The 288,358-nt window shown below is 40.5% G+C and overlaps 4 protein-coding genes across 11 annotated transcripts in view; 3 read left to right on the top strand and 1 right to left on the bottom strand.

Moving 5' to 3' along the window:
* The window catches only part of LOC129428168 (uncharacterized), a 13,140-nt gene extending 9,102 nt beyond the window's left edge, over positions 1-4,038 (top strand). The window contains exons 6-9 of the mRNA XM_073858822.1: positions 2,027-2,165; positions 2,446-2,538; positions 2,702-2,994; positions 3,833-4,038. Of these exons, the coding sequence (XP_073714923.1) occupies positions 2,027-2,165; positions 2,446-2,538; positions 2,702-2,994; positions 3,833-4,038 (731 nt within the window). The remainder of the gene's footprint in view (positions 1-2,026; positions 2,166-2,445; positions 2,539-2,701; positions 2,995-3,832) is intronic.
* Positions 4,039-105,781: 101,743 nt separating this feature from the next.
* On the top strand, positions 105,782-149,215 carry LOC129444502 (uncharacterized). Of its 2 annotated transcripts, XM_073859789.1 has the most exons (8): positions 105,782-106,432; positions 121,839-121,962; positions 138,605-139,084; positions 139,181-139,411; positions 145,098-145,371; positions 145,851-146,065; positions 146,172-146,332; positions 147,845-149,215. In XM_073859789.1, exons 3-6 carry the CDS (start codon positions 138,791-138,793, stop codon positions 145,883-145,885), a joined length of 834 nt encoding a protein of 277 aa, XP_073715890.1. In that variant the 5' UTR covers positions 105,782-106,432; positions 121,839-121,962; positions 138,605-138,790; the 3' UTR covers positions 145,886-146,065; positions 146,172-146,332; positions 147,845-149,215. The 2 variants fall into 2 exon arrangements, with proteins under 2 accessions (XP_073715890.1, XP_073715891.1); XM_073859790.1 differs by lacking the exons at positions 105,782-106,432; positions 121,839-121,962 and having other exon boundaries at positions 138,599-139,084.
* On the bottom strand, positions 128,624-133,013 carry LOC129446136 (uncharacterized). Of its 2 annotated transcripts, XM_073859787.1 has the most exons (5): positions 132,053-133,013; positions 131,779-131,870; positions 131,047-131,241; positions 130,876-130,955; positions 128,624-129,825 (listed from the first exon to the last, which is right to left on the bottom strand). In XM_073859787.1, exons 1-5 carry the CDS (start codon positions 132,201-132,203, stop codon positions 128,865-128,867), a joined length of 1,479 nt encoding a protein of 492 aa, XP_073715888.1. In that variant the 5' UTR covers positions 132,204-133,013; the 3' UTR covers positions 128,624-128,864. The 2 variants fall into 2 exon arrangements, with proteins under 2 accessions (XP_073715888.1, XP_073715889.1); XM_073859788.1 differs by lacking the exon at positions 131,779-131,870 and having other exon boundaries at positions 128,627-129,825; positions 131,047-131,705; positions 132,053-132,158.
* Positions 149,216-165,725: 16,510 nt separating the features above from the next.
* LOC141353302 (kelch-like protein 33) lies at positions 165,726-257,515 on the top strand. Of its 6 annotated transcripts, XR_012360334.1 has the most exons (5): positions 165,726-166,547; positions 192,558-193,506; positions 204,296-204,466; positions 207,427-211,104; positions 231,211-235,349. XR_012360334.1 is itself a non-coding variant. In XM_073859783.1 (4 exons), exons 1-4 carry the CDS (start codon positions 165,824-165,826, stop codon positions 257,164-257,166), a joined length of 1,974 nt encoding a protein of 657 aa, XP_073715884.1. In that variant the 5' UTR covers positions 165,726-165,823; the 3' UTR covers positions 257,167-257,515. The 6 variants fall into 6 exon arrangements, 5 of the variants coding, with proteins under 5 accessions (XP_073715884.1, XP_073715887.1, XP_073715883.1 ...); XM_073859783.1 differs by lacking the exons at positions 207,427-211,104; positions 231,211-235,349 and adding an exon at positions 257,037-257,515; XM_073859786.1 differs by lacking the exons at positions 207,427-211,104; positions 231,211-235,349 and adding an exon at positions 257,002-257,515.
* The last annotated feature ends 30,843 nt before the right edge of the window (positions 257,516-288,358 follow it).

Raw genomic sequence — 288,358 nt, 5'->3', positions numbered from 1 at the left:
TTTTATTATAAATGCTTTTATTTGTAGTGTTTTGATGGTATGCTAAGCTAACGTACTAGCTGTTCTGTAAACATCTGCTGTCTGGAGATATGAGATATATGTTTCTAGGAATAATTTTGACTGGTAAAGCTTCTTTAAGGTAAGTTTCTGTTTGTAAGAAAGGACTTTAATAAAAAGAAAGTGAATTGAGACAAAAGGAGGAAATAAAACACTAAATAGAAATTATGAGCAATTATTAATAATAATAATAATAATAAAATAAACATTTAGACAGCCATATCCAGGATTAAAAGTTGCTAATGCCTCATCCGGATGCTTATTTAATGAGTCTGTTTAAAACACGGAGCAATAGGACAATAAACTGAAAGGATGTTGTGAGATATAAATAAACAAACATTAGCTTAGCATTTTTGCTGTTTTCTCTAAATAAATTTACATGACATGGGTCTAAAAAACATTTCATAAAATACAGAGTTTTAGAGGTATCATCTTCAGATTTAAAACAGAACATGGTCAGACCTGTGGCTTTATCTGCAGAGCATTTCTAGATTTCTCCAAGGCCAATTTCATTTAGATTTTCATAACAATATTTCATACATGTTTGGTGGAGTTTATAAAAAAGTATAATTTAAGCTCTCTATAACAACTTTTTTCATTATGACAGTAACTAATGTTCACCTCTTAATAAACTTCCAAGTGTCTGCTTTCAAATGAGACCAAACTTATACTTTTAGTGCAAAGACTTCATAAACTGTATCTATTTTAGTTTGTCTATGACAGTTTTTGTGGGGGGGTTTGGAAAATGGAATGAGGGCTAACAGGTTTAACCAAATGCTTTCAAAAAGCGGTGGGATGTCCCCAGCGTAAATAACACTATGCTAGACAGATACTTTGTTTGCACAGTCCTACCGTAATTAAGTCACTCCTAGATGTTCGCCTGGCGTCCGGGGGAAACGTTTACCTCGATGAAGGAAAGTCATTGTCATGTTTATTCGGCTATATCCAGTGCTGAGCTTCGATGAAACTTTACGAGACCGGCAAGATGCTTCACAGGCAGAAGATATGCGGCGTGATTGACAGCTTTGACACCAAATGGATATACGTGAAAATCAGATGACATGATTTCACAACTTTTCATTGGCCATTTAGGTATGTGACGCATACTGTATACGGAAATGAACCTGGACATTCAATCTGTCGAAAAATCTAAAAATCGTCAAAATGGACATATGCGAGTTTCATCGGACAGCGACGATACCCTTGACCTTGACAACTCAGTAATTACTGCTTTTTACTGCAAAAGTTAAGTTCACACGTTTTTAGGATTGAAGCCCTGATTTTCAGCTTAGCTGAGAGCAATTAACGAACTTTAACAAACAGTAATGTAATGTGTGATTCCAGTCTTCCGGCTTGTGTTCAATCCAAACAGTTGTATAAAAAGTATATATTTTTTTATTTATTTTATAAAATGAACGATCGTTTCGCTAGATTAGCCCCTCATCCTCAACTTGGATTGTGCAGATTGAAGTTAAAGCACTTCAAAGACTTTTGAAACTGCATTGATTTGGACTTGAAAAACTATGGTAACCATTTGAGCCCATTCTGTGAAGAAAAATCCAGAAACGTTTTCCTCAAAAAAACTTAATTTCTCTTCCACTGAGAAAAGAAAGACATGGATATCTTGGATGGCATTGTGGTGTGTGAATTATTAGGAATTTTTCATTTTGAGGTGAACTAATCCTTTAAGACTTTGAAAGTCGTGTAGTGTGACCAAAGCTTAACAAAAGCCAACCTGACAGAATTTAGGCATCAGTTCTTTTATTTAATTTTTATGGTCAGCCTCAAATGGATCACTGTAAGCAACCTGTATACTGTAGTTGGATTGGATGTCTTAATTCTTTTAGGCTGCCTTTTCAATTTCTTTTAAAGGAAAAACAATTAAAAATGGAATTATGGTTAAGTTGGATAAAATGAGATTAACATCATTACAAAAATATTTCCTTTTAACCTCCTTTTCTTTATGCAGTGCTGAGTACAGTGCCTTCATCACAGAGGGAAAGTGGGGCCAGAAGGCAGGAGACAGAGAGCAGCACTCAAGAAACTGAAAGTCAGGGCCAGGCAGAGGACCTGAGACAAGTGTTTCCTTATAATGTGGCAGACTTTGTGTAATATATTGTTTAGGCTTCATAGAAATACAGCAGTGTAGATGTTGGTCCGTTTACATTATGAACCATTATGATAAAAGTCTTGCTCTCTCTATCTCTCTTTCGCTCTCTATCTCTTTTTCGCTCTCTCTCTTTCGCTCACTCTTGCTCTCTTTCTTCGCTCTCTCTCTCTATCTCTCGCTCTGTCTATCTCTCGCTTTCTCTCTATCTCTCCCTCTCTCTATTTCTCTCTCTCTTTCTCTCTGCTGAATTTTCTGCTGTCCCTGCTGTCCATTTGCAGCCCTGTTTTTCTGGAGGAAGATGAGGCTCTTGAAGAGGCTATTCAGCGTAGTCTACTAGAAGAGTTTGATGGACCTGCTGTTAATACTTTAAAGTAAGCATTACAAGTAATTTTTTATTACAATAAATATCTTGTTTACACCAGTGTAAACATTGCAAACAACATTGAACAGTTATGTCATTGTGCACTGAAGGTGATAGTGGAGTAAATGCACAGATAGTCAAAGGTCTATTTATCTTTGTCATTTTTAATATAGGTCATCTGAAATGCTGAGCAAAGAAGAAATTGCAGGTCTTCTACAAGCTCATAGTGAGAGAGTTATTACATCGGGAACAAGACAGATCTATTTCAGCCGAGCCAATGTTTGGACCACAGCCTTACGTGTGTTTAAGAGACCCAGTTTTGCAGAAAGCTGTGACAAGCTCTATGTCACATTTACAAGCGATGAACATGATGCTGTGGAAGATGCTGCTGACCTTGGGGGTCCCAGACGAGAGTTTTTCCGCTTACTGGTGAAGGCTATCTTCCAGGACAGTGGAGCTTTTGAAGGTTTTTTATTAAAAAAAAAAAATATATATATATATACTGTCTTCAAAAAAGCCGTTACTTTTATTTTGGTGGAATGCATTATCAAAATAATTTTGATTTCATATTACCAAACAAATAACTAAAAATGCAAACTTTTCTTGTCATAGGTAACTATTAAGGGAAAAGCACAGTCTACATAGAACTTCTGTAAATGTTGTTGGTTAAATGCAGTAATTTGAAAAAATAACATTTAATCTGTAATATTTTGATCAAGTAATATTTGATCAAGTAATATTTTACTTGTTATAGAAAACACGTTTTTACCGAAATTAGTCAAAATGAATTTATTGCATTTTGGAACCAAACTCATTTGTAATTCAGTATATTATACAACCAGACAAATCCAGGAAACGTACAAATTTATTTTATTTCTTACAACCCATGAAGCTGTGCCTATCTAATGTTTATGTACCACAAACAAGAATAGAGATGTTATCTGATTGCTTTTCAGAATAAAATTTTCACCAAAATACCTATACAGTAATCTATTAGTCACTCATTCATTTATTGAGTCAGGCTTTCTTAAAGGGATAGTTACCCCAAAAATGAAAATTCTGTCAACATTTAAAATGGAAAAATTATATAAAAATGGAAGTAAATGGGGTCCACGAACAGTTTGGTTACAAACATTTATCAAAATATCTTGCTCTGTGTTCATTAGACCAAAGAAATTTATATAGGTCTGTAACAACATGAGAATGAGTATATGATGACAGAATTTTCGTTTTTGGGTTAACTATCCCTTTAAACCTGAGTATTTTACTGTCTCAAGTCAACAATTGTTTCCCTTTGCTTTTAGATAAAGAGCTGAGAGACACATATGGGGACAGGACTCTAACCAGCAGTGAGGAGGCATTCCTGAAGACTTTGAGACCTGGTCACATCCTGGCATTTGCTACAGGGAGCAGCAAATTCCCAGCCATTGGCTTTCATCCATCTCCTAAATTAATGTTTATTCATGATGAAAAAAAAACATCTTCCCATTGCGCACACTTGTGCAAATGAGCTTCACCTTTTTGTAAACACAAAAACAATGGCTGATGATGATGAATTTAACTACTGCTTCCTAGTAGCACTAATGAATGGATCTTTATTCAGCACCAGAGGCGATTCTAGGGTTAGAGCTTTAGGGGTGCTGAGCACCCAATGAGCTCCGCTGCCACCACCCGCTCTTTTTTCCTACAGAAACCAATAATATGTATATTGTAAAATAGCTTTCATTTTAACATTGGTTCAACTAACTCCAAAATAAAGATTTTTTGGAGACCTTTCAGGCATGAAAATGGGTCAGGGGTGAAAAAGATGAGAAGAATATTACCCCTAGGGTCCGGGAGCATGCTCCCCCTTAGAATTTTTTTAAAATTACATATTTTAAAGCATCAATCTGGTGAGTTTTCAGATGCATTTTTTGCCAACCTTTTTATTTCTAATTAATGGTGAGCTAGCACATTTTTGCCATTAATGCCATATTAAAGTCTCAGGACAAAAGGTGGGCTACACCAGCAGTGTGGGTATGGCTTTATGTGAATATACAGTGTATTGTTTGCCTTTGTCGAAATGACAAATCTCCTAATTTATAACTTTTATGCCTACAACATATGGTAGGTTTATTAATAGTTTGTTAATTTGCAGCTTTTCTTTTAACAGTCCTTTAATTGAACCATTACCTTTACTATATGTCTAAAACAAAACACTTGTGACTCCTGCACTAAGGGTTAAAGACGTTATCACCTTCATATTAGTCTACATGTGACAAACTAAAAAAAATATTTATTGTCTAGTTTGATAGTCAGACAGTTAGTGATTTCACACATAACTTACCGGTAGCCTACTGGTGGTATACAGTGATATGTAGTTTGTTTTCACTCTGTTCCAAACGCCATGTTTTCATGACGACTGACCAGAAAAGACGCACGTGATGTCATGTTTACATGACTCCCGATTGTTAAAATAAGTCTCAAATTAACGATAAATCATACAATAAACTTTAACAACGGAGACACACGTATGCAACTACCCACTGAGACGCACTGCATGCGTCTTGCGGAAGAACATTGTAACCGGCGCTACTTCTCTCCGTTTAAGTCTATGGACGAGTCACCCAGGTACTGTGCTGCTCCGCAGCGCGCGGGTACCCGCCGGACTTAAATAATCCGAAAATAAACACTTATTATACGTGTACCATGGTGATTCATTATAAGACAAAAACACGACTTGAAAGATTGATTCGTGGTGTACTCGCTCATTATAAACATAACGTAAACATTTTGTAAGATTTGAACAAAAAAAGTTGCATCACAACACTATCTGATTCTCACTCTGCGTGTGTTTCACGCTGAATGACGGACGGGCTAAGCGATGCAGGTACAGAGAAGTAGAACAGGATGACACCATTTGCTAAGCGGGGAGGTTTTCATTTTCTACCTTATTATATATTTTAAACCACAAACTACGGAGTATGTTTTGGACATTATTTAACCTGGCCAAAGACGAACGAACATTTAGAATAATTAAATTTCTTGCCCCAAGTTTTAGGGGTGCTGAGCTCCTTTTTAGGGGTGCTGAAGCACCCCTAAAAAGGGGCTAGGCTCGCCCATGTTCAGCACCATTTAAACAAACAGTTAATTTGTTAAAGAACCCCTGCAGTGTATCAATCAATCAATCAAATTTTATTTATAGAGTGCCTTACAACAACCAAAAGGAGCACAAGGCGCTTTCCAGTAAAAACATCAACAGTAGATAATAAAATGCATCAATGAACAATAAAATATAACAACGATAGACAATAAAATATAACAACACACTATACATAAAATAGCAATAGAAACAAACGCTACGTGTTAAAAGCTTGTAAGAATAAATATGTTTTCAGCTGCGATTTAAAAACACTCAGCACAGAGATGCTTCGTAAGTGTGCTGGAAGTGCGTTCCACAGCTTTGGTCCCTGGACTGCAAATGACCGGCCTCCAAACTTTTTATATTTAAATTTAGGAATAATCAGAGAGGTATGTTCTGAGGAGCGAAGAGTTCTGGATGGTTGATAGACTGTTATTAGTTCAGCAAGGTAGGCTGGTGCCAGATCATTGATGACTTTGAACACGAACAACAAGACCTTATACTCCACCCGAAACCGCACAGGAAGCCAGTGAAGTGAGCGGAGGACAGGGGTGATGTGGGAACGTTTGGAAGTGTCCGTGAGAAGACGTGCTGCCGCGTTTTGCACCATTTGAAGCCGATTGAGGAGTGATTGATTAAGTCCAGTGTAAAGAGCATTACAGTAGTCTATCCTCGAGCTGATGAAGGCATGAATAGCCTTTTCAAGATCAGCTCGGGATAAGAATGATTTGACCTTACTGAGAAGTCTTAGCTGGTAAAAACTTGCCTTCACTACTGCACTAATCTGCTTATCAAAATGCAAATTATTGTCAAAAATAACACCCAGGTTACGAACGGTAGGTGCAAACTGAGGTGTTAGAGGACCAAAATTAAGCGGGGTACTGGGTGAATCCGGGCTAAACAGGATGTACTCAGTCTTTTCTTCATTCAGATGAAGGAAGTTCTGGGAAAGCCACTGTTTGATATCCTGAATGCAATTATGGAGAGGGTCCAGTGCAGAACAATCACTCAGAGTCACAGGAAGATAAATCTGGAGGTCGTCTGCATATAAATGAAACTGAACGTTGTGCTTAGAGATGACTTCACCAAGTGGCAGCATATAGAGTGAGAACAATATAGGACCGAGAATAGATCCTTGAGGCACACCAGATGATAGAGGAGCAACCGAAGAAGAGTAGTCATTTAGCATTACTGAAAAAGTTCTGTTAGATAGGTATGATGAAAACCAGTCTAGCACTACTCCCTGTAGTCCAACAACATGTTGGAGACGAGAAATGAGGATGGCATGATCCACGTGTCAAATGCAGCTGTTAGGTCCAATAACACCAAAACCATAGAGCTCTTAGTATCCAGGGCTCGAAGAATGTCATTTTGGACCCTCAGTAACGCTGATTCGGTGCTATGTCTAGACCTAAAACCAGACTGAAATGTATCACCAATGCCGTGCAGTTGAAGGTGAGACTGAAGCTGTGCATAAACGAGCTTCTCCATCAATTTAGAGAGGAATGGAAGGTTAGATATAGGACGGAAGTTGGATGGTATGGAGGGATCAAGGTTGGGCTTCTTAAGCAACGGTCTAACAATAGCATGCTTGAGTGCAGCGGGAACAGTCCCCACAGTGAAACAGCTGTTTATGAAGAAGACAAGGAAGGGACCTATGGTGTCAACAGCCTCCTTCAAAATCTTAGCAGGAACAGCGTCTATCGGGCAGGTGGTAGGCTTCAACTCGTGGACTGCTTTTTTGAGGTCCACAAGATCGAAGTTCTCTAACACACATTGCGCCGCACGAGAAGACACGGCAACAGCGGGAACTTGTGGCTTCAACTCGTGGACTGCTTTTTTGAGGTCCACAAGATCGAAGTTCTCTAGCACACATTGCGCCGCACGAGAAGACACGGCAACAGCGGGAACTTGTGTAATAATTTGCCTGACAGACCAGACCTTGTTCAAGAAATAGTCTTTAAATGAATTGCATGTGTGTTCAGAGACATCATTCAAAGTTACAGGTACCGGATTTATGACAGAATTAATAGTGCTGAACAAAATTCCAGGGCGGTGACTGTTGCTATTAATGAGAGTAGAAAGGTACTGTCCTTTAGCTTCCTTCAGTGCACTCTGATAGGAGGCAAGACTGTCTCTAAACATTTCCAGTGACACCTGCAGCCTATCCTTCTTCCATTTTCACTCAGCCCGTCTGCACTGGCGCCTCAGAGCCCGAGTTGTATCATTGAGCCAGGGGTCCAACGGACCATTGGTCGACTTCACCTTATAGGGCGCAACAGTATCCATGATCTGGGAACAGATGGTATAGAAGGAGGAGAGTAAAAGGTCAGGACACAGAGACGATGTTAATTCAGCAAAAGAGGCGAGGTCAGAAACAGAGATGGCAGCAACTGAAGAAGTTTATTTTAATCTTTAAATGTGCATCATGAGTTTACCATTATAATCTGTGTGGTGTCTTATGTGGTGTCTTATGTGAGTCAGGATTTTAAAAGCCATCTGTGTGGTGCCTTATGTGTTAGAGTTTTAAAAGCCATCTGTGTGGATTGAAGAAAAGATGTGTGCATTCATGTCTGGCACAAAGGGAATAGCCCAGGGTCAAATAGGTCGTGGGAAGGAGCCACGGGTCTGAGGAATGTCATGGGTCTGAGGAATGTCATGTGGTTTTAGATTACAAATCCTGTGTTGTTTTGGCCATAAGGGGAGGAGCCAGGACCTGTATATTTGCCAGGCCCTGGCTTGGAGGGGCAGACTGGTTTGGAGATTCCTCCCAGGCCGGCCAGACTGGTTTTGGGAGGATTAATCAGGGCGGCCTCGGCTTTTATTTTGTCCGGAAAATAAAAGTCTATCTCTTGAAATCAGAACCTAAGACTGAAGATTGTTTCATTGGAGGAAAAGGAAAACCACAACATTTGGTGCCGAAACCCGGGATAGAAAAGAGCTGGACAGTCACACCACCTGGGCAAATCTGACGAGCAACACAAACAACGTATGGCCATATACAAGGTAAGCACTTTTTTGCTTATTAATTGTGTTGTTTGCCAGAATTTGCTCCAGGTGGTGAGAAATTTAAGCTCTTCTAAATTTAAGAACCATATAGGCGAACTGGGTTTTGATTTCAAGGGTACAATCTAATTAAGGCATGCATGCAGGAATCTGTATTAAATTACTTTGGCTTTGATGATCAAGGTGAATTGAAACAGATTTTAAGTGAAGAGAACGCGTAAGAGTTGCCTGTATCTGTTGATTGTAAGTGTATGATACAGAAGTCTATACCAGTGGAAAGGAGGTGTATGGTATTGAGGTCAATGTCGTGTGGTTGGAAGTTTTATCGATATTGACAGTATACCGTGTAAAAGTGGTATATTTTATTGTTTTAGTTAACGACCGGGTTGATGGAGGTGTACTGGTCATTCGATTTGGGTATATAAGGTGATATCAAGAGGTGGCATATAAGGTTTTATGTATGAAAATATATGTACTCTGTGTGTTTGAATTTTGAGTGTGTATGCAGCTGCAGAGTTTGTTTGTTAGTGAGAGAAATGTGAACGTGCATCTAGCAGACAGGGAGAGAGTTTCCCTTAGGCAGTCTCTGTGGGCTGTTAAGGGGGGTGTAAGTGCTGTCCTTTGAGTGTATGGGGGATGACTACTGTGTTAGAGTGTGGAAGAATGAGCCCTAAGGAAATAAATAAATAAAATAAAGAGAAGCAAAATAAATAAAGGGTTTGACATAAATGCTAATTGGTTATTACTGAAAAATGGTTGGGTTAACAAATTGGTTTATAGGTTATCAAACATACATTTGAAATTTAAGGTTTGGTAAAAACAATTGACACCAGATGGGACATCAAAAGGAGCACAGAACCTGAGACCACAGCTGGCTTTCTCAATGGACAATGCAATCAGGTGGCCACCTAAAGAGATGAGCAGATTTGCTTGTTAAAAGATTGTATTGTTCACCTGAGATGGCTCGTGGGGTGGTCAAATCACAAATGCTCTTCCAAATTTAAGAATAAAAAAGGCAAATTAAAGATTACTAGATTAAATGATAAGAATAAAGGGTTTCATTTTCAAAAGGAATGTGTGCTAGGACAGATGATGGTTTATGGTGTGAATGCGTTTTATTTTTGTCGTTGAGTGGCTTGGATAAAGAGTTAATGTTAAGTTGAGAAAATGCCTAAGAAGTTTCGCGAACCTGAGTGTTACCGTGTCGGGGCAGACACGTTGGGGTTCGGAGAGAAGAGTTATTAAGTCCTGCAGGTCAGGTACGGTCTATGTGTTATTTGTCTTGTTGTTTTGGAAGGCCCGGGCTGATGAGAGATATTGTTTTTGTTTTATTTGTCATGTCGGATTGGTAAATTGTGTAAGTGAATCTTTTCCATGTCGATTGAAGTGTAGTGGAAAGATGAACTTGGACAGGTAGTCTAGATAGAGTTGTTTTATTTTATTTGTGTGAGAATGTAATGTGTCTGTGATATAGTAAGTCTGTGTGTGAACGTCTGAGATGAAAAGAGTGGGGGCTGAGTGAGCAGTGGGTGTGTCTTTCTTCTGTTGCTCTGTAGAGAGCACAGAGAGGTGTTGTGTTACAGGAGTGAAGATTGTTTAAAACTATAAAAAAAGGAGATTAAGTTTGAAAATATGAGTAAGAGTATGAATAAGAGACAGTTATAAATGCTGGGTATTAAAGATTAGAATTGAAGACATTGTGGTTCTGAGGTATTGTAGCCAAAAATATTAGTTATTAAAGTGAAGTATACAGCTACTTCTAGAAATTAAATAATTCATTTAAAGGATTGATTAAAAAAAAAATTGTGCTCAATAGGAAAAGATTGCTAGTCCAAAAAAGGACAGATGTTGGTAAAGGTATTTGATTCTATTTGACAAAACACTACAAAATATTATAAAGGAAATTTTATTTTAAAGACACATTGGAAATCTAAGTAACTATTTGGAGAATATATAAATTGGACAAATAAAAACAATAAGTTTGTGAAGTGGTTAATTGAGAAATAATTATAAAATATAAGGTGTGTTATATTGCAAAGAAAAGATTATGGCAGTCACATTAATGGAAAAATAAGGATTAAACAATTGTTGTGTGGAGAATTAAAAAATAAAATAATTGGAGTTCAAATGAGGAAACATTTGATGTGGCATTGTGTGAGGAGAAATACAATTAAATAAAAATATAAACTAATGAAAGATAAGAGGAGATAATTAACAGACAAAGAAATGCTCAAAGGGAGAAGGAGAGAAAGAGAGAGAGAGAGAGAGAAAGGGAGGGGGAAGGTCAACTCCCATAGCTCGAGGGAATTGTGGGATTAAGCAAAATCTAGTAGGAAGACAGAAGGATTCATAAACTATATAAAACAGCCCATAACTTCTGAAAACTTTGTCTGATATTCATTTTCTTTGTGAATTTTTATTCACTGGTTTATGTCGATTGCAACGATATCTCGTTTGTCAGTTTTCAACATTCTGTTCATATCTTATTTCATAGCATATGTGAAGTAGTTTTTTCGCTACTACTTTTGCAAATTAAGTCTATTTTATGCCAGGCTCTGCTCACATAAACTTTGGAGCAATCCGCACCGAAATGACCAAACACATTTTTGATATTCTCTGCCATTCCCGAGAAATACCTGTCCAAAGTTGACTGTCCCTGTGACATTGTCTCTTCGTCATATTAAATTATTATGACTGTATTATAACATGTTGTGCATTCCTATACAACATGTTTTTCTTGACTTAAACTTTAACTCTTCTCACTTAAACTATCTGATTCTCATATAAATTGTAATTTTCTTATTTCTGCTCTGCAATGTCATGTCTGCACCTTCCTTCCTCCATTTGAATGCTTGCAGCTCTTAAAACCTTGGCGAGCTACACTGCCTGTGTAGCTCAGTCTATTAAATCGTATGCATCGAAACTCAGAGGTTAAGGGTTCGAATCCCATCTGATGCATGTATTATGTTTTTCTATTAATATTTGTTTTGAGTTTATTCTCACCTATTATTCTCAACCAGTCTGTTTTTCATGTTCTGCACGGCTTGCAATTTGGTGGCCAAGCATCATCACCAGTTCAAAAATGCAGTAGCGGCCATTTTGAAAAGTACAGTATTCAGTTTTTTTGCTACTACTTTTGCAGTGTTTGTTGAATTGTTACACAATTTGGCTCAGATTATCTTTGGACCGAGCCACGTAGAAATGACCAAACAGAATTTTGAAATTTATCTTTGTTCAAAAGTAATACATTTGTCAACAGGAATAACTTTTAAACCATTTAATAAACTAAACTTCTACGGAGAATATTTGATAGGGAAATCTATGCCTTCCCAGTAGCTCAACCAAATGTGTGATGGGCATGAAATCCAGAGGTTGGGGGTTCAAATCCAGCGTAGGGCAGCAATTAAAATGGTTGACAAATTTGTGTCATGCAGAGTCAAATGTTCAAACAGGTTTGACTACCTACAGGGGATTTAAAAAAATATTCTCTTCTTGAGAAAAATCTCTCCAAACTTGAACATACACATTGTCACTACAGCAATCTAGCTTAAGCAGCTGTCTGTATGTATGTCTACCCTGTAGCTCAACCAGAGGAGTGACAGGCATGTAATCTGGAGATCATGGGTTCAAATCCTGGCTAGGGCAGCACTTGAAGCCTCTTACTTTAGAGTCAAAAGCTTCAATTCATTATTTGTATTTTACTTTATTATTTTTACAGGTATTATTTCATTTGTGCTCTTTTGGTTTAAGTCTCATGTGTAACATGTATGATTAGGGGTGTCACGATTCTCCAAATCCTCGATTCGATTACATTTTCGATTCTAAGGTCACGATTCGATCCGATTCTCGATTTTTACATATTTTTTATATGGCATATAATTTAGACAAAAATGATATGCCATTATTTATTATTATTATTATTATAATACTTTAACATTAACATGCACATTGCACAACTCGCATGGGGGTTTGTGGGCTTCACTTAACGCGAGAGCTTGTAGAGAGAGGATTCCTTCTTGCACGCACATGACTATGCGCGGTTGGCTTAATGGATCGGGCGGATGACGTGACGAAAAATAATATTTTAATTAAATTCGGGCGGGTGCCGGATCGACTGCTTGTTAGTAGCTCTGTCCTTCTAAGCAGCCTCAGAAGTTCAAGAAAAGAACTGAAATGAGACGGTCTAGCCTTCTAAGGACCCAAAATTTGCGTCACCTGCTGCACACGCCCCCAGTAGCGCCCACCGCGCCTGTCAGCAGAAAACAGCGGAGACATTTCTGACTTATTAAAATAAATGTGTAAGCAGAAAAATATTAATTTATTTTAGAACATATGACACATTGATGTAGATTAATCTATTCAACAGCATATCATATAATCAACCTAGAAATATACGCAACATAAACAGAATAATATTAACACAAAACATAACTTATAATACTAAAACAGTGACAAGAAAAAGTTTTCTAATAAATACACAGTTTTATTTAATAAAGCTTTTAATTGTTTGGGATATCCTCGGCTGTTAAGGATCCATTCGTTCTATCATTAACAGCGCGGAGAAATAAGGACGCATTTTGACACAGCTCTTATCAACGCTGGCGAAGGAGGAACGTGGCAAACTCAAAAAATGAGAATTAAAAACAAAGGAAATAGAATGTCAGAAAGGGTTGCCTGGAATAAGTTTTACAACGTGGTAAATCAGGATGACACCAGTGCAGGCTATGTAATTCGTGAGTTTAATTTAGGCTATTTATTTATTTATTTTTGTACCTGTGCGCCGATCGAAGACGGAGTTCACTGATGATATTCAAGAGGTTTCTAGTCTCGCGGCTGTCATCAGCAGCGCCTTGCATCGCCCAGTCAGCGGGTGGCGGGCGGGTGCAGTTTTGAAAACTGGTCAGAAACGTTGGTGCGCATGGATGGTGGACGGATGATGAGTTTTTTATGCGGTTGCGGATGAAATAATAGTCCATTCGCGCATCTGAATTCTGAACATAAACTAAAGTAGTAATCCTTATGTATTTGTTCAGTTTTATGCGTTTCATGCAAGCTGAGGCAAACTATCCTTTTGTTTAAGTTGTAAGTTAACCCGCTGCATCTTTGCGCCTCCCTCAATATCGCGCACGTGCAGAGAGCTGCACTCTGTCCGAAGTCAGATCACTGGTAATCCTGTTTATGATATGCATTTCAAGAAGTTGTAGCATCCCTCGTGTTTAAAATATGATCGCGTTCCGCTGGACAGATGTTTTTAAAAGGCATCTCTGAGAGTTTTTTTCCTCGCTTGGCAAGCCGACCGGACGTGAAATGGGGGCGTGGTAGCATCGACGATCCCATTTTTTAATTCGAAGTTCGAAGCTGTAAATTAATTTCGATCGATTTCGATTTAAAATCGAAATTGTGACACCCTTATGTATGATGCTTTGGTGGTTCAGTTGTTTTCTAGGTCAGCATTGGACTAATCGGTCCTTCTTTCAGCATGCAAATAAATATTATACTTCAAAATTTTATTTTTTCATTATGTTCATTCTCATCTCTGAGTCCTGTGTGCTGATAGTTCCCATACATATCTGCTACATTGCATTCTTCAATGGCATGTCCTTTCAGCTTCGTTGCGTGTTGCAGGACCATTATTGCTTGGCCCCGTATCGCTGTCTACAGCTATATTTATCAACTAATGTTGATTTATTGTGTTGTACGCAAAACATCTGAACTTCAGTCAGCTTTTTGGGGGGCTGAGCATTAATTTACTTTTTAAAGATTCCAACATCTAGTTGATTTTTAAAGATTCCAACATCTAGTTGATTTTTAAAGATTCCGACACCTAGTTGATTTTTAAAGATTCCGACATCTAGCTGATTTTTAACCCTTACCTATACATGTTGCTTGGTTCACTGTAAACCCGGCATGCTTACCGTTATGTTTACCTTTAAATGACATCAAAGAATATAATACAACTTACCGCATAAAAATAGAACGCCGTATATGTTAAAGATCCTTGACAAAAATGCTAAATAATATACATATCTATATTATCAGTGGTATATAAGGATCTTTCATAATGAACCGAATTGTTTATATTACCTAAGAACGAGCCATTTTCATCTCCATACAACGTGGGTTTACCTTATATGGAAGTCACCGTCATATACAGTAGCCCTAATCCTACAAACTGCTCTACAGAGCATGCTTCACCCCTACGTTGTCTCAGACGATGACATGTCTATCCTGTGACAGCTATCATATGCGTTTTAAAATTGAAGTCTTTTGCAGTTTACAATTTCACCACCTAGATACCACTAAACTTTACACACACCACCTTTAACTGGCTACTGTTTCCAAGATGCATTACGATCTAAGCCATCACACTGGGAGAGAGAGTACACCACGAGACATATTATTTGTCATTTTATTAGTTGTTGTTGACACAATTTAATGTAAAGTCTAAGATCTTATTAATTTATAAAAAATAACATCTTAAAGATAACTATTAGGACTGAAATTAAAAACCAGCGTATTAGCTGTGTACATTATGAAACTGATTTTATTTAATGTGTTTTACAAGTTAAGAAAAATTGAAGAGTTCCACATAAGAAGCAAGAAATCCTTTTCCTACGGGTGTGTAGAGCGAAGAGGATGATAGAGAAAATAAAGATGTGTTTTACCATGAAAGACCTTTCTTACTGACACTTTAATATTCTATAGCTTAATAACTCACACCGCTAACTACATGATGGGGGGCGTGTGAATTGCTGTGTTTAGATGGGACAGGTCAGGATTTTTAGGTTTCAAATCAGAGCCTGAAACTTAGAGCTCTCACACCTCAGATACGACGCTCTGGCATGTTCGTTTAGCGGCAAATTTGAAGGCTACTTTCAGGAATTCTCCAGTAAATTGTTTAAAGCAAAGTTTTTAACACGGCATAGCTCAACTGTGCGGGATTCAAGGAGTTGCAGACGCTATTTTGAGTACGCTGCAAGGACGACCGGAAGCTTAACAAAATCAGGGAGAGACTTGTGGACGTCAGTGATGCCACAGTTACTTTGAAAAAGTAATCTGATTACTGATTACTGATTACTCCTTTAAAAAGTAACTAAATTACTTTACAGATTACTTGATTTTAAAAGTAACTAAGTTAGATTACAAGTTACTTTGTTAGTTACATTCCAGTAGCTGCCAACACCCCCACTGCCTCAACATTAAAAATGACAACCGGTTTTGCCAACACTCACTTTATTGGAAGTGCATTTTTAACAGTAACGTCAACAATGTATCTCCTGACATTTTAAGTTGAACTGTTGTGTTTTAAAAAACTAAAATATGTATATATATATATATATATGAGTCTTTCTTGACTTCACTAAACATAAATAGGAGTGAGCAGGGGCCATTTTCAGAAAAACTTAATTTTAAAAGTTAATGTTTTAGACAGAGATATATTTTTGCTGTGGTCAATAACTCACAAGTGTGGTCTATCAAAACCAGCTAGAATTTTGAACAAATGTAAAACGACTTCTGTATAATTTCACTTTAAACAAGAGTAGTGAATTGTTACTTTTGACCTTGACAGCAGGGACGAAAGTAACACACAGGTGGGTCAAAAGTAACACAACAAAACATGATAGATTTTTGTGTTACACTTGTTTTTATTAAATATATATTACTATGACCTCTTTAATATGTAACTGCAAACTTATTTTGTAATTTATCTTTGTAAAAAATAATTAAATTACATTTTTATTTTAAATTTCAGTTTTATCAAATGTTTCAAAAGCAACCAACAGTACAAACTTAAATTGCTGAGACTAAAAAAAATTCAAAAGTTTGAACACTATGAAAATAAAATTAAATCAAATTAGAATAATATCAATTTTTTACCATATTATACACAGTATTAGCAGCGGGACAAAACTAACAAGTGTTACTTTTGACCCGACAGGTTCTACTTACTCTATAAACACGACATACTTTTATTTGGAAAAACTGAGAAGTCTTCAGGATGTTATATACCTTGTAGATTTATCAGTATTGTAACACATTAAACGAGAAAACAACGCGCTGTAAGAAAAAAAGACCGCTTTTGGAATGTACTTATCATGGTTGAAAACACAGTTCTGGATCTACACGTGGAAATTGGTGAGTATATAACGCGATATTTGTTAACTCTTTCAGAGGTTATGTGCTAATATGCTGTCATAGTGAGATTTAGATGTTATCAGGACTCGGAGAAAATCGCTTTGTTACTTTCGTTCTTCAACTCTCCCACACTTACTGGTTTTGCACTGAAGTCCAGCTTTTGTTGTTTGGGTAGTAGATGAACTCCTGCTCACTGCTTCGAATCACCGGGTGGGACTTGCTCTTAGTTTGACTGTCTGGTGCACCGTGCCGCGACTCCAAATGTTTTTTTTTTTAAATTGACGTAGTGTTTTTGTAGCTGCATCTCTCTTCTCTCTCCATTGTACGTTGTTTACGTTTGTGTCGCTTACACGTGACCTGAATTGTCCTCGTGCTGAAAACGTGACTTGTCGCACACCTGACTTCACTTCCCGAGACGCAAGAAGAAATATACAAGAAAATATATATTTTACTAAGGAAAATTTCAAAAATAGTAACGCACAGTGACTTGGATAAGTAACTTAAATCTGATTACTGGTTTGGAAATATTAACGCGTTAGATTACTCGTTACTAAAAAAAGTGGTAAAATTAGAGTAACGCGTTACTAAGTAACGCGTTACCGGCATCACTGGTGGACGTACATTGTGTAAAGTTGTCTACGACGCTGTGGATTCTTGAAAGGAGAGAACAAATGTCACTTGAGCGTGATCACAAACGCAAGATGCCGTACGTGTGCGGTCCTCCAGTTTTTAAAGAAATGCTTTCAGAACACTGCAGGAGTGAGCTTGTTCATCTTTTTTATGCGGTAATATCTGCAAATGCTGATGTGTGCTTGCCGCAAAATTACGGCGAAACTGATGCCGTGCGCGTAACCAACCTCAAGAAAAAAACAGATGTCGTGAAAAGTCTGGACAAATCTTTTGATAAGATGGTTCAAGTGTCTGTTAACGCCGATGAACCGATCAATGTGTTCATCAAAGAAGCCCTAAATGCTATGTATGAATGTGATGATGAGGAGGAGTTTGACATTGCTAACATCCTCCTCGTGTCTGCATATGTAATAGATGTATGTGTTGCCGTAGCGACAAAGAAGGACCAAATCAATGTGCGTGAAATTGTTGAAATTGCTGCTGACTTTCTGATCGACAAGGGTCTTGGCACATGCTTACACTTTCTATTGTATCTAGACAACATCATAACCTTTGGTGATGATTGAAAACAATGCGAGTTCCTGGGACACCTCGTACACCTGAAAACACATTCACTTTTTTCACGACCTACCTTTAAACATTTGAACATGGTCTTTTAATTTTTCTTCACCTTCTTTCCATCTATAGCCTGCTTATTTGATAAGTTCTGGTTTCAGCTCTTAGAAAGTTCGTGATAAACGTTTGTGTGAAATGTTACCACTATTCGGTCATTTGGACTTGTAAACATCTTGTTCATACAAAGTGTGACACTTATTATGTTATGTAAAAATAAAAGTGACGTGCATCAGTATGAAAAGCTAAATCCGTATGCATGACCTGATACAAATTTGGTGATTTTGTAACTTAGTGATTTTTACATAGACACGTCAGTTACTTTGCATAACCTGTATAACTCTATGAAACGTGTCCTTCAATAACTGAATCATGCCAACATTTTTACTCAAGAATTTCAATACTTATCAAGACCATTTTAAGCACATTACAATATACCACAATTTATTTACCATTCGTAAAACAAAAGTATACATTTTTTACTTATCACACTTGTCCTCGCAAACAAACCAGGAACATTATTCATCTGAACACTTTCACCAAACCTATGTCTTTGTTGTTTTTATTTAGACAATCTTTTGTTTTCATAGTTTTGATCTGTTCATGTCAACTTTCTTCTGTATATCTTTCTCAGATTTCATAAAATCACGCATTTACCTTTAAAACCTTCTTAATGCCATCAATGTATTTATTACTTATCCGTTATTTGTTATACTGTATGTCATATTTTTTAGTTTATACCATTAATTTTTATAGAAAGTTTCAGAAACTCACATTTACATGGAATTATGATACATTTTACTTTTAATGATCTCCAGGAGTGAGTGCTGGTTTAACAGGGGTAAACTGTTATCATGCCACAATCCTGAAGGTTTATAAGCCAAACAAGAGTCCTTCAACACCTCACACCATACTGATTTCGAGTTCACTGATACTGAGTTCAAATTGTAAAAACAGTAGTAAGAAAACTAGTACAATCGTCACTTATAGTTTTGTCATATGATGATGATATGTTGTTTCATCTTTCAGGTGTTTGTCGAAGTATTTTGGCACAACTGTTTATTCCAATCTTTAATCAGCCATACATGACAAAAGTTTTTGTTCTTGTTTATTTTAGTTTAACTCATCACACTAATTTATGCAAACAGAAATTGTCATATTTCACGTTTTCATGATTCAAGTGCACAACACATTGCGATTACTGTCTCAACTCGTTCTCTGATTTATCTAGAATATCTACAAAGTAACGATTGTTAAGATCTTCATGCACAGGGCTTACCCACAGAGTGTTTGGCCTGGTCTCATAAAAACAACCATTTACACTCAAAACCTATGGCTTCTCTGTCTTAATGTCATCAATTTATTATTTTGTGTACATCATCACCAAAATGTTTCACTAAAAGAGTGTGCAAACTGTTTTACTTCGGTCTAGATTTTTATAGAAAGCTTCAGAAAATGTCGGGGTGCTAACATTTACAAGAATGATGAAGCATTTTACCTTTAAATGGTCCAAAGAGTATGCGTTGGTGTACAAGTACTATCTTTGTTGCAACCATCAAGAATATTATGTTCGTAACAAGAATTATATCAAACATATGTTGCGCGTGTTCTAAACGATGATATTGCAGAGAAACTATTCAAAAGAGAACCAACTTTAACATACATTTTATAGGGCCCCTTGATTTTAAAAAAACAGCAAGCTGTACCCAGTGTTTCTAACAAACAGTTATAATCACATCACAAGCCTAAATGTTTAGAAACATAAATCTTTTTGAAGACCTCACACAATAGGGATTTCATCTATCTGGAAAACTTTAAAAAATATACGCACATGAGCTCAAATAGTAAAAACAGTTGCAAGATATACTATTAATGCTCAACTAGTACATTGTATAAACTGTTCGTTTGTATAAATGACATGTCGCGTTTGTAGGGGTTGTTGACGTATTTTAGACGAAAGTTGTTTATTCTAATCTTTAAACAATTGTGTATGACAAAAGTTGTTCTGACTGAACTGACATTAAGGAACGATACTGAAATGCTAAAACTAGGTAGATACAACTTCAACAGAATATAGATGTTTTTAATCTATTGGTACCGATTTTAAATGTGTCCAAACTATTTCAAACATTACTAAGTTGTAGATGTTTGCATCTTAATTTACAAGGTTTTTAACAAACCAACACACGTTCCTGTTTTGTCTTGCTCTGTTTCATAGCATTGCAACTACATACTTAGGTACACCGCATTATGTTGAACGGATTACTAAGTTAAAGCTAAACAATCTTTATTATGCTGTAGACGTATGGCGTATATTTTCTATGTAATTGATGAAAACAAAAGATTGTCTAAATAAAAACAACAAAGACATAGGTTTGGTGAAAGTGTTCAGATGAGTGGCGTTCCTGGTTTGTTTGCGAGGACCAGTTGTGATAAGTAAAAAATGTATACTTTTGTTTTACGAATGGTAAATAAATGATGGTATATTGTAATGTGCTTAAAATGGTCCTGATAAGTATTGAAATTCTTGAGTAAAAATGTTGGCATGATTCAGTTATTGAAGGACACGTTTCATAGAGTTATACAGGTTATGCAAAGTAACTGACGTGTCTATGTAAAAATCACTAAGTTACAAAATCACCAAATTTGTATCAGGTCATGCATACGGATTTAGCTTTTCATACTGATGCAAGTCACTTTTATTTTTACATAACATAATAAGTGTCACACTTTGTATGAACAAGATGTTTACAAGTCCAAATGACCGAATAGTGGTAACATTTCACACAAACGTTTATCACGAACTTTCTAAGAGCTGAAACCAGAACTTATCAAATAAGCAGGCTATAGATGGAAAGAAGGTGAAGAAAAATTAAAAGACCATGTTCAAATGTTTAAAGGTAGGTCGTGAAAAAAGTGAATGTGTTTTCAGGTGTACGAGGTGTCCCAGGAACTCGCATTGTTTTCAATCATCACCACAGGTTATGATGTTGTCTAGATACAATAGAAAGTGTATGCATGTGCCAAGACCCTTGTCGATCAGAAAGTCAGCAGCAATTTCAACAATTTCACGCACATTGATTTGGTCCTTCTTTGTCGCTACGGCAACACACACATCCACCACACATGCAGACATGAGGAGGATGCCAGCAACGTCAAACTCCTCCCCATCATCACACCCACACACAGCATCCAGGGCCTCCCCGATGAACACATTGATCGGCCCATCCGCGTCAACAGACACCCGAACCATCCCATCAAAAGATTTGTCCAGACTTTTCACGACATCTGTTTTTTTCTTGAGGTTGGTTACGCGCAAGGCATCAGTTTCGCCGTAATTTTGCGGCAAGCACACATCAGCATTTGCAGATATTACCGCATAAAAAAGATGAACAAGCTCACTCCTGCAGTGTTCTGAAAGCATTTCTTTAAAAACTGGAGGACCGCACACGTACGGCATCTTGCGTTTGTGATCACGCTCAAGTGACATTTGTTCTCTCCTTTCAAGAATCCACAGCGTCGTAGACAACTTTACACAATGTACGTCCACAAGTCTCTCCCTGATTTTGTTAAGCTTCCGGTCGTCCTTGCAGCGTACTCAAAATAGCGTCTGCAACTCCTTGAATCCCGCACAGTTGAGCTATGCCGTGTTAAAAACTTTGCTTTAAACAATTTACTGGAGAATTCCTGAAAGTAGCCTTCAAATTTGCCGCTAAACGAACATGCCAGAGCGTCGTATCTGAGGTGTGAGAGCTCTAAGTTTCAGGCTCTGATTTGAAACCTAAAAATCCTGACCCGTCCCATCTAAACACAGCAATTCACACGCCCCCCATCATGTAGTTAGCGGTGTGAGTTATTAAGCTATAGAATATTAAAGTGTCAGTAAGAAAGGTCTTTCATGGTAAAACACATCTTTATTTTCTCTATCATCCTCTTCGCTCTACACACCCGTAGGAAAAGGATTTCTTGCTTCTTATGTGGAACTCTTCAATTTTTCTTAACTTGTAAAACACATTAAATAAAATCAGTTTCATAATGTACACAGCTAATACGCTGGTTTTTAATTTCAGTCCTAATAGTTATCTTTAAGATGTTATTTTTTATAAATTAATAAGATCTTAGACTTTACATTAAATTGTGTCAACAACAACTAATAAAATGACAAATAATATGTCTCATGGTGTACTCTCTCTCCCAGTGCGATGGCTTAGATCGTAAACAGTAGCCAGTTAAAGGTGGTGTGTGTAATGTTTAGTGGTATCTAGTGGTGAAATTGTAAACTGCAAAAGACTTCAATTTTAAAACGCATATGATAGCTGTCACAGGATAGACATGTCATCGTCTGAGACAACGTAGGGGTGAAGCATGCTCTGTAGAGCAGTTTGTACGATTAGGGCTACTGTATATGACGGTGACTTCCATAAAAGGTAAACCCACGTTGTATGGAGATGAAAATGGCTCGTTCTTAGGTAATAGAAACAATTCGGTTCATTATGAAAGATCCTTATATACCACTGATAATATAGATATGTATATTATTTAGCATTTTTGTCAAGGATCTTTAACATATACGGCGTTCTGTTTTTGTGCGGTGAGTTGTGTTGTATTCTTTGATGTCATTTAAAGGTAAACATAACAGTAAGCATGCCGGGTTTACAGTGAACCAAGCAACATGTATAGGTAAGGGTTAAAAATCAGCTAGATGTCGGAATCTTTAAAAATCAACTAGGTGTCGGAATCTTTAAAAATCAACTAGATGTTGGAATCTTTAAAAATCAACTGGATGTTGGAGTCTTTAAAAATCAACTAGATGTTGGAATCTTTAAAAAGTAAATTAATGCTCAGCCCCCCAAAAAGCTGACTGAAGTTCAGATGTTTTGTGTACAACACAATAAATCAACATTAGTTGATAATGATAGCAAAGTAAATCTTTATACTATATACTGATTTATTTTTCTTATATTATGGTGTAATAAAACCAACGTCGCTTTAAGAATATACCTAGATGCTTTTGTGAGGGTATTTCATATGTAAGGATCATCAGTTAGCCTATGTCTTTAGTCTTACTATTTTATTTGACTATTTTACAATAAAAAGTTTACTTGTGTTTTTATAAATTGAAGAAATCATGTACCTCGCTTTGTCACCACCGAAGAAGTGGATGTTATTCAGGGTAAAGAGTAGTGCGAGTTTAATACACTTTATTAAAAAAAAAAAAACACCGTTTACATAGCCGACAACTGATAACTGAGAACAACAGAGACAGAGAAATGAGTGCATCAAAGCATGTGATGAAGTTAGACTTTGTATGTTGTGTTCATTGAATGTATATAATTTGATTGTCTTGTATGGAGTAATTTGTCAAATATTATTAAATATTATATTAAATACAAAAGCACTAAAAGTTTTAGTGTTTTGGCTAAGGAGTGTGAGCATGTTTTAAAATGTTTTAGGTACTTGTATTTCAGGTGCAATAATAAATACTAGATGAAAACTTGAGTTTTTGAGATTAAAATAAATGTAATTGATAAGTGCTTTATTCTTTAAGTTGATGAGTTCTTTCTGAAAGTCTGAAAACTATACTAAACCTAATATACTAATAACCTAAAGTTAAAAGTCTCAGTGTTTAGACAGGTAATGTTTTGTAATATGTGTCTTTTTGTCTTTACTTATGCTGTACTTATTAGTATGATGAAAGCAACGCAAGCCGCACCAATGCAGGCCCCTTGTATAAACACTGTCCTGCTATCACAGGAGGACTGGACATGCTTTACGAGTTAAAAAACAAAATATCTCGGTCCCCACACGGGCACCGCCAAAACGACCCACGACTCGGAGCGGAAGCATCTCCCAGGAACGCAACCCCAAGGTCCACGATCTGTGTAAGTGGCAGAAGACCATATCCTTCCATTGAACAGTTTATTTGAAAAACATAACTTCTGTTTTGAAAATCAGGTCATCTATACAAAATGCAGAATAGGACATTTAAAAATTACACATCAATTTTTACTCTCTAGAGAAAATCCTACAAAATGTTCATCTTGACAGAATTCATTGTTCTTTATTCTTTTAGATTGTATTTCATCTGCCGCTGTGAGAAACCTTTTTTATTATGTTGATACTTTTGAACATGTTTTTTAATCAGTCGTATCCGTACATAGTGCTAAGATTTTTAGAGAAAGTTCATTTTAAACATCTTTTCTAATCTTACTTTATATAATTACAGCTTATTCTCACCATGAATATAGCCTTATAAGCCAGGATGACGTTTAAAAGAAAAGAAAGAACACTTAATTTCTTTGATCATTTCACATAAAAAATTTGTGTTTAATGAAACTAATCAATGAGAGGATTTCACAATATTTCAATTCCATCATGGCAGATTATAACGATGTCACGCATTCTAAAATGGTGCATGTAAAAATTTCAATGCATGTTAAAAGTTAAATTTTTTCGTCGCCATAGCTAGATGCTCCATGCTATTTCACCATTCACTCACTGGAGTACCGTGCGAGCTGCATGGCCTATCCATGTTTGTGATTGTTGTAACTCTGATTTCCCTGGCTTTTTATTATACATATTATGCCCCACCTTATATAAATTATGATGGGAGCATGGAATGTGTTTTAATGAAGACCACTTGTGTAACCATTGTTTTTATTCTTTCATCGTAGGAAGACATGATGATTTATTGTGCCCCCGGAGCTAGCCCCGGTCACTGATGATTTATCGTGCCCCTGGGAGATAACCTCGGTCATTGGTCATTTATCATGCCCCTGGAGTTAACCCCGGTCATAAACATGTCAACGCGATGTGACCGTTCTGGTTAAAAGTTCAACGCTTCACAGGCGGTCCGGTCAAAAGTTCACGACGTGGATGTTCCGGTTCAAAGGTCATCCCTCCCCCTGAGGTCAAAGGTCGTCATCAATCATTTTGGGGTCAAAGGTTAACCCCTCCCTAAGGTCAAAGGTCATCATCAATCATTTTAAGGTCAAAGGTTACCCCTCCCTAAGGTCAAAGGTCATCATCATCAATCATTTTTGACAGTATGTGCCGTATATTTACTACTAGTGACTTCTGGCTGAAATCACGAATGTCAAAAACGAATGTCTTTCACGGCATATTTATTGCCGATAGGTCTACCCACAGCTGTGTCGCTGTTGGTGGAGGTTCTTCCTTCTATTTTTTCTTGAACCCTGTGCATCAGAGCTGACTTCACTGTCCCACTGTTGTTCTTCAAAGTTCTTTGCCGACAAAATGCTCGTAGAGCAAGTCGGTCTCCATATCTATCAATATATTGACCCAGCTCTTCATCCGCCATTAAATCTATGACATTCATGTCGATCTGGAAAATGCATGGGAAAAGGCACAAAGATTACAAAAAATTAGGTCAGCACAGGCTATTAACTTAACACCAGGGAGAGCTAGCAAAAGTAGGCTAGTTAGTATTGCTAATAGTCTAAATGTAGTAGTAGGCTTGTCTTGGCAACAGCAGGGCTCTCAAGTTTTACCAAAAGTTTGGAGTGAGATTATATGTTAGGTGAGAGGGTATTTGCAGCAGTGTCCCTCTTGGCCCAATTCTCAAGTTTTTACTAACAGTTTAATTGTACCAATTGTTTTGTAAACAAACCATTAATGAGCCCCATTCACTTCCATTGTATTATTTTTTCTTAGAATTGAAGTGAATGGGGCTCATTAAAGGTTTGGTTACAAATATTCCTCAAAATATATTCCTTTGTGTTCTTCAGAACAAAGAAATGAATACAGGTTTGTAACAACATGAGAGTAGATGATAACATATTTTTTTATTTTTGGGTAAACTATCCCTTTAAAGTGCTCTATTTTCACACAATAGTTTTGACCATAATATAACAAAAATCCTTCTTTAGTACTTAAAACAATCTTAAAAAACCTAAGTGTCCTTATCTGTGCTATTTTGAGATGTCATGAATATGAATTGAAATGTGCCTTTAACATACATCTATGTAGTATTACAAAAATGTATACCGGTAGCACTTGTAGTAAACTATACCCATCTTCATACAAGATGGATTCAAATTTACTACAAATTGTACCCAAATACATTTTTTAAAAGACATTTTAGAATATTTAATTTAAATATATGTACTAAAGTACACAAAAATGTAGGCTGTATTAAGTACAAAATTAGTACATGAAAATAGAGCACTTTAAGTAGATTATGAAAGTGAACCTTTTTACTTGGGCATATGTACACATACAGATATATCTACCCCATTCATCAGAACTTCCACTCTGATAAAACCATGTTAGTAACGAACGTGCTGGCAAGCACGATAATGTAAGTTTATTTAACAAGAAACAACACATTTTGATTTCTTTCTGATTGTCTGGCTGTAGGATGCATTAATAGGCGTGTACGACTTTATGCGGCGCTGCAAGAAACGACAAATGATGACATCAGAGTAACGCGAGAGCGATTTGAAAATAGCCTCCTCCGCAAGACTTCTCGCGGTACTCTGATGTCACCTCCCAGCCAACATTGATATGTGGGCCCCACGTGGGTCCCATCTGGACAGCATGGGTTACATGTGGACATGGGCTTCACATGGGCAATATATGTGGGTCCCATGTGGGTTTCCCTCATGGCATCTATGTGGGCAAAATAATTTTATGCTTGAAATACATCTTTATACATTTACAATCTTAAAATAATAACTTTTGGTTGATTGTCACTTTTATACACAGAGCAAATATTATAACAGATATGATTTGATCAGTATAAAACATTTTAAATGAAAATGCATTATTTTTTTTATATTTAATTAACATTGATATGTGGGCCCCACGTGGGTCCCATATGGGCATCATGGGTTTCATGTGGCCATGGGCTTAACATGGGCAATATATATGGTGCCATGTGGGTTGACTATGTGGGTCCCATGTGGGTTTCCCTATGTGGGTCCCATATAGGTATGCCCATGTTGGATGATAATATGGGATCTATGTGGGCAAAATAATTTCATGCTTAAAATACATTTTATATACATTTAAACTCTTAAAATTATTACTTTTGGTTGATAGTCACTTTTATACAAAGAGCAAATAATATCACAGATAGGATGTGATCAGTATAAAACATTTAAATAAAAATGCATTATTGTTTACATTTAATTGTGATATTTGTAATGTTAATTATTGCCAATTATTAATTTTAATTTGCACAGTTGAGCATGAGTGAAAATAAGAAATGTCAGAAAGTTAATCAGTTTGTTAGTGTGTTACATAAAGAAATGTTTCAAACATTCTGAAAGAAGCCTGATTAGTCTTCTTCTTCTTCTCTTGATTTTATTGGCGGTTGGCAAACAACTTTCGGGTGCATTTACCGCCACCCACTGATCTGGAGTGTGGACTAAAGATCTATACTAACATTAACTGTTTTAGAGAAGAAAAAAAATAAATAATAATAATAATAATAACATACATACTATAATTACACATCATTCTTTTTAATTCCTCAGACTCTATTAATTAATCTTGTTTTTCCTAAATATTTTAATAGGAGATCCCAACTCTTGTCCCCAGGAGACTTTACCAAAATATTACTAATGTCTTGTTCTCCATTTTGCCTTACAGCATTTTTTAACTCTTCTCTCTCTAAATCATACTTCTTGCAATAGAATAAAACATGATCCACTGTTTCTTTTTCTCCACAATATTCACACCTTCCGTTTATATGCTTTCCAATAACATATAGAGAAAGCCTGATTAGTGGAGTCAGGTGTTTCATATAAGGAGACCTCATTACGATCTGCTCACTGCTACGACACATTATGCTTGACAAAGTAGTCCTGCTTCAAATGTTTTTAATTGTGATTTTTTTTCACATAATATAATATCATATTTTAAATCATCTTTGCTAAAATAGGCAGACTTTTAAAATTACAATTATAAAGATGATAAACATTTAAACTACAAGAATTTCCGCTCAGGCGCAAGGATACAGTTTCTACTGGAGCAGCAGGAGTCTCTCACAACTGTTGCACTTGTAATTTATCCTGAGTTGTGTTTTTAGAAAATGTAATACTACGGTACAAGTTCACGGACTGCACAGGGATGAATCAAAGCAAACGTGCAAGGACATTTAATGAGTTTGGCTGTGGATGCTTTGGAAGTTATTCATAAAACTGTTGAGCAAAGATTAATTGATGATCAGAAGACCATCTGAGCAATGTTTGTGTTGTTTTTGAGTTCGAAGTATTTTAAGAGTTTGACTTCTTTCAATGCCTATTTTAAGTGTTATCTTAAATTGTTAGTAATTACCTGCCTTAGCAGTTTTGAAATGTTCATGATTATTTTAGCATTGAAAGTGTTATAAATTGACAAAGTATTTTGATTTATTGAACCTTTACAGTTTTTTTATTTGTTTTTTCACGTTGTACCTCCTTCATGTTTTGTGATGTTATTGATGAATGAAATGTTGAATATTTATGCTGAAATCTGATATTTACAGAACTGAAATTATTTTGCTTTTATCGGTTTTCAATTTAAAATAAATATTACTTAAGTAAATTACAATTAAGCATTAAAAGTGTAATTATTACATAATAAGTGTAAGGTTTTGTCTTGTATTTTCTTGTATTTTGTGTATTTTTGTTATTAGGGGCCAAGCACCAAAGGTGCTGAGGCACCTATTGGAACTGTCAGTATTATTATTCTTCATCTTCTTCCCCAATGGGAGTCTATGGCAGCCCTATGAACCATACGTAGGAAAATGATGAAATTTGGCACAATTGTAGTGGTGGTCTTAAAAACTCATGTGACCAAAAATGGGGTCTCTAGTCCTAACTCTATAGTGCCACCAGCAGTGCAAAAATTCAATGTTCAAATGGTTATAACTGCTGATCCGCTTGATCTATGAAAATTCTACTTAGTACACGTGATTGCTCTCCTCATGCTTGTTGTTTTTAATACCTTACAGTAAAACTCCACCCATTACAGTAGTGGCCATTTTGAAATGTATAGTATTCTGTTTATTCGCTACTCCTCCTTCAAATTTGGTTTAATTGTTATGAAATTTGGCACAGGTGAACTTTGGAGTGAGCCGCACAGAAATGACCGAACAGAATTTTGATATTTATCTTTGTTCAAAAGTAATAAATGCGCAAACTTAACGAGGTTGACGCAAAAATGGTTCTGAAGCTGTAGCTCGGTCATTCTTTGATCAATTGAAATGAAATTTGGTACACTTCATGTGGACCATGAACTTGGGGTTCATGCCAAATTTGGTGACAGCGCCACCTATGGGTCATGAGATATGAAAATAGGCTATTTTTGCCCATAACTTCTGAACTGTTTGTCAGAAAATTATGATCTTGATGTCTATGGATTGCTTACCTCATGCCGCATCTGCCGATGTGTATTATGCCGGGTTTGACCGAACCGCCTGTCCGCCATTTTGAAATTTCACATAATTTGTTATATTTTTTGAACTATTGGACATATCCGCGCAAAAATTAGTAAGGAGCTTCGACATGATGTCCTGAAGGTACCTGGGAAGTCAGAGTACAGCGCCACCTAGGGGTTATAAACTATAACAGTTCTTATGGAACTGCTTATAACTTCTGAATACTTTGTCTGATATTAATTTCTTTGTGAAATTGTACTCACTGGTTTATGCCGATTGCAACGATACCTCGTTTGTCATTTTCCAACATTCTGTTCATGTATTATTGAAAAGCATATGGTAGATGATTTTTTCGCTACTCCTTTTATAAATTTTGTTTATTTTATGCCAGGTACTGCTCGTATAATGTTTGGAGCAATCCACACAGAAATGACTGAACAGATTTTTGATATTCTGTTCTCTTTCTTAGAAATACCACTCCAAAGTTGACCGTGCCTGTGACATTGTCTATTTGTCATAGTAAATTAATGTGACTGTATATTACATTGTATAGCATTACTATACAGAATGATCTTCTTGTCTTCAATCTCACTTGAGCTTTTTGATTCTCATATACATTGTATTTCTGTTAGTTCTGCTCTGCACTGTCAGTTCTGCATCTGTGTTGATTGGCACATGTCAATCCTTGCAGCACCTAAGCTGTTTTTTGCTGCCCTTTGAGCTGTGTTAACTGAGTTGTGCATCTGGTTAACCACATGCCATGAGATTCTGAGGTCATGGGTTCGAAACCCATGTGCAGTGATATTTTGTCTTAACTTTTTTCTCACTAAAGTTTTGTGAATCTCATACTATACATTGTATTTCAGTTATTTGTGCTCTCTGTTGTCATTTCTGCACTTTTGGTAATTGCTGGATATCAATGTTTACAGCTCTAAATCTCTATTCTATAGCTTGGACACACCAACTCAGTGGTTTAATCGTTTACTCAGTGGGGCATGCGGTAACTGCTGTGCTTTGGGAACCTGAGGTCATGGGTTCGAATCCCAGCTCTTACTTTCACTTATTGAGATTTCCTTTTGTGTTCACTTTAACACGTTCTTCTCGACCTGTCTGGTTTTCCACACGTGTTATATTTTTGCCATCTTTACTGTTGTTGCTCCGCACTGCAGTGGTTCTGCTCTGCATTTGCTTTGCTTCGGGTTCGGGCTCTGTATTGCGCGCTTTCTGCGCTTTGCACATTTGCTGCGTCGTGTGGTTTTTGCTGTGCTTTGCGTGCTCATTGCGCTGAAGGTGCTTGGCCCCGCAATTGCTGCTTGCAGCTATATTTTGTTCTTGTATTTTGATTCTCTGCTCTGTTTGGACTTTTATTTTGAAACTCATCATGCCATGTCACGCTTCACACTTCCTGTTTGTTTCTGTATATAAGTCACTTCCTGTTCACCTGTTAGCTGCTGTATATTACACTCGTAAGCCCAGCCTGTATTCTGTTACCTGATCCTGTTTATCTGTTATCCTGTATCTGCCTGTTTTTGACCCACGCCTGTTTTTGACCCACGCCTGTTTTATTGGATTTATTGCCTGTTTGCCGCCTGTTTTATTGGATTTATGATTGTGACTCTGCCTGCCTTGACCTCTCGCCTGTTATTTGGATTACGTGTACTAGATTTACCCTGTTTGGATTTGGTTGCTGGCCCTTTATTGGGATTTTACAAATAAACACCTTTTGCACATGGATTCACATTTTCATCGCTTTCATTAAAGCACCACGTTACAGAATATACAGCCACCACCGGAATCCAGCAAAGGTCAGTAATCTCCCACCAGCAATATGAAACCCATCTACACCCTGCTTGCACTTCGTCAAAACCACCGCCGCATTGAGGATTATGTTCAGGATTTTTTGGACTTAAGTTATCAGGTACATTTTGACAATACAACACTCAAGAATCTGTTTTACAATGCCCTGGATGAACACTTCCGTTTACTTATGCCCCGGAATATGGATGTATGGTCACTTGAGGAGTACATTGATTTTGCACTGTTATGTGGTTCACCGTTCACTGTGGGTGTTGGGGAAACACCTCCGGTGAGCACACATAACACACCACGTCATGATCTGCCTGTTCTGCCCATGTCTGCAAATACCATGCCTGCTCACAAAATGGCCACCACCCTGCCTGTTCCCAAAATGGCCGCCATCCTGTCTGTGTCTACACCTGCACCCGTTTGTGAGAAAGCTATCACCATTCCTGCACCTGTTATTCAGAGGGCCATCGTCACCACCGCACCTGCACCTAGGAGAGCTATTTTTCACTCTGCACCTGCCGTTAAGATGGCCGCCATGCCTGAATCTACCGCTGAGGTATGTCTCATGGACTATAGACTTTCAGAGTTTGCCATAGCCCTGTGGTGCGTTTGGTCTGCCTGCTGCTCGTTTGTCCCCTGTGTTTCTCAAGGCCCTGAACCCGAACCCCTGGACTCATTTGATCTGCCTGATTCATCCGACCCATCTGATTCATCCAACCCATCTGATTCATCCGATTCATCCGATTCATCCAACTCATCTGATTCATCCAACTGCTCTGATTCAATCGACTCCTATGACTCATCTGATCTGCCCGACTCATCTGATCTGCCCGACTCATCTGATCTGCCCGACTCATCTGATCTGCCCGACTCATCTGATCTGCCCGACTCATCTGATCTGCCCGACTCATCTGATCTGCCCGACTCATCTGATCTGCCCGACTCATCTGATCCGCCCGACTCATCTGATCCGCCCGACTCATCGGATTTGTCTGTCCGGCCTGATTCACCATCTGAGACATCGCCACCTGGGACAGTGGGAGCTTTCCCAAGTTTTTTTTTTTTGGGGGGGGGGGGGGTAGTACCCGGACACAGGGAGGAGGCAGAGGACACCAAGGCAGAGGCCGAAGTGTGCTCGGACCCTTCCTCTCCTTGTGTGCCAGGTCTATTCCTGCCCCATGACCCAGGTCCCAGCCTGCCCCATGACCCGGGCCCACAGCTGCCCCATGACCCGGGCCCACATCTGCCCCATGATCCGGGACCATGCTGGCCCCACGACCCTGGACCATCCTGGCCTCATGACCCAGGACCTCTTATGAACTGCCCTGCCTTGCCAAGAGGTCCTGGCCCGCCCGCCCACCCTCTATTTGGACTTTGTTATTTGTATGTTGGGCTCCGGGAGTCGCCCTTTAGAGGAGGGATTCTGTAAGGTTTTGTCTTGTGTTTTCTTGTATTTTGTGTATTTTTGTTATTTGTTCTTGTATTTTGATTCTCTGCTCTGTTTGGACTTTTATTTTGAAACTCATCATGCCATGTCACGCTTCACACTTCCTGTTTGTTTCTGTATATAAGTCACTTCCTGTTCACCTGTTAGCTGCTGTATATTACACTCGTAAGCCCAGCCTGTATTCTGTTACCTGATCCTGTTTATCTGTTATCCTGTATTTTGTATCTGTATCTGCCTGTTTTTGACCCACGCCTGTTTTATTGGATTTATTGCCTGTTTGCCGCCTGCCTTGATCTTTCGCCTGTTTTATTGGATTTATGATTGTGACTCTGCCTGCCTTGACCTCTCGCCTGTTATTTGGATTACGTGTACTGGATTTACCCTGTTTGGATTTGGTTGCTGGCCCTTTATTGGGATTTTACAAATAAACACCTTTTGCACATGGATTCACTTTTTCATCGCTTTCATTAAAGCACCACGTTACAATAAGGGACCAGTCCAGTACAGTAAATAATGTGGGCTTCATTAGGTGGGGCAATATGGGCCCCATGTGTGTTGCCCAGCTGGGCCCCACATTAGCCCCACTTTGTTTCTATATCAAATTCATGTGGGCAACCCAGGTGGGGCCATAGTGGAACCCGTGTACAAACCCATATAGGGCCCACATAGGAAGCCCATATGGGGCCCACATGGGTTGCCCACATGAATTTGATATATGTTGTTTTTGAGTCTCAAGTATTTTAAGAGTTGGACTTCTTTCAATGCTTATTTTAAGTGTTATTTTAAATTGTTTGTCATTACCTGCCTTAGCAGTTTTTAAATGTTAATGATTATTTTAGCATTGTATTGTTATAAATTGACAAAGTATTTTGATATATTGAACCTTTACAGTTTTTTAATTTGATTTCTCATATTGCACCTCCTTCATGTTTTGTGATGGTACTGATATTTACTGAACTAAAATGATTTGCTTTTATAGGTTTTCAATTTAAAACAAATATATTATTTAAGTAAATTACAATTAAGCATTAAAAGTATAATTTTTTCATAATAAGGGTCCAGTCCAGTACCCATTAAAAACCCATACTGGGCCCTGGTAAATAATGTGGGCTTCATTAGGCGGGGCCAATATGGGCCCCATGTGTGTTGCCCAGCTGGGCCCCACATAAGACCCCCTCAGTTTCTATATGAAATTCATGTGGGCAACCCACGTGGGGCCATAGTGGAACCCATGGACAAACCCATATAGGGCCCACATAGGAAGCCCATATGGGGCCCACATGGGCCCCACCTTGCAATGTTGGCTGGGCTGCTTATCGGCGCGTAAAGTTAAGAACACATAAATAACTTAAAGCAGATGAACTCGACAGAACTCCCCTTTATGCCTGCGAATCATCCATTATAGCATTCTAAGCCGTTTAAAGTGATTTCCAGCTCAGAAAAGCAGTTTAGAGTGAAAAATCAACGTTTCAGGCTGAAATGTGACTTTTCATGCAAAAGTGCACAACTCTGCTTAAAATGCTTACAGGAGCATTCTAAGCCGTTTAAAGTGATTTCCAGCTCAGAAAAGCAGTTTAGAGTGAAAAATCAACGTTTCAGGCAGAAATGTGACTTTTCATGCAAAAGTGCACAACTCTGCTTAAAATGCTTACAGGAGCATTCTAACGATGAAACAAGCCGTTTAAAGTTATTTCCAGCTCAGAAAAGCAGTTTAGAGTGAAAAATAAACGTTTCAGGCTGAAATGTCACTTTTCATGCAAAAGTGCACAACTCTGCTTAAAAAGCTCACAGGAGCATTCTAACGATGAAACAAGCCGTTTAAAGTGATTTCCAGCTCAGAAAAGCAGTTTAGAGAGAAAAATCAACGTTTCAGGCTGAAATGTCACTTTTCATGCAAAAGTGCACAACTCTGCATAAAAAGCTCACAGGAGCATTCTAACGATGAAACAAGCAGTTTAAAGTGATTTCCAGCTCAGAAAAGCAGTTTAGAGAGAAAAATCAACGTTTCAGGCTGAAATGTCACTTTTCATGCAAAAGTGCACAACTCTGCTTAAAAAGCTCTCAGGAGCATTCTAACGATGAAACAAGCCGTTTAAAGTGATTTCCAGCTCAGAAAAGCAGTTTAGAGAGAAAAATCAACGTTTCAGGCTGAAATGTCACTTTTTATGCAAAAGTGCACAACTCTGCTTAAAAAGCTCTCAGGAGCATTCTAACGATGAAACAAGCCGTTTAAAGTGATTTCCAGCTCAGAAAAGCAGTTTAGAGTGAAAAATCAACGTTTCAGGCTGAAATGTGACTTTTCATGCAAAAGTGCACAACTCTGCTTAAAATGCTTACAGGAGCATTCTAAGCCGTTTAAAGTTATTTCCAGCTCAGAAAAGCAGTTTAGAGTGAAAAATCAACGTTTCAGGCTGAAATGTGACTTTTCATGCAAAAGTGCCCAACTCTGCTTAAATTGCTTACAGGAGCATTCTAACGATGAAACAAGCCGTTTAAAGTGATTTCCAGCTCAGAAAAGCAGTTTAGAGTGAAAAAATCAACGTTTCAGGCTGAAATGTGACTTTTCATGCAAAAGTGCACAACTCTGCTTAAAATGCTTACAGGAGCATTCTAAGCCGTTTAAAGTTATTTCCAGCTCAGAAAAGCAGTTTAGAGTGAAAAATCAACGTTTCAGGCTGAAATGTGACTTTTCATGCAAAAGTGCCCAACTCTGCTTAAATTGCTTACAGGAGCATTCTAACGATGAAACAAGCCGTTTAAAGTGATTTCCAGCTCAGAAAAGCAGTTTAGAGTGAAAAATCAACGTTTCAGACTGAAATGTGACTTTTCATGCAAAAGTGCACAACTCTGCTTAAAATGCTTACAGGAGCATTCTAAGCCGTTTAAAGTGATTTCCAGCTCAGAAAAGCAGTTTAGAGTGAAAAATCAACGTTTCAGGCTGAAATGTCACTTTTCATGCAAAAGTGCACAACTCTGCTTAAAAAGCTCACAGGAGCATTCTAACGATGAAACAAGCCGTTTAAAGTGATTTCCAGCTCAGAAAAGCAGTTTAGAGAGAAAAATCAACGTTTCAGGCTGAAATGTCACTTTTCATGCAAAAGTGCACAACTCTGCTTAAAAAGCTCTCAGGAGCATTCTAACGATGAAACAAGCCGTTTAAAGTGATTTCCAGCTCAGAAAAGCAGTTTAGAGAGAAAAATCAACGTTTCAGGCTGAAATGTCACTTTTTATGCAAAAGTGCACAACTCTGCTTAAAAAGCTCTCAGGAGCATTCTAACGATGAAACAAGCCGTTTAAAGTGATTTCCAGCTCAGAAAAGCAGTTTAGAGTGAAAAATCAACGTTTCAGGCTGAAATGTGACTTTTCATGCAAAAGTGCACAACTCTGCTTAAAATGCTTACAGGAGCATTCTAAGCCGTTTAAAGTTATTTCCAGCTCAGAAAAGCAGTTTAGAGTGAAAAATCAACGTTTCAGGCTGAAATGTGACTTTTCATGCAAAAGTGCACAACTCTGCTTAAAAAGCTCACAGGAGCATTCTAACGATGAAACAAGCCGTTTAAAGTGATTTCCAGCTCAGAAAAGCAGTTTAGAGTGAAAAATCAACGTTTCAGGCTGAAATGTCACTTTTCATGCAAAAGTGCACAACTCTGCTTAAAAAGCTCTCAGGAGCATTCTAACGATGAAACAAGCCGTTTAAAGTGATTTCCAGCTCAGAAAAGCAGTTTAGAGTGAAAAATCAACGTTTCAGGCTGAAATGTGACTTTTCATGCAAAAGTGCACAACTCTGCTTAAAATGCTTACAGGAGCATTCTAAGCCGTTTAAAGTGATTTCCAGCTCAGAAAAGCAGTTTAGAGTGAAAAATCAACGTTTCAGGCTGAAATGTGACTTTTCATGCAAAAGTGCACAACTCTGCTTAAAATGCTTATAGAAGCATTCTAAGCCGTTTAAAGTGATTTCCAGCTCAGAAAAGCAGTTTAGAGTGAAAAATCAACGTTTCAGGCTGAAATGTGACTTTTCATGCAAAAGTGCACAACTCTGCTTAAAATGCTTACAGGAGCATTCTAAGCCGTTTAAAGTGATTTCCAGCTCAGAAAAGCAGTTTAGAGTGAAAAATCAACGTTTCAGGCAGAAATGTGACTTTTCATGCAAAAGTGCACAACTCTGCTTAAAATGCTTACAGGAGCATTCTAACGATGAAACAAGCCGTTTAAAGTTATTTCCAGCTCAGAAAAGCAGTTTAGAGTGAAAAATAAACGTTTCAGGCTGAAATGTCACTTTTCATGCAAAAGTGCACAACTCTGCTTAAAAAGCTCACAGGAGCATTCTAACGATGAAACAAGCCGTTTAAAGTGATTTCCAGCTCAGAAAAGCAGTTTAGAGAGAAAAATCAACGTTTCAGGCTGAAATGTCACTTTTCATGCAAAAGTGCACAACTCTGCATAAAAAGCTCACAGGAGCATTCTAACGATGAAACAAGCCGTTTAAAGTGATTTCCAGCTCAGAAAAGCAGTTTAGAGAGAAAAATCAACGTTTCAGGCTGAAATGTCACTTTTCATGCAAAAGTGCACAACTCTGCTTAAAAAGCTCTCAGGAGCATTCTAACGATGAAACAAGCCGTTTAAAGTGATTTCCAGCTCAGAAAAGCAGTTTAGAGAGAAAAATCAACGTTTCAGGCTGAAATGTCACTTTTTATGCAAAAGTGCACAACTCTGCTTAAAAAGCTCTCAGGAGCATTCTAACGATGAAACAAGCCGTTTAAAGTGATTTCCAGCTCAGAAAAGCAGTTTAGAGTGAAAAATCAACGTTTCAGGCTGAAATGTGACTTTTCATGCAAAAGTGCACAACTCTGCTTAAAATGCTTACAGGAGCATTCTAAGCCGTTTAAAGTTATTTCCAGCTCAGAAAAGCAGTTTAGAGTGAAAAATCAACGTTTCAGGCTGAAATGTGACTTTTCATGCAAAAGTGCCCAACTCTGCTTAAATTGCTTACAAGAGCATTCTAACGATGAAACAAGCCGTTTAAAGTGATTTCCAGCTCAGAAAAGCAGTTTAGAGTGAAAAATCAACGTTTCAGGCTGAAATGTGACTTTTCATGCAAAAGTGCACAACTCTGCTTAAAATGCTTACAGGAGCATTCTAAGCCGTTTAAAGTTATTTCCAGCTCAGAAAAGCAGTTTAGAGTGAAAAATCAACGTTTCAGGCTGAAATGTGACTTTTCATGCAAAAGTGCCCAACTCTGCTTAAATTGCTTACAGGAGCATTCTAACGATGAAACAAGCCGTTTAAAGTGATTTCCAGCTCAGAAAAGCAGTTTAGAGTGAAAAATCAACGTTTCAGACTGAAATGTGACTTTTCATGCAAAAGTGCACAACTCTGCTTAAAATGCTTACAGGAGCATTCTAAGCCGTTTAAAGTGATTTCCAGCTCAGAAAAGCAGTTTAGAGTGAAAAATCAACGTTTCAGGTTGAAATGTCACTTTTCATGCAAAAGTGCACAACTCTGCTTAAAAAGCTCACAGGAGCATTCTAACGATGAAACAAGCCGTTTAAAGTGATTTCCAGCTCAGAAAAGCAGATTAGAGTGAAAAATCAACGTTTCAGGCTGAAATGTCACTTTTCATGCAAAAGTGCACAACTCTGCTTAAAAAGCTCACAGGAGCATTCTAACGACGAAACAAGCCGTTTAAAGTGATTTCCAGCTCAGAAAAGCAGATTAGAGTGAAAAATCAACGTTTCAGGCTGAAATGTCACTTTTCATGCAAAAGTGCACAATTCTGCTTTAAAAGCTCACAGGAGCATTCTAACGACGAAACAAGCCGTTTAAAGTGATTTCCAGCTCAGAAAAGCAGTTTAGAGAGAAAAATCAACATTTCAGGCTGAAATGTCACTTTTCATGCAAAAGTGCACAACTCTGCTTAAAAAGCTCACAGGAGCATTCTAACGACGAAACAAGCCGTTTAAAGTGATTTCCAGCTCAGAAAAGCAGTTTAGAGTGAAAAATCAACGTTTCAGGCTGAAAGGTCACTTTTCATGCAAAAGTGCACAACTCTGCTTAAAAAGCTCACAGGAGCATTCTAACGATGAAACAAGCCGTTTAAAGTGATTTCCAGCTCAGAAAAGCAGTTTAGAGAGAAAAATCAACGTTTCAGGCTGAAATGTCACTTTTCATGCAAAAGTGCACAACTCTGCATAAAAAGCTCACAGGAGCATTCTAACGATGAAACAAGCCGTTTAAAGTGATTTCCAGCTCAGAAAAGCAGTTTAGAGAGAAAAATCAACGTTTCAGGCTGAAATGTCACTTTTCATGCAAAAGTGCACAACTCTGCTTAAAAAGCTCTCAGGAGCATTCTAACGATGAAACAAGCCGTTTAAAGTGATTTCCAGCTCAGAAAAGCAGTTTAGAGAGAAAAATCAACATTTCAGGCTGAAATGTCACTTTTCATGCAAAAGTGCACAACTCTGCTTAAAAACCTCTCAGGAGCATTCTAACGATGAAACAAGCCGTTTAAAGTGATTTCCAGCTCAGAAAAGCAGTTTAGAGTGAAAAATCAACGTTTCAGGCTGAAATGTGACTTTTCATGCAAAAGTGCACAACTCTGCTTAAAATGCTTACAGGAGCATTCTAACGATGAAACAAGCCGTTTAAAGTGATTTCCAGCTCAGAAAAGCAGTTTAGAGTGAAAAGTCAACGTTTCAGGCTGAAATGTGACTTTTCATGCAAAAGTGCCCAACTCTGCTTAAAATGCTTACAGGAGCATTCTAAGCCGTTTAAAGTGATTTCCAGTTCAGAAAAGCAGTTTAGAGTGAAAAATCAACGTTTCAGGCTGAAATGTGACTTTTCATGCGAACGTGCCCAACTCTGCTTAAAATGCTTACAGGAGCATTCTAACGATGAAACAAGCCGTTTAAAGTGATTTCCAGCCCAGAAAAGCAGTTTAGAGTGAAAAATCAACGTTTCAGGCTGAAATGTGACTTTTCATGCAAAAGTGCACAACTCTGCTTAAAATGCTTACAGGAGCATTAGCCGTTTAAAGTGATTTCCAGCTCAGAAAAGCAGTTTAGAGTGAAAAATCAACGTTTCAGGCTGAAATGTGACTTTTCATGCAAAAGTGCACAACTCTGCTTAAAATGCTTACAGGAGCATTCTAACGATGAAACAAGCCGTTTAAAGTGATTTCCAGCTCAGAATAGCAGTTTAGAGTGAAAAATCAACGTTTCAGGCTGAAATGTGACTTTTCATGCAAAAGTGCACAACTCTGCTTAAAATGCTTACAGGAGCATTCTAAGCCGTTTAAAGTGATTTCCAGCTCAGAAAAGCAGTTTAGAGTGAAAAATCAACTATACAGGCTGAAATGTGACTTTTCATGCAAAAGTGCCCAACTCTGCTTAAAATGCTTACAGGAGCATTCTAAGCCGTTTAAAGTGATTTCCAGCTCAGAGAAGCAGTTTAGAGTGAAAAATCAACGTTTCAGGCTGAAATGTGACTTTTAATGCAAACGTGCCCAACTCTGCTTAAAATGCTTACAGGAGCATTCTAACGATGAAACAAGCCGTTTAAAGTGATTTCCAGCTCAGAAAAGCAGTTTAGAGTGAAAAATCAACGTTTCAGGCTGAAATGTGACTTTTCATGCAAAAGTGCACAACTCTGCTTAAAATGCTTACAGGAGCATTCTAAGCCGTTTAAAGTGATTTCCAGCTCAGAAAAGCAGTTTAGAGTGAAAAATCAACGTTTCAGGCTGAAATGTGACTTTTCATGCAAAAGTGCACAACTCTGCTTAAAATGCTTACAGGAGCATTCTAAGCCGTTTAAAGTGATTTCCAGCTCAGAAAAGCAGTTTAGAGTGAAAATTCAACGTTTCAGGCTGAAATGTGACTTTTCATGCAAAAGTGCCCAACTCTGCTTAAAATGCTTACAGGAGCATTCTAACGATGAAACAAGCCGTTTAAAGTGATTTACAGCTCAGAAAAGCAGTTTAGAGTGAAAAATCAACGTTTCAGGCAGAAATGTGACTTTTCATGCAAAAGTGCACAACTCTGCTTAAAATGCTTACAGGAGCATTCTAACGATGAAACAAGCCGTTTAAAGTTATTTCCAGCTCAGAAAAGCAGTTTAGAGTGAAAAATAAACGTTTCAGGCTGAAATGTCACTTTTCATGCAAAAGTGCACAACTCTGCTTAAAAAGCTCACAGGAGCATTCTAACGATGAAACAAGCCGTTTAAAGTGATTTCCAGCTCAGAAAAGCAGTTTAGAGAGAAAAATCAACGTTTCAGGCTGAAATGTCACTTTTCATGCAAAAGTGCACAACTCTGCATAAAAAGCTCACAGGAGCATTCTAACGATGAAACAAGCCGTTTAAAGTGATTTCCAGCTCAGAAAAGCAGTTTAGAGAGAAAAATCAACGTTTCAGGCTGAAATGTCACTTTTCATGCAAAAGTGCACAACTCTGCTTAAAAAGCTCTCAGGAGCATTCTAACGATGAAACAAGCCGTTTAAAGTGATTTCCAGCTCAGAAAAGCAGTTTAGAGAGAAAAATCAACGTTTCAGGCTGAAATGTCACTTTTTATGCAAAAGTGCACAACTCTGCTTAAAAAGCTCTCAGGAGCATTCTAACGATGAAACAAGCCGTTTAAAGTGATTTCCAGCTCAGAAAAGCAGTTTAGAGTGAAAAATCAACGTTTCAGGCTGAAATGTGACTTTTCATGCAAAAGTGCACAACTCTGCTTAAAATGCTTACAGGAGCATTCTAAGCCGTTTAAAGTTATTTCCAGCTCAGAAAAGCAGTTTAGAGTGAAAAATCAACGTTTCAGGCTGAAATGTGACTTTTCATGCAAAAGTGCCCAACTCTGCTTAAATTGCTTACAGGAGCATTCTAACGATGAAACAAGCCGTTTAAAGTGATTTCCAGCTCAAAAAAGCAGTTTAGAGTGAAAAATCAACGTTTCAGGCTGAAATGTGACTTTTCATGCAAAAGTGCACAACTCTGCTTAAAATGCTTACAGGAGCATTCTAAGCCGTTTAAAGTGATTTCCAGCTCAGAAAAGCAGTTTAGAGTGAAAAATCAACGTTTCAGGCTGAAATGTCACTTTTCATGCAAAAGTGCACAACTCTGCTTAAAAAGCTCACAGGAGCATTCTAACGATGAAACAAGCCGTTTAAAGTGATTTCCAGCTCAGAAAAGCAGATTAGAGTGAAAAATCAACGTTTCAGGCTGAAATGTCACTTTTCATGCAAAAGTGCACAACTCTGCTTAAAAAGCTCACAGGAGCATTCTAACGACGAAACAAGCCGTTTAAAGTGATTTCCAGCTCAGAAAAGCAGATTAGAGTGAAAAATCAACGTTTCAGGCTGAAATGTCACTTTTCATGCAAAAGTGCACAACTCTGCTTTAAAAGCTCACAGGGGCATTCTAACGACGAAACAAGCCGTTTAAAGTGATTTCCAGCTCAGAAAAGCAGTTTAGAGAGAAAAATCAACATTTCAGGCTGAAATGTCACTTTTCATGCAAAAGTGCACAACTCTGCTTAAAAAGCTCACAGGAGCATTCTAACGACGAAACAAGCCGTTTAAAGTGATTTCCAGCTCAGAAAAGCAGTTTAGAGTGAAAAATCAACGTTTCAGGCTGAAATGTCACTTTTCATGCAAAAGTGCACAACTCTGCTTAAAAAGCTCACAGGAGCATTCTAACGATGAAACAAGCCGTTTAAAGTGATTTCCAGCTCAGAAAAGCAGTTTAGAGAGAAAAATCAACGTTTCAGGCTGAAATGTCACTTTTCATGCAAAAGTGCACAACTCTGCTTAAAAAGCTCTCAGGAGCATTCTAACGATGAAACAAGCCGTTTAAAGTGATTTCCAGCTCAGAAAAGCAGTTTAGAGAGAAAAATCAACATTTCAGGCTGAAATGTCACTTTTCATGCAAAAGTGCACAACTCTGCTTAAAAACCTCTCAGGAGCATTCTAACGATGAAACAAGCCGTTTAAAGTGATTTCCAGCTCAGAAAAGCAGTTTAGAGAGAAAAATCAACGTTTCAGGCTGAAATGTCACTTTTCATGCAAAAGTGCACAACTCTGCTTAAAAAGCTTACAGGAGCATTCTAACGATGAAACAAGCCGTTTAAAGTGATTTCCAGCTCAGAAAAGCAGTTTAGAGTGAAAAATCAACGTTTCAGGCAGAAATGTGACTTTTCATGCAAAAGTGCACAACTCTCCTTAAAATGCTTACAGGAGCATTCTAACGATGAAACAAGCCGTTTAAAGTGATTTCCAGCTCAGAAAAGCAGTTTAGAGTGAAAAATCAACGTTTCAGGCTGAAATGTGACTTTTCATGCAAAAGTGCACAACTCTGCTTAAAAAGCTCTCAGGAGCATTCTAACGATGAAACAAGCCGTTTAAAGTGATTTCCAGCTCAGAAAAGCAGTTTAGAGAGAAAAATCAACGTTTCAGGCTGAAATGTCACTTTTCATGCAAAAGTGCACAACTCTGCTTAAAAAGCTCTCAGGAGCATTCTAACGATGAAACAAGCCGTTTAAAGTGATTTCCAGCTCAGAAAAGCAGTTTAGAGAGAAAAATCAACGTTTCAGGCTGAAATGTCACTTTTCATGCAAAAGTGCACAACTCTGCTTAAAAAGCTCTCAGGAGCATTCTAACGATGAAACAAGCCGTTTAAAGTGATTTCCAGCTCAGAAAAGCAGTTTAGAGAGAAAAATCAACGTTTCAGGCTGAAATGTCACTTTTCATGCAAAAGTGCACAACTCTGCTTAAAAAGCTCACAGGAGCATTCTAACGATGAAACAAGCCGTTTAAAGTGATTTCCAGCTCAGAAATGCAGTTTAGAGTGAAAAATCAACGTTTCAGGCTGAAATGTCACTTTTCATGCAAAAGTGCACAACTCTGCTTAAAAAGCTCACAGGAGCATTCTAACGATGAAACAAGCCGTTTAAAGTGATTTCCAGCTCAGAAATGCAGTTTAGAGTGAAAAATCAACGTTTCAGGCTGAAATGTCACTTTTCATGCAAAAGTGCACAACTCTGCTTAAAAAGCCCACAGGAGCATTCTAACGACGAAACAAGCCATTTAAAGTGATTTCCAGCTCAGAAAAGCAGTTTAGAGAGAAAAATCAACGTTTCTGGCTGAAATGTCACTTTTCATGCAAAAGTGCACAACTCTGCTTAAAAAGCTCACAGGAGCATTCTAACGATGAAACAAGCCGTTTAAAGTGATTTCCAGCTCAGAAAAGCAGTTTAGAGTGAAAAATCAACGTTTCAGGCTGAAATGTGACTTTTCATGCAAAAGTGCACAACTCTGCTTAAAATGCTTACAGGAGCATTCTAAGCCGTTTAAAGTGATTTCCAGCTCAGAAAAGCAGTTTAGAGTGAAAAATCAACGTTTCAGGCTGAAATGTGACTTTTCATGCAAAAGTGCACAACTCTGCTTAAAATGCTTACAGGAGCATTCTAAGCCGTTTAAAGTGATTTCCAGCTCAGAAAAGCAGTTTAGAGTGAAAAATCAACTATACAGGCTGAAATGTGACTTTTCATGCAAAAGTGCCCAACTCTGCTTAAAATGCTTACAGGAGCATTCTAAGCCGTTTAAAGTGATTTCCAGCTCAGAAAAGCAGTTTAGAGTGAAAAATCAACGTTTCAGGCTGAAATGTGACTTTTCATGCAAAAGTGCACAACTCTGCTTAAAATGCTTACAGGAGCATTCTAAGCCGTTTAAAGTGATTTCCAGCTCAGAAAAGCAGTTTAGAGTGAAAAATCAACGTTTCAGGCAGAAATGTGACTTTTCATGCAAAAGTGCACAACTCTGCTTAAAATGCTTACAGGAGCATTCTAACGATGAAACAAGCCGTTTAACGTTATTTCCAGCTCAGAAAAGCAGTTTAGAGGCAAAAATCAACGTTTCAGGCTGAAATGTGACTTTTCATGCAAAAGTGCCCAACTCTGCCTAAAATGCTTACAGGAGCATTCTAAGCCGTTTAACTTCTTCCACCCTGAAGCTATTTTGGGGATTTTCGCCTGGATTTGGCCTACCCAATTTCAAAAGCTTCCCATACCCACATGCAGAGGTTTACATACAAATGTTTGGTATCATTTTACAGGAAACCCTTTGAAATTACATAAAACACTGTTGAAAGTGCTAAACATGGTTGTATGTGATGTCAGTCCTCTAATAAACACAAAAATAAATAGGCGCTTTTTGATGTTTTTTTTCTAAAGTTTTTATTTAAAAGTGTATAACTCTGGCCCTGAGTGCCTCAGCTCCCTGCAGACAGTTTTGTTTGATTCCAGCAATTGCCAGCTTACAGAGGAAAAAAGATTTTTTTCTCTATCATAATATATGCAAAAGTTATTTTACTCCAACTGATGGGAGGAATAATACGCTTATGGAGTTAAATTTCTGCCAAAAAACATTTGAAGTGCTCCCATAACCACATACAGTGGAATAAATGCAATTGCTTTATATCATTTTAAAGAAAACCCTTTGAAGTTACATAAAAAGCTGCTGTTTGTGACAAATAGTGTTATTTATGTGGTTTTTCATATGAGGAAACACCAAATTTTCTTTTTATATGTTGTAAATACTGCCTCTGATAGTGTATAACTCTGGTTCTGGGTGCTCTAGCAGACTGCAGACAGTTCTGGTTGTTACCAGCAGCAGACAGTAAACACACAAAAAAAGAATGATCTCTTTAGCATGTCGCATTCAAAAGTTATTTTCATTTTACTGAAGTGTCCGAAAATACATTTTTCATATAAATATTATTTTTTTGTTTTGGACATATAATAAATAACAAGGGATTATTCATGCACACAACCTAAGAAAATGCTGTGAATGGACTCATTTTTTAAAGTAGGACCTAAGAGAAAAGATGGTGTATCATTTGTGGCTATATGTGCTATCTGAGGCAGTCCACACTCAATTTTCCCATATGTTTACAAAAGACGATTTTTTACCTTATTATTCATTCAACTATTGTTGGATATGTGATAAAAATAGGACAAAAATAACGCTGTAGCCTTATTCCTGAGAATGAGAGCTTTCATTTGATATAAGACTTGCCCATGTTTGTCATACTTGAAAAATATGAAATATGTGAATATTAAATCATATAAAAAATTATGGGGGGGGGTGATAGTGTAAATTAAGTGTAAATAACTCTCTCACAGTAAAAGATTTCTCAAAGTGATGCATATCTGGAGAAAGTAGAGAGTCTAAGCTTTCAAACAGTATCTCATATGTGTTACTAGGGTCCATGATGGACCATTAAAGATTAAAAGAATATTTTATTTGAGTCAAAATACGAAATTTTGTACCCGGGACTGGGTCCTCAGGGTTAAAGTGATTTCCAGCTCAGAAAAGCAGTTTAGAGTGAAAAATCAACGTTTCAGGCTGAAATATGACTTTTCATGCAAAAGTGCACAACTCTGCTTAAAATGCTTACAGGAGCATTCTAACGATGAAACAAGCCGTTTAAAGTGATTTCCAGCTCAGAAAAGCAGTTTAGAGGCAAAAATCAACGTTTCAGGCTGAAATGTGACTTTTCATGCAAAAGTGCACAACTCTGCTTAAAATGCTAACAGGAGCATTCTAAGCCGTTTAAAGTGATTTCCAGCTCAGAAAAGCAGTTTAGAGTGAAAAATCAACGTTTCAGGCTGAAATATGACTTTTCATGCAAAAGTGCACAACTCTGCTTAAAATGCTTACAGGAGCATTCTAAGCCGTTTAAAGTGAATTCCAGCTCAGAAAAGCAGTTTAGAGTGAAAAATCAACGTTTCAGGCTGAAATATGACTTTTCATGCAAAAGTGCACAACTCTGCTTAAAATGCTTACAGGAGCATTCTAACGATGAAACAAGCAGTTTAAATTGATTTCCAGCTCAGAAAAGCAGTTTAGAGGCAAAAATCAACGTTTCAGGCTGAAATGTGACTTTTCATGCAAAAGTGCCCAACTCTGCTTAAAATGCTTACAGGAGCATTCTAAGCCGTTTAAAGTGATTTCCAGCTCAGAAAAGCAGTTTAGAGTGAAAAATCAACGTTTCAGGCTGAAATATGACTTTTCATGCAAAAGTGCACAACTCTGCTTAAAATGCTTACAGGAGCATTCTAAGCCGTTTAAAGTGATTTCCAGCTCAGAAAAGCAGTTTAGAGTGAAAAATCAACGTTTCAGGCTGAAATATGACTTTTCATGCAAAAGTGCACAACTCTGCTTAAAATGCTTACAGGAGCATTCTAAGCCGTTTAAAGTGATTTCCAGCTCAGAAAAGCAGTTTAGAGTGAAAAATCAACGTTTCAGGCTGAAATATGACTTTTCATGCAAAAGTACACAACTCTGCTTAAAATGCTTACAGGAGCATTCTAACGATGAAACAAGCAGTTTAAAGTGATTTCCAGCTCAGAAAAGCAGTTTAGAGTGAAAAATCAACGTTTCAGGCTGAAATATGACTTTTCATGCAAAAGTGCACAACTCTGCTTAAAATGCTTACAGGAGCATTCTAACGATGAAACAAGCAGTTTAAAGTGATTTCCAGCTCAGAAAAGCAGTTTAGAGGCAAAAATCAACGTTTCAGGCTGAAATGTGACTTTTCATGCAAAAGTGCCCAACTCTGCTTAAAATGCTTACAGGAGCATTCTAACGATGAAACAAGCAGTTTAAAGTGATTTCCAGCTCAGAAAAGCAGTTTAGAGGCAAAAATCAACGTTTCAGGCTGAAATGTGACTTTTCATGCAAAAGTGCCCAACTCTGCTTAAAATGCTTACAGGAGCATTCTAAGCCGTTTAAAGTGATTTCCAGCTCAGAAAAGCAGTTTAGAGTGAAAAATCAACGTTTCAGGCTGAAATATGACTTTTCATGCAAAAGTGCACAACTCTGCTTAAAATGCTTACAGGAGCATTCTAAGCCGTTTAAAGTGATTTCCAGCTCAGAAAAGCAGTTTAGAGTGAAAAATCAACGTTTCAGGCTGAAATATGACTTTTCATGCAAAAGTGCACAACTCTGATTAAAATGCTTACAGGAGCATTCTAACGATGAAACAAGCAGTTTAAAGTGATTTCCAGCTCAGAAAAGCAGTTTAGAGGCAAAAATCAACGTTTCAGGCTGAAATGTGACTTTTCATGCAAAAGTGCCCAACTCTGCTTAAAATGCTTACAGGAGCATTCTAAGCCGTTTAAAGTGATTTCCAGCTCAGAAAAGCAGTTTAGAGTGAAAAATCAACGTTTCAGGCTGAAATATGACTTTTCATGCAAAAGTGCACAACTCTGCTTAAAATGCTTACAGGAGCATTCTAAGCCGTTTAAAGTGATTTCCAGCTCAGAAAAGCAGTTTAGAGTGAAAAATCAACGTTTCAGGCTGAAATATGACTTTTCATGCAAAAGTACACAACTCTGCTTAAAATGCTTACAGGAGCATTCTAACGATGAAACAAGCAGTTTAAAGTGATTTCCAGCTCAGAAAAGCAGTTTAGAGGCAAAAATCAACGTTTCAGGCTGAAATGTGACTTTTCATGCAAAAGTGCCCAACTCTGCTTAAAATGCTTACAGGAGCATTCTAAGCCGTTTAAATTGATTTCCAGCTCAGAAAAGCAGTTTAGAGTGAAAAATCTACGTTTCAGGCTGAAATATGACTTTTCATGCAAAAGTGCACAACTCTGCTTAAAATGCTTACAGGAGCATTCTAACGATGAAACAAGCAGTTTAAAGTGATTTCCAGCTCAGAAAAGCAGTTTAGAGGCAAAAATCAACGTTTCAGGCTGAAATGTGACTTTTCATGCAAAAGTGCCCAACTCTGCTTAAAATGCTTACAGGAGCATTCTAAGCCGTTTAAAGTGATTTCCAGCTCAGAAAAGCAGTTTAGAGTGAAAAATCAACGTTTCAGGCTAAAATATGACTTTTCATGCAAAAGTGCACAACTCTGCTTAAAATGCTTACAGGAGCATTCTAAGCCGTTTAAAGTGATTTCCAGCTCAGAAAAGCAGTTTAGAGTGAAAAATCAACGTTTCAGGCTGAAATATGACTTTTCATGCAAAAGTGCACAACTCTGCTTAAAATGCTTACAGGAGCATTCTAAGCCGTTTAAAGTGATTTCCAGCTCAGAAAAGCAGTTTAGAGGCAAAAATCAACGTTTCAGGCTGAAATGTGACTTTTCATGCAAAAGTGCCCAACTCTGCTTAAAATGCTTACAGGAGCATTCTAAGCCGTTTAAAGTGATTTCCAGCTCAGAAAAGCAGTTTAGAGTGAAAAATCAACGTTTCAGGCTGAAATATGACTTTTCATGCAAAAGTGCACAACTCTGCTTAAAATGCTTACAGGAGCATTCTAAGCCGTTTAAAGTGATTTCCAGCTCAGAAAAGCAGTTTAGAGTGAAAAATCAACGTTTCAGGCTGAAATATGACTTTTCATGCAAAAGTGCACAACTCTGCTTAAAATGCTTACAGGAGCATTCTAACGATGAAACAAGCAGTTTAAAGTGATTTCCAGCTCAGAAAAGCAGTTTAGAGGCAAAAATCAACGTTTCAGGCTGAAATGTGACTTTTCATGCAAAAGTGCCCAACTCTGCTTAAAATGCTTACAGGAGCATTCTAAGCCGTTTAAAGTGATTTCCAGCTCAGAAAAGCAGTTTAGAGTGAAAAATCAACGTTTCAGGCTGAAATATGACTTTTCATGCAAAAGTGCCCAACTCTGCTTAAAATGCTTACAGGAGCATTCTAAGCCGTTTAAAGTGATTTCCAGCTCAGAAAAGCAGTTTAGAGTGAAAAATCAACGTTTCAGGCTGAAATATGACTTTTCATGCAAAAGTGCACAACTCTGCTTAAAATGCTTACAGGAGCATTCTAAGCCGTTTAAAGTGATTTCCAGCTCAGAAAAGCAGTTTAGAGTGAAAAATCAACGTTTCAGGCTGAAATATGACTTTTCATGCAAAAGTGCACAACTCTGCTTAAAATGCTTACAGGAGCATTCTAACGATGAAACAAGCCGTTTAAAGTGATTTCCAGCTCAGAAAAGCAGTTTAGAGTGAAAAATCAACGTTTCAGGCTGAAATATGACTTTTCATGCAAAAGTGCACAACTCTGCTTAAAATGCTTACAGGAGCATTCTAAGCCGTTTAAAGTGATTTCCAGCTCAGAAAAGCAGTTTAGAGTGAAAAATCAACGTTTCAGGCTGAAATATGACTTTTCATGCAAAAGTGCACAACTCTGCTTAAAATGCTTACAGGAGCATTCTAACGATGAAACAAGCCGTTTAAAGTGATTTCCAGCTCAGAAAAGCAGTTTAGAGTGAAAAATCAACGTTTCAGGCTGAAATATGACTTTTCATGCAAAAGTGCACAACTCTGCTTAAAATGCTTACAGGAGCATTCTAAGCCGTTTAAAGTGATTTCCAGCTCAGAAAAGCAGTTTAGAGTGAAAAATCAACGTTTCAGGCTGAAATATGACTTTTCATGCAAAAGTGCACAACTCTGCTTAAAATGCTTACAGGAGCATTCTAAGCCGTTTAAAGTGATTTCCAGCTCAGAAAAGCAGTTTAGAGTGAAAAATCAACGTTTCAGGCTGAAATATGACTTTTCATGCAAAAGTGCACAACTCTGCTTAAAATGCTTACAGGAGCATTCTAACGATGAAACAAGCAGTTTAAAGTGATTTCCAGCTCAGAAAAGCAGTTTAGAGGCAAAAATCAACGTTTCAGGCTGAAATGTGACTTTTCATGCAAAAGTGCCCAACTCTGCTTAAAATGCTTACAGGAGCATTCTAAGCCGTTTAAAGTGATTTCCAGCTCAGAAAAGCAGTTTAGAGTGAAAAATCAACGTTTCAGGCTGAAATATGACTTTTCATGCAAAAGTGCACAACTCTGCTTAAAATGCTTACAGGAGCATTCTAAGCCGTTTAAAGTGATTTCCAGCTCAGAAAAGCAGTTTAGAGTGAAAAATCAACGTTTCAGGCTGAAATATGACTTTTCATGCAAAAGTGCACAACTCTGCTTAAAATGCTTACAGGAGCATTCTAACGATGAAACAAGCAGTTTAAAGTGATTTCCAGCTCAGAAAAGCAGTTTAGAGTGAAAAATCAACGTTTCAGGCTGAAATATGACTTTTCATGCAAAAGTGCACAACTCTGCTTAAAATGCTTACAGGAGCATTCTAAGCCGTTTAAAGTGATTTCCAGCTCAGAAAAGCAGTTTAGAGTGAAAAATCAACGTTTCAGGCTGAAATATGACTTTTCATGCAAAAGTGCACAACTCTGCTTAAAATGCTTACAGGAGCATTCTAACGATGAAACAAGCAGTTTAAAGTGATTTCCAGCTCAGAAAAGCAGTTTAGAGGCAAAAATCAACGTTTCAGGCTGAAATGTGACTTTTCATGCAAAAGTGCCCAACTCTGCTTAAAATGCTTACAGGAGCATTCTAAGCCGTTTAAAGTGATTTCCAGCTCAGAAAAGCAGTTTAGAGTGAAAAATCAACGTTTCAGGCTGAAATATGACTTTTCATGCAAAAGTGCACAACTCTGCTTAAAATGCTTACAGGAGCATTCTAACGATGAAACAAGCCGTTTAAAGTGATTTCCAGCTCAGAAAAGCAGTTTAGAGGCAAAAATCAACGTTTCAGGCTGAAATGTGACTTTTCATGCAAAAGTGCACAACTCTGCTTAAAATGCTTACAGGAGCATTCTAAGCCGTTTAAAGTGATTTCCAGCTCAGAAAAGCAGTTTAGAGTGAAAAATCAACGTTTCAGGCTGAAATATGACTTTTCATGCAAAAGTGCACAACTCTGCTTAAAATGCTTACAGGAGCATTCTAAGCCGTTTAAAGTGAATTCCAGCTCAGAAAAGCAGTTTAGAGTGAAAAATCAACGTTTCAGGCTGAAATATGACTTTTCATGCAAAAGTGCACAACTCTGCTTAAAATGCTTACAGGAGCATTCTAACGATGAAACAAGCAGTTTAAAGTGATTTCCAGCTCAGAAAAGCAGTTTAGAGGCAAAAATCAACGTTTCAGGCTGAAATGTGACTTTTCATGCAAAAGTGCCCAACTCTGCTTAAAATGCTTACAGGAGCATTCTAAGCCGTTTAAAGTGATTTCCAGCTCAGAAAAGCAGTTTAGAGTGAAAAATCAACGTTTCAGGCTGAAATATGACTTTTCATGCAAAAGTGCACAACTCTGCTTAAAATGCTTACAGGAGCATTCTAAGCCGTTTAAAGTGATTTCCAGCTCAGAAAAGCAGTTTAGAGTGAAAAATCAACGTTTCAGGCTGAAATATGACTTTTCATGCAAAAGTGCACAACTCTGCTTAAAATGCTTACAGGAGCATTCTAAGCCGTTTAAAGTGATTTCCAGCTCAGAAAAGCAGTTTAGAGTGAAAAATCAACGTTTCAGGCTGAAATATGACTTTTCATGCAAAAGTACACAACTCTGCTTAAAATGCTTACAGGAGCATTCTAACGATGAAACAAGCAGTTTAAAGTGATTTCCAGCTCAGAAAAGCAGTTTAGAGTGAAAAATCAACGTTTCAGGCTGAAATATGACTTTTCATGCAAAAGTGCACAACTCTGCTTAAAATGCTTACAGGAGCATTCTAACGATGAAACAAGCAGTTTAAAGTGATTTCCAGCTCAGAAAAGCAGTTTAGAGGCAAAAATCAACGTTTCAGGCTGAAATGTGACTTTTCATGCAAAAGTGCCCAACTCTGCTTAAAATGCTTACAGGAGCATTCTAAGCCGTTTAAAGTGATTTCCAGCTCAGAAAAGCAGTTTAGAGTGAAAAATCAACGTTTCAGGCTGAAATATGACTTTTCATGCAAAAGTGCACAACTCTGCTTAAAATGCTTACAGGAGCATTCTAAGCCGTTTAAAGTGATTTCCAGCTCAGAAAAGCAGTTTAGAGTGAAAAATCAACGTTTCAGGCTGAAATATGACTTTTCATGCAAAAGTGCACAACTCTGCTTAAAATGCTTACAGGAGCATTCTAACGATGAAACAAGCAGTTTAAAGTGATTTCCAGCTCAGAAAAGCAGTTTAGAGGCAAAAATCAACGTTTCAGGCTGAAATGTGACTTTTCATGCAAAAGTGCCCAACTCTGCTTAAAATGCTTACAGGAGCATTCTAAGCCGTTTAAAGTGATTTCCAGCTCAGAAAAGCAGTTTAGAGTGAAAAATCAACGTTTCAGGCTGAAATATGACTTTTCATGCAAAAGTGCACAACTCTGCTTAAAATGCTTACAGGAGCATTCTAAGCCGTTTAAAGTGATTTCCAGCTCAGAAAAGCAGTTTAGAGTGAAAAATCAACGTTTCAGGCTGAAAATATGACTTTTCATGCAAAAGTGCACAACTCTGCTTAAAATGCTTACAGGAGCATTCTAACGATGAAACAAGCAGTTTAAAGTGATTTCCAGCTCAGAAAAGCAGTTTAGAGGCAAAAATCAACGTTTCAGGCTGAAATGTGACTTTTCATGCAAAAGTGCCCAACTCTGCTTAAAATGCTTACAGGAGCATTCTAAGCCGTTTAAAGTGATTTCCAGCTCAGAAAAGCAGTTTAGAGTGAAAAATCAACGTTTCAGGCTGAAATATGACTTTTCATGCAAAAGTGCACAACTCTGCTTAAAATGCTTACAGGAGCATTCTAAGCCGTTTAAAGTGATTTCCAGCTCAGAAAAGCAGTTTAGAGTGAAAAATCAACGTTTCAGGCTGAAATATGACTTTTCATGCAAAAGTGCACAACTCTGCTTAAAATGCTTACAGGAGCATTCTAAGCCGTTTAAAGTGATTTCCAGCTCAGAAAAGCAGTTTAGAGTGAAAAATCAACGTTTCAGGCTGAAATATGACTTTTCATGCAAAAGTGCACAACTCTGCTTAAAATGCTTACAGGAGCATTCTAAGCCGTTTAAAGTGATTTCCAGCTCAGAAAAGCAGTTTAGAGTGAAAAATCAACGTTTCAGGCTGAAATATGACTTTTCATGCAAAAGTGCACAACTCTGCTTAAAATGCTTACAGGAGCATTCTAAGCCGTTTAAAGTGATTTCCAGCTCAGAAAAGCAGTTTAGAGGCAAAAATCAACGTTTCAGGCTGAAATGTGACTTTTCATGCAAAAGTGCACAACTCTGCTTAAAATGCTTACAGGAGCATTCTAAGCCGTTTAAAGTGATTTCCAGCTCAGAAAAGCAGTTTAGAGTGAAAAATCAACGTTTCAGGCTGAAATGTGACTTTTCATGCAAAAGTGCACAACTCTGCTTAAAATGCTTACAGGAGCATTCTAAGCCGTTTAAAGTGATTTCCAGCTCAGAAAAGCAGTTTAGAGTGAAAAATCAACGTTTCAGGCTGAAATATGACTTTTCATGCAAAAGTGCACAACTCTGCTTAAAATGCTTACAGGAGCATTCTAAGCCGTTTAAAGTGATTTCCAGCTCAGAAAAGCAGTTTAGAGTGAAAAATCAACGTTTCAGGCTGAAATATGACTTTTCATGCAAAAGTGCACAACTCTGCTTAAAATGCTTACAGGAGCATTCTAAGCCGTTTAAAGTGATTTCCAGCTCAGAAAAGCAGTTTAGAGTGAAAAATCAACGTTTCAGGCTGAAATATGACTTTTCATGCAAAAGTGCACAACTCTGCTTAAAATGCTTACAGGAGCATTCTAACGATGAAACAAGCCGTTTAAAGTGATTTCCAGCTCAGAAAAGCAGTTTAGAGTGAAAAATCAACGTTTCAGGCTGAAATATGACTTTTCATGCAAAAGTGCACAACTCTGCTTAAAATGCTTACAGGAGCATTCTAAGCCGTTTAAAGTGATTTCCAGCTCAGAAAAGCAGTTTAGAGTGAAAAATCAACGTTTCAGGCTGAAATATGACTTTTCATGCAAAAGTGCACAACTCTGCTTAAAATGCTTACAGGAGCATTCTAACGATGAAACAAGCAGTTTAAAGTGATTTCCAGCTCAGAAAAGCAGTTTAGAGGCAAAAATCAACGTTTCAGGCTGAAATGTGACTTTTCATGCAAAAGTGCCCAACTCTGCTTAAAATGCTTACAGGAGCATTCTAAGCCGTTTAAAGTGATTTCCAGCTCAGAAAAGCAGTTTAGAGTGAAAAATCAACGTTTCAGGCTGAAATATGACTTTTCATGCAAAAGTGCACAACTCTGCTTAAAATGCTTACAGGAGCATTCTAAGCCGTTTAAAGTGATTTCCAGCTCAGAAAAGCAGTTTAGAGTGAAAAATCAACGTTTCAGGCTGAAATATGACTTTTCATGCAAAAGTGCACAACTCTGCTTAAAATGCTTACAGGAGCATTCTAAGCCGTTTAAAGTGATTTCCAGCTCAGAAAAGCAGTTTAGAGTGAAAAATCAACGTTTCAGGCTGAAATATGACTTTTCATGCAAAAGTGCACAACTCTGCTTAAAATGCTTACAGGAGCATTCTAAGCCGTTTAAAGTGATTTCCAGCTCAGAAAAGCAGTTTAGAGTGAAAAATCAACGTTTCAGGCTGAAATATGACTTTTCATGCAAAAGTGCACAACTCTGCTTAAAATGCTTACAGGAGCATTCTAACGATGAAACAAGCAGTTTAAAGTGATTTCCAGCTCAGAAAAGCAGTTTAGAGTGAAAAATCAACGTTTCAGGCTGAAATATGACTTTTCATGCAAAAGTGCACAACTCTGCTTAAAATGCTTACAGGAGCATTCTAAGCCGTTTAAAGTGATTTCCAGCTCAGAAAAGCAGTTTAGAGGCAAAAATCAACGTTTCAGGCTGAAATGTGACTTTTCATGCAAAAGTGCACAACTCTGCTTAAAATGCTTACAGGAGCATTCTAACGATGAAACAAGCAGTTTAAAGTGATTTCCAGCTCAGAAAAGCAGTTTAGAGGCAAAAATCAACGTTTCAGGCTGAAATGTGACTTTTCATGCAAAAGTGCCCAACTCTGCTTAAAATGCTTACAGGAGCATTCTAAGCCGTTTAAAGTGATTTCCAGCTCAGAAAAGCAGTTTAGAGTGAAAAATCAACGTTTCAGGCTGAAATATGACTTTTCATGCAAAAGTGCACAACTCTGCTTAAAATGCTTACAGGAGCATTCTAAGCCGTTTAAAGTGATTTCCAGCTCAGAAAAGCAGTTTAGAGTGAAAAATCAACGTTTCAGGCTGAAATATGACTTTTCATGCAAAAGTGCACAACTCTGCTTAAAATGCTTACAGGAGCATTCTAACGATGAAACAAGCAGTTTAAAGTGATTTCCAGCTCAGAAAAGCAGTTTAGAGGCAAAAATCAACGTTTCAGGCTGAAATGTGACTTTTCATGCAAAAGTGCCCAACTCTGCTTAAAATGCTTACAGGAGCATTCTAAGCCGTTTAAAGTGATTTCCAGCTCAGAAAAGCAGTTTAGAGTGAAAAATCAACGTTTCAGGCTGAAATATGACTTTTCATGCAAAAGTGCACAACTCTGCTTAAAATGCTTACAGGAGCATTCTAAGCCGTTTAAAGTGATTTCCAGCTCAGAAAAGCAGTTTAGAGTGAAAAATCAACGTTTCAGGCTGAAATATGACTTTTCATGCAAAAGTGCACAACTCTGCTTAAAATGCTTAAAGGAGCATTCTAAGCCGTTTAAAGTGATTTCCAGCTCAGAAAAGCAGTTTAGAGTGAAAAATCAACGTTTCAGGCTGAAATATGACTTTTCATGCAAAAGTGCACAACTCTGCTTAAAATGCTTACAGGAGCATTCTAAGCCGTTTAAAGTGATTTCCAGCTCAGAAAAGCAGTTTAGAGTGAAAAATCAACGTTTCAGGCTGAAATATGACTTTTCATGCAAAAGTGCACAACTCTGCTTAAAATGCTTACAGGAGCATTCTAAGCCGTTTAAAGTGATTTCCAGCTCAGAAAAGCAGTTTAGAGTGAAAAATCAACGTTTCAGGCTGAAATATGACTTTTCATGCAAAAGTGCACAACTCTGCTTAAAATGCTTACAGGAGCATTCTAAGCCGTTTAAAGTGATTTCCAGCTCAGAAAAGCAGTTTAGAGGCAAAAATCAACGTTTCAGGCTGAAATGTGACTTTTCATGCAAAAGTGCACAACTCTGCTTAAAATGCTTACAGGAGCATTCTAAGCCGTTTAAAGTGATTTCCAGCTCAGAAAAGCAGTTTAGAGTGAAAAATCAACGTTTCAGGCTGAAATGTGACTTTTCATGCAAAAGTGCACAACTCTGCTTAAAATGCTTACAGGAGCATTCTAAGCCGTTTAAAGTGATTTCCAGCTCAGAAAAGCAGTTTAGAGTGAAAAATCAACGTTTCAGGCTGAAATATGACTTTTCATGCAAAAGTGCACAACTCTGCTTAAAATGCTTACAGGAGCATTCTAAGCCGTTTAAAGTGATTTCCAGCTCAGAAAAGCAGTTTAGAGTGAAAAATCAACGTTTCAGGCTGAAATATGACTTTTCATGCAAAAGTGCACAACTCTGCTTAAAATGCTTACAGGAGCATTCTAAGCCGTTTAAAGTGATTTCCAGCTCAGAAAAGCAGTTTAGAGTGAAAAATCAACGTTTCAGGCTGAAATATGACTTTTCATGCAAAAGTGCACAACTCTGCTTAAAATGCTTACAGGAGCATTCTAAGCCGTTTAAAGTGATTTCCAGCTCAGAAAAGCAGTTTAGAGTGAAAAATCAACGTTTCAGGCTGAAATGTGACTTTTCATGCAAAAGTGCCCAACTCTGCTTAAAATGCTTACAGGAGCATTCTAAGCCGTTTAAAGTGATTTCCAGCTCAGAAAAGCAGTTTAGAGTGAAAAATCAACGTTTCAGGCTGAAATGTGACTTTTCATGCAAAAGTGCACAACTCTGCTTAAAATGCTTACAGGAGCATTCTAAGCCGTTTAAAGTGATTTCCAGCTCAGAAAAGCAGTTTAGAGTGAAAAATCAACGTTTCAGGCTGAAATATGACTTTTCATGCAAAAGTGCACAACTCTGCTTAAAATGCTTACAGGAGCATTCTAAGCCGTTTAAAGTGATTTCCAGCTCAGAAAAGCAGTTTAGAGTGAAAAATCAACGTTTCAGGCTGAAATATGACTTTTCATGCAAAAGTGCACAACTCTGCTTAAAATGCTTACAGGAGCATTCTAAGCCGTTTAAAGTGATTTCCAGCTCAGAAAAGCAGTTTAGAGTGAAAAATCAACGTTTCAGGCTGAAATATGACTTTTCATGCAAAAGTGCACAACTCTGCTTAAAATGCTTACAGGAGCATTCTAAGCCGTTTAAAGTGATTTCCAGCTCAGAAAAGCAGTTTAGAGTGAAAAATCAACGTTTCAGGCTGAAATATGACTTTTCATGCAAAAGTGCACAACTCTGCTTAAAATGCTTACAGGAGCATTCTAACGATGAAACAAGCAGTTTAAAGTGATTTCCAGCTCAGAAAAGCAGTTTAGAGGCAAAAATCAACGTTTCAGGCTGAAATGTGACTTTTCATGCAAAAGTGCACAACTCTGCTTAAAATGCTTACAGGAGCATTCTAAGCCGTTTAAAGTGATTTCCAGCTCAGAAAAGCAGTTTAGAGTGAAAAATCAACGTTTCAGGCTGAAATATGACTTTTCATGCAAAAGTGCACAACTCTGCTTAAAATGCTTACAGGAGCATTCTAAGCCGTTTAAAGTGATTTCCAGCTCAGAAAAGCAGTTTAGAGTGAAAAATCAACGTTTCAGGCTGAAATATGACTTTTCATGCAAAAGTGCACAACTCTGCTTAAAATGCTTACAGGAGCATTCTAAGCCGTTTAAAGTGATTTCCAGCTCAGAAAAGCAGTTTAGAGTGAAAAATCAACGTTTCAGGCTGAAATATGACTTTTCATGCAAAAGTGCACAACTCTGCTTAAAATGCTTACAGGAGCATTCTAAGCCGTTTAAAGTGATTTCCAGCTCAGAAAAGCAGTTTAGAGGCAAAAATCAACGTTTCAGGCTGAAATGTGACTTTTCATGCAAAAGTGCACAACTCTGCTTAAAATGCTTACAGGAGCATTCTAAGCCGTTTAAAGTGATTTCCAGCTCAGAAAAGCAGTTTAGAGGCAAAAATCAACGTTTCAGGCTGAAATATGACTTTTCATGCAAAAGTGCACAACTCTGCTTAAAATGCTTACAGGAGCATTCTAAGCCGTTTAAAGTGATTTCCAGCTCAGAAAAGCAGTTTAGAGTGAAAAATCAACGTTTCAGGCTGAAATATGACTTTTCATGCAAAAGTGCACAACTCTGCTTAAAATGCTTACAGGAGCATTCTAAGCCGTTTAAAGTGATTTCCAGCTCAGAAAAGCAGTTTAGAGGCAAAAATCAACGTTTCAGGCTGAAATGTGACTTTTCATGCAAAAGTGCCCAACTCTGCTTAAAATGCTTACAGGAGCATTCTAAGCCGTTTAAAGTGATTTCCAGCTCAGAAAAGCAGTTTAGAGTGAAAAATCAACGTTTCAGGCTGAAATGTGACTTTTCATGCAAAAGTGCACAACTCTGCTTAAAATGCTTACAGGAGCATTCTAAGCCGTTTAAAGTGATTTCCAGCTCAGAAAAGCAGTTTAGAGTGAAAAATCAACGTTTCAGGCTGAAATATGACTTTTCATGCAAAAGTGCACAACTCTGCTTAAAATGCTTACAGGAGCATTCTAAAGCCGTTTAAAGTGATTTCCAGCTCAGAAAAGCAGTTTAGAGTGAAAAATCAACGTTTCAGGCTGAAATATGACTTTTCATGCAAAAGTGCACAACTCTGCTTAAAATGCTTACAGGAGCATTCTAAGCCGTTTAAAGTGATTTCCAGCTCAGAAAAGCAGTTTAGAGTGAAAAATCAACGTTTCAGGCTGAAATATGACTTTTCATGCAAAAGTGCACAACTCTGCTTAAAATGCTTACAGGAGCATTCTAACGATGAAACAAGCCGTTTAAAGTGATTTCCAGCTCAGAAAAGCAGTTTAGAGTGAAAAATCAACGTTTCAGGCTGAAATATGACTTTTCATGCAAAAGTGCACAACTCTGCTTAAAATGCTTACAGGAGCATTCTAAGCCGTTTAAAGTGATTTCCAGCTCAGAAAAGCAGTTTAGAGTGAAAAAATCAACGTTTCAGGCTGAAATATGACTTTTCATGCAAAAGTGCACAACTCTGCTTAAAATGCTTACAGGAGCATTCTAACGATGAAACAAGCAGTTTAAAGTGATTTCCAGCTCAGAAAAGCAGTTTAGAGGCAAAAATCAACGTTTCAGGCTGAAATGTGACTTTTCATGCAAAAGTGCCCAACTCTGCTTAAAATGCTTACAGGAGCATTCTAAGCCGTTTAAAGTGATTTCCAGCTCAGAAAAGCAGTTTAGAGTGAAAAATCAACGTTTCAGGCTGAAATATGACTTTTCATGCAAAAGTGCACAACTCTGCTTAAAATGCTTACAGGAGCATTCTAAGCCGTTTAAAGTGATTTCCAGCTCAGAAAAGCAGTTTAGAGTGAAAAATCAACGTTTCAGGCTGAAATATGACTTTTCATGCAAAAGTGCACAACTCTGCTTAAAATGCTTACAGGAGCATTCTAACGATGAAACAAGCAGTTTAAAGTGATTTCCAGCTCAGAAAAGCAGTTTAGAGGCAAAAATCAACGTTTCAGGCTGAAATGTGACTTTTCATTGCAAAAGTGCCCAACTCTGCTTAAAATGCTTACAGGAGCATTCTAAGCCGTTTAAAGTGATTTCCAGCTCAGAAAAGCAGTTTAGAGTGAAAAATCAACGTTTCAGGCTGAAATATGACTTTTCATGCAAAAGTGCACAACTCTGCTTAAAATGCTTACAGGAGCATTCTAAGCCGTTTAAAGTGATTTCCAGCTCAGAAAAGCAGTTTAGAGTGAAAAATCAACGTTTCAGGCTGAAATATGACTTTTCATGCAAAAGTGCACAACTCTGCTTAAAATGCTTACAGGAGCATTCTAACGATGAAACAAGCAGTTTAAAGTGATTTCCAGCTCAGAAAAGCAGTTTAGAGTGAAAAAATCAACGTTTCAGGCTGAAATATGACTTTTCATGCAAAAGTGCACAACTCTGCTTAAAATGCTTACAGGAGCATTCTAAGCCGTTTAAAGTGATTTCCAGCTCAGAAAAGCAGTTTAGAGTGAAAAATCAACGTTTCAGGCTGAAATATGACTTTTCATGCAAAAGTGCACAACTCTGCTTAAAATGCTTACAGGAGCATTCTAACGATGAAACAAGCAGTTTAAAGTGATTTCCAGCTCAGAAAAGCAGTTTAGAGGCAAAAAATCAACGTTTCAGGCTGAAATGTGACTTTTCATGCAAAAGTGCCCAACTCTGCTTAAAATGCTTACAGGAGCATTCTAAGCCGTTTAAAGTGATTTCCAGCTCAGAAAAGCAGTTTAGAGTGAAAAATCAACGTTTCAGGCTGAAATATGACTTTTCATGCAAAAGTGCACAACTCTGCTTAAAATGCTTACAGGAGCATTCTAACGATGAAACAAGCCGTTTAAAGTGATTTCCAGCTCAGAAAAGCAGTTTAGAGTGCAAAAAATCAACGTTTCAGGCTGAAATGTGACTTTTCATGCAAAAGTGCACAACTCTGCTTAAAATGCTTACAGGAGCATTCTAAGCCGTTTAAAGTGATTTCCAGCTCAGAAAAGCAGTTTAGAGTGAAAAATCAACGTTTCAGGCTGAAATATGACTTTTCATGCAAAAGTGCACAACTCTGCTTAAAATGCTTACAGGAGCATTCTAAGCCGTTTAAAGTGATTTCCAGCTCAGAAAAGCAGTTTAGAGTGAAAAATCAACGTTTCAGGCTGAAATATGACTTTTCATGCAAAAGTGCACAACTCTGCTTAAAATGCTTACAGGAGCATTCTAAGCCGTTTAAAGTGATTTCCAGCTCAGAAAAGCAGTTTAGAGTGCAAAAATCAACGTTTCAGGCTGAAATGTGACTTTTCATGCAAAAGTGCACAACTCTGCTTAAAAATGCTTACAGGAGCATTCTAAGCCGTTTAAAGTGATTTCCAGCTCAGAAAAGCAGTTTAGAGTGAAAAATCAACGTTTCAGGCTGAAATATGACTTTTCATGCAAAAGTGCACAACTCTGCTTAAAATGCTTACAGGAGCATTCTAAGCCGTTTAAAGTGATTTCCAGCTCAGAAAAGCAGTTTAGAGTGAAAAATCAACGTTTCAGGCTGAAATATGACTTTTCATGCAAAAGTGCACAACTCTGCTTAAAATGCTTACAGGAGCATTCTAAGCCGTTTAAAGTGATTTCCAGCTCAGAAAAGCAGTTTAGAGTGCAAAAATCAACGTTTCAGGCTGAAATATGACTTTTCATGCAAAAGTGCACAACTCTGCTTAAAATGCTTACAGGAGCATTCTAAGCCGTTTAAAGTGATTTCCAGCTCAGAAAAGCAGTTTAGAGTGAAAAATCAACGTTTCAGGCTGAAATATGACTTTTCATGCAAAAGTGCACAACTCTGCTTAAAATGCTTACAGGAGCATTCTAAGCCGTTTAAAGTGATTTCCAGCTCAGAAAAGCAGTTTAGAGGCAAAAATCAACGTTTCAGGCTGAAATGTGACTTTTCATGCAAAAAGTGCCCAACTCTGCTTAAAATGCTTACAGGAGCATTCTAAGCCGTTTAAAGTGATTTCCAGCTCAGAAAAGCAGTTTAGAGTGAAAAATCAACGTTTCAGGCTGAAATATGACTTTTCATGCAAAAGTGCACAACTCTGCTTAAAATGCTTACAGGAGCATTCTAAGCCGTTTAAAGTGATTTCCAGCTCAGAAAAGCAGTTTAGAGTGAAAAATCAACGTTTCAGGCTGAAATATGACTTTTCATGCAAAAGTGCACAACTCTGCTTAAAATGCTTACAGGAGCATTCTAACGATGAAACAAGCCGTTTAAAGTGATTTCCAGCTCAGAAAAGCAGTTTAGAGTGAAAAAATCAACGTTTCAGGCTGAAATAGTGACTTTTCATGCAAAAGTGCCACAACTCTGCTTAAAATGCTTACAGGAGCATTCTAAGCCGTTTAAAGTGATTTCCAGCTCAGAAAAGCAGTTTAGAGTGAAAAAATCAACGTTTCAGGCTGAAATATGACTTTTCATGCAAAAGTGCACAACTCTGCTTAAAATGCTTACTAGGAGCATTCTAAGCCGTTTAAAGTGATTTCCAGCTCAGAAAAGCAGTTTAGAGTGAAAAATCAACGTTTCAGGCTGAAATATGACTTTTCATGCAAAAGTGCACAACTCTGCTTAAAATGCTTACAGGAGCATTCTAAACGATGAAAACAAGCAGTTTTAAAGTTGATTTCCAGCTCAGAAAAGCAGTTTAGAGGCAAAAATCAACGTTTCAGGCTGAAATGTGACTTTTCATGCAAAAGTGCCCAACTCTGCTTAAAATGCTTACAGGAGCATTCTAAGCCGTTTAAAGTGATTTCCAGCTCAGAAAAGCAGTTTAGAGTGAAAAATCAACGTTTCAGGCTGAAATATGACTTTTCATGCAAAAGTGCACAACTCTGCTTAAAATGCTTACAGGAGCATTCTAAGCCGTTTAAAGTGATTTCCAGCTCAGAAAAGCAGTTTAGAGTGAAAAATCAACGTTTCAGGCTGAAATATGACTTTTCATGCAAAAGTGCACAACTCTGCTTAAAATGCTTACAGGAGCATTCTAAGCCGTTTAAAGTGATTTCCAGCTCAGAAAAGCAGTTTAGAGTGAAAAATCAACGTTTCAGGCTGAAATATGACTTTTCATGCAAAAGTGCACACAACTCTGCTTAAAATGCTTACAGGAGCATTCTAAGCCGTTTAAAGTGATTTCCAGCTCAGAAAAGCAGTTTAGAGTGAAAAATCAACGTTTCAGGCTGAAATATGACTTTTCATGCAAAAGTGCACAACTCTGCTTAAAATGCTACAGGAGCATTCTAAGCCGGTTTAAAGTGATTTCCAGCTCAGAAAAGCAGTTTAGAGGCAAAAATCAACGTTTCAGGCTGAAATGTGACTTTTCATGCAAAAGTGCCCAACTCTGCTTAAAATGCTTACAGGAGCATTCTAAGGCCGTTTAAAGTGATTTCCAGCTCAGAAAAGCAGTTTAGAGTGAAAAATCAACGTTTCAGGCTGAAATGTGACTTTTCATGCAAAAGTGCACAACTCTGCTTAAAATGCTTACAGGAGCATTCTAAGCCGTTTAAAGTGATTTCCAGCTCAGAAAAGCAGTTTAGAGTGAAAAATCAACGTTTCAGGCTGAAATATGACTTTTCATGCAAAAGTGCACAATGGGGGGGGGGTGGGGGGGGGGGGGGGGGGGGGGGGGGGGGGGGGGGGGGGGGGTGGCGGGGGGGGGGGGGGGGGGGGGGGGGCGGGGGGGGGGGGGGGGGGGCGGGGTGGGGGGGGGGGGGGGGGGGGGGGGGGGGGGGCGGGGGGGGGGGGGGGTTGTGGCGGGGGGGGGGGGGGGCGGGGGGGTGGGGGTGGGGGGGGGGGGCGCGGGGGGGGGGTGGGGGGGGGGGGGGGTGGGGGGGGGGGGGGGTGGGGGGGGGGGGGGGTGGGGGGGGGGGGGGGTGGGGGGGGGGGGGGGTCGGGGGGTGGGTGGGTGGGGGGTGGCGGGGGTGGCGGGGGGGGGCGGTGGGGGGGGGGGGGGCGGGGGGGGGGCGGCCGGGGGGGGGCGGGGGGGGGGGGGCGTGGGGGGGGGGGGGGGGGTGCGGGGGGGGGGGGGGGCGGGGGGGGGGGGGGGGGGCTGGGGGCGCGGGGGGTGGGGGGGGGGGGGGGTGGGGGGGGGGGGGGGTGGGGGGGGGGTGGGCAAGTGCATCAAGTGGGTAAATATCGGTGGACTATTTATGTTGTTATTGACCCATTTGGGGACTGTAGGTAAAAGAAACCCCACATTTAGGACGAACGGGGGCACTAGTGAGCGACTTAAGAGGCACACCTATGTCTGACCTGTTTGTCAACACTTAACAGTTGACAACTCTGATGTGTGTGCCAAATTTGAAGTTAATCTAAGCATGCCAAGAGGCTTAAATATTCCTGAAATAATAGTAAACTTTGATGCATTGCCATGGCAACAGCGTTCGAGATGTCAAAAATCCCTTCACATTTTATCATCTCCAATGTCTCAGCATCATGTTGACCACTTTTGGTGTCAATCGCATGAATATCCTAGATGGAGTATTTAAAAGAACATTGGATGGAACTGTCATCCTTGAATATGCCGGAAAATGAAAGCAAAGTTTGACGCGTTGCCATGGGAACAACGTTCGAGATATCAAAAATCCCTTCGCAATTTATCATCTACAATGTCTTGGCATCATGTTGACCACTTTTGGTGTCAATCCCATAAACATTCTAGGAGGAGTATTTAAAAGAACATCACATGGAACTGTAAAAAAAATCAACCTTTGTGACTTCAACACTTCCTGGCGCCTGGTGGTGGCGCTATACCCGAGCCTCACAATAGGCACATCGATGCGATCGGAATCTTCAGACAAACAAACACCCCATGTGTCATCACAATAAGACATTTTTTGCCTTAGATATTAAACACTTCCTGTTTCTCTGATTTCGCCATAAGTTTGTCGCCTCGCCATGACAGAACCGTTCGAGATATCAAAAATCCCTTCGCAATTTAGCAAGTACAATGTCTCGGCATCATGATCTCCATGTTTGGTGTCAATCCCATGTATCCCCTTGGAGGAGTATTCAAAAGTTCACCGCATGCATTTTTTAAACAATCCAAAATGGCCGACTTCCTGTTGGGCAGAGCTAATAGGTTAGAGTGCAAAAGTTGTTCGGGTTGATGAGATCTATATGTGTACCAACTTTCGTACATGTGCGTACATTTTTGCCAGATCTGTGCACTACTGTTTGTTTTTCCATTACAGGGGGCGCTACAGAGCCCCCCTGCCACGCCCGTGTTCCAGCCTAATCCGAGCAAAAACAATAGGGCTTCGCACCTTTCGGTGCAGGCCATTCTGGCCTGCTCCTCGGTGCTCGGGCCCTAATAAAAAAAATAATAATCCGAGCAAAAACAATAGGGCTTCGCACCTTTCGGTGCAGGCCATTCTGGCCTGCTCCTCGGTGCTCGGGCTGCAATATAGCTGCAATATAGCTGCAAGCAGCGATGGCGGGCCCTCGCACGTTTTTTACCGCTACACGGTGCCTCCGAGAAAACGATGCACGGTGGGCATGTGCATCAAGTGGGTAAATATCAGTGGACTATTTCATGTTGCTACTGACCCATTTAGGTACCGTAGGTAAAAGAAACCCCATATTTTAGACAAATGGGGGCGCTAGTTAGACACTAAATAGACACGCCTTTATCTGACCTTTTTGTCAACACTTAACAGGCGAAAACTCTGATGTGTGTGCCAAATTTAAAGTTTAACTAAGCACGCCAAGAGCCTTAAACATGCCTGAAATTAAAGTAAAGTTTGACGCGTTGCCATGGGAACAGCGTTCGAGATGTCAAAAATTCCTTCGCAATTTATCATCTACAATGTCTCGGCATCATGTTGACCATTTCTGGTGTCAATCGCATGAATCCCATACGAGGAGTATTTAAAGATTCACAGCATGTAACTGTCAGCCTTAAATATGTGTAAAAATGAAAGTAAAGTTTGACAGGTTGCCATGGAAACAGAGTTTGAGATATCAAAAATCCTTTCGCAATTTATCATCTACAATGTCTTGGCATCATGTTGATTACTTTTGGTGTCAATCGCATGAAAATCTTAGAAGGAGTATTTAAAAGAACATTGCATGGAACTGTCAAAAAAATCCAGCTTTGTAACTGACACACTTCCTGCCGCCTGGGGGTGGCGCTATACCCGGGAGTCACAATAGGCGCATCAATGCGAGCGGAATCATCAGACGAACAAACACCCCGCATGGCATCACAATAAGATATTTTTTGCCATAGATATTAGAAACTTCCTGTTTCTCTGATTTCGCCATGAATTTGTCGCCTCGCCATGACAAAACCGTTCGAGATATCAAAAATCCCTTCGCAATTTAGCAAGTACAATGTCTCAGCTTCATGATCACCACGTTTGGTGTCATTCCCATTAATCCACTAGGAGGAGTATTTAAAAGTTCACCGCATGCATTTTTTAAACAATCCAAAATGGCCGACTTCCTGTTGGGCGGAGCTAAAATGTTAGAGTACGAAAGTTGTTCGGGTCGATGAGATCTATACGTGTACCAACTTTCGTACATGTGCGTACATGTTTGTCTGATCTGTGCCCCAATGTTTTTTTTTTCATTACAGGGGGCGCTACAGAGCCCCCCTGCCACGCCCGTGTTCCAGCCTTTGGTTTTCTGCGATGACAGACGACTCTGACATCTGTGCCAAATTTCAAGAGTTTTCGAGTATGTTAAGGCACTCAAAATTCCCAAAAGTGTTGAAAAAAATAATAAAAAAATAAATAAAAAAAATAATAAAAAATATAGCTGCAAGCAGCGATGGCGGGCCCTCGCACGTTTTTTTACCGGTACACGGTGCCTCCGAGAAAACGATGCACGGTGGGCAAGTGCATCAAGTGGGTAAATATCGGTGGACTATTTATGTTGTTACTGACCCAATTAGGGACTGTAGGTAAAAGAAACCCCACATTTTGGACAAACGGGGGCACTAGTGAGCAACTTAAGAGGCACACCTATGTCTGACCTGTTTGTCAACACTTAACAGTTGACAACTCTGATGTGTGTGCCAAATTTGAAGTTAATCTAAGCATGCCAAGAGGCTTAAATATTCCTGAAATAATATTAAATTTTGATGCATTGCCATGGCAACATCGTTCGAGATGTCAAAAATCCCTTCGCAATTTATCATCTACAATGTCTCAGCACCATGTTGACCACGTTTGGTGTCAATCACATGAATATCCTAGAAGGAGTATTGAAAAGTTCACTGCATGCAACTGAAGGGCTTAAATATGCCTTTAAAATGAAAGTAAAGTTTGACGTGTTGCCATGGGAACAACGTTCGAGATATCAAAAATCCCTTCGCAATTTATCATCTACTATGTCTTGGCATCATGTTGACCACTTTTGGTGTCAATTGCATAAACATTCTAGGAGGAGTATTTAAAAGAACATCACATGGAACTGTCAAAAAATCAACCTTTGAGACTGCAACACTTCCTGGCGCCTGGTGGTGGCGCTATACCCGAGACTCACAATAGGCACATCGATGCGATCGGAATCTTCAGACGAACAAACACCTCGCGTGTCATCACTATAAGACATTTTTTGCCTTAGATATTAGACACTTCCTGTTTCTCTGATTTCGCCATGACTTTGCCGCTTCGCCATGGCAACACCGTTCGAGATATCAAAAATCCCTTCACAATTTAGCAAGTCCACTGTCTTGACATCATGATCACCACGTTTGGTGTCATTTGCATGAATCCCCTAGAAGGAGTATTCAAAAGTTCATCGTATGCATTTTTGAAACCATCCAAAATGGACGACTTCCTGTTGGGCGGAGTTAATAGGTTTGATTGTGAAAGTTGTTCGGGTCGATGGGATCTATATACGTACGAACTCTAGTACATGTGCGTACATGTTTGCCCGATTTGTGCACCAATATTTTTTTTGCATTACAGGGGGCGCTACAGAGCCCTACTGCCACGCCCGTGTTCCAGCATTTGCCCGGTCCTAATGGCCGACGACTTTGAGGTCTGTGCCAAATTCCCGGTGTTTTCGAGCATGTAAAGGCACCCAAAGTGCATGCCAAGTGCTTAAATATGCCTGAAAATGAAAGTAAAGTTTGACGTGTTGCCATGGGAGCAGCATTCGAGATATCAAAAATCCCTTCGCAATTTATCATCTACCATGCCTCAGCATCATGTTGACCACTTTTGGTGTCAATTGCATGAAAATCCTAGGAGGAGTATTTAAAAGTTTACCACATGCAACTGTCAAAAATTCACCTTTTGTGACTGCCACACTTCCTGTTGCCTGTTGGTGGCGCTATACCCGAAACTCACAATAGGCACATCGATGCGATCGGAATCGTTGGCCGAACATACACACTGCGTTTCATCCCAATAAGACATTTTTTGCTTTAGATATTAGACACTTCCTGTTTCTCTGAATTCGCCATAAATTTGTCGCCTCGCCATGGCAACACCGTTCGAGATATCAAAAATCCCTTCGCAATTTAGCAAGTCCAATGTCTCAGCATCATCTTCACCACGTTTGGTGTCAATCATATGAATTCCCTAGGAGAAGTTTTTGAAAGTTCATGACAAACACACTTCCTGGCCCCTGGTGGTGGCGCTATACCCGGGAGTCACAATAGGCACATCAATGCGATCGGAATCTCCAGACGAACAAACACCCCGCGTGGCATCACAATAAGACATTTTTTGGCTTAGATATTAGACACTTCCTGTTTCTCTAAATTCGCCATGACTTTGTCGCCTCGCCATGGCAGAACCATTCGAGATATCAAAAATCCCTTCGCAATTTAGCAAGTACAATGTCTTGACATCATGATCACCACGTTTGGTGTCAATCCCATGAATCCCCTAGAAGGAGTATTTAAAAGTTCACCGCATGCATTTTTTAAACAATCCAAAATGGCCGACTTCCTGTTGGGCGGAGCTAAAATGTTAGAGGGCGAAAGTTGTTCGGGTCGATGAGATCTATATGCGTACCAACTCTCGTACATGTGCGTACATGTTTGCCCGATCTGTGCACCAATGTTTTTTTTTGCATTACAGGGGGCGCTACAGAGCCCCTGTGCCACGCCCGTGTTCCAGCCTTTGCCCGTTCGCAATGACGGACGACTTTGACGTCTGTGCCAAATTTCAAGAGTTTTCGAGAATGTTTAGGCACCCAAAATGCCCAAAAGTGTTAAAAAAAATAAAAATAATAATAAAAAAAAATATATATATAGCTGCAAGCAGCAATGGCGGGCCCTCGCACGTTTTTTTACCGCTACACGGTGCGTCCGAGAAAACGATGCACGGCAAGCAAGGGCATCAAGTAGGTAAAATATCGGTGGGCTATTTAATGTTGTTTCTGAGGCATTTGGGGACTGTAGGTAAAAGAAACCCCACATTTTAGACAAACGGGGGCACTAGTGAGCCACTTAAGAGACACGCCTGTGTGTGACCTTTTTGTCAACACTTAACAGCCGAAAACTCTGATGTGTGTGCCAAATTTAAACTTAAACTAAGCACGCCAAGAGCCTTAAATATGCCTGAAATTAAAGTAAAGTTTAAAGCGTTGCCATGGGAACAGCGTTGGAGATATCAAAAATCCCTTCGCAATTTATCATCTACAATGTCTCGGCATCATGTTGACCACTTCTCATGTCAATCGCATGAAAATCCTAGAAGGAGTAAGTAAAAGTTAACTGTATGCAACTGAAAGGCTTAAATATGCCTTTAAAATGAAAGTAAAGTTTGACGCATTGCCATGGGAACAGCGTTTGAGATATCAAAAATCCCTTCGCAATTTATTATCTACAATGTCTCGGCATCATGGTGACCACTTTTGGTGTCAATCGCATGAAAATCCTAGGAGGAGTATTTAAAAGAACATTGCATGGAACTTTCAAAAAAATCCAGCTTTGTGACTGACACACTTCCTGGCGCCTGCTGGTGGCGCTATACCCGGGAGTCACAATAGGCACATCGATGCGATCGGAATCTTCAGACGAACAAACACCCCGCGTGTCATTACAATAAGACATTTTTTGCCTTAGATATTAGACACTTCCTGTTTCTCTGATTTCGCCACAACTTTGTCGGCTCGCCATGGCAGAACCGTTCGAGATATCAAAAATCCCTTCGCAATATAGCAAGTACAATGTCTCGACATCATGATCACCACTTTTGGTGTCAATCGCATGCATCCTCTAGGAGGAGTATTCAAAAGTTCACTGCATGCATTTTTTAAACAATCCAAAGTAGCCGACTTCCTGTTGGGCGGAGCTTAAATGTTAGAGGGCGAAAGTTGTTCGGGTCGATGAGATCTATATGTGTACCAACTCTCGTACATGTGCGTACATTTTTGCCCGATCTGTGCCCCAATGTTTGTTCTTGAATTACAGGGGGCGCTACAGAGCTCCCTTGCCACGCCCGTGGTCCAGCCTTTGGCTTTCGGCGATGACGGACGACTCTGACGTCTGTGCCAAATTTCAAGAGTTTTCGAGTATGTTAAGGCCCCCAAAATGTCCAAAAGTGTTAAAAAAAAAAATAATAATAATAATTAAAGCTGCAAGCAGCGATGGCGGGCCCTCGCACGTTTTTTACCGCTACACGGTGCGTCCGAGAAAACGATGCACGGTGGGCAAGGGCATCAAGTGGGTAAATATCAGTTGGCTATTTAATGTTGTTACTGACCCATTTGGGGACTGTAGGTAAAAGAAACCCCACATTTTAGACAAACGGGGGCACTAGTGAGCCACTTAAGAGACACGCCTATGTCTGACCTTTTTGTCAACACTTAACAGCCGAAAACTCTGATGTGTGCAGAGATGTATAGTAACGAAGTAGAACTACTTCACTACTGTACTTAAGTACTAAAAGGCAGTATCTGTACTCTACTGAAGTATTATTTTTTTCTCCTACTTCCACTTTTACTTCAGTACATATTTTCGATGAGTTTAATACTTTTACTCCAATTTTTTATGTGCTGCATAGTTACTCGTTACACTCAAATGTTACGAATCATTCCAAACCTACATTATCACTGCCGGAGCGGTGATACACATTAGAAACACCCACAGATTGTGGTCTAAACCAATAGGAGATAGTGAAGAGCGGACCCCTCCCTCCCTCTCACTCACAAATATGAGCCGCGGTTGTGGACAAATGTGAAGTCGAGAGAGAACCAAAGTGCACGAGAGAGACCGATAGAGAGAGAGAATTCGCGAGAAAGGGCGAGTGTGCGCGAAAGAAGGAAACCTAAATACATTGAAACATCTTGTACATTTACCTATTACCATTACATCAACTAATAATTTATTAATTCTGAATTTTCTATTGCCATATTAGTTAAATTAATCTGAACATTCCTGTCCTTGTACTCCTGCTACAGCCAAAGCAATTGTGAGTGTCCTTTAGCTTAAACATTTGAAATAATATAAACAATATTATATTCAAACTTTTGACTGTTTTCTTTAATAACTACATTACACAATACTTGTACTTTTACTTTCAGTACTTGAGTAGTATATTTTAAAATAAACTACTTGCAATACTTAAGTACAAAACATGTTTAATACTTCAGTACTTCCACTTAAGTGGTGTGCTCACTTTTTTGATAGAGCACTTGTACTTTTACTCAAGTCTGGGTCCCTAGTACTTTATACATCTCTGAATGTGTGTGCCAAATTTAAAGTTCAACTCAGCACGTCAAGAGCCTTAAACATGCCTGAAATTAAAGTAAAGTTTGACGCGTTGCCATGGGAACAGCGTTCGAGATGTCTAAAATTCCTTTGCAATTTATCATCTACAATGTCTCGGCATCATGTTGACCACTTCTGGTGTCAATCGCATGAATCCCATACGAGGAGTATTTAAAGGTTCACAGCATGTAACTGTCAGCCTTAAATATGTGTAAAAATGAAAGTAAAGTTTGATGCATTGCCATGGGAACAGCGTTTGAGATATCAAAAATCCCTTCGCAATTTATCATCTACAATGTCTCGGCATCATGTTGACCACTTCTCGTGTCAATCGCATGAATCCCATACGAGGAGTATTTAAAGGTTCACAGCATGTAACTGTCAGCCTTAAATATGTGTAAAAATGAAGGTAAAGTTTGATGCATTGCCATGGGAACAGCGTTTGAGATATCAAAAATCCCTTCGCAATTTATCATCTACAATGTCTCGGCATCATGTTGACCACTTCTGGTGTCAATCGCATGAATCCCATACGAGGAGTATTTAAAGGTTCACAGCGTGTAACTGTCAGCCTTAAATATGTGTAAAAATGAAAGTAAAGTTTGATGCATTGCCATGGGAACAGCGTTTGAGATATCAAAAATCCCTTCGCAATTTATCATCTACAATGTCTCGGCATCATGTTGACCACTTCTCGTGTCAATCGCATGAAAATCCTAGAAGGAGTATTTAAAAGTTAACTGTATAAAACTGAAAGGCTTAAATATGCCTTTAAAATGAAAGTAAAGTTTGACAGATTGCCATGGGAACAGCGTTTGAGATATCAAAAATCCCTTCGCAATTTATCATCTACAGTGTCTCGGCATCATGTTGACCACTTCTCGTGTCAATCGCATGAAAATCCTAGAAGGAGTATTTAAAAGTTAACTGTATAAAACTGAAAGGCTTAAATATGCCTTTAAAATGAAAGTAAAGTTTGACGCGTTGCCATGGGAATACCGTTTGAGATATCAAAAATCCCTTCGCAATTTATCATCTACAATGTCTCGGCATCTTGGTGACCACTTTTGGTGTCAATCGTATGAAAATCCTAGAAGGAGTATTTAAAAGAACATTGCATGGAACTTTCAAAAAAATCCAGCTTTGTGACTGACACACTTCCTGGCGCCTGCTGGTGGCGCTATACCCGGGAGTCACAATAGGCACATCGATGCGATCGGAATCTTTAGACGAACAAACATCCCGCATGGCATTACAATAAGACATTTTTTGCCTTAGATATTAGACACTTCCTGTTTCTCTGATTTCGCCACGACTTTGTCGGCTCGCCATGGCAGAACCGTTCGAGATATCAAAAATCCCTTCGCAATTTAGCAAGTCCAATGTCTCGACATCATGATCACCACTTTTGGTGTCAATCGCATGATTCCTCTAGGAGGAGTATTCAAAAGTTCAACGCATGCATTTTTTAAACGATCCAAAATAGCTGACTTCCTGTTGGGCGGAGCTTAAATGTTAGAGGGCGAAAGTTGTTCGGGTCGATGAGATCTATATGCGTACCAACTCTCGTACATGTGCGTACATGTTTGCACGATCTGTGCATCAATGTTTTTTTTTGCATTACAGGGGGCGCTACAGAGCCCCCGTGCCACGCCCGTGTTCCAGCCTTTGCCCGTTCGCAATGACGGACGACTCTGACGTCTGTGCCAAATTTCAAGAGTTTTCGAGTATGTTAAGGCACCCAAAATGCCCAAAAGTGTTAAAAAAAATAAAAATAATAAAAAAAAAAAAATAATAAATTCGAGCAAAACCAATAGGGCTTCGCACCTTTCGGTGCAGGCCATTCTGGCCTGCTCCTCGGTGCTCGGGCCCTAATTAAAGCTGCAAGCAGCGATGGAAGGGCCCTCGCACGCATGTGCACCGCTACCCTATGGCATTAGTAAAGCAGTGAACCAGGGGGATATGAATTAAAGTGGGTAAATATAGGTGGATATTCAAAGGGAAACTGATGTGCCACACCGCCTGTGTGCAGCAGGTGGCGCTATAACTGTACCTCATTATTGTTATATTGTCGTGTTCAGGCCGGGATCCTTATCAAACTTGTGAAGTCGGGGGCAGATCGGAAAATGTATGTCTGAATTACAACAGCTTCCTGTTTCATAGCGAAATATCACACTTTGCCAAGCTGCCACGGACACGCCCTTTAACGAAAAGTCAAGATCTTCGCAATTTATCACGGCAAAGGGCTTAACATCAGTCAGACCAGATATGGTGATTATTTGATTAAATCTCTAAGAGCAGTAAATCACAACGTAAAACATGGCATTTCCTGCTACCTCTAGGTGGCGCTATGACTGAAGTTGAATATTGGCATCAAAATGTGTTCAGGTCAAGACCCTTATCAAACATGTGAAGCGTGGGGCAGATTGGACATTGTATGCCTGAGATAGAACAACTTCCTGTTTCATGGCGAAAATGCTGAACTTTGTCAGGCCGTCACGGACACACCCTCCAACGAAAAGTCAAGATCTCTGCAATTTAGCATCGCAAAGGCCTTTAGATGAGACTGACCAAATATGATAATGATCGGATTTAATCGCTAGGAGGAGTTTGTTAAAGTACGACGCTTAGAAATGTCAAAAAATGACAGAGAAAATTCAAAATGGCCGACTTCCTGTGGCGTTTAGATCTTAGCTCCAAGAGACTTTTTTGTAGGTCTTGGGGTGCTTGATGATCCTACCAAATTTCGTATCTGTATGTTTTTCGTAGTGGGGGGGCTGTTCTCTTGAAATTTTGCAGGTGGCGCTATCGAGCCATTTCTACACGCCCACTTCTGACGCCTATACTACATGTAAATTTCCGCCACTTCTGACGCGTGTGCAAATTTTCATGAGTTTTCGGGTATGTTTAGGCCTTCAAAAATGCGATTCATTTCGGAATATAATAATAATAATAATAATAATAATAATAAACGAAGCAAAAACAATAGGGCTTTGCACCCACGGTGCAGGCCATTCTGGCCTGCTCCTCGGTGCTCGGGCCCTAATAATAAAAATAATAATCCGAGCAAAAACAATAGGGCTTCGCACCTTTCGGTGCAGGCCATTCTGGCCTGCTCCTCGGTGCTCGGGCCCTAATAATAAATCCGAGCAAAAACAATAGGGCTTCGCACCTTTCGGTGCAGGCCATTCTGGCCTGCTCCTCGGTGCTCGGGCCCTAAATATAGCTGCAAGCAGCGATGGCGGGCCCTCGCACGTTTATTTACCGCTACACGGTACCTCAGAGAAAACGATGCACGGTTGGCAAGTGCATCAAGTGGGTAAATATCGGTGGACTATTTCATGTTGCTACTGACCCATTTAGGTACTGTAGGTAAAAGAAACCCCACATTTTAGACAAATGGGGGGGTAATGAGGCACTAAATAGACACGCCTTTATCTGACCTTTTTGTCAACACTGAACAGCCGACAACTCTGATGTGTGTGCCAAATTTAAAGTTAATCTACGCACGCCAAGAGCCTTACGCCAGAAATAAAAGTAAAGTTTGACGCGTTGCCATGGGAATAGCGTTCAAGATGTCAAAAATTTCTTCGCAATTTAGCGTCCACAATGTCTCAGCATCATGTTGACCACTTTTGGTGTCAATCGCATGGATCCTATACGAGGAGTATTTAAAGGTTCACAGCATGTAACTGTCAGTCTTAAAAATCTGTAAAAATAAAGTTTGACACATTGCCATGGCAACACAGTTTGAGATATCAAAAATCCCTTCGCAATTTAGCATCTACAATGTCTCGCCATTATGTTGACCACTTCTGGTGTCAATCACATTATTTCCCTAGAAGGAGTATTTAAAAGTTCACTGCATGCAACTGAAAGGCTTAAATATGCCTTTAAAATGAAAGTAAAGTTTGACGTGTTGCCATGGGAACAGTGTTCGAGATATCAAAAATCCCTTCGCAATTTATCATCTACAATGTCTCGGCATTACGTTGACCACTTTTGGTGTCAATCGCATGAATATCCTAGAAGGAGTATTTAAAAGAACATTGCATGGAACTGTAAAAAAAATCCACTTTTGTGAATGACATACTTCCGGGCGCCTGGTGGTGGCGCTATACCCATGAGTCACAATAGGCACATCAATGCGATTGGAATCTTCAGACGAACAAACATCCCGCGTGTCTTCACAATAAGACATTTTTTTGCCTTAGATATAAGACACTTCCTGTTTCTCTGATTTCGCAATGACTTTGTCGCTTCGCCATGGCAGAACCGTTCAAGATATCAAAAATCCCTTCGCAATTTAGCAAGTACCATGTCTCGACATCATGATCACCACGTTTCGTGTCAATCCCATGAATCCCCTAGAAGGAGTATTCAAAAGTTCACCGCATGCATTTTTTAAACAAACCAAAATAGCCGACTTCCTGTTGGGCGGAGCTTAAATGTTAGAGTGTGAAAGTTGTTCGGGTCGATGAGATCTATATGTGTACCAACTCTCGTACATGTGCGTACATGTTTGCCCGATCTGTGCACCAATGTTTGTTTTTGAATTACAGGGGGCGCTACAGAGCTCCCTTGCCACGCCCGTATTCCAGCTTTTGCATGAGCCTAGTGGCACGCGACTCTGACGTGTGTGCCAAATTTCAAGACTTTTCGAGTATGTTAAGGCTCCCAAATTAGCTCAAGTGTTGAAAAAAATAAAAAAAATAAAAAAAATATAGCTGCAAGCAGCAATGGCGGGCCCTCGCACGTTTTTTTACCGCTACACGGTGCGTCCGAGAAAACGATGCACGGTGGGCAAGGGCATCAAGTGGGTAAAATATCAGTGGGCTATTTAATGTTGTTTCGGAGCATTTTGGGGACTTTGGGTAAAATAAACCCCACATTTTAGACAAACAGGGGCACTAGTGAGCCACTTAAGAGACACGCCTATGTCTGACCTTTTTGTCAACACTTAACAGCCGAAGACTCTGATGTGTGTGCCAAATTTAAAGTTCAACTAAGCACGCCAAGAGCCTTAAACATGCCTGAAATTAAAGTAAAAATTGACGCGTTGCCATGGAAACAGCGTTCGAGATGTCAAAAATTCCTTCGCAATTTATCATCTACATTGTCTCGGCATCATGTTGACCACTTTTGGTGTCAATCGCATGAATCCCATACGAGGAGTATTTAAAGGTTCACAGCATGTAACTGTCAGCCTTAAATATGTGTAAACATGAAAGTAAAGTTTGATGCATTGCCATGGGAACAGCGTTCGAGATATCAAAAATTCCTTCGCAATTTATCATCTACAATGTCTCGGCATCATGTTGACCACTTCTCGTGTCAATCGCATGAAAATCCTAGAAGGAGTATTTAAAAGTTAACTGTATAAAACTGAAAGGCTTAAATATGCCTTTAAAATGAAAGTAAAGTTTGACGCGTTGCCATGGGAATACCGTTTGAGATATCAAAAATCCCTTCGCAATTTATCATCTACAATGTCTCGGCATCATGGTGACCACTTTTGGTGTCAATCATATGAAAATCCTAGAAGGAGTATTTAAAAGAACATTGCATGGAACTTTCAAAAAAATCCAGCTTTGTGACTGACACACTTCCTGGCGCCTGCTGGTGGCGCTATACCCGAGACTCACAATAGGCACATCGATGCGATCGGAATCTTCAGATGAACAAACACCCCGCGTGTCATTACAATAAGACATTTTTTGCCTTAGATATTAGACACCTCCTGTTTCTCTGATTTCGCCACAACTTTGTCGGCTCGCCATGGCAGAACCGTTCGAGATATCAAAAATCCCTTCTATATGCGTACCAACTCTCGTACATGTGCGTACATGTTTGCACGATCTGTGCATCAATGTTTTTTTTGCATTACAGGGGGCGCTACAGAGCCCCGGTGCCACGTCCGTATTCCAGCCTTTGGATTTCTGCGATGACGGACGACTCTGACGTCTGTGCCAAATTTCAAGAGTTTTTGAGTATGATAAGGCACCCAAAAAGTCCAAAAGTGTTTAAAAAAATATATATATATAGCTGCAAGCAGCAATGGCGGGCTCTCGCACGTTTTCTTACCGCTACACTGTGCGTCCGAGAAAACGATGCACGGCGGGCAAGGGCATCAAGTGGGTAAATATCAGAGGACTATTTTATGTTGTTACTGACCCATTTGGGGACTGTAGGTAAAAGAAACCCCATATTTTAGACAAACGGGGGTGCTAGTGAGCCACTTAAGAAACACGCCTATGTCTGACCTTTTTATGCACACTTAACAGCCGACAAATCTGATGTGTGTGCCAAATTTAAAGTTAATCTAAGCACGCCAAGAGCCTTAAATAAGCCTGAAATCAAAGTAAAGTTTGACGCGTTGCTATGAGAACAGCGGTTGAGATATCAAAAATCCCTTCGCAATTTATCATCTACAATGTCTCAGCATCATGTTGACCACTTTTGGTGTCCCATGCATGAATATTCTAGAAGGAGTATTTAAAAGAACATTGGATGGAACTGTCAAAAAAATCCACCTTTGTGACTGACACACTTCCTGGCGCCTGGTGGTGGCGCTATACCCGGGAGTCAGAATAGGCACATCGTTTCGATCGGAATCTTCAGACAAACAAACACCCCGCATGGCATCACAATAAGACATTTTTTGACATAGATATTAGACACTTCCTGTTTCTCTGATTTCGCCATAAATTTGTCGGCTCGCCATGGCAGAACCGTTCAAGATATCAAAAATCCCTTCGCAATTTAGCAAGTCCAATGTCTCGACATCATGTTCACCACTTTTGGTGTAAATCGCATGCATCCTCTAGGAGGAGTATTTAAAAGTTCAACGCATGCATTTTTTAAACAATCCAAAATAGCCGACTTCCTGTTGGGCGAAGCTTAAATGTTAGAGGGCGAAAGTTGTTCAGGTCGATGAGTTCTATATGCGTACCAAATCTCGTACATGTGCGTACATGTTTGCACAATCTGTGCATCAATGTTTTTTTTGCATTACAGGGGGCGCTACAGAGTGCCCTTGCCACGCCCATGTTCCAGCCTTTCCCCGTTCGCAATGACGGACGACTCTGACGTCTGTGCCAAATTTCAAGAGTTTTCGAGTATGTTAAGGCACCCAAAATGCCCAAAAGTGTTAAAAAAAAAATAAAATTATAAATTTGAGCAAAACCAATAGGGCTTCGCACCTTTCGGTGCAGGCCATTCTGGCCTGCTCCTCGGTGCTCAGGCCCTAAAAAAATAAATAATAATCCGAGCAAAAACAATAGGGCTTCGAACCTTTCGGTGCAGGCCATTCTGGCCTGCTCCTCGGTGCTCGGGCCCTAAATATAGCTGCAAGCAGCAATGGCGGACCCTTGCACGTTTTTTTACCGCTACACGGTGCCTCCGAGAAAACGATGCACGGTGGGCATGTGCATCAAGTGGGTAAATATATATGCGTACATGTGCGTACATGTTTGCCCGATCTGTGCCCCAATGTTTGTTTTTGCATTACAGGGGGCGCTACAGAGCCCCAGGCCACGCCCGTGTTTCAGCCTTTGTCCAGACCTGATGGCCGACGACTCTGACGTCTGTGCCAAATTTCAAGAGTTTTCGAGTATGTTTAGGCACCCAAAGTGCCCAAAAATGTTAAATAAAAATAATAATAATAATAAAAAAAATAATAATCCGAGCAAAAACAATAGGGCTTCGCACCTTTCGGTGCAGGCCATTCTGGCCTGCTCCTCGGTGCTCGGGCCCTAAATATAGCTGCAAGCAGCAATGGCGGGCCCCTCGCACGTTTTTTTACCGCTACATGGTGCGTCCGAGAAAACGATGCACGGTGGGCAAGGGCATCAAGTGGGTAAAATATCAGTGGGCTATTTAATGTTGTTTCTGAGCCATTTGGGGACTTTAGGTAAAAAAAAACACATTTTAGACAAACAGGGGCACTAGTGAGCCACTTAAGAGAAAAGCCTATGTCTGACCTTTTTGTCAACACTTAACAGCCGAAAACTCTGATGTGTGTGCCAAATTTAAAGTTCAACTAAGCACGCCAAGAGCCTTAAACATGCCTGAAATTAAAGTAAAGTTTGACACGTTGCCATGGGAACAGCGTTCGATATGTCAAAAATTCCTTCACAATTTATCATCTACAATGTCTCGGCATCATGTTGACCAATTCTCGTGTCAATCGCATGAATCCCATACGAGGAGTATTTAAAGGTTCACAGCATGTAACTGTCAGCCTTAAATATGTGTAAAAATGAAAGTAAAGTTTGACACGTTGCCATAGGAACAGCATTCGAGATATCAAAAATCCCTTCGCAATTTAGCGTCTACAATGTCTCAGCATCATGTTGACCACTTCTCGTGTCAATCGCATGAATCCCATACGAGGAGTATTTAAAGGTTCACAGCATGTAACAGTCAGCCTTAAATATGCTGGAAAGTGAAAGCAAAGTTTGACGCGTTGCCATGGGAACAGCGTTTGAGATATCAAAAATCCCTTCGCAATTTATCATCCACAATGTCTCTCCATTATGTTGACCACTTCTGGAGTCAATCACATTATTTCCTCAGGAGGAGTATTTAAAAGTTTACCGCATGCAGATGTAAGGTTTAAATATGCCTTTAAAACGAAAGTAAAGTTTGACAGGTTGCCATGGGAACAGCGTTTGAGATATCAAAAATCCCTTCGCAATTTATCATCTACAATGTCTCGGCATCTTGTCGACCACTTCTCGTGTCAAACGCATGAAAATCCTAGGACGAGTATTTAAAAGTTAACTGCATGCAACTAAAAGGCTTAAATATGCCTTTAAAACGAAAGTAAAGTTTGACGTGTTGCCATGGGAACAGCTTTTGAGATATCAAAAATCCCTTCGCAATTTATAATCTACAATGTCTCTGCATCATTTTGACCACTTTTGGTAACAATCGCATGAAAATCCTAGGAGGAGTATTTAAAAGAACATCGCATGGAACTGTGAAAAAAAATCTACCTTTGTGACTGACACACTTCCTGGCGCCTGGTGGTGGCGCTACACCCGGGAGTCACAATAGGCACATCGATGCGATCGGAATCTTTAGACGAACAAACATCCCGCATGGCATCACAATAAGATATTTTTTGCCTCAGATATTAGACACTTCCTGTTTCTCTGAATTCGCCATGAATTCGTCGCCTCGCCATGGCGGAACCGTTCGAGATATCAAAAATCCCTTCGCAATTTAGCAAGTCCAATGTCTCGACATCATGTTCACCACTTTTGGTGTCAATCGCATTCATCCTCTAGGAGGAGTATTTAAAAGTTCAATGCATGCATTTTTTAAACGATCCAAAATAGCTGACTTCCTGTTGGGCGGAGCTTAAATGTTAGAGGGCGAAAGTTGTTCGGGTCGATGAGATCTATAAGCATACCAATTCTCATACATGTGCGTACATTTTTGCCCGATCTGTGCATCAATGTTTTTTTTTGCATTACAGGGGGCGCTACAGAGCCCACGTGCCATGCCCGCGTTCCAGCCTTTGCCCGGTCGCAATGACAGATGACTTTGACATCTGTGCCAAATTTCAAGAGTTTTCGAGTATGTTTAGTCACCCAAAATTCCCAAAAGTGTTAAAAAAATTAAAATAATAATAATAATAATTTTAAAAAATAATAATAAATATAGCTGGCGGGCCCTCGCACGTTTATTTACCGCTACACGGTGCCTCTGAGAAAACGATGCACGGTGGGCAAGTGCATCAAGTGGGTAAATATCGGTGGACTATTTATGTTGTTACTGACCCATTTGGGGACTGTAGGTAAAAGAAACCCCACATTTTAGACAAACGGGGGCGCTAGTGAGCCACTTAAGAGACACGCCTTTATCTCACCTTTTTGTCCACACTTAACAGCCGACAACTCTGATGTCTTAATCTTTTAGATTAATCTAAGCACGCCAAGAGCCCTAAATATGCCTGAAATAAAAGTAAAGTTTGGGGCATTGTCATGGGAACAGCGTTCGAGATATCAAAAATCCCTTCGCAATTTAGCATCTACAATGTCTCAGCATCATGTTGACCACTTTTGGTGTCAATCGCATAAACATTCTAGGAGGAGTATTTAAAAGAACATCACATGGAACTGTCAAAAAAATCAACCTTTGTGACTGCAACACTTCCTGGCGCCTGGTGGTGGCGCTATACCCGAGACTTACAATAGGCACATCGATGCGATCGAAATCTTCAGATGAACAAACACCCCGCGTGTCATCACTATAAGACATTTTATTGCCTTAGATATTAGACACTTTCTGTTTCTCTGATTTCGCCATGACTTTGCCGCTTCGCCATTGCAACACCGTTCGAGATATCAAAAATCCCTTCGCAATTTAGCAAGTCCAATGTCTTGACATCATGATCACCACGTTTGGTGTCAATCCCATAAATCCCCTACAGAGCCCCCGTGCCACGCCCGTGTTCCAGCCTTTGTCTGTTCGCAACGACGGACGACTCTAACGTCTGTGCCAAATTTCAAGAGTTTTCGAGTATGTTAAGGCACCCAAAATGCCCAAAAGTTTTAAAAAAAATAAAAAAAATAAAAAAAAAAAATTAAAAAAAAAAAATAAAAAAAAAATAATAAATTCGAGCAAAAACAATAGGGCTTCGCACCTTTCGGTGCAGGCCATTCTGGCCTGCTCCTCGGTGCTCGGGCCCTAAAAATAAATAAATTCGAGCAAAACCAATAGGGCTTCGCACCTTTCGGTGCAGGCCATTCTGGCCTGCTCCTCGGTGCTCGGGCCCTAAATATAGCTGCAAGCAGCGATGGCGGGCCCTCGCACGTTTGTTTACCGCTACACGGTGCCTCCGAGAAAACGATGCACGGTGGGCAAGTGCATCAAGTGGGTAAATATCATGCTGCTACTGACCCATTTAGGTACTGTAGGTAAAAGAAACCCCACATTTTAGACAAACAGGGGCACTAGTGAGCCACTTTATAGACACGCCTTTATCTGACGTTTTTGTCAACACTTAACAGCCGACAAATCTGATGTGTGTGCCAAATTTAAAGTCAATCTAAGCACACCAAGAGCCTTAAATATGCCTGACATAAAAGTAAAGTTTGACACGTTGCCATGGGAACAGTGTTAGAGATGTCAAAAATTCCTTCGCAATTTAGCGTCTACAATGTCTCAGCATCATGTTGACAACTTCTGGTGTGAATTGCATTATTTCCCTAGAAGGAGTATTAAAAAGAACATTGCATGCGACTGTCAGGCTTAAATAAGCCTTTAAAATAAAGTAAAAAGTTTGACGCGTTGCCATGGGAACAGCGTTTGAGATATCAAAAATCCCTTCGCATTTTATCATCTCCAATGTCTCAGCATCATGTTGACCACGTTTGGTGTCAATCGCATGAATATCCTAGAAGGAGTATTTAAAAGTTCACTGCATGCAACTGAAGGGCTTAAATATGCTTTTAAAATGAAAGTAAAGTTTGAAGCGTTGTCATGGGAACAACGTTCGAGATATCAAAAATCCATTCGCAATTTATCCTCTACTATGTCTTGGCATCATGTTGACCACTTTTGGTGTCAATCGCATAAACATTCTAGGAGGAGTATTTAAAAGAACATCACATGGAACTGTCAAAAAAATCAACCTTTGTGACTGCAACACTTCCTGGCGCCTGGTGGTGGCGCTATACCCAGGAGTCACAATAGGCACATCGATGCGATCGGAATCTTCAGACGAACAAACACCCCGCGTGTCATCACTATAAGACATTTTTTGCCTTAGATATTAGACACTTTCTGTTTCTCTAATTTCGCCATGACTTTGCCGCTTCGCCATTGCAACACCGTTCGTGATATCAAAAATCCCTTCGCAATTTAGCAAGTCCAATGTCTTGACATCATGATCACCACGTTTGGTGTCATTTGCTTGAATCCCCTAGGAGGAGTATTCAAAAGTTTACCGCATGCATTTTTTAAACAATCCAAAATGGCGGACTTCCTGTTGGGCGGAGCTAAAATGTTAGAGGGCGAAAGTTGTTCAGGTCGATGAGATCTATATGTGTACCAACTCTCGTACATGTGCGTCCATGTTTGCACGATCTGTGCATTAATGTATTTTTTTTTCATTACAGGGGGCGCTACAGAGCCCCTGTGCCACGCCTGTGTTCCAGCCTTTGTCTGTTCGCAATGACGGACGACTCTAATGTCTGTGCCAAATTTCAAGAGTTTTCGAGTATGTTAAGGCACCCAAAATGCCCAAAAGTGTTAAAAAATAAATAAATAAAAAAAATAATAAATATAGCTGCAAGCAGCAATGGCGGGCCCTCGCACGTTTTTTTACCGCTACATGGTGCGTCCGAGAAAACGACGCGCCGTGGGCAAGGACATCAAGTGGGTAAAATATCAGTGGGCTATTTAATGTTGTTTCAGAGCCATTTGGGGACTGTAGGTAAAAGAAACCCCACATTTTAGACAAACAGGGGCACTAGTGAGCCACTTAAGAGACACGCCTATGTCTGACCTTTTTGTCAACACTTAACAGCCGAAAACTCTGATGTGTGTGCCAAATTTAAAGTTCAACTAAGCACGCCAAGAGCCTTAAACATGCCTGAAATTAAAGGAAAGTTTGACGCGTTGCCATGGAAACAGCGTTCGAGATGTCAAAAATTCCTTCGCAATTTATCATCTACAATGTCTCGGCATCATGTTGACCACTTCTGGTGTCAATCACATGAATCCCATACGAGGAGTATTTAAAGGTTCACAGCATGTAACTGTCAGCCTTAAATATGTGTAAAAATGAAAGTAAAGTTTGATGCATTGCCATGGGAACAGCGTTCGAGATATCAAAAATCCCTTCGCAATTTATCATCTACAATGTCTTTGCATTATGTTGACCACTTCTCGTGTCAATCGCATGAAAATCCTAGAAGGAGTATTTAAAAGAACATTGCATGGAACTTTCAAAAAAATCCAGTTTTGTGACTGACACACTTCCTGGCGCCTGCTGGTGGCGCTATACCCGGGAGTCACAATAGGCACATCGATGCGATCGGAATCTTCAGATGAACAAACACCCCGCTTGTCATTACAATAAGACATTTTTTGCCTTAGATATTAGACACTTCCTGTTTCTCTGATTTCGCCACAACTTTGTCGGCTCGCCATGGCAGAACCGTTCGAGATATCAAAAATCCCTTCGCAATTTAGCAAGTACAATGTCTCGACATCATGTTCACCACTTTTGGTGTCAATCGCATGCATCCTCTAGGAGGAGTATTTAAAAGTTCAACGCATGCATTTTTTAAACAATCCAAAATAGCTGACTTCCTGTTGGGCGGAGCTTAAATGTTAGAGGGCGAAAGTTGTTCGGGTCAATGAGATCTATATGCGTACCAACTCTCGTACATGTGCGTACATTTTTGCCCGATCTGTGCCCCAATGTTTGTTTTTGCATTACAGGGGGCGCTACAGAGCCCCCTTGCCACGCCCGTGGTCCAGCCTTTGCCCGGACCTGATGGCCGACGACTCTGACGTCTGTGCCAAATTTCAAGAGTTTTCGAGTATGTTAAGGCACCCAAAGTGGCTAAAAGTGTTAAAAAAAAATAATAAAAAAAAAATAATAATAATCCTAAGGAAAACAATAGGGCTTCGCACCTTTCGGTGCAGGCCATTCTGGCCTGCTCCTCGGTGCTCGGGCCCTAATAAATTCGAGCAAAAACAATAGGGCTTCGCACCTTTCGGTGCAGGCCATTCTGGCCTGCTCCTCGGTGCTCGGGCCCTAAATATAGCTGCAAGCAGCAATGGCGGGCCCTCGCACGTTTTTTTAACCGCTACACGGGGCGTCCGAGAAAATGATGCACGGTGGGCAAGTGCATTAAGTGGGTAAATATCAGTGGACTATTTAATGTTGTTATTGACCCATTTGGGGACTGTAGATAAAAGAAACCCCACATTTTAGACAAAAGGGGGCGTAGTGAGCCACTTAAGAGACACGCCTATATCTGACCTTTTTGTGCACACTTAACAGCCGACCACACTGATGTGTGTGCCAACTTTTAGGTTAATCTAAGCACGCCAAGAGGCCTTAAAATGCCTGAAATAAAAGTAAAGTTTGGGGCATTGCCATGGGAACAGCGTTCGAGATATCAAAAATCCCTTCACAATTTATCATCTACAATGTCTGGGCATCATGTTGCCCACTTTTGGTGTCAATTGCATGATTATTCTAGAAGGAGTATTTAAAAGTTCACTGCATTAAACTGTAAGGCTTCAATATGCCTTTAAAATGAAAGTAAAGTTTGACGCGTTGCCATGGGAACAGCGTTCAAGATATCAAAAATTCCTTCGCAATTTAGTGTCTACAATGTCTCAGCATCATGTTGACCACTTCTGGAGTCAATCACATTATTTCCCTAGAAGGAGTATTTAAAAGTTTACTGCATGCAACTGTAAGGCTTAAATAGGCCTTTAAAATGAAAGTAAAGTTTGACGCGTTACCATGGGAACAGCATTCGAGATATCAAAAATCCCTTCGCAAATTATCATCTACAATGTCTCAGTATCATGTTGACCACTTTTGGTGTCAATCGCATGAATATCCTAGAAGGAGTATTTAAAAGAACATTGGATGGAACAGTCAAAAAAATCCACCTTTGTGACTGACATACTTCCTGGCGCCTGGTGGTGGCGCTATACCCGGGAGTCACAATAGGCACATTGATGCCATTAGAATCTTCAGACCAACAAACACCCCACGTGTCATCACAATAAGACATTTTTTGCCCTAGATATTAAACACTTCCTGTTTCTCTGATTTCGCCATGACTTTGTCGCCTCGCCATGGCAGAACCGTTCGAGATATCAAAAATCCCTTCGCAATTTAGCAAGTACAATGTCTCTACATCATGATCACCACGTTTGGTGTCAATCCCATTAATCCACTAGGAGGAGTATTTAAAAGTTAACCACATGCATTTTTTAAACAATCCAAAATGGCCGACTTCCTGTTGGGCGGAGCTAATATGTTAGAGTACGAAAGTTGTTCGGGTCGATGAGATCTATATGTGTACCAACTCTCGTACATGTGCGTACATGTTTGCACGATCTGTGCATCAATGTTTTTTTTTCATTACAGGGGGCGCTACAGAGCCCCTGTGCCACGCCTGTGTTCCAGCCTTTGACTGTTCGCAATGACGGACGACTCTAACGTCTGTGCCAAATTTTAAGAGTTTTCGAGTATGTTAAGGCACCCAAAATGCCCAAAAGTGTTAAAAAAAATAATAATAAATATAGCTGCAAGCAGCAATGGCGGGCCCTCGCACGTTTTTTTACCGCTACACGGTGCGTCCGAGAAAACGATGCACGGTGGGCAAGGGCATCAAGTGGATAAAATATCAGTGGGCTATTTAATGTTGTTTCTGAGCCATTTGGGGACTGTAGGTAAAAGAAACCCCACATTTTAGACAAACAGGGGCACTAGTGAGCCACTTAAGAGACACGCCTATGTCTGACCTTTTTGTCACCACTTAACAGCCGAAAACTCTGATGTGGGTGCCAAATTTAAAGTTCAACTAAGCACGCCAAGAGCCTTAAACATGCCTGAAATTAAAGTAAAGTTTGACACGTTGCCATGGGAACAGCGTTCGAGATGTCAAAAATTCCTTCGCAATTTATCATCTACAATGTCTCGGCATCATGTTGACCACTTCTCGTGTCAATCGCATGAAAATCCTAGAAGGAGTATTTAAAAGTTATCTGTATGCAACTGAAAGGCTTAAATATGCCTTTAAAATGAAAGTAAAGTTTGACAGGTTGCCATGGAAACAGCGTTTGAGATATCAAAAATCCCTTCGCAATTTATCATCTACAATGTCTCGGCATCATGGTGACCACTTTTGGTGTCAATCGCATGAAAATCCTAGAAGGAGTATTTAAAAGAACATTGCATGGAACTTTAAAAAAAATCCAGCTTTGTGACTGACACACTTCCTGGCGCCTGGTGGTGGCGCTATACCCGGGAGTCACAATAGGCACATCGATGCGATCGGAATCTTCAGATGAACAAACACCCCGCGTGTCATTACAATAAGACATTTTTTGCCTTAGATATTAGACACTTCCTGTTTCTCTGATTTCGCCACGACTTTGTCGGCTCGCCATGGCAGAACCGTTCGAGATATCAAAAATCCCTTCGCAATTTAGCAAGTCCAATGTCTCTACATCATGTTCACCACTTTTGGTGTCAATCGCATGCATCCTCTAGGAGGAGTATTCAAAACTTCAACGCATGCATTTTTTAAACAATCCAAAATAGCTGACTTCCTGTTGGGCGGAGCTTAAATATTAGAGGGCGAAAGTTGTTCGGGTCAACGAGATCTATATGCGTACCCACTCTCGTACATGTGCGTACATGTTTGCACGATCTGTGCCCCAATGTTTGTTTTTGAATTACAGGGGGCGCTACAGAGCCCCCGTGCCACGCCCGTGTTTCAGCCTTTGGCTTTCGGCGATCACGGACGACTCTGATGTCTGTGCCAAATTTCAAGAGTTTTCGAGTATGTTAAGGCCCCCAAAATGCCCAAAAGTGTTGAAAAAAAAAAAAAAAATAATAATAATAAAAAATATAGCTGCAAGCAGCAATGGCGGGCCCTCGCACGTTTGTTTACCGCTACACGGTGCGTCCGAGAAAACGATGCACGTCGGGCAAGGGCATCAAGTGGGTAAAATATCAGTGGGCTATTTAATGTTTTTTCTGAGCCATTTGGGGACTGTAGGTAAAAGAAACCCCACATTTTAGACAAACGGGGGCGCTAGTGAGCCACTAAATAGACACGCCTTTCTCTGACCTTTTTGTCAACACTTAACAGCCGACAACTCTGATGTGTTTGCCAAATTTAAATTTAATCTAAGCACGCCAAGAGCCTTAAATATGCCTGAAATAAAAGTAAAGTTTGACGTGTTGCCATGGGAACAGCGTTCGAGATGTCAAAAATTCCTTCGCATTTTAGCATCTACAATGTCTCAGCATCATGTTGACCACTTCTGGTGTCAATAACATTATTTACCTAGAAGGAGTATTTAAAAGAACATCGCATGCAACTGTAATGCTTAAATAAGCCTTTAAAATGAAAGTAAAATTTGTCGCGTTGCCAAAGGAACAACATTCGAGATATCAAAAATCCCTTCGCAATTTATCATCTACAATGTCTCAGCATCATGTTGACCACCTTTGGTGTCAATCGCATGAATACCCTAGAAGGAGTATTTAAACGTTCACTGCATGAAACTGTAAGACTTAAATATGCCTTTAAAATGAAAGTAAAGTTTGACACGTTGCCATGGGAACAGCGTTCGAGATATCAAAAATCCCTTTGCAATTTATCATCTACAATGTCTCGTCATCATGTTGACCACTTTTGGTGCCAATTGCATGATTTTTCTAGAAGGAGTATTTAAAAGAACATTGCATGGAACTGTCAAAAAAATCCAGCTTTGTAACTGACACACTTCCTGCCGCCTGGTGGTGGCGCTATACCCGGGAGTCACAATAGGCGCATCGATGCGATCGGAATCTTCAGATGAACAAACACCCCGCTTGTCATTACAATAAGACATTTTTTGCCATAGATATTAGACACTTCCTGTTTCTCTGATTTCGCCATGACTTTGCCGCTTCGCCATGGCAACACCGTTCGAGATATCAAAAATCCCTTCGCAATTTAGCAAGTCCAATGTCTTGACATCATGATCACCACTTTTGGTGTCATTTGCATGAATCCCCTAGGAGGAGTATTCAAAAGTTCACCGCATGCATTTTTTAAACAATCCGAAATGGCGGACTTCCTGTTGGGCGGAGCTAAAATGTTAGAGGGCGAAAGTTGTTCGGGTCGATGAGATCTATATGCGTACCAACTTTCGTACATGTGCGTGCATGTTTGTCCGATCTGTGCACCAATGTTTGTTTTTGCATTACAGGGGGCGCTACAGAGCCCCTGTGCCACGCCCGTGTTTCAGCCTTTGCATGAGCCTAGTGGTACGGGACTCTGACATGTGTGCCAAATTTCAAGAGTTTTCGAGTATGTTAAGGGACCCAAATTAGGTCAAGTGTTGAAAAAAATAAAAAAAATAAAAATAAAAATAATAATCCTAAGGAAAACAATAGGGCTTCGCACCTTTCGGTGCAGGCCATTCTGGCCTGCTCCTCGGTGCTCGGGCCCTAAATATAGCTGCAAGCAGCGATGGCGGGCCCTCGCACGTTATTTTACCGCTACACGGTGCCTTCGAGAAAACGATGCACGGTGGGCATGTGCATCAAGTGGGTAAATATCAGTGGACTATTTCATGTTGCTGCTGATCCATTTAGGTACTGTAGGTAAAAGAAACCCCACATTTTAGACAAACAGGGCGCTAGTGAGCCACGAAATAGACACGCCTTTATCTGACGTTTTTTTCAACACTTAACAGCTGACAACTCTGATGTGTGTGCCAAATTTAAAATCAATCTAAGCACGCCAAGAGCCTTAAATATGCCTGAAATAAAAGTAAAGTGTGACGCGTTGCCATGGGAACAGCGTTCGAGATGTCAAAAATTCCTTCGCAATTTAGCGTCTACAATGTCTCAGCATCATGTTGACCACTTCTGGTGTCAATCGCATGAATATCCTAGGAGGAGTATTTAAAAGAACATTGGGTGGAACTGTCAAAAAAATCAACCTTTGTGACTGACACACTTCCTGGCGCCTGCTGGTGGCGCTATAACCGGGAGTCACAATAGGCACATCGATGCGATCGGAATCTTCAGACGAACAAACACCCCGCATGTCATCACAATAAGACATTTTTTGCCTTAGATATTAGACACTTCCTGTTTCTCTGATTTCGCCATGAATTTGTCGCTTCGCCATGGCAGAACCGTTCGAGATATCAAAAATCCCTTCGCAATTTAGCAAGTACAATGTCTCGACATCATGATCACCACGTTTGGTGTCAATCCCATAAATCCCCTAGAAGGAGTATTTAAAAGTTCAATGCATGCGTTTTTTAAACAATCCAAAATAGCCGACTTCCTGTTGGGCGGAGCTTAAATGTTAGAGGGCGAAAGTTGTTCGGGTCGATGAGATCTATATGCGTACCAACTTTCGTACATGTGCGTACATGTTTGCCCGATCTGTGCCCCAATGTTTGTTTTTGCATTACAGGGGGCGCTACAGAGCCCCAGTGCCACGCCCGTGTTTCAGCCTTTGTCCAGACCTGATGGCCGACGACTCTGACGTCTGTGCCAAATTTCAAGAGTTTTCGAGTATGTTTAGGCACCCAAAGTGCCCAAAAATGTTAAAAAAAAATAATAATAATAATAATAAAAAAAATAATAATCCGAGCAAAAACAATAGGGCTTCGCACCTTTCGGTGCAGGCCATTCTGGCCTGCTCCTCGGTGCTCGGGCCCTAATAATAATCCGAGCAAAAACAATAGGGCTTCTCACCTTTCGGTGCATGCCATTCTGGCCTGCTCCTCGGTGCTCGGGCCCTAATTAAAGCTGCAAGCAGCGATGGAAGGGCCCTCGCACGCATGTGCACCGCTACCCTATGGCATTAGTAAAGCAGTGAACCAGGGGGATATGAATTAAAGTGGGTAAATATAGGTAGATATTCAAAGGGAAACTGATGTGCCACACCGCCTGTGTGCAGCAGGTGGCGCTATGACTGTACCTGATTATTGTTATATTGACGTGTTCAGGCCGGGACCCCTAACAAACTTGTGAAGTCTGGGGCAGATTGGATAATGTATGCCTGAATTACAACAGCTTCCTGTTTCATGGTGAAATATAACACTTTGCAAGGCTGCCACGGACACGCCCTTCAACGAAAAGTCAAGATCTTTGCAATTTATCATGGCAAAGGGCTTAACATCAGTCTGACCAAATATGATGATGATTTGATTAAATCTCTAAGAGTAGTAAATCACAGCGTAAAACATGGCATTTCCTGCTACCTCTAGGTGGCGCTAGGACTGAAGCTGAATATTGGCATTGAAATGTGTTCAGGCCGAGACTCTTATCAAACATGTGAAGTGTGTGGCAGATTGAACATTGTATACCTGAGTTAGAGCCACTTCCTGTTTCATGGCGAAAACGCTGAATTTTGTCAGGCCGCCACGGACACACCCTCCAACGAAAAGTCAAAAGCTTCGCAATTTAACATCGCAAAGGCCTTTAGATGAGATTGACCAAATATGATGACGATCTGATAAAATCTCTAGGAGGAGTTCGTTAAAGTACGAAGGCTGGAAATGACAAAATTTGCACAGAAATCACAGCGAAAAATCAAAATGGCCGACTTCCTGTGGGGTTTAGAGCTTCGCTCTAAGAGACTTTTTTGTAGGTCTTGGGGTGATACATGATCCTACCAAATTTCGTATCTGTACGTTTTTCGTAGTGGGGGGGCTGTTCTTTTGAAATTTTGCAGGTGGCGCTATCGAGCCATTTTTAGACGCCCACTTCTGACGCCTATACTACATGTAAATTTTCGCCACTTCTGACGCGTGTGCAAATTTTCATGAGTTTTCGAGTATGTTTAGCCCCTCAAAAATGCGATCCATTTCGGAGAAGAGGAATAAGAATAATAATAATAATAATTAAAGCTGCAAGCAGCGATGGAAGGGCCCTCGCACGCATGTGCACCGCTACCCTATGGCATTAGTAAAGCAGTGAACCAGGGGAATATGAATTAAAGTGGGTAAATACAGGTGGATATTCAAAGGGAAACTGATGTGCCACACCGCCTGTGTGCAGCAGGTGCTGCTATGACTGAAGCTGAATATTGGCATTGAAATGTGTTCAGGCCAAGAACCTTATCAAACATGTGAAGTCTGGGGCAGATCGAACAATGTATGTCTGAATTACAACAGCTTCCTGTTTCATGGCGAAACATCACACTTTGCCAGGCCGCCACGGACACGCCCTTCAACGAAAAGTCAAGATCTTCGCAATTTATCACTGCAGAGGGCTTTACATCAATCTAACCAAAATATGATGATGATTTGATTAAATCTCTAAGAGCAGTAAATCACAGCGTAAAACATGGTATTTCCTGCTACCTCTAGGTGGCGCTATGAGTGAAGTTGAATATTGGCATTGAAATGTGTTCAGGCCAAGACCCTTATCAAACGTATGAAGCGTGGGGCAGATTGGACATTGTATGCTTGAGTTAGAGCCACTTCCTGTTTCATGGCGAAAATGCCGAAATTTGGCAGCCCGCCACGGACACACCCTCCAACGAAAAGTCAAGATCTCTGCAATTTAGCATCGCAAAGGCCTTTAGATAAGACCGACCAAATATGACGATGATCGGATTAAATCTGTTGGAGGAGTTTGTTGCAGTATGAAGCCTGGAAATGACCAAATTTGCACAAAAATCAAGGCAAAAATTCAAAATGGCCGACTTCCTGTGGGGTTTAGAGCTTCGCTCCAAGAGACTTTTTTGTAGGTCTTGGGGTGATAGATGATCCTACCAAATTTCGTATCTGTTCATTTTTCATAGCGGGGGGGGCTGTTCGCTTGAAATTTTGCAGGTGGCGCTATCGAGCCATTTCTACACGCCCACTTCTGGCGCCTATGCCACATGTACATTTTCGCCACTTCTGACATGTGTGCAACGTTTTATGACTTTTTGGGCTTGTTTAGCCTGTCAAAAATGCGATTCATTTACCGATACTTTGCGAGGCCGCCACGGACACGCCCTTTAATGAAAAGTCAAGGTCGTTGCTTTTTATCATCACACAAGGTCTTGAGATTACACTGGTGAAATATGATGTTGATATGGTTAAATATCTAAGAGCAGTAAATCACAGCGTAAAACATGGTATTTCCTGCTGCCTCTAGGTGGCGCTATGAGTGTTACTGAATTATGCCATGTTGATGTGTTCAGGCCTGGACCCTTATCAAACGTGTGAAGTCAGAGGCAGATCGGACATTGTATGCCTGAGTTATAACAACTTCCTGTTTCATGGCGAAACATCACACTTTGCCAGGCCGCCACGGACACGCCCTTCAACGAAAAGTCAAGATCTTCGCAATTTATTAAGGAAAAGGGCTTAACATCAGTCAGACCAAATATGATGATGATTTGATTAAATCTCTAAGAGCAGTAAATCAGAGCATAAAACATGGTATTTCCTCCTACCTCTAGGTGGCGCTATGAGTGAAGTTGAATATTGGCATTGAAATGTGTTCAGGCCAAGACCCTTATCAAACGTATGAAGCGTGGGGCAGATTGGACATTGTATGCTTGAGTTAGAGCCACTTCCTGTTTCATGGCGAAAATGCCGAAATTTGTCAGGCCGCCACGGACACACCCTCTGACGAAAAGTCAAGATCTCCGCAATTTAACATCGCAAAGGCCTTTAGATGAGATTGACCAAATATGACGATGATCGGATTAAATCTGTAGGAGGAGTTCGTTAAAGTATGAAGGCTGGAAATGACCAAATTTGCACAAAAATCAAGGCAAAAATTCAAAATGGCGGACTTCCTGTTGGGTTTAGAGCTTCGCTCCAAGAGACTTTTTTGTAGGTCTTGGGGTGATAGATGATCCTACCAAATTTCGTATCTGTACGTTTTTCGTAGTGGGGGGCTGTTCTCTTGAAATTTTGCAGGTGGCGCTATCGAGCCATTTCTACACGCCCACTTCTGGCGCCTATGCCACATGTAAATTTTCGCCACTCCTGACATGTGTGCAAAATTTCATGAGTTTTCGAGCATGTTTCGCCCCTCAAAAATGCGATTCACTTTGGAGAAGAAGAAGAATAAATAATAATTAAAGCTGCAAGCAGCGATGGAAGGGCCCTCGCACGCATGTGCACCGCTACCCTATGGCATTAGTAAAGCAGTGAACCAGGGGGTTATAAATTAAAGTGGTTAAATACAGGTGGATATTCAAAGGGAAACTGATGTGCCACACCGCCTGTGTGCAGCAGGTGGCGCTATGATGGTACCGGATTATTGTTATATTGACGTGTTCAGGCCGGGACCCTTATCAAACGTGTGAAGTCTGGAGCAGATCGGATAATGTATGCCTGAATTACAACAGCTTCCTGTTTCATGTCAAAACATCACACTTTGCCAGGCCGCCATGGACACGCCCTTCAACGAAAAGTCAAGATCTTCGCAATTTATCACGGCAAGGGGCTTAACATCAGTCTGACCAAATATGATGATGATTTGATTAAATCTCTAAGAGCAGTAAATCACAGCGTAAAACATGGCATTTCCTGCTACCTCTAGGTGGCGCTATGACTGAAGCTGAATATTGGCATTGAAATGTGTTCAGGCCAAGACCCTTATCAAACGTGTGAAGTGTGGGGCAGATTGGACATTGGATGCCTTAGTTATAACAACTTCCTGTTTCATGGCGAAAACGCTGAATTTGTCAGGCCGCCACGGACACACCCTCCAACGAAAAGTCAAGATCTCCGCAATTTAACATCGCAAAGGCCTTTAGATGAGATTGACCAAATATGATGACGATCAGATAAAATCTCTATGAGGAGTTCGTTAAAGTACGACGCTTGGAAATGTCAAAAAATGACAGAGAAAATTCAAAATGGCCGACTTCCTGTGGGGTTTAAAGCTTCGCTCCAAGAGACTTTTTTGTAGGTCTTGGGGTCCTAGATGACTCTACCAAATTTCGTATCTGTACGTTTTTCATAGTGGGGGGGCTGTTCTCTTGAAACTTTACAGGTGGCGCTATCGAGCCATTTCTACACGCCCACTTCGGACGCCTATACTACATGTAAATTTTCGCCATTTCTGACACGTGTGCAAATTTTCATGAGTTTTCGGGTATGTTTAGGCCCTCAAAAATGCAATCCATTTCGGAGAAGAAGAAGAAGAAGAAGAAGAAGAAGAAAAATAATAATAATAATAAACGGAGCAAAAACAATAGGGTCCTCACACCCTGGTGTGCTCGGGCCCTAATTAAAGCTGCAAGCAGCGATGGAAGGGCCCTCGCACGCATGTGCACCGCTACCCTATGGCATTAGTAAAGCAGTGAACCAGGGGGATATGAATTAAAGTGGGTAAATACAGATGGATATTCAAAGGGAAACTGATGTGCCACACCGCCTGTGTGCAGCAGGTGGTGCTATGACTGAAGCTGAATATTGGCATTGAAATGTGTTCAGGCAGATCGAACAATGTATGTCTGAATTACAACAGCTTCCTGTTTCATGGCAAAACATCACACTTTGCCAGGCCGCCACGGACACGCCCTTCAACGAAAAGTCAAGATATTCACAATTTATCACCGCAGAGGGCTTAACATCAATCTAACCAAATATGATGATGATTTGATTAAATCTCTAAGAGCAGTAAATCATAGCGTAAAACATGGTATTTCCTGCTACATCTAGGTGGCGCTATGACTGAAGCTGAATATTGGCATTGAAATGTGTTCAGGCCAAGACCCTAATCAAACATGTGAAGCGTGGGGCAGATTGGACATTGTATACCTGAGTTAGAGCCACTTCCTGTTTCATGGCGAAAACGCAGAAATTTGGCAGCCCGCCACGGACACACCCTCCAACGAAAAGTCAAGATCTCTGCAATTTAGCATCGCAAAGGCGTTTAGATAAGACCGACCAAATATGACGATGATAGGATTAAATCTGTAGGAGGAGTTTGTTGCAGTATGAAGCCTGGAAATGACCAAATTTGCACAAAAATCAAGGCAAAAATTCAAAATGGCCGACTTCCTGTGGGGTTTAGAGCTTCGCTCCAAGATACTTTTTTGTAGGTCTTGGGGTGATAGATGATCCTACCAAATTTCATATCTGTACATTTTTCGTAGCGGGGGGGCTGTTCCCTTGAAATTTTGCAGGTGGCGCTATCGAGCCATTTCTACACGCCCACTTCTGGTGCCTATGCCACATGTAAATTTTCGCCACTTCAGACATGTGTGCAACGTTTTATGACTTTTTGGGCTTGTTTAGCCTGTCAAAAATGCGATTCATTTACCGATACTTTGCGAGGCCGCCACGGACACGCCCTTTAATGAAAAGTTAAGGTCGTTGCTTTTTATCATCACACAAGGTCTTGAGATTACACTGGTGAAATATGATGTTGATATGGTTAAATATCTAAGAGCAGTAAATCACAGCGTAAAACATGGTATTTCCTGCTGCCTCTAGGTGGCGCTATGAGTGTTACTGAATTATGCCATGTTGATGTGTTCAGGCCTGGACCCTTATCAAACGTGTGAAGTCAGGGGCAGATCGGACATTGTATGCCTGAGTTATAACAACTTCCTGTTTCATGGCGAAACATCACACTTTGCCAGGCCGCCATGGACACGCCCTTCAACGAAAAGTCAAGATCTTCGCAATTTATCAAGGAAAAGGGCTTAACATCAGTCAGACCAAATATGATGATGATTTGATTAAATCTCTAAGAGCAGTAAATCAGAGCATAAAACATGGTATTTCCTCCTACCTCTAGGTGGCGCTATGAGTGAAGTTGAATATTGGCATTGAAATGTGTTCAGGTCAAGACCCTTATCAAACATGTGAAGCGTGGGGCAGATTGGACATTGTATGCCTGAGTTAGAGCCACTTCCTGTTTCATGGCGAAAATGCCGAAATTTGTCAGGCCGCCACGGACACACCCTCTGACGAAAAGTCAAGATCTCCGCAATTTAACATCGCAAAGGCCTTTAGATGAGATTGACCAAATATGACGATGATCGGATTAAATCTGTAGGAGGAGTTCGTTAAAGTATGAAGGCTGGAAATGACCAAATTTGCACAAAAATCAAGGCAAAATTTCAAAATGGCGGACTTCCTGTTGGGTTTAGAGCTTCGCTCCAAGAGACCTTTTTGTAGGTCTTGGGGTGATAGATGATCCTACCAAATTTCGTATCTGTACGTTTTTCGCAGTGGGGGGGCTGTTCTCTTGAAATTTTGCAGGTGGCGCTATCGAGCCATTTCTACACGCCCACTTCTGGCGCCTATGCCACATGTAAATTTTCGCCACTCCTGACATGTGTGCAAAATTTCATGAGTTTTCGAGCATGTTTCGCCCCTCAAAAATGCGATTCACTTTGGAGAAGAAGAAGAATAAATAATAATAATAATAATAATAATAATAAACGGAGCAAAAACAATAGGGTCCTCACACTTGTGTGCTCGGGCCCTAATAATAAACGGAGCAAAAACAATAGGGTCCTCACACTTGTGTGCTCGGGCCCTAATTAAAGCTGCAAGCAGCGATGGAAGGGCCCTCGCACGAATGTGCACCGCTACCCTATAGCATTAGTAAAGCAGTGAACCAGGGGGATATGAATTAAAGTGGGTAAATATAGGTGGGTATTCAAAGGAAAATTTATGTGCCACACTGGCTGTTGGCAGCAGGTGGCGCTATGACTGTACCTGATTAAATTTTATATTAATGTTTTCAGGCCAGGACCCTTATCAAAAGTGTGAATTTGGGGGCAGATCGGACAATGTATGCCTGAATTGCAACCAGTGTTGGGTAAGTTACTCAAAAAAAGTAATTAATTACTAGTTACTAATTACATCTTCAATCATGTAATTAGATTACTTCACAAATTACTCTCTTCAAAAAGTATTTAATTACTTATTAATTACTTTCTAAATCCTATTTAGTATATGATACAAGGGTAGGCTTGAAATGGCTCGAAGAAATAATATATAAAAGTACATCAATAATTCTAGTCCCACTTTAGGGTCCAATTCTCTCTATTAACTAACTATTAACTACTTTTGCCTCAATATACTCCATCTACTGCTTATTAATACTAAAGAAGTTGTTAATTTTAAGAAATGGGGAGGGTTAAGGACATAAAATAAGGTTTTGCAGAATCAGGCATTAATATGTGCTAAGTATTAAGTATTAATAAACAGCCAGCATCTCATTAATATTAATGCTATTAATAGTGAGAATTGTAAACTTAAACCATGTTAAATCCACTGTTGTATAATTGTTTTAGAGTCAATACACATTTTTTTAGTTACATCAGAAGTAACTGTAATTAGATTACAAGAAAAATAAGAGTAATCCCTTACTTTACTTTACTTACTTTACTTTTTCAAAGGAAAAGTAATTTAATTACAGTAACTAATTACTTAGTAACTAGTTACACCCAACACTGATTGCAACAGATTCCTGTTTCATGGCGAAACATTACTCTTTGCGAGGCCGCCACGGACACGCCCTTCAACAAAAAGTCAAGATCTTCGCAATTTATCATCGCAAAGGGCTTAAGATCAGTTTGACCAGATATGATAATGATTTGATTAAATCTCTGAGAACAGTAAATCACAGTGTAAAACAAGGCATTTCCTGCTACCTCTAGGTGGCGCTATGACTGAAGCTGAATATTGGCATTTAAATGTGTTCAGGCCAAGACTCTTATCAAACATGTGAAGTGTGGGGCAGATTGGACATTGTATGACTGAGTTATAACAACTTCCTGTTTCATGGCAAAAAAGCTGAACTTTGTCAGGCCTCCACGGACACACCCTCCAACGAAAAGTCAAAAGCTCCACAATATAACATTGCAAAGGCCTTTAGATGAGATTGACCAAATATGATGACGGTCTGATAAAATCTCTAGGAGGAGTTCGTTAAAGTACAAAGCCTGGAAATGACAAAATTTGCACAGAAATCACAGCAAAAATTCAAAATGGCCGACTTTCTGTGGGGTTTAGAGCTTCGCTCCAAGAGACTTTTTTGTAGGTCTTGGGGTGATAGATGACCCTACCAAATTTAGTATCTGTAGGTTTTTCGTAGCGGCGGGGCTTTTCTCTTGAAATTTTGCAGGTGGCGCTATCGAGCCATTTCTACATGCCCACTTCTGGCGCCTAAGCCACATGTACATTTTCGCCACTTCTGACTCGCCACTTCTGACGTGTGTGCAATGTTTTATGACTTCTTGAGCTTGTTTAGGCTGTCAAAAATGCGATTAATTTAGCGATACTTTGCAAGGCTGCCACGGACACGCCCTTTAATGAAAAGTCAAGGTCGTTGCTTTTTATCATCACACAAGGTCTTGAGATTACACTGGTGAAATATGATGTTGATATGGTTAAATATCTAAGAGCAGTAAGTCACAGCGTAAAACATGGTATTTCCGGCTGCCTATTGGTGGCGCTATAAGACTTACTGAGTTATGCCATGTTGATGTGTTCAGGCCTGGACCCTTATCAAAGTTGTGAAGTCAGGGGCAGATCGGACAATGTATGCCTGAATTACATCAGCTTCCTGTTTCATGGCGAAACATCACATTTTGCCAGGCCGCCACGGACACGCCCTCCAACGAAAAGTCAAAAGCTCCGCAATTTAGCATCGCAAAGGCCTTTACATGAGACTGACCAAATATGATGATGATCGGATTTAATCTCTAGGAGGAGTTCGTTAAAGTACGACGCTTCGAAATGTCAAAAAATGACAGAGAAAATTCAAAATGGCCGACTTCCTGTGGGGTTTAGAGCTTAGCTCCAAGAGACTTTTTTGAAGGTCTTGGGGTGATAGATGACCCTACCAAATTTCGTATCTGTGCGTTTTTCGTAGTGGGGGGGCTGTTCTCTTGAAATTTTGCAGGTGGCGCTATCGAGCCATTTTTACACGCCCACTTCTGCCGCCTATACTACATGTAAATTTTCGCCACTTCTGACGCGTGTGCAAAATTTCATGAGTTTTCGGGTATGTTTAGGCCCTCAAAAATGCGATCCATTTCGGAGAAGAAGAAGAAGAAGAAGAAGAAAAATAATAATAAACGGAGCAAAAACAATAGGGCTTTGCACCCACGGTGCAGGCCATTCTGGCCTGCTCCTCGGTGCTCGGGCCCTAATTAAAACTGCAAGCAGTGATGGAAGGGCCCTCGCACTCATGTGCACCGCCACTCTATGGCCTTAGTAAAGCAATAAACCAGGGGGATTGAAATTTCCGTGGATAAATATAGGTGGATATTCAAAGGAACTTTGAAGTGCCACTACTCCTTTATGCAGCAGGTGGCGCTATGATTGTAATTGATTGTTGTAACATTGATGTGTTGAGGCCAGGACCTTTGTCAAACGTATGATGTCTGTGACAGGTCGGACATTGCATGTCTGAGTTACAACAGCTTTCTCATGGTGAAAAATCAAACTTTGACAGGCCACAACGGACACGCCCCTTTAACAAAATGTCAAGATCTTCACAATTTATCATTGTGAAGTCCCTAAGTTCAGACTGACCAAATATGATGATGATCTGAATACATTTCAATGAGCAGTAAATCACAGTGTAAAACATGTCATTTCCTGCTTCCAGCAGGTGGCGCTATAACTTTTACTGAATATTGCCATGTTGATGTGTTCAGGACAGGACAATTATCAAACTTGTGAAGCGTGGGTCAGATTGGACATTTTAAACCTGAGTTAGAACAACTTCCTGTTTCATTGAGAAACACAGAAATTTGGCAAGCCGCCACATACACACCCTCCATTGAAATGTCAAGATCTCCGCAATTTAGCATTGCAAAGCCCTTAAGATGACACTCACCAAATATGATGATTATCTGATTAAATTTATAGGAGTTTGTTAAAATACGAAGGCCAGAAATGGCAAAATTTGCACTCAAATTACAGAGAACATTCAAAATGGCTGACTTCCTGTGGGGTTTAGAGATTTGCTCCAAGAGACTTTTTTGTAGGTCTTAGGGTGATACATGATCCTACCGCATTTCGTATCTGTGCGATTAACGTAGCGGGGGGGCTGCTCTATTGAATTTTTGTAGGTGGTGCTATAGAGCCATTTTAACACCCCAAGTTCTGAAGCCTATATCACATGAAAATATTCGCCACTTTTGACACGTGTGCAACGTTTCATGACTTTTTGAGCTTGTTTAGGCTTTCAAAAATGGGATTCATTTAGCGATACTTTGCGAGGCCGCAACGGACACGCCCTTCAACGAAAAGTCAAGGTCGTTGCTATTTATCATCACACAAGGTCTTGAGATTAGACTGATGAAATATGATGTTGATATGGTTAAATCTCTAAGAGCAGTAAGTAAATAAAATAAAAGGTGGTATTTCCTGCTGCCTCTAGGTGGCGCTATGACTGATACTGAATTATGCCATGTTGATGTGTTCAGGCCGGGACCCTTATGAAACGTGTGAAGTTGGGGGCAGATCGGACTTTGTATGTCTGAATTACAACAGCTTCCTGTTTCATGGTGAAACATCACACTTTGCCAGGCTGCCACGGACACGCCCTTCAACGAAAAGTCAAGATCTTTGCAATTTATCACCGCAACGGGCTTAACATCAGTCAGACCAAATATGATGATGATTTGATTAAATCTCTAAGAGCAGTAAATCACAGTGTAAAACATGGTATTTCCTCCTACCTCTAGGTGGCGCTATGAGTGAAGTTGAATATTGGCATTGAAATGTGTTCAGGCCAAGACCCTTATCAAACGTATGAAGCGTGGGGCAGATTGGACATTGTATGCCTGAGTTAGAGCCACTTCCTGTTTCATGGCGAAAATGCAGAAATTTGTCAGGCCGCCACGGACACACCCTCTGACGAAAAGTCAAGATCTCCGCAATTTAACATCGCAAAGGCCTTTAGATGAGATTGACCAAATATGACGATGATCGGATTAAATCTGTAGGAGGAGTTTGTTAAAGTATGAAGCCTGGAAATGACCAAATTTGCACAAAAATCAAGGCAAAAATTCAAAATGGCCGACTTCCTGTGGGGTTTAGAGCTTTGCTCCAAGAGACTTTTTTGTAGGTCTTGGGGTGATAGATGATCCTACCAAATTTCGTATCTGTACGTTTTTCGTAGCGGGGGGGCTGTTGTCTTGAAATTTTGCAGGTGGCGCTATCGAGCCATTTCTACACGCCCACTTCTGGCGCCTATACCACATGTAAATTTTCGCCACTTCTGACATGTGTGCAAAATTTCATGAGTTTTCGAGCATGTTTCGCCCCTCAAAAATGCGATTCACTTTGGAGAAGAAGAAGAATAAATAATAATAATAATAATAATAATAATAATAATAAACCGAGCAAAAACAATAGGGTCCTCGCACCCCGGTGTGCTCGGGCCCTAATAATAAATATAGCTGCAAGCAGCGATGGCGGGCCCTCGCACGTTATTTTACCGCTATACGATGCCTCCGAGAAAACGATGCACGGTGAGCAAGTGCATCAAGTGGGTAAATATCAGTGGGCTATTTCATGTTGTTATTGACCCATTTGGGGACTGTAGGTAAAAGAAACCCCACATTTTAGACAAACAGGGGCGCTGGTGAGCCACTTAAGAGACACGTCTTTATCTGACTTTTTTGTGCACACTTAACAGTCGACAACTCTGATGTGTGTGCCAAGTTTTAGGTTAATCTAAGCACGCCAAGAGCCTTAAACATGCCTAAAATTAAAGTAAAATTTGACGCGTTGCCATGGGAACAGCGTTGGAGATATCAAAAATCCCTTCGCAATTTATCATCTACTATGCCTCGGCATCATGTTGACCACTTTTGGTGTCAATCGCATGAAAATCCTAGAAGGAGTATTTAAAAGAACATTGGATGGAACTGTCAAAAAAATCCACCTTTGTGACTGACACACTTCCTGGCACCTGGTGGTGGCGCTATACCCGAGACTCACAATAGGCACATCGATGCGTTCGGAATCTTCAGATGAACAAACGTCCTGCGTATCATTACAATAAGACATTTTTTGCCTTAGATATTAGACACTTCCTGTTTCTCTGATTTCGCCATGACTTTGTCGCTTCGCCATGGCAGAACCGTTCGAGATATCAAAAATCCCTTCGCAATTTAGCAAGTACAATGTCTCGACATCATGTTCACCGCGTTTGGTGTCAATCGCATAAATCCCCTAGGAGGAGTATTTAAAAGTTCATCACATGCGTTTTTGAAACAATCAAAAATGGCCGACTTCCTGTTGGGCGGAGCTAATAGGTTTAAGGGCGAAAGTTGTTCGGGTCGATGAGTTCTATATGTGTACCAACTCTCGTACATGTGCGTACATTTTTGCCCGATCTGTGCCCCAATGTTTGTTTTTGAATTACAGGGGGCGCTACAGAGCCCCCTTGCCACGCCCGTGGTCCGGCCTTTGCCCGGACCTGATGGCCGACGACTCTGATGTCTGTGCAAAATTTCAAGAGTTTTTGAGTATGTTAAGGCCCCCAAATTGCCCCGAAACGTAAAAAAAAATAAATAAAAAAAAATAATAATAATAAAAATAATAATCCGAGCAAAAACAATAGGGCTTCGGACCTTTCGGTGCAGGCCATTCTGGCCTGCTCCTCGGTGCTCGGGCCCTAATAATAATAAATTCGAGCAAAAACAATAGGGCTTCGCACCTTTCGGTGCAGGCCATTCTGGCCTGCTCCTCGGTGCTCGGGCCCTAATAATAATAAATATAGCTGCAAGCAGCAATGGCGGGCCCTCGCACGTTATTTTTTCCGCTACACGGTGCGTCCGAGAAAACGATGCACGGTGGGCAAGGGCCTCAAGTGAGTAAATATCATTGGACTATTTAATGTTGTTACTGACCCATTTGGGGACTGTAGGTAAAAGAAACGCCACATTTTAGACAAACGGGGGGCTAGTCAGCCACTAAATAGACACGCCTTTATCTGACGTTTTTGTCAACACTTAACAGCCGACAGCTCTGATGTGTGTGCCAAATTTAAAGTTAATCTAAGCACGCCAAGAGCCTTAAATATGCATGAAATAAAAGAAAAAGTTTGACGCATTGCCATGGGAACAGCGTTCGAGATGTCAAAAATTCCTTCGCAATTTATCATCTACAATGTCTCGGCATCATGGTCATCACGTTTGGTGTCAATCGCATGAATATCCTAGAAGGAGTATTGATAAGTTTACTGCATGCAACTGAAGGGCTTAAATATGCCTTTGAAATGAAAGTAAAGTTTGACGCGTTGCCATTGGAACAATGTTCGAGATATCAAAAATCCCTTCGCAATTTAGCATCTACTATGCCTTGGCATCATGTTGACCACTTTTGGTGTCAATCGCATAAACATTCTAGGAGGAGTATTTAAAAGAACATCACATGGAACTGTCAAAAAAATCAACCTTTGTGACTGCAACACTTCCTGGCGCCTGGTGGTGGCGCTATACCCGAGACTTACAATAGGCACATCGATGTGATCGGAATCTTCAAACGAACAAACACCCCGCGTGTCATCACTATAAGACATTTTTTGCCTTAGATATTAGACACTTCCTGTTGCTCTGATTTCGCCACAACTTTGTCGCTTCGCCATTGCAACACCGTTTGAGATATCAAAAATCCCTTCGCAATTTAGCAAGTCCAATGTCTTGACATCATGATCACCACGTTTGGTGTCATTTGCTTGAATCCCCTAGGAGGAGTATTCAAAAGTTCACCGCATGCATTTTTTAAACAATCCAAAATGGCGGACTTCCTGTTTGGCGGAGCTAAAATGTTAGAGGGCGTAAGTTGTTCGGGTCGATGAGATCTATATGTGTACCAACTTTTGAAATGTGCGTACATGTTTGCCCGATCTGCGCACTACTGTTTGTTTTTGCATTACAGGGGGCGCTACAGAGCCACCATGCCACGCCCGTGTTCCAGCCTTTGTCTGTTCGCAATGACGGACGACTCTAACGTCTGTGCCAAATTTCAAGAGTTTTCGAGTATGTTAAGGCACCCAAAATGCCCAAAAGTGTTAAAAAAAATAAAAAAAATAATTATAAAAAAATAAATAAATAATAATAAATTCGAGCAAAAACAATAGGGCTTCGCACCTTTCGGTGCAGGCCATTCTGGCCTGCTCCTCGGTGCTCGGGCCCTAATAAATTCGAGCAAAAACAATAGGGCTTCCCATTCTGGCCTGCTCCTCGGTGCTCGGGCCCTAATAATCCGAGCAAAAACAATAGGGCTTCGCACCTTTCGGTGCAGGCCATTCTGGCCTGCTCCTCGGTGCTTGGGCCCTAATTATGTATATATAAATATGCACACATGCACGTTTGTGTATTTATTTATACAAAGTTATTATACACAGTACACACACATATATGATGTAAACAAAAACCTTTATTTTGCAATAGATTGATCGCGATTAATCAATATGCAACCCTAGTGTATGGGATGTCATAATTATAGATTTGTGTGTAAGATAATTCAGAACCTTGTGAACTGATAAAATGCTTTTTTTATCTAAGTAACTTAAACATGTCTTGATGGACCCTATTTTATGCACTGTACAGTTATGTTGGTAGTTGGGTAATGTCACAATGGTTATTGGGTTGGGCTTGGACTAAAAAAGGGAAATTGTAATGGGTTAGTATAATAAGACATTATGTATGGTTTTGTACTATGCTAATCTTTTTTCTTTTTTCCTCAGGTAATCTAGCTTTTGCCGTTTTAAAATAAACACTGCTCTTAGGTAAGAATGGCTGATCAAATGCATTATTTTAAATCTAATCTGATACGCAAGGCAGTTAAATCAGTGTCTAATTTGCTGCAAGGTATTGAAAACGAGAGTCAGCTTGTTGACGATGATCTGATTGATGACCACACTGTACATGACTTAGACGTTGTTGTAAATTGTGATGATAGTGATGACTTGATGCGAGACTGGAACTTGGACAGTGACCGTGATGATAGTGAGGATCCTTCTGAGCATAGACCTGACCTGGCTGATGATTTAGTCAATTGGGCTTTGGAGTTTAATATCACCATGGTTGCACTTTCTGCCTTGTTGTCTATCCTACATTTTCACCACCCCAATTTGCCATGAGATGGGAGGACTCTCCTTAAAACAGTCACCAACTACAAAATCCTACCTGTAGCAGGAGGTGCCTTCTTTTACTTTGGTGTATTGAATGCTATAACCGGACTTCTTGAAAATGTGTGGATGAAACTCCCTAGCAAGCATTGCCTGCAGTTACAGTTAAACTTTGACGGGCTCCCATTGTTTAAGAGTAATAACCAGCAGCTGTGGCCCATTCTAGGTTTGTTGAAGGAAGCGGGTAAATGTCCCTTCATGATTGGTATTTTTGGAGGGGATTGCAAACCCAAATCACTCAATGAGTACTTAAGGGACCTGGTGAGTGAGTTGAGTAGTCTTCAGTCTGGGTTTTGGTTCAAAGGAAAGCTGTTTTTTCTGCGAGTCTGTTCTGTTGTGTGTGACGCTCCAGCCCGGGCTTTTGTTAAAGGGATAGTTCGGCCAAAAACGATATTAAACCCATGATTTACTCACCCCCAAGCTGTCGGAGTTGCATATGTCCATCGTTTTTCAGACAAACACATTTTTGGATATTTTAGAAAATATTTTAGATCTTTCTGTTGATTAAATGTAATGTTACGGGGTCCAGCAATAGTCCACGACCTTCAAGTCCAAAAAAAGTGCGTCCATCCTTCACAAATTAAATCCAAACGGCTCCAGGATGATAAACAAAGGTCTTCTGAGGGTAATCCGTGCGGTGAAGATCATCATGTAGCACTGTCTCCTCTGACTGGACTTGGTTTCGACATGGTACTTGATTTTCCTCACGATTACATGCATTTGGTGTGTCTGGGGGTTGTACGTCGGTTGTTTGACCTGTGGTGTAGTGGACCTTTGCCAACTCGCTTGTCTGGTCAGCTGGTTAAAGCACTATCTCAGAACCTACAGCAACTGAAAAATAACATTCCATGCGAGTTTGCTAGAAAGCCTAGAGCTTTTGAGGAAAGAGGGAGATGGAAGGCTACGGAGCTACGGCAGTTCTTGTTGTATACAGGCCCTGTCGTTCTCGTAGATGTTCTGGCTGCTCCAGTCTACCACAACTTTATGCTGCTGTCGGTTGCTATTTTTATGCTGGCTAATCCTAAGGTAGATGTAGAGATATGTGACTGTGCAAAAACACTACTTGTGTCATTTGTTGAACATTTTGGCAGACTTTATGGTGAGGGCTTTCTGGTGTACAATTTGCATGGCCTTGTTCATTTGAGCGATGATGTTAAGAGACATGGCTGTATTGATGGGATATCTGGGTTCCCTTTTGAGAATTTTCTTGGTGAGGTAAAGCGCATGGTGAGGGGGCCAAACTTCCCAGTTGCCCAGATTGTCCGTCGCTTGTCTGAGCGTACCAATAACAAAAGGGTGGAAAAGGTGACAGCTGGAACTGTATTAAGGAAAGAGCATGTTGGTGGCCCCTTACCACAGGGTGTTACAGGAGGAATACAGGAGTTTAAAGAGTTGCACACAGATCAGTTTTGTGTTAAAATTACAGAGGGGATAACTGTATTAAAATAGGTAATGACATTGGCTTGCTTCAAAATATCATCTTGCTTGAAGGTAATATGCACTTGGTGTACTATCAGTTTCATGCTGTTGAGCCATTCTACATATCCCCTCAGTTCATCTAGCCTGGGTGTGTTTCTTCTCTCACAGTTGTCAGAGAGTTTGAAGTGCGTTAATGTTGATGATGGCCTTTGTAAATATGTCCTCCTCCCCTTCAAAGACAAACATGTGGGAATGCCTTTGTTGCATTTACATTAGGCTTAATTGTTGTGTTGAGAGTAAGTGTAATTTTCAGAGATGTTGTTCTGGCTCGTTACTTATGCCACTGATTAGCACTTAGTTAGGAATGTTTTTCACCTGATTTGTGACTTTGCATTTTGTATTAGTGTTCATACCGGCAAACTAGTCGCCTATTGACGAAATTCGCCTTTTTTTAATAAAAATGTCATTATGTGAATCGTGTAGATCCGAAGTTTTTTTTTCATTGTGTGGGGGGGTCGGTCAGTCAGTCAGAAATTGTAAAATCATAAACTAAACTGAGACCATCTTTCAAGCTGACGCCCCGCGTCTCAATCAGTAAATTTTGGATGTTTCTAATGATGTTATGCTTTTAAATTGACTTATAACTTTGGTACTAGTTGCTAAGGTTTTCCAAATCAAGTGTAGTCTGTTAGTAAGTCAAGTTTGTCGTGATAATTTTTTTTTCTAACGGTACCGCATCAAACTTTTACCAACCTGTTATTAAGCTTGTTAGCACGAAAGGGATGGGCAACAGCAACTGGCAGGCAAGTGTTTATAAATAAGGCCCGCAGGAACATATTAAACTAGGAGTATTAATTTTAAAACATTTGAAAAGTCAGTCATGAAATGGCGTTCTAATTATGCTAACTCCAATCAGGAGAGATCACTCATTTCAAAGGCAGCTTTTTTCGGAGGACTCAATTTATTGCTGCACACGCCATAAAGGATGTTTTAAAGGGATAGTACACTTTAAAATTAAAGTTCTGTCATAATTTACTCCTCTTCATGTTGTTCTAAACCTGTATGAATAATTTTTTTCTGATGAACACAAAAGAAGATATTTTGAGAAATGATGGTAAACACACAACAGATAAGGACCATTGACTTCCATAGTTCGAAAAAATATTTTGGAAATCTTTTGATAAATGATGGTAAACACACAGTTGACGTTACCCATTAAATTCCATTATATTTTTTGTTCCTACTATGGAGGTCAATGGTCACTTCTGTGTGTTTACCATCATTTTCTCAAAATATCTTTTGTGTTCATCAGAAAAAAGAAATTCATACAGGTTTAGAACAACATGAGGATGAGTAAATGATGACAGAATTTTAATTTTAAGGTGAACTATCCCTTTAAAACATTTCATTCTGTATAAATATGAATCACAACAACATGCATACAAAATATATGAAGTTATATACAGCATTTTGTCACATTAGATTAAGTGAAAGTCCATTAGCTACACAGGTACAAATGCAGAAATATAGGCTATAATATATTATTTCATATTTGTATAATTGTAGTTTGTGTTGCTCTCAAAATACAATTATAAATGCTAACAATAGCATTTTAATAAAGTTGTATTCTCACACATATTATAGTTGTGTGTGATTTTGTTGTTATTTTTTAACTAAAGGGGCACCACAGTTAAAGTCCACTTGGGGCACGAATGGCCAGCAGCACCCCTGAATACTGTAATTTCTTGCTTTCTTTACAATTTATCAGTTATTTTTCTCAAATGAGACCGCTTGATGATGACCTATACCAGGGGTCTCCAAAACGTCGCGTCTTAATTGCAGGTAGCTCGCTCGCGGGTTTATTTATTTATTTATTTTCTGTGGTTATGGTGGATTTGGATGTCTGGTTAGTGTTACAAGCGCCTGTGGTAGTAAAGACTGGGTATGTGTTTGACGTCGCGTTGAGCTGTGTAGACTGGGGTATCATATGACATCAGTAATTTAACATGTATGATTCAAAAACAAACAGATAAGTCCGCGCACCCGCGCCGGACGATCCGCACAACGCGGTGAAGCCCGCGCTGCGGCAAACGGATCCGCGCAACGCTGTGAAGCACGCGCCGCGGCAACCGGACGATCTCCGCAACGCTGTGAAGCCCGCGCCGGGGCAACCGGACGATCCGCGCAACGCTGTGAAGCCTGCGCTGGGGCAACCGGACAATCACCGCAACGCTGTAAAGCTCGCGCCGTGGCAACCGGACGATCCGCGCACATCTCGAGTCGAGGCACTATGGTTAAAATGGATGCCGTCATTTTCGGATTCATTTTTGATAAAACGAAAATACAGTCGTCGTCACAGGTTCAATGGATTATCATCTCATATTTAAACATCAAATGTCAAGAGATACCAGAGAGCCATACGTGACATACATGCACATCCCTATTATGAATCCAAAAGCAGTAAATACTCTATGTTTGGATCATCTTTCTAAATCTGATCTTATAGTAGTTTTTGTTGGGTAAATTACTGATCATATGCTGTATTAATATTATATTAGGCCTAAGGCCTGTTGTTTCTACACAAGGCTATAAGACACCCAGTTAAACTTTCGTTTTCTCAGTTAACTTTCGTTTCCTAATTAAAAGAGTCCAGGTGCGATCCTGCGACTATACCCCGATTGTTCTCGCCACGATTATCTTGAGAAGCAAGGTCGAAACAACTGATAAACATGAGTACGTCATTTTAGATTAGAGAATTCGTCCAGCTGTACTTCGCCACATTAACAATAAGGTATCTGTGCAAGCTAGGCCAAGGCCATGAAAACCAATAAACAGAATATATCATTTTAGATATGAGGCAGGATGCAGCTGCACTTCTGCTGCATCAAAACAAATAAAATTAATTGTGGCAGACCGAGACCAATGAGAAGAATATACGTCATCTCAGATAAGAAGTGTTTGATCTCACTGTATAAAAATGGAGTCAGATGTTGGGAGGGCAGATGATCTTTGAGCACCTCTTTGAGGGGTATTGATTGTCTCACTTTGTTGGCTCGAGCGAATAAAGTAATTTTTGTTTGGCACCTGGAACCTTTGTCTCCTGAGTATTTTTCTTATGAAGATTCAAGCTAAGACTTTTTGCCACAACATAACTTGTTGACCCCGCGACGTGATTGGACAGAGGCTACGGAGTGGAGGGCTGCAGACGGGCAGAGGTCGGCCAGGTCACACAAGGGCGCGCCACTATAGAGGTGAGCATAAATTTACTTGCTTATTCTGTATAGTGCTTGTGTGGTCTGCCGAAGGTAAGCCCTGAGCGGTGTTGATACTCCAGGTCTCTCCAAATTGAACACAGCAATTTGATACTTATAATATAAATTATTTGCTTCCATTAAGATAATGATAAAATATTGAATTGAAAAAGCAAAAAGGGTTCCAGATTCTAAACAGGTGTGCGTGTGAGTGCGGGTGTCGAGTTTCGTGCTCGAAAAAAACCCTGCTTGGGCAGGTCACGCGAGAGGCGTGTCGGGCCTTGGGGTCCGGAGCTTGGTGCTCGAAAAAACCCTGCTTGGGCAGGTCGGGCCTTGGGGTCCGGAGCTTGGTGCTCGAAAAAACCCTGCTTGGGCAGGTCGGGCCTTGGGGTCCGGAGCTTGGTGCTCGAAAAAAACCCTGCTTGGGCAGTTCGGGCCTTGGGGTCCGGAGCTTGGTGCTCGAAAAAAACCCTGCTTGGGCAGGTCGGGCCTTGGGGTCCGGAGCTTGGTGCTCGAAAAAACCCTGCTTGGGCAGGTCGGGCCTTGGGGTCCGGAGCTTGGTGCTCGAAAAAACCCTGCTTGGGCAGGTCGGGCCTTGGGGTCCGGAGCTTGGTGCTCGAAAAAACCCTGCTTGGGCAGGTCGGGCCTTGGGGTCCGGAGCTTGGTGCTCGAAAAAAACCCTGCTTGGGCAGGTCACGTGAGAGGCGTGTCGGGCCTTGGGGTCTGGAGCTTGGTGCTCGAAAAAACCCTGCTTGGGCAGGTCGGGCCTTGGGGTCCGGAGCTAGGTGCTCGAAAAAACCCTGCTTGGGCAGGTCGGGCCTTGGGGTCCGGAGCTTGGTGCTCGAAAAAACCCTGCTTGGGCAGGTCGGGCCTTGGGGTCCGGAGCTAGGTGCTCGAAAAAATATATAATTATTACACGGTGAGATTTAGATGCTCAAATCCTGTAGGTCAGGTGGTTGTAGATACGGTCTATGTGTTATTTGTCTTGTTGCTTTGTGTTGTTTTTGTCAGTTATTGTAGCATTAAGTTGGTGAACTGTGTTAAAACTGCAATCAGTTTGTGTGTTATATATGAAGGTTGGGCTGATGAGAGAGTGTTTTTCTATGTCTGTGTCTTATTCAGCGTGGGAAAATGTTTGCCTGCTAGAACTGTGTGTGTGAAAAGATAAGAACTAAGAGAGCAAAGGAAGGAGGGGCTCATGGTGCATGAGAAAGAGAGTGAGAGAGATTTTTGTGAATAAAAAATTGTTTTGAGTGAGAGCATATGAGAGATCAGTGTGTGTGTCTATATGTGTGTGTTAGTGAAGATAAAGTGAGGCCTCTGTAAATATAAACTGTAAATATGAGTGATTTTATCTTTAAAAACATAGCTTTTGATCTTATTTTTCATTTTCTCATTTTCTTTTTGCCTTAATATACCTGATGAAGTAATTATGGATGATAATAACTTAAAATATAAGAAACGTGTATTTATAGCAGCTAGGGATGTTAATATTGTATATAATAATAATTGTTAATGCATGGTGACACAAAGGTGGCCCCTAAATGACACAAATTATTAAAACCAAAACTTTTTGAAATGCATCCTGCTTTAGAAATGACCTCTGTGGTAGATGCAATCTGCCCTTTTTAGATATTAATCATCTGGACTGATCACGTTTTCTTTGATGAGGTTATGTTGCCTGAATATCTGATAATGTATGAATCTTGATTCTGTTGTTGATCTGTCGCTGCTGTTTGCACGTCTAAATGAGATAAAATGTTTTGTTTTTTATCAGGTCACAGATAACCGTCAACTATTTTTACTCAATGACAATTTAATATTAAAATCTTATAAGTTAATGGTTAATATTCAGTTAATAAGATGCGGTTGTCGGTTGTGAAAATTAACTGATATGAACATCCCTATTAGCAGCAGAAAGAGTGTGAAATGCTTAAATTCAAATTGAAATAAGAAATATTAACAATAACTTCTGGAAAAGCATTTAGCAAATATTTAGCAGTAATATAATATAAATTAATAGACTGGTATCTGAGATAATTAGTGGAAGTACAAAAGTTACCAGAAGTAGAGAAAAAATGGCCATAGATAACCTGGCAAGTAATAATTAGAATCCTTTGTGGAATGTCATGTTGATAGAATATTTAGATGAGGTTTGCTCATACAACCTTCAGAGATCAAGTAGGCCACGTACGCCTGAAACTGGAAATAATAATATTTTGGAAATATTATTTATGAGTGAAGTTGTCTATTTATTCATTGGTCACCCCTTATTTTGTATTAGGGAATATACAATAATTATTACATAATAGTAAACAATAATAAACAATATTATGAATAAATAAATGAATAATTAAAAATAATCTGTGATAAGAGTATATGCGTAATTAAGACTGGTGCATTGTGAATGTAGACTTTGATTGCCTGTGACAGAGAGAGTGTAATAAGAATATTTGTGGGAGAATTTGAGGGAGGAACCTTGAAGAAATACATTTTCCAAATTGACCTATGTAATTAATTCTAATTATGGTGAAGTGTGTTTACAGACATGGCATCCATATCATTGGAAAGGCTGAAGTCCAGACATCCTATCAGCACGGATTTGATTACAAGAAATTCCAAACAAATGGACCAAACATACCAAACACTTGAGGACAAAATGGCCAGAGGATGGGACATTTGAGGTAACAGTGTGTGAGGATGTGGAAAATTTGTAGAAATTACAAACCCTAAGAGTGGAATATGCGAAGAGATGAGAAAATAGTAATAATAATAATGATGATAATAATAAAATAATAGTTTTTAATTTATTTAAAAAAGGAGGGACTTAACTTTTTAAAATTTAGAGTAAATAGATTTAGAATAAAGAGATTCTAAAAGAAGATGATAAAAAGTTGTAGACAAAGGAAAAAGGTCTCCTCTAGGGATGAGGGATTTAAAAACCAATTACCAATAATTACAGATGACATACAATTTGAGGACAGAATAGAATTGGAGCCAGACCAATCACAGGCTAGAGCACAACCCCTTTTACAAACCCCTAAACTCACCACAAACACAGATGAGCCCACAAGCCCAATAAAAAAAAAACAGACAGCAAACCAAGGCCACAACCCAGTTCTTAACGCATAGGCTGATGCAGCCAAAACATTAGGAAAGATGTTAACACCCCCTGAGATACATAAGGCATATGATAGTGTAGCCACAGCCCTACATCGGATAACACCCCTAGACGTAGGCAGAACAGAAAGGCTTAGGTTAAGGATGGACAAATTTAGGAATGACATTTTAGAAAAACTAAATGATACAACACCGACAGGAAGTGTAGAGTAGGGACCAGGCAGGCTGGAGAAACCAGAGCAGTAAAAGCTACAAGCAAGAGGAAAATTCAAGCAAGCAGCCGGTATCTCAAGGATGGAAAGAGAGGGTGCAAGGATTTAAAGTTTGAGACTGGACGCTGGGTAAACGTTGGACAAGAACAGCAAGCTGCATGGATTTATGCCAAGAGACAATGTTTATGTTGATGAACCCAGAAATACATCAATGTGCCTGATTTTGATAAACGGACAACAAGGACAATGTAAACCCAGGATTTTGATGGACTAGCTGCACGCCTTCCAGAAATACATGAAGGAGCCGGAAAATGGATACAAACTTTTGAGCAAAAGACAGCAGGGAAGAGCACGTGGACAACAATACACAGAGAATACCCCATGCAGATTGACCCGAAGATGCTGAGAGGTGATCCGATTGGTGAAACAGAAAATCCAACAGCATATATACAAGAACAGCTGAAACGGTGGTGTGGAGAACTGGAAAAAGACCCGGAAGAAGACTTTGTTTTAGCTGCACTGTTCAGAAAGGCAATAGTGGAAGCTGTGCCACCACCGGTTAAAACCAAACTCGAAGATGTAGTCGAACTGAACTCCAAATCACATAAGGAGTTCTGTGATCATGTTTCACATGCAGTCAAGCAACACCAAAAGAATGAGCTGAAGGCAACAACAACAGAGAGAGAGAGGGAGAGAGAGATGCAGAGGGGGCTGGCAAAGTTACAGCGGGACGACTTTGTGAGCAAAACTAAGAAAAAAGCACAAGCTGTTCTGAAGGAGAAACAACCAGCTTTAATGGTGCTCATCAACACACTTGCCCCCACCATGCAGCAAACACAGATAGCAACACCAGCCCAACCCACTCCGGGAAATGCTCAACAGCAAGCCACTCTCATTGTTATCTCTGCAAAGCCAAAACAGCAAAACAGCAGTAATGGACAAAAACACCAAGGAGGCAGAGGACAAGGCAGAACAAAAAGATCACGTGATAGATACTGGGGCTGTGAAGATGCTGGGGCAGCATGGACACTTCAGAAGTGAATTTCTGAATAACCCATCTAATTAAGATCAACAAAACTGACAGCAGAATTAACAAGGCGGACAGTTGAACCAACAAGACTGGTAGCCAAACCAGAGACAGTAAGGCCCACCCATAGCAGCAGCAGCAGCAGCAGCAGCAATCACAACAACAATCACAGTGTGGTCCAGTGAATCTGTGGTGTGGGCCAGACCAAAGCTACTAAGGTTGCCCAGAGGATTCTAACGGGAGGGGCCAACATCCAATGATAACTGACAATGCTGACGACAGATTATTGATTCTGCAGGTTGAAGTTGAAGGCAAGTCTGAACCTATGATGACTGACACTGGAGCAACTTACACATGTGTAAGTCCAAATTATACTACACACCTCCACCTGTCTGAAAATGTTGAAAAACAAGCAGGATTTTAAGGAAAAAACCCAGCTGACACCTCTGACTGCTCCAGTCTGTCTGTAAGCAAAAGTCAAACAAGTGACTTTAGCAAGATTAGCTTCTGAGCACACCCATTAATTATTAGAAATAGATGCCCTATGTAGATTAAAATAGCAGATATCTTGTTCCCCTGATGGAATTTATATTAACAGTAAGGCAGTTAGAAAAATTACAATGATGACACCACAAGTAAACTTATATTGGATAGGAAAATTTAGAATAGAATATATACATGATAATTACAAAATGGAAAAAGTTTATGAAAGAGCAGATTAATGAACATAGAAGGTACAGTCTGAATTTTTACTGTATTATGATGTATGACCCCTTATGCAGAACAGATCTAGAAAAAGAGTGAATAAATAAGAAGAAAGGATAGAAAGTTCCCCTGATTTCCCCAGAATAGCACCCCAAGTTACAGCTTCACAGATAGACACTTGATTGAAAAAAAAATATAAGGATTTTTGACTCTACAGCACATGTAACTATTTTGCAGGCAAATAAATTTTTAAGTATTTAAAAGTATTAAGATCTTAGCCATATGATGAAAAATAAAATAGGGAACGCAGTAAAATTCTATACTGCTCATTTTGGAAGAGAGGAGAAACAAGAAAGTTGTGTGCACCATGATAGAGATGCTTTGGCAGTCATCCCAGAAATACAGGCAGGCCTATCAGAAATAGAGCAGCTGATTCAAACTAATTTCTGGACAAGCTAAAACATATGTAAGTTTAACAAAAAATTAGCAAAATACCCATTGTGACAGGAAACAAGAAAATGTTAGAAGCACGATTGAGGCATTAGGAGTTTTTAGTAGAAACAACAAGCTATTGTAAAACACCAATATTTTCTTTAGCTAAAGCTTTATTTTTATACATGACTGGAGAAATATAAATGATGAATTTGAAGATTGGCCAGCACACAGTAAGTTCCGGATCCACACACACTGTTAACTAGTATCCCTCCTGAAGTTAAATATTTCAATGAAATTGACTTATGCTCTGCTTTCTTTAGTATTTAACTGGACGAGAAATGCAGAAACTTTTACCTACAAAGGTAAACAACTCACTTATTCTATATTACTGAAAAATTTCCTCATTTACTTTGCATTTTCAATTAATTAATTATTAAAAACAGATTTGAAAAGATCTAGTGTTGGACAATGCGCTGTTCCAATATGTGGATGACCTATTAATTTACTATCCCACACTTGACCCATGCTAGCCTGACGTTGTCATACTCAATTCTAGTCCCCGTTTTTCAAATTGTGGTGGGCGGGGCTAAGATCGGCTGGTACCCAGGCTAGACCCATGCTGTAAAGATTATAAAACGATTGAATAAATTATCTGAGGGGGGAGGCACAAAGCCTCTAGAGCTAAATTACAACATTGTTAAACATAAGTTAAATATTTGATAAGATTAATTGCATATAAGACTGAAATTATGACCCAGCAAATTAGAAGGCATAAGCAATACACTTAGGCCACAAAGGAAAAAACGTGACAGAGTTTAACTTTGATAGAATAGAAGATCATTTAACAAAGATTGCATATCCCTAAAATCATTAATAATTGGGTGAAGCAACAAAATTTAAGTGCCTTACTTTTACTTTAAAGCATTCATATTATAAAATTGAGACATATCTGTAGCCCCAAGTGTGTGTGATGAAGATTACTCATTAGATTATAATGTCTCAACAGGGGAAATAAAAATGGGGGGAAAAAAATCCATAATAATTGCATCACAATTTGACATTTGGATAAATATATGTTTTGGCAAAATTTATATGTCAGAACTTGGTTTAATCTGTGAGCTAACAACATTCACAGACAATTTCACAATAGTACAGGTAACTAGGAAGACCTGTAAAAACCAGATTATAACTTTTTCCTGTTACAAAAAAAAACCTTGTTGTAGCTGAATGTTTTTGGATATGTGGGAGAAATGTCTTAAGATACACACTCCCCAGATAGTGAAAATTATTGTGTACTAGTTAACTTAGCCCAGGCCATTAGTATTTAAATGTGAAAATTATATAACCTTGTTAAACCCCTGCTCTTTATTTTTGTGTAGTTTGGGTTTTTCTCTGTCCTAGTAGTGGTTGTCCATTTGGAAGGGGACAGAAACCAATTATCTATGACACCTGAGGTATAACTATTTAAGAGCTGGTACCTCAATTGGGTGGTAACAAACCTGATGAGCATGTTGAGCCCTGACCACTTTATGATAGAATAAAAAGAGCATATCAAATTGCCAATTCTTTTATGATTGGATAGATTATATTGATCAGCCAAGAGCAATACCAAATGATCTGAATTCCAAATTTGGATTTAAATTCACACTGGTTTGGATCTGAAAGGATTAATCATCTCTATTACAATTAGAATCAATTTATTAACTATAGTGATGATAAAATGAAGCTGATAGAACAAGTAAGACTTAATGATGGTACTGATTTGAAAATTGATAACTGGTTTGCTTTTTTCCTGGGGAGCTTGGCTAACCAAAACCGATATTTCATGTTATATTGCAATTGTTGTTTTTTTTTCTTGCTCTTCTGTTGTGTTCTACCTATCTCCGGGTCTGTGGTGGCTAAGGCAACTGCCAAGCAGATGGCAGTACAAACAGGACTAAGTGATCACCAAAGTCCTGACGGCCTAATGCTAAACATACATACTCCATCGTTAGTTGACACCACACCACCAGCTGACAATACTTATGAAACTATGGATTAAAATGTTACATTCTTTTGTTTCTTTGTTTTCCATCTTTTTGTGATATGTTTGGTTAGTAAGGGAGCAAGTTTATAATTGTATTTCTTTTATTGTTTTTCAGTATTAGTTACAAATCATTAGTCCTGAGTAGGCAGGAAGTTAGAGAAATTTTGTTTTTAAACTTTGTTTTCATCTTTAATTTCCCCTCTTGTGTGGTGACTGTAGGTCCTGGTGTCTTTTTAGATATAAAATCCAGGGGACAAATTGTCTAGCTCGGCCGCACAACGGGGGACAATGTAAAGATGTGAAATATACCATATAATACACATAGACTCATATTACGAAACACAGATATCGGAGCACAGCTTCACCTCAACGACTACACTAAAGAGTGTCTCAGATAGCGCCCCTGGTGACCGGAAAAGCTAGGGGTTCCTCTGAGAACGAAGGTCCATCATTGTGCAGTCGCTGGAAATATAATCGTTGCACTAAAGTTACACACATCACCATTATATTATTAAAAGTAGATTGTCTAGATATTTTGACTACTGATATATTACACTACTGAATTTTTACTGCTGTATTACACTACAGTTGTATCTCTCTACCTGCACTGAGAACATCTTTAATTAATCAATATATTTACTACTGATCATGATTACTGGCTTATTTTGATTGATATATTTTCTTTCAGCATTCTTTAGTAATGATAAGTCTTACACATTTTAAAATTACTGAATTTGAGTCTTTCTTTTTCTTAATTACAAATAATGAGATATTAATTGTTTTTGAACATTTTCATTTTGGGGTTCCTTTAGTATGTACAGGGTCCAAGAATCTTTTTTCCTTCTTTTAAGCTAATATACTCACTTAAACAAACAAGAATGGTGCCATTTTGGGAAGGTTTTTGATTCTTGTTCCCTTAAGGGAGTGAGTGCTACATCTTAACTGCGTCTGTGTTAGGATCTGCATGGAACTTTTGATCCATGAAAGCTCTTAGCTAGTATAACATCATGTGCGACGACGTTCTGCTGCAGCACTCTCATTATGTGATGGTTTTCTTAAAAGTACCCCCTCATGTTTGATGGACTAAGACGTCCATGAGGGGGGAATATATAGTAGTTTTTGTTGGGTAAATTACTGATCATATGCTGTATTAATATTATATTAGGCCTAAGGCCTGTTGTTTCTACACAAGGCTATAAGACACCCAGTTAAACTTTCGTTTTCTCAGTTAACTTTCGTTTCCTAATTAAAAGAGTCCAGGTGCGATCCTGCGACTATACCCCGATTGTTCTCGCCACGATTATCTTGAGAAGCAAGGTCGAAACAACTGATAAACACGAGTACGTCATTTTAGATTAGAGAATTCGTCCAGCTGTACTTTGCCACATTAACAATAAGATATCTGTGCAAGCTAGGCCAAGGCCATGAAAACCAATAAACAGAATATATCATTTTAGATATGAGGCAGGATGCAGCTGCACTTCTGCTGCATCAAAACAAATAAAATTAATTGTGGCAGACCGAGACCAATGAGAAGAATATACGTCATCTCAGATAAGAAGTGTTTGATCTCACTGTATAAAAATGGAGTCAGATGTTGGGAGGGCAGATGATCTTTGAGCACCTCTTTGAGGGATATTGATTGTCTCACTTTGTTGGCTCGAGCGAATAAAGTAATTTTTGTTTGGGACCTGGAACCTTTGTCTCCTGAGTATTTTTCTAATGAAGATTCAAGCTAAGACTTTTTGCCACAACAATCTTTAATAATTGACTTTTTTATTCAAAATGTGGTATTTTTGGACGAATCCTACAAGAGGTGATAAAAAAGTATAAAGACAACATGAAAGTTTTTTTTGTTGTTGTAGGATGTGTTCTTTCATTTGATGTATATGTTTATGTTTAAAGAAAAGCATTTTCTGGAAGGTATTACAATTTTGTGAAAAATATAAAAAAATGCTTGCACTGGCAACTTTAAAAAAAAAATGCTGGCAGGAAAGAGTTCAAATCACAGTGAGTTAATAGACCGGTGTCTATTAACTCACTAATTTAGGTATAACATGACACAAGTAGCTCTCAACCACTTTTATTTTTTAGGAAGTAGCTCTCCAATGAAAAAAGGTTGGAGACCCCTGACCTATACAAACGACGAGGCAGCTGTAGTTCCCAGCCGTTTCCCATTTTACAGCGTTGTCGTGCTCAGTGAGTTAAATGAAATCACACACAGTATAATCAATGTAGGTTCATGTAACACTTCACAATTCTGTTTTTCCTCTTTTTTTTCAATTTTACATTTGCTAAATTATGACTTGAGACTTTTTTATTTTTTCATTTGAGTGTGCCAGAGTGCTTCATTTGCATGTTAAATTCTCAATTTTTCTCTTGGCGAGAGGCCCGCAGACCCCCTTAAAAGGATTTTATTTAGAACCTTGCCACCTTTTTCACTTCTTGTGAGTTTGCAGGTATGAGTGTTACAACCCTACGCTTTCTCTTCTTGCCTTCTGAAGGTGGGATGACCTGGGAGGGTGTGGTTGATTGTACACCCCTGCTGAGTTGTATTTAGAGGCAGTGAAATGCTGAGCAGAAAGACACAGTGGTAGCTGCGGAAGAGTTTTAGAAAGAGAACAGCAGTTAGCTGTGCAAAAACTGGAATTTGAGAGGGAATGAAAGAGTGTTTCTTAGTCACATAGTTAGCTTTTGTGATTCATTGATGATCATAATTGGTGCCCCACTTAATGTCTTGTTTTAAAAAGTTATTGTATGTTAATATGTTGTTCTATAGCTGACAATCTACATTTCTTCTTTTTTATAGAATGTATCATATCGTGGAGTTTGTCAATTCAAAGGAGGTTGAAGTTATCCACTCTAATTGGCTGGAAGGAGGTGAAAGTTTCTGGCCCCCTTTTGTATCTCTTGCAAAGCTCCCTAGGGCAGAGGTGGGTAGTAACGAATTACATTTACTTCGTTACATTTACTTGAGTACATTTTTCGGGTAACTAGTACTTTTAGAGTAAATTTAAGGATGGGTACTTTTACTCTTACTCAAGTACATTTCTAGTGAAAAAACTGTACTTTTACTTCGCTACATTCGTGTGCGTTGCAAGGCAAGGCAAGGCAAAGTTTATTTGTATAGCACATTTCATACACAAAGGTCATTCAAAGTGCTTTACATAGAAATGAGAAAACAAAAATCAAAGATACATGAATTTAAAATATCAATTAAAAGAAAATAAATGTGATTTTAATAAAAACTGTTTAAATGTGTGAAAAAGAATAAAACAGGAATAAAAGTATAAAACAGTTAAAAATGAGAATAAAAACAAGAGAAATAGAAAATAATTAAAATAGTGCATATATAATATAGTGCAATCAGTTCGGACGCAGCATAGTGCTCATTCAGTAAATGCATAGCTAAACAGATGTGTTTTGAGTCTGGATTTGAATGTGGCTACTGTTGGAGCACATCTGATCTCTTCTGGAAGCTGGTTCCAGCTGCGACTGGCATAATAGCTAAAAGCTGACTCTCCTTGCTTTGAGTGAACCCTTGGTATTTCTAGCTGGTGTGATCCTAATGATCTGAGTGATCTGATAGGTTTGTATTCAATGAGCATATCAGCAATGTATTGAGGTCCTAGTCCACTGAGTGATTTATATACCATTAATAATACTTTAAAATCAATCCTAAATGTAACTGGTAGCCAGTGTAGCGACCTGAGGACTGGTGTGATATGTTCATATTTTCTGGTTCTGCTCAGAATCCTGGCAGCAGCGTTCTGAATGAGCTGGAGCTGTCTAATGGTCTTTTTGGGAAGGCCAGTGAGGAGGCCATTACAATAATCCACCCTGCTGGTGATGAAAGCATGCACAAGTTTCTCTAAGTCTTGTCTGGAAACAAAGCATCTAATTCTTGCGATATTTTTGAGATGATAATATGCTGATTTAGTTATTGCTTTGACATGACTACTGAATCTAAGGTCAGACTCCAGAATCACACCAAGATTCCTGACTTGATTTTTAGTTGTTTGACCCCTAGCGTCAAGGTGTGCATTCACCTTGAGAACTTCATCTTTGTTTCCAAACGCAATGACTTCAGTTTTCTCTTTGTTTAACTGAAGAAAGTTTTGGCACATCCAACTGTTAACTTCATCAATGCATTTGCACAGGGAGTCAATGGGGCTATAGTCGTTAGGGGATAGAGCTAAGTAGATCTGAGTGTCGTCTGCATAACTGTGATAGGCAATTTTGTTCTCTCTCATTATTTGGCTTAGTGGGAGCATATACAGGTTGAACAGGAGTGGCGCAAGAATTGAGCCTTGCGGGACTCCGCATGTCATGGATGTCCACTCAGATTTATGGCCACCTATACTTACATAATAACCTCTCCCTTCTAAGTATGACTTGAACCATTTCAGGACCACCCCAGAAAGCCCGACCCAGTTTTCCAGCCTGTCAAGAAGTATGTTGTGATCGACAGTGTCAAAAGCAGCACTGAGGTCGAGTAGCACCAGCACTGATAGTTTGCCTGTGTCTGTGTTGAGGCGAATATCATTTATTATCTTTATGAGCGCTGTCTCTGTACTGTGGTGTGGTCTGAAACCAGATTGAAAAATGTCAAAGTAACCATTAGAAATTAAGAATTTGTTCAGCTGATTGAAAACAACTTTTTCAATGATCTTGCCTATGAAAGGAAGATTTGAGATTGGTCTGTAGTTGCTCAATACAGTGTTATCTAGGTTGCTCTTTTTCAGGTGGGGCTTAACCACTGCAGTTTTAAGGGACTTTGGAAAAGTCCCAGAGTTAAGTGATGAATTTACCACTTTTAGGAGATCTGCTTCTAAACAGTTAAAGACACTTTTGAAAAAAGATGTTGGGAGTGTGTCAAGGGCACAGGTTGATGTTTTAAGATGCTGTACTGTTTCTTCCAAAATTTTACCATCAACTGCTTCGAAATCAGACATCGTAACTACTTTCTGATGTTGTGGTCTGATTTGTCTGACCCCGGCGCAGCTCAAGGATGTGCTGATCACCTTTCTGATATTATTGATTTTCTCAGAGAAGAAGTTAGCAAACTCACTACATTTGCTGTCTGAGAGCATTTCACTTGGAATGTGACTTGGGTGGGTTGTTAGTCTCTCTATAGTAGCAAAAAGAGTGCGTGTGTTATTTATGTTTTTGTTTATAATATTTGAAAAGAAAGTCTGTCTAGCTTTGCCTAGTTCCACACTGAAAGCACGAAGGCTGTCTTTATAGATATTATAATGGACTACAAGTTTTGTCTTCCGCCACATGGGCTCAGCTTTTCTGCATTGTCTCTTCATATTCTGCACCTCTGTTGAGTTTCTCCAAGGTGACTTTTACAGGAGCAATATCATCGATCACACTCTTAACTATCGAATTAAAGGAATCAAGGAGAAAATCAACAGAGTCTGCAGATATGCTTGGTGTTAAAGATATAGCCTTCATAAATAGCACACTGGTGTTCTCATTTAAGGATCTCTTTTTGACAGACACAGATCTAGTTTCAATAGTAGGAGAGATTAATATATCAAAGAAAATACAGAAATGATCAGACAGTGCTACATCCTTAATAACAACTGATGAAATGTTTACACCCTTACTGATAATTAAATCTAGAGTGTGTCCACGATTGTGTGTGGGTCCATGTACATGTTGAGTCAGATCAAAAGTATTTAAAACAGCTGTGACATCTTTTGTCATAATGCTTTCTGGCTTATCTATGTGAATGTTAAAATCTCCAGCAATAGCAAAACAGTCAAACTCTGAGGAAATCGTTGATAACAGTTCTGTAAAGTCCTCAACAAATGCTGGAGAGTATTTTGGGGGCCTGTAAATAATGATCAGTAGAATGTGTGGGGTACCTTTCAACACAATACCTAGATGTTCAAAAGACGGGTAATTCCCAAATGACACTTGCTTACATTGATAGACATCTTTAAAAAGAGCAGCAAGACCTCCACCCCTCCTAGCAGTTCTGCAGAAACTCAAATAGGTAAAGTTAGGAGGGGCTGTTTCATTAAGGACTGTTGCACTGTAGCTTTCTTCTAGCCACGTTTCATTTAGAAACATAAAATCCAGGTTGTTTGTGGCTATTAAGTCGCTGACTAGAAGTGATTTGTTTTTAAGTGAACAGATATTTAAAAGTGCTAACTTAATAGTACAATTTTTTTCCCTAACAGAGATCTTAGTTTGACAAGTCACAGGCAGCAGATTAGATTGATTTGCCACACGATTTGATCTAGCCTTACACTTTCTATCATGTACTAAAACAGAAATAGAGAAAGATATAGGCACACTGAGTTCCTGCTTTTGTAAACATTTGATAAAAGTATTAGTATTTTCATAGCAGGAACCCGACACACATCACTGAGAGCCATTATCAGTTGTTTTTGGTTCACCTACAGCAGATGGAGGAGGGTGTGTGCCTTGGCGTTGTGTCAGAGACCGAAGAGCTCTCACAGGACGAGGAGGGGGTACTGGGCCCACTGGCTTTGGTGGTTTTGGGGCTTGCTGTTTTCTGGTTGAAATCTGTGGGCTTGCAGCAATAGAGTGGGATAGTTTAGTTCCAGCATAAACCAGTTCCTCCATTTTTCCGGAGAAGGTCAAAAGCGGGGATGCTGGAGAGAGGAATGACATATCTAGTGAGGAGTCCTGTTGTTCTGATGTGACCGGAGGTTGCGCGAGTTATCGGAGGCAGATCATGCGTGGGTTCAAGTTCGGTCTATGTTTTCACTCCAAGAGGTCAAAAAGAATAGTTTCATAATGTGATGCGTGCTTTGTTCAATAAACGAGCTGACATCTCAGCGAACAGGAATTCAAGATCCAGCCTGAAGTAAGTGTCACAGTATTGTCTTTTTGAACAGTATTAATGGTCATTTCACACACTGTCAAGAGTTTTTTTGCCATATGCACTCTTGTGCAAGCGATTACAAATCCTAATGTAAGTTAAACCATACAAACAGCACGTTCACATCTGCCAATTCCATATCATTTCCCCACAACTAAACAAACTTAACAGCATAATGTAATGACTGCATTTATACACAAATCCGGACACCTCACTAATGTGTAGAAAATACATTCAAATAAAAACGGGATTGTATTTTATTTAAATCCTTCCTAAAGAATGAATGAATAAAAATAAAAGAATAAAGATTGATTTGAAAGAAACATGTATTATAAATTATAATAAATGTAGAGATGATTTGCAAAAACAGATACTGTAAGTTCCATATGAAATTCTAAAATGATCATTTTTATTAAGCTCCTGTTTATGTTCAGTAATAGCCTACGTGCACGATAGAACTTCCGGTTAACTTCCGTGTGTTGAGTGTAAGGCCGACAACTTCCTGTTGGTCGTGTTATTGTTGTGGGGAGTTTTGTTGAGTTGCTAGTTTTGAGTAAATATGAGCGGATTTCGGGTAAAAGAGAGGCGTTTGGTTTTTCAACGCGTGACAAAGACCTCACAACATTGTTGTGTACCCCTGTGTGCGAATTCGTCAAAGTACAACAGTACTATAAGCTTTCATAGCTTTCCAGTAGATGTGTCGGTGAGAGCCGAATGGATGGTAAGAGTACGGCGGGAGGACTTCACCCCAAGCAAGACGAGTCGTGTTTGCAGCAGGCATTTCCAAAAGGGCGATTTTGTTAACAACCAAGAGATGGAACTGGATACCCTGGCACCAGATCATGATTATTGTATTACTCCTACAACAGCAATGGCCGCAGATCAGTTAGCTGAGGAAAACGATACACTTCACCAAAAAGTTAAGGAGCTCAAACTACAAATTGAGGCTCACCAGCTGCGGAGTTGTTTTGGACTGAAGCGGTTTGCAGGATCGAACGAGGACATCCAATTTTATACCAGGTATGTCATAATTAAGGTTTTTTGAATTGCAGGAAGCTGATGTCTTGTACCATATTAACAGTGATGGACAGAAAATCATGTACAAAGTCATGCACTTAAGTGAAAGTAAAGACGGGCTACCACACATGTAAAATGTTGCTCCACTAACATCAAAAGTAAAGTAATTTATGACTGATATAGTCAGATGCGTAGACACAACCTTTTATTGTCTTCATGTTAAACAAATGTAGTAGAGTAAAAATTAAGATAATTGATTGTGTAACTAAATTAGCCTACCATGACTAACAACAATGTTATTTTTGTGTATTTTGTTTAAAAGATTCCATTCTTATGCCCACCTGATGGCATTCTGGAGGCTCATTGAACCAGCAACATCAAGGATGATCCGTGTGACAAGTGTGGCTAGAGAAGCATCGGCCTCTGTGGCAGAGAAGACAACAGCAAACAGATCAACTAAGTTGCTGCCCATAGATGAGTTATTTCTTTTCCTTAATTATCTATCAACTGGATGCACACAGAGAGAGCTTGGGCACCGATTTCACATCCATCGGACAACAGCCAGCAGGATCATCACAACCTGGGCCAACTTTCTTTACTGTATACTGGGAGCTATTTGTATCTGGATGACACCTGAAGCAATCAAAGCTAACCTACCTCCTGAGTTCAAGGACTATGCAGACACTCAGGTCATTGTTGACTGCACAGAACTGCGGTGCCAAACTCCATCCTCACTTGTGTTACAGAGTGAGGTGTACTCGCACTACAAATCACACTGTACCTTCAAGGCCATGATTGGCATGGCACCACATGGTCCTCTGGCATTTGTTTCTGCACTCTACGGGGGCTCTATTAGTGACCGTGAGCTTTTCAGATTGTCCGGCATTATACCTCTCCTGTCCCCTGACATGGCTGTGATGGTGGACAAGGGCTTTAGGGTGGAAAACCTTGTGCCAGGAAAACTTCACAGGCCTGCCTTCCGCTCCAACAACAATCAAATGGCAGCACAGGACGTCCTGGAGACCCAATCAATTGCGCGGCTGCGAGTTCATGTTGAAAGGCTAATCAGGCGGGTTAAGGAGAACAAACTTTTTGACACTGTAATCCCTTTGTCTATTTCAGGGAGCATTAGCCAGCTTTTCACTGTAGCTTGCATCTTGTCCAACTACCAAAATGGACCTCTGGTCAAAGACTGGAGAGAACATAAGAGCCAGGTAGAAATCTGACTGTTTGCTTCATGGCTGGCTGCTCCTCTTCCTCATTTTCCTTTGTTTTTACTGATTCACACCACAATTTAGTTTTGCCTTACATTTACTGACATTTTTTAATTAATAAATTACTTATTTGAAATCTATATTACCTTGGTCTCCTTTTGTGTTTGTTGATTTCCCCTCAAGGCAGCCTGACTTACTGAATATTAGTTTAAAGGGACAGTTCACCCAAAAATGAAAATGAGTTCATAATTTTCACACTCTCATATTGTTACAAAGCTGTAAAAATGTCTTTGTTCAGATAAACACAAAGGTAGATACCTCTAAAAATGTCCGCAACCAAACCGTTCGTGGATCCCATTCACCTCCATGGTTGGAATAAAATTAAACTATGGAAGAGATTGGAGTCCACAAATGCCCTGCTCACAAACATTTCCCAAAATATCTTCCTTTGTGTTCATCAGAACCAATACATTTTATACAGGTTTATAACACGAGGGTGGGTATATGATGACAGAATTATCATTTTTGTGTGAACTATCCCTTTAACATCTAGCAATACATTGGTGTGTGTTCACCTTTGCTGTGTACACTTTAAGTGAAGTGGTAAATCCTTAAAGTATTACAACTCTGTTTAGCACATATTTTCTAATCAGTTACGTGACAAATTTAAATGACTTGAAACAACTCACATTATAATGAGATATCAACAAGAACAAGACAGTTCTATTGAGAATTCATTTTATTACAGCAAATATTTACGTAGGTATGTGTAGAAGAAGAAGAAGTCTGCTCTCTCTCTTATTTTTTGCATGACATCACTGTCCCGGTATATTCTTTGAATCAGGGTGTCTTCCTCCGCAAACACCACAAAATCGCACCACTCCATCCCTGTTAGGAGCAGCTGACCCTGCACCTGCCAGTAGTAGCCATGACCCTGCTTCAATTCCAGGTTGCTGTCGTTCATTTTCAGATGAGGATAATCCACATCGCTCTTAACATTTGGACATTTTATTTCCACAAGGCCGAATTCAGTATTTTCTGTAGGGTCAAAGACAACCCCATCTGGGGATGTACCTAGCCATGGAGTGTCAGGGTGTATAATGAAGCCACAAGGGTAGTAGTTCACCCTCTTAAGCCTGCAGTACTCTTCAATGGCATCAGCTTCCATTTCGAGACCCCTCTTCATTGCTGCTGTCTGACGAACCCCTTTGAGCAGCCGGTCTGCCATCTTATCTAAGGTGCATGGTTTAGCATGGCATATTTCTCCAAAATGTGAGGACGTGAGTCTGGGTTTTCTTAGTCTATGCCAGTCTGCTGATGTACTTTGACTCCTAGTTGCATATTTTATTTTGTTTGCCATCTCCCAGGTAACCTCAAGTGACTTGAAGTGCAGCTGTTGATGCTCAGTGAAAACAAACATACTGCATGATGTCTCCAGTCTGCAGCCAGCCAATGGTAAATCTGGGCGTGGTGGAGCATCAATGTAAGCAAAAGGGCGACTTCTTGCCTTGGGTTGTTGGTATGACAGGGGACTGCCTGCTTGTACCAAACCGAGTGCAGAGTCCACTAGCGGGACCTCACAGGTGATACCCATTGTACAGATGGTTGGTGCAGAAACAGGGGTAAACTCTTTGTAGGTCTCTGACACACTGAGAGTGGACAGGTCCAGCAACTCTCCACTAATGGCTTTGTACAATGTGGACCTATTTGAAACAAATTGAGAAACACAAATAAATATTAGATATTTTAAAGAATGTCGGTTACTAGACAGTTGAAAGTCGCCATTGACTTCCATAGTATTTTTTCTAACTATAGCCTATAAAATTCCCACAAAAACCTCAAACCAACAAAATGTTTATTATTTAATTATATGTTGGTATATTTTTGTACACCTACAAAAAGTACACCTGTTTTGACCTGACGTTTATTGAAATTGACTAAAAAATTACAATTAAAGCCAAACATTTTATTTTTATTTGGTCTCAATTATAGAAGCCTCGTAAGCTGGAAAATGTACTTTTAAGATTTTTCAGAAACTTTAAACAATTCAGGTCTGAAGGGGTTAATTTAGGGCTGTCAAAAGATTAATCACATCCAAAATAAAAGTTTGTGTTTACATAACATGTGTGTGTACGGTGTGTAACTTATATATAAACACACACAATCATGTATATATTTAAAAAAAAAAGGTGATATTTATATATAAAATATTTATATTTATAAATAATATAAATTATATAAATGTATATACAGTATATAAATGCAAATATTTCTTAAATGTATACATGAATGTATGTGTATTTATATATACATAATATTTACACATCGCACACACACATATGTTATAGTGATAGTTCACCCATGTTGTCATGTCGTTAAAAACCTATACAAATCTCCCTGTTCTGGTAAACACGAAGGAAGAAACCCTGAGAAACGCCCGCAACCAAACCGCCCGCGGACCCCACTCACCCTCACACTATTATTTTTTTCTACTATGGAAGTGAATGGGGTCCACAAACGGCCCGGCCACAAACATCTCCCAAAACATCCTCCCCCGTGTGTGTTTCATCAGAACAAAGAGATTTATACAGGTTTGTAACAACATGAGAGTAAGTAAATGATGACAGAATTTTCATTTTTGGGTGAACTATCCCTTTATGTAAACACAAACGTTTGGATGCGATTAATCTTGATTAATCTTTTGACAGCCCTAGGTTAATTAATAGATTATTAACTACTAGCCAAATTCTCACTTTACTCCCTCGATCATGGTCCTCTGCTTTGGTTTGGCAGACATCACAGCCATCTTCTCGACGGGACCTGGTTTAACACCCTGTGAATATAGACAATAAGCAGTGATGAGCGTATGTGTTGCGTGTGTAGATGTAGTATTGAAATTATTGTTACATTATTTCAAGTCTTGCCAGGGTTCTTGGCTTGTGCCACTGTTGTTCACTCTCCGTACAGCTCAGCACTGGTGGAACAACTGGAATGTCAAGCTGAGAATAATGTGCAGACTGGAAAAGTAGAGCCACACAATGGTTACAGAGCACTGATCCAGCTACACATGTACAGCTGTGATGGGCCAGCTCAACAGGGATTGAGTCCTTCAGACCCACCTGTAACAAGATGTTAAAAAAATATTTTTTTAAAAAGTGGCATAACTGATTTGTCATATATTAATATGGACTACTCAAGTAAGCTACTATTTATTTTTGTACACTGTTAAAATAGCTAGTAAAATCTTAACTTTTTTCTTGTAAACACTGTTAGTGAAGGGATTAATAATCTTTTTCTTTTAATGTGGTCAGTGGAGCAGTCTATTTGATTTGAAGGTACACTTAGAATCCCCACTTAAAAAGTACCAAGATTGCAGTATACCTACTTAAACTTAGCAGGTTTATATTACTATACCTACCCATCTTATGTGTTTCACCTTTACCCTGGGATGTTCAGCATACCTGGAAAAGCAAACTATACTACACCACTGATTGCTGTTAGTGAAAACATAACAGGACTAAGCGTACACTGTCCGTTTTTAACGTGAATGTGGAACATGGTCAACCAAATGAACGTGGTTAACCTAGAGCAAAAAACAAAAGAACACGATTAGCCCAGGAACATGGGTAACCATCTTAACGCTACACTCATCCCACTCTTAAAATGTGAGGTGGTTTAGATCTGTCCATTGACGGATGACATAACGCCCTCACACACACTACTCCTGTCACTGGATCTTTCTTGGACACTGAGAGGAAATACAAATCGCAAATAAAAAATACACACAACCAATTGATAATCAGATAAACGTAATGTATTTAATAACACTAATAAAGTATTTTGTAATATTGACACGATTTAATAAGAGTTAAAACACTTAGCTGCTAGCTAGTCAATGTGTAACGTAACAGCTGAGGTATTGCTACTCACCTTCAAAGTTGTGGATGTAACTTGAAATGTACAATCGAAATCCTTTTTCACGCTTGCAACCGGGTGCAGGTGAACACTGGTCGACAATCCTGTAGATGTCGTTCACTTCGATTTTCGGGAGACCTTGTAGACAACGGGTGAAATATGCCATCTTTCGCAATCAAAATATGCAGTGACGCTGCTATAGAACTCGCTAGCCGGAAATGGTCGGCCTCACACTCAAGGCGGCGGAAGTAGAACTCCTTAGTTACATGCACGGAGCCTATGGCACTTTAATGGCAATGAAAATAACCTATTCATATAAAAACATGATAACAAACAGACACACACGTTCTTATTTGTTTACTGTTTGCATGTTTAAAGGCAGACGCTGACAAGTTTGTGTTGTGAACATGAAAATAAATACAGAGTTAACCGTCAGAAAAACATCTCTGTGTGTGTGTGTGTGTGTGTGTGTGTGTGTGTGTGTGTTTGAGATTTTTTCTCAAACGACACATTATGTGATGTTAATGTACCCATTGCAGGACTGACATAGGCTGCTTACTTGTATATAAGCAGAACAATGAGACTCTTAAGGAGAGGTTTGTAAAAACCCTCCAAGAAGTCTGAAATTCAGTGCTTTTGCGCTACTTCTCTATCAGATCAGAAGTAACGAGTAACTAACTACTTGAGTAGTTTTTTCATCTGATACTTTTTTACTCTTACTCAAGTAAACAATTAGATTGATACTTTTACTTTTACTTGAGTACATTTTTGTATAAGTACTTGTACTTTTACTTGAGTACAGGGCAACTAAAAGATGGGGTGATGCCAGGTGCTGACTGGACTCGATTCAGAGTCCGTGTGATGTATTCACATGGTATAGTAATGCTTTATTCTCAAATGACACAATTCTACACTTATTGAATTGAAACCTTACTGCACATGTAATATAATAAGGAGCCATTCCATTTAGACCTTATAAATGTATTGTTGACAGACAGGTATGAGATTGCCTGTGCAAAGCTGCTAGAGGCAACAATTACCTCTGATCTAAATACTGAAGATGAGGACAACAGGCCAGAGTACATGAAGAGAAAGAATAGGTAGGAGTGGCCCATAATTTCCTTCAAAGCATTTGAATGACCGTGTCAAAGGTTACCATACACCTGGGCAAACAATTAGGCCGCAAGCTAGAGGGCCCATACAATGCACCCCAACCTCCTGTCAAAATAAAAATGTAAAATTTTTTTATTTAATATAATTTTTTTATTCACTGTAATGACTAACTGAAATCCCAATGTAATTGTGACGGATGTCAGCGCCAACGCTCCCGGTACTTCTCATTCACCTGAATATTGACTACATTCCCCATCATGCACTGTGACCCGCTGATTACACACCAGCTGCAGCGTATCAGCGGGTCTATTTAACCTGGGACTCTGCCACTTGTACTTTGCGAAGTCTTGTTTGCCCTAGCAGCATTTCTGAGCGTTTTCCCTGTGTGTACCCGTGTTTGATTTCCTGGTGTTATTTTGGACTGTCTCTTGGTTTACTGATTCTTGCCGCCTGCCCTGAACTCGGACTGGATTACGACTACGACTGCTTTCTGCCTGCCCCGATCTTGGACTGATTACGTTTATGATTGATTGCCGCCTGCCCCGACCCTGGTCTGTTAAACGTTTATGATTACTTGGATGTGCCCATTGATTACTGTTGTTTGCTATTTGTTAACATCAATAAAGAGTTGCAAATGGAACCTAACCTGTCAGTCTCGTCACAGAAGACTTCGCCACCACAGGCTCCAGCAACCGTGGCACAGCTTACAGGCGAGCTGTCCACACAAGCAAACATCCTGGCGGCTCATCAACATCAGTTAGTCCGACTGACATCTCTCACGGAGGAATTAGCTCGCTCTGTGCAGAGCTTAGCTACATCGGCTAACAACGCCGCTACACCAGCTCCCACGCCTCCTCCACCTCGACCCATAGCCACGCCTCCGGCTTCAGTGACACCCCGTCTGGCATTCCCTGAAAAGTTTGATGGCACCCCAGATCGATGTAAAGGCTTTCTCATGCAGTGTGAGCTTTTCATCGCCCAGCAACTCAACATTTACACCACGGAGGTTAGTAAAATCTCATTGATTTGTTCTTTGCTTACTGGGAAAGCATTAGAGTGGGCTACGGCATTGTGGGCAGCTGGCAACTTTAACCAAAGTACCTTTGATGAGTTTAAGAGCACCATGCGAGCTGTGTTTGAACACCCAGCAGGAGGTCGAGACCCAGGTGAACAACTACTCTCACTTAGACAGGGGCGCCGCTCAGCGGCCGAATTCGCTCTGACCTTCCGCACACTCGCCGCACAGACCAACTGGGTTGAAGATACATTGAAGACATTGTTTCGTCAAGGTTTAAGTCAAGAACTACAGTCCGAGTTAGCTTGCCGTGACGAAGGGAGGAGTTTTGATGAATTCGTCAAGCTGGCTATACGAGTGGATAATTTAATACGCAGTCGCAGACCAGTCCGTGTATTTGAGACTTACACAACTCATTCAGTACCTTCACCTGACACGAGTGAATCCATGCAAGTGGGCAGAGCACGACTCACGGCGGATGAGAGAGAACGCCGCTTTCGTCAACGTTTATGCCTGTATTGTGGTGAAGCTGGCCATGTCCTGGCTGTCTGTCCCTCACGACCAGCTCAGACACGCTTAGGTCGGGTGAGTGCATCTATTCCATCTACTACATTTGAATGTATGGAAGTTTCTGTCTCATTGTCATGGCAACAAAGTAAAGTTTATACCAAAGCATTACTTGATTCCGGGGCTGCGGGAAACTTTATTGATGCGGGATTAGTGAAGTCTCATGGAATCTCAGTAACCCCTTGTGTACCCCCTCTCTCTATCGCAGCGTTAGACGGACGACCATTGGGCACCGGTCACGTCACGCACATCACTCAGAGCATTACCCTTGTTACCGAACACGACCACACTGAAGAGATTGTCTTTTACGTCATTTCATCTCCTCACAATCCAGTCATTCTGGGATTCCCCTGGTTGCATTTACACAACCCACTCGTTTCCTGGAAGGAAAAGAGCATTCTGAAATGGAGTGATAAGTGTATGAAATCCTGTTTGAGTGAGTCACCTGATCTTTTTGTATGCACGTCACAAATTAATCCAGTACCCAGTTTACCTGATAATGTTCCCCACGAGTATTCAGATCTTGCCATTGCATTCAGCAAGATCAAAGCCACACAGTTACCACCTCATCGTACCAGTGATTGTGCTATTGAACTATTACCCGATGCTGTGCCACCAAGAGGACGCATCTTTCCTCTATCAGAACCAGAACAACAAGCCATGAAGAAATACATCGCAGAAGAACTTGAGAAGGGCTTCATACGTCATTCTACGTCACCAGCCTCTGCAGGGTTTTTCTTCGTGGGCAAGAAAGATGGCAGTCTTAGACCATGTATTGATTATCGGGGCCTGAATGACATCACAGTAAAATTCCGCTATCCATTACCCCTAGTACCAGCTGCGTTGGAACAACTACGCAGTGCTAAGATCTACAGCAAGTTGGACCTTCGTAGTGCTTACAACCTGATTCGTATTCGAGAAGGGGATGAATGGAAAACAGCATTCTCCACTAGTGATGGTCACTATGAATACTTGGTGATGCCCTTCGGTCTATCTAACAGTCCGTCCGTGTTCCAGTCCTTTATTAATGATGTTCTCCGGGACATGCTTAACCGATTTGTGATTGTTTACATAGATGACATACTCATTTATTCTGATTCCCTAGAACAGCATGTGGTACATGTCAGAACTGTCCTCCAACGCCTCATTGAACACCAGCTCTACGTGAAAGCAGAAAAATGTGAGTTTCACCAGTCCTCTACGTCCTTCCTGGGGTATATCATAAGTCCAGACGGGGTGGCTATGGATGAAAAGAAGGTGGAGTCAGTTCTACAGTGGCCCAAACCTACTACGGTAAAGGAACTCCAAAGATTTCTGGGATTCGCTAATTTTTATAGAAGATTTATCAAGAATTTCAGTATTGTTGCTGGTCCTTTAACTTCACTTGTGCACAAGTCCAATTACAAGCTCGCATGGAACCCGGAAGCCGAAGCTGCCTTCAGTGATCTCAAGACCCGTTTTACTTCAGCTCCCATTCTACATCATCCAGATCCCGAGAAGCCTTTCATAGTCGAGGTGGATGCCTCGAATTCTGGAGTGGGCGCGATATTATCACAGAAACAAGGTAACCCAGGCAAAGTTTACCCTTGTGCTTTCTATTCTAGAAAACTGAATTCTGCTGAGAGAAATTATGATGTGGGTAACCGGGAGCTTTTGGCTATGAAGGCGGCCTTGGAAGAATGGCGGCATTGGCTAGAGGGCGCCAAACACCCTTTCTTGATTCTCACTGACCATCGCAATCTGGAATATTTACAATCTGCCAAACGTCTCAATACCCGGCAAGCAAGGTGGGCTCTGTTCTTCACTAGATTTCAATTTACTATCACATACCGACCTGGATCCAAAAACACCAAAGCAGATGCATTGTCACGTATCTTTGATTCTTCACCCCAGCCTGTTTGTTCCGAGCCCATCATCCCACCCTCCCTCATTGTAGCTCCTGTTCAGTGGAACGTTATGCAAGAAATAAACCAGCTCAACAATGCTAACCCACCACCAGCGGAATGCCCTGCAGACCGTACTTACGTTCCTCCTTCTCACAGGAAGCAGGTCATTCAATGGGTACACACATCTCTCTCTTCTGGGCACCCGGGCATTAACTCTACTTTGGTGATGCTGAAGAACAAGTTTTGGTGGCAATCCATGTTACCTGATGTCAGCGCGGTGGTGAACGCCTGTACGGCTTGCGCAGCCAGTAAAACCCCACACCAGAACCCAGCTGGTCTCCTCCAACCCCTTGTGATCCCACAGAGACCATGGTCTCACATAGCGGTGGATTTTGTGACGGATCTGCCCAGGTCTGATGGTAACACAGTGGTACTTTCTGTCATTGATCGTTTCTCTAAAGCATGTCGTTTTATCCCTCTGCCCAAGCTGCCATCCGCCATGGAAACCGCTGAACAGCTGCTGCATTGTGTGTTCCGGTATTACGGACTTCCTGAGGACATTGTATCTGACCGGGGACCGCAATTCACGTCCAAGGTATGGAAAGCATTCTTCAAAGCTCTAAACATCAACATCAGTCTTACATCCGGTTATCACCCACAGTCCAATGGTCAAGTTGAACGTCTTAATCAAGAATTAACTAAGTTTCTCAGAGTTTACTGTCACAAGAATCAGCATGACTGGTGTCGCTTCCTACCTTGGGCGGAATATGCACAGAATTCCCTTAAGAAAACTTCCACGGGTCTTACTCCATTCCAATGCGTCCTGGGATACCAACCGCCCATCTTTCCCTGGGACGAGGAACTCGCAGACATCCCGGCCATTGATGCATGGTTCACTCGAAGTCAGGAAACCTGGCAAGAAGCTCACGTTCATCTGTCTCGAGCCATCAAGAAGGTCAAGGAGAAGGCGGATCGCCATAGAACCTCAGAACCCCACTATGAACCCGGTCAGTTGGTGTGGCTTTCATCCAGAGACCTGAAGCTTCGTCTCCCCTGCAAGAAGTTGAGTCCCAGGTACGTTGGCCCATTTAAAATTATCAAACAGATCAATCCTGTATCCTACCGTCTTGATCTCCCCCCTAATTATCGTATCTCTCCCACTTTCCATGTTTCCCTGTTAAAACCTGCCGAGGACCCGGGAGCGGCTGTAGATTCTGGATGATCAGGGCCCCCTCCCATCATGGTGGACGGTGAAGAGGCCTCTCTGGTCAGCGAGCTGCTGGACTCCAGACGTCAGGGCTCCAACCTGCAGTACCTCGTCAACTGGGAGGGGTATGGTCCCGAGGAGAGGTCGTGGGAGAACGCTAACGACATCTTGGATCCCAACCTCATCCATGAATTTCACAGACTACACCCGGATAAACCTGCCCCTCGTCCCCGAGGTCGTCCTCGAAAGAACACTTCCCGCGTCTGGAGCCGCTCGCAGGGGGGGGGCTCTGTGACGGATGTCAGCGCCAACGCTCCCGGTACTTCTCATTCACCCGAGTATTGACTACATTCCCCATCATGCACTGTGACCCGCTGATTACACACCAGCTGCAGCGTATCAGCGGGTCTATTTAACCTGGGACTCTGCCACTTGTACTTTGCGAAGTCTTGTTTGCCCTAGCAGCATTTCTGAGCGTTTTCCCTGTGTGTACCCGTGTTTGATTTCCTGGTGTTATTTTGGACTGTCTCTTGGTTTACTGATTCTTGCCGCCTGCCCTGAACTTGGACTGGATTACGACTACGACTGCTTTCTGCCTGCCCCGATCTTGGACTGATTACGTTTATGATTGATTGCCGCCTGCCCCGACCCTGGTCTGTTAAACGTTTATGATTACTTGGATGTGCCCATTGATTACTGTTGTTTGCTATTTGTTAACATCAATAAAGAGTTGCAAATGGAACCTAACCTGTCAGTCTCGTCACAGAAATACATTTTAGAGGATGTAAAAGAATTGTAAGCAGCAGTGAAGAGGAGGAAGAGGAGCAGGGAAGGACCGCTGCACTTCGTGCCCCAACCAAAAAGAAAACTTACACACAACTTGCACCAGCCCCCTGCATCCCATCTTGGTGGTAGGCCTATTGCAGTTGGTACAATGGTTTCCATCAGTCTTTTATATTAAACATATGGGTGAAAGTAATATAATGGCCAATTGCACCTTTGTGACAGCTCTAGGTGAATGTAGTCAGCCAGCTGCTCAAGGGTTTTGGTCCCCAGGCCATATTTCAGAGACCCCTTCTGATGCAAACAACTCGTCAGCAAGTCCATGGGCTTCTCAACTTTCAGCGAACATCACAGCGCCTAGTCCACCACAGTGGTCTCCAGTCTCCACTACCAACAGCCTGAGGGCTACACCTACTGACACCCCAACCCATGCAGCAGCTAGCAGAAGTCAGTCATCAGACCAAACTGGATTTCAAGTAAGAAGGGCAAGAAAGCTATTCTATAGCCCATGGAGAGAAAAATTACTTTGGTATATGTGTGATGAGATTAAAACAACTTTTCTGTTCTTTTAGCACACACCACCCATCCATGGCACACAAAAGCAGTCTTGTGAGGAGGCTGTGCCCACAGGTAGAAATTCTGTAGGTCCGCAGGCTTCTCCCCTTTCAGCGAACATCACAGCGTTTAGTCCACCACCGTGGTCTCCAGTCTCCACTACCAACAGCCTGAGTGCTACACCTACTGACACCCCAACACATGCAGCAGCTGGCAGAAGTCAGACATCAGGCCAAACTGGATTTCAAGTAAGAAGGGCCAGTTGAGAGAAAAAAATCACTTTGGTATTAGGGCTGGGTATTGTTTCAGATGTCTCAAATAGATTCAGATTAACTAGATCTCAAATTGATTGGATTTCGATTCAATGATTACTTCAGGGTTCCCGCGGGGTCTTAAAAAGTCTAAAATTCAGAAAGTTACATTTAAGGCCATAAAAGTCTTAAAAACAGCCAGATTTTCATCCTAGGTCTTACATTTAATTAACCCAAGTCTTAAATTTCTTACCTCTGTTTATTCCCGAAAAGCGTTGTCCGCAAAAAATAAAATAATAATTGAAAATGCTGTAGAACTAATCAGTGACAGATGAAGAAAGTGTTTGATGGGCAGGCTTCTAAAAGGAAAAGTTCTTTGCGCGTCACTGAATCGCACTTCAGTCCAGTGTTTAATCATCATTTTTCAAAGAGGATACAAATGTAGGCTATTATAATCCACGCAATTCATGCCATAAGCTATATTTCAGGTGTTGTGATCTGACTGTATACTGTTAGGTTTGGCGAGAAACAAACCTTAATTGCAGTTTTATAAAAGCAAAAATCTTTTCTGTGTTAAATTGAACCAACTAGCCCGTGGCTTACCTGAGCATTTGCCAGGTTCTGAAACAGAGGACCCAGAAGCGAAAAAATCAACACTACTTTATTGATAATCAACTTAAACAGTCAGGCCGTTGAGTCCCCTGAGCCACCAACAAGTCAAATTTAGTGTTACACAGTTTTCACTTAGGAAGCTTTTGTTTACCTCACTGCTCCATGCCCGTTTACTCCCTTGACTTTAATCTGCTAATCTTGATGACGTAATCAGCCTACAAATGCGACCTCTGGAGGCTACAACCTTCGGATTTAGAAACGGTCTTGTTAGCAACACACAACAAACCACAAACAGCCTAAATTTAATTTTCATTTAATTATTGTGTAATTAGAGAGGCCAATAAATGCGATTGCGGTATAGTGCATATTTATGCATATAACGTATGGGTGGAAAAAGTGGAGAACATGTTAACAAGGCACATATCAGCAGCTGACCATACTGATCTTCCCATATTAGTGGATTTTATTTGTCAAAAAATGATATAATAAAAATAAAAAATATAATGTTTTGAGAATTTCTGAGATCATTGTGTCGCGTTGGTCTTAAATTTCACTCATAATGGTCTTAAAAAGGTCTTAAAAAGTCTTAAATTTGACTTGGTGAAACCTGCAGAAACCCTGTTACTTTTTCACTGGCCCCACCACAAAAAAAGTAATAAATGAATTAAATTTTTTTTTTATCCTTGTAATAAGGTTATGACACCCAATATTTTAAATAGCAGTGAAATTGAACAATTATATATTCTATTTTTGATGCTACAGCTATCAAAAATCAGCTAAAACTACTAATATCAATTTCAAAGATTAAAGACAAGTTAATGGTTGTTAATAAAAATAAAATGCAAGCAACGCAATACAAATACAATAGAACAAAGATACAAATTACGAAATCTGTGCATTTCAGGTAGGTCTAGCAGTATTTTTCAGAAACAGAAATTGTGTAAAATAACACTGCATATCTTCACTGTGCAGATTAAGTAAAGGTTAATTCTAATTAAAGTTACAAAATCGTTATTCAGTGAAAAGCAGGGAGTGACTTCCTCTTTTGTAGTTTGATTAACATTTAAAAATGCAGACACCTGAAGGTTGCTGCCACTTTAAGACTAATGCACGGGTGAAATTATGATAGGCTATGAATGCATCCTTTTTCTACTATTTCTCATAACCGTCTGTTTACTCGCAAAGGCCGGCATTTTTAGAAAAATTTGTGTGAATTTGCAAGGAGAGGTGAACGAGAATTAATTTTGTTATTTCCACGCTGTCGTGCAGCTGTAAGTGCTTCCAGTGTGTGCTCTTCTCACACAGGGCATGCAAGTTATCTTTCGCTTGAATGCTTAAATTGGCAAGGCTTGAAAATGCGTGCAAATTGTAAACTTGTATGACCATGCAGCACTGGCCCAATCGAGACATTGACAGTTCCTTCAACCGGAATGCTTTTCAGATATAATGTAATGAAAATAATTTCAAAAAAAACTATGAAATTACGGCTATAAGGGAAAACATCGTAGCTACCCAGGCAGCCACCACTCTACCCGTTAGTTCACTTAACACTAGACTACCATACGAACATCTTGATTCATTTAAACCTACTACAATAGATGAGCTCTCTAGACTAGTTACATCATCCAAATCATCATCCTGTATATTAGACCCCGTTCCCACAAAACTGCTTAAAGAGGTATTCCCTGTAGTGTCAACCCCGGTTCTAAATATCTTTAACTCATCGCTAGAAATAGGATACGTTCCAACAGCTTTCAAACTAGCAGTTATTAAACCGCTGACTAAAAAACCGCAGCTTGATCAGGGAGAGCTTAATAACTTTAGACCAATCTCAAATCTCCCTTTTCTTTCGAAAATATTAGAAAAGGTAGTGGCAAGCCAGTTACGCACATTCTTGACAAATAATAGTACATATGAAAAGTTCCAATCAGGATTCAGGCCCCACCATAGCACAGAGACAGCGTTGCTTAGAGTTACAAATGACCTCCTATTAACATCCGATCGTGGTGAAATCTCAATTCTTATATTATTAGACCTTAGTGCAGCCTTTGACACAATAGATCATACAATCTTACTCAATAGACTAGAAAACTATGTTGGTATCAGTGGTCAGGCGCTAGCCTGGTTTAGGTCGTATCTAACCAATCGCTATCACTTTGTTTATGTAAACGAGGAAGAGTCATATCACTCCCTGGTTAAATACGGTGTACCGCAGGGTTCGGTTTTAGGTCCTATCCTGTTCTCGTTATACATGTTACCTCTAGGAGACATTATCAGGAAACATAACATAAGTTTTCACTGCTATGCGGATGATACCCAGCTTTACATCTCCTCACATCCTAGCGAAACACACACGTTTTCTAAGCTAACAGACTGCCTTAGCAATGTTAGTGACTGGATGGCACATAACTTTCTTAAGCTGAACTTCAATAAGACAGAGATACTTATCATTGAACCGAATCGCTACAAACATAATATGTCAGATTACAAGTTGCACATAGATGGTTGCACTGTGGTGCCATCTTCCACGGTTAGGAACTTAGGTGTGATGTTCGACAGCAACTTATCCTTCGATAGTCATATCGCCAACGTCTGCCGCACAGCATTCTTCCATCTTAGAAATATCTCGAAAATACGCCATGTACTGTCTACATCTGACGCAGAGAAGCTTATCCATGCTTTTATGACCTCTAGAATAGCCAATTGTAACTCGCTACTCGGGGGATGCCATGCAAATCAAGTAAACAAGCTTCAGCTAGTTCAAAACGCTTCCGCAAGGGTACTTACTCGATCTAAAAAGTATGACCACATAAGCCCAATTCTGGCATCTTTACACTGGCTACCAGTTAAATATCACATACAATTTAAAATATCACTAATCACCTACAAAGCTTTAAATGGCCTAGCACCCTCATATCTTAGAGAATTACTATCAGAATACAATACATCACGCACACTACGGTCGCAAAAATCTGGTCTCTTGATTATCCCTAGACTATCAAAAGTGTCTAAAAGTGGAAGGTCATTTTCCTACTTAGCCCCTAAGCTCTGGAATGATTTACCAACCGATGTCTGAGAATCAGACACAGTTGATAATTTTAAATCTAGACTTAAAACTTTTCTCTTCAACAAAGCATTCGCATAATTTGTCTAGTAAAAGTACTTAACTCGAAATAGTTATCTGTACGGAACAAAGCACTCGCGGTCATAACACAGACCAACCAAATAAATAAATAAAAACCTTATCTTAACCTATAGTCGGATTGCGATTTTGGAACTTTCGTGTTCTTGTGAATAGTATGCCATACAAACCCGTTTGCCACTGAACCTGCATTAACGACGACAGTGGGGCCTCCAGCCTTAGTCAAACGGGTTGGCACGTATGGTTGGGTTGTGATTTTGGCGCTTTCTGTGTCTTGTGAATAGTATGCCATACAAACCCGTTTGCCACTGAACCTGCATTAACGACGACAGTGGGGCCTCCAGCCTTAGTCAAACGGGTTGGCACGTATGGTTGGGTTGTGATTTTGGCGCTTTCTGTGTCTTGTGAATAGTATGCCATACAAACCCGTTTGCCACTGAACCTGCATTAACGACGACAGTGGGGCCTCCAGCCTTAGTCAAACGGGTTGGCACGTATGGTTGGGTTGTGATTTTGGCGCTTTCTTTGTATTGCAAATAGTATGCCATACAGACCCGTTTGCCACTGAACCTGCATTAACGACGACAGTGGGGCTTTTGGCCTTAGTCAAACGGGTTGGCACGTATGGTTGGGTTGTGATTTTGGCGCTTTCTTTCTATTGCGAATAGTATGCCATACAGACCCGTTTGCCACTGAACCTACATTAACGACGACAGTGGGGCTTCCGGCCTTAGTCAAACGGGTTGGCACGTATGGTCGGTATGCTATTTTGGCGCCTTCTTGTGTATTGTGAATAGTATGCCATACAGACCCGTTTGCCACTGAACCTGCATTAACGACGACAGTGGGGCCTCCAGCCTTAGTCAAACGGGTTGACACGTATGGTCAGGTTGCGATGTTGGCGTTTTTTTCGTGATCTTGTAAATAGTATGCAATATAGACCCGTTTGCCACTGAACCTGCATTAACGTCGACAGTGGGGTTACAGGCCTTAGTCAAACGGGTCGACAGGTTTCATTTTCTCTTAAAAATCGGAAGGTGACCCTTAGTTACCATATATACCGTCGCAGTGGGCCCCCAATTTGCAAAATCCTCAACTGTGGATAAAACAATTATGCCTCAATAGTTAGTCTGTCTGAAACTAAGCTGATTAAACCACATCACTGTGTGACACTTGCATTACATGTGAACGGCCCCTACGCTAATATGATTTTGTTTTTCTCTCCCTGTCTCGTCCCTGGGTCCCATTGACCCTGAGGACAATGGGACAAACAGACCCAGTTCCGGTAGATGTGAAAGTCGGCACACCTCTGATCTACTGGTCGTCCTTCAATGTGATGCCCAGCTGATGCCTGACCAACGACCACCGGCAGGACCAGCTTAATATCCGCTTAATCTCTGCTTAATCTCCGCTTAAGCTCCTTATCCGTTTATATGTGTGTATATACATGTATATCTCCCAAGGGTTTTTCCCTCCTAGGACTTTTATTTTTATTTCCTCGGCTAAACAACCCGGGGTTTTTGTTTTTTTTCTCCTAGGGTTTTTTTTACCCCGGGGAGGTAGCCTGCTTGGGCTTAACTTAGCTTCTTCTTCTAGACGTTACATTAGTAATATGCTCGCTCATAATGTCGCGTCATAGCCGCAGCAAATTTGACTGCTTATGCTATTGTGTATTATGTTATGCTATCTGTCGTTTTTCTGTGCTTTTACTGCTTCTATTTATGTAAAGCTGCTTTGAAACAATTGAGTATTGTGAAAAGCGCTATATAAATAAAATTGAATTGAATTGAATTGAATTGAAATTTATATTGAATCGACCACATTTAAAAAAAAGTTAATCGAAAAAAAAAAATATATATAAAAAAATGTCCCCCCTATTCTTATTTGATATGTGTGATGAGATTAAAACATATTTTTCTTTTCTTTTAGCACATCCCACCCTTACATGGCATACAAAACCGGTCTTGTGAGGGGGCTATGCCCACAGGTAGGATTTCTGTAGGTCCTTGGGCTTCTCCCCTTTCAGCGAACATCACAGTGCCTAGTCCACCACCGTGGTCTCCAGTCTCCACTATCAACAGCCTGAGGGCTACACCTACTGACACCCCAACCCATGCAGCAGCTGGCAGAAGTCAGACATCAAGCCAAATAGGGATGGGACGATTACCGGTTTCACGATTAACCATGATAAAATGTCCTGACGGTTAGTATTATCGTTTAAAATGTAATTATCATTACAACCGTGTTTGATTACCGTGATTTTGAAAACTCTCGGTAAATCCTGTCCAGCCAGAATCAGCTTGACGCAGGCGCTCGCATGCAACATTAGTTTTTGTGCGAGAAGGCTTGGCGGATGCAGTAACAGGTGCACTGTGTTTTAATGCGATGCTTATGTGTGCATTTGATATTCTTATTTAAGCTACTGTTCATTAAAACAGGTTCATACATCTCAGGGCTCCATGTTAATGTTCATTTAATGCAGGGGTGTCCAATACAACCAGTCGATTGCAAATGCAATGCCGGTAGATTGCCTATAAATTAATAACTGTATGCTGCTCCACGCCTCCACGAGCTTCGGAAAGCAAAGCGCCAAATTGGCATTATGGTCTTAGAAGTCTTTTTGAGTTGTTGCGCATTTCTTCTCAAGTGTGTTTTTATAAATCTTATGCCTGCCCGCTGCAGCGGAGTCAACTATTGCTAAGGAGATCCTCATCTAGCTCGATTCTATTAGAGAGCAGCAGTTGCTCATCCTGGTGCAGCTCCAAAAAATCTCCAGCAGTCAAGCAGTTCCAGACTTCACGCCAGACCCAACACATTTTGGGCTCCCACTTTCAACTATTGAAGAGTTACAATGTTTGGAGGAGACATTAAAGAATCCAGAGGAAAAGAAGAATTTGGTGAGTTAAATTATGGTTTAATCAGATCATTTCTAAAGTCAGTTCCCACTCTCACTCATGCTATATTCCTTAAGTAACTAATAAGGTACATGTCTTTTTGTTTCAGACTGTTCTTTTTGGAATGGTCGGAGGTATGACTCTAAAAGACACCGTGGGGCGGGTCCATAAAAAGGACAATTAACTCTTCGCTGGCGAGACTCATTAATTGGAGTGGGGCCAACCGAAAGCCTGCATTCAAAGGACTTACTTTGAAAAGTGTGGTTCTTGGTGAGTGTCAGTGCTGGAAACTGCACTGCAGTGACATCACAGGGCTCTACAGTGCGACTGACCCGATGGTTGGTTGCATAAACCTTTAAGAATAGTCTTAGGGGCTGTTTACACTTGGTATTAAGATGTGTTTTCATCGATCGGATCACAAGTGGACGAGAGAGACACATTACGTTTACTCCTGGTATTTAATTCCGTCTCTTTTGTCCACTTTCGACCGCTTCTGTCCTGAATACTGTGAGGGGACGGTCCGTGAGACGGTGGGCGAATCTCTCTGCTGTCATTCAAACCCGAGCGGGAGTAATTATGAGTTTATATGGACGCAAAGTAATATTATGTCGGAGTCCACTGCTTGTTTAGCAAGTAAACATGCTGCACAGAGTTTTGTACGTGTGTATGTAAGAGCTTTCTCTGAATTTTCAGCGCAATTGATGAAATAGGATCGTGTAACTTTCACATGCTTTCAAAACGAAACTACGGAGATCCTCCGCTTTAGTTTTATCAATGAAAGGCTAAAAATAGTGCTGTTCACCGTGTGTGTTCATGCCAGAAGTAAAAAAAAAGTAAAACTTGTGTTTAATACCTCAGATTAGATAAATGGGCGGAGAGACGGCGATCGCGTCTGTTCGAACACATTCAACCACATATGCGTTCCGCAACTCCAAAGCGATCCGATCGAAAGTGGTTTTGACTACCTCTGGATGTGGTTGAAAGTGGTCAAAGGTGGACGAGCTCAAAACGTTTTGAACACCGTTTACACCTGGCATTAACGTCGTCCACTTGTGATCCGATTGACGAAAACGCATGTTAATGCCAAGTGTAAACAGCCTCTTAAAAGTTAGTCATGAATTTTTTTCCTCAAGACTGATCATAATTGTTTTAAGTATGTTAGATAGAAAGGTAGATTGGTCTAATTTAAATCCAAATAAGAAGACTTAGATTAGCCCTAAATCCAATGATTAGCCCTAACTAATTGCTATTTAGTCAGACTCATTCTTAAGACGCAGTCTTAGCGTCACGGCTATGTTTATGCAACCGGCCGTCAGGTTCTATGGGTGTACCCTCAGTTGACACTAATAACAGCGTATTGGCCATTTTTTTAAATCCTATTTTAGTTTTAATATTTCTATACTCAAACTCTATTTAAAACATTAACATTATAACATTATCATGAATTGAAATGCCACTTCTGAGCCTCATTAAACAGTCTGTAAATATAACTAAATGCCACATTTCTGTTATATGCCACCTCTGCAGTGCAAAGATGAATTATTACAGTATTTATTTATTAATGAGAGATGCCTCTTATTATTCTAACTTAATTTATGAATTTGACATTTAATAAGGTTAAAATTTTATAGTCAAAAATCTCCTTATAATGGGAAGGTTACATTTTTGAATGTGCTCCTAAACTAAAAAGAAATGTATCCCTGCATCCAAAATAAGTTTTGGAGGTTTTATGAGTAAAATCACATGGTCATGCTGACCACTTCTATCTTTGTGTTTTTTCAGATGCAGTTCGCTGGAATGCCCTGACCAAAGACGATACAGAAAATAGATAGAGCTCCTCATCACCAGGTGGCTGCAGCTAGCATCTGATAGGGATGGTGGCCGAAGCCAGAGGGCGAATAGACAGACAACGAATTAAACTGTTTTAAAGTAAAAAATGTTGATATTGGAAAATTTGTATTTGAACTGATTGATTTTTGTGCGCGCGTGTGTGTGTGTGTGTGTGTGTGTGAGAGAGAGAGAGAGAGAATGTGTGTTCAAGTAAATAATAGCATCTGACAGGGATGATGGCCAAAGCCAGAGGGCGAATAAACAACGAATTAAACTGTTTTAAAGTTAAAAATGTTGATATTGGAAAATTTGTATTTGAACTGATTGATTTTTGTGCGTGTGTGTGTGAGAGAGAGAGAGAGAGAATGTGTGTTCAAGTAAATAATAGCATCTGACAGGGATGATGGCCAAAGCCAGAGGGCGAATAGACAACGAATTAAACTGTTTTAAAGTTAAAAATGTTGATATTGGAAAATGTGTATTTGAACTGATTGATTTTTGTGCAGCGTGTGTGTGAGAGAGAGAGAGAATGAGAGCGAGAATGAATGAGAGGGAGAGAGAGAGAAAATGTGTGTTCAAGTAAATAAAAAATGCATTAAACATGAAACCCTTATGCTACTTTGTGTGTTTTATTTTCTGTTGTTGCATAACGGTTGCTTAGCAATTTTAGTATTAACCAATCAATAAGATCAAAGTTTAAACAAGCCCAAATAAGGAACGGGATTGGAGGGGAGCTTACGTTCTCTCACTCGGGGTTCCGCAATCGGGCCGCGTTAAAACCGAGTGCTCGGCCGTGTGTTCGGGGCGCGTTAAAACCGAGCGCTCGCAGAGCAATCGGACCTAGATTCATGCCGAGGATCGGCCGAGTGATCTAGCTTTAATCGTTCCGCTTTCGGCCCGCACAATTTTTGCTAGCTGGGTATACGCAATTTTTCTGATCAGTCAACGCTCAAAAGCTGCTCTGTGAGCGTCTGTGTGTGTAAGAGAATTCACAGCAGGGGCGTATTGTAGTGTCTTTTAAAACCGTGCTGGTAAAATGTAATATGGTCACTCTGACAAAAATAAAACTTTTTGCTTGTAACATCACAAATTATTTAATGAAATATTTAGTACATGTATAGCAATGAACTGTGCCAAAACCACAGGGGGCCGCCAATACTACATTCTTTAGACTAAAGTCTATTTATTTTAAACTAAATAAAAGTTGATTCGCTTCACGATCCGTGAATCTTTTCATGCATAGTATTCTGATCACGCCATTAAAGATCGCGCACCGACGGTTACAATAGAGAATGCACCGGGTGCCCGTTCATAGCTGACGTTTTAAAATAAACGTAATAAATGTATTTCTGTCCGCTCTGGCAAAACAATTGTCCCATTTTAGATTCAGGGAATCCTATAGATCAGTGAACTAGTTGAGACTGTAATCGCAATGTGATGTGCATATGAAACCTGAAAACGTAAAATCTGACAATTTCTGTGTGCATAAAATAGCTTGTTGGGTTAAACTAAAATTTAAAAAAAAAACTTTCGGTAACTAAAACGTGAGTGATGTTTGATGATGACCCCATCATCTTTTTTGGTCGTGTCAGAAAATTAGATATCTTTGCAGCCAAATGTATTTAGATTACCATGGTTTAGATTTGGTGTGGCATGTACATAAAGCCAAAACTCTGTCAGGATTCGTAGAGACATGGAGTAGATGGTCTGTCTATGTGACAGCCGGAGGTGGCCAAATTACAGAATTAGGATCAGGTCGTGCCTGTGGGTTTTAGCTTTCCACTGAGGACTTTATTTTTACGCCTCTGAAAGACATGTGAAGTAGACACATGTAATTTCTATTAATGTTTCACGTTTCTCTGTGCGGAATCGCAAAAACATATGAAGAATGAGTAATGTCACTGTCACGGTGATCCGTGTCATGTTTTGTTTGTCTCTCCGATTACGTCACCTGGACATTCACGGACTGATTCATCACACCTGTTCCCTGTTAAGTGTTGTGTATTTATACTGCTGTCTGTTTCTCACCTGTCGCCGGATCATTGTCATTGTCATTACTACCCTGTCTGTTCCCCGTGTCACATTTTGGATGTTCCTGTGTTGCTGTTTTACTCCTCGTGTTTTGTTTCTGTTCATTTTATATTAAATGTTATTTATTTCATGGTGAACCCTGCACTTGCGTCCTGATTCCTGTTTCCCAGTCGTGACAGAATGATCCGGCCAGACTGGACGCAGCGGGTTCACGGAGGGCGGCTCCCCCAGGAGTTTCGTCGAGGGGGAGTAGTGACATCGGGGTTCATTCCCCATCAGCCCCGATGTCTCTTGGGGGCCACCGTGAGCGATCGCTCGCTCCTGCGAGCATGCGGGAGGAGGATCGGCCCAGGCGGTCCCCCAACGGTTGAGTCGTCGTCGACGGTCCCTCGGAGAACCACCATCCTGCTCGCAGGGGGATCCGGAACGGACCACGCCCGATCATTTCCCCGGGGTGGCTACCGTGAGAGGGTCTCCGTTTCCGCGAGGGGATGGGAGATGACTTCCGGGGGCAGCTGATCGTCGGCGATTCCCAGGAGGGGGGTAATTCGTCTGCCTCGGTTCTCGGAGCGATCGCTCCGGTTCTCCTGGCGCAGTCCGGCCTACCGTTCCTGTTGGTCTCATCCCGGCGGCTGCCGGCTTCGCCAGGGTCCCCAAGCCCTCCACCCCTCCCTTGGACTCTCGCTACCAGACTTTTGTGTTTGTTTTGTTTAGGTGAGTGTCTGGTAGCCACTCTTAGAGGGAGGGGTCATGTCACGGTGATCCGTGTCATGTTTTGTTTGTCTCTCCGATTACGTCACCTGGACATTCACGGACTGATTCATCACACCTGTTCCCTGTTAAGTGTTGTGTATTTATACTGCTGTCTGTTTCTCACCTGTCGCCGGATCATTGTCATTGTCATTACTACCCTGTCTGTTCCCCGTGTCACATTTTGGATGTTCCTGTGTTGCTGTTTTACTCCTCGTGTTTTGTTTCTGTTCATTTTATATTAAATGTTATTTATTTCATGGTGAACCCTGCACTTGCGTCCTGATTCCTGTTTCCCAGTCGTGACAGTCACACATTGTCTATACAAGATGTCTAAATGCTCTGATGATTGTATCTAATGGTAACAACACAGACATTAAGACAAAGAATCCATGTATATTTTTTTAGTTTTCATGAAATCGGTAAAGGAAAACATAAAAGAAACATAAGCAGAAAACCACAGTGACAATACATTGAAACTACTACAATGTAGTTTTTGTTAAAGTATACAATTGTTGATGAACATTGGTTGACAATCCTTATGGTGAGTAAAAAATAAAACAGCTTAAGACTTTTGGAAAACTAAAAACATATCATGTAAAAACTTGCGTAAGAGCTGCCACTGTCACACACGCTTGGTTTTTAATCATCATCATTAAACTTTATGATGTTGTCTAAATACCATAGAAAGTGCAGGAACCAAGGCCCTTTTTAAACATGAAATCTACAGCATTTTCTGTGATTTCACACACATTAATTTCTCGTTTCTTTACAAGCATATCAATGGATACATCAATTACAAATGCCGAGATGAGAATGATGTTACCAATGTAAAACTCTTCAACGTCACAGTCATAAAATATCTCTAGGGCTTTTCTAATAAACAAACATGGGGGCTCATTGGCCTGAGCCGCCATCTGAACCACGTTGTTGAAAGTTTCATCTATACTTTTCTATCCTTGAGTCTGGTTACACGCGCGGCATTAGCTTCGCAATATTTTGGAGGCAGACACACATTGGCATCTTTGTATACAGTACATAGTAGATTGGTCATCTCCCGCTTGTAGTTCTTTTTAAGCATATCTTTAAAAAGGTCGGTACCATACACATACCCCATCTGGCCATTGCGAAATCGTTCGATTGATCTTTGTGTCATCTTTTTCAAGAATCCGTAGCGTCGTAGACAACTTTTGCACTGGGCTTGATTGTTTGTTTCTGAGTTCAATCACCTTCGCAGCAACAAAAGGATTGTGTCTTAATTTGTGCAAATAGTGTCCACAGTTTCTGCCGCACAGCGTTTGATAGTTTGCGAATTCGGACACCTTCGCAGCAACAAGAGGATCGCGCCTTATGGCACGTGCAACCAAAATGGCGTCAGCGAACACAACACACCATGTGGTTTTACATAATCACACTGCAATGAACAATCCAACCCCTATAACATCACAATATAACACCATTTTGTCTCGTATGGATTAAACAAATAAAATTATATGACATTTAAAGTGTTGACATTCGTTTTTATGGGTAATTATAACATTGGTAATTATAACAAACTCACCAGGTCAAAATGAAAGCTCAAAAAGTGCTCAATCCACACAACCACGCTGTATCATTGAATATATGCAAGTTAAATTCTGATTTCTTCAGTTTATATGAACTTAGGAGTCATATTTAATCAAATTAAACACTCTCGCGTTGGATCGAGTGTCTCTGTCGCTCTGCATCTCTCCTGAACTGAGACGCGTGTGTTAGTGAAATATTATGATGAAAGTGTACTTACTATAAGTTCAAATTAATTAGATATTATTACAAAGTGCATTTTTAAAAGTGCACTTAAGTGTGTTTATAAATATTATAATTAAAATGTACTTTCTATAAGTTCAAATTAATTAGATATTATTACAAAGTGCATTTTTAAAAGTGCACTTAAGTGTGTTTATAAATATTATGATGAAAGTGTACTTTCTTTAAGTTAAGCTTAATTAGACATTATTAAAAAGTGCATTTGTAAAAAGTGCACTTAAGTGTTTTTATAATTCACTTATGATGAAAGTGTACTTTCTTTAAGTTAAGCTTAATTAGACATTATTAAAAAGTGCATTTTTTAAAAGTGCACTTAAGTGTGTTTATAAATATTATAATTAAAATGTACTTTCTATAAGTTCAAATTAATTAGATATTATTACAAAGTGCATTTTTAAAAGTGCACTTAAGTGTGTTTATAAATATTATGATGAAAGTGTACTTTCTTTAAGTTAAGCTTAATTAGACATTATTACAAAGTGCATTTTTAAAAGTGCACTTAAGTGTGTTTATAAATATTATGATGAAAGTGTACTTTCTTTAAGTTAAGCTTAATTAGACATTATTAAAAAGTGCATTTTTTAAAAGTGCACTTAAGTGTGTTTATAAATATTATGATGAAAGTGTACTTACTATAAGTTAAAATTAAATACATATTATTACAAAGTGCAATTGCACTTAAGTGTGTTAATAAATAATGTCATTAAAGTGTATTCCATTTAAGTATGCTTAAGTGGTCTTTAATTTATATTATATTATCAGCAAGTGCACTTCTCAAAAAGTATAATTTTATTATTTTAAGCACACAAAAAGTATGCTTTCAATACACTTAAGTACGCTAATTTTTCACAAGGGCATGTTTTCCCCCAATATCTGAATCAGAATAAAATTGTATTCTTTTATTTTATATTACCACAAAAACGAATGGCACTTTCGTTTATAAATAGTCCTCTATCAGTGGTAAATGACAAATATTAACCGTAAATTCTGTCTATGTTACTTGCAATAAGGCTAAAGTAAACATCTGTAAACAATATTACATAATTTGTATGACTGCATTGGTTTAATATACTAATAATGCTCTGGGTCCACCAGACCCACAAACATCGTCTAAGTAACAAAAATATGAACACCACACAAGGGTTAAAAAGGTCGGTACCATACACATACCCCATCTGGCCAGTGCGAAATCGTTCAATTGATCTTTGTGTCATCTTTTTCAAGAATCCGTAGCGTCGTAGACAATTTTTGCACCGGGCTTGATTGTTTGTTTCTGAGTTCAATCACCTTCGCAGCAACAAAAGGATCGTGTCTTAATTTGTGCAAATAGTGTCCACAGTTTCTGCCGCACAGCGTTTGATAGTTTGCGAATTCGGACACCTTCGCAGCAACATGAGGATCGCGCCTTAATTTGGTCAAATAGTGTCCACAGTTTCTGCAAAACCTAAAACAGGCCTCTGGGGTGTGCGAATCCGCCACAGTTGTTCAAAATTGTTCTGTGTTGTGTTAATCCGGGTTAAGTTTTTGGTAAAGTTCCTGTGTTCAGAAGAAGAGCGTCTCGTCTGTGCATGACCTGGTCCGATTCACAAACCCCTTTGGCGTTGGTCGCTTGACCCCCTACCACGTGATAACTACTAAGCCACACACACCCCTACACATCCTCTGGGGGGTTTGTTCTTTAAGTCGTAAAGCTATAGACGGTGATTCATCTTAAACCTAACCTAATATCAGTTAAGATGTTCAAATAGTATATTTTTATTTTATTTAGTAAAAATTAAGGTTTACCTATTTAATGCAAGTACATGATTTTAATGTTATGTAGAGCCACGACCTATCTGGGGTTGTGGTTACAGATAGTTTTATGGAAGCACACAATAATGTTTAACAAAACCACACAAAAAAGTCTAGTGTGTCTCTGTGAGCCATGTCAAGTTTGTTAAATGTTTTGTCTTTAATGAAATGTTTGTTGTCACGCTAGTGACAACTTGTATTATAACATTGTCAACTTTGATAAATAATATTTGCAAACATTTTATTGTTCCCTAAAAGGAAAACAGTTGGGTTTAAGGCGTCACAGGGTGTGAGATAAAATGTCTTAAAACTTTTAAGTTTCTTTAAACCCACAGATATGAGATAACATGTTTTAATCAGTATCTGTGTAATGAAGCCTAAAATCTAAATAAACCCTTTACTTTTTGTCAATGGGGGTAGAATTAACATCAAGCGCCCCCATGCAAACACACACACACACACACACACACACACACACACACACACACACACATTCTGGTTTCCATGTTTTTTGGGGACATTCCATAGACATAATGCATTTTATACTGTACAAACTGTATATTCTATTCCCCTAACCTACCCCAGTCCCTAACCCCAACTATCACAGAAACCCTTCTACTACTTGAGATTTTCAAAATACATCATTTTGTTTGATTTATAAGCTTGTTTCCTCATGGGGACATCAAAATGTCCCCACAAGGTCACAAAAACACTGGTATTCCTATCTTTGTGGGGACAATTGGTCCCCACAACGTTATAATTACCAGGTACACACACACACACACACGAGCGCATACACACGCACAGACCCCCAAAAGCACGCACACATAGCCTAAACACTTGTCTGGTTAGAAACTAAAATAACTGTTAAAGTTTTATTCGCGACACTGCGCTGTTAATGTGACATCAGATATAAGTTTAACCAGATACATCTAAAATGTTTGATTGATTGTCTATAAAGAACCTTTTGATGTTAAAGCATGAGTTTAGATCAAATACTATTTGTCATAAAACACACACACACACACACACACACACACACACATGGGCGCTTCATCTTAAAAACATGACCTGTTTAAATCAGGCGCGTTCTAAATCTAAATTGTGGACAGAATTGCATTTGTTGTATAATACACACTTGGAGATTAGGAGCCGCAATGAATACAAACCAGAAAATGGGGTAAAAATGTCTTAAACTTTAAAAAGTTTATTTTTAAAACCACAGATATGTGAGTGCATGTGCTTTATTGTCCCTAAACAATAACGTGTTTTAATCAGAGACTTGATTAAAGAATTCCCTAAATCTAAAATAAACCTTTATTTTGCCAGAGTGGACAGAATTACATTTATTCGGTTTATTTTAAAACGGCAGATATGAACACGCATCCGCGTATGTTCTCTATTGTAAACTCCGGAGCCCGCTCTTTAATGGCGTGAACAGAATACTGTGCATGAAAAGTTTCACGGATCTCGTGAAGCAAATCAACTTTTATTTAGTTTAAAATAAATAACCTTTAGACTAAAGAATTTTTGGCCTCCGGTGGTTTTGGCGCACTTGCTATACACGTACTGAATATTTCATTAAATAAGTTTGTGATGTTACAAACTTTTCAATCCTGCAGTGTTTGCAATAAAATCTAAAATAAACCTTTTACTTTTTGTCAGAGTGGACCATGTTACATTTTACCAACACGGTTTTAAAAGACTCTAACTACTTTACAATCCGTCCCCTGCTGTGAATTCTCTCACTCCCACAGACCAGCTTGTGGAAGTTTGTGTCTGATCAGAAAAACTAAAGAAATAGATCGATAGAAAATATCAGATTTAAGTTTAACCAGCAACTAATATATATGATTCTTGATTGACTATAAAGAAAACTTTTGACAAAACAACCGTTTATATCAAACTGTATTTTTTATAAAAATACACGCTGCCGCTTCACCTAAAATCTAAAATAATACTTTATTTTTGTCAGAGCAGACAATATAATATTCGTTGTATAATATACACATATTCACAGATGGTTTTAAGTAGACATTAATAAAAACAATCCCAGAAGATGAGATGAAAATGTCTTTAATCGTTTAAAAGTTTCTTAGCGTCAGATATAAGGGTGCATCAGCGTAAGTTCTCTGTCGCCGGCGGTGCAAACATTCACGTTTTAATCAGAGACTTGATTGACAAAAAGTAAAGGTTTATTTTAGATTTAGGGATTTCTTCAGAGTGGCCAGCATTACATTTATTAAGTTTATTTTAAAACTGCGGATATGACCACATACCCGGCGCGTTCTCAGACACCACCGGTGAGCAAGTTTTAATGCGCGTGAACATAGAGAGTGGGTGGTGAAAAGACTCACGGACTAAAATTTTATTTAGTTTAAAATAAACAGCTTTTCGTCTAAAGAAGCACACAGGTCCGCTGAACACCGGACCCCGCTGTGAGACACGCAGTGGGGGGCGAGAAGCGCGGCCGGGAGAGGAGAGAGAGACCCCGGTGGTGAAACTGATAGTCCAGAAACTGGACAGCCTAAAACAATAAACTTATTTTTGACAGCAATAAACATGACAACATCCGCGTGACAAAAAACACACAGACACAGGAAAAACAACGCGTTGATTGACACATCGTAAAACACGCACAGTCCGGATACTCGCTGTCTAAGGCATAAAATATGACAGTCCAGAAACTGGACAGCTTGTGCAGCTTTTGATTGATAGTCCCGCCCCCTGTCAAAGAGGTAAATCAATCATATTTTGACAGCAAGTGCCTTCTACAACTACTACAGTAGTATCTTTATTTGTCCCTTTACAGGGCAATTTATGCAGCATCGGACCTCACAAACATACAATTCATGAAAGAAAACGACACAACAACCAAACATAAAAAATCCCATAAGCACTTACAGTACAAGACATAGTTATTTCTATGCTAATTTAAAACATCATGGCTACACCTTTATCTTTATGTTTCAAGTTAAGTATTTACACTCAAAACTGCATTTGAAACAAAAGACCTAGAAGCTTTCACAGTCCTCCACTTGGGCACTCTATATAGCCTGCCTGAAGGGAGCAGTTTGAATTCTAAAAACAACCCAGCAAACATAAGGCCAGTGGGCCAACGGCGGACCACCGGTGGATGTCAGTAAACAGAATAAATATCCAAATGCATATACATTTATATGATGCATTAAAACCAATGTGACTTACAAATAAAAACAAACAGTTTACACCTTTCTGTACCCATGCAAAGCTATCCATGATTTTACCATCATTTGCAGTAAAACATGGTAAATATAAAATCAACCATGGTTTTACAACAATAATAAAGAATAAACATTCTCTTACAACAGCATAGGTTTATAGTACTACATTTTAGTAACCACAAACTTTACCATGATTTAAAAATATATGGTTAACATGGTTCCCTTTCAGTTGGTCACTACGACGTCACGTAGTGACCGACAAATTGGGAACTCGCTTAGTGAGACCAATCTGCCTCGTACACTACTAAAACGCCAATGAACTTGGCATTGAGACACCTGCACAACGCTGGCGCCGCCCCGCCAGGCGCGCACACAAGCAGCAGGTGCAAACATGGAAACCCGCCCCTTCGCTTTGAAAGCCGGCATTATCTGCTACTGAGAAGCTACTTGCTCTTCTGGGAACGGTTGCTGAAGTTGATTGACAAGCAGTACCAACACAGTGGACGCTCGCAGTATTCCACTGCTCTGCATCTTTTTTATTTTGAGTTTAGTGTGTGTGTTGCCTCTCCCTGTGCGCATCATCAGCTGAGCACCTAAAGAGTGATTTCCCTAAAAGAGTGATACGTGAGAGCTCTGTGTCTTTTTAAAGACAGCCACTCTCTCGTATATTCGGAGATCAGTGTACTTTTCAGGATAGCTTTTCGTCCGTGCGATCTTGGATGCGAGAAGTATAAGGGCTCCAGAGACAGTCACGAGCGCTGTCTTCGTGCTTGGGCATCGAGCACTCCGAGGCTGCGTTCGTGGAGAGTTTTGGTTCTCTCTGTGAGAGCATAAACCTCTTGGATTGTGGAGACGACTGTCGTTTCTACGGGAACGATGTCCGCGCCTTTGTAATGCTGAACGCCGCCATGGTGCGGCTGCCAAGTGCTCGCAGGACGCTCTGCGCATCACTATGCTGAGTAGGTCGGGGGATGCGTCCTCCACCTCCCAGCCTTCTCGTCCTCAGCCGGTTGAGGCTCCGGTGGAGACCGCAGAGTCGTGTTCTACGATTTCTGCCGAATCCATTGGACCTCCTTCTGGTCCAGCCACTTCAGCAGCATCAGAGGGGAGCCCCCTTTTCCCTCCGAGGCGGACTTCAACCCGGAGATGGCGGCCGTGCCCGCTCGTGCGGCGGAACCGGTAGGGTTGGAGGGGTTAATCCCCCTCCTCCCGAACCAGCCCGTCTGCATGATTGGTACATCGGAGCTGCTCGGGCCTCTCGTTCCTCACCTCCTGTGCCTTTCTTTCCCAACAGCACGAAGAGCTGACTCAAACATGGAATTTGCGGCCGTCTACGGCCGTTTAGCTTTCACCCGTCACCTCCCTCGCTGCCATGGCTCCGTTGCAGGTCCAAGCTAAGGCTTTAGAGATCTGCACAAGGGAGACCGCGACCCTCGGTCGTGCGATGTCCACCACAGTGGTCCAAGAACGCCACCTTTTGCTGTGTCTAGCTGACACGACGGACGCAGACAAGAACAACTTCCTGAATGCTCCTGTCTCACAGACCGGCCTCTTCGGCGAGTCCGGGGAGTCATTCAGCTCCGCGGCGCAACTGAGGTGATCTCCTAGGTCGTGCCCCGGCGGAAGAGAGCTGCCCTGGTCCACCACCGCCGGCTCCTCAGTCTGCCTCTCGCCGAGGGCGTCCTGCGACGGCCACCTTCGTTCCCCCTCCTCGGACCTCATCTCTGCAGCGCAGGGGAACTGGTCGTCAGCAGCTTGCCCCGCCCGCTTAGCCACTTCCCGTGACAATCGGGAGTTTAATTGGCCCCGAGACAGGCGACCCGGTTTGAAGAGGGTCGGGTGGAAAAATCATTGGTTACATTGTTGTTCCACCGGCTGTCCAGCCGGTACCCACATAACCACACATAGTGTGCATTCCTCTTCCCTCTCCAGGTCTCCAGAGGATCGAGAGAGACGTGAGCGGGCATTCACATGCTCATCCTCCCTCTCCTTTATCCCCAACGGGTGTTTTCCGGAGTTTGCGCTCTCCGCTAAGGAGACCAGATGACCATCACCCTCACCGGGGTCTGCGCTCTCCGTACAGGAGACCAGACGACCGTCAGCGGGCTCAGGTCAGTGTCACACGCACACACTGTAGATGTTTGTGCTCGCAAGGCACACGCACCGGCAGTCACACCTGCCCCGCTCGGCTGCCCCACCGCGGGTACTTCGGTAGTGCCATTAATTCTTCTCTTACGGTCCCTGGGAGCTAGGCTTCAGTTCCCAGCCCATCTCGTTGGGTTTTATGCACGATCCACCTCGGTTACGAAATTCAACCGGCACACCCCCAAATTCTCGGGCATTCGTTTCACTACAGTGAAAGCGTCCGATGCACATGTACTGCGTGCAAAAGTCGATGTCCTGCTGGCGAAGGACGTATCAAGACGATCCCTCTTACTGAGATAATGATAGGGTTTTTCCAGCCTTTATATCATAGTACCCAAAATACGCGGCGGATTATGACCGATTTGATTTACGCACCGGCTCTCCAAATGCGATCCTTCAGGAGGATAACGCCGAAGCACGCATTTCAATGTTCAGATCGGTTTGCAGCCTTAGACCTATAGACGTGTACTTCATGTGTCCATTTCCCCTCGCCACAGGCCGTTTCTTCGCTCTGCGTTCGTGGGGAGGGCATATCAATACAAAGTACCACCATTCGAGCTGTCTCTCTCTCCCCGTGTCTCCATGAAAGTGTTATAGACGGCAATAAAGCCCCCAAGAGAGAGCAGTGTTTGCATTCTGCTTATATTTACGTCGGGTTATAATATCTGTAATCAGCGGCCCCTCTGAAACAATGTCAGAAGCTCCTGGGGCATATGGCAGCAGCTGCGGCTGTGACACCGCTCGGGCTGCCCCATATGAGACCGCATCAGCGTTGGCTTTACGATCGAGTCCCGAGGAGAGCGTGGCGCACCGGCATTCACCGTGTAACCATTACACCTGCGTGTCGTTTCAATTTCACCCCGTGGTCAGACCCAGCATTTCTGAGGGCAAGATATGCCCCTGAGACAGGTCTCCTGGTATTCTGTAGCACATACGATGCCCCCAGCATGGGGTGAACAGCCACGTATGACGGCTTGCAGTCTCAGGGGTGTGCATAGCACCCCAACTGCCGCGAGCAGTGGGCTGTATATCTGGGACTCGTACGCTCTGCTAAGAAGATGCGAGGGAAGGATGTATTAGTCGGCACCGACAACATTTCGACTGTTGGGTTTATCAACCGTCAAGGCGGTTTTTGTGCTCTCGTCACCTGTCGCATCTCGCTCGTCATCTTCTTTGGAGTCAGAAGCATCTGAGGTCCCTTCGTGCCATTCACATTCCGGGTTCGCTCAATACAGCGGCAGACGTGCTTTCCCGAGCTGCGCGCCCCGGCGAATGGCGACTCCACCCCCAGACGGTTCAGCTAATTTGGAAGAAGTTCGGTCGTGCGCAGATAGATCTCTTTGCGTCACCAGACGATACCTATTGTCGCCTATTCACTAACCGAGGGCAGCCTCAGCGTGGATGCGTTGGCATCCAAAATAAGTGTCAGTATGGAAGGCCATTAAGACAAAAATGCGTAATTGGTTTGATTTGTCTTTCCTCCGCTGCCTTGGCAGCCTGATGTTGCGGAGCATCCGCTGCCAGCCTCTCACTAGCTGCATCCTCGCGAACCTATGTGTTTGGCTCGGGCATCCACATTGCATCCCACTGGGTTCCTTTGTGAGTATTTTTCCGTGGGGTTAATCGTACTAGCCCACGTTTCCCTCAGCAGAGCACTGCTTTGCTTACACAGCCACGGCTGTCTTTTTACCTCAACTACGGTTGACTTTCGCCCACCATCAGCCCTTAACGGGGCGGTGGCTTCCGCAGCATTCCTATCCCGCTCAGATAGGGCGCTTCCCAGTTGCTGGCACTACTGTGGGGTTAAAGGAACATCTAGTGCCCGGCCTTCTGCCTTAAAACCTAATTCTCCTTCTCCTTAAGTGGAACCGGAGGGCTTTTCGCAGACACTGGAAGAGGTCAGCCCTCAGTGGCGTTTTGGTAGGGATTCCCAATTCGTCGGTCATGACGTGACGTTGTAGTGACCGACAGGAAGGGAACGGAGACGTCACGTCCCGTCGCCACAGGGCTGCTCCCTGCTGTTTATTGGCCGGTCACACTTTCCGGCTTTCTCAGCGAAATGAAGCAAACTTCCACACTTGCACCCGCCGCCCACACACGCACCCGGCGGGACGGCGCCAGCACCACGCAAACATCCCAATGCCAGTAGTACACGAACCAGACTGGTCTCTCCAAGCGAGCTCCTTCAGGGAACGTGGGTTACATACATAACCGAGACGTTTTACTCCAGCAATACTATAATCCTACTATACTACCCTACAAAGCCAAAGCGCAGTAACTATGCATTTGGTCAAAATTGAGTTAAAGGTTAAAATGGGCTTTGTGATATCTGTTGTGTCTTGCGACAAAGTCTCCTGGTTTAATTTTGTCCCATCAGAGAAATGTGTTTGCCAAAATTGCAGTAACATGTTTGATTGGCTGGTGTAAAAAACTTTAAGGGCATTTTTCTCGGTTTTTAGTGTTTGCGTAGTTACTGCACTTAGCCTTTGTAGGGCAGTATAGTAGAACCACGGTAACAAAACCACAAAAAAAATGATCTGCAGTTTCACCAAAGTATAACCATGATAGGGTATATTGTGCTTCACAATACATGCCATTTTAAGAAAATGTTGTTTCAAGGTTACAAAAGATCCCTTAATCAGCCCGAGGTAAGTGTGACACGCTGAGAAGCATTCTGGAAACAAATCAATATTCATATCACAACAGCTCTAATATAATTCAAGTCATGGGTTAAAGCCATGTTTAGTTAACAGATAGTTAATATAATAGGGTAAGTTAGCAGGATTTCAACCCACTTTGTGTTGTTACAATGTCTGTAATATGTAAATGAACAATATTTGGATGATGCAAAACATCATTTTGGCAGAGTATTGTGGACAAATAAATGGAAATAAATCAGTAAAATTAGCTAAAGAATATTTTTTTCAAAGATTAACATCTATTGTATTTGTAACAAGATTAAGTGGGTTGCAAATCTGCAGAGTTGCGCTTTGGTGCAGTAATTACAATATAATACATTTGGCAGTTGTGTATGTCCATCTATAGATATCATATAATGTCTTTGTAAGTGTTTACGTCATCTGAAGTCTTCACAAGTGAGGCTGGATCCAAACAGAGCCGTAAGCTCTAGTTATCTTAGGATGTGTTTCCTGATGGACAAAAACAGAAAAGCAAAATGAGAAGGATTAGGATTGCTGCTGTTCATATTATTTCAAGCATTAAGCATTACTTATTTCAAGTCATAAGATGTATTCGAGTATGTGAATGCTCGTTTAATCCCAAATTTTTTCTTGGAATTTGAATACATGCAATTTACTCCTTAGACCTCCCTAACACACCAACTTTATGCCTTCTTTGATTTTATGTTGGTTAAGATAGTGAAATATAAGGTTTTATACTCGGTCACAATAGTGACCGGTGGGAAATATCATAGTTGGACTTCATTCAAATTCAATGAGACATATTTACATTAGAAACAGTGTGTTCCCTTACGAAAATTAACTGTGGTTTTACTACAGTTAAAACCAAAAAACCATGGTTACTGTAGTAAAACCATAAAATAACCATGGTTTTGACAATCATGGTTTTCAAAAACCATAGTTAAACCATAGTTTTACATAGTGTAGTAAAACCAATCAATACACCAAAAAACCATGGTAACTTCACTTTTACCACAATAAAACCATGGTTAATTTTCATAAAGGTTATACTACCGGTCACAATTGTGACCATTTAAAAAAATCCTCAAAATATATCTGTAGTAGACCGTACCTACAAATTTGATAGTTCTATTTGTTAATTAAGATGTTTTACTTCTTTTTGTAGTAGTCTGAGGTACCCTTATGAAAATTAACCATGGTTTTATTGTGGTAAAAGTGTAGTAATCATGGTTTTTTGGTGAATTGATTACTATGAGCAAAACCATGGTTTTACTACACTAACCATGGTTTAACTATGGTTTTTGAAAACCATGGTTGTCAAAACCATGGTTATTTTGTGGTAACCGTGGTTTTACTACAGTAACCATGGTTTTTTGGTTTTAACTGTAGTAAAACCATGGTTAATTTTCGTAAGGGAGACATCAGGTGTGTTCGACATCGGCTGTGGCTGGATGTAACCGATCGGCGAGATTAGCCGCGTGCAGGCGGGGAGGAGCTGAAAACGGAGACGTGAAGTCGGACGTGCTGTGGTTCCCGTAGTTTGCTGCATTTACGTCAGGCATGGCTGATCACGTGCCGTTTGCTTGCTTAATCGCATTAAACATGATTTGTAAGATGTAAACTACATAAAAAGTGAATTATACTGTTTTGAATGTCCGTGTATGAGCATGAGTGGAACTGAAGAGGCTTACAGCATCTGTTTTTACAAGAATAAAGTTCAACATAAGCATATATTATTTAAATACCAATGTAGTGGGGTCTATGTTTTTTATCCATTTTATTTGATAAAGATGACATAATATAACATCGCGACTACATGAAAAGAGCTTTAACTGTTATAAAAATACAGATTTGTGAGCATTTGTGGAACTGAGGCCGTGAAAATACACACGAAACACACGTGATTGTTGTCATGTGGTGAATATCCGACCAATCTTGAAACAGCTGTGTCGTCATTACAGCCCGTGCAGCTCCTCTTCGGGAACTGCGCTGGCTAACTCAGGCGGCTGATCTCGAATCGCTCTCGCGGTACTTAAAAACCATATGACACAGTCACGTGCCTGCAGCGCCAGCTTAGGTCGGACAAAATTACTAACCGTAATGCACTGCTTTAAGTCAGCCACCGATCGGTCTGCGCAGCGCCGCATGAAGTCGAACACACCTATCTTCTTCTAGATGTGCAAGCAGGAAGTAAACTGATCTAGTCATGTGACCTTTCACCCGTCACATGACATTGATACATTTTAGTCAAGACAATCTATTTTTTCATTTAAAAGTTTAATTTCTTGCCCAGAGCCAACATCAACACTTTTAGAGCTTTCAGAAATAAGAAAAAAGACACAGTCACAAATGTACAATTTACTGTCTGGGCTTGTTTACGTACACAAGACCGACATTATCATAGAGACAGAGCGCAACGCGTCATAATCTGAGAACCACGCTTACTGGGGGGAAAACAATCCAGCCGTCTCCATTGACTTTGTATTGAGTGAGGCTGTCTGAACCTTCATGTCATATCTGGCTTATAACAAATACCAGAACAATGCCTAAAAACTGCTGTGTGAGAGGGTGTAGAGCTAACATAGCCTGGCTCCACCCTCCTACGTGCTTCCGCTTAATTTTCATTTCGCTTCAGTACAACGTCTAAATTTATAATCACCTGAAATGATTATGAAATTAAACTAGTTTTGTTGTCTAATTCATATATGTTCAAATTACCACGCCCACACGTGATAGATTGGACTATATTGTATTAAACACTTATGTATAGTGCGCTTTTTTTATATAAACTTTTGTTAATCATTTAAAAAAAAAACTTTTATTCTATCCTTAAAATTCTTTTAAACTGAAATATTAAAAAAATATGTATGTATTTCGTTAAATTAGCCCTATATGCAGTCTCATATTGTTTTTCATGTATTTTCTTTAGATTATTATAATTCTTAGTTTCAGTAGAAACCAACGGTGGTCCAGCAGTGGCAAGCCGCTGGTGGCTTGCCACCCAAGAAAACTTCTAAAAATCTTTGGTACAATCTTACTCTTTTGTAGGACTTAGCAATAAAACTAATCACAGAATAGCTCTACTGTGCAACACATGGTAAAAATATTTTATTTGGTCAACTTGATATAATGTATTTTTTGCATATGGGGAATTTTTTTATGTTGTTTCTTGATTTGAATTAGTTATTTAGGGCAAAGGGTGACTAAACTGAGGATAATAAAATAAAGCATTGTTTTGATTCATTTTGGATGCATATTATTCCCGTAGTTGCAATTGTTTTATGCCATAGCCATTATTTTAAATGTATTTAATACATAAAAATACAAATGTTTGTGTTCTTTGATCGCTATAATTGTACTGATCCTAACTTCATAGATCCTGACCCCACTGAAAAGGTCTATGGAAATAAAATCTACCGAGCTAGATCCAGAACCTAAAATTAGCATGTTGTTTACAAAGTGCAACACTGTGGCAAATAGACATTAAGTCTGAGTGCTGTAAACAAAAAGGATAACGAAAAGGAAAAGCATAACAATTTATTTTCATGGATTTAACAAAAAATTATCTGCCCAAAGAATGGGAGGAACATTGGAAAAAAGAGAAAGATTGCAGAAAACAGATAATGGAAGAAGGCGGAGAAAAGTTAGAAGAAGAGAAGAGGAAACTAAAATGGATTATGTCCTATAATGACAGCAAAATAGGAATAATTAAAAAGAAAGAAAATCTAAGTAATGAAAAAGAACATGAATTGATTAAGAGGTATTATAAACAAAGTTACCCAATTGAGATTTTCCAGACTCTGGAGAAAATGAGGGTTCAGAACCTCCTCACAGACCTGATCCTGAGCACAGAGGATGGGCTGAGCTTTCATGTTCACTCTCTTGTCCTGGCTGCGATAAGCTCCCTCATTATGAAAAAACTTCAAAAGGAATATGGATATGGAAAGGAGATAATTCTGAGTTTGGGTCCAGAGGTACATGGGTTGGGGCTCGCTGCATTGGTGAAGTTTGCCTACACCGGAGCCATCACCACTTTAAACAAAGATAAGGCAAAAATTCTAACTACAGCCCAAAGCCTTGGAGCTACAAGGGTTCTGGAGCTCTTTAACAAGGAAGACGACACACAGAAAGACAGAGACAACAACGAAAAAGGGAGAATCATCTCAGCAGAAGACCAAATGAATGTCAGCTTGCAATCAATCCGGCAGCTATGGGCTGAGAGTGTAGGCTGCGATGTAGAGCTGTTTGTAGAAGGAAGAGTTTTCCATGGTAAGAAACTTAGATACCATGTAACACTTAAGATATATTTGGCTAACACAAGATAAGTACAGTTGTTCTGTTCTATTTAAAAGCTTATATAGTAGCCTTAAATATCATATAAATTCAAAATTGTTTTTGCATGCTAATGTCCACTATAAAGACTTTATTCTGGAGTGAGCATCACTGCATGTTAATAAGTACATTCCACGTTGTGTTTTTATTATCATTTATCTAACCCAATAAAAAAGGCAAACACACATTTCCATAAAATAATGAGGATTAAATAAATGTAACTATTAATGAGGAATTAAAATTATATATGTTTATTTTTTCATTACAGAAGTAATGTTCTATATTTAGGGGAGAGTGGGGCACTTTTTTTCATTACAGAAGTAATGTTCTATATGTAGGGGAGAGTGGCTTTTTGGCTTTGGGTCTATCATTCAAAAAATATTTAAGTTAGATTAATCATTTTTTACACAATGAACACACAAATTCCTGCTACAAATGAACACTTAGGGCTCTATCTTACACCCGGCGCAATTGCTAGTTTCCACCCTGCGCAATTATAATTTTCACGTTTAGCGCCGCGTTGTTTAAATAGCTAATGCATTTGCACCCCCTTTTGCCCCCATGGGCAATCTGGTCTGAAAACGAGGTGTGTTCAGGCGCATTGTTGGCACGTTGCTATTTTGTGGCAACTAAAATAGACTACGCCATTGACCAACAAAAACCTGGTCTAAAGTCTAAAGCGCAATATGTTTTTTGTTATTTAAAGAGCGCATTAGTAATATGCGCCTAAACGGGACGACAACACGGGTTTGCTTAACCCATACATGAATGCGCAGCAGCACAAAGACGCTTTTAAATATGAAAGATTAAATGATTGAATGTAAAAGATTATAACTGAGTCTCTTAGACATAAATGAGGACTAATTATGAGACGTTAGAAGGCGCAAAGAGCTGCTTCACCTGTAGCCTGGTAAGTAAATAAATGCTTTGCTTTAAACAAATGCATCTGTTTTTAAATGTTTTTTTTAAATGCTACCTCACAGATTTATTGTATATGATGACTCTGTACCTGTGGATATGGTGAGATGAGAAACATTTTTCAGTAATGCTTAAAAAAAACTCTTTGCTTAAAAAAACTGACGCTGTCCAAGTGCTGAACCTTGCGGACTCAGAGAGCCGTTTGTAAATTCTTAAAAAGTATGTTTACAGTAGAAACCTTTTCTTACATACTTTTAAATTACTTTTTGATGATATTGGATAGCCATACATTTACAGCTAGGGCTGGGCGATATGGAGTGAAATTATATCTCAATATATTTTGATATATCTCGGTAGCCGATATATATCTCGATAGCTTTGCGTGGAAAATACCCTTCCCAAAAAACTACTGCAAAACAAATATGTAAAAATCCACAATGTCTTTTTTATTGAAGTGCAAAGAGGTAGTTCACGTAGGAACAAAGTGCTTCTGCAACATTTAAAAATGTCTTCTTTTTATTAAAAAAATAAAACAACTCAACTTCAGATATTAAGTTTTTGGTAGACGTTGAAAATTCTTAGTGTTTTTTCTGAAAACCCTCAGGAGATAAGGGTATTTACCATGGAATTACAGGTTTTAGGCGTTTTAGGAGTAAATGGGTTAAATATGAGAGATGTGTGTGTGTGTGTGTGTGTGTGTGTGTTTGTGTGTGTGTGTGTACCTGGTAATTATCATGTTGTGGGGACCAATTGTCCCCACAAAGATAGGAATACCAGTGTTTTTGTGACCTTGTGGGGACATTTTGACGTCCCCATGAGGAAACAAGCTTATAAATCAAACAAAATAATGTATTTTGAAAATGTGAAGTAGTAGAAGGGTTTCTGTGATGGTTAGGGTTAGGGAATGGGGTAGGTTAGGGAAATAGAATATACAGTTTGTATAGTATAAAATGCATTACGCATATGGAATTGTCCCCACAAAACATGGAATCCAGAATGTGTGTGTGTGTGTGTGTGTGTGTGTGTGTGTGTGTGTGTGTGTGTGTGTGTGTGTGTGTGTGTGTGTGTGTGCGTGCGTGCGTGCGTGCGTGCGTGTGTGTGTGTGTGCTATGTTTATATATTTATTAGTAAACATCATAATTTAGAACAAACAGGAAGAAGACATAGGCTAAGATATAAGGTAAAAAGTAGTAGATGAAAATGAAAAAAATATGAAAACTTTAATAAATGGTAATATTATTGATATTATGAACTCATTCAAATCTTTAATCTTTCTAAATAAAGTATAAACGTAACGTGATGAAAACGCTATAAGCTACACAAGGAGGGTACAGACTTCGACAGAACACCAGATATCTTCTCTAATTATTTTCTATTCTAATTATTAAAAGATTTCCAAATTATTTAATCACTCCAGTCTGTCCGGTTAAGGGCTTATTGCAAACATAAACACCTACGTTTATCTTCAAATGGTGTCTTCGATGACGGTATAATATAAAAATGAAGGTCATCTGTTTTGGCATTCCTATTCTGACACTCAACAGCACAACAAGACATTTTCTAGTGAGTTATATTGTTTGTTTCACTTGTGTCTAATTCATTTCCACTGTTTTTCTGCCACCACATTGCACGTGTGACGTAACTGTGACGTCGACTCGCAAAAGGTCTATAGTATCGGGCAGATATCGGCATCGGCTGATATACGGAATTCTTGTATCGGATCGGAGATGAAAAAGTGGGATCGGGACATCCCTAAACATTACTCTGTTTATGCATGACTAATGCAGTTTTATTTTCAAAAGCTTTTTGTAAAAAAAGAAATCTTTTTGCCAATCAATTTTAAATATCCTTATCTGTGTGCCACTGCTGCGAAAAAAAAAATCACTTTAATCCCTTGCATTTAATTTCAATTTACTTTACAAATAAAACAAAAATATTTACATTTTAGAAAATGTTTAATTAGAAATATAAACATCTGCATCATTTACTTGTATCATTTTTCCTTATCTCACATGGCATGACGGGCCAAATTAAAGGTCTATTGTGGGCCAACTTTAGCCTGCGGGCCCTAGTTTCGGCACCTCTGGACTAGAGGTACAGTAGCTAACGGGTATCTGTAGATATGACATGTTTTGCATCATGAGACATCATCAAAAACAAGCAGCTGACTTATGAATATGATACTAAATTTATCAACATCCTAGCTAGCAAAAATGTGTTACATGATGTTTTTGAAACAAAATGTCTAATTTGAACTGCTGTATATCAAATTCGACCAATGGTTGGGCGTGACATCATAGACGGAAGCCAGAGACCATAATGCCATTGTGAAATCCGTGTCATGTTTTGTGTATGTTCCGATTATGTCACCTGGACAATTCATTGATTCCTCATCACACCTGCACATCATTAGTCTGTCTGTATTTATACCCCTGTTTGTGTTGTACTCACTTGCCGGATGATTGTCACTGATGTCATGTTTGTTTCCAGTGTTCCAGTCGTTACCTGCCCGTGTTGTTCCTCGTGTTTGATTTCATGTTATTTATATTAAATGTTACCCTTTCGTGTGAACCTTGCGTTTGTGTCCTTACTCGTGTCCCCGAACGTGACACATAAATACGACAGAAAGGAACGCCCACTTTATCTTTATCACCTCAGCAGCTATCTATGTGTGTGTGTATCAAGAGTGTTTGAATAGCTTAAACTGTGTGAGTGAATAGTTTAACTGTGTGGCTGATAATAAAGGAAATAATAAGAAAGTTTAGGAGCTGAGCACGCTCACCCGCGGTGCGACGTGTGTTCATTATGTTAACTAACCTTTAAAAATGCTCTGTTGTTCCTCCTCTGGGTGTGGAAGCCTGTGCTGCAGCTACTTCCCTTCAATGAGAGGGACGCAATCTCGTGTAATCTTCCCCCGAGGGGGTTGATATATTTGAGTACAGGGTAGTGAGGACAACAGCTATCCTCCATCTTCCATATGTGATTTAATCAAGCTCAGTATATGAGCTGCATGTGTTGAAGTTTAATCCAAATGGCCTCCGCACAATAAGCTGCCAAAGCTCTTCCTTCATGTTATAATTCAGCCACATACCACTCGGGCTGTGTGTCGTTGTTTTGACGAGTCAAGACAATGACCACGTCTCTCGCGGCTGAAGTCCTGCGTCCACTGAGGTGGTGTAGTGTATTTTGACAGTGAAGGCTCTGCCTTGGGAGGGTTTGGAAGCACGCATTGCGGTCACTTCCAACCCGAACGGGAGCCCTATGCAATGTTTTACCTTTGAGGAGATATATGTTGTAAACACAGCACTTCTCTTCACCAACCAGTTCAAAGATCTGCGTCCGCTAAGGCGGTGTGCACTTATCCTTTTTGCCGGGAGGGACTCAGGAGCCCGCATGCCGGTTTCTCCCGCCCCGATTGGTAAACACTCTGGGGTCGACTGCAGTGCGGGCGCTGCAAACTCTTTATTTTTCAATCACTCTGCAAAGAGACTTAGATTACTCAATTCAATTCAATTCAATTTTATTTATATAGCACTTTTCACAATACTTAATTGTTTCAAAGCAGCTTTACATTAATAGAAGCAGTAAAAGCACAAAAAAACAACAGATAGCATAACATAAAACACGATAGCATAAGCAGTCAAATTTGCTACGGCTATGACTCGACATATAAGCGAGCGTATTACTAATGTAACGTCTAGAAGAGGAAGCTAAGTTAAGCCCAAGAAGGCTGCCTCCCCGGAGTAAAAAACACCCTAGGAGAAAATAAACCCTGGGCTGTTTAGCCGAGGAAATAAAAAAAAAGTCATAGGAGGGAAAAACCCTTGGGAGATATATGTATATACACAAATATAAACGGATAAGGAGATTAAGCGGAGATTAAGCTGGTTCTGTCGGTGATCGTTCGTCAGGCATCAGCTGGGCATCACGTTGAAGGACGACCAGTAGATCAGAGGTGTGCCGACTTTCACATCTACCGGAACTGGGTCTGTTTGTCCCATTGTCCTCGGGGTTGAGGACGAGACAGGGAGAGAAAAACAAAATCATATTAGCGTTGGGGCCGTTCACATGTAATGCAAGTGTCACACAGTGATGTGGTTTAATCAGCTTAGTTTCAGACAGACTAACTATTGCGGCATAATTATATTATCCATAGTTGAGGATTTTGCAAATTGGGGGCCCACTGCGATGGTATATATGGTAACTAAGGGTCACCTTTCGGTCTTTAAGAGAAAATGAAACCTGTCGACCCGTTTGACTAAGGCCTGTAACCCCACTGTCGTCGTTAATGCAGGTTCAGTGGCAAACGGGTCTGTATGGAATACTATTCACAAGACACATGAAAGCGCCAAATCGCAAACCGACCATACGTGCCAACCTGTTTGACTAAGGCTGGAAGCCCCACTGTCGTCGTTAATGCAGGTTCAGCGGCAAACGGGTCTGTATGGCATACTATTCACAAGACACACGAAAGTACCAAAATCGCAACCCGACCATACGTGCAAACCAGTTTGACTAAGGCCGGAAGCCCCACTGTCGTCTTTAATGCAGGTTCAGTGGCAAACGGGTCTGTATGGCATACTATTGGCAAGACAAAGAAAGCGCCAAAATCCCAACCATACGTGCCAACCCGTTTGACTAAGGCTGGTGGCCCCACTGTCGTCGTTAATGTATGTTCAGTGGCAAACGGGTCTGTATGGCATCCTATTCACAAGACACACGAAAGTTCCAAAATCGCAACCCGACCATACGATGAGATAAGGTTTTTATTTATTTATTTGGTTGGTCTGTGTTATGACCGCGAGTGCTTTGTTCCGTACAAATAACTATTTCGAGTTAAGTACCTTTACTAAACAAATTATGCGAATGCTTTGTTGAAGAGAAAAGTTTTAAGTTTAGATTTAAAATGATCGACTATGTCTGATTCTCGGACATCGGTTGGTAAATCATTCCAGAGCTTAGGGGCTAAGTAGGACAAGGATCTTCCACTTTTAGACACTTTTGATAGTCTAGGGATAATCAAGAGACCAGAATTTTGCGACCGTAGTGTGCGTGATGGATTGTATTCTGATAGTAAATCTTTAAGATATGAGGGTGCTAGGCCATTTAAAGCTTTGTAGGTGATTAGTGATATTTTAAATTGTATGTGATATTTAACTGGTAGCCAGTGTAAAGATGCCAGAATTGGGCTTATGTGGTCATACTTTTTAGATCGAGTAAGTACCCTTGCAGAAGCGTTTTGAACTAGCTGAAGCTTCTTTACTTGCATGCATCCCCTGAGTAGCGAGTTACAATAGTCTATTCTAGAGGTCATAAAGCATGGATAAGCTTCTATGCGTCAGATGTAGACAGTATATGGCGTATTTTCAAGATATTTCTAAGATGGAAGAATGCTGTGCGGCAGACGTTGGCGATATGACTATCAAAGGATAAGTTGCTGTCGAACATCACACCTAAGTTCCTAACCGTGGAAGATGGCACCACAGTGCAGCCATCTATGTGCAACTTGTAATCTGACATATTATGTTTGTAGCGATTCGGTTCAATAATAAGTATCTCTGTCTTATTGGAGTTGAGCTTAAGAAAGTTATGTGCCATCCAGTCACTAACATCGGTAATGCAGTCTGTTAGCTTAGAAAACGTGTGGGTTTCGCTGGGATGTGAGGAGATGTAAAGCTGGGTATCATCCGCATAGCAGTGAAAACTTATGTTATGTTTCCTGATAATGTCTCCTAGGGGTAACATGTATAACGAGAACAGGATAGGACCTAAAACCGATCCCTGCGGTACACCGTATTTAACCAGGGAGTGATATGACTCTTCCTCGTTTACATAAACAAAGTGATAGCGATTGGTTAGATACGACCTGATACCAACATAGTTTTCTAGTCTATTGAGTAAGATTGTGTGATCTATTGTGTCAAAGGCTGCACTAAGGTCTAGTAATATAAGAATTGAGATTTCACCATGATCGGATGTTAATAGGAGGTCATTTGTAACTCTAAGCAACGCTGTCTCTGTGCTATGGTGGGGCCAGAATTCTGATTGGAACTTTTCATATGTACTATTATTTCATATGTACTATTATTACTCTGATGATTTTGGACATACAGATAGGATTTATACATCATTTAAAACGTTAAAGTGTCTAGTTTTTTTCTGTCCACTCCCAATAAAAACAGAATGTTGTGCTTTTCGCAAAATTAAGAAAATAAACATGATGCACGTTTTGTTCTCTCTCCCTCGGTGAAGTCCTTTCAGAAACGCGTCAGAAAAATAAACTGTAACTTAAGGAATCCTTGTCATAGAAACAAAAGATAAATGTCTACATAATGCTTGGAATGTCTCTTTTTAAATGATGTAAGTGAGATCGAAAACAGATATTGTCATTCAGTGTAAACTGTATGAGAAGAAGGAGAGGTATCGTCTTTCTCCTGTTACCTGTTTAACTGTAATGAGATGAGATGAGATTGACACCCCCCCCCCCCGCCATTGAAGTGAACGAGCAGAGATATCCATATGCATAACCCGTGCCTCCTGCAGTCAATGGATACGCAATCCACAATCCAGTCAGAGTTTCTGCCACCTCTAAACCAGATACTCTGTAACTTGACACTAGCTTTTCTTGGCCCATCGTTTTCAAAAGTATATTAATTTTCCTTCCTGTTGCATTTAATTGAGTCATTAATTCCTCTGTGCAAAATGTTGCAGAACTACCTGGATCTAGGAAAGCGTATGTCTGCACAATTTTACTTCCCTTATTCACTTTCACATTTACAGGGACAATAGAAAGAGCACAGTCTTTTACACCAGCCCCAGTATACTTATCATCATTTAAAGAAACCAATGTCACGGCGTGGTAACACCGAAAACAGGAAAATTAAAGAAGAACCCAAACGCAAGAGATGTATCAAAAATAAACTATGTATTTAATAAAACAGAACAGAACGTGGGGGTAAAACAGAGGATGAACTAATAATAATGTGATAGAACACAAATGTAAACACGAGAACAGATCTTCTGGGAAAGAACACATCAACACAGAGATACAACAACGAACGCGCACAACACAGAGAACGCGAGGGCAATATAAAGACACCACATCAATGGGGAACAGGTGAACATCATTAATTACGTAAGACACGAGTACATAAGGGAGTAGGGTGAAAGTGACAAGACACTGGGAACACGTGACACAAATACAAAATATGAAAACACGTGTTCCCACACAGAACACAATGCTGCCATAATCTTGCCCTCTGAAATAAGACCTGAATCTATACAAAGGTCTGGCAAGACCATGACAGCGACAAGACACTGGGAACATGTGGAAACCACACACACAATATGACTCCACATGTCCCCACACAGAACATAGTACTGTCATGGTCTTGCCAGATGTACTCAGACATGGATCTAGCACAAAAGATCTGGCAAGCCCATGACAACCAATGCACTCGATATTGAAGACTCTTTTGCCAAACCCTTTGTAGTTTGGCATTCTCTTTGGGCATTTTTAGTCTCTATATGTAAGATGGTAGGATGCTGTTGATGACAAATCTGACAACACTTGCGTTTTTGACAGTTTTTACTCATATGTCCTTATCCTAGACATCCAAAGCACAATCCTTTTGTTTTAATGAATTCCATTTTGTCTTTGTTAGGTTTTTCTTTAAATACACCACAAGTTTCCAATGTGTGATTTTTAGCACAAAACATGCATTGCCTTTTAACAGTATTTGAAGTAGGGCAATCTGATTTTAGCTTTACATTATCTTGTTCCATTACAGAAGCCACACTCGTAGCAAAACTGCTACTTTTGCCGGTAGCTTTAAAACCGTGCTTTACAGTTGTAACTTTAGAGATTCCCCTTTTTTCTGTTAGACTTTGTATGTCACCAAATACAGGGTCCAGTAAAGTTCTTGTATGATTTTCTATAAATTCAAGAAGATCTTTGAACTTAACCTTTCTCTTGCACCGATCTGGTATGCTCATTTCATTTTAATTTCATTTATTTATTAAGCACAAATAAACACAACAAAAGTTGACCACTGTGCTGTACAGAACAAATAATAAAATAGACTAAAATAAAATAGAAATCAGAACAGAAATGATATAAGAGACATCACAAAATTAAGAAAATGCCAGACTAAAAAGATAAGACTGTAACTTTGATTTAAAATCATAAACAGATGATGCAGACCTTACAGATAAAGGAAGACTGTTCCATAATTTAGGACCGGCCACTGCAAACGCACGGTCACCTCTCAACTTCAATCGTGTTCTAGGGTAAGACAGCGTAATACTGTCTGAGGAACGCAAGGAACGCAAGCTTCGATCTGTTGTGTTTACTTTTAAAAGGTCTGATAAATATGAGGGAGCCAGACCATTTAAAGACTTAAAAACAAAGAGCAAAATCTTAAAATCAACTCTATAACGCACTGGCAACCAATTAAGAGACACTAAAATTGGAGTAATATGTTCTCGTTTACGAACCCCAGTTAAAAACCTAGCTGTGGCATTTTGAGCCATCTGAAGCCGTAACATGGAGGATTGAGGTAACCCAACATAAAATGAGTTACAGTAGTCCAATCGAGATAAAACAAACGCCTGTGTTACTCTCTCAAGGTCACTAAAAGACAAGAAAGTTTTCACTTTTGATAAAAGTTTAAGATGAAAAAAAACATGACTTGACTACCGAATTTATTTGTTGATCAAACTTAAGACATGAATCAAAACTAACTCCCAGATTTTTCACAGTAGGCTTGATATGTGAATTTAAGGGACCATAATTTAGATTCAGATTTCCTTTCCCGATTGAAGGCCCAAAAACAATTGCTTCAGTCTTACTCTCATTTAAATGCAAGAAATTCATAGACATCCAAGAACGTACATCAGCTAGGCATGCAAGCAAGGTGTTTAGGCTTGTCATTATGTTTTAAAGGTAAATAAATTTGGGTGTCATCTGCATAAAAATGAAAGGATACTCCCAGGGGTGGTAAAAGTACTCAAAAGTTATACTCGAGTAAAAGTATTTATACCCAAATAAAAAATGACTCCAGTAAAAGTAGAAAGTCCTCCAATCAAACATCACTTGAGTAAAAGTACAAAAGTATCCAATTTAAAACGTACTTAAGTACCGAAAGTAAAAAGTAAATATTATAAAAAATGTATAGCAATAATTAGGCAGATCAATTGTTTTGGCAGCATGGATGGATAACCAGTTGTGCTTACTAGCCTCCAAGCAAACACATACCGTTCCCCTAATGTTCAAATATGGTTCCCATTTGGTTATTTATGGGAACCAAATAAGAACGTTCCCAGTCCCTGCAGGTTATTTTTAGGTTTAATTTTATAACCTATAGAGAACCTTCCCAAAACATTTCCTGTAGGTTATTTTTATTTTATATAACCTAGAGAGAACGTTCCCTGTATGCTATTTTTATTTTTATAACCTAGAGAGAAGTCCCACTGCTCCGTATGTATTCACTACTGCTGCTATCCACCCATTTTTTGGAAATTAAGTGAAAACATCATTAAATCCATTATATTCTTTATTAGTGCGTAAGTCGTGCGTGCTCCACTACTCCAGCACGCGCTTGCGAACGTAGTTTAATTTTACCTCAGAAACAAACATTATTTTACTGATTTCTTTTCTTTCTTTCGTCATTTAGTAACTTAAATATGAGAGAACAAATATATATTTTAGTGGTTTTCGATCGTAACGTCTATATATGAGGAGAATATGATGTTAAAAGAAGCTTTTGATTGATGTGAAACAGGGATAGCTAAAGGCGGATAAACTGTGGTAAGATTCGTTAAAGTGGGTGAAATATTTTTATCTCAGAGAATACATTATTTTAGCTAATTATTTGATCTTTTTCTTCATTTAGTGACGTTAACTTAAATATGTGTGGACAAAAATATATTTTAATGATTTCCAATTGATTTGACACGTATTATAAAGAGAATATGATGTTAAGGAAAAGCTTTGAACATTTTATCTTAAAACAGATTGGCGACTAACTGCAGTGGTAAGATCTGTAAAGTATTTATTTATCTGTGAATAAATATCTGTTTTAAGTCCTCTATATTGTGTTGAAGTTATTATTTATATATTTTATAAAATACAATGAATGTAATCTAAAAACAATATGTGATGCTGAGTTTTTGTATTATTAAAAATAAGCTCCATTTCATGTTTTCTGAACAATAAACACTGTTTACATGATTTTTAGTCTAATTATTTGCATTGAGGCATATCATAATATTTGGTTAGGGGAACGGCAGCGAGAGTTGAACCTTCACCTGTTTCTGCGGTCATCTTCCACTTCGCAATGCGCGCCGAACTGACTGCTGAGCATATGCTGGCAAAGAGCTTGTGCGCGTTCTTTTTTTTCAAAAGAAATCCCAGTTTTTCATTGGTTTGGAAAGCCAGTGTAATAAATACTTGGAACGGGCATAGGGAAATGTATCAGAGTAAAAAGTAAACTTTTTCTTTAATATTTCTGTTGTGAATGAGACACCTGCTTCGCCTCCCGATCACCACCAGAGGGAGCCATCCCCTGAATATTAGTGTTGGTCAAACTACACTACCCACAAACCCACATACCAGGACTGATTGCCTGCCACCTGATCCAAATCAAAGACTGCCTATTTAAGCCAGACTCAAATGCCACCTCAATGCGAAGTCTTGATTTGCTCTGTCTGTCATTTCTGAGCGTTTACTCTGTCTGTGTTTATTTGGTTACCGGTTTTGATCTGTTATTTGTTATTACGATTACTTGCTGCCTGCCCTGACCTTTTGGATTGTTTATTGACTACGAGACTGCCTTATCTATATTGTGGTGTATGCTGGTGTTGATATTCTGCCTGTCTGACTACGAGAGTAATAAAGCCTGCAAATGGATCTTCCATCTCAAGGTGCTTCATTACAGAAGACTTCGCCGCAGAGTGATCCAGCGGCCATCTCTCAGCTCTCAGTCGAGCTCATTACTCAAGCTCAGCAACTTGCAGGACACCAGGAACAACTCGCACGTCTCACCAATCTCACGGGTGAACTTGTCACGGCCGTACAGGCTCTACGAGGATTAGCCGCGGCGGCTAACGCTGCACCAACCACGCCGCCACCTCCCGCGAGCCCCGCGGTATATCCAGCTGCCAATCCACGATTAGCGTTCCCCGACAAGTTCAACGGAGATCCGGCGAAATGTAAGGGATTCCTGATGCAATGCTCACTCTTTGTTACACAGCAGCCAGCTTTGTACCCCACCGAAGCTAGTCGGATAGCTTTTGTATGCACGCTGCTCACGGGCAGGGCATTGGAATGGGCCACAGCGGTCTGGAAGGAGGACGGCACCGCTTTTCCCTCATTTGAAAATTTCCTGAACCAGTTTCGACAAGTGTTTCAACATACTGCAGGAGGAGAGAGCGCAGAGGAGCGTTTACTGAACATCGTCCAAGGTAACTAATCAGCTGCTGAATACGCCTTAACTTTCCGCACACTTGCTGCTCAGGCCGGCTGGGATGACAAACCGCTAAAGTTAATTTACCGACGAGGATTAAATTATGAGCTACAGTCGGAACTGGCCTGCCGCGACGAGGGAAGAGAATTAGCAGATTTCATTGAACTCTCTATCCAGATCGACAATCTGATCCGAGCTCGCCGCGCACCCTCTCAAGTACATCAACCTGAACTCGCTGAACCCATGCAACTGGGCTTCACTCGCCTCACTCCAGAGGAGAGGGAACGTCGGATTCACCACCAACTATGCCTGTACTGTGGTAAACCCGGCCATTTACTATCATCTTGTCCCACTCGACCTCCCAACCGAAGAAATACCCTGGTGAGTTCAAACATTTTCTCACCTCACTCTAATAATAACATCCAGATTGAAGTTCAGTTAAAGATACTAGGAAGAGTGATTCATACGCTAGCCCTCATTGATTCAGGAGCAGCAGGGAACTTTGTGTCTGAGGATTTTGTTCGCCTAAATGCCATCCCTTTAATAAAATGTCCCTCTCGTTTGGCAGTGGAGGCGATAGATGGAAGACCTCTCGGAGATGGAGAGATAAAATTTCTCACACAACCCTTACTTCTGCAAGTTGGCTCACAACACCAAGAGACCATTCAGTTTCATGTCATTACTTCCCCTCATCACCCACTCATTCTGGGACTACCTTGGCTACAGCAACACAACCCCGTAATCTCGTGGAAAGAGAGTCGCATCACTGACTGGGACACATCATGTAATGCACACTGCATCACTGCTCAATCATCTCTCCAGCTCAACGCCACCATTACCACACCCGAATCTCCCAGAATCCCCGGGTTACCAGAGGTTTATTCAGATCTCGCGGAGGCGTTCAGCAAGGAAAGGGCATCAGAATTACCACCTCATCGCCCCAGTGACTGTAGCATCGAGTTGCTACCTAACGCTACGCCCCCTAAAGGCAGGATTTTCCCTCTCTCTCAACCCGAATCTGAGGCCATGAAGAAATACATCAACGAAGAACTGGCCAAGGGCTTCATCCGTCACTCAGTTTCACCCGCTTCATCAGGGTTCTTCTTTGTTAAGAAAAAAGATGGGAGTCTACGACCCTGCATTGACTACCATGCCCTGAACGAAGTAATTGTCAAATTTCGCTACCCCCTACCTCTGGTCCCGTCAGCCTTGGAACAACTCCGAAAAGCCAGGTTCTTCACCAAGCTGGATCTTCGCAGCGCTTACAATCTCATCCGCATTAGGGAGGGTGATGAGTGGAAAACCGCCTTTTCTACCCAGTCTGGTCACTATGAATATTTGGTGATGCCCTTCGGCCTTTCTGTCAGTCCGTCTGTGTTCCAGTCCTTCATTAATGATGTCTTCCGGGATATGCTCGATCGCTGGGTGATAGTATACATCGATGACATTCTCATACATTCAGAATCACTCGAAGAACACATCCAGCATGTACGTGCAGTGTTGAAACGTTTAATCCAGTTTAAGCTCTACGCCAAAGTCGAAAAATGTGAGTTCCATAGCACCTCAACATCCTTCCTGGGCTACATCATTTCAGCCGAAGGGGTCGCTATGGACGAGTCTAAAGTGCAAGCTGTAATCAACTGGCCACAACCCACTACCATTAAAGAACTCCAACGCTTCCTAGGATTCGCCAACTTCTATCGACGATTCATTCGCAACTTCAGCATTACTGCAGCACCTTTAACAGCCATGACTAAGAAGGCTCCCGCTCGTCTCACCTGGTCTCCCGAGGCAGTCACCGCTTTCCAACGACTCAAGGTATGCTTCTCCACGGCACCCATTCTTCATCACCCTGACCCTGCTGTACCCTTTCTCGTCGAGGTGGATGCCTCTAACACTGGACTGGGAGCTGTACTGTCACAACGACAGGGTCCTGCCCAAAAGATGTACCCATGCGCCTACTATTCCCGTAAGCTTAACTCCACTGAACGAAATTATGATGTGGGCGACCGCGAACTCCTCGCGATGAAATCAGCATTCGAGGAGTGGCGCCATTGGCTGGAGGGTTCGCAGCATCCATTCACCGTCCTAACCGACCACAGAAACTTGGAATATCTTCGTTCAGCCAAGCGTATGAATCACCGACAGGCACGATGGGCCATGTTCTTCACCCGATTCAATTTCACTGTGACTTATCGCCCAGGTACGAAGAACACTAAAGCTGACGCTCTCTCACGCTTGTACCCAGACTCCAGCGCACGCTCCTCTGATGAAACTATCCTACCAGACACCATTATCATGGCTCCAGTTCAGTGGGATCTTATGACTGAAATCGACCAGGCTAACACGCTCTCTCCTCCTCCTGATGGCTGTCCACCCAACAAGACTTTCGTACCCGAGGACCTTCGTTCCAGATTACTCACCCACATTCATGCATTCCCCAGCTCCGGGCATCCAGGCATTACTGCTACAATCAATCTTGTTCAGAACAAGTTTTGGTGGCCTTCTATGTCAGCCGATATCACCACATTTGTCAGAAATTGCTCCGTATGTAACATCACAAAAGCCTCTCACCTACTCCCTGCTGGCCTCTTACAACCTCTGCCCATTCCACAACGGCCCTGGTCCCACATTGCCATAGACTTTGTTACCGATCTGCCTGTCTCCAACAACAACACAGTAATTCTCACGGTCGTCGACCGTTTTTCTAAAGCCTGTCGCCTCATTCCCCTACCTAAGCTACCTACAGCATTTGAAGAAGCAGAGAGCCTGTGTAACTACGTGTTCAGATTCTACGGTCTGCCTGAAGATATTGTATCTGATAGAGGTCCCCAATTTACATCACGCGTATGGTCAGCCTTCTTTAAACTCCTCAATGTAAACATCAGCCTCACTTCTGGGTACCATCCACAGGCTAACGGTCAGACAGAGCGTCTTAACCAAGAAATCACTCGCTTCCTATGTTCCTACTGTCATCAGAACCAGGCGGATTGGAGTCGTTACCTGATGTGGGCAGAGTACGCCCAAAACTCCCTCATAAAGCCAGCCACCGGTGTCACTCCCTTTAAATGTATCCTCGGATACCAACCTCCTCTCTTCCCATGGACGGGCGAACCCTCAGAACTACCTGCTGTCGATGATTGGTTTCACAGAAGCGAGGAGACGTGGAACGAGGCACATCACCATCTGCAAAGAGCTATCAGAAGGCAGAAACTCCAAGCTGATCGTCTCCGCAGAGCTCATCCTGACTACCAACCTGGGCAATGGGTCTGGCTCTCCACTCGAGATATCCGCCTTCGACTTCCCTGCAAAAAACTCAGTCCCAGGTATGTGGGTCCATTCAAAATACTTAGAAAAATTAATCCTGTTTCATATCGATTGGCATTACCTTCCACTTACCGTATATCTCCCACTTTCCCTGCTGAAACCCGCTGGTGGTCCGAGAGGGGAGCGAGAGGAGGTGGCCGCTCCGCCAGGTCCACCGCCCCTGCTGATCGGCGGCGAGGAAGCGTATCAGGTCCATGACCTTCTCGACTCTAGACGCCGGGGAGGTTATCTTGAGTACTTGGTCGACTGGGAGGGGTACGGCCCAGAGGAGCGCTCTTGGGTAAGGGCGAGAGACATCCTTGACCCTTCACTCACCGCCGAGTTCCATCGAAATCACCCAGACAAGCCGGCCCCTCGACCTCGTGGTAGACCCCGGCGTCGCACACAACCTCGCTTCGGGAGCCGCTCGCAGGGGGGGGCTCTGTTGTGAATGAGACACCTGCTTCGCCTCCCGATCACCACCAGAGGGAGCCATCCCCTGAATATTAGTGTTGGTCAAACTACACTACCCACAAACCCACATACCAGGACTGATTGCCTGCCACCTGATCCAAATCAAAGACTGCCTATTTAAGCCAGACTCAAATGCCACCTCAATGCGAAGTCTTGATTTGCTCTGTCTGTCATTTCTGAGCGTTTACCCTGTCTGTGTTTATTTGGTTACCGGTTTTGATCTGTTATTTGTTATTACGATTACTTGCTGCCTGCCCTGACCTTTTGGATTGTTTATTGACTACGAGACTGCCTTATCTATATTGTGGTGTATGCTGGTGTTGATATTCTGCCTGTCTGACTACGAGAGTAATAAAGCCTGCAAATGGATCTTCCATCTCAAGGTGCTTCATTACAATTGTAGTGGAGTAAGAGTAAAAGTAGATGCAAATAAAACATACTCAAGTACAGATCCCCGAAAAGAAAAGTAACAAAGTATTTTTACTTCTTTACTTACCACCACTGGATACTCCATGCTTCCTAAAGATGGAACCTAATGGAAGCATGTAGAGTGAAAATAAAATGGGAGCCAGAATGGACCCTTGAGGAACTCCACAAGTTAAGGGTGCTATACTGCATGCAATTGTTCTCCACTTGTCACGAAGTTTGAAAGGCAACTTGGAAGCAATCGTTTTCATGTTGGCTGAATTTTCCAGCTCCTCCACACAATTTACTTCTTGAATAGTATTATAGAAACCACGAAGAAATAGGGCATAAGCTCTTAATGCAAGTCCATCTTCTGCTTTTAATGCAGTCCAATTCAATGCCTTTTCCATAAATGCAGATACAATCTTAATAGTATTTCCAAAATGCCATTCAAGCTGCTGTTTTGCTTCCTCGTATCCCCTTACAGGATCCATATGCATGCAACTTTGAACAAGATTTCTAGGTTGCCCAACTGTAAATTGCTCCAAATAGTAAAGTCTGTCTTGTGCATTGTCAGTTTTGTTCTCAACACCCAGTTCAAAGGCTTTAATAAATGATCTGAACTGCAAAGGATCACCATCAAATACAGGAATGGTTCTTGTTGGAAGAAGGGATGTTTGCTGTTGCTTCACCAATAAAGCAGTTATTTCATTTTGTCTTTTCATAATATCTGCATAAGCTGTATTGTCCTTAAAACTTGGATGTTTGGTTTTAATCACAGAAGTGGATGCATGCTGCTTTGTTGATTTAACTTGATTTGGCTGTGGTTTCGGTGTTCTTGCAGGTATAATATATTCAGTATGTGTACTGCTTATTTCAGACTTTAAACTGATTCTTTCCAAGAATGATTCAGAATTTAAGAAAACATCCACTTTTGCGTCTGCTGCTGCCATTTCAGCTTCTAAAGCAAGTTTTTCTTTTTTTGCTTTTAATTAAACCTCTTCCATGTCTAAAATATGCTTTTGCTCCAAAGCTTGCGCTTTAGCTTTTAGCACTGCACGTTCTGCTTCAGCTTGTAAAAGAGCAACAGATGCACTTGTTTTGCTTTTAGAAGAAACTTTAGACGACTTACGTGAGGATTTTGTAGATGATTTATCAGAGGCCTGAGAAACACTGTCATTGGGCCCAACAGCACCTTCACACACTTCATCATTTGCATCTTTTGAATTTTCATTCATCCACAATTCAATTCCGTTTAGAAATTCACTGAAGAGAATTAACTTCGGTTCATACCAATCTACATGATCGGCCTCCTTTTCATCCTCATTCAGTAAACTTTGCACAGACACTTGCAATTCCATAAACTCTGCCAACACATTGTTAAACGTTTCAGTATGTTTAGCAACAGTTTCCTTATTTTCACCAGCTTCAATCAATGCATTTATTTCATTCCTTTTTCTTGTTAAAACGCCAAGCTTTCCTCTACAGGAAGCGATCAACTTTAACAATTCCTTTTCTTCCATAATCACTTTTTCAACAAAACCATCAGCAGCATCCATCATCAATTAAACATACATTTTGCCACAGCAAGTTCACGATTTGTACAACAACGGAATAATATTTTCAAAATCACTTCAAATTAGAGCTTCGTTTTATGATATGCAAGCACGGCGGCTGCTTCGTAAACTTTCCCATGTACTCACGAACAGCTGATTTTCCTTCTTTAAAACCATGTCTTCTTCTCCGTCTTGCGAAAACAATATTTCCAGTTTTTTTTACTTTTGTTCTGTGTTTTTCTGTATTCTGTGTATTTTTGTTATTTGAACTTGTATTTTGATTCTCTGCTCTGTTCGGACTTTTATTTTGAAATTCATCATACCATGTCACGCTTCACACTTCCTGTTTGTTTTTGTATTTAAGTCACTTCCTGTACACCTGTGCCCGGCTGATTAATACTTACCCTGTGTCTCAATTCGTTCCCTAGCTCCCGAGGTCGTGAATCAGTATATCGTGTACACAGGTTCGGGCACTGGTAAGGACCCTAGCTCACTTCACATTGGGACAATGTTTACTTATTTTTCTGTCTGGTGGCTGCTTAAGCGCGTTGTAATCACTCACAGCTGTTACTCATTAACAACCGGCAAAACCAACATCTCTCTGACTTAATTTTAAAAACAGTACATTGTGAAAAATGCTGTCATTATTCTCTTACAATTGGAGGCATATAATTAAATTTTAAATGTAATAAATATATTTACAATTTAAAATAAATATTATTATTTTAAATATTGAGTAGATTGTGGTCCCTTACTGTGTAGCAATGTGTGTTTATATTTACAACTAAAACAAACGTTTGTCTTTATAAAAGTTCTGTAACATTTCATAAAGTTTATTGAGTTGGATCACGTGATGTTCGGTTGGCGAGCTTCAGAAAAGATCACGTGATTTCCGGTTAGGGAACATAGGGACCATCGATGCTCACTGGTTTTTGCGTTGGATTGTGGGAATTTTTAGGGAACGAACGTTCCAGTGCACTAAACGGATTTTGCGGTTGAGACAGCCCTTAAAATGGCCGACTCCCTGATCAGTGCCCTGAGTACTGAACAAGGGAGCTGATTGAGACACACGGTCAGCCTTGTTTAGCCATACACAACCTGTTAGCCTGTCTGTGCCTGTTTGAATCTGTATTCTGTATCTGTTCCTGTTTCTGACCCGTGCCTGTTTATTTGGATTCTGTGATTGAACTCTGCCTGCCCTGACATTTTGCCTGTTATTGGAATACGATTTTGGATCTGCCCTTAACAAATATGTTTGCTGGCCCTTATTGGGATTTTTCTAATAAACACCTTTTGCAAATGGATTCACTTTCAGGCATGAAAACGGGTCAGGGGTGAAAAAGGTGAGAAGGGCGCTCGAGGGGCGATGTGGCCTCTGATGGGGCCGCGAGGTGGGAGGACCCCCCCCAGAATAAATATTATGGCCTCATTAGGGAACATGCTGTAATTTAACTTATTTATTCTTCAGGCATGTGATTGGCCAAGGACAAAAAAGAAGGAAGGAATGCAACATCCCTCCATGTGGGCAGAAACAAATTGCACACCATAACATACGCAAAAAATACATTATGACCATTATTTCAATTATTTAATTCTTTCAAATTTAAAATGTAAACATTTAACTAGTGACAGAAACCATGTTTAATTAAATGGGCTGATAAATGTGGAAAGCTGTAACAAGTAGCATTCCCTTACTATTTTAAATCTGCAATAATTTTATTTTGCCATAATCTGACCATCAGTCGCAAGGCCATAAAATTTTAAGTTGGCCTTGCAATAGGGTGGACCTAAAGGCCTACATCTAATTTAAAATGAATTAATTTTACAATATAGTACTGGTTAAATGAATTAAATTATGTTTTTTGAGTCATGGGTTGAAAAATTTTCAGATAAGCAAAAAAAGTGATGTGGGAAAATAAAATAAGAACAAATCAAGACATTACAAGCATATAAAATAGAAAAGAACAAAGTTACAAATAAAGTAAGATCTAACAGTATTGATTAGGTTGAAAAAACAGTATCAAATTAACATAACACTGTTTTTATTCTATAAATTAAATATAATTGATCTTTTTAAAGCTATAAAAGTGATTTTCCTTTTGTCTTTTGTAGTTTGATTAACATAATGACTCAAACATAAGCATATCTTATGAGACGAACTGTCCCTTTAAAAACGGAGAAGCGATCACTGACACATGATCAACTACTCACTTATAATAAACGACTGTTTTATGAGAATACTTGCAGAGACTGTGGTATTACAATAAAGTTTGTGCGTATATCTCCTGTCAAGCCCAAAAAATATGCGTTTGCTTTGCGTGATTTTTGAAACGCGCGTTGGGCGTGGGCTTTTGAGTTTGTGCGCGTATGCACACTGAAAACAGTTCACTTTAGCATCTTTGTCGCTTAAATAGTCTAAAATCGCTAAAATGTTACTGTAAACTTTCTTATTAGCAGTATTAATAATAGTATGTTCTTATTACAGCATTTCATGCAATATTTTGCAGTTTCACCATATTTACATTTAAGTACTTACAGCCGTAGACCAATGACTTATAAGCGAGGAGTACGTCCATGATTCGTTCCAATCCATTCCAACAAAAATATTTTAGGTCACTTTGCAGTGTCAGTCTGTGTAGATATGTTGTTTTAATTGGTTGATGCCTTACAATTCCACAATGATAGTTTTACAGCGTTTTGTGTTGACTTTACGTCCCGAAGGCAGTCGCTCTACGCATCTTCAACAAGCTTGTATGACGAAGAACACAGAAATGCGGATGACATTACAGTAGCGCAAGAGCCGTTCGAAAGCTTCCTTATGGCTTCTCGATTCACTCTCGTGATACTTTGATGTCACCTGCCTGCCTGTCGGGTTTTGCAACGCAGCATGAACTCAAACAAATCTAATGTGTGGGATACATGCTGGATAACAGCGAAGGGCGCGTCTACAAACAACTCGCGCACCTCCCCCCCCAAAAAAAAAATGTTTTCTTATCGAATCTAGATGATTTACGTGGGTCACCTTTTTTTGGCTTCAAAACGGCGAATTTCGCCGAAAGGTGAGGGATACAATACAATCCTTAATTAGTTCCGTCTAAGCTTATATCTCCACACAGCAAGTTTATTAAACACAGGATCACTCGCATGTGCACACATGCTGCTTTCATGGTCAACACGTGAGGGAGTAATGATGGCGGCTGTAAACAAACATTGATAAGTTTATCAAATTGTCCCTTGTTGTGTTTCTACTATCCAAACAGAACCTTCATCATGATTACTATGGTTTTTAAAGGTATACTTGTGAAATTAATAGAAATATTTCAATAGAAATGTGTGTGTGTATATATGGAGTGTGTGTGTGTGTGTGTGTGTTTGTGTGTGTATGTGTGTGTGTGCGTGCGTGTGTGAGAGAGAAACGCGGAGCTCTTGATGGAAAAGACAAGTGCACTTGATTGGCTTTCCAGACAACTAGGAATGTTTAAGTCGCAACATCATTTGAATTAAGTAACTTTAATGTTACAGTATCCACTTCAAATGAAGGGTGCAAAGATCGTGGAGGTGAAATGCTGGTCGTTTCTCAAAGATTGCATCCTTCAGGTCGGATGTAGACTGCATATACGTCATAAAGACTGTCTTATTAGGGAATATTAACAGTTATAAAGTATACTAAATATATTTAGTTGATCACGTTGTTGTAATATGCTTATGACTTGCGAATGCAATGCTCAGTTAACTGAAATAAACCTTGATGACGTATGCATGCATATGCAACATCCGGAGGATGCAGTTTTCCTGTTTGAACATTTTACAGTGTATGCATTATATTCTGTCTTTAGCACTATTCGTACGGGATTAGTTTTCCAAACGAAGTTTGAGTTTCAACGTGTCCCACAGGACGTCTGTGATTTTATGTACCGATTCAGACTGGATTAAAATTCTCAGGCTATTCCAGAGATGGTATATGTTTCATGCATTTGGGCGTTGCACAAGAGCACGTGCTCTGGATATGCGTGTTTGTAATATTTTGCTTTAAAAGTAAAACTATTACAGAACATGTAATTTATTCATTTAATTTTAACAAATCAAAATAAATATACAAATCCTACTAAAGTAACATTAGCCTACGTGTTTTATATAACTGGCTGCCTATAATAAACCCCAAAAAATCATTATTTCTTCAATTTATTATCTTTATTAATTAACATTACCATTCCGGAGTTGAACAGAGTTTGAATGGAGTTTCTTACCTTATAACGTTACTGATATTACAGTGGCCAGTCTTAACAGTGTTTGATATTCATCTCGTCTTGATTATTTTATTTCGCCGAATGGGAAAAACATCCATATCTGAATGAATGGAACTCGGGAAATACAATATAAGCGCGTTAGTAAGACCTTACGGCAGATCACGTTGGCCAAAACACGAAATGAACCGCATTTTCAAAAGATATTGCGGGCAAACACAGACATTTGCATCCGGACGGGATTAAATTTCTCAGAGGACTTCTGAGTTCGGCGAAAAACAGTAGGTAAATTGCTCTGGAATTCTTATGGAGGTCGTCAGAGAAAAACACAGACATGGCCGATTCGGACGGGATTAAAAACACAGAGGACCTCTGAGAAGCACGATTTTCTCAGAGGTCCCCCTGTAGGGGAGACCGGGACTGGTTGTCTCACGGGTTGGTTGTCACACTGCTTATTCCAGACATACTACATGGTGCTGTGGTACAACTTTGATATCAATTTGTTAGCCTTTAATAGCTTACTCATTTGCACTTGTAATTTTGCTGAGCAGATACATAACATTGAGGTGAGGAGACATTTTTTTATTTTCATGGGTCAGAGTAAATTTTCATGTTGGTGTTGTTTTTGTGTTGAGATCTTGTAGGCAATTAATCATTCAAGAACAAAACACCCATTAAAAAGCCAAAAGTAGTAGCTTTATTTTAATCCATCTTTTAGCTTTCAAGTTAAAGCCGTGTGGCAGCTAGCTTAGCATGTTTGTCAAGAAGTCAGTTGGGGCTGGTTGTCTCATAGCTTGCGAGGTTGGTTGTCACATGTGAGTATTGGACATATAGACCTTTTAAGACTGTTTGTCTGTTTGTTTGTTTTTGTTTACTGTTAAAATAAAATAAATAAAGCATTAAATAAAGATGTTTTAACACTAAAAATAATTTCATTTTATTTCTCAACACAGTAGACAATTTAAGTAACTGATCACCCACTTTAATCCCATTGTTTAAACATAATGGGCATTGACAACAACTATCATAGGGTTGGAATTCATATTAAAACTTTTTTGCAGTTTCTAGCTTAAAAAAACTAAAAAGTTACACATTAGCCTATCTTTTCAGATCCCAATTTATCACTGAAATCCTATTGAACCTCTATAGGGACAACCAACCCCATACCCCGTGACAACCAACCCCGTGATGGAGTTGTGCCAGAGTGTCTTTGATGGTTAATTACTTCCTGTTACAATACATTGTAAAAGTAAAAAGTATACACATTTAAAGCCAAGACCCCAAGCTTTCATTTCATATAGGAATTACTGCTGAAAGATTTTTTGAAGATGAGCAATTCATGCATGAGTAAAAATTGTGACAACCAACCCCGGTCTCCCCTAATACTAATCCCGTCTGAATAGGGCTTTTTACTGCATGTGCTTTTTTGTTTGGGTTTCCAATAATGTTTGTTTGGGAATTCAAATCACATAAAGTCTGAGACATGTCTGATAAATGTAATGTGTTTGTTATTCTAATGTTGTTTAATGTAACTTGGTTTTGATACTTTATTTACAATTATTATTGGATCATAATTATTATGTAATTTTAAAAGGTTATTGCTCACTTGAGTCTATTTTTATTACCAAAAATATCAAATTACTTCACTATCAATTAGCAAAATAACTGTCAGGGATAGTTCTAGATTAGTTAAATCATTTAAAAAATAATGTGATTTCAGTTTCCCATTCGTTTATTTTATCACTGAGGATTTCTTAAAAAGTGTAAAAATCTTCGTGTCTCGTCTTGTCTTGTGGATTAAGTGTCTCGCCACACCCCTAATAAATATTTATTAAATGCTCCCTCTAATTATTATATAAACATTAAACATGTTTTGACCAACAATGAATTGTGTGCCCTATTATTACCATACATATATGCAACCAAAGATTATACTAATAGAGCACACATTTTTTATAAGAACATAAAATTCCTCATAGATCTAGCAACTAATTTTTACTCTCAAAATGCACCGCATTGATGTATTAACCTTTAAATGCACAAAGTGACTGATAGTAAATTATGACAAAAAAGTTTAACAATTTTTGTGTTTGCACCATATTTTAGTGAAATATATTTTGAATAACCTTTTTTTATAATGCTGGTTCAACTAGCCCATCATAATCTGTAGTTTAAGCTTGTTAATGTAAGTGTTAATGGCAGATACAATACTAGTTAGTTTCAACAATGTTTTCGACAATGTGTTTACCCCTGCCCCCGGAAAAAGTTCAGGCTCAGGATTTTTTTTTTTGCTTTAACCCCTGTTTACACATACCCGTGCATATATGCTGTCAAGAGAAGCTCAAGCCCATTTAAGCCAATCACCAACGGTGCTGGTGGTGACGCGGACTGGTTCTTCATGTAGGAGGGAGGAGTTGTTGCAGTAGGTGTCAAAGTACAGCGAGAGCGATTCGAAATTAGACCTCTACGTGTGATTTCTCAACTCGCTCTCACGATATGCTGACATTATCCGTCTGTCAGTTCTTGTAGCGCCGCATGAAGTCGAACACATATAAAATTGCTGACCTCCAAGCACTCGTCTCTGCTCCTCGACATGGAGCAGCTGTATTTGCAAATACAAATACAAATACAAAGTAACCATGTACGTGTAAACATAGCCTAAGGTGTGAAAATGTGTGTAGAGTTTTACAAATCACTGTGTGTAATGTTTTGCAAAAAGGGTGAAGCAAACATTGTGTGTAATGTGCAAATCTGTGGAGGTGTTTTGCTCATTGGAGTAGAATTTTGCAAATTGCGTGGAAATTTATATTTTAGTGTGTAAATTAAAAAAAACTGTAACTGACACGAACAGCAAATGACCCCTGCCGGAGTTACGTAAACAGTGTTTATTTATATATGTTATTTGTTCATGCCCCGTGTGTGAGTGTGATTCTTGAGTACGGAGGTTTAACCAACATGGGGGGTGGGGTTAAGTCAATAATAGAAATTCATCTAATAATTTCTGAGCCAAATCCAGGCCACACTCATTTTTACTCACAATACATCATAAGTGTTTGACAACCGCATTCTATAACCGACCTCACACCCGTAGATTTTCAGGTTTTACAACCGTATTTACAGAGAAGCTGTGGCGTGTGAACGGAATCGCACTGGACAACCAGTTGTTTGTCACGTCATTCGTTGCTCTCTGTGTTAAGATAACGTTACAGTGCATGAAAATAACTACAACATAATTCTGCAAACTACGCAGCAGAATTGCTCCATAAGGTTAATGTGATATTATATTATCTTCATAGATGCCACAGAATATATTACATTACGCATAGAATCGCGTGTAGCCCAGTAAGTGATATATATAGAGTTTAAACCTTAAAAGTGGATGATTAATATAATGTTAACTGTATAATAAATAGGATATAAAAATAATTTTTAATTTATTTTTGGAATCGACAGGGACATTCTCAAAGATTGACTGACCAATAGCAATCACTGATCTACATTAAATCTTTAATACAGTTTATTACAGTTTTTGCGAGTGCTTTCATCAACTGAATCTTCTTTGTTCTCCTTGTCCTCAAGCTCACAGGGTGCTTCTTACTGCCACCAGCCATTATTTCAAAGGGATGTTTACCACTGATATGAGGGAGTGCAAGCAAAAATCTGTGTCTCTGCTGTCAGTCCGGGCTGCTGAGCTTGAGACCCTTCTGCATTGTGCCTATAGTGGAACTCTTGCACTTGGATGGGACTGTGTTTTTGAACTTATCTGTACCTCTATTCAATTACAATTTGAGCCAGCCCTCTCACTCTGCCTCAACTTTCTGCAGCAGGAAATAGATATTCACAACTGCCTGGATGTGGCATCTTTCGCAGAGGCCTATATGATGCCTGATTTGAAAGAGCTAGCAGAGGATTTTGTTTTGAGACATTTCCAGGAAGTATCGGTCACTCCAAAGTTTCAGGACCTCCCAGCAGATAGGCTCCTGGAGTACCTCAAAAACAATGCACTATCTATTCCCTCAGAGCTGACAGTTTTTCGAGCAGTTGTTACTTGGGTGGAGGCGGATCCTGCAGGAAGACTTCCACAAGCTGAGGAGCTTATGAAAGCAGTTCGTTTTCCACTCATGACCTTCCGAGAATTTCAAGAAGTACGTGCTGTAAACCTAAACATGGAATGTAGTGGGGAAGGTCAGATTGAACTCCACAAATCAGCACTTAAGGAGTTCGGATTTGGTGTCTCTAACTCTGTAGCACAGCATCGTGTACGCCACCCCAAGGCTGCACTTGTTTTAGTTGGAGGTGATCAACTGCATTCAGACATAGGTCAACGATTCCCCAGTAAGCAAATTTGGTTTGCTAATTCTATGAGGAGTGGAATAGGCGTAGTAAAGGAGATAGAGTGGAGAATGCTAGGAGAAATGCCAGATCTGGCAAGATTTAGACATGCTGTTGGGGTCCTTGGTGGTAAATTATATTTGGCTGGAGGCTGTCACTATTATGGCAAGGCTGACACCATGAAATCTGCTTACAGGTAATATAACAGCTATTACATCTTGAGACACATTTCAGGAACACACACATCTGCTCAGGGGCATTAAAAACTATGTTCTCAGTAGTAATTAGAAGGATCTTCCTGTCAAAAAGTGATTTATGACCCCCTGTCAATCATCTTTTGACAGGTAGTGCCCCACCCCTATCAATCAAAAACTGTACACGTTGGACAGTTTTGAGTGATGTTATTATGGATTTATAGGCTGTGGTCCGGATGAGCATTATTCTATGACATGTCAATCAAACCTTACATTCCTTTTAATGTCTGTTAGTTGTCACACAATTGTTTTGTCATTTTTATAAAAAACATCTAAATCAAAAGATTTTGTATTTTTTGCGGCTAGTTTGAGTAAAAAGATGTAGGCTACGGCCAATACGGAATACCAATCCGATACCTGGGTGTGTATCTGTATAATATACAGCTACATACTACTAGCCCTGTATGAATGGCTATAACTGTTTTATGGTGTGCTTCAGACTTATTCCTGTATAAAACATGAACAAATTCATACAGTGAACTAGAGTATTTTTGTTATCTGAAAGACATTTGACAGTAATATTTATTTTTCCTAAGAGAGAACGAGCCACAAAATCGAACACTGTAAACTGAAAGGGCATTTTATTTTTAGAATAATTGGAAAAATCTGCAGAATTCTGTGGTTCTGTGATTTTAAATGTTTTTAGAAGAAATTTGAGAATTTTAGCTAATAAATATTACAAAATTGCATCTAAAATTATTACTTTTTAAAGGCTTACAATTAAAATGAATACACCAAACCAATGAGTCCTCTAACTTAAATTGGACCAACATGAACCAGATAATGTGCATGTCAAGATAGAATTATAGTTTGTAGCCTAGCCTATATAAAATGACAAATATTATTGTTTATATATATTATAGCAGAATAAAAAAGCTTGTGTTAATACGTTCTCATTATGAATTAAGCACGTATGAAGATAATTTCATCATTTTTACAACGCAATGTAAACTTTATATTAAACATAACAAGAGCATTCATCTTGTAAACGAATTTGAAATTATGATGTGCTGAGTGCTGACTGTCACGTCACATAGTCGACAGAGACAGATCTGCTTAACTCAGTGGTAAGTTTTATTTAACTCAAACATCAAACGGTTTATGCTCTTTATCGTTAAAAAACAATCACAGCAAACAGCATGCGCAGGGTTTATGTACTTGTCAATGCCGCTCACAAACGCACGAGGATATGTATGTGTGCTTGATGTTAATGACTGGTCACAAACACGCTCAAGCGCGGGGTATGTGTGCCTGTCAATCACTGGCATTAGATCCACGGAGTTCTCTGAGGAAATTTGCGGGCGCGGATTCCGTTGAGACATGCAGAAGCGGCCTTACCTATGCACGATTAATAAAGTTATTGGCTTCTAAAGCAGGGAGTCGACTCTGAATCGCTGAAACGAGTCGTTATAGGGAGTGAGTCTTCTTCCTGATATTATCCACGTCACAAGAACTTATCCACGTCACATGAGATACTAATCTCCGCCTACAGCCTTGCCTGCGGGAGAAACGAAAACTATGACCCGCCCACAGCTAGCTAGTGTGTGAGTGTAAACATCAGCTCACGCTGTTTTCAGCTTTTGTTGTTTTCACTACCAAAGGAGACTTTTTCAAGGAGGGATATTCTAAACGTGTCTGGCTGTGAAGAATCAGTGCATAAAATTAATTTTTAACGGAGGGATTTAGACGTTTGGCAATGAAAGATGGTTCAGTACCCACTTTATTTGGAACAACATGCGTCTCCTAACCACAACCTGTAAGTATGATTATAGCTACATACTTGCTTAAATGAGTGTAAAATGTCTATAGTCATTTTTATTGCTTGGATTAATGATGAATGATATCGTTGTTTAAACTCTAACTTATATACTGTCAGAGCCACGATAGCAAGCAGTTTTGCTATGACCCGGTTAGTTTAGATAAATGCTTAAATGAGTGTAAAATTGTTAGTTTCAATCGTCGTTTGTATTGTTTGGATTAATGATGAATGATGTTGTGTGTTTAAACTGTTAATTTACTGTCAGAGAGTCACGTTAGCAAACGGCTAACGCATGCTTATTTACGGTTTTGCTATGACCCCGGTTAGTTTAGATAAATGCTTAAATGAGTGTAAAATTGTTAGTTTCAATCGTCGTTTGGATTGTTTGGATTAATGATGAATGATGTTGTGTGTTTAAACTGTTAATTTACTGTCAGAGAGTCACGTTAGCAAACGGCTAATGCATGCTTATTTATGGTTTTGCTATGACCCGGTTAGTTTAGATAAATGCTTAAATGAGTGTAAAATGTTAGTTTCAATCGTCGTTTTTATTGCTTGTGGACATGTATTTCTTTTATTTAACAGTAGCTGTTAAATTGTAAACCATTTTGTTATACATGTCCTACAGTTGCCAATTACATGTGACACAAATTTCATGTGTTTGCACATACATAAGTTCTTGCATTTTTTTGTTAGTTCTTAGTTATTACCTTGATAATAGAAAATATGAGCTGTATGTATGACATTTGCCAAAGTGAGATATGAGCTACAAAATTACTAGATCCTGCTTTATAGGAGACATAACTTATAGGGCTCATATGTGGATATAAAGAAGCAATACAGGAGACCTATATGGCCTGTATATGCACATATATGCACCTCAATTTTGCATACATGCAGCATATTTATTATCATATATGGGCATATATGCTGTATATGTGCAGCATATATGTGCATATTAGCTGCATAGGTTTCATATATGTGCATATATATTATTATATATGTGCATATATGTTGTAAATGTGCAGCATATATTTGCATATTAGCTGCATATAGGTTTCATATATATATATATTATTATATATGTGCATATATATTATTATATATGTGCATATATGCTGTATATGTGCTGCATATATGTGCATATTAGCTGCATATATGTTTATGTGCATATATATATATTATATATGTGCATATATGCTGTATATATGCAGCATATATGTGCATATAAGCTGCATATAGGTTTCATATATGCACATATATCCACATATTGGTTCTTTCCATGTAATAATTAGTTTATTAAATTAATTCACAATATGCATATACTTATTATACACTTAATATGCTTAAATACCACATCAGTAATGCAGTGGTGGAACCAGAATTGTATAAATGGGTTGGCCAAGGCTACTTTAGGTGGTCCATATCCCATGAAAGAAAACTGTAATTATTAAAAAGCATAAATGAATCTACGATTACTTCACATTACCTCACATTAGATAAATATTCTTCTTGCCCTGTATGCATTATACTAACTGTAAGATGTTAAAGGAACAGTATGTAGGATTGTGGCCAAAACTGGTATTGCAATAACAAAACTTGTGGCTAAAACTGGTACTGCAATCCCACAACTGGTGGCCAATACAGTAATGTCTAGTGACATATCAGGGCCATTTTATGATTAATTGATATACATTTCTTACATACTGTTCCTTTAACATAATGCAAGCCTGAATTTTTAAACTTCTCACATCTTATTTACTATCTGTTAATGAAACAAAAGGCTTCTTGTTAACTGCAGTAACTTTAGTAAAAGTTTAAAATTCCATGACAAACCTTACTTCAAATAGCAGAGCTCAACACTATAGGAAGAAGTTACAGTCAGGACCAGTGAATGATTTTTTCTTCTTTTGTTATTTAATTAACTTTAATGACTTCAACAGGTACTGGTTATTGGGCTTTAAGACCAAATGCAATAAAATGTTTAAAGTCGCCATTAGGGATGGGCATTCGATTAAGTTTTCTTTGTCGATCGTCGGGAGAATTAACGATCGACTATCGATTAATCATTAATATTTTTATAATAAAATTTGTTATTTAACTTTTATACTTAAAAAATGCAATGAATACAAATATACAGCGTGTTTTTCCTCGATGAGACCGTTATTACAAGATCAACTTGTGGCAGACACTTAAACTATGTTTCAAACATATATGTGCGTGCATGTGCGGTGCTCTAAAGCAGCGGAACCTGCAGCTGCGAGCCAGCGTTCTTAAACAAAGACCTCATTATTAGTTCCAAATAAAAAAAAAACAGATTCATGTTTAACATTAAATTAAACAAAAAACATAATACTTAGATCTGAAAGGTTTTGTCAAAATGTAACTCAAAATTATTCAAGCCAGAAGAAAGTGCAAGATATTAGCCTTCCTAACATTTGGCTATAACAAATTAGGCTACTTAAAGCCTCGTGAAAAATAACTAACTTTAGTAACTCGCATAAAACTTCTGCACCAGTCTACTGATTTTTTTTTGAGAAATAAAAGCATGTTTTGGGGTCAGACGGGACCGCAACCCATGGTGACCGTCAGTCCAGCCGCCGCCGAAAACAGCCGCTCCTAGGAGACTGACCGGGATGCACAGTTACCTCAGCGCTAACTTATTCCGCATACAGAGTATGTGTGAAACAGCGTGCGTTTTGTGAGCCCCATTTACCATTGTATAATTATACTAACATAGTCTTTTAGTTTTTATTTGTAGTAAAACAACAGTAGACATTTACTTTGGTCTCCAACTCCACAATATACCATAACCATGGTATTTGTAGTCAAATAGCGGAAATACAAATAGTTTTTAATCTGCAAAAAAAAAAAACATTTTCACAATGATAAAATCATGGCTAATTTTCCTAAGGTAGTAATTACAAAATGATATATGTTTGAAAGACGGCGATGCGCACCTGTCAATCTATTACATAACAGAGCGAGGCCAGAGACAAACGTGCTCATAAACGGGAGTAACATGGAATAATGTGTGCATCTTTGAATAACTGTAATTTTAAATATATTTTTGTCATATAAAGTTTTGAGACATGGCCTAATAATGCTTTTTTCACTTGTATTGCTCATTTAGACTTATTGTGCGGGTAACAGCGTTTTTGACGCATTTACCTCAGAGATTATTTTAGCATTATTACCGGAAAAAGCAATATTAATACAATTTATATTTCAATCCTGTTTCATTGTCTGTTTATTCATTTCATTATGCTGTTATGTTAATGTGATGATATTTATTTGCCATATGAAACGTGCCGTTATATGAATACTTTTGTATAATATTCAAATTATATGCGGAATAATGTGCATCTTTGAATAACTGTAGGAATACAGTTGCTTATTTTTTTCATAAAGTTTTGAGAAATAATAATATTGTGAGGATTTATTTCCATATGAGACGCTTTTGTAGTTGAATAATCTCGTTTATTATTTGGAAATCATATACATACATAGTAGGAAATATATAATGTGGAAGGGTAGACTTGCAAAGTTACTCTGCTTATTTTTATTTATGATATATGTGGAGATAAATAAAGCATTGCAAAACTGCTGATTTGATCCATTCAGATCCTGACCACCAGGCTAGAGATTTTAAACATCCTTAATCCACACTTACTAGTCTGTCAAATAATATCTAAAATATATTGTTTTTTAAAAAAAAATGATGCTTTGTTCTATTGTTTATGCGGAAAAGTGTTCACAGAAAGTGTCAATCACATGAACGTTTTATATGCAGAATAAGCGGTCAGCAGCGCACTGCAACGAGTGCTTGACGGATTTGCCGCACACATACGCAAACGCACTGCATACGGAGTATTTGTGAAACAGGAGTAAAATAAAAAAATGCATTTGATTAATTGATAACAAATTACGAAATCGACGAAATTCTTAAAAATCAATTATCGATAGTCGATTAATAATGCCCAACCCTAGTCGCCATGAAACGGAAGTAGCGATTGCCTTATTTTCCCCGTGGTGACGTATATCCGAATGAAACGGCTTTTGAGATTAAATAAGGCAGGGCTGGATTTGAATTTGTCCATCGAGATCTGATTGGATCGTTTGAAGTTGGGTCGTGTTGCTAACTGCTAATCGCTGCGATCCTCTCCCAGACCCCGCCCACCTGCCATACTTTTGACCGGAAGTGAAGAGAGATCGTTTTTGTCATGGGCTTGCCAGATCTTTTGCACTATACTCAGGTCTGAGTGTATCTGGCAGGACCATGACAGTACTATGTTTTGTGTTTACGTGGGAACACGTGTGTTTCACATCATGTCTGTGTGACACGTGTTCCCAGGGTTTTGTGGCTGTCATGGTCTTGCCTGACCTTGGTTATTATCCAGGTCGGATGTTAGAGGGCAAGGCTATGGCAGCATTGTGTTTACGTGGGAACACGTGTGTTTTCACATCATGTATGTGTGACACGTGTTCCCAGTGTCTTGTCACTTTTACCCTACTCCCTTATGTACTCGTGTCTTACGTGATTAATTATGTTCACCTGTTCCCCATTGATGTGCTGTCTATATGATGCCCTCGTGTTCTCTGTGTGGCGTGCGTGCGTTGTTGTATTTCAGTGTTTATGTATTCAGTGACCTGTTCCAGTTATTCTCGTGTTCTATTTGTGTTTCATCACAGTGTTTTGTTATCCCTTGTTTTACCCCCTCGTGGGTGTTTCTGTTATTCTTTTGTAAATAAATCCATAGTTATATATTCGTATTCCTCTGCGTTTGGGTTCTCCTTTTGTTTTCACTTTCCGGTTAAAACCGATCGTGACAGTTTTGAGGAGGGGAGGAGATTTACATTTTTGATTAAAGATTATGAGCACACACAAATTTTTAAAAAATAAAGAAGCTCACAGATAAGTCATTTGTTAATAATCCCACAATATTAAAAAATATATATATAGTTTTTTCATTTCAATTTCATTGCGACTTTAAGCCAAAAGATGAACGTGGGCTCATTTAAACTCAGCAGTGCAGTACAACACAGTGAATCTAATCATACATTAAAAAGATCTCTTCAACAATTAAAGGGTGCAGTTAAAGTTTGGTAATAAACACGCTGAATAATGGGAAGTGAATTACTGGAGGGAGTGAAAGCAGCGCATTATATTTGGACACCCATGACTTAGCTGCAGTAATGTTTCTTGTCACCTGCGATTTCATATTTCTCGTCACTGCTGTATAATAGTTAGCGTTTGATTACTTACATCTTTCTTGCACTTCCACTAACTGCGCATCTGACCTGTGTTGCACCTCTGTTTGCCTGGTTTGATTTGATTTGTCATCTCTGTATCATTTTGACTTTATCTTACTTAATGGGGTGCAGTGCATACCTGTTGGCCTGTGACATCACACTACCGCGAGAATTATTTAAAAGCATACTGGGTCATTTACTATTGAATCGGTCTTGCGGTGCTAAGACGTCACATCCGGACCTCAGTGACCACTAAAATAGCCTTTGGAGAATAGAGCAATGAAAACAATGTCATTTTCATTTTATCTGGAATGAGTTTAAGCGGCGTTTCCCTCCCGAAGTGCCCTTCAAGGGTGCAAAAACGCAGTTTTGAATTCGACCATGCTCTCTCTCATCAGGCTTGGCTGTGCAAGTTTGATTCCAGGTTTTTAATAATAGTTTTTTTAGGGGCTGATTTCAATGTTTTTTTTTTTAAATAATATGATTGTCAGGGATGTCCCGATCCGATCACGTGATCGGAAATCGGCCCTGATTACGTTACCTCCTGATCAGGACTCGAATACATATGCAGGGTTTAAAATCCATCAAGGTCTCGCTCTGCTCCGCGCCAGTGTACGCGCTTGCGCTGGTGCGTGTGAACTGACGAGAAGAGATAGGCTTGTTTGACTTCATGCGGCGTCACAAGAACCGGCAGCCGAATGACGTCAAAGTTCCGCGAGAGTGATTTAAAAGCAAACTCCTCCGTATGATTTCGCGGATCACTCTTGCGGTAGTTTGACGTCACCTGGTTGTCAATTGTTGCGGCGCCACATGAAGTCGAACAAGCCTATTGACGTGTTTTCATTCATAGGCTTCACACTCGTGCGTGCAAGGAACCCACGACAAAACCGGGTTTTTACCGCTCATTTAAACGACGCGTTGATCGTTTTTGTCACCATGTGCTCAGACGCAGCTCCGCGTCTCACTCAGAACCTCAAGAACGCGTATTCGCGCAGGATCATTTGATATTACTGTAGAGATGAGAGCTAGATGGAGAGGTAAGAATGGTGGTTTTAAAGTTTGGGTCAACATGTGGCACAGCTTTAAAACTGAAACTTATAAAATCCTATCAGAGGTCCAAAATGTAATTGAAACACACCAGTGGCTTTGCTGTCATCAGGATTAAACATGTTACCCCTCGAACCCTCCCTCCCAACAGAGCCTCCCCACAAAACAAATCCAAATTGAACCCCTGTACATATACTATATATATTCTCATTATTTTTTAACACATCTATAGTTATGCCCGGCACAGAGTTAGACCCTTTTGACTCCACACAGAAACAGCAACGCATGCGGCATGACATAAGGAACATCCTGGTTCTGTTTTTTTCGCTCTTCTTTATTCTTTTTTTATGTATTATAGAAGTATCGGATCGGGACGCAGTATTGGCAGATACTCAAAATCAAATGACTCAGACTGGAGGGCAAAAAAAAACTGATCGGGACATCCCTAATGATTGGATTTTATATTAACCTTAATGCAGTATTGCATTGTATTAAAAATATGTGTATAACATCTGTGTGCATTTACTGACTGCCTTTAATATATTTTGTGCATGACTGCATTTTCCTCTAACGCAACATCCACACAATATTTCATTAAATGAACATAATGACCAAGAACTTTAGATAAATGAGGAGTGATTTTTTTACTGTGGCTTGGAAATCTTCTTTTTTTGTTTTGCTCCCCCATCACAGTATGTAAACTGTTTTTATAATAGCCTGTTGAACGTAGATGCCGTCAGCTCTCGTTCAGATTTTAATTGAGCACGCGGCGACAAAATGATGAAAAAATGAACTTATCAGTGCATTCTCAGCACTCAAACACAGAAGGGTGGATTTCTAAAAAGGGCTCAGTTGAAACCTACGCCCGCCGCCAGGTGAGCTGTCTATGGTGATGAAAAAACGCGGAGCCCATCGTTATTTATAAGTTCGGTTCACTGTCAGTCAGACACTTTTTCTTCTTTGCTTTTTTTAATTAATTAAATTTAAGAGAATGTTTGAGCTGTTTTTTTTTAAGTCAGTCCAGACAGCTGAAAATATACTGCGCAAATCAATTAAGCGGAGAAGTTAGCGTCCATGAAAAGGCGAGGATTATTTAAACTATAATTGTATAGTTTTAATTAAATAAGGTTGGATCATTTCTTTTGAGCTGCCTGTTCTTGAAGCTGAAAGTCAAGTGCACGTAATAAAATAATATACCATTGATGCAAACCAACAGGAATCCTTGCTTTTTTGCTCTATTATGCTTAGGTTTTATGTGGGTAGGGCCCCCTATTAGTTATTGAAACGGGCCACCAGACGCCGGCTCTGAGTTCAGCAGACAGTGAGGTTCGGGTTTGTTCCAATCAGAGCTTGTGAGCGGAGAGCGCATTTCTGAATATTAGAAATATTTTAATTAGAAATGTTAAAAATAATTTATATAATGGATTTTTGTTAGGTCGGACAATGATTACCAAATTTCTCTCTCATATTGCTCCTCATAACCACTGTAAACAGTCAAAAAATGGAACCAAAAGTCAAATTATTATGGCCGGAAGTTAAAAGTGGTGGGTACAAAATGACTCATGATGAAATATTCACCGAAGTCGATGCCTATGACACCCCCCCTCCTCTGTTTTTTCCCAAATCGCACCCTGACAGTAGGTAAACTGTTTTTTTCCCAAATCGCACCCTGACAGTATGTAAACTGTTTTTATAATATAGAACTACATAACGCCGTCAGCTCTCGCTCAGATTTCAGTTGAGCACGAGGTAACAAAATAGCTGGACAAAGAGGGCATTCTTAGCACTCAAACACAGAAGGGTGGATTTCTAAAAATGAAAATCTATGGTGAAATCTATGCCCGCCGACATGTCGACGGTGTTGAAAAAACACGGAGCCCATCGTTACTTATAAGTTCAGTACAGTGTCAGTCAGACACTTTTTCTTCTTTGCTTTTGTTAAATAATTCAAGTTGAGGGGATGTTTGAGCTGTTTTTTTTTTTAAGTCAGCCCAGACAGCTGAAAATATACTGCGCAAATCAATTAAGCAGAGAAGTTTGCGTCCATGAAATGGCGAGGCTTATTCCAAATATAATTGTATATAGTTTTAATTAAATAAAATAATTTCTGTTGAGCTGCCTGTTCGTGAAGCTAAAAGTGCACGTAATTAAATAATATACCGTTGATGCAAACCAACAGGAATCCTTTCTTTTTTTTGCTCTATTATGTTTTATGTGGGTAGGGCCCCTTATTAGTTATTGAAACGGGCCCCAAGATGCTTAAGGCCGCCTCTGGAGACATGTCGATGTTTTATTAGTCTGAAATACTAACAAACAACGGACATACGCCTGCATGCTTTAATTTCTTTCCCGCTCTAAGTAAACAGTGTTTGCGTCACGCGTTTGGTAACCTCCTGGTGTTTGCCTTCAGAGCAGCGAAGAAGAAATCTCATTAAGAAAATGGTATCGGATCGGTACATGGGTTCAAGTACTCACCGATGCCAGAATTTTTTGCTGTATCTGCCGCATTTTCGATATCCAATTATGCATTTTATTTCTCCCTTACCTATTAGCATAATAGATTTGTATATGTTTGTTGTTTTTATTCAAACACTATTTTTTTACTCTATTAAGTCTAGCTATTTTTGTTATATTTTTACTCTAACATAACACACACACTACCACAACAACAGGTATGATCCTGTCCGAGACAGCTGGGAAAGGCTGCCAGACATGACTGAACAAAGGAGTAATTTTACTTTGGTGGTCAGTGAAAATTTCCTGTATGCTATTGGAGGAGACAAAGACATCAACACAAATCTACAGAGTGTGGAACAATACTCTACAAAATCAGATTCCTGGAGGTAAGAAGCTCAAATGATCCTGTTATCTTTTTCAATGAATAGCTTTACTCTAATTTTAATTCATTTTTATTAAAAATGTAAAAGCAAATGCTTTGTAGTGATCAAATCCTTAATACATGGTAATGATCAGAGTGACACCAAGTGGCTCTCAGAACAACACCCCTTGAAAGGAAGCCCGGCTCTCTGTCAAGGTGTTAATACCATAGGTTTGCTTCCAGCATACACCAATGTCTGAATCATGTGTGAAATCACACCTATTTATAGGCTTACAAATGGTCTGGCGAAGGGCTGCGCCTCCGAAAAATAAGGTATAAATTGCTGGTACTATCCTGCTAATTCAAGAAAACCGTGGACATATTTTAAAGACTCAGGGATGGGAAGTTTTCTACAGCTTTTACCTTTTCGGAGTCTGTTCTCAAACCTCCCTCTGAAACAACAAGGGGAAAAATGGATCTCTGCAGCAGATTACACTTCTTTAGACTTCAGCCTCCAATAAAGACTTCAGCCTCCAATAAAGACAACAGTTGACAAAAATCTTCCTAGTATTTTTGACACTGGTAGAATAGACCACAACAGCATCAATGTACATGGAAAAAATTGCCAATGAATTTATAAATAACTTTAAGTGATCGTCAATCACTTAAAAGTTACTGCAGCATTTTTCAATTCAAAAGCGAGGGACAGACATTTACATTTTAGTTTTAGTAATGAATGCAGTTTTAGCTACACTACAAACATTAATGTGTAATGTATCATCTGTGTTTCCAGCGCTATTTTTATCAATGTCCTTTGTTGTTAAGGCTCTATTACACATACTCCAATAGACAGTTTCAGCCATAACAACATAAACAAATGGCTTTCGTAGAACAAACGTAACTACCAGTAAACTCTGCAAAGAATCAATAACAACAAGAGTCCTTTTACAAGAGTAGTTTATTTCTGATAACAAGCTAAATAAATAACAAGTAGATTACCTTGTTCAAATCATAGCTATAGTGTTTCAAAAACTACACTGAGCTAAGGTTACTGTGTAAAATTAATGTATACAATGTCAACTACAAATCGGCTGCCAAACCTCCCTTCACATAGCAGTGATTCATGATTGCCATCTCCCTTTGTCTTTAGGAAACCAAAACATTTGTTATTTTCGACAAGGTATTTGTTCCAGAGTTCAGTTTAGCCACTAAGTTTTGTCCAGATGCATGACCATAGCTAGGCGCGTGCATCCAATGTGTCATGACTTCTGGGTGATCGATGGTTGTGTGTGGGATATGTGTTTGTTTATTTACCTGTGGTGACGGTTCCTCATGTGTTCACTAGCCCCGCCCGCTTGTTTCGGTAATTGTTCACCGGTGGTGTCTCGTTTACATTTCCCTTTATATTGCACGCCGTCCTGTCTCTCGTTGGGCGCTCATTGTTTCGGTCACAGTCTTGCTGCCTTGCCTTGTCCGGTCGGAAGTTTCTGTGCTTTCTCTCTAGTTTACCCCAGGTTTGGGTTTCGGCATCCATAGGCTCGTCTTCGCCTGGAGTTTACTCGCCTGTGGATTTATGAACTCTATTGGACTCTGGCTGTTTCTCGGTACAGCTGGTTCGCTTTGTTATTAGGCGGTACACCAGCTGCTCCCAGGTTTCATCGGCTATCACCTTTACCCGTGTGTGGATCTCCAGGTTTTGAACACTGTGGATTATATGAACTTGAGCTCTATTGAACTCTGATTGTTTCTCAGAACAGCTGGTTCGCTTCGTTATTAGGCGGTACACCAGCTACTTCCGGGTTGCATCGGCTACATCTGCATCCGCAGTGGATTTATCTGTAGTACCGGCTCACTCTTTCCTACTGTCGTGTGTGCTTCATACCGGCAGTAGTGATTCCATCCAGAGTGAGTCGAGGGTGATCGTCGTGTGTGGTCTCTTGAACATTGACTTTTGCTCTGCACTATCTATCCCATTTTTTAATAAACATTGTGAACTTGCTATTGACTCCGAGACTTTGTGTGACAGAATGAGCGCGGCAATTATGGAGTCAGCGAGTTTGGGGGTGTTTGGATCCTGTGCAGAGCGCCCTTCACCAACAGGGGGCGGTCATCGAACAGCATTCGTCTTTGCTGAATGCAGCGGCCAGAGATTTCAGCCTTCTGTCTGAGCAACTAACTGAACTAAGCAAGCGGTTGGACCGAGATGCCGCACTCGGTGAACTTCCCTCTTCTACCTCTGGAGGAGCCGCTTCAACGGAGCGGGAGCCACACACGGCGACACCTTCTACCTTTGACGGCAATCCCAACACCTGCCGGGCCTTTCAGCAGCAGTGCTCTCTCGTCTTTGCTCTCCATCCTCGTCGCTTTGCATCATTTACTTCCAAGTTGGCACATGTCCTGACGTTACTCACCGGGAGAGCGAGAGAGTGGGGAATGGCTGCATGGGGGGCCAAGGGTCCATTTACAACTTCGCAGCGTAATACCTCTGTTACTGACTATGCTATCAAGTTTAAGACACTTGCCATTAGTTGCAACTGGAACGATTCCCGCACTGAGAGCTCAATTTCTCGAGGGTCTCACACCTGCCATTCAAGACGAGGTCGCGGTTCAGGAGCCACCCACGTCACTGGAGGCTGCCATCGACCTGGCTTTGAGGGTTGAGACCCGCCACCGCCAAAGAGATCTTCGCCGGTCATTTCGTCATCTGTCGTCGGAACCCGAGGAGTCTGCTTCAGTTATGGCCACCGAGGAACCCATGCAACTTGGCAAGTTCCACATTACTGCTGATGAGAGAAATCGTCGCCTGTCTAATGGTCTGTGTCTTTATTGTGGTAAGCCGGGCACATGGCGGCTACATGTCCGGTAAAAAGGTCCCGGTCGCCGATGAGTTTGGGAGTTTCGGTGGGCGTATCGTCATTTGAATCTCCCGTAAGCAGCACTACACTACCAGTCATAATAAATTATAACCAGACTTTCCATTCGCAGGCGCTGTTGGATTCCGGTGCGGAGGCTTGTCTCTTGGATGCTGGGTTGGCCAAGTCCTGGGGTATTCCATTTATTCCTCTTTCCTCTCCTCTTTCTGCCTGGACATTGAAGGGTCAGCATATGGCTGTGATCACGCATCGCACACCCCCTGTGAGTTTGTTTGTTTCTGGCAATCATCGTGAGGAGATTGAATTTTACCTATTAGAAGATTCACTTTAGGTCATGACTGGCTATCCAAACATAATCCTCACGTTGATTGGCAGAACAATGTTGTGTTGTCTTGGAAGTCTTCGTGTTATGTTTCTTGTCTTGGTCCTGCTCCTTCTCCTGTCTCTTGTTCTGTTTCGCAGGTTCCAGCTGTCGATCTCTCGGGGGTCCCGGCGGATTACTCTGATCTGCACCAGGTACTCAGTAAAGCTTGGGCCACTTCTCTGCCCCCTCACCGGTCTTATGATTGTGAGATCAAACTCCTTCCTAACACTTCTCCGCCTAAGGGTCGTATTTTTTCCCTATCTAAACCTGAGAGAGAGGCTATGGACAAGTACATTAGTGAAGCTTTAAAAGCCGGTCTCATTCGCCGCTCCTCGTCTCCAGCCGGTGCTGGATTTTTCTTTGTTAAAAAGAAAGACGGGTCTCTTCGTCCGTGCATTGATCATCAAGGGCTGAATGACATTACTGTTAAGAATAAGTACCCCTTGCCATTAATGTCATCAGCATTCGAGTTGTTACAGGGAGCGCGCGTATTCACCAAGTTAGATCTGCGTAACGCTTATCACTTGGTATGTATTAAAGAGGGCGATGAGTTGAAGACACCTTTAATACACCTTCGGGACACTGGGAATATTCCGTTCTACCGTTCGGGCTTTGTAACGCTCCGGCTGTCTTTCAGACCATGGTCAATGAAGTGCTGGGTGACATGGTCAACAGATTTGTCTTTGTGTATCTCAATGATATTCTCATCTTTTCTCCCTCCATGCAGATACACACTCAGCATGTTCGCATGGTTTTGCAACGACTTTTAGAGAATCAGCTTTTTGTTAAGGCGGAGAAGTGCGAGTTCCACAAGGAGTCGGTTTCGTTTCTGGGTTTTGTTTTTGCCGAGGGAGAGATTCGTCCCGATCCCGCTAAAGTTAAGACGGTTGCCGATTGGCCAGTACCCGACACTTGAAAAGAGCTTCAGCCATTTCTGGGATTCGCCAATTTTTATCGCCGTTTCATCAGAAACTTTGGTCAGATCGCTAAACCTCTTACCGCTCTCACTTCACCTAACGTGTGTTTCCGTTGGAAGAGGAAGGCTCAGGAGGCCTTTGATGATTTAAAGTCCTGTTTCATCTCTGCGCCTGTTCTCTCTATTCCTGATCTGGCTAAACAATTTATAGTGGAAGTGGATGCATCTGATGCCGGAGTAGGCGCTGTTTTATCACAGCGATCGTCTGTTGATGGGAAAGTGCATCCGTGCGCTTTTTTCTCTCACAGGTTAAACCCAGAGCGAAATTACATAGGTAATCGGGAGCTGTTGGTGGTTAGACTTGCATTGGGTGAGTGGCGTCACTGGTTGGAGGGAACCTCGGAACCCTTTCTGGTCTGGACGGATCATAAGAATCTTGAGTATATCCGTTCGGCCAGAAGACTAACATCTAGGCAGGCTCGTTGGGCACTTTTCTTTGATCGTTTTAACTTCACCCTCTCGTACCGGCTTGGCTCAAAGAATACGAAACCTGACGCTCTCTCCCGTCTGTTCGAGAAGTCTGAGTTGGAGCAGACAGAGACCATTCTCCCGGAGGGGAGAGTGGTTGGTGCCCTCGTGTGGGGAATCGAACAGCGGGTGAGAGAGGCCGGCCGGGAGGGGGAAGTTCCGGAGGGGTGTCCAGCGGGTCGTCTATGGGTTCCTGAGCGTTTACGTTCCGATGTCATCCGGTGGGGTCACGAATCCAAATTTGTCGGCCATCCAGGAATTCGGAGAACGTTGGCTGCCGTCCGTCAATGTTTTTGGTGGTCTTCTATGACCACGGACGTCAAACAGTTTGTATTAGCCTGTTCAGTCTGTGCTCGTAATTAAGCATCTAATTTACCTCCCGCTGGTCTGCTTAAATCTTTGCCCGTGCCCTCCCGCCCCTGGTCTCATATAGCCCTTGATTTTGTCACCGGCTTACCGGCTTTTAATGGTAACACTGTTATTCTGACTGTCGTGGATCGCTTTTCCAAGGTGGTTCATTTTATTCCCTTACCCAAGCTTCCTTCTGCCAAAGAGATGGCTCAGGTTTTGATCAATCACGTCTTTCGGTTACACGGTATTCCGACTGATGTAGTGTCAGATAGGGGTCCTCAGTTCGTCTCTCGTTTTTGGCAGGAGTTTTGTAGACAGATTGGTGCCACGGCCAGCTTGTCTTCTGGTTATCATCCGCAGACCAATGGGCAATGTGAACGGGCTAATCAGGATCTCGGTAGAATGCTTCGCTGTCTGTCGTCACAATATCCGAATTCCTGGTGCGAGCAGCTTCCGTGGGTCAAGTATTCTTATAATTCTCTTCCCGTTGCGTCTACTAATATGTCCCCGTTTGAACTATCCATTAGTTATCAACCTCCCCTTTTTCCATCACAGGAGCCCGAGGCAGCGGTTCCGTCTGCGTTCGCTTTCGTGTGCAGGTGCAGACGCACTTGGAGGAGAGCTAAGACTCTTTTATTATCTAATTCCAGACGAACCAAAGCTGCAGCTGACCGTCATTGGCGGCCTCCACCCCGTTACGTTTGTGGTCAAAAGGTATGGCTTTCTACCAAGGATCTGTCTCTCCGTGAGCCTTCTCGTAAGCTGGCTCCGCGATTCATTGGGCCATACAGTATTTCTAAGGTCATTAATCCGGTGACGGTAAAGCTTAAGTTACCCCTTTCTCTTGGTCGGGTTCACCCTGTTTTTCATGTATCCAAGGTTAAACCTGTGATATTTGCACGTAATAATCCTCCCGTCTCTGCCCCTAAACCCCCCGCCCCTCGTCTAGTGGATGGTGCCCCTGTCTATACAGTTAAGAGGTTACTAGACTCTCGCCGCAGGGGCAGAGGTTTTCAGTATCTAGTGGATTGGGAAGGGTACAGTCCGGATGAGAGGTGCTGGGTTCCGGCTCGGGATATACTGGATCCTGGTCTGATCGAGGACCTCCGTCGGCGACAGGGTGAGTCTCCCGGTCCGTCTGGTGCCGGTCTTGGGGGGGAGGTTACTGTCATGACTTCTGGGTGATCGATGGTTGTGTGTGGGATATGTGTTTGTTTATTTACCTGTGGTGACGGTTCCTCATGTGTTCACTAGCCCCGCCCGCTCGTTTTGGTAATTGTTCACCCGTGGTGTCTTGTTTACATTTCCATTTATATTGCACGCCGTCTTGTCTCTCGTTGCGCGCTCATTGTTTCGGTCACAGTCTTGCTGCCTTGCCTTGTCCTGTCGGAAGTTTCTGTGCTTTCTCTCTAGTTTACCCCAGGTTTGGGTTTCGGCATCCGGAGGCTCGTCTTCGTCCGGAGTTTACTCGCCTGCGGATTATGAACTCTATTGGACTCTGACTGTTTCTCGGTACAGCTGATTCGCTTCGTTATTAGGTGGTACACCAGCTGCTTCCATTTTTTATTGGCTATCACCTTCACCCGTGTGTGGATCTCCAGGTTTTGAACACTGTGGATCAGTGGCGAACCGTGAGTACTTCAGCTGGGCCTTCAAAATATGAAATGAAGTGCAAATGCCTCTCCATGCGCAATTACGCATGGCGCAATAAATGAAAGTCACAAATTTAATGGATAGGTTCTACTTACTACACCGCCTTAATTCTTAAAAACAGGAAAATGGAGACAAGTGAGCATGGGGGAAAAAACACCAAAATAAATTGAGAGTAGTTTGTTTTTCATAAATTTAAAAATTCAGAATATAATACTAGGCTATTCGTATTTCGTTAAATCATACAGTGAACGTGTAAAAATTCTGAGCACGCAAAGTTAAATTACAGAATAGGCATCGTTTGCCTTTAAATGCAGTTTTAAAGTTTAAAATTACTTTAATCTAACTGATAAACACAAATACAGACTCTGCTGCTCTGTAAATTTGCATTTCATTTTTGTTTTTTGTAAATATATATTTAGCTGTAGGATAGCTTGTTAGTCTTTTTTCATAAGGGGAAATATAGCACCCTGCGTTCTCAGTGCACCTCCTTGTGGCTTATAACTGTTATATTTTGCGGGCTCGCAAAATCCCTAGCCCGAGCCCCGGTGAATGTTTTTGCATTCTCTGAGATTTAGTTAGGTAATTATATTGTATGTAATTCGGCGTCGCCTGCAGTCATTACTATCCTCAAGTAAAACTGTCAGGAAGTGAAAGTATAATTAAACCCATTATTTTTCTCGTGTTCACGTCTGATATGCGCAGCGCAGCTGCACGCGCATCTCTCGGCTGTGCTCTTCACGAGTACCCGCTTAAGTAATTTCGTTTTTACCTCAGCCCTATCAAACTAGCCACAACGTCAATCACGTTTTCTGCCATTTACCTCAACCACTCTCACCGCAGAGATTCGGGCCATTAGACGGTCTATGATTAGGACTTCTTCTTCTTTGGTGTTTTACGGCAGCTCGCATCCAGCTTGTTGCATGATTAGGACTTCATGAAGGCTTACAATGCTTTGTTTTTTACCCGCCCACTTGAAATCAAAGCGTGATTGGTCGATTTGCCCGTCACTCTCCACACCAAAACACATAGCATGGCCTTCCTTGGGATTCTTGAAGTCCTAACCAATGAATGTTACCGGGCCTTAATAGAGACAGACGATTCTGATTGGATATGAACCTGACAGTAAGCTTAACGTTAGAACATAGATGAGAGAAAATATATTACATGTATTAAATTAAATTAAATATAAATTTAAACATGTAAAAACATATTTTTATTGAATACTTTATTATTTATTAGTATTATTATAAAAAATATTTTTATTAATTTTTTTAGGCCTTCTCTGAAGGCGTAGAAGGCCCTGAAGGTTCCCCACTGCTGTGGATTATATGAACTTGAACTCTATTGAACTCTGATTGTTTCTTGGAACAGCTGGTTAGCTTCATTATTAGGCGGTACACCAGCTACTTCCAGGTTGCATCGGCTACATCTGCATCCGCAGTGGATTTATCTGTACTACAGGCTCACTCTCTCCTACTGTCGCGTGTGCTTCATACCGGCAGTAGTGATTCCATCCAGAGTCGAGGGTCCATGAGTCGAGGGTGATCGTCATGTGTGGTCTCTTTGAACATTGACTTTTGCTCTGCACTATCTATCCCATTTTCTAAAAAAACATTGTGAACTTGCTATTGACTCCGAGACTTTCTGTGACACAATGAAACCAACTATACTGCAGCCAACACGATGACCTGTTATATTAAACAGTTCCAAACAGCAAAATTGATGAATCATCCAAAGTCATTTTCCAGTCAAATTACATGGTTGAACCCTGGGTTATTTTCGGTCTAAGCCCCACTTTTAACCCTGGGTTAAGGATTATTTTACACTTGAAATTAAGATGAGGGGGTTATATCTGAAATTTACCCAGGGTCATGAAACCCTGCTCTGAAACAGGATTAGCACCATTTTTGCAGGGTTATCCTGGCAGTATGGTGCCAAATGCATGCAGTGCGAAACAAAGCAGGGTTAGAAGTTTATTATGACTTGATGCTTAGCATTATTTAAAGCGGCAGCACGCTATTTTCATTGGTCAGTTTGACATCGCTTTTTATCCAATCATGACTGTTGACACTGCAAATATGCACATGAATGAATGCACAGTGTCAAACCTTATGAATACCCAGGGTTATATCTTAACCCCTGGTTAAGTATGAACCCTGTGAAACTTGAAACAGATAACCCAGGAAGCCGTTAACCTAGGGTTTAGAATAACCTGCAGTTAACTTTTTCCATTGTGAAAAGCCTTAGAGATACTAGTCTCCAGACTTCAAATAATATTTAATAAAACAACTCATAAGGTGCATATATATATATATATATATATATAAAATGACAGTTTCTCATCAACAGCCTAATAAAGTTTGTAAAAACAAAAGATTTAACATTCTCACTATACTCCCCATAACTTTGCTTCTGATCTGTTCAATTCCATCCTTACTCATATAGACAGTTTCAGCCGTAATAAAATAAACAAACGGCTTTCGTGGAACACACATAACTTTCATTAAACTCTGCTAAGAATCAATAACAACCAAGTTCTTTTAGAGTACCGTAATTCCTCAAATAAAGACTGGGGCCTTTATTTACCTAAACTGCCGAAGGTAACAGGCTTTTATTTGAAGCAGGCTTAGAGTAGGGATGGGCATTCGATTAAGTTTTCTTTGTCGATCGTCGGGAGAATTAACGATCGACTATCGATTAATCATTAATATTTTTATAATAAAATTTGTTATTTAACTTTTATACTTAAAAAATGCAATGAATACAAATATACAGCGTGTTTTTCCTCGATGAGACCTTTATTACAAGATCAACTTGTGGCAGACAGTTAAACTATGTTTCAAACATATATGTGCGTGCATGTGCGGTGCTCTAAAGCAGCAGAACCTGCAGCTGCGAGCCAGAGTTCTTAAACAGAGACCTCATTATTAGTTCCAAATTAAAAAAAAAACAGATTCATGTTTAACATTAAATTAAACAAAAAACATAATACTTAGATCTGAAAGGTTTTGTCAAAATGTAACTCAAAATTATTCAAGCCAGAAGAAAGTGCAAGATATTAGCCTTCCTAACATTTGGCTATAACAATTTAGGCTACTTAAAGCCTCGTGAAAAATAACTAACTTTAGTAACTCGCATAAAACTTCTGCACCAGTCTACTGATTTTTTTTGAGAAATAAAAGCATGTTTTGGGGTCAGACGGGACCGCAACCCATGGTGACCGTCAGTCCAGCCGCCGCCGAAAACAGCCGCTCCTAGGAGACTGACCGGGATGCACAGGTACCTCAGCGCTAACTTATTCCGCATACAGAGTATGTGTGAAACAGCGTGCGTTTTGTGAGCCCCATTTACCATTGTATAATTATACTAACATAGTCTTTTAGTTTTTATTTGTTGTAAAACAACAGTAGACATTTACTATGGTCTCCAACTCCACAATATACCATAACCATGGTATTTGTAGTAAAATTGCGGAAATACAAATCGTTTTTAATCTGCAAAAAAAAAAAAAAAAAACATTTTCACAATGATAAAATCATGGCTAATTTTCCTTAATGTTAATGTGATGTGATGATATTTATTTGCCATATGAAACGTGCCGTTATATGAATACTTTTGTATAATATTCAAATTATATGCGGAATAATGTGCATCTTTGAATAACTGTAGGAATACAGTTGCTTATTTTTGTCATAAAGTTTTGAGAAATAATAATATTGTGAGGATTTATTTCCATATGAGACGCTTTTTGTCGTTGAATACTCTCGTTTATTATTTGGAAATCATATACATACATAGTAGGAAATATATAATGTGGAAGGGTAGACTTGCAAAGTTACTCTGCTTATTTTTATTTATGATATATGTGGAGATAAATAAAGCATTGCAAAACTGCTGATTTGATCCATTCAGATCCTGACCACCAGGCTAGAGATTTTAAACATCCTTAATACACACTTACGAGTCTGTCAAATAATATCTAAAATATATTGTTTTGTAAAAAAAATGATGCTTTGTTCTATTGTTTATGCGGAAAAGTGTTCACAGAAAGTGTCAATCACATGAACGTTTTATATGCAGAATAAGCGGTCAGCAGCGCACTGCAACGAGTGCTTGACGGATTCGCCGCACACATACGCAAACGCACTGCATACGGAGTATTTGTGAAACAGGAGTAAAATAAAAAAATGCATTTGATTAATTGATAACAAATTACGAAATCGACGAAATTCTTAACAATCAATTATCGATCGTCGATTAATTATGCCCATCCCTAGCTTAGAGACAGGCCTTTATTTGAAATTCCATCTGTTTGATAAATAATTGTTTTAAATTAGCTGTTAAATTAAAAGTGATAGCGTTCTAGTCAGGGCCTGAAATTAACACCCGACCACGCGCCAAATGCGAGTGGATTTTGCAATTGGCCGGTTACACTGTCAATCTACCAGCCACATTGGCGGGTAGCCACCGCGAATCAGCGGGTCAATGTATAAACAACTCACTCCTGACGTTTTCAACTAACCCGCCCGCAATTGTTTAAAATAGTTTTTAAACCCGACCGACCGGCCCGAATATCATTAAAATATTTTTGGACGACTCTTATCAACCCGCGCATATCACTTATGCAAATTGAGTGATTGAGAGGATGCGACTGCTGTTTCGCAACGTTCATGCGATTGGAAAGAAGATGTGGCACTTCTCTGACTACGTTTGGATGTGCGAGTAAGTATTAAACTGTTGTTGAGATGGGATGAGAATGCAATAGTGATATAGGCTACAGTACAATCGCAGTTGCACAGATGTGTAGTGCTGTGACGGATCAGAACTCTTAACTTTAGAGAGAGTTACGCTACTGTGTCTTATACTGTAGTACATTAACATCCATTTTGCGAATAGAGTAAGGAAAAACAACGTACGTGGGGCGTTTATGTGCGCAGTTTGTGCCCCCTGCGTCTCTGTGTGCGCGTGCAGGTTTAAGGGCACTCAATTGGGCACATCGGAGAGACGCGTTCCTAAATGCAAGCGTACATAAAATCTTTCTGCTCTTGACAGGGCACATAAACAAAATGATCTCAACAGTATTCTTTTCCTAATAAAACATTTCTTTATGTCTTAAGTGTATGTAGAGAGAGTCAAAAACCAGTCTGTGCTGGCCTTAAAGAGACAGTAACATCAATTTATCTACTTAAGTCTGTGTCATTAAGACAAAGAGAAAATCACTTTTGTAGCTCTAAAAAATAATTATATTTAATTCATATAATAAAGACAGCGTTATCATTCACTATTTAAAAAAACAAACAAAAAAAAACTGGCTGGTAAAAAGTCTCTGTGGCAGGTGGATTTCTAAATCCACCTCCCACAGTGGCTGGTGGTCAAAAAAAGTTAACTTCAGGCCCTGGTTCTAGTGGATAGAGATCATTCATTTATTAACCGTAAAAAAAATTTCAAGGTTGTTGAAAAGTCCATCACTAGCTACTGCCATCTATTTGCAACTGTGCATTATGATGAACTTGAATGCATTTAGGAAATAACACCGCACTCACATTGTCCAAAACCATGCCCCAGCGCGATGGTCCCCCCTCCCTAATCCATTCATGCACTCACACTGTACTTTTATCAATCTGAGCACGGGCGAGCTTTCGTCATTAGAATGCATTTGTTTTGAGCAAAGCAGGATGTAAAGCACTCTCCTTACGGCTCGACCCGCCCCCCTTGAAGGTCAAGTAAATTTGATTTGATTTTCTTTGAAGTGCCAGAGAACAATTTGTTGTTTTATTAAACAAACTAAACAGCCCTCAAGTAATATGTTATTTATCTTATTTCCACGATGGCACGATTCTGTCTGTGTTTGCGCGTTTACAATTATCCAATTGAGTGCGCACATTTATATTTTACTGTTTGGCTTAATTTACTGCGCATGCTCTCTCTCTGGGCAGTGCGCGCCTCTCTCTCCCATAACTGGTGATGGTGTTTTCAAAGTCCGCCTCCGTATACTTTATTTGCGTAAACATCATCAGTCACAGATGTTACTGACAGAGAAGACGACTAATCGAGTTTATCATGACTTTCCAACACACACACGTGCATTCTCTCCCTCTCTCATGCTATATATGCCCGCGCCGCGCACGTGTTTTGTAGTAACTCTGTGTAACAGTAACATTGTATGCTGTCATATTTCTGAATTTGTGAATGACGCGAATCTGGCGGCGCAATTGCCGCGAAAACACACGCTTTTCCCTTTAAACACGTCTTCGCGCAAGTTGAAAATATGCAGCTCAAGCGAAAAAACTCAGAGCAGCTTCAAGAACGCGCACGCAGGATCTTTTGACATTGTAGAGGTGTGTGTGTGTGTGTGTGTGTCTGAGAGAGAGAGAGAGAGAGAGAGGGGTAAGAATGGTGCCCACGAAAACTTCATAGAAGACTAAAGTATGTATGTCACTCATCTAATTATTACAGTATTTTAACTGGATAACACTGGATATAACTCATTGTATAGTTTAGTAAAATGATGTATTTTGATTACACAAATCAAACCTAACTATATGATTGTTTTACTAGCTGCTGCTGACCAGCATAGGGAATCTCTATGGCTAATTTCTCAGACATGTTGTTGTTACAGTACTGTGTGTTGCACCTTTTCTTGTTAAATGAGTCTTTTGGGGTAGCATATTATGCCTAGAATTATTCAAGGGGGGTTGATTTTTTTCACTGTCTTCAAAGTTTGATCAATTGTGCATAATGACATGTGCAACAAATCAGTGGCGAACCGTGAGTACTTCAGCTAGGCCTTCAAAATATGCAATGAAGTGCAAATGCCTCTCCATGCGCAATTACGCATGGCGCAATAAATGAAAGTCACAAATTTAATGGATAGGTTCTACTTACTACACCGCCTTAATTCTTAAAAACAGGAAAATGGAGACAAGTGAGCATGGGGGAAAAAACACCAAAATAAATTGAGAGTAGTTTGTTTTTCATAAATTTTAAAATTCAGAATATAATACTAGGCTATTCGTATTTCGTTAAATCATACAGTGAACGTGTAAAAATTCTGAGCACGCAAAGTTCAATTACAGAATAGGCATCGTTTGCCTTTAAATGCAGTTTTAAAGTTTAAAATTACTTTAATCTAACTGATAAACACAAATACAGACTCTGCTGCTCTGTAAATTTGCATTTAATTTTTGTTTTTTGTAAATATATATTTAGCTGTGGGATAGCTTGTTAGTCTTTTTTCATAAGGGGAAATATAGCACCCTGCGTTCTCAGTGCACCTCCTTGTGGCTTATAACTGTTATATTTTGCGAGCTCGCAAAATCCCTAGCCCGAGCCCCGGTGAATGTTTTTGCATTCTCTGAGATTTAGTTAGGTAATTATATTGTATGTAATTCGGCGTCGCCTGCAGTCATTACTATCCTCAAGTAAAACTGTCAGGAAGTGAAAGTATAATTAAACCCATTATTTTTCTCGTGTTCACGTCTGATATGCGCAGCACAGCTGCACGCGCATCTCTCGGCTGTGCTCTTCACGAGTACCCGCTTAAGTAATTTCGTTTTTACCTCAGCCCTATCAAACTAGCCACAACGTCAATCACGTTTTCTGCCATTTACCTCAACCACTCTCACCGCAGAGATTCGGGCCATTAGACGGTCTATGATTAGGACTTCTTCTTCTTTGGTGTTTTACGGCAGCTCGCATCCAGCTTGTTGCATGATTAGGACTTCATGAAGGCTTACAATGCTTTGTTTTTTACCCGCCCACTTGAAATCAAAGCGTGATTGGTCGATTTGCCCGTCACTCTCCACACCAAAACACATAGCTTGGCCTTCCTTGGGATTCTTGAAGTCCTAACCAATGAATGAGCCAGTTTACCGGGCCTTAATAGAGACAGACGATTCTGATTGGATATGAACCTGACAGTAAGCTTAACGTTAGAACATAGATGAGAGAAAATATATTACATGTATTAAATTAAATTAAATATAAATTTAAACATGTAAAAACATATTTTTATTGAATACTTTATTATTTATTAGTATTATTATAAAAAATATTTTAATTAATTTTTTTAGGCCTTCTCTGAAGGCGTAGAAGGCCCTGAAGGTTCCCCACTGCAACAAATGGATATAGGGTGTCAAACTCATAGACTTGCATCATTTAAGACGCTCTTTTTAAAATATTTTGGGTCAACCTCTGACACAGATTTAAAGCTGAAACTTATCAAATCCTATCAGAAGTCCAGAATGTCATTGAATCACACCAGTGGCTTTGCTGTCATCAGTATTAAACATGTTACCCCTCAAAGTACCCCTCCCCACAGAGCTCCCACATAACAAATCACAATGTAACCCCTGTATATACATACCCAACCAACCCCCGCAAAAGATGTAAACCTAGGGGAAACACTGTAATATATACAATGTTAACTACAAAACCGGCTGCCTAACCTTGCTTTACATAGTGGTGATTTATGTTCACCATCTCCCCGTGTTATTTTTGATGATGTATTTGTTTCAGAGGTCATTTTAGCCTCTAGTCAAATCATTAAACAAACAGAAACTGTAAGCAAGTTCCGACCAGACGTATAACCGCAAAAACGTACGTGCGTCAGATGAAACCGGCTATACTTGGAAAAATATTTTAGTCCCTCTGAGTCTCTCCAACCTGGGCTTAAAACTTTGGAGAGCTGACCAAGTGTGATATGTCCCAAACAAAAGACACAAAGTGCATGCATGCCTTAGGATAAATAGCGGGGAGATGGTAGCATCCCGTAAATGCCATTTTTTACCATAAAATTTGTTTACTTTTAACATACACACAGTTTTCCTAAAAGACTCTCAGACAAGCAGCTTCCTGAAGAAAAAAGCTTGTGATATTTAATACAGATGCCTTTTATGGTCTCAGTGGCCTGGCTCGCTACATCACTTGACCCTTTGTAAGCTTATAATTAGGCATGATTTCACACATTTCTGATATTAATGCTTTAAAAGAATTTTCATAGCTTAAACACCATGATTTACTGTTGTGTTATCTTGAGAGGGAACTGATATATCTTCCTACAGGGTAATTTTATGATGTTGATGTTTCTGTTTCTTTACTTCTGAAGTCACATTTTGAAAGATTTGTAGGTGGTTTCCTGGACAGGGCTTATCCTAGGAGATGGTCCTCGCTGCGGAGCGCGGCATCCGGGGGGCGGGGTTGGATCTAGATCCAACTCCTCCCACTTTATATACTTTGTTCCGCCAAATGAACCAGTATATTTGCGTTGTTGCAGCCCGCAATTAGTTGCAACCTGTGGTCGCCAACATTTGTTCTTATCAATTTAAAGTGTACGTTTGATTAATAATATAGTCGAGAAAGATTCATAATTTAGAAAGTATCACAGTTAGGTGTAAGGGGATGTAAGGGACACGTTCTCGACAGTGTGATATCACTGAAGGGATTTATTTGTACATTATCCCACTTATAACACAGCTATTCCTATACGAGTAAATATAAAAAAAAATTTATTTGATTATTAGCAAATAAAAAAAAGGTAAGCCATCTACGAGGGAAACCTGTTTCCTAATGGCTGTAAGCAAGATGCGTTAAAACAAGTTCAACGTGTGAGGATTGGAGACATGGAGCAAGAGAACCCAAGCGCAGACGACATCGGGAGTGTCGTCTCATGCCACACTAAACAAGGCATGGCCTCCACATGAAAGAGCCCTGACACAACGTCCATACAAGATAAACATTCATTTTATTCATTTCTAAATAACATGCCATAACCTTTAATAATTATGCATATTTATACTGTACCCATTCATAGGTCTTAAACTGCATGTGGTAAGATTACTCGTAGTAGGCTTACCCGAAATGTTTTACTCCAAAACATTATAGCAAAAAACTTACATTTCACCCTAAAGGCACTACTTTTATTGTAGTCATAAGTAAAGTTCGTTTTTATGTCAAAAGAACTTAATTTAGTTACGACTTAATGCGGAAATTGTAACGCAGCAACACGTGTATGACATGTCTTGTGGTAAAACTGCCAACCAATGGGATATCTGGATCCAGCTCCGCCCCTGGGTCTGGATCCGGCCCCGCCCCCTGGATGTCGTGTTCTGCAGTGAGGCGCTACTGTATCCTAGTCCCAGACTAAAATGCATGTTTGAGCTGCCTTTATTTAAAAACACCTTGCACTGACACATCTTAACCCTCTGGGGTCCAACCATTTTAGGACACTGGCAGAGGTTCTGACATGTTCTTACATTTGGTCTTTTTTCAGTTAGTAAATGATGTTTATGTGTGGTTAATAAAAAAAATAAAAGTTGCTGAAATAAGGCCAAGGCTGAATCCGAAATCGCATACTTACTGTGGAGGTACTGAATTTCACTGGGTACCTACTTAACGTGCGTTAAGGCAGTACCTACGTTCGCGTTAGTATGGACAGCATCCACCATTTTGACGTTATCATGCGACCTATGACGTAGTAGACTTGTTCAAGCTCATGCGGAACCACAAGAACCGACAGGAGATTGACATCTCAATACCGCGAGAGCGACTCGAAATCAGACTTCTCTGTGTGATTTCTGGAATTGCTCTCACTGTACTTTGATGTCATCCACCTGTTGGTTCTTGCAGAGGTGGATGAACTCGAGCAAACCTAATAACAGGCATGAAAACGTATGCGTGTGTTTGAGGGACAGGTGCACTAACACCTGATTGCTCTACTCTACTCAACTACGGTCTCTGTCAGTGTTACAAATATATTACACATTAGTTTGTAGTGGACAAAAATAAGTAAAACAAGCAGATTGTGATTTAATATCTATTGCTGTGCTTGAATACAAACTTTGTTATGATTTTAGTGAAGCAATCTCTGGTATTTATTTAAAACAACAGGAAACATGACTAAAAAAATGAATGAATAAAACCACCACAATAAATGAAAACGTATAGAAGTGAATACCATATGAAACAAACCTTTATTCAAATGTATTTTTCTAACAAACCATCACATATTTACTTTGTGGTATATCCTGGCCGGTCTGCGTTAAGTCAGGGTACTGGAACAGCCCTGTGTAACGTATCGAAATCACCCGATTGGCTGGTCTCCGGTCGATTGCTTTGCTTTCCCGTGGCATCATGGGAAAGCTGGGATAGAAGTGTCCAACCGATGCATGCTTCAGAATCTGGGCGGCTTGGTAGGGCATCCGGGGATTTTTCGCCTACTGATTTTATGGATACTGAGGATTCGGACATACTACTCTGTTTCCCCTACTATATTTTCAGTAAGTAGGCGGTTTCGGACGATAGTTAAGTACATGTGCCTCTAAATCTCGCGAGAAATAGTCTAAAATCCCGGTAATTCTCGCATACTCTTTTACGTATACTGAGGTTTCGGACATACTACTCGTTCGCCTACTGCTTTTTGCATACTATATAGCAGGGCAGTGTGCGGTTTCGGATTCAGCCCAAGTAACACATACCTGTACTAAACATTTTTCACCAACAAAAAAGTACTGGATCTTGTAGAGTTGGGAATTTGCTACAAAAGATGTAAAAACCATTTTACCATCTCATTCACATGAAACAGTATATTGATTTAACTTTTGTAAGACACTTTTTGACAAAATGTTTTGCAGTTTAATAACAAATAGTCTACAATGAAATCTAAATAATAAGTATCAAATGTACATTTTGTTCACCTACATTTTAGCAGACAGCTTTGTGTCAGTTTGAAAAACAGTTCCTGAAGATACAAGTGAATTTCACATGACTGGCATTTCCAAAGTCTTTATACAAGCAACATGAAGAAATGTATCGGTTACGGATGTAACCCTTGTTCCCTGAAGGAAGGGAACGGAGACGTCACGTTGTGACCGACGAATTGGGAACCGCTTTGCGGAGACCTGTCTGCTTCAAGAAACTATTAAAACGGCAATGAACTTGGCATGCAGATATTTGCATCTGCCCCGTAGTTCAGGCATTTAACGAGAGGCAGGTGCAGTTATCAAATCAGCTTTATCGCTGAGAAAGCCGAGCATCCAGTGCCCGGCCAGTATCAGCAATGGAACAGCAACCTGTGGCGATGGGACATAACGTCTCCGTTCCCTTCTTTCAGTGAACGAGGGTTACATCCGTAACCAAGATGTTCCCTTTCAGCTCGTCACTACGACGTCACGGCGTGACCGACGAATTGGGAATCCCTACCAAAGCGCCACTGGAGCTGAGTCAGCTGACCCTTCCAGCACCTGCAGAAAACCTTCTGACTTCAATCTTAAGAGGCTGAACCTGGGCTTCACTGCAGAGAGGCCGGTCACTAATAGTTCCTTAGACCACGATAGTGAACTAGCAACTGGGAAGCAAATCCTGCCTGGGCGGAACTACTCTGCGCAGCCAACCCTAGAAGAGATATACCACTGAGTGGCAGTGACAGCCAATAGGTTTACGATATAAATTCTCTAAATATTATCTATACTAGAGAGACGCAGGGTGGGCTCTGCTAAGGGAAAATGCGGTAGATTGGCTCCACAGAAAATACACGCATAAGAAACCTCAAGGGGCCGGTATACGGGGGCCTAGCCAAACACAGGTTTTCAGGAATGCAGCCAGTGATAGGCTGAGTGCTGATGCTCCGCAACATCAGCCCTCAAGGCAGTGGAGGAGAACAAAAAGAGTTTTTGTGACGTTTGTGCACTAATGGTTTTCCATAGTGGTGCAGACGTGCAGCACCAAAACAGAGGCTACCAGCCGACACACGAGCCAACCTTCGGTGTTCTCACTGGCTTAAAGAAAGAACCCGAGAGGATACCAGCTAGATACGAACACTATAGAATCTAGTGAAAGTATTAGGTGTCGCCCAGCCAGCAGCTCTACAAATGTCTGTTAGCGAGGAACCACAAGCCAATGCCCGAGTCAAGATGATGCCACACTTTTTGTAGAGTGGGCTCTCAACCCAAAGGGGCATGGAACGCTCTGCCTTTCATAAGCAAGGGCGATTGTGTCTACAATCTAATGAGACATCCTCTATTTGGTGACAGCTTTCCCTTTCTGCTGACCACCGTAACAGACAAAGAGCTGCTCTGAAGTCCTAAGCTTTGAGTTCGGTCCACATATACCCATTGTGCACGTACAGGACATAACAAAGCCATGACTGGGTCTACCTCCTCCACAGCAGCGCTTGCAAGTTCACCACCTGATCTTTGAAAGGAGTGGTGGGAACTTTGGGCACGTAGCCGGGCCTGGGTGTCAATGCTATGCTGGATTCATCAGGCCCAAACTGAAGGCACGAGGTGTTGACCAAAAATGCATGAATGTCCCCTATCCTTTTAACAGAAGCCAATGCAAGGAGAGTTAATGTTTCATAGAAAGAAACTTAATACTCGCAGAGTGCAGTAGCTCAAATAGAACGTCCTGTAAGGCTTTCAGCACCATGGATAGGTCCCAGGGAGAAATAGAGGGATGGCGCGAAGGATTCAGCCTACGCGCACCTCTTAAAACCTAATAACCAGATCGTGCTGACACACTGATCTACCGTTTATCGGCGCGTGGTGAGCGGATATCGCCGCAATATCTACTTTAACAGTAGAAGGTGACAGCCTTTTCTCCAAACGATGCTGGAGATGTAACAGCACGACTCTGATGGGGCATTCTCGGGGGTCTTCTCGTTGAGAAGTAAACCAGACAACAAACAGGTTCCATTTAAGCGCGTAAGCCTGTCTCGTAGACTGTGCTTGCGCTGCAGAAATAGTGTTAGATACTGCTTGCAGTAAATCACTTAGAACCTCCTTGTTCCGCCCAGTGACCACACATGGAGGTTCCAAAGATAGGGACGAGGGTGCCATAATGTGCCCCCTTTTTGAGAAAGGTTCTTCCTTGGAGGGGCTGTAGCGAGGAGCGTATGTTCTGGAAACCAGGTCCTGGTTTTCCAGTATGGCACAACTAAGTGTAACAGATGGCTCGGAGTCAGATCGAGGCCATTTGGCGTCTGGATCGTAACAGCCCTAAAATTGTGATAATTAGATAACCCTGTCTCCCTTTGTGACAATCGTCGAGATCTCTATCACCTATCAAGGTTGTAAAATGGGTGACAATTAAAACAAATGCAGTCGTCAAAGGAGATTCAAAGGAATTCCATCAGAGAAACCTGAGAGCCGATCGAATGACAATTGCCAGAGACACAGCAGGGGGCACAGACTATGTCTCTGCTGATTCCACGTTTAAAGATCACAATGAGCTGTTTAAATGTATAGATATTTTATATTCCTTTACTGCATAATGGTGTATATGTGATGTAAATGTTTGTTAACACTTTAGTTAAGTTTTGTTCACTGTAGCATGGTTCATGTCTTAGGTATGAAATTATTATGCAATGTGATCTTAAACCCATGTCTTGTCTAGTATCAAATTAATCTACCTTTTATTTCCTAATCATTGCTATGTATCATATTACCATAAGCAGCATTGATTTCATTTAATATTGATTTGAAGAGTTATGAAAACAAACTTTTATCATTATGCAATTACGCAAATGTGATGTCTGAAAGAACAAAGACTTGTTTCCTGCGCGATCGAACACTTCGCACATTGGTCATTCACCTAAAATGGGCTGGGCGCGTGAAAGGTCAAAAAGGCCTATCGCCCAATTAATCATCGCTCAGGAGCGCTCAGTCGCTCAGTTACTCAGGTTACCCGTCAGCGGAGTTTGGAAACTCGCTGAGACTCACCCAGAGTCTCTCGGATTCAGCATCTTTTCACTGAGCCCTGTCTCACTCTTGGACAGTTTCCTAGCTTTGCACTAGAGTTTGGAAAACTATGCGGACCAATACGCCCTACGAAACAACTTAACGGACTCCGTCATCTTACGAAGACACCTGGATTCTCTCTCTCCCTCCCTGCTCGCACCGCGCACATCAGAAACTTCGCACCGCATCACAAAGAGCCAAATGCAAGTATACGCTTGTTTTACTCGCTGATGTTTAAGCTTTACCCCTTATGAAAATTAAGGCGATCCTTAGAGATTTTCCGATAGTTTGTGCAGATGTTAAGCAGCAGTGCTATTGCCAATCTTTTACTCTCACTCTAGCTTTTTCAATCTTTTCTTTCTCATCTATGTTTTATGTTTTTGTATGTGTGTATGTTTAGTTAGTCGTTGTGTGTACTTCGTTTTGTAGTTTATAAACCGGTTTTGCATTTTCACAATTGAATTGTTTCTGTGTTCAACGCTCATGAAATTAAAGTCACTATTTCTGCCTTTTGATCCAGCTACAAGCTGCGAGTAGCACTGTATATCAGTGAGAAGGTTAATTTTGAAGGCCATGAAAGTAACATTTCATAGACGTTAATATACGATTATGGATATATGTTTTCGAGGGACGAACATATTAATTAATTGTTATTATTAATTCTGCTACGCCAGGTAAAACCTGATAAATTTGTATAGTCAATTACAGTTAATTATACATAATATTCCCTTTTGAGCTAAAATCTAAGATTCCATTGGGAATCCCGTAGTGTTTCGGTCGGAGGTTCATAGTGTTTGAAATAGCGTTATTCCCCTCCTCCCGCTGAATCGCTACATTATAATGGTGGAGAAGGCGCGGGCAGATTAAACATTATTTTCTGAGCAAACCAGTTACAAGTCAAATGTGTTTTTGCATTGTATGAATGAAAAAGAACTATCAGCTATAACTGAAAATGTATTTTCCTGTATCATAGGTGTGATTGGCAAAGGACAAAAAAGCAGGAAAATATATGGCACACCTACCATGACGTGGCGACATACATACGCACGCATGCACTCTCACACACACACACACACACACACACACACACACACACACACACACACACATAAAATGAAATACAGTTCAAATATAATTTGAGCTCAAAATTGATAGATCTGAGTGGCCAATCGTCAATCTGCGTGGGCAAGTGCCACCCTGACCATTATATAGCCTTGCCACTGTATCAGACTGAACAAAATCAGTCACTTTGTGCATTTAAAGGTAAATATATCAGTGTGGTGCATTTTGAGAGTAAAAATAAGTGACTGGATCTATGAGGATTTTTATGTTTTTGTTAAAAAATTTGTTCCCTTTTAGTAAAATCTTTGGTTGCATATGGTAATAATAATAAGGCACACAAGCCACTTACACAACTTGATAAATAAGATTTGCCATTGGTCAAAACATGTTTAATGTTTATAGAATAATTAGTGGGGGCATTTAATACAGATTAATTATTGATTACAACATTTGAACACTGAATTTAAAGTGGATACTGTTACATTATACTTACTTAATTCAAATGTTGTGACTTTCTGGAAAGGCAGTCAAGTGCATTTGTCTTTTGGTTAGTTCTTTTTGCACAGTCGAGCTACGCGTTTCACACACACACACGCACACGGGCAAACCAGATCCATGAATGTGTTTGTTTGTCATTATATTATTCTGTAATCGCAAGATTCACAAACCATTAAGAGGAGCAAATACAGGCGTGTGTTCGTCAGGATGACGTTGGATCCGTTTCGCGCATATGCGTGCGTTTACGTAAGTGATTACAGAATAATAATGCAAGCAAACGTTTTGACACAAACGCAACTTTATATTGATATTGCGAGACAGCATTTCACCTCGACGAGAAATCTGATATTTACATTACTGGCATTAGCTGATTTGAAACGGACAGTTTTGTCAAAGCAGCAAACACCTGGCGGGTTCTCTTAATTTTGCTGTTTGTCTCTGCCTATTCCTTCTATCCATGACCAGCGCCACTGATTTAAGTCCTTTATACATAAGGTCATCTTACCTAGGCTAGGCTTCATTTACTTAATCTTTATCCTGCTGACAACATTAACTTGTTGTGACTTTTTCGCGGCCCCACGGCATCTGCAGCTGGATCTAAGCCGCACCTCAAAGACCCCTCCCTATTCTACTTCTGATTGGCTAGTTTGTTAGTTTGGTTGAGAGTGAAATATGTGTTTCTCTCATTCTATTTGTAGGCTAACGCATAATGCATTTTTTTTAATTCGCAGCCAACACCACACGCCGGAGATCCGACTGCAAGCTCTTTGGTGAGCTCTGCTTTTAATTAAGTTCCATCGTGACAAATAAACAAACTACTTGCGGAGTGATATGAGGTCATTTATAACGGTGCCTTGCAACCCCCCCCCCCCATACACACACAAAAAAAATGGATTTGCATGATTTACGAAAGCCTCATTTTCAGGTCGGAAAAGCCGGAATTCCCGATTTATCCGGAAGAATCACACCCCTGCTGTATCATTTTCAGGACGTAACAGACTCCCGCCCCTGTTATGTATAGTTAACTGCAGTCTTTAAGGTAACCGTATTAAATACCCTTTGATACGCTGCATTACCGTCTGATTCCGCCTAATAAAGAGTATAATTCTTTTATTTAGAGCGACGAGGTGGTCGAGTGAGTACTCCCATCTGCTAAGGCCTTTTTGTTAAATCTCCAGGAAATGATTTACACTTAGAGAAGCTGTCTATTTGTATGTTTCCATTTTTATTCACGTACGTGGATTTTTAAAATTGTAAGCACTGAGGGTAAGACTTTTTAATTTTAAAGGAGATGAAAACTTGATCAAGTATTTATAGTCACAACGTATGATAACACTTTTGGGAGTGTATGACAGGAGTCAAACTTGGATTTTTGACCTTACTTCGATAACTAGGTTATTCTACTACTTTGTAGTTTTATTTCCTGCATATCGAATGTTATGGTCTTAAATTATAAATAATAATTAATATTGCTGTAGCTTTATTAATTTATTATTTCTTTATTTAATTTTTATTTAATTTTGATTTATTTTATTTTTATTATATTTCATTTTTTGCTGTTCTCTCTCGCTCCTTACTTTCCTGTTCTCTTTTCTATTGTAGAGATTGTATTTTAATTAAGTTTAAATTTAATGCAGTTTGATTTATTTAAAATTTTAATTGAGTCAATTCTTTACTGTGAATAGAATTCAGCCCCATAAGTCCCATTCTCAGCGAATTCATTTATGTTTTTAACTGGTGCAATAGGATAAGCTCCTGTGCATCTCTTTAAAGCTAACACTTGATAGATGAATCAGAGGCTTCGCCAGCGGTGAGTTCTACAAGAGACCGGTCCCGCTGAACTGACTCGAGTGTGTTACAGTCGGGGTGCTGCACAAGCTCACTCCTTTAGCACCTTAGGCAGCAAGGCGCAGTGCGACCTCTGCCACCGGGCACTCCAATCGCTAACCGTGCCAGCTGACACACAAAAGCTCTAGCGGCAGTGCCAGTTGGTGGGTGACACCTTTGAGTGCGGCCCGACGGTGTGAAGGGTGTGACTGTTGAGCGGTCGAGGTGGGGAGGGCAAAAGGACCAGCACTCTTGGCTGCGTGCTCAGGGAAGCGCCTTGTCTCTGTGTTCCACCCTGGGTTGTCTTAACTAGTCAACGAGTGTTGGTGTAAAAGAGATGCACTTTTCTCCACTACTAGAGGCACCAGATCCCTCTCAGGTTGGGTCTAGCCCAGCCAATCTAGCTAAGCCACTCCCCTAGCTCGCATGACTCCATAGTGCCCTCTCCCTGAAAGGCCCCCATCAAATCTAGGGTAGAGAACCTGCTAAGCTGAAACAGGAAACCCCTTTTCCACCTCCTATCCTCTTCATTTTCCTAGCCTTAGGACTTCGTCTGTTGGCTGTGTCAATTCCCATTTTCAGTTTATTTTATTATTATTATTATTATTTTCTTTCTTCTCTTTCCCTTTCCTGTTTCATTTCATCCTCCTCATTCTTTATTTTGTTTGTTTTATTTTATTTTTATCATTATAATTAATTGATTTTAATTATTTGTATTCATTTTATTTTGGGCTGAAAGAGCAAAACTGCACAAACCATTAGGAGAATTCATTAGTAATACGCTTGATAAACCAAATGTCCAAGGCGACCTATAGGTTTTAACAAAGCGACAAATTACAAAAATGTTTCCCTTATTTCCCCACGCTGATTATCTGTGCTGCCGGAGAAAGGCCCTGATAATAAGCTCATAGCCCATATATATATATGAAGAGTTTGGTTCCAAAACGCGATAAACGCCATTTTTAAAAAAAATGAGTTACTGCCAAAATCAGTATTATATCAGGTCAGTAGTTAAAAGTAAATAATTAATTTTACGCAAAATCCAATACCCGCCGTGATATTCTGTCATCTTTTCTATCTTTTTTCCCAAAATGCGACAAACGCCACTCCTCCTTTTTTACAGAACGCAATAAATCCATTTCTGATATTACAGCGGACCATTCACGCAATGTAAACAAACATGGCGGCGCGCTGAGTACACGGAATCCTAATTTTCCTCATCTACTTTGTACTTCGTGATCAACAAACAAAACAAAATAATACTTTAATAGCATTGCCAAACCTGTGATGGTTTTCTGTGACGGGAAAGAAACGTAAGCCATCAACATCTAATAATTTCCGCGAGAGGCACTCGGTTGTTTGTTCTCCAGACAGCATCAAGCTTCTCATGCTAAAACATTGTGTTCTTAATATAACAAAGTAAGTGTTTTGGTTAATGCCATTAATGTTTATTTTTTAATCATTGTATACCACTAGTCAACTAAATAAATATAAAATGGTAAAGATGAATGCACATTTATACATTGATTTAATAGATTTATAGCATTTTGAAATAAAAAACTGTCATGGATTTATTGCATTTTGTGGAAAAAAGAATTAGTTTTTATAATAAATCTTTGAAAATCAAGTTATGGATTTGAATTTTTTATGTTTTTATAACCTAAAGATGCTATCTGAAAGTTTGTAACAGAAAATAGTGGTTTTCATCTTGTCACTTTCTTGGTATAGAAAACACGTTTTTACAGAAATTTGTCAAAATGGATTTATTGCGTTTTGGAACCAAACTCTTCATATATATATATATATATATATATATATATATATATATATATATATATATATATATATATATATATATATATATATATATATATATATATATATATATTATTGCCGTAGCTCGCTGACTCGCATTGGCTCTTTGTGTTTTCTCTTCTATCTGAACATCTTCTGGTGAGAGCAAAGGCAGAACTGAAGGAACGTGATGCCAAGCTGAAGGCCTGTGAGAATCACCTGCGAGCGGCTCGAGATGAAGATTGAGCTCTAGCTCAGCAACGAGACCAGGCTAGGGATGACCTTGACTCCTCTCAAAGAGAACTTATTTATGCGTATAAACTGCAAGCTGGGCGAGTAAGGGAAAAACCAACCTTTCCCTTTCATTCAACCAGTGAGCCCGTACCCCCCCCCCCCACCAAAGCTTTTCTGTTGAAAAGGGGGGCGAGAGCCCACTGTTAAAGACATCAGCCAGCATCCCAGAACCTCTCACTACCACAGAGGAGTGGGGACAGACAAATTTCCCGAGGTCACCTGCAGACGTGCACGGCGTGGCACCCAAAGACCTCGACAAGCTGGCTAGAAATATTCCAACATTTACCCCAGACCCTGCAGGTGGCCATGATATCCACACTTACCTGCAGGACATTGACTTTTATGTGCAAACACTGCCCAAATGTAACCACAAGAGACAAACTGTATCTGCTACGGGTTACTTCCAGTCGTGAGGTGAGGAGTTTCCTTGACCGGCAGCCAAAAAACGTCAAGATGGATTACGAGCAGCTGCAAAAGGCTTTAATAGAAGAGTTTTCGGATCCAGAGTCAGAACAAGGACTAGTTACAGCAATGGACCTCAAACAGAGCAGAAACGAAACTCCACAGGCCTACTACAACAGACTCAGGCGAGCTTACTTTGGCTCACGAAATGAGCCAGGAATGGAGGAGGACTTTAACTTCAGGACCCTTTTCCTGCGAAATCTTCAACAACACTTAGGGGTTATGGCCTGCCCTCGCACTATGACAACCAGGCAGCTGCGGGACTTGGCCCATAAAGCTTATGGTAAACAAAGAGTGGCCTCTGAAAAGACTGTTAAAAACCTTGTCATTGTCCCTGTCTCTTAACTGTACCCTGAACTACCACTGGAGGGCGCACGGCAGCGCCACAGTGAAAGACCTTTCAACAGAGGGCCAAGAGAATCAAGAGACTTTACAGCCAGCCAGGAATGGTACGGCCATGAAGGGGCCCATCCCAAGCACCAAATGGGACACGCCGAGAGGTCATGGAGCTGGCCAAACTCATCAGACAACCAGAAGGGTGGCGGCTCATGGGAACCTGGCCGACGACCTAGAGGTAACCGTCCTGCACCTGGCAGATCAAATACTGGTAACAGTCCAAACAGTCAACAAAGAGACCAGTCTCGATACACGCTGAGCAAGGCTAAGTTTGAACTACCCCAGAAACAGAGTGACACAGACACGTCTGAATCAGCAGAGATTCTGAGAATATTGAAGGAGTTTATCCAAAAGAGGCCCCACAAGGAGGACCACGAAGACAAACCCGACTCCTTATTCATTCCACAAACCAAAGACTTTGGCACACAAACAATGTCTCAAACACCAACCAACCAAAGCCTGCGAGTACCAGAGAGTGCTGTGTTAAGTGTCTCTTTCCCTACAGAGTCACAGGAAACCAGCCTTTACTGCCTTCCGATTAATACAACAGCCCCAGTACCAAGCCCCCAGTTCCCTCCTGGGAAACCTGATCGAAAGACGAGTAGCCAAAAAGCTATATCTATCTATCACCTTAGAAAATGAGGTTGAACTAGAACCCCTCGTCGACACCGGAGCTGACCTAACGCTGATGTCATCCCAGCTTTTCACCAGACTCCAGAACATAGCTAAGGCCCAAAATCTGACCCTTAAACCCCAAAGGTGTATGTTGAATGTGCAGTCTTACAGCCAGACTGAAGTTCAACTGCAACAGGTGATTCCCATCCACCTGACAATCAGTCCTATTCAATTCAATTTTCAATTCAATTTTATTCATATAGCGCTTTTCACAATACTTGGTTGTTTCAAAGCAGCTTTGCATTAATGGAAGCGGTAAAAGCACAGAAAAACGACAGATAGCACAACATAATACACGATAGCATAAGCAGTCAAATTTGCTGCGGCTATGACTCGACATTATAAGCGAGCATATTACTAATGTAACGTCTAGAAAATGAAGCTAGGTGGAGCCCGGGAAGGCTGCCTCCCCGGGGTGAAAAACCCCCTAGGAGAAAAAGAACCCCGAGCTGTTTAGCCGGGGAAATTAAAAAAAGTCCTGGGAGGGAAAAACCCTTGGGAGATATATATGTATATACACACACACACATATAAACGGATAAGGAGATTTAAGCGAAGATTGAGCGGGTTCTGCCGGTGGTCGTTGGTCGGGCATCGGCTGGGCATCACGTTGGGGGACGACCGGTGGATCAGAGGGAGGGATGGGAATTGATAAGAATTTAACGATTCCGATTCCATTATCGATGTTGCTTATCGATCCGATTCCTTATCGATTCTCTTATCGATTCTCATTGGGTGAGGGAATAAGTACAAATTTGTATCTTTGTATTAACTCGCTTTAATATCTGTTCAGAAGACACAGAACAGAGTATACACACATTATGTGTAGCAACCTCAGAACAAACTTAAAAGTAGGTGAGCTACTTCTTAAAGTAAAGTCCAGGGACCTATAGCCTAGGGCAGTGTTTCTCAACCAGTAAATATATGATAGGACTAGGAATTAATAAAACAGAACTAGACTGACATAAAACATGCAACTTTTGGTCATGCATGCACTTGTTATTTTCTTTTGAAAAGATATGATGCTGGACAAAATACAGCAAATTAACCTACCGAAATGCAGATGCATCTACTGTAGCAAACGAATGCAAACCCTTTACCACAAACTTAGTCACTGCTCGGCAGAGGTGGACACTACTTTCATTTTCCAAGCATCTGTGCTTTATCAGAGTGTTGTCTTGGGAAAAAAATTACTTTATTAAAAAATGTTCACTACATTCTAAAGCATAGAATCATACTGTGTATTTATATTGCATATTAAAATTGATTGAATACATAGTTACATAAAAATTGTGTACTTTTACTTTTCTTGAGTAAAAGTACTTTTTACTTAAGTAAAAGTAAAAAACATTACTAGATTTTTAATGTACTTAAATATTAAATATAAACCAAAAACTTGAAATTATGAAGTAGTAGTGGAGTTAAAATTATGATAATATGCTTTGGAATGTATGTTTTCAAAAAAATACATTCTGATAAAATACAAATACTTGAAAATGTACTTTTAAGTAGAAATACTTAAGTAGTGTCCGCCTCTACTGCTCGGTGAAATGTGTTTATCCTCACCTCGGTCATTTTATTCCTCCCTGCCTCTGTAAACGGAGTAGCTAGAGGTGCACGAGAGATACTTTTTGCAATCTCTCTGAGCCAGTGTGAGAGCCAGCCAGACTCTGGCCATCAGCAATTTGATGGACAGTGACACCGGATATTATCCGTATGGTAAAAGTTTACATAATGAAATGGTGCTCACATTAACATTAACACATTACCTTCTGCATTAATAACAGATGGCGTCCAGTTAGCTCCGCTGGTGCTTGACTCACTGGTGTTGTTGTGTAATAGTGTATCAAACACGCGACAGTCCTGCAACCTCCTGCAACGCGACCGTATTGTCGTATGTTTGCGTGAAATATAAGTTACTGATTCAACTGTTTCAGTGTTTCGCGAAGCCTCGCTCTGCCCACCACAAAATATAACCAAACTTTGGATCTGCCTCGATGCAATGTTTGCTGCGTTCTAAACCAAAACAACACAGCATGTGTGTGACGTCATGACACATTTGCAATGAGCGGAACCGATAAGCGGAATCGTTAAGCAGGCATGCTTACGGTTCAAAGGAATCGATTCACTGGGAACCGGTTCTTAAGTAGAACCGGTTCTCGATTCCCATCTCTAATCAGAGGTGTGCCGACTTTCGCATCTGCTGGGGCTGGGTCTGTTTGTCCCGTTGTCCTCGGGGTTGGGGACGGGACAGGGAGAGAGGGGCAGGGTCATATTGGCGTGGGGGCCGTTCGCATGTGGTGCAGGTGTCACACAGTGATGTGGTTTAAAGGGGGGGTTTAATGGTATTTCAAGCATTCTGACTTATTAACACAGTTATAGAGTTGTTTCCTCATGCTAAATGTAGGCAAAGTGTCAAAACAGCAGTTGGGCGTGTTTCAGAGTATTTCTGTGCCGAATGCACTTCGCCAGGGTTCGTACAAGTTTCGGCTAGTTTTTTTCGATTACAGTTCTAACTGACGTTTCAGGGGTTTTCGATACGTATAACTTCTTTATATGGGCTTCCGCCGGAAAACTTCCCCCGGAAAACCCCGCCCAGCCGTCAGTCAGCGGGAGACGCTAGAGCTTGCTAACAGCTTATCACGCCACTCAGCTTTGTTTACTTTCAAAAGTCAACAATGACACAACAAGAAGTGTGTTTTCGGATGTAAGGAGAAGACATCCAGCCTTATGGAAACAATGGATATAGTTTATTATCTGGATTAGCAGCGGAGTTTTGCGTGTGTGTTTGATGCTGTGGATTTTCAGAACCGGGTCATGACGAGTTACACGTGGTAAGACAGACTTCTGTCTTATGTTGGAAATAAGCGCGTGTATATTATATAAATGACACGAACATGTAGTGAATCATAAGTTAAAACAGTGTTGTATAGTGTTGCATGAATCGTACTCGCTTCTCCTGTGGTAGTAACTCCTCCTTCTTCATTTTTTCGTACGTTATCGGAAAGATTCGGTAAAGCTAATCTTTCTTTTATAAATCTGATTAAACTAAAGACTCTTCAGAGATATAAAGGATGTCATACTACTCTATAGGTACTCCAGATTAACATCAGAAATGCAGAAACAGCGTGTGTTACGTGAGCTTTAATCAGCTTAGTTTCCGACAGACTAACTATTGCGGCATAATTATATTATCCACAGTTGAGGATTTTGCCAATTGGGGGCCCACTGCGACGGTATATATGGTAACTAAGGGTCACCTTCCGGTCTTTAAGAGAAAATGAAACCTGTCGACCCGTTTGACTAAGGCCTGTAACCCCACTGTCGTCTTTAATGCAGGTTCAGAGGCAAACGGGTCTATATTGCATACTATTTATAAGACCACGAGAAAACGCCAACATCGCAACCTGACCATACGTGTCAACCCGTTTGACTAAGGCTGGAGGCCCCACTGTCGTCGTTAATGCAGGTTCAGTGGCAAACGGGTCTGTATGGCATACTATTCGCAAGACAAAGAAAGCGCCAAAATCACAACCCAACCATACGTGCCAACCCGTTTGACTAAGGCTGGAGGCCCCACTGTCATCGTTAATGCAGGTTCAGTGGCAAACGGGTTTGTATGGCATACTATTCACAAGACACACGAAAACAAGATTTAAAAATGATTTGAAGTGATCGACTGTGTCTGGTTCTCGGACATCGGTTGGTGGATCGTTCCGGAGCTTGGGGGCTGGGTGGGGGGGGGATCTTCCACTTTTGGAAACTTTTGATAGTCTAGGGATGGTCGGGGGACCGGAATTTTGCGACCGTGGTGTGCGTGATGGATTGTATTCTGATGGTGGTTCTCTGGGATATGGGGGTGCTGGGCCATTTGGAGCTTTGTGGGTGATTGGTGTTATTTTGAATTGTATGCGATGTTTGGCTGGTGGCCGGTGTGGGGATGCCGGAGTTGGGCTTGTGTGGTCGTGCTTTTTGGATCGAGTGGGTACCCTTGCGGAGGCGTTTTGGGCTAGCTGGGGCTTGTTTGCTTGATTTGCGTGGCGTCCCCCAGGTGGCGAGTTACAATAGTCTATTCTAGAGGTCATAAAAGCATGGATAAGCTTCTCTGTGTCGGATGTAGACAGTATGTGGCGTGTTTTCGGGATGTTTCTGGGATGGGGGAGTGCTGTGCGGTAGATGTTGGCGATGTGGCTGTCGGGGGATGGGTTGCTGTCGAGCATCGCGCCTGGGTTCCTGGCCGTGGAGGATGGCACCGCGGTGCGGCCATCTATGTGCAACTTCTGGTCTGGCATGTTGTGTTTGTAGCGATTCGGTTCAATAATAAGTATCTCTGTCTTATTGGAGTTGAGCTTAAGAAAGTTATATGCCATCCAGTCACTAACATCGCTAATGCAGTCTGTTAGCTTAGAAAACGTGTGTGTTTCGCTGGGATGTGGGGAGATGTGGGGCTGTGTGTCATCTGCATAGCGGTGAGGCTGTATGTTGTGGTTTCTGGTGGTGTCTCCTAGAGGTAACATATATAACGAGAACAGGATAGGACCTAAAACTGATCCCTGCGGTACGCCGTATTTAACCAGGGAGTGATGTGACTCCTCCTCATTTACATAAACAAAGTGATAGCGATTGGTTAGATACGATCTGAACCAAGCTAGCGCCTGACCACTGATGCCAACATAGTTTTCTAGCCCATTAAGTAAGATTGTGTGATCTATTGTGTCAAAGGCTGCACTAAGGTCTAATAATATAAGGAGTGATGTTTCGCCACGGTCGGATGTTGGGAGAAGGTCGTTTGTGGCTCTGGGCAGCGCTGTCTCTGTGCTGTGGTGGGGCCTGGGTCCTGGTTGGAACTTTTCATACGCACTGTTGTTTGCTAGGAATGTGCGTAGCTGGCTTGCCACTACCTTTTCTAATATTTTGGAAAGAAAAGGGAGATTTGAGATTGGTCTAAAGTTATTTAGATCTCCCTGGTCAAGGTTTGGTTTTTTAATGAGCGGTCTAATAACTGCTAGTTTGAAAGCTGTTGGAATGTAGCCTAATTCTAATGATGAGTTAAAGACATTTAGTACTGGGTTAGACACTATAGGGAATACCTCTTTGAGTAATTTTGTGGGAACAGGGTCCAATATACAGGACGATGATTTGGATGACGCTACTAATTTAGATAGCTCTTCTATTGTAGTAGGTTTAAATGACTCAAGATGTTCGTATGGTAGGCAAGCGTTAAATGTATTACTGGGTAGAGTGGTGGCTGCTTGGGTACCTACAATGTTTTCCCTAATAATCATAATTTTCTTAGTAAAGAAGTTCATGAAGTCGTTACTATTGTGTGGGAGTTTATTAGTGGGTTCTGTTTGTTCTTTATTTCTAGTCAGTTTCGCAACTGTGCTAAAGAGGAAGCGAGGGTTGTTGTGATTTTCTTTGGTAAGATTGCTGAGATACGTGGATCTGGCGATTTTTGTGGCCTGTCTGTGGTGTTTGGCGCTCTCTTTCCGTGCTGCACGTCATGCCTCTAGGTTTGTGCTTCTATAGTTTCTTTCCATTTTTCTAGCAGCCTAGCATCCAACGTGTTGGAGCGGATACTGTTCAGGTTTTCTGTTGCAGTGTCTGGATCTTCGGGGTTGTCTGCTGCATGTTTCGTTTGGGACGGGTCTGGAGGAGTGCTGGTGGGGTTGTCTTTGGTGGTGGAAATTGTTGTTCTGGCTGGTCGGTGGCGTGTTGTGGATCGAGTGATCATATCTGGAGGTGCCGTGTGTGAGACAGGGCGGTGGTCTGGGGCTGCGTCGCTCTGGGGTGGTGTCTCGATTTCGAATTTTTGTAAATTGTAGCTACACCACCCCCTCTCCCCTCTCACCGCCACTTTCAGAGTGTGCTTGTAGCAGCTAGGAGGCTGCTCAGGTTGCAGCAACAGTACAATTTGTCCAGTTAAAAGTTGTTCTATCACTGAAATAATTTTAGAGACATTATTTAAAGATAAAAAAACTACATAGTGTTGCTTTAAGCAGCCACGTCACAGGAGAACAAGTGAACAATGTCCCAATGTCAAGTGAGCTAGAGTCCTTACCTGTGCCCAAACCTGCATACACATTCTCAACATCTGAAAATTGGGAACGAATTGAGACACTCGCCGAGCAGCACCCGCAGCCGGCTACAGTGATTGGGTGCGCCGCTTTAATTTGCCCGTTTAGAACGTTATGCGTCGGATTAGTTCCGCTTTTGGCGCTTTCGTGTAAAATCAAAATAAATGTATACTTTTTTATTTGGTCAGCACGGGGTGGCCACAGGGGTGGCCAGGGACTTGTCTACAGAGGCACGGGCCACCCTATTATCAATGAAATAATTACTGACCAAAACTTAGATGCACTCTGTTTAACAGAAACCTGGCTTAAAGCAGAAGATTACACCAGTTTAAACAAATCCACCCCACATTATTATAAACATGTTCCTCATCTAAAGGGGAGAGGGGGTGGTGTAGCTACAATATACAGTGAAATATTCAAAGTAAACCATAAATCCAACCTAAAATTTAATTCGTTTGAAATAATACTGTTAAATATGGAAATAACTGATCGCAACAACAAACGGCTTTCGTTCATTTTAGCTACCATATATAGGCCTCCGGGCCACCACACAGATTTTCTTAAAGAAATAGCAGACTTCCTATCTGAGCTAACAGTCACTGTAGATAAAGCTCTTATCGTTGGTGATTTTAATATCCATGTGGATAATCCAAAAGATGCATTAGGACGTGCGTTTATGGATGTTCTAAATTCTCTCGGCATTAAACAAAACGTGTCGGGGCCCACGCATACTCGTAATCACACACTAGACTTAATTCTGTCACTCGGACTCAATATTAATGACATCGATGTATCGCCCCGGGGCGATGCCGTTTCGGACCGTTGCCTTCTGTCATACACAATACTTCTGTATGGGACCGCTCGGTCTACAACATGCTACAGATTAGCCAGAACAATAATTTCCACCACTAAAGATAGCTTTATTAGCACTCTTCCAGACCTGTCTCAAATGAAACATGTAGCAGATAACCGTGAAGATCTAGATATTATAATAGAAAACCTGAACGGCGTCTGCTCTGGCACGTTGGATGCCGTTGCTCCCATTCGAAAAAAGAGAATCAAAGAAAAACCGCCAGCTCCATGGTATGACCATCATACTGCAGCCCTTAAAAAAGTATCTAGAAAAATGGAAAGAGACTGCCGAGGCACAGGGTTGGGGGTGTGGCGTTCGGCGTGGGGGGGGAGTGTTCAGCACTGCAGACAGGCTCTTGGAACTGCCGGATCTGCCTATCTCAGTACGCTTATTAAAGAAAATCATAACAACCCTCGTTTCCTATTTAGCACAGTTGCGAAACTGACTAGAAACAAAGAACAAACAGAAACCAATAGTAAACTCCAACACAATAGTGATGACTTCATGAAACTTCTTTGCTAACAAAATTGTGTTTATTAGGGAGGACATAAAAACTACGCGGGCGGCCACCACTCTGCCCAGTGGTACATTTTCCGCTGGATTGCCGGGCGAACATCTTGAGTCATTTAATCCTACTACAATAGAAGAGCTCTCTAAACTAGTAACGTCATCCAAATCATCGTCCTGTATACTAGACCCCGTTCCCACAGGGTTACTAGAGGAGGTGTTTCATGTAGTGTCGGACACGGTACTTGGTGTCTTTGACTCATCTCTAGAGTTGGGATACGTTCCGGCGGCTTTCATGCTGGCAGTTGTTGGACCGCTCATTGGGGGACCGGGCCTTGACCAGGGAGATCTTAATAACTTTAGACCGGTCTCAAATCTACCTTTTCTTTCTAAAATATTAGAAAAAGTAGTGGCAAGCCAGCTACGCACATTCGTAGAAAATAATAATACATATGAAAAGTTCCAATCAGGATTCAGGCCCCACCATAGCACAGAGACAGCGCTGCTTAGAGTTACAAATGACCTCCTATTAACATCCGATCGTGGTGAAATCTCAATCCTTATATTACTAGACCTTAGTGCAGCCTTTGACACAATAGATCACACAATCTTACTCAATAGACTAGAAAACTATGTTGGCATCAGTGGTCAGGCGTTAGCCTGGTTCAGATCGTATCTAACCAATCGATATCACTTTGTTTGTGTGGATGAGGGGGAGTCATATCACTCTCCCGTTGGATGCGGCGTGCCTCGGGGATCAGTTCTGGGCCCTGTCCTGTTGTCGTTGTGTGTGTTGCCTCTGGGAGACATTGTCAGGAAGCGTGGCATGGGTTTTCGCTGCTGTGCGGATGATACCCGGCTTTGCATCTCGTCGCATCCTAGCGAGGCCCACCAGTTTTCTAAGCTAACAGACTGCATTAGTGATATTAGGGACTGGATGGCACAAAACTTTCTTATGCTAAACTCCAATAAGACAGAGATACTTATTATTGAACCGAATCGCTACAAACATAATATGTCAGATCACAAGTTGCCCATAGATGGCTGCACGGTGGTGCCATCTTCCACGGTTAAGAATTTAGGCGTAATGTTCGACAGCAATCTATCTTTCGATAGTCATATCGCCAACGTCTGCCGCACAGCATTCTTCCATCTTAGAAATATCTCAAAAATACGCCATATGCTGTCTGCATCAGACGCAGAAAAGCTTATCCATGCTTTTAAGACCTCTAGAATAGACTATTGTAACTCGTTACTCGGGGGATGCCATGCAAATCAGGTAAACAAGCTACAGCTGGTTCAAAACGCAGCCGCAAGAGTGCTTACTCGATCTAAAAAGTATGACCACATCAGTCCAATTCTGGCATCTTTACATTGGCTACCAGTTAAATATCGCATACAATTTAAAATATTACTAATCACCTACAAAGCCTTAAATGGCCTAGCGCCCTCGTATATTAAAGAACTAATATCAGAATACAATCCATCACGTAAACTGCGCTCACAAAATTCTGGTCACTTAATTATCCCTAGAATATCAAAAGTGTCTGGGGGTGGTGGATCCTTTTCCTACTTGGCCCCTGGGCTCTGGAGTGATTTGCCGAGTAGTGTTCGAGTATCAGACACAGTCGATCAATTTAAATCTAAACTTAAGACATTCTTCTTTAACAAAGCATTCACATAAAATGTCCAGTAAATGTACTTTTCCCGCTGTAATTAGTTTGTCTAGAACAAAGCACTCACATACCTCATATGGGTAATATACTATTGCCGCAATGGTTAGCCTGTCTGGAACCACTATAATGTTTGACACTTGCATTGCATGCGGGCGGCCCCTGCGCTGGTGGAAATTCTGTTTTTCTCTCCCTGTCTCGTCCTCCACCACGGGGACGGTGGGGCGGGCAGACCCGGTTCCTGTTGCTGTGGGGATCATCGCATCACTGATCCGCTGGCTGTCCTTCGGCTTGGTGGCCGGCCGATGCCCGACCAACGACCACCGGCTAAACAAATTTAATTCGCTTACCCGCCTCCTATCCCTACCGTATCTATATATAGATATATATTAATTCCTCCCAGGGGTTTTTGTCCTTCTAGGAGTTTTTCCCATTGGGTTTTTTCCTGGGGGTTTTTTTCGTCCCGGGGAGAGTCAGCAGACTTTGGCTTAACTTAGCACTTTACTGTATACGTTACATTATAAATATGCTCGCTTGTACGGTTTAACCGCTATCTCTACTTCTTATATTATCTGTTGATTTTCTGTGTTCTCCTCTGCATCTTCTCATGTGGAGCTGCTTTGCAGCAATTGACACTTGTGAGGGGCGCTATATAAATAAAATTGAATTGAATTGAATTGAATTGAATTGGCCTCCGTGTAGAACCGCCACTGGCTCCGATGCACGATCTGATCAGCAGTAATGGGCGGGTCAAATGAAAACTGTAATTGTCATAAAAATTAAACTCTCAATTCAAATAATCTTGACGAGAACCTACACGAGAATGATAAATATTCATACCTCAGTATTATTGCACGGTGTTATCTGCTCATAACGGTGGCTTATGGTGGAGAGACAGAGTGACTACTTCGTTTTGTAGTTAATAAACTGGTTTTGCATTTCACAATTGAATTGTTTCTGTGTTCAATGCTCATGAAATTAAAGTCACTATTTCTGCCTTTTGATCCAGCTACAAGCTGCGAGTAGCACTGTATATCAGTGAGAAGGTTAATTTTAAAGGCCATGAAATTAACATTTCTTAGACGTTAATATACGATTATGGATATATGTCTTCGGTGGACGAACATAGTAGCCCCTTATGGAATGGCTGAAATTCCACAATGGGGCGTATTTGTTCCTCAGATGTTGCACAATAAATTTGAATATATATTTGAATATATTCATTATTAATCGTGAATGAAAAGCGAGATTCGAACGAATGTCCGTTAGTGAACTAATTGTATACACTATTTACATCGTAATTCGGCCAGAAACATCAAGATTGTGAGATCAACAAATCGTTTTGGATTAAAAGGCTCGGATATTCCATTTCCTTGTACTTTTGGGGATTTATGAACAATTTGTTTTGGACAATTTCACCGAAGCGGATAAAGGGAAGATTTTGAAGGTAAGTAAATATCCTAAATCGGCGCCGCCCGGTTCAGGTAACTAACAACTAGATCACAGTTTTATGTCTGCTAAAAATCATATCATGGTTTGTGTGCTTAATGGAATCCCGAAAGTCTAAGCTTTACAACAATGTGCCGCATGACTATGGAGTTGTATTTGTGTCAAATTAAATGAACGCAACTTCTGCAAAAACAAACGATACAAAATATACATTGATAAAAGAAAAAACACTCTGAAAATAAAAACAATCAACTAACTAGCAAAAAAATTAACATCATCTTTAAATATACTGCATTCTTTGTTTGTGGTTTTCTGGGTTTGGCTTTCACTTGGCATGGTTTTGGGTGTGCTGCGGGTGTTTTCGTTTTCGCTTTCCGGGTTTTCGTTTGTGCTTCGCGGATTTGCGTTCTCCATTTTGACACAATCCTCTCGTGAGGGGCGGGCTTAACAGCGGTTTGCTCTTATTGGCTTGTGAGATTTTGATTGACAGCTCATTGAACCGGAACCCTGGAACAGAAGGTGGCGGAAGTGCACCAATAAGCTGGATGCCAACCGCTGTTAAAAATAACAAGAAGACGACGATCGGACGCTGTGTTTAAGCTGGGCTTACATGTCTGGACTCTGGAGCTGCAAGTAGTCTAAACAAACCGTTGTAAGAGTATATTAAAGAACATTAATGATAAAACACGGATATTTTACACGTCAGCAGAAGAATAACAATAGTTCAAGATGAGTAATCGGGAGGCTCACGGTCCGGAGCATCAACACCATCCTCCTCGGCCGGACAATCGAGGCAGGCTGAGGTAAGTTTGTAATATAACTATCAAAATAAATAAAATAATCCCACTGCAAGTTTTATTCATGTGCTGCTGGAGAGGTTTTTACTGTTAGCCTTGCACAGGGTGGCCAGCTTCAAAATTTCAGAGTTCTAATGTTAACCTTGTAAACTTGCGGTTTTCTAAAGCAACAATTAGTTACAAACAAGTCATACACTTTAAAGTATTTGTGTTGAATGATTATTGTGCTATATGTAGTGATGTCATTAAATGCTTATTGTTTATTTTACTGCCCTAGACGGGGAAACTCAGGACAAGGCAGCACTTTCTGTCCCATGCAGTGGTTGACAGGCACCTGCTTCTGTCAATAGAAAAACGCCTTCAAAATAACTGAGTTTGATCACACATGCCTGCAACAAAGGCCAAGCAAATGAATTTAAAGAAAGAATGGAAACAGCAGTGCAACATGATGCTTACCTTTACAGTGTGTCAGTTAAAATGAACTCAAGTGTCTAGACAAAATGTTTCTCCCAATAGTAATGTCTTTTTTATCATTTATAGATGCTGTTTAACAGTTGTTAATGATTTTACATGCATCTGAATGGTTTATAGAGTCTTAAAGGGATAGTTCACACAAAAATGAAAATTCTGCTATCATTTACTCAGCCTCATGTGTTAGGAATCAGGTGGTCAGACACGGAATCTAATGCAAGTAAAAAGTTTATTAAAAGTCAGACAGACAGCGGTAGCGGCACTCAATAAATAATCTCCCGAAGGCCAGCCAGGTATAAAAAGGCTATAGTCCAAAGTTCTTAAATAGGCAACCCTCTATTCTCCAGATGATCAACCAGGAATGAAGGTGATAGTCCACAGTCCCGAAGAGTCCTCGGTTCTATTCTGAAGGCGAGAAACACCGAGCACAGCTTGGAGAGAATTAGATAATCCACAGTCACAATGAGTCCTCGGTTCTATTCTGAAGACGAGAAACACTGAGCACCCGCTTGGAGATGGAGAGGATAATTCACAGTCACACGACAGCCGGCAGATGAAGGAGATAATCACTGGATGTACTGGAGAGAGACGAAAGGGTTAATCCACTTGCGATGAAACGGGAACTTTAAACCGGGAGCTCACGTTAAGCAGCGAATCCTGGAGGCAACCACTGAACTCGGAAAACACTGACTAGAAAATGAAACAGAGCAGCAAAACATGGCAATGATCAACCGGACAAAACAACACGAGCACGCAAAGAGACACGCACACACACAGAAGATTAAATAGGCAGAGGAAATAAGCGGCAGCTGGAATTAAGCAGCAGACGAAAGGGAGAGAGCGGGGGTGCGTTCCACTCCAGTTTTAGACACTCACTCGCGAACTTCCCTAAGCACTTCCCCTCTGGTGAATCCCTGTCGCCATTTTGAAGTGCGTTCCACTTCGTCAAGTGGACGAGGGAAGTTTGTATGGACAGACCCTCACTCCCTCAATTTTGACCGAGGGAGCGAGTCTGCTTCATATGTACACTTCATGCAGCTTCATATCCCACAATGCAACACGATTGTGACGTCACTTCAGCAACTCGCGCTTTGCACATAGAGGGGGCGGTCTCCACTTTCCATGTGATCAAGGGCTTAGGGCGATCCATTTGAACCCACTTCAAGTGTTCTAGCAGTAGTGTACAATGTAAGCAATGACGTACATCCGAGTGAACGAGACTAAGGGAAGTTAGCGAGGGAAGTTCATAAAAAAACGAACTGGAACGCAGGGCGGGTGCACACAAGAGGGTATGACACACCCACAAAGGTGAGAACACACACACACAGAACCATGACAACCCCGGGACGTAACATCATGTTGTTGTAAACCTGTTTAAGTTTCTTTATTCTGCTGAGAAGATATTTTGATAAATGATGGTAAGCACACAGGAGAGTGTACCCATTGACCTCTAAAGTACAAATAAAATCTAAGGAAGTCTATGGGTACAGTCTTGTGTGTGCTAACCATCATTTATTAAAATGTCTTCTTTTTCTAAAATGTCTTGTGTTCAGCAGAATAAAGAAACAACATGGAGATGGGATGAGGATGACAAAAAACACTTGTGATTGTACATGCTACTAAATGGTTTAAAAAGTCTTAAATATTTTTGTTACAAAAAAGTTATTTCTCAAATTAAATGGTTGAATGGTTTAAAGTGATTTTCCTATTGATTTATTACACAACAGAAAATGGAAGACAGTACATTTTCTATGTCTTGATGTTTAAACACACAAACAGAAAGCAGTTTCTAATCTAATCATCCATATGCCGATATATAACATGCATAATGTCTTGCATTGCATTAGTCCTTCATGTTTAGCTGCGTTGACTCTCAGATATGTAAAGCACAGGCTGACAGACGCAGTGAGAAGGCATGATATATAAAGATAAATTACCAGCACAACGCTATAAAGTGTTGGCATGAATAACCCTGCAGATGCATATGAATCTGAACACAATAAGAGGGGAAGCCCAGTTGGTTCATTATTCATAGGTGTGGTTTGGGCGTAACGTCAAATAAACCAATCAGAACACTATCCAACATTCCCTTTAAACGCAAGGGCGCAAGTTCCATGGCGGGTTGCTATTATTATGACGGATTTACCAGGCGCACGCCAGGAGCGGTTCACAGCTGAGGAGACCCACGTTCTTGTAAGAGCAGTCAAAGACAGAGAAGTTGTTTTGTATGGGGATAGGAGAAACCCGCCCACATCAGCGTCGGTTAAACAGGCGTGAGAGGAAATAGCCGCAATTGTCTCATCAGCTGCTCCAAGCACTACACTGATGTCAGGAGACGGGGGGATTCCAAGCTTGCCAGCATAAATCGGGCACGCCGGGCACACAGGAGGACATCGCTGCGTCCACCCTCACCGCTGAAAGGGTTTGGGTGCTTTGAAATCGGACACAAGAAACGCAAGCAAGGTCCAACCCCAAAGTACACTTACAAATCAAGTTCATATACATTAAGGTTTCTTATGAAAACATTTTAATTATTAAGTTATTTAATTATTTAGATGAAATAAACGTAATACAGCCACACAACAAACTTATGAAAATATTTTAATCATTATTTGCATGATAATTTTTTAACGCAGCCACACAATAAATAAAAACTATCACCACAATGCTCACCACAATGATTTCCCTTATCTCATGTATTAATATTTTTTATTGTAACAATTTATGATTTAATGATTTCCCTTATCTTATATTTTTTATTGTAACAATTTATGATTTGCAAAAATAACTGTTGCATCTGTGTAGATTAGATAAGCAATGCGCGTTGTGCACGCTATACATTATGGTCAAGCATGCGCCCTTAAAATAGCATAATGAACAACGCGCAACGCGCCACTGACTTTAGACTAGTTTTTTTTTGGTTAGTAGCGCAATTGTTTTTTGAAACTGCAAATTAGCATAAGAGATGGTTTTCGCCAGACCACGCCTCCTTTTTTGCGCTGAACCACCCAGGGAGCGCAAGTTCATTCCCTAGTTTGCCGACGTGCGTCTGTGGAGGGAAAAACCCGCTGTGCGCCGTGGCAAAATACGAAATGATACATGCGTCACTGACAAAGTCAATTGCGCTGGGTGCAAGATAGGGCCCAGAGTGTCTGTTGGTATAACTCCTGGACATTCAATGGTGATATCAAAGGCTTTTGGTCTGACAAAGGACAATAGATCTCTGGCACCACGACCACACCATCATCCTCTGTGACAATGTCAACAATTTCCCCGTGAAGAAGTTGCTCCACCATCTGAAAAAGAAACAATGTGTTATAATGCTAACCAAATTTAGTTTGATAAATTTCTAAGGACACATAATTACATAATGCCAAAGTAACTATATGCAAGTACATGAATGTCAAGAATAAAATCCTGATATTTACTTTATGTCATTCCAATCTCATGTAACATAGGCCATATTTACACATGGCATTGGATGAGTCTTGAGACCTTTAAGGGGAGGGGGACAGCACACTACTTACTATGATAATGAGTAATGACTTTGCAAAAAAAGTGTCGGGGGAAGGATGTATTATTACAGTGTTTTTGTTGTTTATTAATAGTTTAATGTCATGCTACCTACCCAGCTAGAATTATGAATAAAAATAAAAGATGAAAAATGAAACATTTATTCTTGATAAATATTCTAAAATTAAATCTGGTCTTACAAAATAGGTGCAGTTCACCTGCCGAATCAAGCACTGTCTCTTCTTCCATTGCAGTTCTTCATAGTACAAGAGACGGCTGACCAAACATCACACCATAGAGGCTCAATTCTAAAAAAAAAAAAAAGAGAGAAGTATGGTCAAATCATAGCTTATTAAAAAAATGTTTGTCCATAGTAAATCATCATGTGAAGTATTATGGAAACCAAATTAGTGGCATTTCAACATTAAGGGCAGGTAGGCTGAATACCACCAGATGTGGTGCAGATATGCACCTAAATAAGACAATTCTGTCGTCATTTACTCACCATCAAGTCGTTCCAACCCCTTAAGACTTTTGTTCATCTTCTGAACACAAGTAAAGATCTTTAAAATGTTATCTTTTCAAAGAGAGCTTTCTGTCCCATCAGTAACAGCAAACATGACTACCACTTTCAAGGCTTCATTTTAACCTTATGTAGCACGGTGCTTTTGTAAACGTGCATTAAAGATTCATTGATTTGAATTAAAACTGATTTAAACTTAACATACGCTGCAAAATATGTTCTCACACTTGTTCTTGTAGGAATAGCTAACATGAATTCTATGCTGAACTTGTTACATTTCAAATATTATAAAAACATCAACTAAAAACACCTAAAAAATATACCAAAGCCCCTTTAAAGTGGTATTTTATATACAGAGAACAACATGAACTGGTTCAGTGCCTAACTGGAGAAATGACACTCTTTGGTCCTGATAAGTAATATAAAATAAAAAGCGGAATTAGGCTAAAATCTTACATTTGTTTTTGTGTGGACAATAGCAAAGATAAAATTGTTTTCCTACCCACAATTAAATAAAGATCATTATCTTTGTGTTTCACATATCCATTGTAAGCCTAACATATGTGCCAAAGTAAACTATGGAACAAATAGTCTGTTACGTTACGATCTTTGCTCTGCTTTGAGAAACGCAATTCCATTCATATACAGTTTAACACAACTGTTGCAGTCTTCACATTAGAAAAATTTGTAGTGTGATTATTTTATTTATTTTGATGGTTATTGAGAGCTTGCCTCGGGCTGCCTCGATTGTCCGGCCGAGAAGGATGGTGTTAATGCTCCGGACCGTGAGCCTCCCGATTACTCATCTTGAACTATTGTTATTCTTCTGCTGATGTGTAAAATATCTGTGTTTTATCATTAATGTTCTTGAATATACTCTTATTACGGTTTGTTTAGACTACTTGCAGCTCCGCTGAAAAACAGCGTCCGATCGTCTTCTTCTTCTTGTTATTTTTAACAGCGGTTGGCATCCAGCTTATTGGTGCACTACCGCCACCTTCTGTTCCGGGGTTCCGGTTCAATGAGTATCAAAATGGAGAACGTAAATTTGCGAAGTGCAAACGAAAACTTGGAAAGCAAAAACGAAAACACTTGCAGCACATTCAAAACTATGTTTAGTGAAAGTGAAACTTAGAAAACCATAAACAAAGAATGCAGTATATTTGGAGATGATGTTGATTTTTTTGCTAGTTAGTTGATTGTTTTTATTTTCAGAGTGTTTTTTTCTTTTATCAATGTATATTTTAAATGAAAACACTTGCAGCACATTCAAAACTATGTTTAGTGAAAGTGAAACTTAGAAAACCATAAACAAAGAATGCAGTATATTTGGGGATGATGTTGTTTTTTTTGCTGGTTGGTTGATTGTTTTTATTTTCAGAGTGTTTTTTTCTTTTATCAATGTATATTTTTGTTTGTTTTTGCAAAAGTTGCGTTCATTTGGTTTGACACAAATAGAATTCCATACATGACCGTATATTTTAAAGATTTAATGCTTCAAAGTTAAAATGACGTAATGCAGCCTCAAGTGCAAGGGAGGGGGTGTACCGTGTACGGCACAGTGTTCCTTATCAGGTTAATTAATTGTTATTATTAATTCTGCTACGCCAGGTAAAACCTGATAAATTTGTATAGTTAATTACAGTTAATTATACATAATATTCCCTTTTGAGCTAAAATCTAAGATTCTCTTGGGAATCTCCGTAGTGTTTCGGTCGGAGGTTCATAGAGAACTGCTACATAAAAGAATGCTCTCCTCGTACTCCCTGACTTTGCACAGTGTCTGTGCAAGAAGGCTCACTTGGGGGAACGCATATTTGCGCAGACCCCACAGCCAGCTGTGCGTCAGTGCGTCCATGCCAAGCATTCCCTCGGTCAATGAATAAAACAGGCGACAATGGGTTGTCTCCGGAGATGTAAACAGATCTATCTGTGCTCTGCTAAAACGTTTTGAAATCAGCTGAACCGACTCGGGCTGGAGTCGCCACTCGCCGGGGCGCGCTGCTTGAGAAAGCCACTGTATTGAGCGACCCCGATATATGAATGGCACGAAGCGACCTCAGATTCCTCTGACTCCAAATGAGGAGATGACGGGTGAGATGCAACAGGTGACAAGAGCGTAAACCGCCTTGGTGATTGATATATGCAACTGCCACAATATTGTCGGTGCGGACTAATACATCTTTGCCCTGGAGCTCGTTGCTGAAACGGACGAGAGCAAGATAAACAGCCCACAACTCAAGGCAATTTATTTGCCAGTGCAGCTGGGGTGACGTACAGACCCTGAGGCTGTAAGCCCGTCATACGTGGCCCCCCAGCGGTCTAATATGGAGCAGCTCAAGTGGTGTCACAGCCACTGCTGCAGCCATATGTCCCAGGAGCTTCTGAAATTGTTTCAGCGGGACCGCGCTCTTGTCTTTTGAATGTGTTTAGGCAAGTCAGGATGGACTGTACACGCTCTTCTGTTAGACATGCAGTTAAAAAAAACGAATCCAGTTCCATACCGAGAAAAGAGATCCTCTGCGTGGGGCAAAGTTTGCTCTTTTCCCAGTTGACCTGAACACCGAGAAGGGTGAGGTGTTTGAGCACACGATCTATGTGAGTGCAAAGAATCTGATGAGACTGTGCTATTATGAGCCAATCATCAAGATATGCCAGAATGCACACACCACTCGAATGCAAAACGGAAAAACGGCCTGTGTCGTAGAAGTATCGAGACATAAGAGTATGCGTCCTTCAGGTTTATGGCTGCAGACTAAACATTTGGACGAATGCTTTGAGATATACTCTTGTGTGCAGCATTTTTCTTGGGTACAATGAAGTAAGGGCTGTAGAAGCCCTTCACTGTAGCGAAGCAAATGCACGCAAATTTGGGAGGGTGCCGAGCAAATTGAATCATATAGCTGAGCCGAATTGTGCGTAAAAGCCAATGTGACGGGCTAGGAAGCTTTTCCAAGCCTCCAGAAACAGAACGAGAGGTATTAACAGCACAATCGAAGTACGCGCGGCGAGCGGAGGAGGGGTGATCGTCAGTGCGCTCTCTTTGGGCACACTGACAGAAGTGTTGTGTAGTGAAACACTCACCAAACTCCGCAGATGGGTGGCTGAGCTGGAGAGACTGATATCCTCTGGAAAACGGGGGAATTCGTTTCTGACAGAACAGAAACAAAATGAAACCAAGGATTCCCCACCCGGCCCTCCTCCGGGGGGAGTGGTGCCTTCACCATCTCCTGAAGAGCGATCCCCACCATCTCCAGGTCGCCCGTCTCAGGGCCGCGTTGATTTACTTTTTCCTCTTCGTGTAGTGGGCCGGGCGGACTGCTGACGACCAGTTCCTCGCTTCTTTGAAGAAGTGGCCCGGTGAGGAACGGAGGCGGCCGCAACAGGACACCCTCGAAGTGACCTCCCTCGTGCAGATCCCTCAGTGCCTTGTCCTGGTGGACCTGCAGCAACACCATTGCGTGCACCGCAGAAGCGGCCTCCCCACAAGCCCAGTAAGCACTCTCTGTCAAAGCAGAGGTATGCCTAAAGGCCCGTGATGGAAGGGTCGGTTGGTCCCTCCAGGTGGAAGCCACACCGGCTGGACACAACTGCATCGCAACTGGCCGCTCCACTGTTGGGATATCGATATAACCCTTTGCCATCCGCCATCAAGAGAGGTGAGGGGTGATGGCTGAAACGGCCGGTTCCGGGAGGAAAACGGGCTTTACCACGACCATGTCAACTCATACTGCACCTACGGAACTGGTGCCTGAGCCTGCGTTGTCCTGGCAGACCGTAAGTACCAGTCATCCAAATGCGATGGACGCAATCGACCGTGACACGAGCGAACTCGTCTTTCTAGAGACAGCTGTTCAACTCGTGCAGCTCTTTTAGGGAAATGTACTCTTTGTTAGATGTTAGTGCTGAGTTGTTGAGTACGCAGGGGAGAGGCGACACACACACTCCAAAAAAAAAAGAGATCAAGAGTTGGAATTCAGCCGCGAGGTTCTGTAGTCCAACCAACTTCGACACACAGAGAGTTCTTCCAAGAGCAGAGTTGCTTCTCAAATGCAGATCACTGCAGGCTTTCTAAGCGAAAAAGCTGATTTGATAACTGCACCTGCCTCTTGTTAAATACCAGAGCCGCGGGGCGGCGCCGGCAGATGCTAATATCTGCATGCCAAGTTCATTCGCGTTTTAATAGTTTCTCGAAGCAGATAGGTCTCTGCGAAGCGGTTCCCAATTCGTTGGTCATGAAGTGACGTCGTAGTGACCGACTGAAAGGGAATTTAAACTTTGAATTATACACAACAGAGCTTTGCTATGAACTATTACATAAACTTCATGTGGCTCATGTTATCATATAACTTTAAGTCCAAAAAGTGTGAATTTGTCTTTCCACTTCATGGTTTTGTACTGATGAGAATGATACAGACATGTAAGAAAGTTATTAATGTAGTTCTAAACGTAGGTTCGGGAGGAGCCTAAACATTCAGGCCTGTCAATCATCATTATCATGGGCGTATATAAGGCAGCCTCTGGTTCGCTCTCTCAGAAGGTTCAGAGCTCAGGTACAGAGCTCCCTTCGAGGACATCAAGCCAAGTTTGTTTACCATAAATCATTAAGACCTGAATGTGCAGGTGAACTAGTGAAACAGCTGTTAGCATATATTGTCCACAGAACTACCACATAAGCTTACATACATAACTGATGGGTAAATATCACTGATAACACTAAATTCAGATAAACTATCATGTACATTTAACTACATTCAGAACATCTCCTGAGAGGAACATCTGCAGTGCTTAGTTACATAAAAAGCTGTTTTCAGAAGCCCATCGACTGATTGTTTATAGCTTCTGTTTTTAACTGTTTTAATGCGTGTGTTTCTATAAGCAAATATAAACTGTTTCTAAAACATGTTGCATATGACATCGAGTCCACATGTGGGAGTACTCGCTCGTAAACAACACGGTGCTTGTAAACAATGGCATTGCGTGTGTATGGAATCATATTACAGCACAGACTTAAAATATCCTGTAAAGCATCCTTACTGAAAGTTGAAGGATACATGATAGTGAATTACTCTGTCTAAACTGCACGGCATGTAGAGAATTATACGCCATTAGCCGTCCTCGTTTGTAAACAATGGCCTTTTCTCAATCCGAAGTGTGCATTCTGCTGAGGTTACATATGCAGGCTGAACTGCACAAGCCATAAGCATATTACATGATAGCAAATATATAGATGAATATAAATTACTTACTTCAGGAATATTATCCTCCTCCAGTCTGTCTTTCATTGTTCTTCTGGGTTAACTTAAAGATGAATGCTTCTTTACTCTTCCTCATTGTCCAGACATAAATGAAGATCTTCCTCACGTATGTGTATAATGTTTAACATCCAAATATGCGGTAAAGTCTTTAAATCTGATCACCTAGTTTTTTGTAACGCACCCTGTTTATTTTCTTTATTTGACAAAAACACAAAGATTTGTTGTTATTGTGAATGTACACAAATTAAAGAAGACTCTTTACAGTTTCAAATGATGTATAACATGAAGTGTATGATTATTAATGATGGAGTATTTTAAGTTAATTCTGCTTTGATGAGGAGAAAACACGTCAAAACGCGGCACCGCGTTATTGGACCTCAGAGTGTTAACGTATATCAATGCCATTGTTTTGTCTCAATGTTAACACCAGTATTGTTTTTTGTAAGTTATGTTTGTTAAAACTACTTAAAGGTCCTAATATAACTAAGGCCTAGTTCTGAATTATTCTAAATCCTGTCCAGAAAACAGCCCTTAAAGTCTGAAATTTGAAGTTTCAAGTTTGATAAATGTAAGCATTTGGCAAGCAGTTAAAGGTTTATTAATGTAACTTAACATTAATAGCAAAGTTTAGACCATTTGGTTTTAGAAGAATTTGATGGGAAATGTTTGAGATTACTTTAAAATCTCTAAATGTTTTGCAGACTTTTGATATCTCAGTGCTGATATCTGAGGACAGATTAGACCTTGGGATCTCTCTTGAAAGCCTATTTAATTGTTACAGAAAGTACGGACGTATTCACTGGTTGTAAATTCCATTTCCGGGTTGGTTCATCTGAATAAATCTCAAAAAACAAGAAATTGTCAAAAGAATTTACAATTTAGGTTTTGTTAACCCTTGTGGGTTGCTCCCATTCACTATCTTTTTGGTTTTTTGGTGTAAAAAAAACGACTGAATTAAACGACTGTAAAAATGTATCAGATTTTTTTTTCTTTTTTTTTCATAAATATGTTGATTAACCTCAGTACTAACCTACCAAATGTTTACAAAATTTCCATGATTTTAACTCTTTAATTGCCAAGTTCATAAGTGACTGATTTGTCACTGATTTGGGGGGGGCACAAATTGACTGATTTTCAATATAAAAAGAGATTGTGGACTGGATTTTTAAAAAACCTTTCTCACAGTCTTGGGCTTGTCAAAGATTGGTAAAAACATTGGATTTGATGCATTTTTTATTTTTGTGCAGCATCAGTTTTTATGTTTGTCTCTTTTATATTGAAAATCTGTAATTTTGTGTGCTTTTTCCATCAAATCAGTTTTTTCAGGAGAATCAGAGACGATTGAGATGCAAAATTCTCTTCAAAGTATTTTATTAAAGAATTGTGTCAGACAGCTTGAAATACAATACTGGTCATAGGGTGTACCTGCATTGGTAAAATTATAATGACAATGACCCCGTTCTGAGTTTTTCAGTGATTTAAATAGTTCCCCAGTTTTAGTAGCCCTCCCATTCGAAGAATCTGTTTGTACTGTGCCTGTATCTTTGCAACCTTTAAGTTGCTACACAAAAAGACAGCCATTGCTGGTAAAACACAGTGCCTTTGTTTTCTAACGCATCATAAAGCTATCTTGCTATTCTTACCAAGGTCACACGTCCCCCATCCAGGCCTAGCTGTGGAAAAACACTGTCATGTGCAAGCAACAGAGAGACAACCTAATTAATTTAGACCTTAACCATAAGAAACATTAAAAGTATACCATATAAAACCTTTATACTAATCTTAACCCTCTGGGGTCTAAGTTTTTTTGTGATAAAACACTCAATATTTCTCTACCATAACACCACTTATGAGCTTGGCAATTAAAGAATTAAAATCATGGAATTTTTTTTAAACATTTGGTAGTTTTTATTAGAACTGAAGGCGATAAACAGATTTATGAAAAGAAATTGGAAAAATATTCATATGATACATTTTTACAGCCCTTTAATTTAGTGGCTTTTTTGTACACGAACAACCCGAAAAGGTAGTAAATTTGCCCATGGTATATTGTTGATGTTTTTTCACATTTCAAAGCATTTTCTCAAAATATGCGTAAATATAAGATTTGTCACCAAAAATCATTCCATTTGCTGAAACACAGAGAAAGCTGTGGCCAAATTAAGCCATAAAAAAAACAAAAATGGCCTCAACAACCCACAAGGGTTAAATGGTTTAGGTTAACTGATGCCTCAATAAAATGATTTATGGTTTCCACCATAACCACTACTTATTTTTGCAGTTAAACCTGGGAATAGCAGGTTTTTCATACATTTCAAACTTATTAAGTGGATTGGATAAACATGGTAGATGAGAAGAAAATACATTTCAGCAAATTTTATATCTTTTCTTAGCTCTGTTAAAGAGATCCAATTCTTTACTTTTCTATGTGTCAGTTTCACTCATCCTTTGGACCAAGCCCTAAGTGGCCATGCAGCTGTAGTTTCGGGAGCTGAGATTTTCATTTCGGGAGGCTTTAACTGCAAATACCAATGCCTGGTGTCCATGTTTCACTACCATCCAGTGAGGGGAATTAACCATCTTGCTGAGATGATCCATGACCGAGCCCAGCACTGCATGGAGATCTTAAAAAAACATTTCTATGTAGTTGGTGGATTGTGCAACCTACGTAAGTTCTATACAGATCAAATGGCCTGCGAGATGTATGACCCTATCCAAGATATCTGGACCGTGTTCACCCCTCTTCCCATCCCCCATGTTGGATCAGCCTCTGCTGTTTTGGAGGAGAAGCTGTATATTTTAGGCGGTTATTGCCAGGAGGATTACAGCGAGGCCAGGCTTGCTCACCGCTATGACCCTGTCACTCAGAAATGGCAGAGCATGGGCAACATGCCAGGCCCCGTCACAGACACTCGGGCGTGCCTTCTTTATCTGCCAGCTCATATTAGAAAATAAGAATTTAAACAGATATATTTGCCATATTAGTATAAATAATTTAATAAAATGTTGTGTAGGTGGTTCTTTCTCTCTCGCTCTCTCTCTCTCTCAGACATCGAGGCAGATTGTTGTGCCAGCGCGACGTCATTGCCATAGAAAGTGCAAATAATCCAGAAACAGCAGAATGCAACAGGATGCACAGATCGGATCTGAACAGTTGTGATACACAATATGGACAGTGAGTCAAATCGGATATGGACTGACAGTGTGAACAATGTTTTAGTTTGTGAACCTGTGGTGTGTTTGCAAAAATGTGTTTGAGTTTGATTAAAAGCTGTGTAGGGAGATGGGCGCCAGTTTATTTGGGTTTTTACCCTTCTACATTTTCTTTTGTTTGTTTTAGTCCAGTAGAGAGTTAAGCTAAGTGTCTTTCATTTTGTTTTGTTTGGGAATTTATTTGCTAAAATCCTTTAGTAAGAGACCATTTTGTTTGTTATTTTGGCCTGGCCCTCTCCAGAGGATTCTTTGTTTACTAATTTTGCTTAATCTTTGCCTTTACCTTATTTATCTCTAATAAATCTATGAAGCTTACTTTTGGGTACTCTGTCTCTCTTAATGGTGCTAGTCCTGATATTGTGTAACCCTTACTGAAATATCAGGTGTTTGTTTTATTAGAGCTGGGATAGAAGATCTTGTTACTTCATCCCCAAACCCCTAGACTAGAGAAAGGAAACAATTAGGGCCTTTTCCCTGGAAAACCAACATTTCTGCTCAAATCCCTGCCACGTCCCTCACATAGTTTTACATTAAATAACATCATATTTGTCCTAATCTTTAGTAACTAAACCCTAAACACACTTTTTTAGTTAATGATCTGTAAGAATGGTTCTTTGTTAGTGCTCTTCATTGATTTGAGTAAATTTGTGACATATTGGTATAAAGGGTCTTAATCCCTTACGAAACAAAAATATATTGCAGTATATTGGAAAATATCATGCTGTTAGGCAAGATATTCCCATATATGGGATTTAATATTTATATTTTCCAATATATTAAAATATATGCATAAACCATACGTGTATTTATGATACAAAATATATTGCAATCAAGAACAAGAAGGGCATGATATTTTTTCATGTAATAGTTTGTCTTTATATGCTTTGATATATTGCAATATATGCATAGACCACATATATGTGTGTGTGTGTGTGTGTGTGTGTGTGTGTGTGTGTGTGTGTGTACCTGGTAATTATCACGTTGTGGGGACCAATTGTCCCCACAAAGATAGGAATACCAGTGTTTTTGTGACCTTGTGGGGACATTTTGATGTCCCCGTGAGGAAACAAGCTTATAAATCAAACAGAATGATGTTTCTTGAAAATGTGAAGTACTAAAAGGGTTTCTGTGATGGTTGGGGTTAGGGAATGGGGTAGGTTAGGGGAATAGAATATAAAGTTAGTATGGTATAAAATGCATTACATCTATGGAATGTCCCCACAAAACATGGAAACCTGTCTGTGTGTGTGTGTGTGTGTGTGTGTGTGTGTGTGTGTGTGTGTGTGTGTGTGTGTGTGTGTGTGTGTGTCAGAGCACATAGCTTGCTATGCTCGAGTAGGAAGCTGAGATTCAGGCACGAAGAGAGATGCGTAACAGACACCAGCAACAGGAGGCTGAAAGATAGGTCCTGACCTATGATCCTGACCCACACTCCTAATCAGTAGGTGGCGGTAGTGCACCTAAAAGTAAAACTCACCTGCCAGTAAAACTCAAGAAAAAAAGAAGAAGAAGAATGTCAAAAAATCCATCAACAATAGAATCTGCAAGCTAAGACACCAGGTGAAGAGCAAAAGCATGATTATATAAGTTGTTTAAATCAGTGAAGAACCTAGATGGACTCCTAACCAGGATAACAGACTGTTCTTTTGGCAATTTATTTCTTTGCTTTTCCACAGTTCCCAATACTTCTTGAAAGTATTTATTTATTCATAGTTGTCTGTGCATTTTGTTTTTAGATATTGTCTTTATATTGTATAATCAGTCTGTGTTAATATGTGGTGCAAATGTTTGTATATTGCATATTTAAGTATTTATATATTTTAGATGTTACATGTACATATACTGTATCCTCATATATATGTTCATACATTGTATGTGCATGTTCTCATATATGTACACATGTTGTGCATACATTTAGAATACATATTTTTCCATCTAATTTTACATATATGTAAAATGTATTCCACAAAATATCGAACACATATCTATTTCCATATAGTTGTACATATATTTGAAATATATTTTACCATATAGTAAACATACATTTGTCACTATATCTGTACATATATTGTTAATACATGTTCCCATATATGCACATATATTTCACATCTAATTTTACATATATTTAAAATGTATTCCAAAATATATCGAACACATATCTACATATATTTAATGTATTTTCCATGTAATTTTACATATATTTGAAATATATTCTACCATATAGTAAACATACATGTGACACTATATCTGTACATATATTGTTAAAACATTTTCACATATAAATTGAAATACAATATTGCGGATATTTATAAATATAATATTGCATAAATTTTTAAATATATAAACACATATATTATACTCATGTACAATATATTAAAAGTGGCAATAATTTGTATATTTTGCAATATACTGCAATATATTACACATATATAGAATATATGTACCATCAATATATTATTCCATGTATTGCCAATATATAATATATTGAAAATGAAAAGTAAAATAATATATCACAATTTATTACAATATATTTCAAGTAATATATTGGTAAATATATTTTCCTTTCGTAAGGGATGCTACAATATATGATGTAAAAGTGAGTGCTGCCCTTTTCAGGTTAAACGGTGGGTACTGCAGTTGAATTTTCCTGTTGGTTGTTGCGGTACTAAGGCATGTAAGCATTACGACTCTACGTAAGCAGCTTCAAGCTCACCACGCCCTTGTTACGAGCTCACCACACCCTTGGTACAAGCTCACCATGCCCTAGGCAGTATAAAAACCATCTTGTTTCATCAAAACCACTGTAGCGAGTCAGGAGTTGGAATTGTGAGTATTTAAACAATCAGGGGCCTCATTTATAAAATGCTGCGTAAAAACCATCCTACATTTGATCTTACGATCATTTAACAAAAATGCGTACGTGTGATTCATAAACCGAACGTACTCGCAGAAAATGCGCATACCCCTTTCAAATCTATCAATCGCAAATTAACTTGAACTTGTGCGCGCAGCCGAGCAGTTTCAGATCTCCGCCTTTAAACGATGCGTAATTAATGTCAGACATATAAAAGAGCGCTTGTCAATGTTTAAACCCAATTTCAAACAGCAACGGCTTATATTTCCAAAAACCTGCAGCAATCAGAAAAGCAAAAGTGCGTACGTCTGCTCAGACCCTGACGTGGTACTAAGCACTTTTCCACGTCAAAGACAGTTTTTATAAATATGGACTTTGCAGTGGATTTTTGCCTAAGCACACTTTACGATCAAATCTGTTTGGGCACGCATACACACAGGCTCACCCCCGTTGGCCATTTGGGGGTCGCTACAGCAACAAAAAATATGTTTGTGCTTGTTTTTGTCCAATTGTCAAGTTGCTTATATCCTTGGAATCCTTCGAGCCAAACAAAATGTATATCTCAGATTTTTTTGCGCCTTGAGAAATGTTTACGTCATTTTCGATTTTGTTGGAAAAATCTAAAACAAACTAGTCCTAGGTTTTTCGCCCGATCGGAACCAATCCAGTGCTAAAATATTCCTTAGAGTGTGAATATGAAAAGTTTTCGACTCACTGTTGTCACGCCACGCCCAAACATATGATGTGGGCGGAGCCACTTGCACTTTATTGACTTTATCTGTCAGGAAACAGACAGATCGGCTTACCCATCAGTCTGTTAGCTGCCTCGACATGTCAAGATCACATATATCCCAGCACATAGAGCCTTTTTTACCAGAGTACCAACACATCTCTACTGTGTCTGTTCCTCGAACAAATAAATACAGAGCACCGTTTACCTCGTCTCGTACAAATCTTATTAACATAAAATTAGAACACAATACATTAACAGATGAAACTCAAATGTTAAAATTCAGCATTCTTAAAGGCGGAGTCCATGATGTTTGAAAGCCAATGTTGATATTTGAAATCACCTAAACAAACACGCCCCTACCCCAATAGAATCTGGACCTTCTGTTGATAGACCCGCCCCACACATACGCAACACGGCATTTGATTTGATTGGCTATAAGTGTGTTTTGGTAGTCGGCCCGTCTAATTTTCCAAAGCGTTTTTCAAACATCGTGGACTCCGCCTTTAACATTAGATCGCTTACCAATAAAGAACCTATTATCAATGAAATAATTACTGACCAAAACTTAGATGCACTCTGTTTAACAGAGACCTGGCTTAAAGCAGACGATTACATCAGTTTAAACGAATCCACCCCACAAGACTATTACTATAAACACGTTCCTCGTCTAAAAGGGAGAGGGGGTGGTGTAGCTACAACATACAACAAAATATTTAAAGTAAACCATAAATTTAATTCGTTTGAAATAATACTGTTAAATATGGGAATAACTGATCGTAACAACAAACAGCTTTCGTTCATTTTAACTACCATATATAGGCCTCCGGGCCACCACATAGATTTTCTTAAAGAAATAGCAGACTTCCTATCTGAGCTTACAGTCACTGTAGATAAAGCTCTTATCGTTGGTGATTTTAATATCCATGTGGATAACCCAAAAGATGCATTAGGACGTGCGTTTATGGATGTTCTAAATTCTCTCTGTATTAAACAAAACGTGCCAGGGCCCACACATACTCGTAAGCACACATTAGACTTAATTCTGTCACTCGGACTCAATATTAATGACATCGAGATATCACCCCAGAGCCATGCAGTTCCCTTTCAGTCGGTCACTACGACGTCACGTCGTGACCGACGAATTGGGAACTCGCTTAGAGAGACCAATCTGCTTCGAATACTACTAAAACGCCAATGAACTTGGCATTGAGATATTTGCATAATGCTGGCGCCGCCCCGCCAGGTGCGTATATAAGGAGCACGTGCAAATAGGGAAATCAGCTTTTTATCGCTTCGAAAGCCGGCAGTATCTGCTACTGAGAAGCTACTTTACTCTGTTGGGATCGATTGCGGAAGTTGGTTGGACTGGCAGTACCACAGCGGACGCTTCGCAGTATTCCACAGGCTCTACATCTTTTTGTTTTGAGTTTAGTGTGTGCGTTGCCTTTCCCTGTGCGCATCATCAACTGAGCATCTGAGTGAATTTCCCTAAAAGAGTGATACGGAGAGCTTTGTGCCTTGTTAAAGGCAGCCACTCTCTCGTATATCCGGAGATCAGCGTCCTTTTCAGGATGGCTTTTCGTCCGTGCGATCTTGGATGCGGAAAGTATATGGGTCCGAAGGACGGTCACGAGCGTTGTCTTTCATGCTTGGGCATCGAGCATGCGGAGGCAGCGTTTGCTGGGGGTAAGTGTTCTAACTGCGAGAACATGTCCCTTGTGGATTTGCGGAGACGGTTGTCTTTCCTTCTGGAAAAACGCAATCCGCGTCCGACGAGTTCCGAACTCCCTCCGGTCGGGTCGTGACGCCGGAGTTCGATCCAGAGATGGTGGCCGTGCTCGCTCGAGCGGCGGAGACCGTAGGGTTAGAGTGGGTTCACCCTCCTCAGCCCGAACCGTCCCGCCTGGATGATTGGTTCTTTGGAGCTGCCCGGGTTTCACAACCCTCTCCGCCGGTGCCTTTCTTCCCCGAGGTGCACGAGGAGCTGACTAGAACCTGGAAGTCGCCGTTTTCTACGAGATTACGGCCGTTTCAGCCCTCCCCCCTCACCTCCCTCACCGATGGAGCCGCTAAGGGTTATTCGGGGATCCCCCCGTGGAGCGTGCGGTCGCGATGCAGTTGTGTCCGGCCACCGCTCCCTCCTGGAAGGACTGCCCAACCCTCCCCTCTCGTGCTTGCAGACAGTCCTCCGGTTTAACGGGTGCTGCCCACCAGGCATTCGGAGAGGCGGCTTCAGCCCTGCACGCTATGGCGTTGCTGCAGGTTCATCAAGCTAAGGCCTTGAGAGATCTGCACGAGGGAGGACACGACTCGCCTGTCCTTTCGGAGCTCCGGGCCGCTACGGATCTGGCTCTCCGCGCTACTAAGGTCACAGCGCAGGCGATTGGTCGTGCCATGTCCACGATGGTGGTCCAGGAACGCCACTTATGGCTCTGTCTGGCGGACATGTCGGACGCAGAGAAGAACAAGTTCTTAGACGCTCCCGTGTCCCAGGCTGGTCTTTTCGGTGAGTCGGTGGAGTCTTTCGCCCAGCAGTTCTCCGCCGGCCAGAAGCAGACGGAGGCGATCACTCCGATCATGCCCCGGCGCAAGCGACCTGCATCTCGCCCTCCAGCGCCGGCTGCCCCGTCTGCTCCTCGCCGAGGGCGCCCTCCGGCGGCTGCCTCCGCCCCCCCCCGCTAGAACATCTTCCAGGCCACAGAGGGGGAACAGCCGTCGGCAGCCCCACCCGCTTCCCGTGGTAAACGGAAATCGAAGCGGCCCTGAGACGGGCGACCTGGATTTGGATGGGATCACTCAGCGGGAGACGGTGATGGCACCGCTCCTTCCACCGGTAGAGGGCCGGGTGGAAAATCTTTGGTTTCGTTTTGTTTCTGTTCCGCCGGCTTCTCAGCCGGCACCCACAAAACCACAAAAAGAGTGCATTCCTATTCCTTTTCCAGGTCTCCAGAGGATCGAGAGAGACGTGAGCGGGCAGTCAGATGCTCTTCCTCCCTCTCCTCTATCGCCAGCGGGTGTTCTGAGGAGTTCGAGTTCTCCACTGCGGAGACCGGACCACCAGCAACCCCTTCGGAGTCTGCGTCCTCCGCTGAGGAGACCAGACGACCGTCTCCCTCAGCGGACTCAGGTCAGTGTCACACACACACATACTGTAGATGCTTATGCTGTCACAGCAGACGCACCGGCAGTCCCACCTGTCTCGCTTCGCTGCCCCACCGCGGGTACACCGGTAGTGCCGTTAATTCCTCTCGTACGGTCTCTGGGGGCTTGGCTTCAGCTTCCCAGCCCGTCTCGTTGGGTTTTACGCATGATCCGCCTCGGTTACGAAATTCAATTCAACCGGCACACACCCAAATTCTCGGACGTACGTTTCACCACAGTGAAAGCGTCCGATGCACATGTACTGCGTGCAGAGGTCGCAGTCCTATTGGCGAAGGATGCGATTCAGCCGGTCCCTCTTACCGAGATGAGATCGGGTTTTTACAGCCCGTATTTCATAGTACCCAAGAAAAGCGGCGGGTTACGACCAATTTTGGATTTGCGCATCCTGAACAAATCTCTTCAGAAGAGGTCTTTCAGGATGATTACACCGAAGCAAATATTCAGTTCGATACGCCCCCAAGATTGGTTTGCAGCAATAGACCTGAAAGACGCGTACTTTCATGTGTCCATTCTCCCTCGTCACAGACCGTTTCTCCGGTTTGCGTTCGAGGGACGGGCATATCAGTACAAAGTTTTACCGTTCGGGCTGTCTCTCTCTCCCCGTGTGTTCACAAAAGTAGTGGAGGCGGCGTTAAAGCCCCTCAGAGAGAGCGGTGTTCGCATATTGGCTTACCTCGACGATTGGCTTATAATAGCGGATTCTCGGCGGACGCTGTGCGAGCACAGAGATCTAACGCTTCGGCATCTCGCCCGTTTGGGTCTTCGGGTCAACTGGGAAAAGAGCAAACTCTGCCCCACGCAGAGGATCTCTTTTCTCGGTATGGAACTGGACTCGATCGATTTATCGGCGCGTTTGACAGAAGAGCGCTTCCAATCAATTCTGACTTGCCTCGGTTCATTCCGAGGGAAGAATGCGGTCCCTCTGAAACAATTTCAGAGATTCCTGGGGCGTATGGCAGCAGCAGCGGCCGTGACACTGCTCGGACTGCTCCATATGAGACCGCTTCAGCGTTGGCTTCACGATCGAGTCCCGAGGAGAGCGTGGCGCGCCGGCATCCATCGTGTAACCATTACACCTGCGTGTCGCCTAACATTCCCCCCGTGGTCAGACCCCGCGTTTCTCAGGACCGGCGTGTCCATGAGACAGGTCTCCCGGCATGCTGTTGTCCATACAGATGCCTCCGACACGGGCTGGGGAGCCACGTACGACGAGCTCACGGCTTCGGGGGTGTGGACAGCACCCCAGTTGCATTGGCATATCAATTGCCGCGAGTTATGGGCAGTATATCTGGGACTCGTACGCTTCGCTACGGAGCTGCGAGGGAAGGATGTACTAATACGCTCAGACAACACTGCGACTGTAGCGTATATCAACTGTCAAGGCGGTTTGCGCTCCCGTCACCTGTCGCATCTCGCTCGTCATCTCCTCCTTTGGAGTCAGAAGCATCTGAGGTCCCTTCGTGCCATGTACATCCCGGGCTCGCTCAACACAGCGGCAGACGCGCTTTCCCGAGCTGCGCGCCCCGGCGAATGGCGACTCCACCCCCAGATGTCCAGCTGATTTGGAGGAAGTTCGGTTGTGCGCAGATAGACCTATTTGCGTCGCCGGACGATACACACTGTCGCCTATTTTATTCACTAACCGAGGGCAGCCTCGGCGTGGATGCGTTGGCACACAGCTGGCCGCGGGGCATGCGCAAATACGCGTTCCCCCCAGTGAGCCTAATAGCACAGACCCTGTGCAAAGTCAGGCAGGACGAGGAGAGCCTTTTAATGATCGCCCCATATTGGACGACCAGGAATTGGTTTCCGGAACTAATGCTCCTCGCGACAGCCCCTCCCTGGCGGATTCCCCTGAGGAAGGACCTTCTTTCTCAAGGAGGGGGCACATTATGGCACCCTCGCCCCGACCTGTGGAATCTCCACGTCTGGTTGTTGAGTGCGCACAAGGTTTAAGTGATTTACCCCAGGCGGTATCTAACACAATCGACGCGGCACGAGCTCCGTCTACGAGACGGGCTTACGCGTTTAAATGGAACCTTTTCGTCACTTGGTGCTCTTCGCAACGCGAGGACCCCAGAGAATGCCCTATTAACATCGTGCTTTTATATCTTCAACATAGGTTAGACGGTAGGCTGTCACCCTCCACTATTAAAGTTGATATCGCCGCTATATCTGCTCATCACTCACTTATTAACGGCAGATCAGTTGGCCAGCATGATTTGGTTATTAGATTCCTGAGAGGCGCTCGTAGGCTAAACCCCTCGCGCCCTCCTTCTATTCCTCCCTGGGACTTGTCCATGGTGCTGAAAGCACTCCAAGGTCCGCCATTCGAGCCTTTGCAGTCTGCGGGTCTGAAGCTTTTATCAATGAAAGCTCTGACCCTGCTGGCATTGGCCTCAGTGAAAAGAGTAGGGGATTTACATGCATTCTCTGTTGACGATTCGTGCCTTCAGTTTGGTCCTGCTGTCTCAAGCGTGACATTGAGACCCAGACCAGGCTACGTGCCCAAAGTTCCCACCACTCCCTTCAGAGATCAGGTGGTGAGCTTGCAAGCGTTGCCTTTGGAGCAGGCAAACCCAACCGAGGCTTTGTTGTGCCCCGTACGCGCACTGCGATTCTACGTGGACCGCACGCAAAGCCTCAGGACCTCAGACCAGCTCTTTGTTTGTTATGGTGGTCAGCAGAGAGGGAGAGCTGTCACTAAGCAGAGGATGTCTCATTGGATAGTTGATACTATCGCCCTGGCTTATAATCTTCAGGGTATTCCTTGCCCCTTTAATTTGAGAGCGCACTCCACACGGAGTGTTGCTTCATCTTGGGCTCTCGCCCGTGGTTCCTCGCTAACAGACATCTGTAGAGCTGCTGATTGGGCCACACCTTATACGTTCATTAGATTTTACAGTGTTCGTATCGAGCCTGTATCCTCTCGTGTCCTTTCCTCACCAGGGAGGGCACGGAGAGCAGACTCGCAAGTCGGCTTGCAGCCTCCGACTGAGGCTCCAAATTGAGTTTCAGTATGGAAGGCCATCAGAGCAAAAATGCTCTTCCTCCACTGCCTTGGCAGCCTTTGTTGCGGAGCATTGGCTGTCAGCCTTTCACTAGCTGTATTCTTACGAACCTACGTGTTTGGCCAGCGCCCCACATTGTGTCCCATCGGGTTCCTTTGTGAGTATTATTCCGTGGGGTTAATCCTACCAGCCCACGTTTCCCTTAGCAGAGCACTGCTTTGCTGACACAGCCACGGCTGTCATGTTACCTCAACTACGGTTGACTTTCGCCCACCATTAGCCCTTTAGAGGGGCGGTGGCTTCCGCAGCGTTCCTATCCCGCTCTGGTAGGGCGCTTCCCAGTCGCTGGCACTACTGTGGGGTTAAAGGAACATCTAGTGCCCGGCCTTTCTGCCTTATCCTATTTCTCCATTCCCTTAAGGGGATTTGGAGGGCTTTTTGCAGACACTGGAAGAGGTCAGCCCCTAGTGGCGTTTTGGTAGGGATTCCCAATTCGTCGGTCACGACGTGACGTCGTAGTGACCGACTGAAAGGGAACGTCTCGGTTACGGATGTAACCCTCGTTCCCTGAAGGAGGGAACGGAGACGTCACGTCCCGTCGCCACAGGTGCTGCCACCTGCTGTTACGGCCGGTCACCTTTCCGGCTTTCTCAGCGAACAGAAGCTGATTTCCCTATTTGCACGTGCTCCTTATATACGCACCTGGCGGGGCGGCGCCAGCATTATGCAAATATCTCAATGCCAAGTTCATTGGCGTTTTAGTAGTATTCGAAGCAGATTGGTCTCTCTAAGCGAGTTCCCAATTCGTCGGTCACGACGTGACGTCTCCGTTCCCTCCTTCAGGGAACGAGGGTTACATCCGTAACCGAGACGTTTCAGATCATTGCCTTGTGTCATACACGATACTTCTAGATAGGACCGCTCAGTCTACAACATGCTACAGATCAGCCAGAACAATAATGTCCACCACTAAAGATAGCTTTATTAGCACTCTTCCAGACCTGTCTCAAATGAAACATGTAGCAGATAACCGTGAAGATCTGGATATTATAATAAAAAACCTGAACAATGTTTGCCCTAGCAAGTTGGATGCCGTTGCTCCCATTCGAAAAAAGAGAATCAAAGAAAAAACGCCAGCTCCATGGTATGACCATCATACTGCAGCCTTTAAAAAAGTAGCTAGAAAAATGGAAAGAAACTACCGAAGCACAAAGTTAGAGGTATGGCGTTCAGCATGGAAAGAGAGTGTTCAACACTACAGACCAGGCTATTAAAATCGCCAGATCTACCTATCTCAGTACGCTTATTAAAGAAAATCATAACAACCTTTGTTTCCTCTTTAGCACAGTTGCGAAACTGACTAGAAACAAAGAACAAACAGAAACCAATAGTAAACTCCAACACAATAGTAATGACTCCATGAACTTCTTTACTAACAAAATTACGTTTATTAGGGAAAACATAGAAATTACGCAAGCAGCCACCACTATACCCAATAGTACATTTAACACTAGATTACCATACGAACATCTTAAGTCATTTAAACCTACTACAATAGAAGAGCTCTCTAAATTAGTAATGTCATCCAAATCATCGTCCTGTATACTAGACCCCGTTCCCACAAAATTACTAAAAGAGGTATTTCTTGTAGGGTCAGACACGGTACTAAATATCTTTAACTCATCTCTAGAATTAGGATACGTTCCAACAGCTTTCAAACTAGCAGTTTTTAGACCGCTCATTAAAAAAACAAACCTTGACCAGGGAGATCTTAATAACTTTAGACCAATCTCAAATCTACCTTTTCTTTCTAAAATATTAGAAAAACTAGTAGCAAGCCAGCTACGCACATTCATAGCGAATAATAATACATATGAAAAGTTCCAATCAGGATTCAGGCCCCACCATAGCACTGCTTAGAGTTACAAATGACCTCCTATTAACATCCGATCGTGGTGAAATCTCAATCCTTATATTACTAGACCTTAGTGCAGCCTTTGACACAATAGATCACAGAATCTTACTCAATAGACTAGAAAACTATGTTGGCATCAGTGGTCAGGCGTTAGCCTGGTTCAGATCGTATCTAACCAATTGATATCACTTTGTTTATGTAAATGAGGAAGAGTCATATCACTCCCCCGTTAAATATGGCGTACCTCAGGGATCATTTCTAGGCCCTATCCTATTCTCGTTATATATGTTACCTCTAGGAGACATTATCAGGAAACATAACATAAGTTTTCACTGCTATGTGGATGATACCCAGCTTTACATCTCGTCACATCCTAGCAAAACCCACCAGTTTGCTATGCTAACAGACTGCATTAGTGATATTAGGGACTGGATGGCACATAACTTTCTTATGCTAAACTCCAATAAGACTGAGATACTTATTATTGAACCAAATCGCTACAAACATAATATGTCAGATTACAAGTTGTCCGTAGATGGCTGCACGGTGGTGCCATCTTCCATGATTAAGAATTTAGGCATAATGTTCGACAGCAATTTATCTTTCGATAGTCATATCTCCAACATCTGCCGCACAGCATTCTTCCATCTTAGAAATATCTCAAAAATACGCCATATGCTGTCTGCATCAGATGCAGAAAAGCTTATCCATGCTTTTATGACCTCTAGAATAGACTATTGTAACTCGTTACTTGGGGGATGCCATTCAAATCAGGTAAACAAGCTACAGCTGGTTCAAAACGCTGCCGCAAGAGTGCTTACTCGATCTAAAAAGTATGACCACATTACTCCAATTCTGGCATCTTTACATTGGCTACGAGTTAAATATCGCATACAATTTAAAATTTTACTAATCACCTACAAAGCCTTAAATGGCCGAGCACCCTCGTATTTTAAAGAACTACTATCAGAATACAATCCACCACGTAAACTGCGCTCACAAAATTCTGGTAAATTCATTATCCCTAGAATATCAAAAGTGTCTAAAGGTGGTAGATCCTTTTCCTACTTGGCCCCTAAGCTCTGGAATGATTTACTAAATAATGTTCGAGTATCAGACACCGTCGATCAATTTAAATCTAAACTTAAGACATTCTTCTTTAACAAAGCATTCACATAAAATGTCCAGTAAATGTACTTTTCCCGCAGTAGTTATTTTGTCTAGAACAAAGCACTCACATACCTCATATGGGTAATATACTATTGCCGCAATAGTTAGCCTGTCTGGAACCGAGCTGACTTAAACCACTATAATGTATGACGCTTGCATTACATGCGAACGGCCCCTATGCTAATAGAACTCTGTTTTTGTCTCCCTGTCTCGTCCTCGACCCCGAGGACAATGAGACAAATAGACCTAGTTCCTGTTGCTGTGAAGGTCATCACACCACTGATCTACTGGCTGTCCTTCAACGTGATGCCCAGCCGATGCGCGACCACCGGCTTAACCAGTTTAATCCGCTTACGCGATTCCTATACCTACCGTATCTATATATATATAAATATATTAATTTCCCCCAAGGGTTTTTGTCCTTCTAGGAGTTTTTCCCACCGGGTTTTCTCCTAGGGGGGGTTTTCGTCCCAGGGAGAGTCAGCCAACTTTGGCTTAACTTAGCACTTTACTGTATAAGCTACATTATTAATACGCTTGCTTGTACGGTTTAACCTTAGCCGCTATATTCTACATCTTATATTATCTATTGATTTTCTGTGTTCTCCTCTACATCTACTCATGTAAAGCTGCTTTGCAACAATTAACAATTGTGAAAAGCGCTATATAAATAAAATTGAATTGAAATTGAATTGAATATAACTGGGGACAGGAATGAGATATCGACTCCAAATTTGGTACACGTATACCGGGGCCCAATCTGTTGTCAGGTGCAAAAAAATCTGCCACTTGACCACTAGTTGGCGCTATAACATGACATCAATTTTGAAGGGCTATAACAATATAAATCTTGGACCGATCGACTTGAGATTTGGCATGTGTGGTCTTTGTCCAAGGTACTATGAATGATTAAAAGGACATTTGCGTCTACCAAGAAACATGGCCACCATCGACCAATCAAGAACAATCAGCTATTTGACAAGATTAACAGAGGTCTATTGGTACGAAACTCGGTGGCCATGCTTGACTCTTGGCCTTGAAGGTCTGTGCAATGTATAAAAACAATCAACCACCGGGGGGCGCTATCACATTTTTTCAGTATTTATGTGATTGTGTATTATGCAGTGTTTTAGATATAAACACACTTCTCATATCAATGTATAGATCTCCTAATTTTGAATAACTTTGCCTCATGAACCACTTGTCTCAGTCGAATCATTTGTTAGATATTTAGCAACATGGCTGATATCTACTTTCACAAACTAGTCCTAGGCTTTTTGACCGATCGCAACCAATCTAGTGCTGAAATATTCTTTAGACACTGAATATTAATAATTATAAAAAAATGTGGAACATTAGTCTTGACATCACAACATCAGGCCCAAACGTTAAAAGGGGCATGGCCACTTATACTTAAATGGCTATAATTTATGATAAGAATGAGATATTAACACGAAACGTTGTACACTGCTGTATGGGCCCAATCTAGGTCACATACAAACATTGCACTGCTTGACCAATAGGTGGCGCTATAACACAATTCCAAGTTTATATGATTTAAACATGCAAGTTAAAAGGGGCATGGCCACTTATACTTAAATGGCTATAATTTATGATAAGAATGAGATATTAACACGAAACGTTGTACACTGCTGTATGGGCCCAATCTAGGTCACATACAAACATTGCACTGCTTGACCAATAGGTGGCGCTATAACACAATTCCAAGTTTATATGATTTAAACATACAAACAACATTTTGTGAATTGTTACTGGCATGCACACCCAAATGACAATTGTGGGCAGAGCCACACGTTTATTTGGATATAAATCTGGACAGAAATGAGCTATCAATACCAAACTTTGTACACATATGTATGGGCCCAATCTGGGTTACAAACAAAATATTACAGAGCTTGACCACTAGGTGGCGCTATAATGCAATTCCAAGTGGTTATATTTTCAAATATAAATATTGTAATAAAATGTGGGCTAGTTTATATAATTTAAACTAACAAAGAAGCCTTTTGGAGCATTGGTATTGGCAAGGACCCTCAACTGATCATTGTGAGCCGAGCCACTTTTATTAGATTGGCTACAAAGTAGTACAGGAATGAATTATTGATGCCAAACTTTGTACATATATTTATGTGCCCAATCTGAGTCACATGCAAACATTAAACTGCTTGACCACTAGATGGTGCTATAATGCAATACCAAACAGTTATATCTTCAAATCTGATTGACAATGAAATTGGGGCTTGATTAAAGCTCACGTAACACACGCTGTTTCTGCATTTCTGATATCAATCTGGAGTACCTATAGAGTAGGATGACATCCTTTATATCTCTGAAGAGTCTTTAGTTTAATCAGATTTATAAAATAAAGATTAGCTTTACCGAATCTTTCCGATAACAAACGAAAAAATGAAGAAGGAGGAGTTATAACACGGGAGGAGCGAGTACGAGTCATGCAACACTATACAACACTTATAACGTATGATTCACTACATGTTTGTGTCATTTATATAATATACACGCGCCTATTTCCAACATAAGACAGAAGTCTTACTTACCACGTGTAACTCGTCATGACCCGGTTCTGAAAATCCACCGCATCAAACACACACGCAAAACTCCGCTGCTAATCCGGATAATAAACTATATCCATTGTTTCCATAAGGCTGGATGTCTTACATCCAAAAACACACTTCTTGTTGTGCCATTGTTGACTTTTGAAATTAAACAAAGCTGAGTGGCGTGATAAGCTGTTAGCAAGCTCTAGCGTCTCCCGCTGACTGACGGCTGGGCGGGGTTTTCCGGGGGAAGTTTTCCGGCGGACGCCCATATAAAGAAGTGATACGTATCGAAAACCCCTGAAACGTCAGTTAGAACCATAATCGAAAAAAATTAGCCGAAACTTGTACGAACCCTGGCGAAGTGCATTCGGCACAGAAATACTCTGAAACACGCCCAACTGCATTTTTGACACTTTGCCTACGTTTAGCATGAGGAAACAACTCTATAACTGTGTTAATAAGTCAGAATGCTTGAAATACCATTAAACCCCCCCTTTAAATGCTTCAAACTTACAAGAAGCCAAAGACTATCATACAGACATGCGAGTTGGGTTAAATAATTTAAACTGGGTGTCAAGGTCCTAAACGCTTGAACTCCGGCAATCGCTGCTTGCAGCTATATTTAGGGGTTCAAGCGCGAAGCCAAATGGTAGGATTCAATTTGGGGAGAGGTTGACAGAGTATCAACCCGATTGGCCTATAGGTGGCGCTATAACAATGGCAAACGCGTTGATGCTCATAACTCCAACAATTCTTGTCCAAATGTCAAGTGTCTTATATCCCTCGAATCCTTGCGTCAAGACGAACAAAACGTATATCTCCGATTTTATTAGTGCCAGGACAATTTTTTTGGTATTTTTTGATTTTGTCAGAAAAAATAAAAATGAACTAGTCCTAGGTTTTTCCTCCGATCGGAATCATTCCAGTGCTGTAATATTCCTTGGAGTGTGAATATCAAAAGTTATAAAAAATTTTTTACTTTCGACTCACGGTCAACATGCCACGCCCAAACGTCTGAAGTGTGCGCAGCCACTTGGACTTTATTGGCTATAAATGAAGTATCAACACAAAACTTGGTACGTGTCATGAGATTCATGGCCTGAGGTTGCGAGCCTCGTTTCGTCACAGCGCCACCTAGTGGTCAGACGAATCATTTAAATGCTTATAACTTAGGCTGAGTTTTACATATTTTCATGCAGCTTTTTTCCTTATATTTTTGAATTGTTGCCGAGTCCAACGATACTAAACATGCCAAGTTTTGCCTTACGGTTAGCCCTGCGCAGCAAAATAGCTCTTAAAAAACACGCGTGAATAACTCGACTCGACGCGACCATAGGAAGAACAATGCATTACCTTCTGAACAAAAAGTTCTATTGGTGTTATGTTAAAATTTCCATCAGAAATGGCCGAAAATTGCAAAAAACTAAAAAGTACATTCATTTTTTGTGTTTTTTAGATATAAATGCTGAAACTCTGAAACGAAATGACATTTTTTCACCAAATTTGATACGCTGATGTCTGAGCAGAGTCTGAGGCAATACAAAGAAATTGTATGCCTGCACCACTAGTTGTTCTCATAATTGAACAAAACCTTTGACATTGAGTAAGCCCAATGGTCATACAACTGTTGCTTCACTAAACTAAAGCGAATAGCCGTGATACTAGCTACATGTAACACAGTCATGACCTGAGGTTGCATGCACAAGTTTGTCATAGCGCCACCTAGTGGTTATTTGTTATTTTCAATTAAAAATACTGCAACCTTACATCTAAAATCATGAGTCATCATGGATAATGCCTTTCATGGCTTTGAGTATAATCATTGGTGGATTGCAATTCACTCCCTAGCAACCAATGAGAATACCCAGCAACCATTTAGCAAGAGCTGTATCTCTGTATCAGAACATTGTAGAGACATGGGGTTCAGCTATTTTGACTCATTAATACTCTCACCGCAAGCTCTTTATTTTTCATTCACTCCGCAAAGAGACTGTCACGGTTAATCACTGTGATCTGCTTTTGTGTGTGTTTTGTTACTTTGATTGTTGTCACCTGGACATGTCATTAATTACCATCATCATCTATTTATTTCAAATAACACTAAGCGAATGAAACAAACAAGCAAGCAGTTAGACAAGAACGTATACAAAAACACTAGGGACTCAATGACAATGCTAACACATCAGATCAACAGACAACAGACAGGCATATATATACAGACTAAAACAGGTGTTGATGATGATGGTAATTAATGACATGTCCAGGTGACAAAGTAACAAAACACACACAAAAGCAGATCACGGTGATTAACCGTGACATACCCCCCCCAAAGAGTGGCTACCAGACACTTCACCCCAGGAGTAAACAAAAGTCTAGGTGGGTGGATCTGGGGGAGGGACGTAGGGCTCAGAAACCAGGGCGGAGCTGGTAGATCGGGTGGCCAGGACGGATCCGACATAATAGGACCGGCCATCTTGATCCAGGCAGAGCCTTCGTCTGACGATTCGACCGTCTCGGGAACCCACTCAGAAGATTCGACCGTCTCGGGAACCCATTTAGAAGATTCGACCGTCTCGGGAACCCACTCAGAAGATTCGACCGTCTCGGGAACCCACTCAGAAGATTCGACCGTCTCGGGAACCCACTCAGAAGATTCGACCGTCTCGGGAACCCACTCAGAAGATTCGACCGTCTTGGGAACCCACTCAGAAGATTCGACCGTCTCGGGAACCCACTCAGAAGATTCGACCGTCTCGGGAACCCACTCAGAAGATTCGACCGTCTCGGGAACCCACTCAGAAGATTCGACCGTCTCGGGAACCCACTCAGAAGATTCGACCGTCTCGGGAACCCACTCAGAAGATTCGACCGTCTCGGGAACAGGCTCATGTATGGCGGCGACCACCCCGGGGAATAAATCGAGCATGGCGAAATAACACTAAGCGAATGAAACAAACAAGCAAGCAGTTAGACAAGAACGTATACAAAAACACTAGGGACTCGATGACAATGCTAACACATCAGATCAGACAACAGACAGGCATATATATACAGACTAAAACAGGTGTTGATGATGATGGTAATTAATGACATGTCCAGGTGACAACAATCAAAGTTACAATACACACACAAAAGCAGATCACGGTGATTAACCGTGACAGAGACTTAGATAACTCTGCTGATTTTGGACATACAGATATGATTTATACATCATTTAAAATGTTAGAGTGTCTAGTTTATTTCTGTCCACTCCCAATAAAAACAGAATGTTGTGCTTTTTGCAAAATTAAGAAAATAAACATGATGCACGTTTTGTTCTCTCTCCCTCAATGAAGTCCTTTCTCAAACGCGTCAGAAAAATAAACTGTAACTTAACGAATACTTGTCATAGAAACAAAAGATAAATGTCTAAATAATGCTTGGAATGTCAGCTTTTAATTCAATTCAATTTTATTTATATAGCGCTTTTCACAATTTGGTAAGGCGTAAAAAAAATTTGTTTGTTTCCGGTTTCCAACCGACCCTGACAATTTATGTGCGACCCAAATTTATTTTATGAGCTTGGGGAAGAAATAATACACATTAAATAAATACACAAATAAAAAAACTTTGAGGCGAACTATAATTTACCTTTTAGTACAGCACCGTTTTTGTAAAGCACGCGTCCTCCAGCAACAAACAAAGCAGCAGTTAGCGGTCGTTAACACAATAGTTCACAGATCGTTGTCGCCACTTACAAAGGCACTGGTAAAGTGGTAATTTTTGGTGTGCATTCGAGATGCTGTTTCGTGCACAGCAACGTGATCTTTTGCCCCGCCGAACGTTGTAAATTACAGACAAAAAAAGACGAGCTGAACAACGATATGCAAGTGGGCTTTTCTCTTCCAGAGAGCACAAACCAAGGCTCAGTTTTGCTGGCAGTAAGTGAATTGTAATATTTGAATTTATGGTATTATGACCAGGGCTTGACATTAACACCCGGTAAGATTTCGGCTGTAAGGCGGGTTGTAGTTTTCTTAAAAGTTATGCGAAATGATAAACAATACGCAATGCGACACTGGGAAACTACAACTCCCATGAGCATTCTGCACCCAGAGCAACGCACAGAGATCTGTTGAGAGACGCGCACCCGATCAGCGGGGCGTTGCGGACCAAAGCGTCACCTTCCAGAGAGCGCGCGAGAGCTGATGGATTTGCGAATGCACAAGAGGACGCAGTCTGATAAATAAATAAATTAATGAATATATTAAAACCTTTTTTTCGTCAACACTCCAAAGCATGGTAAATGTCATTAATACTCTTTAGTAATATGCTGAAACTTTGAATTGGTTGTCGATTGAGTCTTAACTGCCAAATATGTCCGGCTTGCAATTTTGGCCTTTTCCCATGACCTTAAAAATAGTATGTCATACAGAACCGTTTGCAACTGTACGTTAGTAATTCGGGTAGTGCATTTGAAATTCAGTCTGCATCTAATTTAGCAAGTAAATTTGCTCAAATTAAATTCATTTTAGGATGCCAAAGTCAAATTTAATAATATAAAATTTAACTTTGGCTAGTACCTTTGAAAAACAACTAGCCACTTTGGCTGGTGAGCAAAAAAGTTAATGTCAAGCCCTGATTATGACATTTGTTGAAGAGTTCCACTTTTATACTTTAGCCACAGGCTCACGTAAGATATTTTTCATATCATACAGTGTTTCCCATACATAAGTTAGACTAATTCTAGTTAGACAGATTCAACACCTGCCTCCACATATTGCGTTTCGTTATTTATTTATTTTTTTACTTTAAAACACGCAATGTATTCGTTCAGCTGCATTTACTGTTCCTGCTCTCTCTCTCTCTCTCTCTCTCTCTCTCTCTCTCTCTTACACACACACGCACACACACACACACACGCACAAACACACACACACACACACACAATTAAAAAGAGATAATCTGTGGAGATACGTGGCTCTGCGCTGCGTGAGACAAACACGCAATATGGCCAAAGTCACCTCAAATATATCCGCTATTCAATTTAAATATTTAACAATTTCCTACCTATCCCTTGCTGCCACTGTAAAAAATTAAAAAATAAAATAAAATAAATTCCCTACCGACCCATGACCTAAACTGACAACCAACCAGAACCAAACTTTTTTTTTTTATGCCTAATTGTATCAAAGCAGCTTTACATAATAGATGCAGTGAAAAGCACAGAAAATCGACAGATAGCACAACATAATAAACGATAGCACAAGCAGTTAAATTTGCTGCGGCTATAAATCAACATTATAAGCAAACGTATTACTAATGTAACGTATAGAAGTTAAGCCCCAAAAGGCTGCCTCCCCGGGTTGAAAAACCCCCTAGGAGAAAAAAACTTTTAATTTTAGCCGGGGAAGTAAAAAAAGTCATAGGAGGAAAAAACCCTTGGGAGTTATATATATATACACATTGAAACGAAAGGAGATTCAGCGGAGATTAAGCGGAGATTAAGCGGGTTCTGCCGGTGGTCTTTGGTCAGGCATCAGCTGGACATCACGTTGAAGAACAGTTAGTAGATCAGTGGTGTGCCGACTTTCAAATGTACCGGAACTGGATCTGTTTGTCTCGTCCTCGGGATCAAGGACGAGACAGGGAGAGAGAAACAAAATCTTATTAGCGTAGGGGCCGTTCATATAGAAAACAAGTGTCACAAAGTAATGTGGTTTTAGTCAGCTCGGTTCCGGACAGGCTAACTATTGCTGGTTAAGTGTATTACATATAGTTGATGATTTTAGAAACGGAAACAGAACTCGTTTGACTAAGGCCAGAGGCCCCACTGCCGTCGTTAATACTAACGTACAGTGGCAAACGGTTCTGTATGACATACTATTTTTTAAGGTCATGGGAAAAGGCCAGAATTGCAAACCGGCCATATTTGGCAGTTAAGACTCAATCGACAACCAGTTCAAAGTTTCAGCATATTACTAAAGAGTATTAATGACATTTACCATGCTTTGGAGTGTTGACGAAAAAAAGGTTTTAATATATTAATTAATTTATTTATTTATTAGGTTGTACAAGCTAGCTATTAGGAGATAAGTACCATTGTTAAAACAACTATGTGAAAGCATTGTTAAAGAGAAAAGTTTTAAGTCTAGATTTAAGGTTATCTACTGTCTCTGATTTTCGGACGTCGGTTGGTAAATCATTCCATAGCTTAGGGACTAAGTAAGAAAAGGATCTGCCACCTTTAGACACTTTTGATATTTTAGGGATAATTAAGAGGCCAGAATTTTGTGACCGCAATGCACGTGATGGATTGTATTCTGATAATAATTCTCTAAGATATGAGGGTGCTAGGCCATTTAAGGCTTTGTAGGTGATTAGTAATATTTTAAATTGTATACGATATTTAACTGGTAGCCAGTGTAAAGATGCCAGAATTGGGCTTATGCGGTCATACTTCTTAGGGCGAGTAAGAACTCTTGCAGAAGCGTTTTGAACTAGCTGAAGCTTGTTGACCTGATTTGCATGGCATCCTCCGAGTAACGAGTTACAATAGTCTATTCTAGAGGTCATAAAAGCGTGGATAAGCTTCTCTGCATCTGATGCAGACAACATATGGCGTATTTTTGAGATATTTCTAAGGTGGAAGAATGCTGTGCGGCAGACATTGGAGATATGGCTGTCGAAGGATAAACTGCTGTCGAACATCACACCTAAATTCTTAACCGTGGAGGTTGGCACCACAGTGCAGCCATCTATGGGCAACTTGTAATCTGTCATATTATATTTGTAGCGATTCGGTTCAATAACAAGTATCTCTGTCTTATTGGAGTTTAGCATAAGAAAGTTATGTGCCATCCAGTCACTTATATCACTGATGCGGTCTGATAGCTTAGAAAAATTGTGTGTTTCGCTAGGATGTGAGGAGATGTAAAGCTGTGTGTCATCGGCGTAGCAGTGAAACTGTATGTTATGATTCCTAATAATATCTCCCAGAGGTAACATATATAACGAGAACAGGATAGGACCTAAAACTGATCCCTGCGGTACGCCGTATTTAACCAGGGAGTGATGTGACTCCTCCTCGTTTACATAAACAAAGTGATAGCGATTGGTTAGATACGATCTGAACCAGGCTAGCGCTTGACCACTGATGCCAACATAGTTTTCTAGCCTATGATGTAAGTGAGATCGAAATGATATATTGTCATTCGGTGTAAACTGTATGAGAAGGAGGAGAAGTACCGTCTCTCTCTTGTTACCTGATTATCTGTAATGAGATGAGATCGCCACACCCCTGCGCCATTGAAGTGAACAAGCAGAAACATCCATATGCATAACTGGTGCCTCCTGCAGTCAATGGATACGCAATTCACATTCACTGCTTTCATGATCAACACGTGAGGGATTAATGGCGGCGGCGGCTGTAAACAAACATTGATACGTTTTTACACGCTTGTCCCTTGTTGTGTTTCTACTATAATGATTACAAAAACACAAATAAGAGTCCAGACAACGATAGGCAGTTTTTATTTTGAGCTGTTTATTGCACAAAAGTAAAACTCTCGCTGGCCAACTAAACACTACCCTGTGTTCATTTTCAGGATGGCCAAAACAATACCTTTACTATGATTACTATGGTTTTGAAAGGTATACTTGTGAAATTAATAGAAAATATTTCTATATATACACACAATATATATAATTTTTTGTTATAAATTCCCAAGTAAACCTTATGGTTTTACTCAGGGCCGTGCACAGACATTTTGAGGGGCAGTGGCCCAAACCAAAAGGGGGGCACAATTTATATGGTTTTAACAATATGATGTGTTATAGATTAGTATCAAATAATATAAGTGATTATAATGGAAAATAGACTTTATAACAAGATTTGGAGTGTGACAAAACTTCTTAAAATTCTATATGATTTACATGCTGAAGCTTTGAATTCATGTTTGCAATTTTAAACAGCTTTTGCAGCCTCCCTTCCAACTCTGTCTTTTTTTAAAAAAAACATTGTTTTTTATTTTTTGTCGACAAAGTGTGCCAACAACAGCAAATTTGGTGTTATTTATATTAGATCTCATCGGGTACATTACACATTAGACAATCACTGTAATTCTAAAAATGTTTGCTAAGTTGTTAGCACTTTAAGAAGACCGAGAGCAAATCATTACCCACAGAAATACAAAAACATAGGAAAGCCGAGAGAGGTCATCCATATTTTTATTTTTGCTGCTTGTTTTCTCATGATCTCAAAATAACAAAAGTTGTTTTCTCGCTATCCAGACATAATAATCCAAATGCCATAATGTAATTTCCTGTCCATAATATTTCATTTATTTTGAAGTGGACTGTTGATGCATATGGAGTCTTCACCGTTACCACGCGTAGCTTATTGTCGATAGACTTAATAAATAAATATGTTTGATGTTCGTGAATTTAGGGACCAAAATTGCACTGTACACGTTTCTATCTTCAATAGTATTTAACAGTTTATTTATATAAATATAAAACATCTAAAAAAGGGTGCATTATAGTTGACAACCACGAACACTTTACAGTTGGTTTTGTAACTGTTTGTTGACTTTAAGTTATTCCATTTTACAGTTTTTGCCTGTTGCTTGAACACTATAGACCCATGCTTAGACTAAAGTAACATAACTTGAAGCTTTTGATACCATACCTCAAGCACATGTACTCATACCTTAAACCAAAGCGCTGCTTTGCACTCTAGTTGCAATTCTGCAACACACTTACTCCTTTATGCAACACACTTGATCCTGCATACTACACACTATTTCATACATAAGACACTTCATTCAAAAATGAAATCTCAGGGTGCCATTTGGAAAACACATGTATCTAGAATACAAAACACATGGGGTAATTGAAACCACTCAAAAACACACCTAAAGGCACTCACTTGCAAAACTGAACACCAATCAGCCAGCTAGAAAAAGTCCTCATTTTAGCCATTTCAAGAACTTTGCAAGCATGGATGGAGGGAGAGCAAGAGGCAGAGATAGAGCAATAGGAAGAGAAGAAAGAAGAGGACAAGGTCAAAGAGGCCATGCACGGACCCATATTTCTAATGATATAATAGCAACTTTGGTGGACCATGTCATCAAACATGGCCTGATTATGAGGGAAGCTGGGCAGAGAGTCCACCCACATCTAAGCTGCTTCACAGTGGCATCTGTAATAAGAACATTCTGACTAGAAAACAGGTATGTCTTCACCTCTCTACCTTCTACTCTGCTCAGATGGTATTTACAGCACTGTTTTCATGATCCTGCCAGTCTTTCATAGTTATTCATAGTAGTTCATGGTCATGGGGCAGGATCGTGGCAGTACCCATGTTTTGTGTGGCAGCACATGGCCTTTTGTTTGGGTAGTGTGCTGCTGTGTCTCGTTTATATCCCCACCCCCTTGTCTCCTTGTTAATTATTGGTTAACTCCCATCACCTGTCCTTCCCTTGTTGTCTTGTTTGGATTTCTTATTTAAGGCCCCAGTGTGTTCTGTCCTGTGCTGGATCGTTTTGTATGTTTGTACCATTGCTGTTTGTAGCAGCTCAGTCAAAGTTTCTAGTCAAGTCTGTTAGTCTTTGTAATTGTCTTAGTCAAGTTAGTCTAGTCTTGTGTAGTGTCATCTGTTCCTGTGCTGTTTTCCCCCACGTGGGCCTTTGTTTTTGGTTTAATAAACCCTGTTTGAGTTCACCGTTACCTTGCACTTCGGTCCCGTTCTCTGTGAATCATGACAGAACGATCCAGCCAGTCAGGGACCCAGCAGGTATCGGTGGACTCACCATGGACACTTATTGACTGTTTGCTTGTGAGGATCAGCCTTCTTCAACTCACGCAGTCAACTCGGCCACAGCTACAGCCGTCTGCCCGGCCGCAACCACAGCTACAGCCGTCTGCCCGGCCGCAACCACAGCTACAGCCGTCTGCCCGGCCGCAACCACAGCTACAGCCGTCTGCCCGGCCGCAACCACAGCTACAGCCGTCTGCCCGGCCGCAACCACAGCTACAGCCGTCTGCCCGGCCGCAACCACAGCTACAGCCGTCTGCCCGGCCGCAACCACAGTTACAGCCGTCTGCCCGGCCGCAACCACAGCTACACCCACAGCCGTCTGCCCGGCTACAGCCACAGCCTTCTGACCGGCCACTACCTCAGCGACCGTTGCCCAAGCCTCCCTGGACTTTACCCTTATGATCTTTAGTTTGCATTTTTTGGTTGTGTTGATCACCTTGGACTTTCTAGTTTATTTTATTGAATCTGTTATCTGTCATAGTCTGTATATGGTCTTGTCTTGTCCATTGTCTTGTGTACCCCCTTGAGGAACGCCCGGTGGCGTCCCTTTAAGGGGGGCGTACTGTCATGATCCTGCCAGTCTTTCATAGTTATTCATAGTAGTTCATGATCATGGGGCAGGATCGTGGCAGTACCCATGTTTTGTGTGGCAGCACATGGCCTTTTGTTTGGGTAGTGTGCTGCTGTGTCTCGTTTATATCCCCACCCCCTTGTCTCCTTGTTAATTATTGGTTAACTCCCATCACCTGTCCTTCCCTTGTTGTCTTGTTTGGATTTCTTATTTAAGGCCCCAGTGTGTTCTGTCCTGTGCTGGATCGTTTTGTATGTTTGTACCATTGCTGTTTGTAGCAGCTCAGTCAAAGTTTCTAGTCAAGTCTGTTAGTCTTTGTAATTGTCTTAGTCAAGTTAGTCTAGTCTTGTGTGTAGTGTCATCTGTTCCTGTGCTGTTTTCCCCCACGTGGGCCTTTGTTTTTGGTTTAATAAACCCTGTTTGAGTTCACCGTTACCTTGCACTTCGGTCCCGTTCTCTGTGAATCATGACAACTGTACTACAGTATATTACATTACCACATCACCTGTACAGGGTATTGCTGGGTGCCAATGCTCCTTTTGCAGCCAAAGTTGTAGTTTTTGTAAAACATACAATGATTACTTATATTGACATGTTTCAGTACAGTGGATGATGATACAGTATATACAATAAAGTTCTGTAGGAAAAAGAAGCAAACCAATGACAATTTGTGGTTGTATTTCTCTAGAATGACTAGAAGACCTTCTGGGAGAGGACACCAACGCCTGTTCACACAACAGCAGAAACTTGCCATTGTGGACCTAGTGAGGTCCTGTGGCCAGACCCCAACAGACGGCGGGATCCATGAGTCCACGAATGCACAATTGCCATGATTTTCTGTGTTTACAGTATAGTGTTTTTTCAATTATTAGGGTCCGAGCACCGAGGAGCAGGCCAGAATGGCCTGCACCGAAAGGTGCGAAGCCCTATTGGTTTTGCTCTAATTTTTTATTTTTATTTATTTTTTAACACTTTTGGGCATTTTGGGCGCCTTAACATACTCGAAAACTCTTGAAATTTGGCACAGACTTCAGAGTCATCCGTCATTGCGAAAAGGGCAAAGGCTGGAACACGGGCGTGGCACAGGGGCTCTGTAGCGCCCCCTGTAATGCAAAAAAAAAACATTGATGCACAGATTGTGCAAACATGCCTGTGGCCCTTGGACCCAAAAAAAACAATTTTACTCTCATCAGTCCACAAAATGTTCCTCCATTTCTCTTTAGGCCAGTTGATGTGTTCTTTGGCAAATTGTAACCTCTTCTGCACATGCCTTTTTTTAACAGAGGGACTTTGCGGGAGATTCTTGAAAATAGATTAGCTTCACACAGACGTCTTCTAACTGTCACAGTACTTACAGGTAACTCCAGACTGTCTTTGATCATCCTGGAGGTGATCATTGGCTGAGCCTTTGCCATTCTGGTTATTCTTCTATCCATTTTGATGGTTGTCTTCCGTTTTCTTCCACGTCTCTCTGGTTTTGCTCTCCATTTTAAGGCATTGAAGATCATTTTAGCTGAACAGCCTATCATTTTTTGCACCTCTTTATAGGTTTTCCCCTCTCCAATCAACTTTTTAATCAAAGTACACTGTTCTTCTGAACAATGTCTTGAACGACCCATTTTCCTCAGCTTTCAAATGCATGTTCAACAAGTGTTGGCTTCATCCTTAAATAGGGGCCACCTGATTCACACCTGTTTCTTCACAAAATTGATGACCTCAGTGATTGAATGCCACACTGCTATTTTTTTAACACACCCCTTTCAACTAATTCAACTAATTGCCCAATTGCACAGCCTTAAGAGCGTGCATATCATGAATGCTGGGTTTCATTTGTTTTCTGAGAATCTACTGAACCTACTGGTAACTTGTTTGCCACGTAGCAATAAAAAAATATACTAAAAACCTTGATTATTCTGGTTAGTCACATTGTACTGCTATTATTTTGAACAATACTGTACGAGAGTTGGTACGCATATAGATCTCATTGACCCGAACAGCTTTCGCCCTCTAACATTTTAGCTCTGCCCAACAGAAAGTCGGCCATTTTGGATTGTTTAAAAAATGCATGCGGTGAACTTTTAAATACTCCTCCTAGGGGATTCATGCAAATGACACCAAACGTGGTGATCATGATGTCAAGACCATATCTCTATTGATATCTCGAACGGTGTTGCCATGGTGAAGCGGCAAAGTCACGGCGAAATCAGAGAAACAGGAAGTGTCTAATATCTATGGCAAAAAATATCTTATTGTGATGCCATGCGGGGTGTTTGTTCGTCTGAAGATTCCAATCGCATTGATGTGCTTATTGTGACTCCCGGGTTTAGCGCCACCACCAGGCGCCAGGAAGTGTGTCAGTTACAAGGCTGGATTTTTTTGACAGTTCCATGCAATGTTCTTTTAAATACTCCTTCTAGAAAAATCATGCAATTGACACCAAAAGTGGTCAACATGATGCCGAGGCATAGTAGATGATAAATTGCAAAGGGATTTTTGATATCTCGAACGCTGTTCCCATGGCAACGTGTCAAACTTTACTTTCATTTTAAAGGCATATTTAAGCCTTACAGTTGCATGCAGTAAACTTTTAAATACTCCTTCTAGAATAATCAAGCAATTGACACCAAAAGTGGTCAACATGATGCCGAGACATAGTAGATGATAAATTGTGAAGGGATTTTTGATATCTTGAATGCTGTTCCCATGGCAACATCCTAAACTTTACTTTTATTTCAGGCATATTTAGGGGTCTTGGCATGCTTAGATTAACCTAAAAGTTGGCACACACATCAGAGTTGTTGGCTGTTAAGTGTGCACAAAAAGGTCAGACATAGGCGTGTCTCTTAAGTGGCTCTCTAGCGCCCCCGTTTGTCTAAAATGTGGGGGTTCTTTTACTTACAGTCCTCAAATGGGTCAGTAACAACATAAAATAGTTCACCGATATTTACCCACTTGATGCACTTGCCCACTGTGCATCATTTTCTCAGAGGCACCGTGTAGTGGTAAATAAACGTGCGAGGGCCCGCCATCGCTGCATGCAGCTATATTTATCATCATTGTTGTTGTTTTTTGCTTTAACCGGATTCAGGTAACTGCAATGTACAGTGCTGCGATGTACAATATTGTAGGCCTATTTGCTTTTTTGGTTGTTTGAAAATGTGCCTCCTGAAAAAACTGAATAAACTGTGAAAATCAAAGACTACAGTGTTTTATATAAAGTAGACTAGTGTGTTCCTCCTGATCTGAAAGTGTATGCATATGATGCAAGTATGTGTCATTTTGTCATTAGAGTTACATTTTGACAAAGGAATGTTAGGTTTTGATAGCAGAGTTTTGGTTTTGATAGTAGAGTTTCAATTTGACACAGATGTAAATGGTATGTTTTCCAGTGTTGTATAATGTTTACTTGTGTGTAGATTTTTGGCACAATGAGCGAAGTTTTGCAAAACGTGTTCAAGCAACGGGCTAAAACTGTAATGCTGTTTAAAGTAGAAACGTATATGGAGTTACTTTAAAGATGCTCCCTAAATTCACCGCGCTATCCAATGGTCAATTATTGGCAAATCTGTTTCATCTTGAGCGAATCCCTGATCTAAGTAAAATCTCATTTGTTCATCCATGGTAATTTAGCTAAATATGCCTTTGCTGTCTAAAAATTATGTTCTATTGAGTACACGTAAGTAGGGCTGGGCCGGTTTGTATTTTTTTTAACCACGGTCGGTAATCAACAAATTCCCGCGGTTTTACGGTTTATTGGCAAGACAACGAATTAAATAACATGCATGATTTATTTATCTTCAATACAAAACACGTGCAAATTTCTTAAGGAACTGGCCTGACGGTCTGGTAAAATAACCATTCGTATGAGAAATCACTTGTACTGCATATGTGTCCGTGCTTGAGTATAGCTGGGAAGCTGCATGGAGACGCGTGTGTGTGTGCAAGATGACGCGGTCCGTCTGTCTCGCGCGCACCCGGGCAGTCCGCGTCTGTCGCGCGCGTGCCTGGGCAGTCCGCCTCTGTCTCGCGTCCTCGGACAGACGACTTCTTTCTTCGACCCTTACCATAAACATCTGTCTTTTTCCACAAACAGAGAAAGAAGATGCAAAAGCAAAACTTTTTGAAATGTGTCCTGCTTTAGAAATGGCCACTGTTGTAGGCTAGATGAAAAGAGACCATCTAATCTCTTTGGATATTAATCCTCGGACTGATCGCGTGCTCTTTATGTTGCGTGAAAATTTGATAATGTATGAAACCTGATTCTGTTGTTGATCTGTTGCGGCTGTTTGCACGTTCAAATTAGATAAAATGTTTGTATTACTTTAAACGAGTGACAGACAACGTCACCTGTATTTCTACTCAATGACAATTTAATATTAAAATCATCATTTAATATTATGTTAACAAGTTGCGGTTGTTAACAAGCTGCGTGTATAACATCCCCACATATACACACAAGTGCAGGCCAATGTTTCAAGATATTTTTTTTTTTGCGGTTATGACGGTGAGGAGCTTAGACATGGGTCACGTGACCGCGGTATGGCGGTAATCCGGTTACCGCCCCAGGCCTACATGTAAGCTTTAATCACATCACAAGAATACAACTTTTGTTATGTCGAGATCACGAGAAAACAAGCTGCTGTTTTCTCGAGATAACAAGAAAATTAAAGGGGACATTCCATGAAAATCAGACTTTTTCCATGTTTAAGTGCTATAATCGGGTCCCCAGTGCTTCTACCAACTTTGTTTTGGTAAGGCTCTCTCTGCAAGCATGTGAATAAATAGGTCATGCGGATTTCGCTCCCGCATGACGTAGCTAAGGGCTCTTATTATAATAATACTGCCCCTTCAACTGCGCTATCCAACCATGAACGGCCTCACGAGTGCGATAGACAGAGAGAAAGAATGACTGACAGCACGACGCGTTTGTATTCCATCAAACACAAACAGGAGCCTACAATCTTATAACTTGTAGTTTTAATAATCTTTCTAAATATTGAATTAACGTTCTAAAGGATTAACGTTACCTTAGTGCAACAGAGAGAGAGAGAGCGAGTGAGCGAACGAACGAGAGAGAGAGCAACGCGACGGTTCGCTTTCAAGTAAGTTATGTTGTTTAATATGTTTCTCTGAAGTTTATATGAATGAACACGAGGATTAATGCACTGCACGAGAACAACGCGTATTCACTATCATACACAATAAGTAAATATGTTGTTTAATGTTTCTCTAAAGTTTCAAATGAATGAGGAGTTACAAAATAGATGAGAGACTGACAGAAACGCGAATGTGTTCATTATGTGTACACAATAAACTTAAACATGTCATTTGATCTGTTTCTCTAAAGTTTAAGCATTAAACGTG

This window comes from Misgurnus anguillicaudatus, chromosome 21 (assembly GCF_027580225.2).
Source record: "Misgurnus anguillicaudatus chromosome 21, ASM2758022v2, whole genome shotgun sequence".
In the NCBI taxonomy this organism is placed as follows: Eukaryota; Metazoa; Chordata; class Actinopteri; order Cypriniformes; family Cobitidae; genus Misgurnus; species Misgurnus anguillicaudatus.
This window is presented reverse-complemented; position numbering and strand designations above follow the sequence as displayed.

Bases quoted from the DNA above. Each gene is read 5' to 3' on its own strand.
- LOC129446136 (XM_073859787.1), bottom strand. From the start codon at position 132,203: ATGGCATATTTCACCCGTTGTCTACAAGGTCTCCCGAAAATCGAAGTG. The intron at 131,871-132,052 runs GTGAGTAGCAAT...ATTTCCTCTCAG, and splicing joins TTACATCCACAACTTTGAAG to TGTCCAAGAAAGATCCAGTG. The intron at 131,242-131,778 runs GTGGGATGAGTG...ATCTTGTTACAG, and splicing joins AACCACCTCACATTTTAAGA to GTGGGTCTGAAGGACTCAAT.
- LOC129444502 (XM_073859789.1), top strand. From the start codon at position 138,791: ATGGGTGAAAGTAATATAATGGCCAATTGCACCTTTGTGACAGCTCTA. The intron at 139,085-139,180 runs GTAAGAAGGGCA...CTGTTCTTTTAG, and splicing joins CAGACCAAACTGGATTTCAA to CACACACCACCCATCCATGG. The intron at 145,372-145,850 runs GTTAGTATTATC...TGCCCGCTGCAG, and splicing joins CATGATAAAATGTCCTGACG to CGGAGTCAACTATTGCTAAG.
- LOC141353302 (XM_073859782.1), top strand. From the start codon at position 165,824: ATGGATTTAACAAAAAATTATCTGCCCAAAGAATGGGAGGAACATTGG. The intron at 166,548-192,557 runs GTAAGAAACTTA...CTTGTCCTCAAG, and splicing joins AGAAGGAAGAGTTTTCCATG to CTCACAGGGTGCTTCTTACT. The intron at 204,467-256,422 runs GTAAGAAGCTCA...TCTATGTGTCAG, and splicing joins ACAAAATCAGATTCCTGGAG to TTTCACTCATCCTTTGGACC.